Source organism: Emydura macquarii, unplaced genomic scaffold (assembly GCF_026122565.2).
Source record: "Emydura macquarii macquarii isolate MOO-44397 ecotype Brisbane River unplaced genomic scaffold, CSIRO-AGI_Emac_v2 contig_3328, whole genome shotgun sequence".
Classification (NCBI taxonomy): Eukaryota; Metazoa; Chordata; order Testudines; family Chelidae; genus Emydura; species Emydura macquarii.
This window is the reverse complement of record NW_027133465.1, coordinates 6,180,375-6,405,873: the sequence shown is the minus strand read 5'-3', so window position 1 is coordinate 6,405,873 and position 225,499 is coordinate 6,180,375. Positions and strand designations below refer to the sequence as shown.

The window sequence follows — 225,499 nt, the reverse complement described above, 5'->3', positions numbered from 1 at the left end:
CCCCGTGCTTTGCTGTAACGTAGAACGTCTCTGGGCTGCCCTGCCAGAGGAGTGGGAGCGTTCCAGGCTCTGTTGCTTTCGTTGTTCAATTGCTGCCTTAACTCAGGCCTCAGGCTCTGCCTGTCACACCAGGCCGGGTGTCTTTAGGTTCCCACGTTCTACTACGCTAGCGATGGTGGGGGTCGAAATCTTGCCATTTTAACCCAGCGAGCGCCTTCATTGGGGGAAAAGCTCCACGCACGCCCAGCGCGCGGTAGCCAGCGCACAGGGTGGGACTACTGCTGCGGACTTGGGCCACATTCCCTGCGAGGAAAGCTGCGGGCTGCCTGGTCCCGGGCTGATCAGGGCACTGATTCAGCAAAGCACTTACACGTGTGATTAGCTGTAAGCCCCACTGACTGCACAGCATGTGCCGACATGCTCTGCTGACCCAGGGCTCAGGAGTTCCTCGCAGGGGGGGTCACAGTGGAGAGCTGCACGCCAGACTGTGCCATATCTGTATTTCATAGAATCATAGAATCATAGAATATTAGAGTTGGAAGGGACCTGACAGATCTAGTCCAGGCTCAAAGCAGGACTAACCTCTCTCCCCCTGACAGATCAGCAGGCTAAGGAGCTGTCTGTTTATCCCACCTGTACAAGGAATTCTGCAGCTCACCAACCCTCCACCCTTTAATTCAGCACCTCACACCCCATTCAGATACTGACACACGCACAGCAGTCAATCCAGAGCCACGCTGACCCTGGCACCTGTTCCTGGGGGGCGTGATTCACTGCCTACCGGAGCCAACTGGGAATGGTCCCGGGCAGAAGCTGCTGTAACTTACCCATGTGTTGCTCTGACACCCTGGGCCACGTTCTGCCCTGCCCCGCGCCCTGGGTACATGGGAGATAGGGCCGAGCGCAGCCCAGAGACAATAACTCCGCTTGGAGGCTGAACGACCACGGATCATGGCTGTTTTGTGGGCCTGACCCTGCTCCCACTGAGAGGCTGGTGCTGATCTTGTGTGGGTGCAGGACTGCTGGTAACACCCCTGCACCCCACAAAGCCATGGGGGGGGGGGGGGGGTCTGTCGTCAGGAAGCTGCAGGGAGGAAAGCAAAGCTTCTCCCGTTTCCTGTAGCAAAGAACAAAGAAGGGGCTGGAAAGGCAGGGACGGGCCGCCTCTTGCAGGGGCAGTTACTGATGTTGGTGAATGAACCTCTTGGAAAAATCACTTTGAGCAAACATTGTGCATACACATGGAAACCTGCCTCTCTTGAAGGAAGACAAATCTCACGCAGCAGCATCTCTGAAGGAGGCCTTTTTAGGACATGCCTGAACTTTCACCTGTACCGTTTACACTGCAGTAGCATGCAAAGGCCCCAACTGAGATCAGGCCCTCACTGTGCCAGGTGCTGTATGGACACAGACTAACCAAGTGTCCCTGTCCCAAAGGGCTTCAAATCTAACTACAAGACAGACGAAGTACGGGAGGGGAAGCAGAAGCACAGACAGGAAACTGACTAGCTAGAGATCACCCAGCAGGTCAGTGTCAGAGCTGGGAACGGGACCCAGTTGTCCTGACTGCCAGTCCAGTGCCTTAGCAACTAGACCACGCTTCTGCGCAAAAATCCCAAACCACCTGATGCAGCTAATCAGCCGAGGAGGGAAACGGAGGAAGGAGAAATGATACAGACGGAACAGGGAAAAAGACAGATCGCAGATAAGGCAAAGAGGAAAGGACGCTGCCCTGGACGACAGGAGTTGCAGAGGAGAACACTCTTGCATCAAGACTTAAATGTACTTTTAGATGTTGCCCAGGTTACTGGGGACACAAAATGCTGTTTAATGGTTTTGTCCAAGTGTTTAGAAATGATAGAGACTAAAATATTTTCAAATACCTGAACGGGGCTAGAGCTTCAGCTGGGTTAAACAGGCAGAGCATCCCTGGTTCCAGTGGGCTCCTGTGGATTGCCACTAGCTAGGTGTGTGGCCCAGAGCTCGTAAGCACATTATTCAGGCACTCAGCTATTGCACCGCAGCTGCTGTATAACGGGGAGAACCCAAACAAGGCTGTCTTTAAATTTACTGTCTTCGGACAGACCAAGATTTAAAAGAACCAAACAAAGAGATGCCTAAAGTTAGGTGCCTCGACCCATATTTCAGCATCCAAATGTAGTGACTTGATTTTCAGAAGTGAGAGGGACCCAAAAGCTGCTGAGATGTCTCACCAGGAAGCCACAGTGCTCAATCCCTTACAAAACACTCAGCCCATACATTTAGATGTCTAAACACTGTTATTCTTAATTATTTGTATGGTGGAAGGGCCCAATCATAGACCAGGACCCGATTGTGCTAGGTGCTGTACAATGCACAACAGAAAGATGGTCCCTGCCCCACATAACTGACAACCTAAGTAAATATGGAATGAGAGGCTGGCCGCCAGGGTTACCTCTTCAAAAGTGACTAGTGATTCTGGGCGCCTCAATTTTTGGGGTCCAACTTGAGACACCTCAGAGGTGGTTTTCAGAAAGTGTGAGCAGCCAGGATGGGATTTTCAAAAGCGCCAGGATGCCTGAATATCACCACTCCCAGACTGTGTTCAAAATCATGAGAGTATTTAAAAACTCCTACAGCTGGGGTTCATTTTTCTTTGTCTTCTGCTTTCCAGGCTTTCAGGGTGTACTCAGGTCAAGGTTCCCAACTTTTTTCTCTGCAGCCACGGGGGCTAGAAATGGAATTTTAAAAAAAACGAAAGCCGAGATTCTCATGCAATAACATGACTCCAGGGGCTGGGTCTTTAACACAAGCCACCAGGGAGTCCGTGGCTCATGAGCTCTTGTCAAGTCAGGTGCTTTTGCAAATCCCAGGGCTGCCCTCTGAAAAACTGGCCCTTCAGGTGTCTCAGGTTGGGCACCAACCATCACTACTCACCTTCAGGCCCCATCTTGGCCCCGTGAACACACACATGCAACCTTGGACGAGCCTGCCCGTAAAACACCTTCCTTTTGGAACATTTCTGGTGCAAGCTGGCTGACAGCATGGTCCTAGTGGATTCGTATTCTCTCGCTAGGCAAAGAAACCCCCTGAACCTCTTTGCTCCCCTCCCTCCCTCAGGATCCAGGATCTGGAAGCTAAATACATAAATTAAGTGCTGGGGACAAAAAGGTAACTAGTTACAAAACAACCATAAATACTGTACAATGCAAGAGATCGTTGCAGTCGGACAATGCCCCTCCTGGTTCTGCTATGGCTGTACGCCGCAATAACCAACTTGCTTTGCTCTTAAAGCCAAGGGAGGGTGAAGCTGCCCTGGTTCTCACAGTGCCCCCTTGTGGCGCTGGCCGCTATCGGGGATCCAGCAAAGTATTGCACATTTTTTATTTCATGCAGCTGCTCCTCTCTTTGCTGGCCGGACTGAGATCAGTTCTCTGCTGACTCTCAGCAAGATGCTCCCACTTCTCTTCTCCCCACAACCCTCTCCAGACGCTCAGGTACCCCTCTGGGATCAACGCTCGTGCATAAATGTGACTCATCTGCCGTGGCATTGCACTCGCTATGTACAGCTCACCCATGGCTGGGACTGACAGCAGGCTGGGGAGTCATCACCCTGCATGCAATTCCCCGGGCGCGACTCTGCCTCCGCTTCCATGCAAGCTCCTTGCCAAATGTCCCTCCCCCTCCCCAGAAAATAAATAAGGATATTTTATAGATATGCAAAACAAACGACGAGGACGACAGAGTTCTTTGGGTGATGAGTGCGCGGGTTAGCCAGAGACCTGGAGAGGCTGGAGCGGCTGCGGCTAAGGGAGGCGCTGGTGTGGTGATCCCCGGGAAGGTGGCGGGGAAGCGGATGCGAAGGCTTTCTGGTTCGGCGTGGCAGGGTGGACAGGAGACAGAGCGAGGGCAGGCAGGCTTGATTAGACGTGGACCTTCCGCTCCCAAGTGCTTGGCTTTGGAACGCCAGGATTGCTCGTAGCAGGTCGAAGCACAGCACACAAAATAAAGGTCCCTTGCTGACGGCGCCAACGACGGATTCTCTCCTTTCCCGCAGGGACTGCTCCAAAGGTCTCCTCTTTCGCCTGGATGCTTCCGAACTGCGCAACATGAAGCTGCTCATCCAGGTGCCCCTGTCCACACACCCGCCGACACACACCCGCCGCTTGAGCGAGCGCAGGCTGTGCACCGGGGCCTGTTCGTCGAGCGTGTTCCTCTCTCCACGCTGCAGACGCTGTGGTTGGGAGGAGCCGGTCCCCAGGCACACACGAATCATCCGGGACGGGAGACGAGATGGGCTCGGGGGTAGCTGGTAACAAGAGGAGGCAGGGGTGGGGCTGGTGCTTTCCCCCCAGCGGGTCCCCGGATCAGACTCTCCACAGGAGGAGATGGTTTGTGCTGTCGTCTCGCCCCACCGTCTCGCTGCTGTTGGTGAGTCTGAAATCCTCGTAGCCATCCCCCCCGCTGATCACGAGCATCTTAGATTTGGAGAGGACCATGTTGGAGGACCTGTGTCTTGCCAAATCTCTCTTTTCAGCATCGCTCAGCTTCTCGGTACCTGGGAAATGGAACAATCCCCCGTTAGGCTCCCGGGAGACCCCAGCGTGCGCGGGAAAAGAACGGCTGTCCGACGGCACGGGACGGAGGGACTCTCAAACCAGGCCGTCCACGTCCCTTTCCCTACATGAGCTGTAACACTCCCCACGCCTGGGTCCGCCCCGCTCTCCTCCAGGCCACCACAGGCCAGGAGCGGCAAGGATTTTATGGGCTCATCCTGAGACCCTGTAAAAGGGCCCGATTTTCAGTGCTGAGAACTCAAGCCTCTGACAACCTTCCGGAGTCTCACACCAGGCATCCCAGGCCCCACGTCCCCTTCGTCAATCGCTTTGGAAAGCCTCGGCCAAAAGGAACAGGAGCTCCCAGTTCCCCTCTTCCAAGGCAGCTTGAATTCTGCTCTGCTGCCCTGGCCTCCACGGAGAATGAGAAAGGGGCAGCTTATTATTCTGAACCCGGAAGGAACCGTTGTGATCCTCTAGTTTGACCTCCTGGATAACACAGGCCGGAGACTCCCCTCCCCCCCAAATTCCTTGTAGACTGTAACCAAGTCACCCTTTAATCTTCACTTTGTCAAGCTAAATAGACTGAGCTCTGACTGTGCGTACGTCTGCGCTGCGATGGCTGGCCCAGGGCAGCTGGCTTGGGCTGTGGGGCTATAAAACTGCAGTGCAGACATTCAGGATCGGGCTGGAGGGGCTAGCATGGGGCAGTGTGAAGCCAGCTGGGCTGAGAGTCCCCTCTGAGATGGAAACTGGGTGCTGCAGGGCGCAGGAGGAAATCAGCTGGGTGCGAACTGGCTGGGGGGATGACAGGCTTGTCTGCACTGCAGGATTAGCTCGGAGTATAACTCAAGTACTGACCCTAAGTCAACTCCTGTCCACACACAAATCCTCTAGCACTTTCAGCATGAGCTGGCTGGTCAGCCGCGGGGTTGGAGACCAAGCGCTGCCGACCCTCGGGTTTGTCATGCAGAGGGGACGCAGCGACTCTGCGGCTGGTCCAATCACCCTGCGCTGCTCCTGTGTGATTCACAGCACGGCCGCTCTCACTCCAGCTCGGAGAGGAGTCGCGCGCACGTAGCTGGAGACAGACCCTGGAGGCTGTGATAACTGGGCAGAGGTACACAAAGGGAATGCCGTGCAGGGACCAGACCGGCATACGGTGCTGCAACGGGTAACGCTGGCAGCGACAAGCTGAAATGAACCAGGGGGAGGTTTAGGCTAACCAGCAAGAGGGGTTTCCTCTCCCACCGGCTTCCCCTCTCCTTGGGCAGCGAATCTTAGCTCATCTTCTTTGCCCTTTGGGCTGTGCACAGCTCCGTCTATTCCACACCTGTTGCTTCGTGCCGCCGTTTCACAGCTGACTCTGCACAGTGCCTCCCCCCTTCCCGTCAGGCCCTGCTTCTTCAGCATGGCACGGGTCCCCCTGTCCTCATGCACCTGCCTGGGCCTGAGCAGCTGGCCTGTGTGTAGTATTTCTCTGGTTGGTTTGTATGCTGGTTGGGGCAGGGACCCTGCCTGATGAACGGCGCTGTGCAGGTACCTGGCCCCACGGAATCATTTCAGATAGGCACCTTGCCAGAGGGCGACTGGCCCCTTTAAGAGGGAGACGGCAGCCCAGCCCCACCGGTGCCGGATTAGCTGTCTCCCAGCTGAGGCTGTAGGGCCTGAGGAAGGGAGAAGTGGGGAAATGCCTAGGTTAGGGGAGAGGCTCCAGGAAGAGTCAGTGCCTGTATACGAGAGTGGGGGAAACTGAGAAGGGGAGAAGATCCTTTTGGCCTTTGTGCTTGTTTGGACTTTATGGCGTTTTACAAAGCGTCCCTGCAGTTTGCAGGCATTTCACTCTTGTGAGGGTCCTTTTAATTGCCATTTAACTAGCCTCCTCATTTTTGTGTTGATTCCTTTTTTGAAGTTAAATGCTACCGTGGTGGGCTGCTTTGACATGGCCTCCCCCCCCCACCAACTCCCCCGAACAGAGCTGTTAAACCGAGGTCAGGTGTCTGCAGCAGCGTACCATGCCGTAAGGGGGCGCGCTCAGCGCCTGCACCCTGCTGCACACCAGATTAGTCTCCCAAGATCCGTGGTGTAGTTGTGTCTCTTGGGTGACTGCGAACGAGGCTGGATGGAGCACGAGGGAATGTGAGAGCAGAGCCGTAGCTTTTCTAGAGGGAGGGTTGTGACTCGCTTGCTGTTTACCAGATGATCTTCCTAAGTGGTCTAAAAGCCACATGCCAGCTCAGATTGTCTTGGACATTGCTGTGTCATAGGGAGGTCTGGGGTAGGGTTAGGGGTTGCTTGAGCAAGGGGCTCCTGAGATACAGGCCCACCAAAAACAGCATGGGACATTGTATGACTCCTATAACATTGTTTTTGCCCACATCTGGTAATAAAGGGGAACGATCCTGCTCGGGGCCCATGGGGGATAGACTAAATGGGATTTGAAGGTCTTCTCCATCTCTCCTGGATATCTACAGGCAGGATTATGCCCCCCATCCCAACTTCTTACCCCTCCAGTAGGCCCGTCCAAAGGGACAACTCCAAGAGTAAGGGACAACAGAGGGTGGGAAAAGGGGCCCTGGTTCCATGGTCGGGGGGCAGCTGCTGGGTGGAATTTAGCCCTCCCTCACCCTGCTGATCTCAGGGTTCTGAGTGTAATCCGCCTCCTGGACCCACCTGGATCCCTCGGCAGGGGGAAGAGGATATCGAAGTTGTCGGGCAGTTCGATGGAGGTGAGGAAGCGCACGTGGCCCGTGTGGCCCTGGGACAAACCCACCGGCGTCGGGGGCGTCTTCGAGGAGGTGGCATTGGCCGTTACGGACAGCGTCAGCACCACCCCGGCGCTGGTGCCAATCCACAGCAAGTCCTTGCAAGCCAGGAGGGCTGTGATCCGCAAACAGGCAGCCTTATGCTGGCGGATAATAGCATCCGAACCTGCGAGAGGGACAAGAAAAGGACCAGGCGATAAAGCACAGGTGACCCGACGTACTACAAGGCCCTTGGCACATGTGGCCAAAGGAGGTTTTCGGTCAAGCTCTCTGCAGCATCTACCGCACGTGGGCAAGGCGCCTTTCTGCAGGGCATCGAGCAGGGATCATCTGGGCCACGTGGGCGTGATCTCTGTCCCAGGGCAGACTGGGGTGGGCAGTGCCAGACCTTGGCCCTTCCTAGCTTCTTGAGTCAGCTGTTTGGGGGGCGCAGTGATTACACATTGGCCCGACCTCTCTGGGAAACCAATATGCGAGTTCTGCTAGGGTCCAAAGGGAAGAGGAACAGGATGGTCCTGTGGCCTTTGCCCCCCAACGCCTCCCACTCCCTCCCCCTGAAACAGCACGGGCGTCATCTGCCAGGGCGAAGAGCCACGGCTGCTGTCTCAGGAAGCTGGCACAGTGACCACCCAAGCCTGACCAGGGGCGAACAAACGACAGCTCCCTGGGAGGTGCCAGGCTGGCCTGCGGAGGGACGGCTGATCAAATCCCAAACGCATCCTTTGTTCAGTGGTCTCCCCTCTCGGACTGCCCCTCTGTCCCCCCCCAGCCCGGGCTCTATGGCCGTGACACCACAGAGACGGCAGCTGTGCAGAGGCAGGGCTCTCCCGCTTTCACACCTCTGCAGCAGACAAACCGTTCACAGCCAGCGCGGGTACCTGCTAACATCTTGTGGACCAGGGGCGTGATATCGACGTCAGCCAGCTGCTCGTAGCTCGTGGCGTGGTACAGCCTGACCTGGGCGCTGCTCTGGAGCGCGATCCAGATCCCCAGGCTGCAGCTCACCATGCAGGTCACGCTGCGGTTGCTGTCTTGCCCGATGTGGAAGGTGTGCTGAGGACGGAGAGGAGAACAGCTGTCGCAGCGCGTCCACTGTACTGCTGCCAAAGGACGGGCCCCTCTGCACGGGCAGCAGAGCCAACGGGCTACTCATCTATGCCATGCAGCCCTGTGCTTTAGGGAGCTCGGCTTGCTGGTGAGGAGGTGACTTTTCCTCCTGGCATAGCGCTCCCTTTACTATCACTTGCATGCTGGTAGCTCCCAGAGGGCCCAGCTGAGATCACGGCCCCATTGTGCCAGGTGCTATACAGACATAGCAAGGAGCTTCCTTTGCAATCTAAACAGACAAGGCCAAGGGGGAAACAGAGGCCCAGAGAGAGGGAGCGATTTGCCAAGGTCAGTCGCAGAGCTGAGAAGAGAATCCAGCTCTCCTGACGCCCAGGCCCGTCCCTCCGCCAGTAGATCACATCTGTCGGTAAGACGACATCGGAGCCCTCACATCTGCACAGAACCAAACTGCAGGGGCTGAGGCCTTGGTTTTTGGGCTAAGCTTAGACTTTGTTCTTGGGCCAAGCAGTAGCAGCCATACTAGAAGAGGCAGCAGCCATGAGCTAAGCGGCAGGTAGTCACATCTTCATGTTCCTGAAATTACTCCAAACCAGTGTAATATCAGGCTGCTAAGAAGGTGCTACTGTCCGAATATTACCTACCACCGTCAGATAAAGGAACAGACCTTACAGAAAACTTTTTCTGACAGCGTTCTGTCTGGAAAGGAAACACTTCTCAACAGCTGTGGGTGTAAAAGCTACACTTCGGATTGTTTTGTCTTTATGGTCCCCAATTCTGTTTATTTGCAAGATTTCTGTCTGGTCCTTTGATTGTTTCTGTCTGTTGCATAACGAAGCGTGCATTATTTAAATCAAGGAAGGTGCTGGGACATGGTTGGTTAAAGGACTGTATCGTAATGGGCTAGGATTGGCGTGTTGTAGTGCTTTCGTTTAAAATGATTGGTTAAGGTACAGCTAAGCAGGACCCAGGTTTTCGCTATATAAACTGAGGTCCAAAAGGAAGTGCTTTGAAGCCGAACTCCAGGACACACACACAGGCCAAGAAGATCAAAGCTGGCAGATCTCAGCACCCTGCCAACCACACTGTGCAGAAACTGGAGTCCCCAGATGATCTAATCCTGACTGGCTACCAGGAGAAGTTTGTCCGGCAGAGAATTACACACAGAGCCCTACGAATTGGGGAAGGGTGGGGGTGTCTTAACCAGGTTATGCCTTGAGCCCTACGGACTGGGGTAAAGGTGTGTGTGGGTGACAAAACGAGCCAAGCTGGGTATACGAGGGCCGTTGCCCAGGATGCAAGAAGAGGAGTCTATGAATACGCTGCATTTCTGTAGCCTTTGCCTTAGAAGAGGGCAGGCACTTCAGAGACTCTGCAGGGAGGGAGGTAATTAGCTTTCTCCCACCTTTGTCACAGATGGGGGAGAGAGAGAGTCAGGACATCCTCCCTGTTCAGGGAAAAGGCCCACGTAGGGACCATCGCATTGCGGAAGTAAATGCGTGGTTACGCAGGTGGTGTCGAAGAGAGGGCTTTGGTTTCTTCGATCATGGAATGTTGTTCCAGGGAGAAGGATTACTAGGAAGAGACGGGATTCATCTAACGAAGAGAGGGAAGAGTATCTTCGCAGACAGGCTGGCTAACCTAGTGAGGAGGGCTTTAAACTAGGTTCGACGGGGGACGGGGACCTAAGCCCGAAGATAAGTGGGGAAGAGGAACACCACAAGGAAGCAGAAGGAGGAGGGTGCAGCAGGGGAGGCCTCCCGATTCATACTGTGAAAGTAGGCCAATCGGCTACTTATCTCAAGTACCTGTACACAAATGCAAGAAGCCTGGGAAACAAGCAGGAGGAACTGGAAGTCCTGGCACAGTCAAGAAACTATGATTGGAATAACAGACTTGGTGGAATAACTCTCACGACTGGATCATTGTCATGGATGGGTATAAACTGTTCAGGAAGGACAGGCAGGGGCGAAAGGGGGGAGGAGTTGCACTGTATGTAAGAGAGCACTATGATTGCTCTGAGCTCCAGTATGAAACTGGAGATAAGTTAGTTGAGTGTCTCTGGGTTAAGCTTAGAAGCAAGAACAATAAGGGTGATGTCGTGGTGGGTGTCTGTTACAGACCACCAGACCAGGAGGATGAGGTAGATGAGGCTTTCTTTACTCAACCAGGGAAAGTTTCCAATTCACAGGACCTGATTCTCATGGGAGACTTCTATCACCCTGACATCTGCTGGAAGAGCAATACAGCAGAGCACAAACAATCCAGGAAGTTTTTGGAGAGTGTCGCAGACAATTTCCTGGTGCAAGTGCTGGAGCAACCAACTAGGGGCCGGGCTTCTCTTGACCTGCTGCTCACAAACAGGGAAGATTTGATAGGGGAAGTAGAAGTGGGTGGCAACCTAGGCAGCAGTGACCATGAGATGGTCGAGTTCAGGATCCTGACAAAAGGAAGAAAGGAGAACAGCAGGATACGGACCATGGACTTCAGAAAAGCGGACTTTGACTCCCTCAGGGAACTGATGGGCAGGATTCCCTGGGAGGCTAATATGAGGGGGAAAGGAACCCAAGAGAGCTGGCTGTATTTTAAAGAGACCTTATTGAGGGCACAGGAGCAAACCATCCCGATGTGCAGAAAGAATAGCAAATATGGTAGGCGCCCAGCTTGGCTTAACAAAGAAGTCTTTGGCGAACTTAAACGCAAAAAGGAAGCTTACAAGAAGTGGAAGCTTGGTCAGATGACTAGGGAGGATTATAAAAACACTGCTTGAACGTGCAGGAATGAAATCAGGAAGGCCAAAGCACAATTGGAGTTGCAGCTAGCAAGGGACGGGAAGGGGAACAAGAAGGGTTTCTACAGGTATGTTGCCAACAAGAGGAAGATTAGGGAAAGTGTGGGCCCCTTAGAGAATGAGGTAGGCAACCTAGTGACGTGGAGAAAGCTGAGGTACTCAATGCCTTTTTTGCCTCTGTCTTCACAGACAAGATCAGCTCCCAGACTACTGCACTGGGCGGCACAAAATGGGAAGGAGGCGAACATCCCGCAGTGCTGAAGGAACAGGTCCAAGACTATTTAGAAGGATTGGACATTCACAAGTCCATGGGGCCGGATGCAATGCACCCGAGGGTGCTGAGGGAGTTGGCTGAGGTGATTTCAGATCCATTGGCTATTATCTTTGAAAGCTCGTGGCAACAGGGGAGGTCCCTGAGGACTGGAAAAAAGCAAATATAGTGCCCATCTTCAAAAAAGGGAGGAAAGAGGATCCAGGGAACTACACACCGGTCAGCCTCACCTCAATCCCTGGAAAAATCATGGAGCAGGTCCTCAAGGAATCCATTTTAAGGCACTTGGAAGAGAGGAAGGTGATCAGGAACAGTCAACACGGATTCACCAAGGGAAAGTCATGCCTGACCAACCTAATTGCTTTCTATGATGAGGTGACTGGCTCTGTGGATGTAGGGAAGGCGGTGGATGTGATATACCTTGACTTTAGCAAAGCTTTTGATACTGTCTCTCACAGTATTCTTATCAGCAAGTTAAAGAAGTATGGGTTGGATGAATGGACTATAAAATGGATAGAGAACTGGCTAGAGCATAGGGCTCAACGAGTAGTGATCAATGGCCCCATGTCTAGCTGGCAGCCGGTCACAAGCGGAGTTCCCCAGGAGTCGGTCCTGGGGCCGGTTTTGTTCAACATCTTCATTAATGATCTGGAGGATGGGGTAGATTGCACCCTCAGCAAGTTTGCGGATGACACTAAGCTAGGGGGAGTGGTAGATACCCAGGAAGGTAGGGATAAGATACAGAGTGACCTAAACAAACTGGAGGATTGGGCCAAAAGAAATCTAATGAGGTTCAACAAAGAAAAGTGCAGAGTCCTCCACTTAGGAAGGAAGAATCCCATGCACAGCTACAGACTGGGGACTGACCAGCTAGGCAGCAGTTCTGCAGAAAAGGAGTTGGGGGTAACAGTGGATAAAAAGCTGGATATGAGTCAGCAGTGTGCCCTGGTTGTCAAGAAGGCTAATGGCATATTGGGCTGCATTAATAGGAGCATTGTCAGCAGGTCACGGGAAGTGATTATTCCCCTCTATTCGGCATTGGTGAGGCCGCATTTAGAGTATTGTGTCCAGTTTTGGGGCCCCCACTACAAAAAGTATGTGGACAAGTTGGAGAGAGTCCAGCGGAGGGCAACAAAAATGATTAGGGGGCTGGAGCACAGGACTTATGAGGAGAGGCTGAGGGAACTGGGCTTGTTTAGTCTGCAAAAGAGAAGAATGAGGGGGATTTGATAGCGGCCTTTAACTACCTGAAAGGGGGTTCCAGGGAGGATGGGCTAGGCTGTTCTCAGTGGTTGTAGATGACAGAACAAGGAGCAATGGTCTCAAGCTGCAGTTGGGGAGGTCTAGGTTGGACATTAGGAAAAAGTTTTTCGCTAGGAGGGTGGTGAAGCACTGGAATGAGTTACCTAGGGAGGTGGTGGAATCTCCATCTTTAGAGGTTTTTAAGCTGAGGCTTGACAAAGCCCTGGCTGGGATGATATAGCTGAGGTTAGTCCTGCTTTGAGCAGGGGTTGAACTAGATACCTCCTGAGGTCCCTTCCAACTCTAATATTCTATGATTCTATGATTGTATGAAAACGCTGTGAAAATTAGATGCTGGTTTTGAGTGCCTTTGTTTTGGGTGCCCAACCGGAGACACTTTGGGGACAGTTTTCAGACGTGCTGAGAGCCCCAACCTCTTGTGGAAGTCGGTGGGTGCTGGCCCCTCCCCGCCAATAATCAGGCTCTAGATGTTTCACATCAGGCACCCAAAAGCAGAGGAAGTTCAAAAATCCAGCGGTAAGTGACAAGATCCAGAGACAGTGCCAAGAACAGAACCCAGGTTTCCTGAGCCCTAGACAGGTGCATGAACCAGAAGGCTCCCCTCACCTCTAATCTCTTCTGTTCAGCAACCCCCTTGGGGGCAGCTGGCGGGGTGCTGCTGCCCTTTGCATTCCCATAGCATCTCCCTCGTGGCCACCTAGACGCGTAGCTCTGTGCTCCCAGGATGACCCTCACCCCACAGGAGGTCTGGAAGCTCTGAGGCTGCCATTCTTCACAGACATGGGGGACGGAAAGCGTGATGCGGAGCAGACAATGGGGGTTGGCCGTGCACTGTCCTTAGAGCCTTTTGGAACCTGACGTAGGAAATGACCTGGTGACTGAGCACATCTCACTGTGAGGGGCTGGAGGATTTCCTTCTGGACAGATATCTCTCCTGAGCAGAAATCCCAGCTTCATTCTGCCTATGCCCTGCACTAAGCGCTGATCCAAAGCTCCCTGAAATCAACAGGAGTCTTTCCGTAGACTTCATTAGGCCTTGCACTGGGCCCCAAGGGCACGGAGTCCCCACAACCCCCCGGGACCCCCATGTTTGTTTGCCCCCTTCTGGGCGCAGGGAAAGTGAGCGGGTACCTCCTGCAGCAGCGTGGCCGTGTTGAGGATGACGACTCTGTTCTGACACCCACACCACAGCTTGCTGGCCACTGACACCATCTTCGTCACAGGGCTCCCCGGGGAACCCAGGGACAGGGATTTGGAGCTCTGGGGGTCCCAGAAATGTCCTGCAAAGACAAAGAGGAAATCGACAGTTGGCTTCTCCTTAGCTGCGCCCACAGCAGCCACATGGGCCGAAGGAAAACGAGTCCTGTTAAACTAGACTGGCTTCTGAAACAGGCATGACGTGTGGGTGACGCTTTGAACACCCTCCGGCCTCCTATTGCCCATCTGAGCTCCTCACAGCACCCCTGGGAGGCAGGGCGGTGTTATTATCCCCATTATGCAGGTGGGAAACTGAGGCACCGAGGGGTTAGGTGACTTGCCCAAGGCCTGACAAAAAGTCTGTGGCAGAGCAGGGACTTGAGCCCAGATCTTCCAAGTTCTAGGCTAGTGCCCGACCCACTGGACTAGCGCGTGGGAAATATTACTCTAGGCTAGTGGTTCTCAAACTTATTTCATCGCGCCCCCCTTCTTTGTGTCCTTTACGCCCCCCACTGCGTCTCCCCCCCCCACAAAAGGACATATACCGCTGCCCAGCTCTGTGGGCGGCGCCGCGCCAGCAGCAGCGCAGAAGTCCGGGAAATGTACAACGTGCTATTGGTCAGGATCACTGATCACAGCAGATTTCGTGCCCCCTCGCCCCCCTTTTTTCTGCACTGCCGCTGCCACCCCGGGGCTGAAAGCCAGAGCCCCAGTGCCGCCTCCAGGGGAGGGGGAAGGTGAAGGGAAGCCTGTGGCCGAGCTAAGGAGAGGCCCTTCAGACTAAGGCTACGTGGGCTAACAAGCGCGGTCACTCTGCTGCAAAATCAGCAGGCCAGGTACTCTTAGCAGCCACCTAGCTCAGAACGCCCACCGCCCCCCGGCTGCCTGCGACTCCTCGTTACAACGCAGGAGACAAGAAACAGGGGCAGGCAGCCTGCGGCTATAAACCTGCTCTGCAACCTCCAGGATGTTTCCTTCTCATCCCACCAGGCGCTCCTCCGAGACAGGGATTCTACATGCTACGCCTGAGCCCCGGGGGAGAGCTGGCCCCCAGTGTGACCCTGCCTGGTTCTTTCCATCATGCGTTTGGGGAGCAGCCGGAGACACCCTTCCCATTCCAGACGGCGGGCTCTGACACTGCACCCGCTTGGCACAAACCCTGACACCTCCCTAACATCCAGAGCCAAGGCGTTAACACACAACCCCAGAGCTTCCAGACGGCAAATGTGGGGCTGAATACCACCTAGTTGCAGCAGTGTCACTCCAGAGCGACTCCAAGGTAACTCCCGATTCATGCCAACCTGAATTGGGAGCAGAATTTGACCCCTGGCGTCCAAACCGCATTCGCTCTGATCCCAGCTCAACAGTGGGGACTGGGTTAGGGTCGCTGTGGGCATCAGGTGCACACGAGGGCAGAGTTTGGCCAGGAATCTCCAATTCCACGTGCCACAAGCAGAGCAAAAATATACCAGTGCTTCGGTCATTGCTAAGACCACCCTTTACAGTGAAGTGAGGCTGGGTTCTCCTCTTCCTTATAGTCCAACCACATGGGCTTCAGTGGAGTTACTCCCGATTTGCACCCAGGTAAGAGAGAGGAGAATCGGGCCCAGAGCAGTAAGTAAAAGGGCAGTTTTTACAATATAAGGCCAATATTTTCAGAAGTGCCTGCTAACTGCAGATAAGCACCCAATAAATGTCAGGGCCTTTGGGCGCCCAAAATTAGTGGATAGTTTTGAAAACGTTGGCCCAAACTGATGAGTTAATCTAGAGTCAGGGAGGACATGACGTTAGCGGTTGGAGAAAGGGACTGTGAATCAGGACTCCTGGGTCCTATGCCCATCTTTGCCACTCACTCACTGTGTGCTCTCTGCTGAGTCACCTCTCTTGTTCCCCTCCCCGTCTGCACAGTGGGGCTGTTAATACTAACCCGTCTCCCAGGGGAGTTGGGAGGCTGTGGGATGGGCCCTACGTCAGCACACAGCACTGATGCGCTCCGACTCACCTGCCTCTCTCTGGTAGACGATGAGTTCTCCATTTGCCAGGGACACAAAGACCTGGTTATCCAGATATCTGCAGAGAAGAGAAGCCGGCACAGTTAGCCTGCGATGGACGTCACGTCGACAGTACGACTCCCACCGCAGGCTGCGCCGAGGGAATCTAGTCTGTCCTGCGAAAGGCCGCTCACTTGGTGCTCTTTAGTCTCTCCTCCCCTCCCCAAAGTGCCCCATATCATGAGCCCTTAACTATCCCCAACCTCAACCTCTAGCTTCTTCTAACAGAGCATCCTGTACAGCCCAGCTCCTACGAGCCCCCCATATACAGCTTCATCGCCCACCCTCGCCATACACTGGCTTCCACTGAGATCTGGGCCCCTGTGTGCTAGGGACTGCACCAGAAATGGTCCCTGCCCAAGGATGTACAGTCTGAATAGACAAGCTGACCAAGGAAGGAATATTAACCTTGTCTGACAGCTGGGGAAACTGAGGCACAGACCGAGGCCGTAACTTGCCCAAGGTGAACCAGGCGCTGAACTCAGCCTCCTCAAGTGCCTTCACCAGAAGGCCATCTCCGCTCTGTGTTAGTTACTCTTGAGATCATGGTGACACTGAGGATATGTCTACTCTGCAATCAGACACCCCATGCCAGCTGACTCCGGCTTGCAGGGCCCGGGCTAAGGGGCTGTTTCATTGCAGTGGAGATGTTCGGGCTGGAGCCTGTGCGTGAACATCTGCACCGCAGTTAAACGGCCCCTTAGCCCGAGTCAGCGGGCCCGGGCCAGCTGTGGGCGTCTCACTGACATTTAGCCACACCCCCTGGGGGCCCTGGCAGGGGCTGGTGCCACGTGCCATGCGCCACTTACAAGATACACATGACGGAGGCCGAGTGCTGCATCTTCAGGCTGTTCTTCCGGTTGCGGATGTTGTCTGAGGACTGGTACACGTGGATGCTAGAAGACGAAGGGAAGCGGGTGAGATTCCTCTGGTGTGTTTGCTGTAACCCACCCTCTGACCCCGCACAATCAGTAGCACCAGGCACTGGCGGAAGACAGGATCCTGGGCTAGATGGGCCATTGGTCTGAGCCATTGGTCTGAGCCAGTGTGGCTGAATCAGCCACAGTCGCATCAAACCCCAACGCTGGGAAACGCTCCTTGTATGTTTGCTCAGCCTCCGTTTCCCTTCCCCACTGGCCCCAGCAGCAGAGCAGCAAAGTTCAGCGGTGGTGCAGCTGGGAATGTTGTCCCGTCCCCCTAGTCCTGGCTCACAGCTCTCCGAAGCCGGCGCGTCCCGGCTGGTGAGTGTAAGCTCCACCCTTGATAAGGCTCACTGAATGGGTCAGGACATAAGAACGGCCACAATGGGTCAGACCAATGGTCCATCTAGCCCAGGGTCCTGTCTTCCGACAGAGGCCGGTGCTGCAGAGGGAATGAACAAAGCAGGGCAGTTATCGAGTGATCCATCTTCTGTTCATTCCCGGCGTCTGGCAGTTGAAGGTTTACGAACACCCAGAGCTTGGAGCTGCGTCCCTGCCCATCCTAGCTAATAGCCATTGATGGACCTATCCTCCAGGAACTGATCTCATTCCTTTTTGAACCCAGTTACGGTTTTGCCCTTCACAACTTCCCCTGGCAAGGAGTTCCACAGATTGACTTTGTGTTGTGTGTTTGCTGTTGTTAGGTCACCCTCTAGTGGGCTCCAAGTCAAGGACCCACACAGTATTTCTCTGCAATCACACTGCAGGTGCCTGGGTGCGGGTGGGCAGTGAAGTGTCTGCGTACATACCAGGGGTGTGTGCAGGCAGAAGTGTTTGTGTTTACCGGCCAGGACAATGGGCAATGCAGCCTGTACCTGCCTGGGGGAAGACCTTCAGAAAACCAACTCTTGTGTTATCTCGGCTCCTTGTGGCCTGCACACGGACCAGGAAAAGTGTCAGCACAAAAGCCCCTGGCTACTAACATCAAGACAAAAGCTTGAGCCCTCTCCCAGCCCTGGTGTGCAGGGCCACGCTTTGGTGACAGGGTTTTCAAATATTTCCATCCTGCTTTTTCAGGCTCACGTGTGCACACAAATGTGCATGCGTGTGTGTGTGTGTGTGTGTGTGTGTGGAGGGGGGATGCTGTGCATATGGGAACGGATGCAGAGTCATAGAGTTTAAGGCCAGAAGAGGGCACCAGATCCTGTGTGTCTCTGTCAGTGTGGGTGTGGCAGGAATGTGTGCATGACGATGTGTCTGTGTGGGTGTGAGTACGGGGGACGTTAGGATGTGTCTGTGTGTGCGGTTACATGTGCATGCACGTGTGTGCTTGTGGGCGGACTTGTTACCAGGTGGATTTAAGAGGCCTGGCACGCCTGATTGGTGGAGAACACGACTCACCAGGGTTTGATGAGACCCTCCTGGTGCAAACGGGCACAATGCCAATGAAATCAATGCTGTTGCACCTGCTTATACTAGGCCTGTGTGTGGCCTGGCGTCTCCACCAGCACTGAGCAGATCTTCTTTTCTCCTCCTCCCTCCATTCTCCGGGTTTAGCCCAGACGATACCCGAATCCCCCTCCCCCCATTACCCCTTCCCCCATTCCCCGCAGGCCAAGCGTCCTTCCCGTCAATAGTGCCCATATCTGCAGCTTGGCACCAGCGCAACCAGCCATTAAGGATTGCAACCAAAGGACGTCGTCTCAGCCATGTCTACACGCAGGCCGGCAGGATCAGAAGACATCCCCACCACGCCTCACCCACTCCGTTTCCAACACTCTGCCTGCTCCTCGCTGACTCACCAGCCATCCTCTGTGCCCAGCCACATTGAGCTCTGAAAGGCCTCCGGATCTATGCTCAACAGCTCCTCCAGGCTGCCCCTAGTGAAGGACCCTCGGCTCGACCTCCGCATCGCCCGCCCATCCACAGGGCTCTCGCTGTTCCTGTTCTGGCTGAAGGTGCTGGAGATGGGAAGGAAGCCTGGGTCCTGCTCCTCCTCCGAGCTGGTTGTCTCAGCCGCCACATCTTTGGAGCTGGGGATCTCTTCGTCTGGAGCAGGAGAGGTGACAGGAACACACAAACCAGGCATGTTTAGGATCAGAGTCTGACCAGTGTGAATCCGGAGGAACTCGCTGATTTCCAGCTAACCCAAATCAAGCCACCTCCAGTTCAACCTCATCTAGTTCAAAGCATTTCTCTTGCACCCAGCACCAGGGTGTCTAGGCGCCAGATGGAGATACTGTGAGTCCCCACTAGCGTAGCGGAGGGCAGAGACTGACCGGGGACGTTTCACTCCGTAGCTGTATAGCACAGTGGTAGGTGCTTTCTGCCGGGAGCCCTGGACAACTTATATCAAAAAAGACTGTGACCAAGTGCCGGGCGTGAGTAGGTAAGCCTCCACTCCCATCACTTAGAAGCCGATGAGGGCCCCAGGAGAAGCTGACTGGGGATAAAGACTTAATCAGGCTGGTGGGCTGGGTGGGGTAAAAACTCCAGGGGCCCCATTAGCCCAGGGCTGATAAAAGAGCCACGGAGACCAGGAGGAGAGCAGGGGGAACAGAGAAGGAGCTCGTCACACAGAGGGCTCAGCGTAGGGAGGCCTCTGTTCCCCTCAGGTCCTGGTGAGAGGGCGGAAGCTTGGATAACCTTGTAAAGGGAGGGTTGCATGGGGACCATGGTGATATTAGTGGAGGAAACTAGAAATAAAAGGTTGCTGAGTGCAAGCCTGGTGGAGCTTGTGTAGTCCCCGCAGGGAAGAAGACGGGGGTGGAGCAGGCCCCTGTTACAGGGACTTTTAGCATTTCCTAGTATCTGACATTTCTATTGCACTTTTCAGCCTGCAGGATCAATCCCCAAACCCTCTACAGAGCGGAGGGAGCGGGGGGATATTCTGTTCTCAGATACACTGACCCAAATTCAGAGTCAAGCCATTTACTTATTGGAGTAACTATGGATTTATACTGAACATCCAAATCCAAATCCTGGTCCTACTGCAGTGTAGGGACCAAGATTAGAGATCTATTAAAGACACATGCAAAATATTCCAAATATATGTATGAGAGACAAGGTGGGAGAGGTTGGATCTTTTACTGGACCAAATTCTGTTGGTGGCAGGACAAGCTTTTGAGCTTCACAGAGGTCTTCTTCAGGTCTGGAGAAGACAACCTTGTCTCTCTCATCTTCTGGGACCAACATGGCTACAACATCTCTGCAAACATCTATATTTATTACATATGAAAAAATAACATTCAGAGAACATTACTGAGGTTGCGAAGTCAAGCACTTAAAAGTTAGGAAAATGCCAGATACACATTTGCCGGTGCAACCTTACTCTGCCCGCCCTGTGCATCCTTCGGATGCATTGAATGAGGCAAGGATCCTATGGAACAAAATAGTACGTGATCATCTAATTAAAGACTGTATCATAATGCATACGCACAAATGGGCTGAATTCAGGTCTCACAGGCAACCTGAATTCTGGCATCTCCCAACTTCTGAGTGTTTGATTCTGCAACCTTAACAATGATCTTTTCATGTCGTTTTCTTGAATGTCATTCCCTAGATTTTGTTTTTAAAGAAAAAAAGTGAAAACAAATTCTCTTTGTGGCTGCAACACGATGTCCCTGAGAAATGCAAGCCAGCGAAGGGCAATGGTGATTTGACCGTTTGTATCTCAGCCAAAGCTGAACTTTCACGGGACAATGAGAAGGCATCTCTCTAGCCTCTTGCAGAATATCAAAGGCCAGATGCAATTAATCATGGCGTGAGAGCTTCTCTAAAAAGAGGTCACAAATATAATGGGAAGTGTTAGGAAGCCTAAATATAAGGATCACCATCAGCTCCCCCTGTGTTGGCAGGGTTCGGTCTCAGTAGCCTAAGATGTGTTGACTCACTTCCAAAGCTGGAGGAGATGGTGGAGTGGCTGGCCTGGCTCTGAAGGGTGCCCGACGGGCTCGGAGAGGACTCGTCATCTGTATCGTCGCTGTCAAAAGGCATCAGCTCCCTGTTGGCGCTGTCCATGGGCTCGGAGAGCTCTATCGAGGAGCCGGAGATGGAGATGTGCAGGCACTGCTGGGGCCCAGCGTCCTCCAGCACCGAGGGGGCCGGCTCGGAGGTGGGACTCATCAGGGACTCGGGACGCTCCCTGTTATTAGGGAGACAAGCCGAGGTAAAACCAGGAGCACGTTTACATGGGCAAACCCTGCCCCATACAGGAGGGGGCATGGCTATAGGGGCACAAATGGAGTGACTGCATTGCTCACAAGATACGTGACGCTACTAGTGAGTTTTGTAAGTGAATGACTAGTGGATCGGACGCAGGCCTGGGTTCTAGTCCCAGCTCTGCTGCTGACCGGCCCTGTGCATTGGGAAAGGCACCGTGCCTCAGTTTCCCCATCTTTAAAATGGGGGAAGAAGGCTCATCTCACTAAGGGGGGCTGCTGGGAGGGTTAAATATCAAAAACTATTATTATATGCTGCATATTACAGAAAATGCACATTGGAGCTTTAATGAAAACCAGCGTCTGCTATCTCCCTCTCCCCCTCTGCCTGGAAAGCCAGATGCCTTATTGCGTTGGGTCAGAGACAGCCAGGGCTCACAAAACGTTAAAGATCTCCACAAAAGATCAGAAGTAGCATGTCTGTAAAGCAGGGGGCTGTAGGTTTTAGGTCAAGTATTTCCAGCGCCAGGAACAGAACCAAGGGTGCGTCTACACTGCGATCAAACCCCCGCGGCCGGCTCCTGCCTCACGGGGCTGGGGCTGCAGGGCTGTAAATTGCAATGGAGACATCCGGGCTCTGGAATCCTTCCCCCGACGGGGGAAGTGTCTGAACTCCTCACCGTCTCGGAGGTGTTTATCCTCACAGCAGCCCTGTGCGGTAGAGCAGTTCTGGCACCCCGACCGGACAGCTGGGGAACCAGGGCGCAGAGAGACTCATTTCACTCCCAGGAAAACAAGAAGCCTGGCAGAGAAGAGAGCGGGACCCTGCTCTCCCAAGTCCCAGACTAGCACCCGACCACTGGGCCAGCCTTCCCCTCCTCGCAGCTATCCTAGGAACCTTGTGTTTGTTTCTGACGCTTCACGACTAACAGGCGTCACTGCCGTCCACTGCCTGGCCTGGACCCCTTCCCCTCCCAGGCAGCCCAGCGTCTGTCCAAGCAGCAGTCCCTCTTTCCTGCCAGCCGCGGATGCACTGGCATCTCGTACCTGTAGATCCTCTGGAGGCCCGGCACGGCGGCGATGCAGAGGATCCTGGCCGAGCACACGGCTATGCAGGCCTCCACCGTGGGCTCCTTCTTGATGCTGAGAAGGCAGACCTGCCCCACGTAGCCGTCACTGTTACACACCCACACCTCGTAGGCGTTCTCTGGGCTGCTGTGACTGGGAGAAGCACAAGAGAACTGGAAGGGGGCAAAAGACAAGGAAGTTTCAGGTCATTTTTTAATTGTACTGAAAGGCCTTCCCGATGAATGTCTCAAAGCGGCCAGGCCGGGGGGGGCAGACGGGTACAGGACAGAGGCGGTGCTCTGTCTCTCGGTTTAATAAAAACAGTTTCCGTTTCCATGGTTACTGTTCATCCCAAACTGCACACAGGCGTCACCGCTGGCATGCAGCCACCTCGGCGTGGAACATGGCAGCTGCTTAACAGCTCACTAGAACACCACCCAACGGTTCAGGATGGGAAAGGGAAGAAGAATACCGCAGCCACTCCAAACGGCAGGGGAAATGAGAGATGCACAATGCATCACCCAGGATGGAATCTGGCCCGGACCCCAGGGCTAACACCCCTGCTCCTTTGGAAAAGCACCAGAGGACCTCTAGTGAGGAGAGGAAATAAGGACTTCAGTATCTCGTCCAGAAGATGGCAGGCCAGACCCTCAGCTGGCATCAACCATCGTTGCTCCTTTGACTTCGGCAGCGCCAGGGCCATGTCACACCAGCTGAGGGCGTGAAAGAGACTCGACGGCCTGTTCTGCCGACGCCTCACGTAACAGGTGCCCTGGGAAATCTGCAACCACTCAGGGGGCAGGGGGAGTTTTGTGGATGGCGGGGCAGAGGGATGCGGGGAGGGGAGCGAATGGGGAGCAGCTGATTCCAAGCTGGGAAGGGGCGTCCCAGTAGTCCCTGCCACTCCTCCAGCAATTCCTCGGCGGACAGAGCCCAGCGCACCGATGCCCCCCACCCAGGTGCCGGTGCCCCGTCCTGTTCTCCACCCCGGCAGCTGCTGCTCGTGCTCCTGCCCCTCCTCCAGGCTAGATGTCTCCGCTGGGACCCCGGGTGTCTCTGTAGTGGCTGCAAGGTGGGACTGGGCTGGGCCGGGGAGTCCAACCTGCTCCCCAGCGGCCGCTCCAGACCCATCTCCAGATCCCACTCGTGTCTCTGCACCCCCCAGCCTCTGGCGCGTGCACGCGGGTGTGGAGCATAGCCAGGTCCTGCTCTCATCTCTGTGTGACATGGGGGAGGGGGAAGGACATAGATCCACCCCCCCCCCATATTTCCAGTGTGGGGGCACCAGTCAGTTCTGCCACCCCAGGAGCTGCTCTCCTTCCCAGGGAACGGGGTCCCTTTCCTTTCACCGACAGACTCGCCGGTACTGTGGGAGTGATATGCAGTCATGTGGGTCTGAGGAGCCCTGTGTGCGTTCAACGGGGGGCCCCGGCAGCTTCCTCGCACCGCAGGGCTGAGATCCCCGTGACACACACTGATTTCATGGAGAGCCCAGCCACCGAGGATACAACAGCCCCCAGCTCGGCAGACCGGCACCCACCACACAAAGCAAACGCAGTCACAGCTGGCACCGACCGGCTGCTCGGCAGAGCAGGGCCAAAGGCCGGACGGACTTTAAAGCAGCCCTCTTTCGGGCTCCCTTCCGGCTCGGGCTGGAAGCACGCTGGCGTGCATGGCTCACCGTCATCTGTGCTGCCCCTGCCCCGTGCATGCAGAGGGTGTCAGACCAGCACTAGAGAACGGTCCCTGTTTCTCTGCACATGCAGCCAGCGACGCACTCTGCCCCACGGGGCAGGAGTAACCTGTGTTAAAGAAGGGGCGTGGGTTTCTGGCTGGGTCAGAGACTTAAGGGCTTGTTCTCATCTGCCTCTAGGACGCTGAAGCCTGATGTGACCTTTGGGTTCCCAGAGGAAGATGCCACTGCAGATGGAGGCTGGTGAGTGGCAGATTTTGTCTCCGGAAACAACGCAGATTGCTAGGGGGCTGCGCTGGGCCCCGAAACTAGCAGCATCTGGCTCGTCAGTAAAAAGGGCATCAGGTGGAGAGAGGGTGTGGGGGAAATACGGAGCATGGGCAGTACAGACTAACAGACAAAACAGCAGCCCAGATCTGGACTCAGACATGTCTGGGATCTGAATCCAATTTCACAGCTAGCTCTTATGGGCCCAATCCATTGCACACTGAAGTCACTGGGAATCTTTCCATTCCCTGCAAGAGGCTTTGGATCAGGGGCACCCCAATACCCCCGATTTAAAGAGCCTCAAACTCAGGGGTCCGAAATCCAGACCTGGGTTCAAATCCTAAACACCCCGAAGTTCAGATGGGGGGTTTGGTTCGGGCGCCTCTCTAATATACAGGTGTTCAGCATTGCACTGGAGGTGTTGCAGGGAGCTCTGGGACAAGGGGAAAGAAACTGAACTCACTGGGGTCTCATTATAAAAGGCCAACGTACTTGCATCCCGCTGCGTGTCTTCATGATAGGGATTGCCTTCAGGAATTCTGGGTCCAGGCAATTTTTGTGGGAAGCTGGACATGGAAAAAGAAAGGCTAGATCAGTGAGAGTCTGTGGAGATAGCAGTCAACAGCCATAACAGCAAGCAGTAGCAAACACCCCATCTCAGGTCTGCATGCTATAGAGGCCGGGACCCACCACTGAAATGCAGCTACCTGTGGGGTGGAACGCCGCAGCTGCTTAACAGCACACAACAACACGGGGCAATGTTTTAGTGCAGGAAGTGGTGAATACCGTGTTCAACTGAAACTGCAGATGAGATGGGCAGAGTGTCCTTTACCAAGCTGGAAATTGCTAAATCCTGCATCTTGGCAGGGGGTTAGACTAGATGACCTTGGTGGTCCCTTCTATGATATTAAGGCACAAAGGATAACACCCCCTGTCTGGGCAAAACATGTCGGGATCTTTCAACGACCGGTCAACTACATTTAGCACCTCCCCAACCCCACACTGGGACTTTGATTTCATACAGACACCGTAGGAAGGGGGCCACCCGCTGGATGATCAGTGACACTTGCCGGAGCAGCTGGTTTTCCTTGGCCATCTCCTAGCCCCGAAGTGATCTAGCGAGACCCCGCTTAGCTAGCTCACTAGCAAAGGAGGGGACTGATGCTCAGGGAATATACCCTCCCTGGAGCCCTGAGCCAACTCCTGCTGGTATCAGTGGGAACCTTCCCACGGCATTCAGAGGGGATCACATCCGGCTCCCCTTCGCAGCGCTACTTACCCAGTTTCTTCTTGGCGTCCTCGAAGGCCTGCTCGAAGCTGTGCCGCGCGTCGGGATTGGGGAACTCGAAGACGAAGGACTCGGTGCCGTCGGCTTTGGTGGCAGTGAGCTCCACTTTGTTGGGAGGGAAGGACATGGCGAAGGAGAGGGACTGCTTCTCTGCCAGCTCCCGATGTATGGCCGCCATCAGGTCCTTGATGACATCGTCCAGGCTCTGAGGACGCACACAGGAACAGGAAGAGCATTTTAAGGCCGAGGGGAAGCGCGCTCCAGGGAGGAAGGATGGTCTTGTGCTTAAGGCGGTGGATGGGGACTTAGACAAGGTGGGTTTAACTCCCAGCTCTGCCACAGATTCCCTGTGGGATCTTGAGTGCGTCACTTAGCCTTTCTGTGCCTTATTCCCCATGTGTAAAATGAGGCAGAAAGTTCTCCTTTCCTGGCCCTGTAGAGTGTAGCCCTGTTGGGCAGGGAGGTGCTGCCTCTTACTGTTTGCATGTACAGCACAACAGAGCTCTGATCTTGTCTGGGGCCACCTGGCACTGCTACCATGATACAATCATGGACACAGCGCCGGCAGGGATCTCAAACCGAGACACCCGGTCACAATTATTATCATCGTCATCATCATCCTTAAAGCTGACCTGCAAAGGAAAAACAAATGGGGCCTGTGGCCTTTTTTTGTCTCTCTAGGATGGAAAAAGAGGCTCAAAAATATTTTTTTAAAACCAAAAAGGATTTTTTTTTTTTGCTCATTTCTTTACACTGGAGATAGCACAAACATCAAGTCTTGTCTTTCCTCTTTTTGCTGCTGCAGGGCTCCTTGAAGAACCAAGAGCACAGGAGCAGGAATTTTCTAAGCTGCTACCAGAGGGATGGGGCCGAAGTGTGTTGTTGGACCTTTAACAAAGAGGGCTTTTCTCCCAACTGTATGTCAGGTGTTCGGGTTAAATGGATGGTAAGCAGCAAACAAGCCACAAAAAGGGCCAGATTCTGGCCGGTGTAAATCAGTGTCGCTCCATCCAAATCAATGGGACGGCGCTGATTTCTTCCCTGTCTCAGCTGCTGAGGTTTCGCTCCCTTGGTGACGTCACACCCTGCCCGTTCTCCAGTCAGACACAGGGAGAATAAAGTCGTTTCTAATCTTACAAAACAACAAGAAAAAAAAATCTATCCGAGAGGTTACAAACCCCAACCCCCCGCGGGCCACCGTGCTGTGTTAAAGGGACTTGTGATTAAAGCCATGTAGACAGCTGTATGCAGGCTGGGGTCTGGTTTCTTTCATGAAATGGAAGTCTGTTAACACCGCTCATGGAGTTGCACGTGAGTTGTGTCTCTGCCCAGGCGCTGGGGCTACAGCCTTTTACCCTCATTTGTATGGACTCTGGCCATGCTCTCTGAGTGTTCACAATACTCCAGCCAGACACAGAACTCTCATGCGTTATGGGGAAAGATCAGACTGGATGATCACAATGGCCCTTTAAATCTATCCCGCAGCATCCCCGCCACGGCATGCCAGAATCCTACCTGTCCCCTTCCCTGCGCAGCCCATTTACCCTGTACCTCCGTGGTCTGGGATAGTCCCTGGGCTGCGATGCTGACAGGGCGGGAGGGACTCTGCTTAGATCCCCTTTAAGCACAAGCACTGCGTACTGAGCTCAGCTGTGGAAGGAGCCCGCAGCACTTGGCAAAGCAGCTGCTGGGAAGCGCCACACGCTGGAAAGGTTTATACAAATATAGGGTGAGCAGGGAGCTTCAAGCTGGGGGAGATGGGGAGAGCCCTTGCAGGGGGATCAGGTTGGGTCCTCCGCTGAGGACCTGTCTGGAAAACACAAGGTGCGATCTTATCCAAGGAGCAGTATTTCCAGGGTGCCCGAGGATGGGCCGTCTCTGGCAGGGGGCTGACTCCATCTGAGGCTGGGAGACCATGTCAACCAGAGCCCCCGGGCCTCGGCTGTCCCCCCGAGGAGCCCGCCCTCACCTGGTGGGGGAAGCTGAGGGTCTCGGAGAGCTTGCTGACTTGGCCCAGAGTGCTCAGGTCCTCGTCCAGGCGGCAGATGGTCTTCTGGATGCTCTCGCGGTTGGTGGACTGGGCGGCCCCTTTGTGTCAAACAGAGCGACAGGGTGTGTCAGACAGGGTGTGTCAGACAGGGTGTGTCAGACAGGGTGTGTCAGACAGGGTGTGTCAGGCGGCTGAGATGGTGGGTGGGGGTGGGTGGGACACTCCCCCGCTTGACATTTCACTGAACCCCTGCTCCACTGGATTCTCTACTGCCACATACAAACCGAGCCGCCGGGGGCCTTATCCCCGCTCCCCTCCTGTTCTCCAGCTGCTTGTGCTGGAAGGGTCAGACAGGGCAGGAGATCCCCTCCCGCATGGACTGCTGGGCTGCCGGGAAGGTCTGTACAGCTGATCTCGGACCCAGCCTTGTCTGGCCTTCGGATAGGACCCCCTTCCTCTGGCTCCCCCGCCCTCCTGCTGCATCTCTGCCCAGCCACTGGAATAAAGCAAATGAGCTGGCTGTCCTGTTCCCTCTCTCTGTCTCTTCAGGGGGTCAGCTGCTCCCACCCCCATTCTAGGGATCTTTTGGGGCTGCCCTGCTCTGTGGGGCTGGGACCGGGACACGCTCCTCCAGTTCCTCAGAGGTTGCCTCATTCTGGCCTGCACCTGGGTGAATTTAACCTAGAGAGGTGAGGCTGTTGCTGCTCACAGATGCCCTGTGCCAGGGCACTCCGGGGTTGCGAAGCCTCCTAGAAGGGCTGCTGTGATGGGCGTCAGGCAGCCTGACTTCCCCCCTTTCTCCCAGGCTCACTGTCTGCCGAGCCCTTCTGCACACAGCAGCCAGCTGGATCTGCTCAGCGTGAGCGCTGGGTTCCCAGGCACGGAGCGATTCCCACGCAGCAGAGCCCCTGCTGGAGTCCTCGGGGCCCACGGCTGGGTGAGTCATCCCCGAGCCAGGCAGGCTCCTCCCGCGCGGAGCAGCCCGGGCTGCCCGGGGCCTGTTTGCAGCGCTAGCTCACGGACACCGGCGCGCGGGGCTTCCTGATGGAAACTGACATGCGGGCTGATGCCCCCGCTGGCGCCGAGAGATGAATGTGTTTACACCCTCAAGAGCCCTGGCCAAGGGAGCGTCGGCCGCTCCCCCAATCCTCCCAGCCGCCCCGGCGAGGAGAGCGTCACTAGGGCCGCGGCAGCTACTAAGCCACTATGCTGGGATAAAGTGTGGGGAGCAGCTCAGCTCCCACCCCATCCCACGGGGCCTCGACGCACAGAGACCTGTGATCATTTTCATGAGGGTTGTAGGGGGACATAGGGCCAGATTCTGGGCCCTGCAATGGCCCCTCTCCGCCACTCCCCTCGCTGCCCCTTGGACACCTCCCCTCCACCCCGGGCCATGGCAAGGACGGAAGCGGCTGGAGAAGCGTGTGCGACGGCTGTTCTGCAGAGCAACCTGTGGGCAGCTGGGCGCTACCGCAGCCTCCAGGATCTGCACCAGCGCCACTGCACTGTGGGGCACAGACGGCCTTTTCTTTTGTTTGCCCAACGCCGAGCACACCAGGGCTTTGATCTCGACTGGGACCTGCGGGCGCTACCGTAATAGAAACGCTGGCTAACACAGACAGTACAGACCTTTCACAATGTCTACATCCTCCAGGGGCAGTTTCCAGAGCAGCTTGTACTTGCTGGCTATGTCGATAACGCTGGCTGCCGTGTAACTGGAAGAGAAAGACGTGAATGGATTCCCAGACCGCAGTCCTGAACGCGACCCCTAGGTGGTGAGGGTGGCAAGTGTAAGAGAGCCACGCTTAACACGGGAACTGATCCTGGGCCTAGAAACAGCCCCAGGGACTGGGTGTTCTTGGCAGGAGGGCCCCAAAGCAGTCACCCCGATCCCTTTTCTCATTCTCAGCATGTGGGGCAGGGCGGGGCACGTCCCTGCCTGCTCCCAGGAGCCCAGAGCACCAGCCCGGCTTGCTGTGAACGTTTGAAGTTTGGCTCCCGGGGTTTGTTACCAGGATGGAGAGGAAGGTTGGCTTTGCCTAGCATTCTGGGGGATCCCGGTCGAGTTATCCCTCAGCCCACCTGCCCCGCCCAGACCTCCCCCGAGTCCCATCGGCCTGCTCTGCCTAAGCAGGGTGCACCGAGCTCCCAGCGGGCCAAAGCCACCCTGTCGATTTCCCCGCCCCGGGGCACATCCGGGATGGGCGCAGATCCCCTCTGTGGGGAGGGCTGGGAACAAAAGGGGGAAAGATAAAAACCAGTGACTCGACCTTCTCGGAACGGTTGCTCTTTGAGATGGGCTGCTCACGTCCATTCCAAGTAAGTGCGTATGCGCTGCGTGCATAGTCGCCAGAGGGTTTTTCCCCATTGGGTCAGTGCAGGCGCCCCTTAGAGTCCTGCCTCCATGGTGCCATACATCGGGCCCTGCCGACCTGCTTTCTCCCTGGCTGGCTTCCACCGAGGGGAAGGTGGGTGGCTCTTGGAATGGACACGAGAACACATCTCGAAGAACAATGATGAAAAGGTAGGTGACCGTTTTTAGCGCCTTCGATCGCTGGCTCATGTCGATTCCAAACAGGTGACTCCCAAGCGGACCCTAGGAGGAGGGGTCGGAGCTCACAGAATCGCTGGCTGAAGCGCTGCTCTGCAAATGCATTGTCATCCCCGGACTGCTGGGTGATGGGCGCAATGCGCTGTGAACGTGCGGATCGACGACCATGCCGCCGCCCTGCAGATCTCCTGCGTAGGGACATGCGTCGGGAACGCTGCTGAGGAGGGCTGTGCTCTTGTGGAGTGCGCTGTCAGAGCCGGGGGCTGGCCCCTTTGCTAGGTCTCAGCAAGTCCTAATGCAGGTCTTGATCCACGCTGAAATCCTCTGGGATGATAGTGGGAGACCCTTCGTCCTGACCGCTACTGCGACAAAGAGTTGGTTCGAGTTATGAAATGGTCTTGTCCTGTCGATGTAGAACGCCAGTGTCCGCCTGACATCGAGGGAAGGGAGGCTTCCTTCCCTGCCATTGGCATGCGGCTTAGGGACGAATACTTAGGAGGAAGATGTCCTGGCCTGCATGAAACTGGGATACCAATTTAGGGGGGAAGGCTGGATGTGGGTGCAACCGGACCTTGTTCTTCCGGAATACGGTGTATGGAAGTTCGGCTCTCAGGACCCTGAACTCAGACACCCACCTGGCTGAGGTTATCTTCCACGAGAGGTAGAGGAGGGGCACATTGCTATGGGCTCAAAGGGGGGAGGGGGCATCAGTCTGGAAAGCACCAGGTTAAAGTCCCAGGCCAGTACTGGACGGCGAACTTGGGGACCTGGCCTATTGAGGCCCTTGAGAAAACGGGTGGCCGTCGGATTAGCAAAGACCGATCAACCCCCCACCTTGGGATGGGACACAGAGATCACCACCAGGTGCACCGTTATGGATGACACGGCCAGACCCAGCTGCTTCAGGCGCAGCAGATAAAGCAGAATGAAGGGTAGTGCTGCTTGCGTCGGCGGGGTGCCCTTCTGCATTGCCCAACTGGAAAACCTCTTCCACTTGGCCAAGTACGGAGCCCTAGTGGACGGCTTCCTGCTGCCGAGGAGGATCCCTCTGACGGGCCCCAAGCGTGCGGAGTCCGTGGGATTTAACCAGGAAGCTTCCACACTGTGAAGTGGAAAGACTCAAGGCTGGGATATTGGGGGCAGCCTGCGTGATTAGTCCACCGCTGAAGACAGGAGGATCAGAGTGACAGTTCCAGCGGCGTCGTAAGCAATGCTGTTGGGGCCAGGCTTGGGCTATCCGTGTGACGGACGCTCTGTCCCTCCTGATCTGAAGCAGGCCCTTGTGAACGAGCGGGAAAGGCGGGAACGCACAAAGCAGGTGGCCCTTCCAAGGAAGGAGGAACGCATCTGCGATCGAGCCCGGGAATGAACAAAACTCGCTGCAGACAGATCTACTTGGGGAACTCCCCGCTGCTGGATGAGGCTTTTCACGATGTCCGGGCGAATAGCCCACCTGGGCAGTGGAAGGATCTGCTGAGATGGTCTGCCAGCTCGGTCTGGGATGCAGGGAGGCCAGATGCCTCCTGGTGCATGGAGTGAGCGGTGCAGAAATCCCAGTGTGAGGGCTTCTTGACCCAGGGGAGAGGCGCGTGCTCCACCCTGTCTGTTTATATAAAACACATCACTGTTGTATTGTCTGTCCGGACTGATACGCATCTGCCTTGGGCATGCTAGGCAACCCGCTTTCAGCTCCCGGCCGCTTCTTCTTCTGCTTGCGTGTGCTGTGGAGTTCCATTCATTCAGCACCTGTACGTGGCAGACCTCAGCCGTTCCAGCGCTTTGCCGGTCAGGAGGTTGAGGGAAACCCCTCCTCCTTCGCGGCGGTGGAGGGGACATTCCTCCACACGATGGTCCGCTCTTTGTATTTCTCTACACTCGCAGGCTGCAGTAGCACAAAGGTCCCAGCTGTGCATGCAGGAGTTAAAGCGCCCGACACCCGTCCTTAGGCGGTTTACGCGGGTCCGCTCCTTTCGTGGCTGGCTGCAGCCTGTAAGTGAGGTGGAGATGGGAGGCAGTTTTTGCCGTCTGCCAGGGTGTTCCTTCCTCCACTGGCTCATGACCCACTCACTCCGGCTTTGGCCATTATCTGCCTGTAGAAAGGCCTGAGCCGCTCTTATGAAAGGCCTGCGGCTTCTGAGGTGTTGAGCCAGCAAAGGCTGGAAGATCCTTTCAGGAAGGGGATGGAGCAGGCTGTTAGCAGCTTTGAATGCTGCCTGCCTGGCTGCGGGCAGCCGTCTCAGGCGCTGCGGTGGGACACCAGACAGACTGGGCTGTTCGTAAGATGGTGCTGGAGTGCTGGCATCTGCTGATAATGCGCAGGGCATTATCAGGGGTGGAATTACAGCCGACCTCCTCGTGCTCCACCTTGGAAACGTCTCACTGATGGCGACCGAGTTGTAAGTTCGGTTTCGAGATTCCCTGCCGCTGAGGCGGCGCGATAGCCCTGCTCCAGACCAGAAGCCTTGAGTGCTGAGGGTCCCTAGATGCGCGCCCCACCCCAATGCTGATGGGCCTGTGACTGGACACCAGGATGGCTGGGCTCCGGAGAAGGGCACCTCCGCACACACCGATTGAAGGTGGAGCCACCACCAAAGGGAGTCTGTGACCTGAGAGGGAAGCGAAATGACCTTGTCTGATCTGTCTCTCTTTGGCCAGTAAGCTGATGCCAGCCAAGCCTGGAGAGGTCTGAGCCACAGCCTCGCATGCTGGCCCACCTACGTGCAGGAGGCCATGTGACCTAGGAGCTTCAAGCACTCCATGCCATCGCGGTGGGAAAGCGTCTGAAGTCCTCTGTGATGGAGCAAACCGTCGGGAAGCGAGACGCCGGCATTGGTACCGAGTCCAGAATTGCTCCTATAAACTCTGTTCCTTGGGTAGGGGACACGGTTGACTTGGCTACCTTTGGCTGTAGACCCAGGCTGTTGAAGGTCAACTGGATCAGGCTGTCATGTGCCTCTCCCTGCTCCTTGGAGCCAGCTGTCTAGCTACGGGAACACTTGTACCTGTCGTCTCCTTAGAAAGGCAGCGACAACTGCCATGTGCTTGGTGAACACTCGAGGGGCCGCGGACAGGCCGAAGGAGAGGACTCTAAAGTGATGATGAGTGTGGTTTATTACAACCCTGAGGAACCTTCTGTGGGACGGGACTATTGATATATGAAAATACATGTCCTTCAAGTGCAGGGTGGCATACCAGCCCCCCGGGTCCAGGGAGGAGATGATAGCGGCCAAGGATACTATGCGGAACTTCAGTTTCTCCATCCATCTGTGGAGGTTTCACAGGTCGAGAACGGGTCTGAGACCCCCCTTTGGTCTTTGGGATTAGGAAATATTGGGAGTAAGACCCTTTCCCCTTAGCTTCTGAGAGAACTCCTCTACTGCTCCTGCTCTTAGGAACCTTTGCATCTCCTGCATAAGAAGTTGCTCATGAGAGGTGTTCCTGAAGAGTGATGGGGAAGGGGGATGGGCGGGAAGGGAGGTCCAGAACTGGAGAGAATAGCCCAATTCGATCATGCGCCGCACCCCTCGGTCCGAGGTTGTCTGAGACCACGCCCGGTAGAAATGGATAGACAGTTCAGGACGCAGGGAGAAGAATCCAGGATCTGGTTCGGTGTGCCTGCCTCGGATGCACCCTCAAAATGCTTGCTGGGTGCCGGAGGACTGCCCTGCCGAACCCTGGCCTTGGCTGGAGGGAGGTTGCGGTGTCCTGTGCTTGTTATTTCTGCCCTGCTTCCTAGAATTGTCCTGCCTAGGCTGCACAGGATAAAACTGCTGAGTCGGTGGCTGTGGCTTAAAATGCTTCCTTTGGGTGGATGGCACATGAAGTCTAAGGATTTCCGTGTTGCCCTTGAATCCTTCAGGCTGTGGAGTTTGGAGTCTGTCTGCTCCGAAAACAACCCCGGACCTTCGAAGGGCAAGTCTTGAATTGTTTGTTGGACTCCTGGGGGGCAGGCCCGACCCCCGCAGCCAACAGCCCCTGCTCAGGGCGATCGCAGATGACATGGTTCCCGTAGCCACGTCCGCCGCATCCAGGGCGGCCGGCAGCGAGGTCCTTGCCACTGCCTTGCCCTCTTCCACAGCCACACCAAATTCCAATCCGGAGTTGGCCGGAGGCAGCTCTGGGAACTTTGTCAGGGGCTCCCATGAATTAAAATGTATATCGGCTCAATGTCGCCTGTTGGTTTGCGATGCAAAGCGGGAGCCCCCCGGTGGAGTACACCTTCCTACCGAAGAGGTCCAGCGTCTTTGAGTCCTTGGACGTGGGCATCGCGCCTTGCAGCCCTGCCTCTCTTTCTTGTTTATTGCCACTACCGCCAGACCCCGGCTGTGGGTGGGTAAAGAGGAACTCGTGTCTTTGGAGGGTGCAAAGTACTTTCTTTCTATCCCCTTAGCTGTGGGGGGATAGCTTTGAGCGGGGGTTGGACTAGACACCTCCTGAGATCCCTTCCAACCCTAATCTTCTGTGATTCTAACTCCACCTCTGCGTCCGATGACACCAAGTGCGGGGACCACGGCGGTGCGGAGTGAGACGGTGCCAGGGGAAGGCGACCGGTGCCGCATCATGGCAGGCTTGCCTCTCGACGGCACCCTGCTTCACTGCGGGGCTGGGGTTCCTAATTGCGGCGCGCGCTTCATTCTGGCCAGGGGCTGCTGTGTTCTCATGACTATCAGGTCCCCAGCCGCCTCAAAAGTGACGAGGGGGAAGGGAGGTCTATCTTTTCCGCCCGGCTCTCCATTACGGGTGAGTCCACTGGCGCCAGTCTCGACAGAACCCTCCGCGGGTCCAAAGTTGACGGTGCCGTCTCCGGTGGAGTAGGCGCTGGGTCCCCGGTGCAGGACACAAACGGCTAGCACTGCTCCTCCCCGCTGCCTGCACCGTGGGCAAACGCCCTCTATCAGTCTTCTTGAGCCTCTGGCGAGGCCCCAGAGCATGGGAACGGTGCCGGGTCATCTTCGGTGCTGGGGAACGCTGGTGCCGGGGTTCTCTCAGTGCCGAGTCCTTCGCTGTAGACTCTCTAATAGAGGCTGGTGCGGTCTGCACCGAGGTACCGGGTGCTGGGTCCAAGGGGCCGGGGGCCAGTTGGGGACGGACAGCTGCCTCCATGAGGAGGTGTTTAAGGTTTAAAGGTTGAACGTTCCTCTCCTTCTTGGTCCTAGGAGGGAATCCCCTGCAAATCCTACAGCGATCAGGCTGGTGGGATTCACCCAGGCACTTCCGGCAGGATTCGTGGGGTTCGCCCTTTGGCATAGGTTTATGGCCGTTCCCACGTGGTTTGAATCCTTGGGACCAAGGCATGCCCCGGTTCCCAGGTGGGAGAAAAGAAGCGGGGGGGAACGCCCACAAAGAAAACTTTAGCTAACTAGTTAACTACTACTAACTAATTCTACTCTAACTATTTACAGGAACCACAGTAGAAGACCACCGGGGAAAACGCTTGCCGAAGCCAGAGAAGATAGAAGCTCCAACGACTGTCACGGGTGGTAAGAAGGAACTGAAGAGCCGGGTCGGGAGGGCCGTACATACGGCGCCTTGGAGGCATGACTCCAGGAGGCGCCCGCACCGACCCGATGGATATCGCTAGGGAAAATCCTTCTGACGTCTGTGCATGCGGCGCACGCGCACCTGCGTGGAATAGACATGAGCAAGCACTCGAAGAACGGAAGCCAGAGGGAAAGACAGAGGAGGAAGGGAAACTGACATCCCCAGCTCAGAAATTAGGGGCCAATCCTGTTTGGCACTGAGTGTTCTCAATGCACTGGGAAGTCCATGGGCCTGATTCACCCCTACAGATGTGTGTGTGTGTGTGTGTGATGGGGGAGGGGGGGTGCTTTTGCAATAGCCCCTGGCACCCACAGTGATGGGGATTTGCTCTGGGGATCTTCTGGGAGATGAAGGCCAGGACTCCAGAGGAGCCCCCCACCCCCACTGCAGGCTAACCAGACTGCCTGGGGCCCACCCCTTCCTCAGCCATCCTGGCCCACTTTCTGGGCTGTGCCAGCCAGCTCCAGCCACCACAGCACAGCAGTGACCGTGAAGGGCTGGGCCGCTGTACCTCTGCCCTGGGCAAACCTGAAGGCCTGGGCATTGGGATGGGGCTCGGCCCCTCGCAGGACTGAGCCCGCACTGTGTGTGCTGGGGGCGGGCATGTGAGCAGCTGACCTGCCCTGCTCCAAATAAATCAGTGGGTGGGGGCTGGAGTGGGTGAGTGGTCCAGATTACTCTGTGCTACCCCACTGGAGCCAATGGCCAGGTCTGGGTACCCACAGAACAGGCCCACAGGGCAGTTTTCTGTGGGGGTCCTTCAGCCTTGACAGCGGTTGGATTCGTACACAGAGTCACACCCCAAGCTGGATCAGAACCAGTGCAGGGGAGATGGAGGTGGTGGTGGAGACGGGTTCCTTTCACCCCCAACCCCCAACTTTTCTGATTCAGAAGGTGGTTCGCTTTTGATTGCCCACAGCTGGATTCAGAGCCGCGTGAAACGGAGCTGTCTGGGTCAGAAGAGGAGTGGCCAGACCCACTCTGTGTTTGGGTCAGGACCCCCCACCCCCACCCCGGGCTTGGATCTGGACCGATCCCCCAGAATTCAAAGCAGAAGCTCAAACTGCTCAGGGACGGCAGGGCTGGGGAGAAGCCAGGAACATCCCTGCGAATGGAGCCGTCTCTAGGTGCGTGTGTGACCCCATCCACAGGGCGGGCGGCAGTGGCAGTGGGTGAGCCCCAACCCTCTCTCCAGGCCAATGGCCCCTTTACTCACAGGCTCATGGAGCTGCGGCGCAGAGACCCCGACTTGCGCTTCAGAGTGGTGCAAACCAGCAGGTCTGTGAAGAGGAAGAGCGAGCGGTCCTTTTTCCCTCCCACTGCCTTCTGCAGGGCAACAAGGGGGGGAAATTAACCCTCTCAGTCCGGAAACCCAGGAGATCTCAATACAAAGAAAAAATCCAGCAGCACGTTTAAAGGCAAAACAGATTCTGGCTGATACAACATCAAAGTGCAGGGTCTGGGAACGAGAGGACGATTCTCACCCCCCATCCCTGCCCAATGTTTCTTTCTATCCAGATAACACTGGACTGCAGGGATACAGGCTAGAGACATTTTTAAATGGCTTGTCCATAAGCAAGCACAGCTCAGATTTGTTTGCCTGACAAGACAATACGGTTGCCCCAATATTTCTTTGCGGGACCAAGCTAACATCTACAATTCAGTTATTATGGGACAAGTCTCGAGCTCACTTTCTGCTCAGACCTTGTTCCAGGCTCAGCACCCAGTGACTGCAATGGGAGGTTAGCTGGTGATCCCGCATTAATAAACAGCCACCGTTGGTAGGTGCTGGATGTGACACTGGCAGGCTTGTGTCCTGTGTATATTACATTTCCTGAGGTCCAGAACAAGCTGCTGGGCTGACCTGAGTATAAAAGTCCCAGGTGCACTGACTGATCCGCACATCCTGCCGGAAGCTAAAACCATGACGAAGGAGCCTCCTGCCTCAGTTTCCCCACATCTGCTGCTCAGTAGCAGCTGCAAGCCACATACAGAATTAGCCAGGACAGGGTACAGTCGGCCTCGGCCTGATTGCAGTAAAGTAGCGGGCTAGGCTGACAAACTGTCCCTTTGCAAAGGGACTGAGATAGGAAGAGGCCAACTTTCATAGGCACATCAGGTCAGATGTGCTGCACAGTTAATCCAGAAGACCTGACTCTCAGCAATAGCCACTGCATCTTGGCGCCTTAGCAGCCTTGCATATAAGCCTTCGGTACAGGCTCAGAGAGCTGAATCAAGGCTTGAAAGATGCCACCACCAAACAGGAGGGTGTGATCAGCACATACACAGGGCTGCATAACTGGTCTGCAGGGTTTGCTGGGTGCAGCCTCCCAGAGCAGAGGAGAATGGAGAAGAGAGGCCTAATCAAGCACGAAGGGCAGATGGAAGCAAGGACCACAGGCCAGAAGAAGGACAAACCCTATCTGAATAAGCAGCCTTGCTCGTCATGGCCTGAAGCACGTTTGTGGTGCCTCAAGCATCTGGGAGCCAAGCTGGGCAACAAGACATCACCGGCTCTCTGTCCTTGCTTTGCAAGCCTGCAATAGGTGAGATCCACTGGGCAGCACGCTCTGTGTTACTGGTTAAACTTACGGCTGCACCTTAGGCTGATTCTTAGGTTGCACTAGGCAGGTACGACTGGGCTATGGAAACGAACAGTCTGCTACAGCAAGAACGCTAACCACTGCAATAACCTGCTGTAAGAGGCATCTAATGTCTGAGGCCCTTGCTCCCATTTCTTAGACTGCAGGATCTTGGGGAGCCACTGTGTCTTCCATATGTTTGTACAGCACCTAGCACAATGGAGCCCCGATCCGGATAGTGATACTGTAACACAAAGAAATAACCACAGTAGGACCACAGAGTCATCCTAGAGCTCGGTGATGGGAAGGACCTATTACTGTAACTCACCTACCCCTTCCCACTGTCAATGCGTGTTTGCCCTAAGGCCTCTGGTTCAGAGCTAGTCAAGAGATCACAGACAGCGCTGCAAATGACATTCGGTTTGCTGTCATCTGGGGGGGCCATATCTTTGGATGGTCGTCAAGCATTGCTGAAAAGGCTGGCAAATCCTGACTGTTGCATCTATCACAGCACAGATTCGCATTGTCGGGAAGATTTGTACCAGAAAGCCTGGGGATTTGTGACTTCTTGTTCTACTGCTTAAAAAATGTCAGTCATTCAGCTGGGGCAAGGCAGAAATAATATCGTGTGACTCAGACAACGAACAAGACACTACCAAAGGCAGCAACACATGGAATTCACTGTTTACGAACAACTTACTGGCCAAAATTGGTTTGCAAAATCTTTTTGGCATCTCTGAAGTCTAACAAGCAGGGGAATTAACTCCAGAGCAATTTGCGAAGGGTAAAACGGGGCTGACTCAATGGCTAATATTGTTTGCACTGAGTTATTTGAACGCTTGACCATTCTCGCTCCGCTCTGCTCTTGGTCAGTTTCTCATCCCACTTGCCCAGGGCAATAAACCTTTTTCATTGTTTTGAATGACCTGGGTCGTTCCTGATTGCCCAGCTCCTGCCAGAGTTCTGCGGATGAGATCCCAGGATGTGATCTGAGAACCACGGCGGCACCATCCCACACACTTGCTCGCCTATGCAGATCCAAGTGACCTCTGATCTGAGCTGGGGAAGCAGGGCTAACCGTTCGGGCGAAAATAGACCTATTTATTTTGAACAGCACTGGCAGGCTGGTGTTGTGTTGCCATGGAAACAGCCCACGGACTACTTGACTGGGAAATGGAAGAGCCATCTTGCCTGTCTCTTGTTTGAAAAGCCACGGGTTTCATCAAATAAGAGCGAGAAGGAGGTGGCAAACAGGGTTGTTTTTAAAGTGGCCGTGTCCTCTAGATGAATGAAGGCTTTTCTTTGTGGTTGTGTATCACTTTAAATAGATCACACTCCCCCACCGCAACTGGATTCAGAGCATGACAGGAGTCGGGGAACGACAGGAATCACGTGGATAAAACTGATCTCTGGCTCTTCCCACCTGATCAGGTCTTTATGGTATGATTTATAGATTCAAAGAATTTAATGCCAGAAAGGATCATGTGGGGCGACCTCCTGAATAACACAGGCCAGCGAAATTCACACACTAATTTCCACATCGTGCCCACAACTTCTGTTTGAGCAACGGCACCTCTTTAAAAAAGCGATCCAGTCTGGATTTAAAGATTTCAAATGATGGAGGATGCACCGTTTCAAGGGTTATTAACCCTTTATAAACAGAAGCCCAATATAAAGTGTGACTGGGGTATTTTTTGGGAGGGAAGGGGGTTTGTATGGATGATGTGGTTTTATTTGCTGTGAAGGACGCTGCTAGAAAAATCAATGCACAATCCAACCCACCTTAAAATAAAAGGGAATCTCTTCCCTGACTTACATGGAATTTGGCCTAGGCCCCCAATGTTCTGTCTTCTATAAGCTTAGAATGCTTGAATCTTCTTTTCCTATTCCATTTTACCCACCCGTCCCAGTTCTCATGCTGGGTCCCAGCATCTAAGTACCTGAATGCCACCCATCTGACAAGAAACTGGCACCAGTAACAGCGCTGCCTGTATCACTTGGCCTCAGAGAGGTAGATTGGCCCAGTAAGTTAGGGCATTAGCCTAGCACTTAAGAAAGATCTGGGTTCAATTCTCTGTTCTGCCACAGACTTCCTGGGTGACCTTGGGCAAGTCTCTCTGTCTCAGGAGGCTGTCTGTAAAATGGAGACAGCGGCATTGCTTTACCTCCTGGGGGTGTCATGATGCTAAATACATTATAGAACGTGAGGGGGTTAGACAGTGTGGTGATGGGGACCACAGAGAGATTCAACCTCCTCCCAAAGCAGGTTTTTCCCCTCCAGAAAGTCACAGGAAAAGCAATCTTGGGACGCTCACTTTGCCTTTGCTGTACCTGATCTGCAGCTAACCAGGGCCTTTGCTCTCTCAGAGACTGTCACTCAGGCACTACATTGCTAACGGGAATACCCTACATGACAGAAACAAGCTCATCAAAAGCCAAAGCACAGCAACAGTGGTGTAGAGCTCCAGGCCTTGCAATTATGATTCAGTGTCCACATCAAACACCAAAGGTGTGCGTGACTCAGGAGCCTGGTAATTCGGAGATCTCCCCTCGGGAGTCTTGTGTTCTGCACTTGGCTGTCGCTCTGCACGCATCTCTGCAGTGCTCAGCAGGCCAGGAAGATGACCTTGAAAGCTCCCGTTGCCTCTGAGAAAAGTAGGCGTCATGGGGCCATGCGCACACATCAGGGGCAGGCGGGGAGGAGGGGCAGTGATGATGAACGGGGAAGGCGTGTGAGCTAGACAGAGAGGGCGGCTCTTACCACTTCCACCACCATCTCCTGGCGCACGAACCTCCGGAGCGGGGCTTGAAGCTGCAAGTGCGGAAACAAAAAGAGTGGGTCAGAGGTGCCAGGCGTTCTGTCAATCTTAGTGCTAACGTCAGTGTCGGCAGGATAATGTGCACAAGACCCTTGCTGTTAACACGGTAAGCACCGATTCCGGATGTCACAGCAGCAGCAGGGTTTGAAGTGCTACTCTGTGCTCCTGGGCCATCTTCCACCAGCAGGCTACAGAGAGGAGAAACCAGGCTAGACGGAGAGAAACAGACTGGGGTGCCCCAGAGATGAGAAGACAGGAGCTGTCCTAGGAGAAATCAGACCAAAGTATCTGAGTTTCCGGGGAAACTGAGAGGGGCAGCTGGTGTCCAATTACCCCTTCCCCGGTGCTAGTGGCTAGCTGTGAAATTCAGACTTGGAATCAAACTCTCCCAGAGTTCAAGGAAGTTCAGATCGAGGGTTTCGCTTCAGCCCACGGCAGAGTTAGGGAGCAGCCGCCGAGTTCTAGTCCAGATCCACAAGGCTCCACAGCCTGGGTGCGTTCGGACTGGGGTGTGGTCTGGGCCCTATCTCATCGCAGGGAGAATAAGGGGCTGAAACTTTCAGTGCAGGATTAAAAGAGACAGAGCGAGCCTGAGGGTTGAAGGGACTTGTGTTCCCCGAAGCAGCGCTCTGCCTGAACTCTCAGCTATCACAGCTCAGCCAACCTCTGGGACTGCATCTTTAACCAGCCTCCAGCCCACACCCCTGACGATGCTACCCAGGGCCCGCAGCCTCTCTATACAAAGGATGCAGGTAGCCGGTGACTGGTATAGAGCATTGCATACGTACGTCCTCCATCCCTTCAATGTGGGACTCGATCTCCTGCACTATCCTGGCATTCCTCTCCACCTCCTCCGCACTCTTCATGCCTTTGTTTATCCGCTCGGCCACTTGCTTGATGTTCCTCTGGGCGTCTAGCAGGAAGGGGTGGTCGGGGTGGTCCTCGGGCGTGTGCTTCAGAAGGTCCTAGGGGAAGAAATATTGGAAGACGTTAACACCACAAGACATTGAGCCAGGCCGGGTGGAATCTTGCAGGCCCTACGTGCTGTCTGGGTAACCCGCCACGGTCTCTCATGCAAGGTCTGTAAGAGCCCGTGTTTCCACTGCTGATGTCTGGGTAACCTGTCAGGCACACTCCGGACCCTGGCTACCATGTAAGCTCCTGGGGTTTCACCTTCCATTGTCTGGGTAACGTGTAAGTGCCTGCAATCCACCTGCAGTTATCTGGGTAATACGTGGGGAGGTCCTGGTGATCGGACTCTGGAAATGCACTACGCTGCTGTTCAGATTAAACTGACCCGCTGAGCTGGGTGAAAAAATGTACCACACCCCAGAGCAGCTCCACCGTTAATAACGTTGGTAGCCTCATGTTCTACCGTCACTGCTAAAGACAAAGGTGTGCTTTTACCATGGGATTACTTAACGTGTTAATAATAGCAATAATTCATAATAATACCTAGCTCTTACATAGCACCTTTCATCAGGACATCTCAAAGACCTTTACAAAGGAGGTTAGTATCACTGTCGCCATTGAGATGGGGAAACTGAGGCACAGAGCAGCAATGTTGCACAGCTGGCAACAGAATCAGGTCTCCTGAGTTCCAGTCCAGTGCTCTAGAGCCATCCCTAATCCTTTGTCGTTTTACCATGAGGTAAGTTAGGGTAGGTCATTAGGGTGGGGGGTATAGTGTTGATCTTACATAGCTACCTCCTGGTAAAAACTAGAACAAGCTTTTCTCCACTAGGATTTCGCAGTGAGCTAGCTACTGTATGTTAGGTACCTCCCTGTAAAAACCCCCACTTTTTTTTAGCAATGGAGACAAAGTGTCAGTGTAGAAGGACTGGTAGCTAACACTGGCATTTTAAATACCACGTTGATTAGATCTGCTCTGTGCCCCCCACTACAAAAAGGATGTGGACAAGTTGGAGAGAATCCAGTGGAGGGCAACAAAAATGATTAGGGGGCTGGAGCACAAGATTTATGAAGAGAGGCTGAAGGAACTAGGCTTGTTTAGTCTGCAGAAGAGAAGAATGAGGAGGGATTCTATGATGACACAACACTTAAAACGCTGATGTCAGCAGTAGGATCCCACTGGTGTCAGCAGTGGGATCCAATCTGCACTAGCACTCCCAACGATGCTAACAGCCCAACCAGTGTTAGGTATGGTGGGAAAGATTTGCAGAACTTCCCTGGGGGATTTGAGGCTACTGATAAGTTGGAGGAGTGGTAGATATGCTGGAGGGTAGGGATAGGATACAGAGTGACCTAGACAAATTGGAGGATTGGGCCAAAAGAAATGTGATGCGGTTCAACAAGGACAAGTGCAGAGTCCTGCATTTAGGGTGGAAGAATTCCATGTACTGCCACAGACTGGGGACCAACTGGCTAGGTTTTTCTGCAAAAAAGGACCTGGGGGTTACAGTGGACAAGAAGCTGGATATGAGTCAGCAGTGTGCCCTGGTTGTCAAGAAGGCTAATAGCATATTGGGCTGTATTAGGAGGGGCATTGCAAGCAGAGAAGTGATTATGCCCCTCTATTCAGCACTGGTGAAACCACATTAGTGTGTCTAGTTTTGGGCCCCCCACTGCATAAAGGATGTGGACAAGTTGGAGAGAGTCCAGCGGAGGGCAACAAAAATGATTAGGGGGCTGGAGCACAAGACTTATGAGGAGAGGCTGAGGTAACTAGGATTGTTTAGTCTGCAGAACAGAAGAGTGAGGGGGGATTTGATAGCAGCCTTTAACTACCTGAAAGGGGGTCCCAGGAGGATGGGGCTAGGCTGTTCTCAGTGGTGGCAGGTGACAGAACAAGGAGCAGTGGTCTCAAGTTGCAGTGGGCGAGGTCTAGGTTGGATATTGGGAAATTTTTTTCCCTAGGAGGGAGGTGAAGTGCTGGAAGGGTTACCTAGGGAGGTGGTGGAATCTCCATCCTTAGAGGTTTTTAAGGCCCGGCTTGACAAAGCCCTGGCTGGGGTGATCTAGGTGGGGTTGGCCCTGCTTTGAGCAGCGGGTTGGACTAGATGACCTCCATGATCGTCTATGATTTGACCATTCTGTAAGCCTCGCTGTCTGTGATGGACGTTGCTGAATCCATGCTGGCCACTTTTTGCCTGCCAGCATAGCTGGGGCAGATATTCTGGCAGCATTACAGACATGGTGACATGAAGTCTCAGTTCCGCTTCCTGTAATGTCACTGAAGATAGTTTTGTGTCATTTGTATGGGCTGTCAAACCATTTCCAATACCAAGCCAAGGGGGACCCTGAGCTGACAGCTACGGTCAGCTGCAGGCCAGCAGACACGGCCATTGGGCGAGTAAACCTACAGTTGCATCTGGCAGGGTATCACAGGGAATGAGATGAGTTGCCTTGGTGAAAGACCGTTGGCTTTACGCTGCACGGGAAACAGGTAACAAGCTCTCAGAAGAGCGTGTGCTGAGATCCTTCCTAAAGGACATCCCGCAGTGGGGCAAACTGAAAGGATAATTACGGAGAGACATTTCCGTCAGCCCTTCTTGCTAGAGTGGACAGGAATGTTCTCCCTCGAAGTCCAGCCCACCAGCATCTTGATGCTCATGCCACGCCATATGCTGCATCTATTGCTCCTACACTCTGAATGTCTTCATCAGAATCAGACAGAAACCTCCCCATTATGATTACACAATTTTTAAAAAGGTACCAGCTTCCCCTTTCTTACATTCCAATGGGGGGGCTGAAGGCTCCAGAACCCCCCCGCATCATATTACTCATCTCTTATAAGCCAATCAGGAAGCAAAGATTTGCATATACTATGTGATTGGATCATCGCAAGGCAATCACATTTTCACAGAACTCAGCTGGAACCAATCACAATACACTCCTTTGCACATACTTGCCTGCCACCTGCGGTACTGTGAGGATCATTTAATGGGTGAACATATAAAGTACTGTTACCATCACAGTGGGTTCTCTGCTCTAGACATCAGCAATTTTATGAGAAGATAGAATTTGCAGGCTCATTTCATGACTACTCCTAGCCAGTCGTGAGACAGGACTTTCCTTTTGAACGTAACAAACCAATCTGCTTCATTCCTGAAGTAAAATGTCCAGCAATGGACACAGTAACTAAAATATTATCAACCGCTAATTTACAGTTAGGCTTATGCTCTGCACAACGGCCTGTGTCATAAAAAAATTATAGGGGTTGAAAAGAGCGTAACCCTGGACTCAGACAATTCATCTTTCCATCGGTTACACTGAAAGAGATCAGCAAAATATTGTATGAAGAAAGGAGCTGCCCGAAACTGCAAGCTAAAAAGATGTGTGTTTTGCATTAAAATAGCCTTTATAGGAGAATGAACATTTGATGCATCAAAATCTGCACCAGCGCACGTGAATATCAACAGAAAGCTGTTCTTTATCAGTTAGACACTGGGAAGCACTGAAGTTCCTTTGAATTGTTCCACGCGGTTTTCTTTCTGGCATATGGAAAAATGAAAGTTAAGGTGTGGGACATCCTATGCTGGAGAGGATGTGAGGTGTTTGTGAAACTATACCGTCACTGGGTTTTAGAATGCAAACCCACCTCAGCATTTTGCGAGCTTTGATGGCTCAGGGGATTAGGAATGCAATGTTGCCAATTCTCATGATTCTATTGCAAACGTTGCAATATCTGGTGTTTTTCTTAAAGCGCCAGCTCATGAAGTCATGTGAATATGTAAGAATTTCCAGCCCCTGTGATTATAGGAAAAGCTTGAAAACATGACCCCTAAAGGTTAAAAAAACCAGAGGACAAAGATAAAGAATCCCAAATGTATTATTTTTTAAGTCTTACGATTTTTAAGCCAGCCTTGTGATCTTTGGGGGCCTGACTCATGGTTTATGAATGGTTGGAGTTGGCAGTACTGGTAATGGGGCTAGCAAGGTTTCACCTGCATGTCACAGGTTCAAATCCAGCCAGGGTTATGAGGTTGGTCCCTGCAGTCAGAGCTGCGGTTTTGTATCATCCCAGATACACAAAAAGGTATCATAAGAAAAATCTCTTCTCTGTTTCCTGCTTCCTTTCAGTAGAGGGTTAAAGTTTAGCAGCTTGTCACATTGCCCCAACTAGTTCAAAATAATTGAACACATCAAGGTGACAAACTATTCTGGAAACAGGGTCCTGAAGCTCTGCTGCTGCAGACTTGATCAAGTACCCGAGAGGAAGAAAATCTAGCTAGCTTCCAGAGCGGCATGTGTGAACCATTGCCCCAGGTGCTGGCTATATAAAATCAATGCAAAAGTCACTGATCTGTTTGTTCTGTGAATTACAGAGGAGCTGACGCCGACAGTCAGCCTGCCTGTTGATGAGCAGAACTCCCCCTGCACCAGTACGCTGCAGAGCAAAGACCAAGTGCATAACCATGGCTAAGGCTCTGGAGTGCGAGGCAGGAGATCTGGGGGCAATTTCCAGCACCTGGGGTGGGTCACCTCTCACCTCACTGCCTCAGCTCTCCATTTCTAGATCAGAGCCAATACTCTCTTTGTCCATCGTATCTAGCCGAGTGTAAACTCTTTGCAGATGACACTAAGCTAGGGGGAGTAGTAGATACCCTGGAAGGTAGGGATAGGATACAGAAGGACCTAAACAAACTGGAGGATTGGGCCAAAAGAAATCTGATGAGGTTCAACAAGGACAAGTGCAGAGTTCTGCACCTAGGACGGAAGAATCCCATGCACAGCTACAGACTGGGGACGGATGAGCTAAGCAGCAGTTCTGCAGAAAAGGACCTGGGGGTAACAGTGGATAAGAAGCTGGATATGAGTCAGCAGTGTGCCCTGGTTGCCAAGAAGGCTAATAGCATATTGGGCTGCATTAGGAGGAGCATTGCCAGCAGATCACGGAAAGTGATCATTCCCCTCTATTCGGCACTGGTGAGGCCGCATTTGGAGTATCGTGTCCAGTTTTGGGCCCCCCATTACAAAAAGGATGTGGAGAAGTTAGAGAGAGTCCAGCGGAGGGCAACAAAAATGATTAGGGGGCTGGAGCACAGGACTTATGAGGAGAGGCTAAGGGAACTGGGCTTGTTTAGTCTGCAAAAGAGAAGAGTGAGGGGGATTTGATAGCAGCCTTTAACTACCTGAAAGGGGGTTCCAGAGAGGATGGAGCTAGGCTGTTCTCGGTGGTGGCAGATGACAGAACAAGGAGCAACGGTCTCAAGTTGCAGTTGGGGAGGTCTAGGTTGGACATTAGGAAAAAGTTTTTCACTAGGAGGGTGGTGAAGCACTGGAATGGGTTACCTAGGGAGGTGGTGGAATCTCCATCCTTAGAAGTTTTTAAGCTGAGGCTTGACAAAGCCCTGGCTGGGATTATTTAGCTGAGGTTAGTTCTGCTCTGAGCAGGGGGTTGGACTAGACACCTCCTGAGGTCTCTTCCAACTCTATGATTCTATGATTCTATTCTATGATTCTTTGGGGAGGGATTCTCTCTGACCATGTCTTTACACGGTGCCCCCAGGGGCAGCTGTAACCCAGACAGGAGATAACACCAACCATGTGATCATGGCAATACCTTGGCACCGACGGCCCAGCAAGGCCAGCCCACATTTGCCTTGGACGAACTCCACCTGGATCTGTGTCCCAGAAGGAACGGGCCGGGGAAAGCTGCTGCAGAATAAAGCCAGTGCAATGTGGAGGAGAATGTGATGCTGAGCAGAAGGGCTGACTGGTTTCATTGCTCCGCCGGCTGTCAGGACATTAGTCATTTAAAGCAAATAAAACCCGCTGGTTAATTGGCCGGATGTGAAGGAAAATGCTCAGCTGATGGGTACTTGGAGGTAATTTAGTGCTGCTCATAGGTATCAATCAGGTCAGATGGCAGCGCCGGGAACTGCAGTGAGCTTGGCCGTTCCTCGGGAGCGGGGAGATCTGGAGCAGTGAGAGGCAGGCTCCCCCAGGCGGATCAATCTGGCTGTGGCGTGTGCATGCTTTCTGTCACCAGTCTGCTTCCCCGCCCGCTCAGTCGGCATTTCAGCAGACTCCCCCGCTTGTACAACGGGCGCCCAGCCAGGGGCCGCTCTGCCTTTTATCAACCGCTCATGCTGTGTCCTCCTTGCACCTCTCTTGCTCTTCGTCATGTCTTCCCGCAAGCCATCCATCGAACTGGGCACTGCTTCTCCCTACTTCAGCTTCCTTCTCCCCCTGCTAACAGGTTGCCACGGAGTGTGGGGGTCTCCCGCGATAAATGGATCTGCCAGCCGCTGGGCAAAGAGCTGTACGGGCTGACTTGGGCCCGGGCACTGTCTGGCATTGGGCTTTCAGAAGGAGCCTTGAACCCCTGTCAAAGGGGAATTGTTTTGGGGGATGCGCCCAGTCAGCGTTCGGGCATCTGCTCTCCTCTGGCTCCTGACCACAACCAAGCAGGGTGTACGGACTTCTGGCTCGCTCCTAGCTAGAGGAGGATGTCAGGCCTGATCCTCTCAGGTGCTGAGAACCTCTGGGCTGGGGGCCGTAGGCTCCCACTGCGGTCAGTGGGAGTGGAAGGTATTCAGCCGTCTGGACGATCCAGCCCGAAGGGACGAAGTGGAGATTACGAGGCCTGACTCTCCTCCTACTTGCTCTGTTTTACACCCATGTCGTTCCAGCGACAGAGGAAGCTCAAGCCGTACAGTGGAGCCCTTGAACAGAGCATAAACTAAAACAGGCTTAGTTCAGGCTGGCTGATGGATTGGGATCGTGCATGCAGTGGAAGGGGAGGATAGGGTGAGCTTGATGACAGATTTAAAATACAAAAGAAGAACTGACATTGCTGTTAAAATATATATAACAAAATTACCAATGCCCCTTTAAGAGGCGGGGTGGAGCTAAGATGGAGGGAATTAAAATGCAAAGGCAAAACCCTGCTGGAGAGGGGTAAGCCAGTGGTTTTCAACCTGTGGTCTGCGGACCCCACGGACTATGTCTAAGGGGTCCATGAAAGGTTGTCGTTACCATAGAGCTGTGGTTTTCAACGTTCGGTCCATGGACCGGAGGGTCTGTGGACTATCTCTAAGATTTCCAAAGTGCTCTGCGCCTCCATTTGAAATATTTCAGGGGTCCATAAATGAAAAAAGGTTGAAAACCACGGTGCTAAGCAAATGAAAACTGGCTGGCTGGGAAGCACAGTCGCAGCCTGTAAACAAAACTATGGAGGGATTTGGAAGTAGCCGGAGTTAGAGAAGAAGTGGTGCAGAACAGCAGCTTTAGGAGCCGGCTGGCAGGCATTTTCACAGTGCATCTGGGCTCCAGAATAAGCAAAGGGGAAGAAAATTTGATGAAGTTCTTGGGAGAAAAGCAGATGGAAACCTTGAGCATTCAGGCCTCCCACAGAAGCTCCCCGAATGGTCCCCTCATTCTCTTAATAGCTTGTGGCAAACAATCTGCCAAGCACCCTAGCCATGAGCGAGCCAGAGGCTCGCTGCTTGTAGCATGAAATGCTTTGGGAGTGAAGCAGTGGATCTAGCACGAGAGGCAGAGCCTGGATTGGCTGAACCTGAGTATGAAGGAGATCCTCCAGCTGAGGATGAGAAAAGAGATGGGGAACAGAGCGGGGAACGGGGGAAGCCATTGCACAGATGCTTTCAGAGGGGCTGTGAGTACTGGCGCCCGTGAGTTTAAACAGAGAGGCCAGGCCGGGGGATCGAGCAGAGCTGGTGTTCAGAACTAACACACATCGCTCAGACTCGGCTTGCCAGAGGACCGCCACTAAGTGAATTGTTCCAAGGGTTAATGATACTCAATTTAAAAAGGTGCACTATGTTTCTAGTCTGAAATGATCTAGCTTCTGGATAATTTATCTGGATCTTATTATGCTTGTTGATTGCTAGGTTTAAAAGCCCTTTCCTGTCTGAAATCTTCTCCCCAGATAGGTAGCTATAAACCATGATCAAGGCCTTTCCCCAGCGCCCTAAATAACCTTCTCTTTGACAAGCTAAATAGACCGAGCAATCTAAATTTGTTGCAAACAATTGCTTTACTCTCGAACAACAGCTTGTTTTATTCAGAGAACTGAAATACCGAGAACTTAGAGATCCTGAAATAAAAGCCTTTGTGGTAGCAAGCCCTGTCAACTGCTTTATGTTTTGCTAAAGCAAATATAATCTTGTTTCTTAATAGTTATCATTTGATCCTTTTCAGCAGAGTTATGTTTAAATCCCCAAAAGGGAATAATCTAGAGCTGAGGATAAAAAATTCAAGGAAGGTCTTTAACTTTCCTGGTCAGGTAGCTAGGGATGAATCACATTTCACAGCTGACCTCTAAGAACTTTGAGGATGCTCTCTAGAAGATTATCTGATACTTGAACTGACAACCAGTTCTACCACCTCTAGACACCGGTTAAAATTTTTTCCTATTTCTTCTGTAACACCATCCCCGGCTGGGTGAATTACACTTCTCCTCTAGTCTGCACAGTATCTCTACATTGACAGCTTCAGCGATGCCCCTTGGCTTAATTCACCATGGAAACCTCAGATGTCTGGGTCTGTATGTAGCACAAAAATAGTATTTTACTTGTTCATGGAGCGGTGAGATCACTCCCTTTGCCTGGAAACGTTACTGAAATAGAGACAAGACACGGGAAACTGACTGGCTTAAATCCTTTATTTTCATTAGCAGCCAGCCAGTTAAAGCATATCCATAATTAGGTTAGGGTGACCGCTAAACTATTGGCACTGAAGTCTTGAGGATGATGCATTGTGGGTATGCAAATCAACAAGAAGAGCACTGGCAGACAAATAGATGGCGGCAGAACCAGGTAATTACCAAGGCTCAAAACAAGAGACCGACATGTTGCAAGTTAACAAAAACGGGGCTGTGATCTTGTCTACATAAACCTCCCAACTTAAGCAAGGTCAGATTCACTGCGAGTGCCAGCAAGGCAAACCACAGCTGCTGTAGGAAGTGGCATGGCTGAGTCAGGACTGCTCATGCCAGGGAGATGGCAGATTATAAATACCTACAGAGACACTGAATTGATGCTGCATGGGGCACTTGGCATCTGTAGGCACTGTCCTGCAGACGAGCCATAAAACAAGAAGCCCTAACTAACCATGGTCATTTGAGATCCTACACCTCATTTCATGTGAGTAGGGGAATCTCCATTCTTAGAGGTTTCTGAGGCCTGGCTTGACAAAGCCCTGGCTGGGATGATTTAGTTGGGGTTGGTCCTGCTTTGAGCAAAGGGTTGGACTAGATGATTTCCTGAGGTCCCTTCCGACCCTCATCTTTTAACCCTGGCTGGCCAATTTCACGCTCTGCTAGTTACCGTTTTCTTCTTTAAAACTTTTTCTGTAGTTTTAGTTGGATACAGTGGTTCCCCCCCAACTTCCTGAACTAAGCTGTTATGTTATGTTACTGTATTTTACCCCTGAGGTGGCAGCATTTCAAGTTGGGGTTTAAGTGATGTCTGTTATATTGGGATCCTTATTCTGCAGCGTGAATGCTTTATGCGCCATTCTAGGAATCCCAGATCACATGGGGACTATTGCCATGATGTGTGTGTTTAAAGAGACGTTGTACTGCGTGCAGGCTTGGCGTCCAGCCGACTGAAATGCAAAAAGAAAAAAGCGAGTGTAACACTTTCTGAAGCTGAACCTTGGATTCCTGCAGCCGCTGCCTTTATCCAGAGCTTCTTAGAGGATGGATAAACCCTGATGTAGGTTTCCTACCACTGGGAGATAGAGACTGGTACAGCAGAGATGCTGGCACCCCCAATAAAGCTGTGTGGTACCCAGGGCCAGCGGGTTATCCATCAGGAGCAACTGGATGGTCTGTATGGAATCAGGGGCAATGACAGGACTGTGTGAAGAAACTTGAACATTGACGGCCAGCACCGAGAGGGGTTACTGGTGGGCGCGCTTTTCTGAGTGCCAACAAGAAATCTCTCCTGTATAGCTAGTAAGGGAATAAAGTATTGCCTCCGAGGAATGAAAGGCCGGTGGACCAATCAGGGGGAAGAAGGATGGAGGGAAAAAATACTGTTCGAGCAGGCAGGGGTGAAATCAGGGAGGACAAAGCACAATTGGAGTTGCAGCCAACAAGGGACGTGAAGGGTAACAAGAAGGGCTTCTACAGGTATGTTAGTAACAAGAAGGAGGTCATGGAACCTGTGGGCCCCTTACTGAATGGGGGAGGCAACCTACCTAGTGACAGATGATGTGGAAAGAGCTGAAATACTCAATGCTTTTTTTGCCTCTGTCTTCACAGACAAGCTCCCAGACTGCTGCACTGAGCAACACAGAATGGGGAGGAGGTGAGCAGCTCCCAGTGGTGAAAGAACAGTTTCAGGATTATTTAGAGAGGCAGGACATGCACAAGTCCATGGGGCTGGATGCAATGCGTCCAAGGGTGCTGAGGGAGTTGGCTGATGTGATTGAAGAGCGATTGACCATTATCTTTGAAACTCGTGGCAATTGGGGGACGTCCTGGATGATTGGAAAAAGGCAAATTTAGTGCCCATCTTCAAGAAAGGGAAGGCGGAGGAGCCGGGAACTACAAACCAGTCAGCCTCACCTCAGTCCCTGGAAAAATCATGGAGCAGGTCCTCAAAGAATCCATTTTGAAGCACTTGGAGTAGAGGAAGGTGATTGGGAACAATCAGCCTGGATTCACCAAGGGCAAGTCATGCCTGAGCAACCTGATTGCCTTCTATGATGAGATGACCGACTCTGTGGATGTGGGGAAAGTGGTGGACGTGATATACCTTGACTATTGTGAAAAGAACATTGGACTGGAGGAAGCAGCTGAAGAAACGCCGAGGGACAAAGTCTGTTCTCAGTTCCAGCTGAGGCATCTCCTTGAGGGAGTGGGCGAGGCAGGAAGAACTGGGGAGAAAAAGGGGGACAGGGACGGGGAAGAATCCCGGGAAAGAGGGAACAGAGAAGGAGGGGAGAGAGAGATTGAATTTCGTATGCAAGGGCTGCACTCAGCTACTGCCCGCATGCACGCGGCTCTCGTTAGCTGCTTCTCCAGCTGCTCGAGGGACAATGGCGAGGAGGAGGATATCACACTCCTCTCAGCAGCTTGCAACAGCAATTGGGAAAATCCAGAGAATCCATGGCAGTGGCGTAAATGCAGCTCTTGCATACGGACGTCAATTTCTCTCTCTCCCTCCTTCCCCATTTCCTCCTTTCCAGGATCCTTCCCATCTCTATCCCCCTCCAAACCACACCGTTTGGATTGCAAGTTTGGGGGTGTTTGAATCCAGGGATCTGGTCCGGCCCGGCTCTATACACCCAGAGATTCGGTCTGGCCCAGCTCTATCTATGTGGTTAGGCCTGTAGAACATGCTCATCGCAATTATATCAGAGCGCTGGTTTTCTTTTTTAGCACCCGCCGTCACAGGCCAGGTGCAGGTGCTGAACAATCACAGAACAAAGAGATGGCCCCTGCCCCTAAGAGTTTACAATCTATGCGCCTACCTTTAACCTTTACTCCCTGACATCACCCCTTTACACTGCTAGACCATGTATGGAACCGAATTCGTGACCACCTAGAACTTCACACCTCAGCATCGCCAGTCACAGCCAGGACAGAGCTTAGATCATTCAGCTCCAAAAGCACAAGCCGCTAACATAAGAGACTCTCCGCTGGCTGTTGGAAACACAGGGCCTGACACCCAGTTCAGCAGTTCTGACTCCACCCAGTAGAAGGCAGTGGCCACACAAACACACTAACTAGTATATCACAACATGAAGCCCGGGAGGCAAATCGTTCGGCAGCTGCAATTCTAAGAACTGCTTTCTCGTCTCCAGCCCCCGGAGCCAACAATAGCAGAGATTAAAATTCATAGGCTCCGTATCAGTGTTGACATTTAACGTGCAGAAAATACCCCGAGTGTGACTGGTTTTAACTGCGTCGCACACACCGCTCAGGAGGAAGGCTGCAGGGCCAAAATGCAGCTTGGATTCCGGCTCCCTCTAATCCCCGGAGAAGAAACACTTTTCCAAGGCTCCGTTTACGGCACTAAGACCAAAGCGCTACTAAACACCACAGGAAATTGGCAGCCTTTGAAAGCCGGCTCTGGGTACATATTGCTTCCCATTGTAAGACTGTAACCGGGGCTAATTATCCACTCCCGCTCACCTTTGTGTGGTGCTAATGCAGCTTTGCATGCCAGCAGCCGTTAGCTCCACCGCACCAAAGAGCCGGCCACCGCAATACCTCCCGACCTCAGGATTTAACTAGGCCAGCCCCTCTCATCATCACTGGTTTCACCAGCCGCGGTTTAACATGCTCCTCACAAACGGCTCTCGCTTTAAGGTCTGGATGGACCTAATCCTTTACCAGACCCGTCGGATCTAACCGCTCTTCCCAGCTTTCTCCCAGCCCAGCGACTGGCTCATCTGATAGGGTCTTTGCTGCAGTGTCTTTAATCGTTAGCACCCAGCCCCTCGATGGGGTGGGGGAACAGTGCAGTCATGGATTTCTCGGGTGACCAAGCCCCTCTTTCCTCTGCAAACTGACCTGAACCCTGCAAAGATTTACTGGGCCATCCCGGTTCGGTTCCGCCCAGGTCCCCATCACACCGCCAGGACCCCCGTGCACGCTCCTGTCAGAAGCCTTGATTAATGCCTGCGGCCCAGCAAGGCATGGAGAGCATGGCATGGGCACGCGGCACTCCCAAGAGGCTCCAGGGAGTCTCCTCTTTCCCGAAATTCGAGACACGTAAAAGAGCAAAGAGCCCCGCTACGGATGAGTGCAGTGAACTCATCCCTGACCCCTTCCTGCTCAGGACCCCTCTGCAATCTTCAGACAGAAACCCTTGGTTCAGGGTTTATTCATCTATACTCAAACAGAGTCCCCTTTGCAGACATGGGTAGAGATTCGGGAAGGCCCTAATGATCTGGCCCCATAACACACACATCAACCGTGAATCCTCACAGCCCCCTCTAGGCAGGAGAGGGAAGGTTACTATCCCCAGCGTAAAGATGGCAGAGAACAGGAGACTCAGAGAGTCTGTCTACATGGGCAGAAAGAACCTTTATTCAGTGGGGTTATCTCAGTCAGCCAAACGTGGCCGGAAACCCTCCTTAACAGCTGTGTAGACACAGTTCAATGCCTTTAAACACCTTCCAAGTCAGTGCTCTGGTTTGGTTGTGGCTCGAACACCCCCAGCTAGTACAATCGAAAGGGCATTAAACCGCGTCTACACAGGTGTCCAGAGAACTGCCCAAGCCCGCTCAGCTGACTCGACTGGAAAAGGCACCTGTTTGCCTGTGTAGACAGGCCAGGGAGGTCAAAGGTCAGTGGTGTGAAGCGCTTGTGGCTCCTAATAAATCACCCTGAACAGACCAGCAAGGGCACGACATCTTTCCGAATCAGCTTGCAAGTGCTTGTCCCGCGAGTGCCGAACGCAAGCCTGGAACTCAGCACCCTGACTTCACACACCTCCTGCTGCATGCCTGCACCAAGCTGCAGTCAGCAGAGAGGAAAAAGATCTAGTGCAGCCCCTCGTCCATCCCCCACTAATGCAGGCGCATGCCCTGCAGAGTGTCCCCGTGTGCTCTGTCCACCCCCAATGGGACCGACTCCACAGACAGGAATTCCACCAGCTCCCTGGAGTTCCTGGGGTGGCCAATCTCACTGCTTCTAACTTACTCATCTTCCCACCCGCCCCGCCATCTGCACTGCCCCACGGGCTGCTTCACGGGACTCCTCTTGGAGTCTACAGGCCAGGGGGACCGAGAGCACACGGGCAGTCTCGCAGGGCTGCCAGGCCACTCTGGAAATGCCGCTGTGCTATCGGCGCGTGCCGGCCTCACTCCGTCTCACCTTGACAAGCAGCTCATAGCGTGGGATCCTCTGCACGGGCTTGATCATCAGGTCCGACAGCGCTTGCTTCTCCTTGTTCTCTCTCATGCTTTGCTGCAGAACAGGGGGAAGGGGGGAGGTTTCTTGTCATAAATGAGACAGAACAGCAGCGTGGTTCACCCCACAACTCATGGGGATCGAACATGGCTGAGAATGTAACAAGAGTCAATAAGTTGTCCACATTAATTTATCCTCGTTAACAACAGCAGTGTTGGAAGGGATATTAAACCTCGCCTTTCAGGGCTTCGCCAATCTCTAACTAGTAGAAACCAGGATGAAAGCTATCACAGGGGGACAGATTCTCCACATCTCCCCACTATCGGGTTCTTACGCTTTCCTCTGAGTATCTGGTTCCGGACACTGTCACTGGAGTGGATGGACCTCAGATCTGATCCAGTTCCTATGGTCTGAGGCTCAGGACCTGCTACGATCAGTCCCAGCCGTGCACAAAAACATAGCTAGGTGGAGACTGAATGAGCACGGTCACTTCCGTGGGGTCAGACTAGTGCCAGCAGCACAGGACTGGGGCGTTGGAGCAGAAGAAGCAGCTGGATGAGAAGAAAGGAAGTTCTTATTCAGACACAAGAGGCAAGATGCTCAGCAGGTGTAAAAGGGTGTCGTAATGATACAGTCAATGGAGTGACACAGATTCACACCAGCTGAGAATCTGGAGTGACACCGATTCACACCAGCTGAGGATCTGGAGTGACACCGATTCACACCAGCTGAGGATCTGGAGTGACACCAATTCACACCAGCTGAGGATCTGGAGTGACACCAATTCACACCAGCTGAGGATCTGGCCCAAATATCTGAAATAAAAGAATCAGGAACGTGGAAAAATCCTGGACAGATAAATGCAAATTTGTGCCCTCCAACGTTTTCTTTCCTACGCCTCCCACCCAAGAATGCTGCATTGTGATGCCCCTTCAGCTCCGGTCAACGGAGGGACAAGTCTGGCTGCTCATCTTTGGACATGCATAAGCAGCACCGACGGAGCTGCAGAACCAAATCAGCTTCTCAGCTGCTCCTGCTGGGATGGCACCTACCTCCAGGAATTTCATAAAGGCCGGCCTGGCTTCCTTGGCTACTCTCACGGCATCCTTGGCATTGAGGAAGTTATCGATGTAGGCAGAATAAATTTTCACCAGGATGTCCTTGGAAAACTGGGGGAGCAAAACAGAGAGAGAGGTCAATGGGGGGGTGTCTTCCAGGATGGGAGAGAGGCTTTTTTTGAGGACGTCAGACAGAGAAAACCAGGGAACAAAACCACATGATCACCCCGGGGGTCAGAGGGTCCGGAAAGGACCAGAGAAGCAGAATTCCGACCTTTGACTGTGCAGAGCCAACTATGCCCCGCTTCACTCAGGCTTCCCATTAGTCAGGTCATCTATTGCATGTCGTCACAGTTTGAATCATAGAAGATGAGGGTCGGCAGGGACCTCAGGGGGTCACCTAGTCCAGCCCCCTGCTCACAGCAGGACCAACCCCCACTAAACCATCCACGCCAGGGCTTTGTCAAGCCAGGCCTTAGAAACCTCTAAGGATGGAGCTTGCACCACCTCCCTAGGTAACCCATTCCAGTGCTTCACCACCCGCCTAGGGAAAAAGCTTTTCCCAATATCCAACCTAGGCTTCCCCCACTTTTGTGCCACAAACAATATGAACATAAAGCTTAATAATAGTAAAGCCAAGTATTCACTGCAGCTGGGAACTGGGGGAGTGTCTGCCCAGGGCCGACTTAGCGCATTTCTTCTGAAGGTCTGGCTTGTTTTCTAAGAGGAAAGGGTAGGCGGCCTTCCTCAACAATAACGCGTGCGCGCGTGTGTGTGTGTGTGTGTGAGAAAACGCAGTTTGGACTAAACCTGAGCCATCTGTGATCACCTCCCCTCATCTAATCTCCAGCTCTTTCCTTAGTGACCTGGGAATTTTCCGCTGCAGGCACCTGGGCTCGCCCTCGGTGAAGCACGGATGTGCAGGGCCTGGCTGCGTGGAAGGCTGGATGACTCGATTTTTCACCCAAGCCTCCTTGCTGGCTGACTCAACAGCCGCTTTGTTGGATCATTTTGGTGTTTGCTGGGTGGATAACGAAAGCATTGTACAGCGCTCTCTCTCTTGCACACGCCTGCGTGCTGAGCCTGGGCCATCCAACCTGGCATCCCCTTGTCTTTCAAAACCTCACCACTTCTATCAGAAGTGGCGCCCGGGGAGAAGGGGGATGTGAGGTCACATGGCCCCCCAGATCTGCTGCTTGGCTTGGACTGAGCCCGCTCAGTAATATTGCAGAAGCCAGTGGCTGCCCACACTCTGCCCGCCCGCTATCGGCGGGCACAGGCCCGCTCTGCCGTCTATTGCCCAAGCTGTCCTGTGTGATCGCAGAATGAAGCGTGGTTCCCGGTTCTGTGTTTGTACTGCCCCTAGCGCCATGGGGTCCTGGTCCGGGCGCTAATCCAGATTGTTAATAATAATACAGGGACTGCGGCACCTGGTCCCGGAGGAAAGGCTGTTGGAAGCATGGGGGAAGACAGGGTTTCTACCCCAAAATCCCCAGGAAAGGAGGTCTCGTGGTTAAGGCGGAGGAATCAGATGCAGAAAATCTGGTTCCTATTTCTGGCTCTGCAACTTGGTGAGTCACTTAGGACCAAATGCTGCCTCCCCCGGAAGGCAGACAATGCAGCGGTTCGGGCAGCGTCATCGCTAGGGCTGTTTTCTCCCCCTCGTATACTCGGGCCCCACGTAGGAGGACAAGAGGGGTCAGCCGTGGAACAGTGAGAGGCAGCTGGGGGGGAGGATGGGACACTGCCAGAGCTGTGGGGCACTGGCTTAGCACAGGGCCCTGCGGATGTACCTTAGCAGAGCTGGGTGGGAGCCACGGACTGGAAGATGGGCTGAGATGTTACGTGACAAGGGACACAACTAGACAGCACAGCAGGGAGCATGTCAAGATTGGGGTGCACTGGCAGAGCAGGGGGGGGCAAGATGGCACCGGGCAGGATTGGGGGGCAGCGGCAGAGCGGGGGATGGGAGAGGGCAGGGTTGGGGGCAGAGCGGGGGACAGGATGGCACAGGGCAGGGCTGGGGGAGAGCGGGGCACAGGATTGCACAGGGCAGGGTTGGGGGGCAGAGCGGGGGACAGGACGGCACAGAGCAGGGTTGGGGGGCAGAGCGGGGGACAGGACGGCACAGGGCAGGGTTGGGGGCAGAGCGGGGCACAGGATTGCACAGGGCAGGGTTGGGGGGCAGAGCAGGGGACAGGATGGCACAGGGCAGGGTTGGGGGGCAGAGCGGGGGACAGGATGGCAGAGGGCTGGGTTGGGGGGCAGAGCAGGGGACAGGACGGCATAGGGCAGGGCTGGGGGGCACAGTGAGTGACAGGAAGGCACAGAGCAGGGTTGGGGGGCAGAACGGGGGACAGGACGGCACAGGGCAGGGTTGGGGGCAGAGCGGGGCACAGGATTGCACAGGGCAGGGTTGGGGGGCAGAGTGGGGGACAGGACGGCACAGGGCAGGGTTGGGGGGCAGAGCAGGGGACAGGACGGCACAGGGCAGGGCTGGGGGGCAGAGCGGGGCACAGGATGGCAGAGGGCAGGGTTGGGGGGCAGAGCAGGGGACAGGACGGCATAGGGCAGGGCTGGGGGGCACAGTGAGTGACAGGAAGGCACAGAGCAGGGCTGGGGGGCAGAGCAGGGGACAGGACGGCACAGGGCAGGGCTGGGGGGCAGAGCAGGGGACAGGACGGCACAGGGCAGGGCCGGGGTTCTAGGCTCCCGCGCAGCTCTGCCAGGGCCCCTCGCTCCCCACTAGTCCAGCCCCAGCTCCTCGTGCCGTGGCGTCCAGGCACCTCCGTCTAGATCTGAGCCCTCGCCCCGGCCCCACTGTGCTCCTGCCCCAAACCACAGCACAGCCCTGGCGAGTCCAGGCCTCTCTCCCCTCCGCCCTCCCGGCTCAGCCACCGCACCCCCCGATCACTTCCATCCTGCCCCCGGCCCCAGCTCTGCGGCAGTCACAGCTATTCCACCCGCCCCGGCTGCGATTCCACGCCCAGGGCTGTCCCACAAGCGCTACCCGGGGATTAGCCTCAGTGCCCGATGCAGGACTGCGAATACGCTGGTAGGTCCATCACCATGGCACCGAGGCTTCTCGCCCCTTCCTTCTGAGCACAGGCGACACGTGGGGGGGGGAGTCAAGTGCCCGGGCCTGGCTGCCGGGGACAGGGGCCAAGCGAGCTGGAAACATCCCGGGAGGAGGCGAAGTGGAGGCAGGACAGAGCCCCCCGCAGGCATCTCTGGTGGGGCGGGGAGAGCACGGTGGTCCCCGGGCTGGGCTCAGGACGGGGGGTCGCTGGGAGCAGGTCCCCTGGGCTCTGCCCAGCTGGGGGAAAGGACATTGCTCGCATCCTGCTCCTCCCTGGCTGGAGGTGTCAGCGAGCTCCGTGGAGACACTGGTGCCGTGAGTCTCCCCAGGCCAGAGCTGGCCCCAGCTGGGCCCAGAGGCATGTGTTCCCCGCTCCTGCGGCCTCTACCCCACCAGGAGCCAGCGGGATTGGCTGGCCCAGGGAGGTAGGGCTGGAAGTTCCTCACGAAGGCGACATGTGGGGTGGTCACACGTCCCTCCCTCCCTTTACATTGTGCCCCCCGGTATCAGGAGACTTCAATGCCCAGGTGGCCACGTTGAGTGAAGTGTGGGTTTATTTTCTGGACAATTAAGGCCAGTCCGCTCCAATGCACACCCGGCCTCAGGCGTGCCCACGACACCTTCCCACACACACGTGAACGCACACCCGCTTGCTGCTTAGAACGTGTGCAGGGATAACACTGTGATGCCTCCAAGTCACGACGGTCCAGCCCTGTGGTGGACTGAGACTCCTGCTTTGACACTAAACTCTATACATTTTATTGCCGTGTCACTCTCCCACCCCCACTTATGGGGTCCTGTCTGACACCGAGATTGGAAATCTTCCAAGAACGGGACTGTCTTCGTCATTCCACTGTTTGTACAGCACCTAGCACAAGTGGGCCTGATCCTTCCTTAGTGCTCGTAGGCACTACGGGGATATAAATACCAACAAAGAAAAGGCTCCAATACCTGTGTGAAAGATGCACACCACCCTGCAACTCGTTCACATCTTCGCATAAGCACAACATGCACAGCGATGCCCTTTAACACACACCTACACATAAAACACAACTCTCTAGCTACACAAATACGAGCAAGCCCCCCCGCAAACACCCACTGACACATACACACTCCTCACCCGATCAGGAAAGCCCGCCCAATGGCACTGCTCACAGGGCAGAATTATAAATCGTGACGGTCACCCGGGATCTCCCACCTCGACTATGCTACGCTCACTGAAACGACTCGTCACGTCCTCGGCGGGAGATGGGGAAAAACGCCCCGAGCCTTCCTGTGATGGGTGCCGTCCGCACTGCCGTTCCGGAGAGCCACACGCGATCTCGCCAGCCGCTGCGCCACCCGCGCCCCTGTGTCACACTCATCAAGACCTCAGTCGTCCGCGCCACGTTTATGACCGAGGTGAGACTCCGGCCACGGCCCCAGCTGAGCCAGCTTGCCCTGCCGTGAACTTGTCTCATTCTTCTTGGTGTCTCCCCCGTCCCGTGCCGGACAATCCTGCACCGTCATCTGCAGCTAAGCAGCGGAGAGCTGTGAAAACCCTGGGGGCAACGTTCACTTCGTTAGCCGAGAGGCTAGAGAGCCGGCAGCATCGGTCTGCTCGCCGCCTGAATTGCCAGGACCAGAGTGTGAATGAAACCCAGCTTGATTGAGTAATTAGAGTCTGCACAGCCCTGCTCGTTCATCAGAGGGGCAGCTGCTGCGGGGACTGCACAGGGGATGCACGGGCAGGCTGTTGCGGGACCCGTGGGAAGGGAACGGGGTGTGAAGAGGCTGACCTGGAAATGCTCGGGGAGGCATGGGGCTGTACGCAAACCCACACCAGGAGAGTGGCTGACTGCTCAGAGATCCCTGCCCTTGGGCCAGGCCGGCGCCTCGTCCCTGCTCCGTGCCGGGCTCCCTCTGGAAGGACAGCGCCGCAGCACGCCAGTCGCAGCTGCTCGGTTCACAGCGTGTCGCCCAGAAACAATGGCCTGGGCCCGTTTCCCAAGGGGGCTGATGTGCCGCTGACGTAACACGCTGGTGACGGAGGTTTTGCCTTCTCCCTTCCAGTCTGCAGGCTCTCGGAATGGCTGGGATTCGTTATCTGTGCTGCTGCAACGTCGAGAGGACCCACGCAGGGATCAGGGCCCCGCTGCGCTAGGAGCTGTACATCCACAGAACCAGAAGGCAGGTCCTGCCCCCAAAGAGCTTGCAGTCTAGCCAGACAGGCCACCCACTCACTTGTGGGGCGTGCCACCAGCGTCTGTCAGAGCCGCACACTTGCACCCCGCCCACGCTCCACCCCGGCTCCCACAAGGCCCCCTCCCCCGAGGCTCCCCCACCCGCTGCTCGCACCTCTTCATCCTCTCTCTCTGAGCGGCAGGCGGGAGGGGGAGCGGGGCCTGGGGCAGAGCAGGGGTGGGTGTGGGCGGAGCCTCAGGGGGATGGGTGGAGCCGGGGGCAGGGCCACCCCCTGCCCAGACTTCCCAAGGGCAGGAGTCACGTGCCGCCTCTTTATGGGAAGCCGTTCTGCCTCTCCAGCAGTGCTGTCTGTAGCGCCCAGTCCACCCACGTGGCACCGTCGCTGGCAATGAACCCCTCGTAGCCTACACGTTCCTCTGCTGCCCGGCCGCGGTTGCCTTGAAAAGCGGCGCCTGCGGGAGCGATCCGTGCCACCAGCCCGTGCGCGGGGCTGCCTGGAAGGCAGCAGCACCATGCGCTGCGAAGAGGAAGCTCAGGATTCGGGACCCGGGCTTGGTCTCTTCCCCCTCAGGCTGGCACAGAGCCAGCGATTGCCAGGCTGGAAGGGAGACGGCGACCCTCTGGGCTGATCTCCGGGCTGCCCCAGGCCACCGAGCGCTGGAAGTCACGGCAGCGCTATGGCGGAGCGCCTCCTGCAAGCTCTGCACGCTCAGCCTGCCGGGACTCTGGAGTGGCGGTTCTCAAACGCGCTTGATCCCCCCACCCCTTCTTTAAAGCTGTCGTTGTTTCTGCCCCTCAAGGACATACATCCCGGCCCGGCTCTGAAGGAGGAGCGGAGAGCAGCGGCTGGGCGGGCGCCCAGCTCCGAGGGCAGCGCCGCACCAACAGAAGCGAGGGTGGCCATGTGAAATTTGTCAAGAGCAGACTGAGCGCCTCATTGCCACCCTTACCTCTGCGCTGCTGCTGCCACCCGGAGCTGACAGCCGGAGCCCTGCCGCCTCCAGGGGAGGGGGTAAAGGAGAACCTGAGCCCTGGGGCGGCGGGGCTCCGGCTGTCCCCTTTATCCATCCCCCCATCTCCCGGGTGTGCACGACTCTTCTGCGCCAGCCTCAGCCGCCCGGGGCTGACTGCCGGAGTGCTTAAAATAAAAAAAAGCACACAGCTCGCGCCGCGCTTGGGAGACTTGCCCCAGGGCTTGAAAACTGCTGCTCTAAAGAGAGCAACACCCGACGCTCTGTCAGCTGGGAGCCTGTCACCAGGAGGCAGAGGGAGCGACTCAGGCCTGCAATGACTAGAGGTCACTGGCGAAAAACGTCCCACTGCTGGTGACCCCGATGCAGCGCGACCAGCACTAGTAGTAGCGGGAAATCCTGTCTACACGAGAGCTTACACCGTTTCCACCCCCGGAGGAGCTTGTTTGGGTATAGATTAGGGTGGCCAGACACCAAGTATGAACAAATCAGGAGAGGAGGTGCGGGTAACAGGCGCCTATATTAGACAAAGCGACAAAGGTTGGGACCGTCCCTGTAAAACTGGGACATCTGGGGCTACTGGAGAAACCGCCAAACTTTGTGCGCATGGAATAGATGAACTCAGATGCTCTTCCTTTGATTTCTGACGAGCCTTGGCATTTCTGGAACCCAGCACAAAGCGCACCCCAAAAACTAAGTAAGGCCGACAATCCTCTGAGAGGGGGGTGTTATCCTTCCCAGCTTACGGAGGAGAAAACAGACGCTAGAAAAGTAAGTGTCTTTCTGAGGGTCCCACGGCTAGTCAGTAGCAGATCTGGGATTAGAACCGGGGTCCCTAGACACACATCCTTTTCAGCGCTTAGAGAGAAGCAGGAGGGGGACTCTGTAGAAACGGCACCTTCAAACGCATTGGATCTGCTCTCGGGGAAGCGTCTCTGATACCTGCCTGCTGGTGGCCAAGATAAACTGGATTCCATCCTGCCTCGCACACCACCAACCCCACTGTCAACTAACCTCTGATGGGGGCCCTTCCTTCCGAGGGGGGAGGGGATCAGAGGCAGAGACAGCCTGGCTGGATTTTTCACCTCTAAGGGCAGTTTTGTTTTTTGTCCTGGGGAACTGAGGCATCTTGCTCAGGAGTCACCGGGCCAGATCCTGATCTCAGCGCTACCGGTATAAATCTGGAGCGGCGGCACTGAAGGTTAATGGGACCTGGCCCATTAAAAGAGAATGAAAAGATTCAGCCTCCTAATGTCATTTCCACAGAGGTGCCAGATCGTGCGGCCGTTACTCATGCTGGAGAGCATTTACCCTGCCACGCAGCTCCGAAGTCCGGTGAGGGACAGCTCACCAACACGTGCAAGAGCTGCACAATCTGCACTTGGCATTCGTGCCTGGGCTTCCTGCTTTCCTTAAGAGCTTTACTGCTCCACGGTACTGGCCATTTATAGGCACTATGGTTAGTTTATGTTACCCACACCCAGATCATCAAATACTGACTCATCACTTCCATATCTGGCACAGGACTGACCTTCCTTGTGTCCTGTGCCTTCAAGTTAAGCAAGGCAAGTAAATATGGATTCGTGTCACGGCCACACAAGTTCCCATCCTTCTCCCGCCGAAATCACTGTGAACCCTGCCCAGCAACAGCGCCCGGCGCTGTAACATGCGGTGCATGCCGGGGGAGGTTTGCTGCACTTACGGATTGCACCAGGACGTCTCCCACTTTCTGCTTCTCATGCCAGTTCTGCACACAGCTGTGGACCTGCTCCAGGAATTGCTCGTGGTGCTCCAGCAACTCGGGGATCTGGTCAAATATCTCGTCCACCAAGGACGGGTCGCAGAGGATTGTGTTTTCTGGCTGCTTCAAGGGCTTCATGTAACCCTATAAAACCAAAAAAATAAAAAGATATCAGAACACCCCATCGGTGGAGCCAGCGACAAGATGGAGTCCAAGGCAACTCAAGCTACTCTGTGGGGCTCACCAAACTAGCTTGGATTAAAAACAAAATCACTGCCCTTCTGTAATTTAAACCCAAGAGTGAGTCGCAGCAAAAGACAGCACCCGTGCCTCAGTTTCCCCATCTGTAAATGGGATAATAATTACCGATCTGTGCAGCGTATTCTGTGATCCTCATTGGAAGGGTCATACGGTTGTTTTTAACAGCAGCATGTCTCAGCTGGTTTGCCCATTGCCGTTTACAAGTTTAATCTAGCACACAAAAATCTCCCCTCGCCGTTCCACGGCTGTAACCTCCCCAGAATTTCCAACACAACCCCACGACAACGCTTGCTGACAAGACCCTCCATGTAAAATAGCCACAGACCCAAAGGAAACACGCTCAGAGTTTACGGGCTTCGTAGCCAGCTCACAAAGTCCAGGGGATGCTGATGAATCAAGTCAACTGTACCACGTGTGTAACAAATGAAATGCTCTGGTGGTTTAGACCCTGACCCCCAGCTCCACCTGTCTCCTTCCTCACCCCAAGTGGCCATCTCTCATCAGTGCCCAGGGGCCGGGGAAGAGAGGGAATTAATGTGGTGCTGTTTACAACAGCCCAGTCGGCGACAGTTTGGGATGGCTGCACCACGCACCCCTTCTGCCTGGTTCTTTTGAAGATGCCGCAGTCCAGCATCCGTGACCTACTCTGATGAACCCTCGGTGCTGCAGACATAGGGCCTGATCCTGATATCACTGGGGGCTGAGGGCATGCCGCAGCTTACAGGATCAGGCCCTCACATGGCACTTGACAGACAGAGGCCCTGTCCCCGCTCCAGCTGAAATCCATGGGAGCCTTGCCATTGACGTCACTGGTAACGGGATGTAGGCATTCAGGAAAGCCTCGAAATCAAGGGGAGACACAGCCTGGGGCGCAGCAGTTGTCAGGCTCTGTCCTACGGGATAAAGGCATTTACCCCATCCACATAGCCTTAGGGTACGTCTACACTGCAATGTAAGCCTGGGGTCAGCCAACCCTGGGTCAGAGAACCATGGGCTTGAGCACCTACTGACTGTCAACCCCATTCACAGGCGGGGAGAACCTGAGTCCAGCCAAGCATATCCCAAACTTCCTAGCGCTCTCCTGAGATGTGGCCTCTCTAGCCCTTGGTTCGTGGTGCAATGTGGGAAAATTTGACTGTCCACCGAACCTGACTGTCCGGAAGACAAAGAAATTTGGCCCATGAGATTGTGGGATACTTTTGATGGACTCCCAGAGCATGATAAAGCCTGGCTTTATCCCGGCTTGATAAAGCCCTGGCTGGGATGGTTTAGCTGGGGTTTGTCCTGCTTTGAGAAGATACTAGGACTAGATACCTCCTGAGGTTCCTTCCAACCCTCATCTTCTATGATTCTGCCGGGGCTGTGTCTACACTGCAAAGCAACAGGGCTTGAACCCTGCGTCCCAGCTTGACTCAGGCTCGGCCCCTCATCCCTGTGGGGCGTGGGCCCCTGGCTCTGAGACCGGGGTGATTTGTGTATAGGGAGAAGGGGGATTTTGAACCTGGGTTTACACTGCTGCCTAGACACACCCTGATGGACTAAAGGCCTAGAACACAGCCCACCGACACTGGTGGGAGTCTTTCCATGGGCTGGTGGGGGCTGTGGATCAGGCCTTATGCCAGACAAGACGCGGGACGGGGCAGCAGATCAGCTCAGGGAGGGTGCAGAGCAGACAGGTGGTGTGAGGAGGGCAGGGAAGGAAGGAGAGGGGATGGATGCCTGGCCCAGGGGGCAGCAGGACTGAAGCTCAAAGCTGACAGTGGGAGAAGCGGGGGTGGGGGGAGCAGTCAGGTGAGAGGACTGTGGGGGAGGAGCTGAGAGCAAAGATGGAGGTGAGGAGCTGGTGGGGAAGGACTTGCTGGGCGTTGTCGCAGCTCCTCCCCTCGGGAGCCAGGCTGAGGACAGCTCTTTGTGGCCGGGGTCACTGACTCACTGTGCCGTGCAGCACCGAGCACTTTGCCTGTGCTCACTAAATAACCCACTCCCTCAAAAATCTGACCTCCCGCCCCAGCTCTTTGGGGGGACACACCTGTGAATTCCAGACTAGAAGCCTAACCCCAACGTCACGAGGACGGCCTTTCCTAGCTCCCCGGCGAGTCGAACCAGAACTCCAAATCGCAACGCCCTCGGACTTGGGGGCGGGTTGGAAATCCAGACTCAGACCCAGAGCCACATTTTGCAGTGTGGCTCTAACCTCGTGGACTGTGCCAACACGGGGCTAGCCCGCTACAAAAAATAATGTTCCCTCTTTAGCCATTTGCACCTTCTCATCGACTGTTGTGAATGGCCTCATCCACCCTGACTGAATTTACCTCGTTAACACTCTCCCTCCTCACTGTGATGTGACTCACCCATCCTTGCACGCCTGTATTTACCTACCCAACGGAAGTTTCCACCTTCATGCATCTGACAAAGTGGGTTTCTGCCCACGAAAGCTTATGCCCAAATAAATGTGTTAGTCTTTAAGGTGCCACAGGACTCTCGCTGCTTTGCTATAAACAGACGAACACGGCTACCCCTCTGGAACTCATCAACATGAGGATAGCGAGTCCTGTTTATAGAGGTCCCAGCTGAGATCAGGGTCCCGGTGTGCTAGCTTCTGTACATACACAGAGAGAGAGACAGGCCCTGATCTCAGAGCTTACAGGACAGACAAGTGGTGAGAGGGGAAACTGAGGCACAGAGTGGTGAAGTGACTTGCTGAAGGTCACACAGCAGGTGAGTGGGACAGTCAGGAATAGAACCCAGGTGTCCTGAGTCCCTGGCTAGTGCTCTACCCATTGGAGAGCACTACCTCTCTTGATGGCTAGCTGGAGAGAGAGGCATGCACCACAAAACCCAAAGTCACCAAAGCTGGAGGACTCCTCAGCTGTTCCCAGTCCCACCACCTCAAAACACAGCAATCTGCAGCGCTGGGACTGGAGAAGTTTTAATGAACTTTGTGGGAACAGGAGTGTGGAGGAGGAGGGAGGGAGTAGCGTGTTCATTTGTTATGGTTCCATCTCCTGCCCCACTTGTCCTGGGGGCGGGGTGCTTTGCCGGGCTGCACATGTAAATAACACAAGCACACTTCCAGGAACTCCATTGTGCGAATGCAAGAGCGCTGAACACTTATGAGCCACTCTGTCCTTCAAGCCAGCCGAGTGCTTAGCGTCACAGCGGGACGGCTCAGCCCGGCGTCCTTTGCCAGCGGGGATGATTGCTCAGAGGGGCTGCTGAGATGGACTCTTCCTTCATTACACTGCACCAACGGGGTGGGGTGGGCCAGTGTGCCAGCGCCAGGTTACAGGCAGGGCACCCCGAGAGGAAACTCGGATGGTGCAAAGTCACGGCAGCACCGTGGAAATCGGTTTGTGCTGCATTGGCCCTCCCCAGCAGAAGGCGGACTGCTCAGCTCAGCGGCATTGCTGGCATTTGTGGTACAGCAGAGAATTAAACCCCATTCGCCCTTGATGCAGGCGAGTGCCCTAACCACCGTCTGTCCCGCTGTCCTCTAGCTGCAGGAAGGCGTGGGATGGGCTGTGGTTTCCTGATCCCAGGAGCAGTTTTGCACCAGCCCCAGCAGAGGTTAGAGAAGCTCTGAGGCTGCTGCCAGCTGCTCCCAGGGAGCCATCAAGGGGCTGGGGATAGCCAGAGGACAGCGGGCTGCAGCAACTTCTCCTCCCCACCCCTACCAGAGGGGCTGCAGGAGGGTGGCCTAGGAGCTGGCCAGGCTGGTTCAATGTCAGCCAATTTCTGTCCCCTCTTGTGCTGCTGGCGCGGTGCAAAGGGAGCAGAGCGGGGGGGAGGTCCAAGATTTCGACCAATGGGTTAAAACTAATTTTCATTCCATGGTATTGCTTTTCGGTTCTTTCCCATCACTGCGGCCCCAGAGCGCCCTCGGCCGTGTGTGCGCGGTCCTCGTTGACGTCAGTGGAAGTTGTGCGGGTGTATCTGGGGACAGAGCTGTGCCCTCATTGCTGAAGCAACCAGGCCGCAAAACCCACGCCCGGCATCAGCCCCGGTGAAAGGGTTACATGCCCCCCGGAAATATAATGCTGCAAACGGCCACTGCCGAACGTGGCGCTTCCTGCCATGTGCCACCCTGCTGAGCCGGGGGGGGGGGGAGGGAGCAGGGGGGTCTTGTGTTAGGGCAGTGGAGTAGGACTCAAAAGACGTGAGCCTGCTACAGATGTGCTGCATGATCTTGGGCCGATCTCTTAACAGGTCTTTCCTCAATTGCTCCATGACGTCTGCCTCCGGGCTGATCCCCCAGTTGGAATGGTTCAGCCCGAGAGAGCAAATTCTTCTGAAAGCTGGGAGCAATGGAAAGCTGGGGCCCCACAAGAGGCGCGGGGTGACCTGAGCCATGCCGCTCCCTGCCACGCTGAGGCAAGGATTCTATTTAGGGCCGCCCGTTCCAGCAGCGCATTTCAACCGGAATCGGGACGACCACGGGTGCTTCTGCTCACGCAAAGTCCAGGGGGTCTCAGGCATGGTGGCATCTCCCCTTCGCATGCACGGCCAGATGACAGGCAGTTCGCCCGGCTCAGAATATGGGCACCGCTCTCCACTTGAGAGAGATGCGGGCGATGGGACTGGTCTGGTGCAGGGCTCATTTAAAAGGTTAGACTCAGTGGGACTCTTCTAATGCTGCGCTAGGATGGCATTTCCATGAGAAATCCCCTCCTTGCCCCCTTTACAGGGGGTTTGAATAAAACTGTTTTCAATCCCTCTGGGATGAGCTTCAGGATACAAGGCCTTAGCCAGAGAACACGCGTTTCATCTGCCCAGAAATAACTTCCTCAGACTTCAAACCCGAACCGTCCCAGACGAACACCGCCGTCCAGCTCTCCTGTGCCACAATCGCCGGCCTTGAGTTAACACAGGGAGGAGGGAGGGGTGCATTTAGGGGTTGGAGCCAGCACTCTTCATGCCCGGCTGTGAGTTGTTAGTTGGGGCTGGTCCTGCTTTGAGCAGGTCCCTTCCAACCCTCGTCTTCTAGAATTCCAGGTGACACCGACTTACTGCTTGACCCTGGACAAATCACTTAACCCCTTATTCCCCCCCTTCTACGACGAGGCTAATAACCCGTAGCCCTCGGTTAACGAACGGTGGAGAAGCTCTCTGAGAGCTGTGGGTGAAAACGCCTACATCTCCTCCTGCCATCCATGCTCGGGCTGCGGGAGCGATCAGCCGTCTTCAGCACACTTGCCCACGAGGTGTTGGCTCCGCTGTGAGCTGTAGGGAGCAGACGGGGTCCCTCCAGCGGGTTTGTTCTTACTTGTCTCTTGCAACGATTGCTCTTGTGCCTGGAGCTTTCCTCCGTGCACCTCTCCTGTTTGGGGACTCTAGGGGGCTGTGGGGCGGGTTAGAAAGGAGGAATGGACTCGGGTGTTTCCCATATGCTGACACCTGTCCTCTACTGCATCCTATCCAGCCAGGGCTGTCAACGACCTTCCCCAGTGTTTGAGGTGTGGATGTCAACTCGTCAGCTGAAGGCCCATCTGGATGAAAGCGAGATGGTGCTGGTAGGCCGGGGGCACTCACCAGAAATTGTCATGCTACATCGGCATGTTTGACTGAAGGGCCGTGCCCATCATTTGTCATGAGACTTCACAGCTGAGGGGCACTGCACACTGCCAGCGGGTATCGCATGATCGCACGGCGGCAGCGTTTTGCTGGAAACTTGCAATATGGTTCTTTTGCACGGGGACTCGCCAATGGCTCCATAGCTTTGCCATCTCCGAATGAGACGGCTGCAATGATCTCCAGGCAGGGCTGCCCCCATGGCTTGTGCAGAGTGCTTGTTAGACAGTGAAATGACACCCAGGCTTGGTCGGAAGCAGCCAGGATCTGGTGACCTTTAGAGTATTTTGCAAGGCCCATCGACTTGCCCAGGCATTTGAGCAGGAAGGGGCGCGCTGGGACAGGATACAGAATGAATGTGGGCCTGGTAGGATATGGTTGATTTGATCTCTCTAGCTGGTCATGTACTTATGGTTTAGATTATGCTGGTACCTAGAGGTCCCAGTCAGGGATCAGAACTGCATTGTGCTAGGTGCTGTACATGCTCATCTCTGACTTACAAGCGTTAATGAGTGACAATATGCGAATACAACGAACAGCCGGGGGTCGGGGGGGGGGAGGGAGAAGGAGGAGCACACTGAAGCTACGTTTACACTACTGCCCATGTCGGCAAAACTGACGTCACTCAGGGATGAAAATATTCCACCCCCTGAACGACATAAATCACACCGACAGAAGCGCTCGTGTGCACAGAAGAAGAAGGTGCAGTGCACTTTTTTAACGGTGTCTCAAAGGTGCCGAGGGCTTGGGAGAGGCACTTTCTCCTTGTTGCTCAGGTGAAATCCTGGCTCCCCTGAAATCAACAGGAAAACGTCCACAGTCTTCACTGGGGCCAGGATTTCACCCTATAAATCTAAAGGGGGAAAACAACTGTTTCGTGAGCACATGCTCGGTTGCAAGCAAAGCGCCCGTATCCAGCCTGGCATCAAAACAGTGAAAGAGAAGGAAATACTCCGGCTAAATTTAACTGCCTGGCCTCAGCCATGTGGCTCTAACCAGCCTGGCCCCTGGAGAATGCAGCCTGATGGGCTGGAGCAGCTGTGATGGGAACGTTCCTATGCCTGTTAATCATCCCCACAAAACGAGTTCCTCTCCGAACACCCACCCTCCCCATCTTCCACTGAGTGACACAACGCAGGAATGCTCCCGGGGCGTCACGGGAGATCCTAGGGCAAGCGTTTGTGTATTAACTCTCTCTCCCAAGAGCTTATGTTCTGCATCACGCTGCACTCTCCTAAGCCTCGGTGCTTTCCTCCTGGCTCCCGTGCGCCGGGGCTCCAAGTCCACTCCCTGAAAAGCAGAGAATTTCTGGTTTCGGTCAGACCAAAGGGTTTTCTTTTACAAAGAAATAAACCGAAGATGTAGCTGAACAAGCAGCAGAAAAACGCCCCCCGCAAGGAGCAGCCTTTCACACCTGCCAGCCCCATTCGTCTTGGCGTCGCTGCACGGGAGTCAAATTTACCCGCTTAATTTTTCTTTGTGAGCTGAGGGACTTTTGCTGATCTCCTAAGGAGCTAGGCGCCCAGGGGAGAGAATCCACCCATCTATTCACTGGAAGAGCATGTACGGGGTGGGAGACGCAAAGCTGTTGGCACTGTGTTAGCACACGTTTTTCTTGCAGAGTCCATCATCTCAGTTATCTATCTATATGGCCCGTATCACTGTAGTATCAGAGAGCCTCACATTCTTTAACACATTTATTCTGACCCCACCCCTGTGAGGCAGGGAAGTGCTGTTATCCCCATTGTACAGACGGGGAACTGAGGAATTAAGTGACTTGCCCAAGGTCATGCAGAATGCCTGTGATATAGCAGGAAATTGAACCTGGGACACCCGAGTTCCAGGCAAGCACCCTAACCACTGGGCCATCCCTTCCTGCCTCTGTCAGGCCAGCTGTTGCATCTTATCTTAAATCAGTCTGACTCTTCGGGGCAGGAATTGTCCTATTCTATATTCACACAGCACCTAGCACGATGCGACCCTGATCCTCTACGTGCTACTTTATTAGAAATAAAGACTAAAAATAATGCTCCCTTACCCAAAAAACCCAACCTTTCGGGCCGTTTTTATGCCTCGTCCAGACACAAAAGGGCAAATGCCCAATTTTTGCTCCCTTCCAACACTAACAGGAGCCAGCAGAGATTCTCCTTCAGCTCACTTCTAGACCAACAGAATCTGGAGACCGAAACATCTAGTCCATCTCCCTATTGCGGCGGGATTGTCCCTGCACTGGAGACATCTCTTCCACGGGCTCCTTGATTAACTTTGTCATCATTAATATTGCACTGCAGCCTGGGAGAATCCAGGCCTCAGCAGAGGTGACTCAGCTGGTAATCTTCTAGGTCCGCCCCCATCCTCTGTATCAGAGACAAGTTGCATTACAGATTTCTCCCAGACCATGTGTGGATGCACCGGGGTCTGCACCTTGGCCACGTCTGTCTCCCGGCAGCAACTGGCTGGTTGCTGAGCGACTTCTTAAAGCCACTGCATTCCCCAGGGCTTTGGGTACAGCAGTTTATGAATATGAAGCTGGATAGTGATATTGACCTTAGCTCAGGGACTGGTTTTTCAGCTGTTGCACACGCTATCAGGTCACCCCCAGGCGCAGGTAGCTTTTCAAAGTCCTTGTCCTCTGGAATGAATTCAAAGATTGTTGAGGGCAGCTGATCTTGCACAAACACCCATTTCGTTCCAAGTGGTTAATGAAGATCAGCGTAACGAAGCGTCACCTAACACTGTCCAGGGTTATTTTGATGCAGATCCTGCAAAGTGAAACACCTGCTTGGCTGGTGTAATCTGTCTGCATGTAGAACACGCTGGAGCATCGGACATCAAACGCAGCACGTTCCTCCAACGGGACAGGATCCCAGGGCCTCTCTGAAGAGCAGAGCTGGTAATCGTCGGCCATTGTCTTATGGGGCACATTGTCTTATGACCACTCTGAATCAGGCTTCAGGCCCAGGCGTGCTCTCGCTGCTGTGATGGATAGTCTCCTAGTCAAGGGAGCTACAGACACACTCATCCCGCTGGACTTCTCTGCGGCGTCCCGCCTTCACGAGCCTGCGGTGTGGAATGGTTTGGGTTGTTATTCCCAGACCAAACGGAGAGGGTCATTATGGGCCCCTCTTGCTCCCATCCCAGAGGTGTCACCTGCAGGATCCCGCGTGGTTCGTTCCTCTTCCCCACAGCACATAACATCCAGGCAGAGCCACTGGGGGAGCAGCGAGGTGTTGGCAGCACGCAGACCACGCCCAGCTCTGCACCTCCTTTCTCCCAGCTTTCTCAGCGCCTGCATGGAGGCCGAGTATCTCAGGCTAAACCCAGACAAGACTGAGAGGATGCTGGCAGGAAGGGGGATGCACAGGTCGCCGGAAGCAGGACTTCAGCGCACTGCTCTTTCCTGCAACCAGTTCAGGGTCGCTGTCTTGATAGTCGAAGTCCTCCGTGGAGCTGGTCCTTGCTACCTAAGACCTCACCGTTCCCTCCAAGCCCAGGCGCTCCCGCGATGGCTACGGGCCACGTTCCAGCTATGCAATTCCAATGACCTCATCAGTGGTAAGTGAAGGCAGGGTTTGGCCCAGTGCTTCCTACTGCAACCCAATGACCTAGATACTGACAATCCATAGCGTAGTGAGAGGACGGCCCAGCTTCTTTTGAGGGAGGTGAGACAGCAGGAGCATTTGCAAAGGGAAAGAGACCAGACAGCACCCATACTCATCACCCTGCTTGCTGAGCCATGTCTCTGTGCAGCGCTGCCCTCTACTGGATGAATATCTGTATAAGATAAAAGCCCGGCTACTACTGACAGCTAAAGTGCTGTGTTTTTTGGCATGGGTCTTGTGTCCTAGCCTTGACGTAGGGTGACCAGATGTCCCGATTTTATAGAGACAGTCCTGATATTCGGGGCTTTGTCTTATATAGGCACCTATTACTCCCCGCCCCGTCTCGACTTTTCACACTTGCTATCTGGTCACCCTCCCTCGACGTTACACGTGGGACTCAGGTAGGCATCAGGAGCGATCTCAGAATGCAGTACATGGGTTTGTGCAATTGATCCCACCCCGCGCCCCTCCCCGGCTGCATTCCTCATGTGTCTCGACAGCATGGTACCTGCATCAGGGTGCGGAGGGATTCCACGTAGGACTGCTCTGTATCCAGCAGTGTCATGGTGACATGTTTCCGCATGTCCTGCAGGGAAGGAAAGAGAGAGAGAGTGAGAAACTGGGTCATGCCCACGGATGAGCTACACCCGGGTCACATGCATTCTGCAAGCAACCTGCAACTTGGAGGGACAGGGCCAAACCAACCCCTGGGAGCCTTTGTCGCAGGTGCGTACCCAGGAGAACTCCCTCCACATTATTCTTTTGCAGTCCCAGGCCTTGCGGTCAGAGACAGTGAGAGAGAAAAGGCCTGACTGCCAGCATGCTAGGGGCACACATAGGGTCCTGAGTCCAGTGACTCCTCCCCCTCCAGGGGGAGGGGCCTTTAGCAGTGCCCGCCCACTCCCTGGCTCACACACGGTAGGGACACACATAGGCCAGCTCGTGTACCCAGGACGTTTGGCTTGTAGTAGGAGAGAAGGGCACCAAAAGCCCCCATTTTTGGCTTCATCTGTGCAGCTCAGCCTAGGCCACTGAACCCAGAGTGACTGGCTCCCCCTTACTGGCAGAAATATGGTGTTGGCAGAAGACCTAGCTGCTTCAAACAGCAGGGCTACACCTGGAGATACCTGGTGACGGCAAACGTCTCTTTTCCACAACCACCATGTCACCTGGAAGCTCCCCCTTTACCCAGGAACCTATCCCGATCACTGGCCCTTTATATGGAGAAAAGAAGCAGCTGCAGCCACAAAGGGGCCACTTGGTGGCTGACAGTTCCTGCCCCCCCCCCCCCCCCCCCCCCCCCCCCCCCCCCCCCATCAGCTGGTGACTATACCTATCGGCCCAGATTAGGAGCATAAGAACTGCCAGACTGGATCAGACCCGGGGTCCCTCTACCCAAGGGGCCCCTCTACCCAAGGGGCCCACCTCTGACAGTGACTAGCACCAGCTTCAGAGGAAGAAGCCCTGCAGCAGGCAGTGATGGGGTACCCTGCCCCAGGGAAAGCTTCCTCCTGACCCCCCACTAGCGAGAGGTTAGCTTACGAGCTGAAGCTCTGGTTTGCTTATTGTTTTCTCCACTGCCTGACACCTTGTACAATCCCGTGCACTGGCGCTGTGTCAGTGTGAAAGGCTGCCATTGGTGTACATGGGGAAACAAGGTGTGACGCCGAGGACAATCACTCATTCCCTTTCTCTAATCAACGCGGGGGCCGAGGTGAGACATAGCCTTACACTCAAGACAGCTCACCCTATCTAGGATCAGCTGGAAAGAGAAGAAGGTGGGAGTGGAACTGCGGCCTTGTCTACATGCACATTTGCACTGCTTTAGCTGAACTGGTTTAGTTGAGCCAGCGGAAAACCTTGTGGGGATAATCTGATTTTGATTTAAGAGAGACGTATGTCAGTTTAGCTTAAACTTCTTCCCATTCGACTTCAGTGACAGCAAAAAAGCCTGGTTTAAACCGAAATAAGAACCTCCATACAGCCTTTGGCACCAATTTAACTAAACTGGTTTAAAATCACACGTCCAGGTGAACTGCTGCAACCCTCCATGTCTGACAGCCTCAACGCCACACCTTGATAAATAATCACAGTTAGAGCTTCACTTCAATAGCAACCCTCCTGCCGGGATCTCAAAGCGTTTCACAAGCATTAATTAATTCTCAGGCTTTGTCTACACACGGACCTGCATTGGTTTAATTAAACTGGGTTAGTTGAACCAGTGCAACCCCCTATGTGAGCGCTCTGCTTTGAGTTCAAGAAGGGCTTCTTACTTTGGTTTAGCACAACCTTGTTCCTAACCGTCTTAAGCTACACTGATGTAAGAGCATCCACCAGGGTTTGCACTGGATTAAATTCACACCTTTTGTTAAATAAACCAGAGCAACTCCCTATGTAGACAATCCCTCCCATGCTCCCAGGAGATAGGTATGTGTATCACCGTCATGTTAAAGTGACTCGCTCACGGTCACACAGCGATTCAGTGCAAGAGCGAAAGGAGACAGAGGAGTCTAGATTCTTTTGCTCTTAGCACTAAACAATCCTTCCTCTCCTTCGAGCAAAAATCTGCTCAAGTAGGTGGTTTTATAGACCAAACTTTGCACTTTGAACGGTGCTGTCAGACCCTTCCTGGTATAGTTACTCAGCCTTTCCATTTCTGGGTCGTCCCCTAAAAACGTGAACACATCGTAACCAACCCAACTTGCTATAAAATCACAAATGTGTACTGCAGTCAGTTATGGGAGAGAAAAGAGAACTAAGAAATCCCAACAGATGTCAGACATACTAACCAGTAAACCGCCAAGAAATCAGACCACATCTCTTTAAACACCGCCTGCTCGCTACTCTAGTGGAAGGATCAAGACCTCAAAAGCCATTTCTTCTGCGATGTGCCCCCACTCCCACCCCCTGAACACACACACACAGCCCTTAAGTTTCCCCTCCTGCAAGATCATCTTATCTTACCTGTTTTTCTCTCTTAGGGCCCAAACCTCAACACACTTCTTCAAAGTAGCAGAGGTTACAACTTTGTTATTACAGCTTTACTAACCTCTTACTACTGCACTGTATTTGGGCCCATAGTTTCTAAACAACTCTGTTTATATTTGGGTCCCATTTAGTGCAGGACACATAGTTGCCAGATAACAGCTAATGATTAAAAATACCAATGATAATAAAATAATATATATATAATAAAATTATCACATTTGCAGATTCCAAGACCAGAAGGGACCATTGTGATCATCTAGCCCAACTTCCTGTATAACATAGGCCATGAAACTGCCCCAAATAATTCCTAGAACAGATCTTCTAGAAAAACATCCAATCTTAATTTAACTACTGTCACTGATGGAAAAATGCACCATGATCTTAACCATTGAACAGTTATGGTTAATTACTCTCACTGGCACCTTATTTCCAGCCTGAATTTGTCTAACTTCAACTTCCAACCATTGGATTGTGTTATACCTTTCTCTGTTAGATCGAAGAGCCCATTATCAAATATTTATTTCCCATACTTACAGACTGTAATCAAGTCACCCCTCATCCTTTTCTTTGTTAAGCTAAATGGATAGAGTCAAGAAGCTCCATCACTATAAAGCTTGTTTTCTAATTCTTTAATCATTCTCATGACTTTTCTCTGAATCCACTCCAATTTATCAACATTCTTCTTGCATTGTGGCACCAGGACTGGACACAGTATCCCAGCAGCGGTCGCACCAGTGCCTAATACAGAGATAAAATAATCTTCTACTCAAGATTTCCCTGTTTATGTATCCTAGGATCACATTAGCTCTTTTGGCCACAGTGTCACATTGAGTCATCTGCAAATTTATCAGTGGTGATTTTAAGTTTTCTTTCAGATCACTGATAAAAATGTTAAATAGCATAGTGCCAAGAACCAATCTGTGTGGGACCCCACTGGAAATACACTAGATTGATAACGATACCCCATTTGCAATTACATTTTGAGACCTATCAGTTAGCCAGTTTTTAATCCATTTAATATGTGCATGTTTTTAATCAAAACGTCATGCAATACCAAGTCAAATGCCTTACAGAAGCCTAAGTATATTACATCAACACCATTACCTTTATCAATCAAACCTGTCATCTCGTCAAAAAAAGTATCAAGTGTGAAAGGATCTATTTTCCATAAACCCTTGTTGACTAGCATTAATTATATTACCCCCCTTTAATTCTTTTTTAATCAATTCCTGAACAAGATGCTCCATTATCTTTCCAGGGATTGATGTCAGGCTGACAGGCATATAACTACCCCAGTAATCCCATTTACCTTTTTTAAGAATTGGCACAACATTAGTTTTCTTCCAGTGTTATGGAATTTCCCTAATGCTCCAAGACTTAATGAAAATCAACATTAACAGTACACCAAACACCTCAGCCAGCTCTTTAAAACTCTTGAATGCAAGTTATCTGGACTTGCTAATTTGAAAATGACTTACTTTAGAGTTTCTGTTTAACATCTTCCAAAAATAACAGTGTAATGGAAAGAGTGTTATCATTACCCTGTGATGAGACTATATCTTCATCTGTTTTTTCCCAAACACAGAACAGAAAAAAATTATTGAACACTTCTGCCTTTCCTACATTATTATTGATAATTCTACCACTTCCATCTACCAATGACCAACACCATTGTCAGGATTCTTTTCGTTCCTAATATATTTTTAAAACTCCTTCTGATTGTTCTTAACTCTGCTGGCCCTAGATTTCTCCTTGTGTCCCTTGGCTTCCCTTATCAATTTTCCACAATTCCTAACTTCAGATTTATATTCACTACTATCAACTTCCCCTTTCTTCTATTTGTTATATATTAGTCTTTAATTTTTTACAACTGCCTTTCCTTTCCCTCTAAAGTAGGTGTTTTTAACCACCACAGCCTTCTTCTTTGATTGTGGCTTTTTGGACATCTAGATAGGTGCTCTTATATGATTTCCAATTATCACTCAGATTTTCCTGATGAAATTCTTCCTCATTTGGCTCATAATTGTTTTCAGCTTTGTGAAATTGGCCTTATTAAAGCACCAAGTTTATATGTTACTGGTCTGGGCTTTATTCTGCTTGCACAGGATAAATGTGATCAAGTCATGGTCACTCGTACCTAAGCTACCATTCATTTTAGTTCTGGTATCAGTTCCTCTTTGTCGGTTAGGACAAGGTCTAGTACAGAATTCCCCCACAGTGGCTGCAACACTTTTTGAGTTGGCAGACCATCATCTACAATAAATTCCAAAGGTGTTTTAGTCCTGGCAGTATGAGACCTCCAGCATACGTCTCACAAATTGAAGTCCTACGTGATCAAGCAGGTTTTTCCCTATACACTATAGATAGGTGCACAGGATCTCTAGCTTATTAGGCCTTTCAGGATTAGTTTGCTCTTTTAGACCAAGAAACTGGGTTAAGATACTCAGCCTGCTCCAACAGACGCTTCTTATTTTTGCAAAACGGATCTTCCAATCGATCGACTCCCCTTTAGCAAAAACGTTTCCAGAGACTTATTTACACGAGATGGACTCCTGGGGCCAGATACTCATGCACTGGAGCCTAAATGACCCCCTCCCCTGTCTCATCTTCACCCAGAATTGGCCCCTGGAAGAAGCAGCCAGCCCTTTTTGTCTTTCCTGATGGGCCCTGATTGGCTGCTGCTTGCTCCCGGCCCTTTTAGCTGCTGGAGAACTAATCCTCATTGGTGCTGCTCTTGGGTAGTCCCTCTGGGCAGTCCTGGAGGACTGAACTCAATGCTCCTCTTCCCCAGAAGGGCACCTTCTTCTGGCAGGGTGTGGTAGGGCCTCTGGTGGAGGGTCCACCTTGTCCCGTGGCCTCCTTGGGCTTTGGATGTGGCCCTCAGTCTGTGTGCTGTTCTCAGGGCCCAGGGCTGTCAATCAGGCACCGTTTTGCAAGCTGTGATGCTCAGGGGACCCACAACATGAGAAGGGAAACGGTCTAGTGCTACGCGATGAGGGGTAGGCACCGGAAAGAAACAGCTTGGGCCCGATCCTGCTCCTCCTCCCATTACTCATGACAGCCATTCTGCCACGGATTTCAATTTGGAGCAGGTTAGGGTATTTATGCAGACCCTACAGCAATTGGTGCCCTGCTATGGCAAGGCCAAGGGGTCAGCAGGAGCACAAGTTAACTATCCATCCTTGTTCCCCAGGGGAGGTGTAAGGGGGAACGGGCACAGGGGGTGGGAATGAGTTTGCTTCCCCTGAGCAGGAAGGTTCAGCTGCCAAAGTCAATGGATCTCGGGGGCTCCCCTGGAGACCAGGATTATTGCATGGAGCCCCTATGGTGATGACAGGGCTACCCCCCGGCTAGCAACTGCCCCTGGAACACCCCCGGCATGGAGCAGAGAAGTCAGTACAACCCTAGGCTACGCAAACTTCAAATCAGATGCCCCACTCTGTTATAGGGAGGATGGAAAACAATTCACAGCTATTTCCCCAGCTCCTTTCTTACTCCCTCCAGCCTGGCCCTTCGTTCTCCCCACTCGTGATCTCTAACCATACGGGGGCAGGAGGCTATGATGCTGCAGATCTGGCTGATAGCTGTCAGAAACCGGCTCAGTTTGTATCCCAAGCTCTGGCAATTTGGCACCAAGACGAATTCTTGGCAAGCCCGTTTTAATTCCCCGCCGTACCCAGCTCTCTCTTTGAAGGACGCAGAAGAATTTTGGAGTCTTAAATCAGAGGCTGGAACAGATGGCGGCGGCTTGGCTTACAGATGTCTCCATTAAAATCAAAATATTCTGCAGTGCCGAGGGACTGGGCTTTTTGCACCATCAATACATGATGAAGCGAGAGCCAGGAGGTCAAGAAACACACTTCCCAGTGAGGGGAACTCTGTGACAGGACTCCCCGGTGACTGGGATCCATCTGTAGCTAACCCTCCACCCCTGTTAATCTTAATGCTCTGGGTGTAGGGACCTCTCCGTCGAATAAAAGCGAGGGAGGTCAGCTATCCTACAAACCACAAGATCTATCAGACATTTTCCCATCAGGACCATCCTGCCAGAAGAGACACTGATTTAAGCCAGTGTAAAAGTAAATGCAATGGATCATCCTAGACTGAGCAGATGAGGGGTCAGAAGTGTATCATTATGAAGAGTGGAGTTTTCTAGTGTCCAGAGGGAGTAGTGGGGTATGTTACAGTGGGGTGAGTAAGTTTATGGATGGACATCAAGGATGCACGAGTCCAGAAGGATACCCCAAGATGAAAAGCAGCAATAACAATAATCATCCTCTGTACTGCACAAGTGCCTCTCATCCACATGCCTTCGGTCAGTAATTTACTATGGCTGGCTATAGCCATCTGAGCTAGGACGTTATTATTATACCCGCTTCACAGACTGGAACACTAACACGCCGCGAGCCCGCTCACGCTCCGATTCAAGTCAGCAACGCTGACGTTGACGTGAACGGGGCTGGGCCCTCGGTGGATTGCTCAAGATGACGCACTGGGTTAGTGGCAGAGCAGGGAACAGAACCCAGGAATCCTGATTTTCACCTGCCCTGTACCAGCCGTCAAGCCCTCCACAGGAAGATTTCAGGCTAACGCCAGTGACACATTTCGGGTAGAGTTTTCAAGAGTGCTGGCCTAAGTGTGCTCGGTGATCAGCTGGCACGGCTCTGTGACGCAGCGGTGGTGTTTTACCCACCAGCCTGCGAGGCCCGTTTTGGATTCCCTGAAACGAATACATTAGGTCTCTCAGTGACCAGGGCTCCTTCCCTCTTCACAACCAGCCGGGGCTCTAAGGACAGTCCGATCTAAGTGGTCCAATCTCCAGGAGCAGAGGTGCAGGAGGACTGGGTGTTGTGCTGGAGCCGTTTAATTAAAAGTGCCGGAGCAGAGCTCGGGCCTGTATTTCTGGCGCTGGAGTGATGCCCTGGATTGCTCTGGCAGTGCTCCATCCCGGTCCAGGAGTGTGGAGCACCCCCAATCCCAGCTGAAGTCGAGCGGACCTGCAGCTGCTCCACCTCTCTGAAAGTCAGGCACCCTCCGGCTGTGTCTTTGCTATCACCCCCTTCCCACCCACCCTCCACCTAGCCATCACCACCCATGTCTCTACTGTGCACCCGGCCCCCCAGACTTGCAATCTCGGTGTTGTCTGGGGGTTTCCGTCCATTCTTCTCCCCCACACGCAGGTTCTCACAAAATCCTGCTCTCTCTTCCCTTATGGAGATGACCCCCAAGTTGGGGTCTGTGGCGCCTTTCCTGGTGTTCTGCAGAATGAAGCAGTCTGACAGCTAAGCACCGGGGGATTAAGGGGTCGTACAGGGAAGAGGATTATTCCCTTCGAAAGCTGGACAGCCACTGCTCCACAAACCTCTCCACAGTCCTCTCTTCCCTGGCTATGCTGACAAAACCTGAGATCAGGCCATGGTCAACTCTCCTCTTGACTCTTGTAATCTCTTCTCCAGCCCTGCGTCTTGCCACCCCCACCCGGATCTATCCCTCTCCCGCCGCTCTGATCATGTCTTCCCACTGCCCGAACTCCCCTGGCGGCTTTCCCCTCTTCCTGAGCTCAGGAGGGTCGCGAACGGTGCAGGTAGCAAACAGCCACCGCCACGCCCAAGCAGTGGGCAGAGAAGGTACCGACTGATAACGATTGCAGCTAGGAAGATGCAGCAACGTAGCCATTTACTTAAACAACCACAAAGGAAGTTTGAATTTGAGGAAACGGCACGTCGGCACTTTCAACCTATTTCTTCCTTTGGCTGCTGATTGTCCTGCCACTTGAACATGGACCATAAAAAAGAGAAAGCCATTCAAACCAAGAGAGTTTTAAACAGCTCGGCTCAGCACAGAAGCTCTCAGTTTTCTGCTGGCATCTGTTCCAGCTAAGGGCTTTCTCTGTGCGCTTTCTAGCCTATCCTTCTGCAGCGAGAAATTGACACAGCAACGCTCATTTCACGCCAGTTTCACATCTCCTGGACTGATGCCACATGTACACTGGTGTGAGATCGGAATTAAGTCCCATGGGGGCAAATCAGCTGGTGTGAATTGTCATAGCTCCATCTAAGCAATGGGGCTGTCGTTGCTTCCCTTGGGAGACTGCTCCGCACGTCCCTAGGTCTCCCCGAGATTCACTCTCAGATTCTCCTTTACTTCATTTCACCTCCTGCCTCCAAGTCAGACCCGTCGCGAGTCATTGCCCCGCTGGTATTCCCAGCTTCCCGCACCACCGGCTGCGTCGGTGCCAGACCGTAAACAAAACCCTCAAACATCAGGACTTCAGTCGTTGTGACAGTGCTGGCTCGGGACAGGGGAACGTGGGGTCTGATGATCAGATGCCAGAGGCCCACGTACGTAAGCATGAGGCTGGAGCCTCTGGGAGGCCGTTATCACCTTGCACGCCCAAAGCCTCCATGTGACGGAGCAACGTCTGCAGTGGGGGATTTGGCCACAGTGCAAATAAACGTGAAAGTGAAATTGCTCCTGCAGAAGAAAGTTCCAACGAGCTTTGATGTGCACGGCAGGCACTTAGCGCTATACCAGCAGCTGGGAGAACCGGGAAGACCCCACTGCACTGATTAGACGCCTCTGAAAGATAGAGGCAGTGGGTAACAGCAGGTGTTTCTCTCCCTACCCCCTCCCCCAGCTTTGTAACAAGCCCCATTACACAGGGCGGAGTAACCCAAACTTTGCCTAAAGTCCGGCGGCACGGCCTGCCTGCCACAAGCCAACAGGTCGCTCCTGATTCGAATTGCACACGGCACGCTGCAGCAGTCTTGCTATTTCATATGGCAACGGGGCGTGGAGGAGATCTGGAGATGCCAGCATGACGGAGTCCATCTGGATCCGGGTCAAGATGGGGAATCCCCTGCGGGGACAGATCAAGCCAGGACCTGCTGCCTTGACCTCTGTACTAAAGAGAAAGGCAGACCAAGGTAGGCGGCAGAATGCGACAGGCTGGGCTCAGTCCTGGGCAGTCCTTTGACAGCGAGTTATGGCCAGGATTACACGTTTCCCTTTCGCTCAGGGACTTGCCAGCCTCTTGTTACTCAACCCACTGCCTTGCTGGCTCCCCAGCTGCAGAAAGACAATCACACACCAGCCGTGACCGGGACAGGGTTTTCCCCCTTTGTTTCTGGTCACACAGACCTTCCTACCACCATCTGCACCTTTGCCCCTTCCATGTTAAGCTGCTCATTAGGACGAGGCGCATGTGAGCCCAGTACTCTGCTCCGCACTGGCTGGGAGTTCAAGGTGCGGTTGCTGATCTAGGGAGCACCAAAGGGCCTTAGATCTCCTTCTCTGTGCCACCTGCTCCCCCTCTCCCCAGACATACTGCCCCCACTGCATCAGCAGAGCCACTTCGATCTGAAATCACCTCGATTCAACAGAGGGAGCTTCTGGCAGGGTGTTTTCCAGGCGTGGTCTGAGAATTTGGAACTCATCGCATCCATGATCTGAAATAACCCAGGGCATGCTACAAAGCCCATCTCTTTTCTTCGGTTTTGCCCACCACTTTAAGGCAGCCACCTCTGGAGAAGAATGCAGCAGCTGCTTATGGCCCCGACCCAGCAAAACACTTCACCACAAGCTTAATTGTACTCAAATGCTTGAGCATGGGGCCATGTGACTGACAGGGGAAATACACAGCCGGTAAACAGCCCAGCTGAAACATGGCTGAGACACAAAGAATTCAGACCTCCGCTCTTGGCCAGCATGTTCAGGGGGTTTTTAATGATCAAACGTGGCCACGTCACCTGTACTGATCAGAGCAAACAACACCTCCTGCGGCAGTGACCCCTGCGGCCGCCCGGGGCAGGAGTCAGTCCTGACTCCAAAGGAAAAGCACTACCTGGAAAGCAGCCTGGCCTCCAGAACTGCAGCAGGGGACACGCCAGATCCCCAGCAATGTACAACGCTTCCCGCTGCCCACGGCCAACCCCTGCCGAGACCTCTCCAGCGGGAGGGCTTCACTCGCACTCACGCCCGTTGCCTGCTCAAGGGCCTCACTCCTTAATTATAAATTAAAAGCTTCTCAACACGCCCCGGGGCTGATCTGATGTAATTACTGGATTAATTACATCCCCAGGCCTGGGCGAAGTATTCGTTTTCAGAGGTGCTGCCGCTGCTCCAGGCCGGCCACGTGAGTCAGCCACGCAGCTGCTCTCCAGCCGGCGCAAACAGCCGGAGCAGGGAGCGACGCCCGGCCCTGCTGCAGCCAGCGGGAACGTCTGGTGAGAGCAGCAGGGATCTCGGCCACCACAGGGGGCCACACGGGGGGGGGCTGCTTGTGTCCGGACAGCACACACACCCCTTCGCAGGGGCTAGATCGCCAGCGGGAGCCTGGCCTGGGGGCAAGCTAAGTGAGGCGCTCAGGATTTGGGCGATCACTACAGTGGCAAGATTGTGCCCGGGGCTGCACACGCGGGGGGGAGGAAGAATCCCTTCCCCTGATGCTCCTGTCCAGGCGACCCCACCCCATGCACCCACTGCTCCCCCACCCGCCCCTGGGAGCAGGTGGGCACGGAAGGGGTGGAGGCTCAGCTGTGCCCCCTCAATGGACCAGCCAGTGTCACCTGGGGTGGGGAGCAGGCTAGCAGCAAATGGCTATCTCCCTGGCGCCCGAAGAGTTTCTGAGACACGCCAACCCCAGCCACTACTCCTGCCCTCCCTGCGTCCCCCCCTCGCTCAGGGCGGGGCCTAATGGCCCCATGGGATTTAGTTCTGATCCCCCCCGTCTTAGCTCTAGACACGCAAGGCCACGAGTGGCTCCACGGCAAGGAGGGTCTCTCTCTGCCACGGGGTGCCAGGGGCACAGAAGACACACACCAGCCTCCTCGAAGGCCCAGCCCAGCCCCTAGTCCCCAAGGGATCCCGGTCCCAGGTCCATGCCTTGGTCTCCTTCGGAGTCAAGCACTAGAGGAGAAAAAAACAAGCCAGTGCACTGAGGCAGCCCAGGGTGACCATGAAGCACTCAGGCCGGGAGAGATGCCTTGGTAAGCGGCCTGCAGGAAAGGCCAAAGGAGCCAAACCCCCACCCCAGGAGATGTGGCGAGCCCCAGCAGATCAGCAGGAGAAGCTGTGGAATCCTGTGAACAGCTGGGGGACAGGATCGTTCTGAATGTCTATTCGCCCATCCGCCAAGCCTGTCCGCTCAGCGACATGCCCCTCTAATGCCCCCCTGCCAAGGGCCGAGGTGCCTGGCCGCACACAAAACCCTCCTCACATCCCAAAGGCACACAACTCTCTGCCACTTTCCCCATTAGAACCGCTGCTCTGGACGGGGGGCACCCGGATGACTGTCTTCCAGAGAACGTCACCGACTTCCTCCGCTCGCAGGGGAGGGGGCTCGGAGCAGCCCACGCGATGCTGTTGACGCTCAGATCAGGGATCCAGAGCGTGGGGAAGGTCACAGAGGAAATCAGCGTTGCCGATTCTTGCTACTGCGGCCAGTATTTCAAGTACACTGGAGAAAGTGACCGCAAACAGACATACACCCCGTCCCCTCCATTGTAACGGTGATCTCGCATGGGCACCCTCCCGTGATGGCTCAGAGGGGAAGAAGCAAAGGCCATTTCACATGGGATGGCAGGACGTGCTGACAGAAGTAACCCATGCCGGCTTGGTCTTCATCCCGTGAACACCGAGGCCCGGTTGACACTTAAAAATTAGATCGATCTGGCTACATCGCTCTGGGCTGTGAAAAATGTCGGGCTCTGAGCACTGCAGTTAGGTCGACCTCACCCCCACTGCAGACGCGGGGAGGTCGGGGGAAGAATTCGTCCAGTGGTCCAGCTGCCGCCTCTCAGAGAGGTGGGTCAGCTGTACTGAGGGAAAAAACCCCTCCCGCCACTGTAGGAGGTGTCTACGCTAGGGCTGTGCGGCGGCGGAGCCGCAGCTGTGCCACTGCAGCGGCTGTTGTGTAGACACGGCCCCACACACCTGGTGTTACGGTGAGCGCTGAGCTCAATGGGAGTGAAGGTGAGCACGTGGGTTTGTGGCACAGGGGGGCTGGGAGAGGTGCTTTATTTGCTGACCCAGCCGGAAGATCCTCTCCCCAGATCAAGCCCCACCGGAGAAATGGACAGGTTCAGCGTAAAGAAACTGACTTTAACTAAGGGGGCCTCGGTGCATCTGAACCAATCCACACCAGCGGGGAGACCTGGCCCACCTGAGAACGAATGAGAATTTGAGGAAACCCTGCACACGCGGGTCTTGGTCTGTTTGCTTCCTCGCCTGGAGACTGCCAGCGCCTCGGAGAGCCCTTTCTGCCGTTAGCCCCTGCGCACGCAGGCCTGGGATGCTGCAGAGAATTCAAACGCCCTCTCTGGAGGAAAGCTGCTCGAAAAGAACCAGGCAGCTAGTGACTCTGACTCCAGACGCGAGCCAGAGGGGGCTGCCGGGAAAGCGAATCCAGCTGGGGTGAGCTGCTGAGGAAGGGAGGGGAAATCATCCGCGAGGAGGAGAAACAGAAAGGTTGAGCCCTGAAAGAAGCGGGCGGGCGGGCAGGGCGCAGGACCCTGGTGGATGCACAGTGGGGGGGAGCGAATACATCAGTTGGGGTCCGTGGACCAGGAAGGATCTTTCTCTAGCCTGGTCCACGAGGAACCCCAGAAGTCAGCAAGAAGGAGGTGCCTGATCCCTGCTCAGTGCTGTCTGAGAGCTGTTCGAGGGCTTAGGACGCATGTTCAGCTTGCCTGACGGGGAGGGGAGGGACTGGAGAGAAGGCAGTCTGAGAAAAGCAAAGGCAAGAGAAGCAACTAACTCCCACAACAGCCACGGGTTCCCGCTTCAGAGGTAAAAGAGCATCAATCTGCAAAAGATCGCATACGGGCCTGGCGCCAGAATCCCTTACACTAAGAAATTCCAAGGTGTCTGGGGACTCACCACAAATGGCAATTTTGCAGTCATAAAAACTGGGGTAACCCAGTGCATAAATAAAAAGGCATTTTTTTTTACATTGCATGTGTGTATAAGGCACCCATCCCTGGGGCATCTGAGCGAATGAGACGTGCTCTGTACTGGGAGCGACAGACACTACCCAAACATAAGGCCAAATATTCAGGCAAAATCACCTTTGAGTTTTGCCCAAGTAAAAACCAAGGAAGGATTTCAGGATTCGGCCCACAGGGAGAAAAATAATTCATCATCCCACCCCACAGAGCACTCAAACTTAAAAAGGGAAAACACCTAGCAGGCAGCATGCCGCAGGGCACAGTACATGTGCCCCGTTCTCCTCTCCACTACACCAGGGCATCCCCACTGACAGCCGCGGGGTTACAGCCGCAGAGTCCAGGGGAGGGTTTTTGACCCTGTGTGTCTTTGCCTGTAGGTCTGAATGGGTGTGGATGGGCCGAGAGATCCAGTAATGCCACTGCATGGCACACAGAGGTGACTACGAACTTCCCAGATCCTGATATTCCACTGTGATTTGGTCGCATTTTACATCCACTCAGTACAGGTTTCACTGACCTACACAAGGACAATCAGCGCCCCGGGGAACAGCAGGAACAAACCCCAGATCCGCCTGCTCCGTGAACTGAAAGAGACACTGTTAGCTGTACAGGGCTTATGACACCTAGTTGAGCAGTTCTGCTTCTGTCCAGTAGACGGCAGTGCTGCACCCAGGCCAGCTTAACACAGCAGCCGTGTGTGTCCATGTACAGAAGGAGTGAGCTCATGATGGCTCTGCATTCTGTATTTAAGCCCAGCTGGTCAGGAGGCCCAGCCTAAACTCCCCTGCGCCAACACCTCTACCTGGGCTAATACCCAGGTATTAAGCCACAGGGTCCTGACTTTTGAACATACAAGCAGGAAGCTCTCTGCAAAAAAAGCCAGACAAGCTCCAAGAAGTGGGTTCCCCCACCCCACCCAGTCGGTTCAAAAACACACAGCTGCAAGTGCCCCGGGGACCGCACGGAAGTCAGGGGATGGGGCAGGGATATGGGAGTGGCGGAGCCAGCGGGCAGGGGGTTGCTTTCCTACGGATTGCAGCGGGCGTGCACAGGGGGCTGACAGAGATCCACTCGCCCCTTCCGTGGGCTGCCCCCTTCCCAGTCCTCAGCCACACTCCTCAAAGCAGACAGATTCTCGGAGCCTATAAAGGAATTCAGCAGCTTGGCCAGGAGCCGCCTGCAGCATCTTTCCGCCCATGTCTGCAGCAGACTAGCAATCAGCCATTCTTGCCTCGCGGATTATCATGCCGTGGAAAAGCACTAACTAAGGGAGCTGATCCTGCTCCTACAAAAGTCCCTGGGACTTCTACCGCTGGCTCCAGTAAAAGCGGGATCTGGCCCCACTTTACTGCTGGGCTGCATGTACCAGAGCAGTGGTTCTCAACCCACGAGCCGCTTGCGGCCCAACCAGCACACAGCTGCGGCCATGTGACATCCTCAGGGCCCTACGGGTGGTGTAGACAGTGTGTGGGTGCAGCCCGCTGAACACACCGAGAGCTGCATACGCGGCCCACGATGGTAAACAGGTTGAGAGCCACTGGTCTAGAGACGAAGGGAGGAGAGCAGCGGCCCTCCATACATTCACGCCGTGATCTCAATTCTGGGCGGTCCTGCCCTGCTGTAGGGAAGGTCAGAACTCCAGCCAGTTTCCAGGGGAATCGACGGAGGAGGCTCCGGTGCGTGAATCACTTAAAACAAGCCTGGCTGAGGCCCTGGGATCACGCCAGAGGGAACGATCCTGCCGCTGTCCCAGGTGACTGAAGGTTCTTCAACCTCCAGCCTCTGTGATGCAGTCCCTGGCACACGGCAGCCATTGCACGGGGAAGCTGCTAGTCTCTGCAGAAAGAGGACGCTTCATCGGGGTTCAGCCCGGCTTCCGCACCGCCAGGGGACGCAAGCGTTCGTGGGAGGGGTGGCCTTGGTCTCTGTAGCTCAGAGTCCATCTACACTGCAATCAGAGGGGTGCCATGCATGTACCATGGACAGACAGACAAACTCATCCAGGCCCTACAACCTCCTCTTCTCTGGTCTCCCTTGTACCTACCTTGCCTGTGACCACCTTCCTAGCACCGTGAGAAGGGGTGCACTCACCGCAGCTGCGCCTCTTTGTGGCTGGGTCTGGGAATTCGCTCTCGCCCCATCTGGCTCCCCCTATCCTCGGTTGCTCACGTGGCGCCTCTCCCCAATGACCCAGGGTGCTCCCACTTTGTGACTCACTCGGCCCGCTGGCCAGGTCACTAGATAGCCCCCCGCTTCCGGGATAACCAAGTCCCTCCAGACGCCGTCTCAGAGGGTCTCCGTTCCACGCCTCCAGGTCCTGTGTCCCTGGTAGGGGAACCCGGGCCCACCTGCTACTCTGGGTTCCAGCCCAGGGACCCTGTGACTAGCAGACCAGGTCTACTCAGTCTCAGACCCTGTAGCTGTTTCCTACTCCACCTCTCCATTTCTGCGCCTATCTCTGGGTTTAACCAGCTCCCCGTGGCTACTTCACCCTTCTCTGCCTCTTGCCAGACACCCCAGTCCAGGGCAGGACTCCAAGGATTCACTGTTCCCTTCGATCTCCTCCTTGTCCCTGGTCAACTCCCTTAACCTCCTGGGAGTGACTGCAGACCTCTTCCTGCTCTCACTCCCAGGCCTGTGCTCCTAGCCCAGCTCCTCCCCGTGCTGGGCTTCACCTGCCATTACGCCTTATCAATCCCTGCCTCCCCTCCAGGTGCAGCACCAAAGGCTAACCGGCCCTTTCCTGCCCCCATGAACCAGCTCAGGGCTTGCACGGGGCGGACAGCCCGTCACAATCACGTTCAAGTGTTTTGTCCTCCCCTTTGAGACCCTTCACAACTCTCCGCTCCTCACGTATTACCCTTGGGCCTCATTCTCAGTTATTCTCAGAAGCCCCTTTGCTCTGGCAGTGAAAAGGGGGTGGAAGCGTCCCCCGCCAGCCAGCGGAAGGGCTTCTCACTGGCTCTGCTCTGAGTCGCCCATGGCCAGAGTGCACGGCGCTGCGGCTGGTCTCGGCTTCTAGAGGAGGCTTCTCTAACTCCCGTGGGGTGGGACAGCCCCAGAACATGGAGTGCACAAGGCTGGCTTACAGCCACCTTGGCTCCCAACCTCTGGCCCTTCCCCGAGTCCAGGAACAGAGCGACTGAGGATCTGGACCCCCCCGTCTCTTTCCACATCACTCTCTCTCTCTGCGCTTCCCCCATGTGTGGATGGCCTTTCTGAGGTGACCCACCAGGCCATTCCCCTCTCATCACCGGGGTCCCTGCTCAAGACACCATTCCCTGACACCTCCAGGAAATCAGCCGGCTCCAGGCAGCGATTACACTTAGACTGGAAACTCTTTAGAGCAGGGACCACCTTTGACTTCTAGGATTGTACAGCGCCTGGTGCAACAGGGCTCTAATTCCTGACTGGGGCTCCTAGGCGCCACCACTGGAGGGCAGTTGGGGAAAGTTTAGAGACACACAACAACCAAGCCAAAGCGTGCAACTTCCAGTGAGTCAGGCTTTGCTTTGACCCCGGTCTGGGGCATGGCCTCCATTCCTGGTTGGTTTGTTGTCTCTCAGACTATAAGCTCTTCGGAGCAGGGATTGTGGGCCAGACCGTCCGCTGGCGTAGGCCCATTCTCAGATCACTGGAGCTCTGCTGCTTTACCGGCCCTTTGTCTCCCGATAGGTTTGGACAGCACCTAGCGTACTGTGGAGACCATTGCGGTCTCAGCAATAGTAGCTTGAGGGATACAGCGGCAGAACAGCTGATGGCTGTAAGAATCAAGAGAACCGTGATGAGTGGGGGCCAGACACGCTGCTTTGAGATCACACCCCGCCATCTCCTCCCGACGGCCGAGCCGCACGTCATCTGCAGGGCAGGCTTTGGGGCAGGTTCATAGATTCCCAGGCCAGCAGGCACCCGACTCCCTGTGGGATACGGGCCGCAGAACTTCCCCGGAACAAGACCCGCCTGAACGAGAGCATCGAACACCCAGATCTAACCAGGAAGGCAGCACAACGTTCAAAGAGCACAGCGCTCTGCACGCCCAGCGCACAAAACGAGGCCAGGCCGGGCCCCACCACACACACAGCGTACGCCTCTCACGTCGCTCCTCTTCAGCACCTCAGAGTCCTTGCTGGGCACCGCCAGCGGTGGAGCACAGCCGGAACGCGGGTGGGAGTCTGCGCCTGTCCCGACCTGCTGTCGCATGCACAGCAGCCTCCAAGAGCAAGGGCGGCTGCAGGGTTGCAGTGACATACAAGGACATAACTCCTAAGTGCAGCTCTCCGCCTTGTCTGCTCATCCTATTTATTTACAGGCATTTCCTTCTAGGAAAAGAACCCCCGACCTCCTAGCGGTCAGGGGTCTCTTAACCCACATACTCCCCGCCCCACACACTCGCCTGTAAATCGCTACAGCCCATTTGTTGGTATTTCCTAGTGCAGGCTAAAGACCTGTTCGAGACCTCCGAAAGCCCTGAGTTGGCAGTGGGCTTTGACTCCAGCTCCTAGCGTGCTACTGCGAGAGTGCAGAACAATTCAAGCAACAAACCCACGTGTGCCGGCGCCCAGCTACGCTGCCGCGTCAATAGCTACAAGCACGGTGACTGGAGTCGCCCTCAAACGCTTTACCGGCAGGCACTGGATCTGCAAAGCCCCAGCCTGATCATGGAAAGAGACGCTGCCGAAAATTCTGCTAACATCCCGTGTGCTCATTCAGAGTCCTCACCAGCACGGCTCACTGGGTATCTGGGGTCATTGCCCAGCCGTCTATGTTCTGACATCCCCATACACAGCAGCAGGATCTCCCTAGCGTCCCAGCAGTGATATATGTCACTGGAGCATGTGCAAACAGGGCAAGCACCAGGCTGGCAAACTCCTTGGCATTCCCCTGTGGCTCTGAGAGCCAGGGGTTTGAAACCCTTTTGCAGATCAACAACCCGGGAGGCAGGGAGTTCATTCAAGGCCTGTTCTATCCCCTGGCTGTGCCAACCAACTGGTGTGATTGCCACTAGCACGCAGGGGTGAAGGGTTTGTGTGCGTGGACGGGATGGAGTTAACAGGGACACTTGAGTGATACCTCGTGTTAACTCGCCAGTGACGACAAGAGATCTCTAGTCTATTTCCGACGCTGCCACGCACCTTCTGGGTGACCCTGGGGCAAGTGGAGCAGGGACATGTTCAGCTGATGGAAGTCAGCTTCCTTTCCATTGAAGTCACTAGAGTTAAGCCAGTTTACGCCAGCTGAGAGCCTGGCCCCAATTCCTCCCGGCTCCATGCTGCAGGAATCAGCCGGCACTGCAGTGGCTCAGCTCATGGACTCTTCTGGGGGTGGGGAGTTGCACCACAGAACCCCAGAAATGCAGGATAGGGATCTCCTGTAAGTCATCTAGTCCAGCCCCTGCGCTGAGGCAGGACTAAGTATTATTTAGACCATCCCTGACAGGTGTTTGCCTGATCTGCTCTTAGAAACCACCAATGATGGAGATTCCACAACCTCCCTCGGCCATTTGTTCCAGTGTTTAAACACCCTGACAGTTCGGAAGTTTTTCCTAACATCCAACCTGAACCACCCTGGCTGCATTTAAGCCCATTGCTTCTTGTCCCATCCTCAGAGGTTAAGGAGAACAATTTATCACCCTCCTTTTTATAACAACCTTGTACGCACTGGAAGACTGTTATCACATCCCCCTCGGTCTTCTCCTCTCCAGACTAAACAAAGCCAGTTCTTTCAACCTTCCCCCGTAGGCTGGGTATTCGAGACCTTTCATCATGTCTGTTGCTTTTCTCTGGACTTTCTCCAATTTGTCCACCTCTCTCCTGAAGCGTGGTGCCCAGAACTGGACACTGGATTCCAGCAGAGGCTGAGTACACAGCAAGAATGACTTTTTGTGCCTGGTTCACAACAAACACTCCTGCCACCACACCCCACAACGACGTTCGCTTTTTTCTTTTTGGCAGCCGTGCGACACTGTTGACTCGTATCTGGTTTTTGCTCCGCTATAACCCCTCGGCTCTTCTGCCGCACGCCTTCCCAGGCAGTCGTTTCGCAGGTGTGCCCCTGACCGTCCCTTCCCGAGGGGCGTGCTTTGCATCTGTCCGTACTGAATTTCAGCCCATTTCTCCAGTTTGCCCGGGTCATTTTGAACAGCGCTGGCCGCCCCTCCCCGCTTGGTATGGTCCACGCCCTCCCTCTCCCCTCCTGGCAGAGGAAGCTGGCGGTACGGCTCCATGGCCTGGTTTTGGGGTCCCCTGCACCTTGCCACTGACTGGGTCCTTGGCATTAAAGCTCTGGTATATTACCAGGCTCCCCTGCCTGCTGCTGCCCCCTGGAGGCAACCCGCAGCGCAGCAGGACTGCAGACTTGATGCACTCTTTCTAGATCTCCTGCTGCCTCCCCCTGGGTGGGAGAATCCCAAGGAGTCCAGCCAGTGCCCCCTTCACCGGCACGGGGCTGGAGACCCATATGGCAGGGGAGCATCCTGCAGAGGCGGCTATCCCCCTGCGTGTGCTCAGGCCTGAATCTACTGGCTCTGTTCTAGGCTGGACGAGGAGAGCGGGACTCTCAGTCCGTCTACGTCTCAACATCTCCCACCTTCCAACCAGGGACAATTCTCCTCTTCCACCTGCCAGGGATGTCGGGAGACTGACTAAACCGATGCTCACGTGTCTCCCCGAATGCCCTCCCAGGCCGGCAGGCCCCAGGGCAGCCCAGAGCGCCGCCCTGCGGGGCTTACATCCCTCCCCTCCGCGAAGCAGGCGCTGACCACAAGACAGGCTACAGGGGCGGCTTAGGAGCCAGTGAGTCAGCACTGCTGCCCAGGGGGACAATCGCTGCGTGGCCGCCGCTATTAAATACAGCAAAGGACGGGACGGACACGCACCGGCGTCCCGCCGTGCACATGGAGGGCAGCTCCCAGCTGGCCCACGGCCCATGAGATATGAGTCTCCAGGCCTGGCCCCCCAGCACCTCTCCCACAAAAGCCGCCCCACTTAGAAAAGGCTTCTGAGGCGAAAAGCCGCCTCTCCGTGTCTCCCGGAAACTCCTGGCTACGTTTCGGGAGCCCCCCCCCCCCGCCGATGGGCACCGGTAGCTGCGAGCGGCGTGCGCTACCTCACGGCGTCAGGCTGAAGGACCACGCATCCCACGCTCGTCCACACGGAACAACCCCCCCAGCCCTGGCACAACAAGACGGCCCCCCGCGATCCCTCCCGCGCGCCCCGGGGGAGAACGCCTCTGCCGAGCCTCCCGCGGGATTCAGGGTGGGAAGCAACGCCCAGCGTTCTGCTGGTGGCACGATCCCGCCTGCCACAGCCGGGAGAAATCTCCGAACCCGGCCACTGCCGCCCTCGCTCTCCGGCATAGACACGTGTACAGGTGCGGGGCACACGGGTTCCCAGAGCAGCCCCGAATGCACCCTAGACCCACAAGGGTCCCAGCAACTCACGCCGACTGGATTAGCCTCGGCATGCTCCGGATGCCAACATACTGGCTCCAGCCCCGCAGCTAATGAGCCCGCAGTGATTTCTCAAAGGCTGTGTCTGCACATCCACAGCTTCATCTGCCCCCCCCCCGCCCCCACCCCGTCCCCTCCCCCCTCGCCTCATCACCTCCGTGATGCCATTGTGTGTGGGGCTGCTTCGGCTGCTGGTGGTTTTCTCCTGCGTCTCCTCGGCAGCTCCCCCAACCCCGGAGGGGGTGCTCGAGGCTGCGTCGGCGCCGTCCCCGACCTCTCGCATGTCTTCCAATGCGATCGTGAACTGGGCAAGAGTCCTCACCATCTGCAACATGCGGGTCCCAGGGCTTGTCCGTTTGCCAACGGCAAAATCCAAATGACAATTATCACCCGGGATGGGGGTGGGGGGGCCGGAGAGGGGGAAGGCGAGAATACCCAAAAATAAAGGAGGAAGGGGCGCGAGGGTCTCTCCTCCGTCCACGTCTCCCTGGCCGTGTGGCTAGCCCTCGCGCTGCGTTCCCCCAGATGGATGATCGCTCTCTCCTTTCCCTAGCAGGTGTGCTGCCTGCCTGTAGCTCTGCTGCTGTTATTAGGATACACTCGGCAGGCGAGAACAATCACCAGCAGAGCAAAGATGCAATGATTGGCAAGAACCGGGCCAGGGATACGAATCGACACTGAAATTGCACGTGCCTCCCCCCCCCACACACACACACGCATCTGATTTCTAAAAGTAAATGAGGTCTGTGCTAACGTGGGAAAGGGAAATCTTTCCCCTTCAGCACATTCACAGCGCACGTCGGACCGATTCACCCCCCTGAGATCTGGTTCTGGAGCTCAGCTTTGCACCCCAAGCCCACCTCTAGCTCCCATCATGCAGTGCGGGGATACAAATTATCTCTCTAATACACCACTGCACAGTCACTCTATGGGGAACAGTCTCCTGATAACACCAAAAAAGCATCGTGAGGGATCATTCAGGGCACAACTTCAACCCTCAGAAGGCAAGCAGAATTAATTCCACCTTTAATCAAAGCCTTCGTGCCCAGGCCTTGTGACGGACAAAAACCAGGGCTCAAGAATGCAGCGCACATGCTGCAGGGCCTACGGTGGGGTGATGCATCCGCCTCTCAGCATCTCCAGGAATAAAAGCCCCTTTTGTAAAGGCGAGCGGATGTGCATCATGGCGTGTTTGCAAAGACTTATCTGCACAAGCACATCCGGCCGCGGGAGACACCATTCTGTGCAAGCACCTTGGCCCACAGTAGCCGACACAGAACCAGTGTCTGTTGCCTGTAGGCGTGATGACGACCCCCTGGATGGGCTGTCCACAGCGATCGAACCAACCTGGGACTTCAGAATCTAAACCATAAGCCGCTGCCGCATGAGCGAATGGGCTAAGGACCAGATCCTCAGAGCCGTGGATCTGGGTCTAAATAAGTTCATTAACCTGGAGGCTGAAGCAGACCCATAAACCCCTTATGTGGGCCAACCACGGGGGGGGAAGGGGCCAGAGAGCCACATTCAGTTGCTCCGGGGTATGCAAGCACCCCAGATTGCCCGCCACCTGAAATCCCCACCTGGACCATGCCGAGGGCAGCTGGGATGGGGCAGAGAGCCAGCCGGTGGGCCAGCAGGCAAGGCGTTAACTCAAGGGTCTTCTCTCCCCCATAACGAAGCAGGACCAGAGGCTGACGGGCCAGTCGAAGGCTGGGCTACAGAAACAACCCCTGGTGTTCAGAGGGGAGAAGAGTGGTCTCGGCCAGGCATCAGAGCTACACAGCCTGTCGCTAGAAGGTTACAGCCTGCGCTGGGCTTCCCTTTAAACACACTAAGGGAAGGAACAGGGACCTGTAGGCACAATTCTCGCTTGTTGAAAGACTCCCCCGCTCATGGCTGGCCCGGCACATTCCCTCCACCAGCTAACACAGGCCCTGAGGATTTACCCACAACACACATTTACCAGGAGCCACTGCAGAATGGTCCGCATGGCCCACGCGCTGCTGGGCAGGCGGGGAGCTGGGGTCAGGGTTTTGTGCCAGCCCGGGGTGCTTTGCTTCCATTCCCCTCGCCGGAGCGTCCATGTAAAAGGCCTGCTGCAAAAACCTCCTGCCCTGGGTAACAGCGCGGCAGCGGCAGAGGATGCAGTGCGGCTGATCTCACGGCCACTGGCTTCTGGCAGAGCAGCAGAAGATTGATGGCTGAAGCCATTCATGTGCCCGTGACGCTCCTGGCTTGTTGCTTTCCCTTTCTTTCAGGGTGTGTTTTCTGTGGTGAGGACTCTCCCACGAGCCCAGCTTTCCCGGCTAACACTCAGCGCCGTTATTACCCCGCGCAGCCCATCATCTCCCACCGTTTCACAGGCAGTCGTGAAGGCTGACGCCTTCGACAGGCAGGAGACACAGCTGTACAGAGGTGAACGCTTGGAGAGGGTAATAGAAAGTGCGCCCTCTACTGGCACAGAGGAACCTGGCTCATAAATGTGGAGGCCCAATAAAATTGTTGTTGAAGCGCTAACGCCCCGGCGTGTGCTTTAACCACGTCCTCTTTCCTCGGGTCTCAATCCTGCACAGTGCCAAGCTCCTCCATTCAGAGGGTACAGCGGGAGTTGGCACGTACCAGGAAGTGCTCAGCACCTTTCAGGATCAGGCCCCCAACCCAAACGGTGGCTCCGTTCCCCTTTAACCTCACTGAATAAATAAGTTAGGATCTGGCTCTGGTTTAGCCCTGCTACTAGGAGAGCAACTGCCAAACAATCAAGAAATGCTGGTCAGTTCAATTAGCTTGACGTGAGCTTAGACAGGATTTACAGACGAGTGGCATCCCGCGAGCAGTGGGTGAGATCACTTCACCTTACTCTCGAATTGGCTGGCTATTCTGTGAGAAAGCTCCAAGCAGGCAGCACGCGGCCAAGCATGGCCATTTCCTCTGCCCCTACTAATTCCTTTTAGACGTGGCGGCGCTGTGTGGTGTGCGCACTCTACTGGCTCTCCTTGTGGGTCACCTGCAAAGCTCATGTGTGGCCTTACAGCATTGCCCCCCCTGGCCTTCAAAATCCACGAGTCCACCCCCAAAACCATGAGACTGTCTTAAAATCATATTTAAAAGATGATGGTTTTTTAATGTTTTGAGATCATTTGGGTGATGTTACCAAGCTTTGTTGTGCAACCATGAAGGCTGGAAACTTTCCACTAAAAAAAAAGAAAAAGTAAATTGAGGTTTTCAAGTATTCACATGACTCCAGGGGCTGGAGCTTTAAGAAAAACATCAGAAGACTTGTGATAACGGGAAACACTGGCTTCATCATGCATGAGCAATGCACCCTTCCCAAACTCATTCTACTGCCTCTACGTACCGCACAGCACCACACACTGTGATGGCTGGGAGACAGGAAGCATCATCTCTGTTGTACAGGGGACAACGGAAGCACGGCAAGAGTGAGGGACGGATCCAAAGACTCCCAGCATCTTTGGATCAAGCCCTTTGTAATGTGTCCATGGTCACAGAGGCACCTGTGCCAGAGCCAGGAATTAAACCCAGCTCTCTTGAGACCCAGTCCAGTAATTTACCCATCTGCGCACCCTTCCTCAGACTGAAAACAAGGCGTAAATGTTTTAACAGTGGGAATAATTAACCACCAGAACAATTTACCAAGGGTCGTGCTGGATTCTCCATCACTGGCAATTTTTAAATAAAGACTGGATGTTTTTCAAAAAGATCTGCCTAGGGATTAATTTTGGGGACGTTCTATGACCTGTGTTGCACAAGAGGTTAGACTAGATGATCACAATGAACCTCTACAGCCTTGGAATCTACGAATACGCTGCCTCTTCCTATACAATAGACAGCACATTGAACACTTGGATTCTATTAAAAACAAAGGGCTGTTCTCAGCCCAGCCTCTTGGCTGACAAAACTCAGATCTGCATGGGCGGGGGTGAGAGGGAGATGAGTGATGACTGGACACAGCCCCGTTTAAATAACAAGGAATTAGGTGGAGACAGTAATGAGGAAAGGAAATAAACAGGCTTCAGATGGAATAATTAAAGATCAGAGGGGCCGAATGCAAGCAGAGCAGCAGGCCCCAGTGGTAGCAGGCCCTTCCCCTAAGTCAAGATCTGTAATGAAATGTACATACAGCCGCAGAACTGGGCTGAGCTCCTGGAAGCCTCTCCGCGCAGCAGAGAGTGGTTCCGTGGGGGTGGAGCTAGGACCTGGAGTGGGAGGAGCTAGGGATTCTCATCGTCAACTCGCCTGGAGTCCCAGCGGATCAGAAATCTGCCCAGGGTGTGGGGCAAGCATTAGTAATTCTCCTTCCCCGCTGAGTGGGTTTGCACTGCGGGTGGTGGAGCGATTTAGAGGGAGAGCCTGCGGGCGCCTCTGGGGTCAGCTTCATTCCTGGGACAACTCTGCTGACTTCAGTGGTTTCCATGGGGGCCAGGAGGCATGTGACTTATCAATTGCGTTTCCCCGGAGAGCGGGCATGGCGGCAGGTGCATGACCCCTCCGACAGCAGAAGGAGAACCGCTAGGCTTAGAACAAGGTATTCCTGTATCTGTCTGTATCTCTGCAAAGGAAGTCTGAGATAATATCTGGATGTGCTGTGAATGCAGGGTGGTAATTCACTCAGGAGCTTGGCTGAGGTCACGAACGGCCGAGAGGAGCAGCACAGCCAGAGAGAGTGCATTTCAGGCTCTGGGTCTGTGATCCCAATGGTCAGGGTTAACACACACAGCAATGTGAGCCCGACGTTGCTATAGCAGGGACCTGCCTGGAGGAATGCCAAGTGATCACAACAGCAATATCCAGCTATTACAGAGCACTCTTCCGCTGTGGATGTCAAAGTGCTTCACAAAGGACAGCAGTGTCAACACTCCCATTTTAGAGATAGGAGAGACTGAGGCATCAAGAGAAGTGATTTGCCCAAGGTCATTTGCAAGCCAATGGCATAGTTTGGAACCCAGCCCTTGTCTGTTGCCCTAATCAGTAGGCCACACTCTCTCCTGAAGTGCTTGGCTGATGTTAAACCTCATGCCATCCCTGTGAGACAAGGAAGAAGCTCCACCCCCATTTTTACCGCTGGGGAAACGGGCAGAGAAAGCCAAAGCAGGGTCTGGGCATGTGGGCCAGCCTAGAACTTCAGGGGGAGCTGGTTCTGGGCACCTTGCCTGGTTAATGACTCTGACGTGACCCATGTACATTTCACCTGCAGCACCCTACGTATCTGGAGGCACCAGGGATTTTCCACCCACGTTGGCTTTCTTGCTTTAAAGGGGCCCCGACACGATTCAGATCTGAGATTTCTCAACATTTCCTTTCCAGCACTTTAAAAAAACAACTTGGACCATCACCACTCACGCTGACGCCGAAGGACCTTTTCCCCATCGAAGCCGGGTGCTGCCCTGCGTGGGCAGTGAAAGGAACCTGGCTGGTTCTGCTTGTGGAAGCAGAGATCAGCTGCCCGACTGGGTCCCTTGAACTGCAGCAACGCCAGCTGTGCTTGAGTTCCAATCTACCTGCCACCGCTAGGATTTGGCTTGAAAGTCTCTTAGGACCGAAGGGACGTATATCTAACGTAGCACAGTGTGTCTGTCCAGTGTTATAAACCCAGGACTGGCTTGGGTGCTAACAGGAACTTGGCGGCTGCCACCTTTCAGCCACCAAGTAGCTATTTCATATTTTCTCCCCTACCGCAGTAAGCCTAGGACTGGTAAAGGTGATAGTAACCCAAGACCTCCTGCCCAAAGCTGGGAGCATGCCCCTAGCCCGACGGGCCACCCGATGGGACAGTCCAAAGTGGTGCAGTGATGCTCTCTGCTTCGCCCGACAACAGATCCAGCCCGGGCAAGGTAGTGCAAGCGTCCCCCCCCCCTCCCCGCTCCCTGTTGGTGGAACCTTATCTACACCAGGGCTACCGTCGCTGCTGCCTTTGGTGGAGCAGAAACGGTGGAGCAACAATGGCGAGCCCTGGGCAACAAAGCCTGGGGCTTTTTCACTGAGGCACACGTCAGTCGGCGCTCGTTCAGCTCCTACACACCAACTCCTGATTCATTAATTAAATCCAATTAGATACTTGCCGGTTTCTATAGCAACTGCATGCAGCAGCAGTTCTTTTGTAAGTTACCTCCACAGCCAGTAAATTTCCTCTTCGCGCGGCTCAAAGCAGAGGCAGCCCAAAGGCAGCCCCAGACCCAACGCCGCCTCCAGGGCTCTGCAGATGCGGCTTGTCCCACCATCGTTGGGGACGATACACGGCTAGAACCAGCTACGACTTCAGGGCAATACAGAACGTCACAGTGGAAGTGGGGCTAGATCCCAGATCCTCCTGTTCTGCACACTCCGGCCTCTTGCGCTTGAGCTTAATGAATCTCCATGAGCTCTCAGCCCTGGGGGGCCTCTGGCACACAGATGAGCAGTTCTTGCTCCCGTCAACAGAGGGCAGTAGTGTATGCAGGCGCAGGCGACAGACTATTATGCTCTTAATTTAAGTGTCAGCATTTCTATGCTGCTGGGATGAGCACCAGTATGGAGGAGTGGCCTGTGGAGAACTACAGCTCCCAGCATGCTGTGCTCCATCTTGATACCAATTGGACCATCTTGGCTCAATATGCCGGGGCCCACTGGAATGCATCTCAGTGTGAATGATAAGCTGAGTTGCAACAGTCTCATTTCTATGCAATTTATGGCTATTGACAAGGTGCTAATACAGCTCTCAGCTGGCCAAGGCTTGGCAGCTTTTGCCTGGAGGTTGCCTGCCTGCACTTTGACTGATTTCCGGGGGAGACTTGTATTAATATCCCATGCGCGCCAACGATAAATTGTTTCAAATCCGCATTCCATTACGGTGAGGAATGAGGGTCACTGCCAGCAGCGTTTTCACTGCACAGAGATAAATGGTCATGTCCAAACTCAGCCTGAAGGGGGCCCCAGCCTGGATTGGGGGCTGGAGGGGTGCGGGGGAGAGGTTGTGTTACGGTGCTAGTCTGGCCAGCCAGCTATGTATAAGATGAGATCCGGGAATGGCAGAGGCAAGCCATCTGAAACCTAGAAAGAAAGAATGATGGATCCGAAGTGGGTATCCAAGGGTGAGATCAACAAACCAGTCACTCAGCCCAAGAACATAAAAACAGCCACACTGGGTCAGCCCACTGGTCCCATCCAGCCCAGTATCCTGTCTTCTGACAGTGACCAATGCCAGGTGCTTCAGAAGGAACGGAAAGAACAGGGCAATGTATAGAGTGATCCACCCGGGCATCCAGTCCCAGCTTCTGGCAGTCAGAGGTTTAGCGATCCCCAGAGCAGGAAGCGGTCGCACCTCTGCACTGCTGGAAACAGGCAGGAGGAAACCGCCGGGAGGAGGAATACAACCAGAACCTGCTTTTGCTGCAAGCGTGAGTCACACTCTGACAGCTCAGCTGATTAGGAAAACAAGCACAGGCAGCAGGCACAGGCAGAACAGCAAACACGGAGCGAGAGATGCAGGCGCGGCGCTTTGTGACAAGCACCATCAAAAAGGCGCATGGAAACCAATGAGCAGAGAGTGCAAAATCTACCTGTCAAATCTAACTCCCGCCTGCAACACCCTCCCAGTTACAGTCTAGCCTACGGCGTCGGGGGTCGCGCACCGTGCCCATCGTTGTGGCGTCTGAGTGCTTGCCAGAGGGGCAATGATGACGTGACTCCCACCTGTCACACGTGGCTCTGTTCTGCTCTCGGAGGGGAAAACGGTGTGTCGGTTTTGTTAACGTTTGGGGTCAGTGTTTTGTTAACTGTGATTGCAGCGCGATGTGCTCCGAGAGCGGCCATCTTGCCATGCTGCGACCGCGCGACCTGCGGGGAATTCTGCTCCAGTAGCCTGGGGCACTCGCTTGGCCCGGGCATCAAGGACCACCCAGGGACCAGGCGGCAGGGCAGAAAGCCCCAGGTGTGACCCCAGTACGAAAATCCCTTAAGGAGGAGCAGAAGGAGCATTCGCTTCAGGACAGACTTCGTGGTTGGTTATTGTAGGGTTGCCTGGGAATGCTAAGCAGCATACAAAGCTCTCGCTGCCTTCAGTGGAGACAGGATTTAACCCTTAATGACGTTAAGAGCAAAGCAGCTACCAGCTGTTTGGAACGGAGCCGCTCTCTGGATTATTATAGGGATGATCTGAGAATCCTCAGCCCTCATTATCCTCAGCTTCATCCCTTACTAAGCAAAACCGGCGGTGCCTGCAATCTGACTGAGCACCTCCCGCCTACGAGGCAAGCAACTGAGCAAAGAAAACTGGAATGGACGGGCCAGACTCTGTTCGCCGGGCCTGAGCCAAAGCACACTGGAGTCATTAACATCGGATCAGGCTGTCCCTGCGGTGGGATGAACTGGGCGTACCACCATCGATTTCGGTGCAGTAACTCCACATTTCCTGGAGTACTGGCGGGCAGATTCTGTCCCCATGTGTTGTTGTTTCACCACCGGCTGAGCACACCCTCTCCCTCTCGCCCTCCCCACGGTGTGAACAGACTCACGCCGAGCTCAGCACGGCTGCTACATTAAGGGGCACTGCCAGGGCGGGCAGGACTCCCCGGCACTTTATACTGGCTCCCAGAGGCTGGTGTACTGCAGGAGGAGGCATGTTCTTTTTATTACGGAAAGCAAATGTTTCAAAACTCTTTTCCTTAATAAATAGATAAACACGAAAAATCAAAATCAACACCATCAGGTCAGCCATCCAGGCAACCCTACAATAACAAATCAGCGTACATGCCACCCAGCCCCTTCCTGGCAACCCTACAATAACAAATCAGCATACATGCCACCCAGCCCCTTCCTGGCAACCCTACAATAACAAATCAGCATGCCCCTCGTTGGCAGCCCTTCAATACCAAATCAGCATAAGCAATACCCAGCTTTCACGGCAACCTTACAATAACAAACCAGCATGCACACCGCCCAGGCCCTTCCTGGGCAACCCTACAATAACAAATTAGTGTGCCTGCTGCCCCGCCCCTCATTGGCCCCCCTTCGATACCAAACCAGCATATGCAATGCCCAGCTTTCACAGGCAACCTTACAATAACAAACCAGCATACACGCCGTCCTGCCCCTCGTGGGCAACCCTACAATAACAAACCAGCACGCATGGTACCCAACATTCACATGCAACCCTACAATAACAAACCAGCACGCATGGTACCCAACATTCACAGGCAACCCTACAGTAATGAGTGCACGGTGGGGGGAAGCAAATGTGGATTCGGAAATAGGTTTCAATGTCACGGCTTTTCAGGGTCAGCACGCACAGGGAGCCGGAGCCTTAGCTGGCGTGAGTGAGGTGCTGAATGCCAACACCGGAGCCTGCTGCAGTCCATGGAGCTATGTCAGGTCCGGGATCGACCCACTGTTTCTACGAGGCCTCCTCTGCTGGTGGGGCCCCATCTGCGCCAGGTGAGGATCCAGCCCAGTGTGTGGAGAAGGTGGGGGACGATCCCCCACTAGTGCACAAGGGAACAGACCCCACGAGATGTACCTAGCACGGGGGCCGATCTGCCAGTGCCTTCCACTCCCCTCCCGGCCCAGGCCGGCCAGCAGTCAGAGCCCAGCTCCAGCCGACCCACCCGAAATCTCACGCCCACTGACAGACAGCGAGGACGTCCCCCAAAAGGCTCCTGGCGGCAGGTGAAACACTGTCAGCTGCCCACCAGACGAGCCCTCCCGGGGGGTGAGGACAGGGCCGGCTCTGTCCCTCTCCGCCTGCTGACAGTTCAACCATGTCTGAACAAGCTCTGGGCTTCCTGATTGCTTCCTAAAGGCCTGAAGCTGACCGGCAGCCGGGCTAAACGCTGCCAGTCTCTGCGCTAGAAGCCCTGTTTGGTGGCTGAGCAGGATCCTTGCACGTCCCGGGATCCTAAGGATCCAGACCTCTCTGAGCTCTGCACTCTTGTCCTGCAGGCACCCAGCCCTCCAGAGCAGGCCCTCATTCGGAGCACAGGTGCCCGTCAGCGTCTGGGAGCGGGAGGGCGGATAGGAGAGAGATGGGAGCAGGGACTCTCCGGCCTTTGAGACCGCAAAGCGTCAGCTGCCTAAATCACCCAGAATTCCTACATCCTGGGCGCTGCCGCTGCAGAGGTGCGGGTGTTTGCTGCTAGTCCATGCCAGCCACTGTAATTAGGGTGACCGGCGAAGACATACCATTTATTTGTGTAGGGCCTGCTTGGGCTGGCTAAAGCCACAGCCCATGGAAGAGGGGGGCGCAGAGGGTCCCCCACAGCAGCAAAGCCAGGGTGCTCTGTTTTCCTTGGTGCTCAGGCAAACAACGGCCCCAGGCAGCTGGAGGGGCCACCCCTGCCACTGTCCTGCCCCAACAGCTGATGCCATGGTCACATCACCACCACTTCCCATTACAGGGGCTGGTCCCGGCAGAGGGAATTTGTGTGGCCTAGTGGCTAGCGCACTGGACTACAACTCAGGAGACGATCTAGGTTCTAGCCCTAGCTCAGCCACCAGCCTGCTGGGTGATCTTAGGCAAGCTGCTTCACTTTCATGTGCCTCAGTTTGCCTATCTGTAAAATGGAGCTAATGATCCCACCTTCCTTTGTACAGCACTTTGAGATCTGCTGATGCTCAGGACTGTGTAAGCGCTAGAGATTATTATTATCTACATCCCTAATAACAAGACAGAGACACAGCAGCAGTTTCAGAAGTGGGAATACTCCATTACCCAGACCATATTGGAGCAAATAGAGACTCATCCACTGCTGGGAGCCTCAGCAATCCCTGACCCACGACCCTCTCCAAGTGCCTGTGAGTATCTAACCTGCACTGTGAGCAAAGCACCAACGTTCCATAGACCTGAGCCGAATGCTGAGGGGACCCCGCCCCGGGAATCCAGAAAAAAGCCATGTAAAACCCGGCAGTTTCACGTGATTTCAGTTAAAGCTCAACCTCTGATCTGAATGCCCAAGAGTTGGGAGGGCCTGAAATCTGGATCCAAAGTACACAGCTGCACCATTTCTCTCTAATGGGCTGAGCCAGAAACCTGGATCTGAAAACCCCCAAAATTTGTTCCCCCAGAGCCAGATTTTAAGCTTCAGCCTGAAAATTCAACCTGGAATCAGGGAAAATGCAGTCAAGTCAGCTGTGTTCCTGGAGTGTTCAGATTAACTCAGATCTAGAGCCCCAATCACACGTAGGGGTGGGAACTTGCATGAACCAGAACCATTAAAAACTAAGCCACAGAAGCTCCAGCAACCTAGATCTGTTCGGTGCTACCCTGGTGTAAATGCAGAGTGACTCCAGTTCAATTAACAGGCCTGATTCTGAGCTCACTTAATCCATTTTTATACTGGTGTAACTCCATTGACTTCATGGGAGGGTATCAGTTGCCAAGGTTGATCAGCTCGATGGTTCACAGAACCCAATAGCCCATTATTCACAGGGATCAAGATCAGCTACTTCAGAGGACGGTGCAAGAAACCCCCTAGTGGACATTTATATAATCATCTGTCCCTCAGGGAACTTTCTTCCTAATCCCGGTTTATGACCTGAAGCATGAGAGTTTATATCTTACCTGGTGTAAACGGCGATTATGCTCCTTACCCATATCAATGGGGAATCCTTTTCTGAATCCCATTAAGTTCTTGGTCACGGGGATACTCTGCGGTTAAATCATGCCCCATGTGAAAAGTATTTCTCTCTGTCCATTTTAAATGTGTTAGCCTGAAATGTCATTGCCTGACGTATTCTGCGAAAGGGAGCCCTGGACATGCCATTCATTAACGTATTCGCAGCTACCGGGTCTCCTTTTGTTCAGCGGTCTCTTCTGATGCACAGGAAGGCAGAACGAAGCCGAGAGTTTGAAATCTCTCATCGGCTTCTGGATTTACACCAGGGTAAGACTTTGCCCCACTGTCTACAGAACCCCCACGAGACCAAAACCCACTGACTCGTCCCTGTCAACTTCCTTCGTTGTCGGGAACGAGCTGTTCCGCCCCTGGTGTCAGCAGAGTGGCCATCCTAAAATCAAGTCACGCTAAACCCTGATCGGCTTCCCCTAAGCAGTTTGACCAAGGTAACAAAGGCTTCTTGGGGCAGGATCCAAAGATTTCCACTGAAGGTCAGGCTCTGTTAGTTGCAATGACACAAGGTCATTGCAGATGACAGCAGATGGCAGCATTCACACCCTCTAGGAAGCATTGCTCCTGCTCTTAGAAACCTCTCTGGGTGTCGGAATCACCCAGCCATCTTCTCCAAGGGCAGCCCGGATGCGGCTCGCTTGCCTGCGTTATGGCGTACGAATCAAGCAGAAGTTCTGGAAATCCCGCATTATTCTCGGAGGCGTTTGAAAGGCCCAGGACTTGGCACGTGCATAGCGCTTTGATTGAAGGATGCCAGCACGTCACAAAAACCCGCACAACGCTCGCAAAGGTGGGAAGCAGGCCTAGCATTAGGGCTGTTGTTTTTGAACAGGTCCTACATAAACGTCGGCCGCATGTACAGAACTTGGTGAGGAAAATGGTACGGAACCAGAACGGCAACATTTTACAGTCACTCTGCGGCGGGTAAGTGACGACATGAGGAGAAAGACAGTGGAGAAGCAGCCTTGAAAACGGGCACTCATGCTAAAAGAGTTCAAAACAGGTCATCCGTTGCGGGTGCCATAGTTACTGTGTGGCCAGTTGAAGATGGGGGTTCTCAACGCCTCTGAAAATTAGACCCAAGGTGCCTCTGGTTGGGCACCCTAAAAATGAGGTACCTCAAACCACCGAAAATTGTGGCGTAGGTGATTTACCTGAGGTTAAGGGACAGTTAAATGGTAGGATTAGAACTCAGGAGTCATAGTCCAGCACTTGGTCCACTACACCACAGCATCTTCCCACCCCTACCGGTGTGTTATCATTACCCCTGAAAGCTCTCTTCCTAATCCATCCTGAATTCGATCCCCTGGGCCTTCCACCCCACACTGGCCTCCACTGTCTAGTCTAAAGCCTGGAAACATGACCCCCACGGTTGTGTTTGCTGTAATGTAATTATTTATAGGGTGCCTAGAACCTAAGCTCAGCCGGGGCCAGGTCCCACTGTGCTGGGCGCTGTACATACACAGTGGGAGACAGCCCCTGCCCTGGAGAACGTACTGCCTAAAGAGACAAAACAGACAAAGTGGGGAAGGAAGGATTCTCCTTCCCATTGGACAGCTGGGGAACTGAGGCGCAAAGAAATGAAGTGACTTGCTCAAGGTCACATGGGAAGTCTGGGGCAGAGTCAAGAAACAGACCTAGGTCTCCGGGGTTCCAGGTCAGTGCCTCAACCACACGACCTCTTGCTGTAGGTCATGTCCCAGGCTCCTCTGGGACAGTGCTGGACTCCTCCAGACATGACAGTCCCCAGTGCTTCGTACATGCCGAAGGGAATGGCTCTTCTGCCACGTCCCTCAAGGGGCTTCTCCGCAGCGTAATGGCCCTCCCGATGCTCCTTCACTGTTACTAGACGCACTGCCCATCGCCTGCATTCACTCTGGGGCCTCCATTTCCGGGGGCAAGGAACACTAAGGGACAAAGCTCCCCTCTGCTCCACGTTCCTCCCTCTTCCTGGGAGGGCCGGGCTGGGCTGACTCCCCCAGCCGCTGGGAAGTGACAAGTCATGCACCGGGCCCCTGAAGGCAGCTCAACCTCATCTCCAGTACAAGCAGGTCCCACACCCTTGCCTCCCCCACCTCTGTCCTCAGCCTCCGTCAGCCCACGCCTCCATGCTGTATCAGTTTGGTGGGTTTGCTGAAAGGCTGGCTGAGCAGTGCCTCGCCACGGCCTCGTCCTAAGGGACTCAGAGGTGCCACCACTCTGACGGAAGCAGTACAGACACCTGGGCAGACAGACGGATTCTATGCCCAGACAGCTCTCGCAGAGTGAGGTGGAAGGAAAGCTCTGGGTTCCCACTGAGGACCTCATGACAGCCTGGCCTTTCAGTTACAACCCAGCTGTGCGCTGTGCCCAGGAAACTACCCCTGCTGGGTTTCATCCACGGCTAAACGGCCTGTGTTTAGGTTCTTCCCCAGCACTGAGCCCCCTGTTCAGAGCTATAACTCTTGGAACCCTCTTAGCCAAGGATCAAATGTGAAATTGCAGAACTATTAACTGTGGTGTGTAACTCATCATCTAAATCAGCTTCTGTACCAGATGACTGGAGGATAGCTAATGTGACCCCAATTTTTAAAAAAGCCTCCAGAGGTGATCCTGGCAATTACAGGCTGGTAAGACTAACTTCAGTACCAGGTAAGAACAGAGTTATCAGACCCAGAGATGAACACGATTTGTTTGGGGAAAAGTCAACATGGTTTTTGTAAAGGGAAATCATGCCTCACCAGTCTACTAGAATTCTTTGAGGGGATTAAGAAGCATGTGGACAAGGATGATCCACTGGATACAGTGTACTTAGATTTTCAGAAAGCCTTTGACAAGGTCCCTCACCAAAGGCTCTGAAGCAAAGTAAGATGTCATGGGATAACAGGGAAGGTCCTTTCCTGGATAAGTAACTGGTTAAAAGATAGGACACAAAGGGTAGGAATAAATCATCAGTTTTCAGAATGGAGAGAGGTAAATAGTGGTGTCCTCCAGAGGTCTGTACTGGGACCAGTACTGTTCAACATATTCAGCAATGATCTGGAAAAAGGGGTAAACAGTGAGGCGGCAAAATTTGCAGATGATACAAAACTACTCAAGATAGTTAAGTTCGAAGCAGACTGTGAAGAGTTACAAAGGGATCTCACAAAAATGGGTGAGTGGGCAACAAAATGGCAGATGAAATTCAGTGTTGATAAATGCAAAGGAATGCACACTGGCAAACATAATCCCAACTACACATATAAAATGATGGTGTCTAAATTAGCTGTTACCACTCAAGAAAGAGATCTCGGAGTCATTGTGGAGAGTTCTCTGAAAACATCCACTCGATGTGCAGCAGCAGTCAAAAAAGCTCACAGCACGTTGGGAATCATTACGAAAGGGATAGATAATAAGACAGAAAATATCATATTGTCTCTTTATAAATCCATGGTATGCCCACATCTTGAATATTGTGTGCAGATCTGGTTGCTCCAGCTCAAAAAAGATATATTGGAATTGGAAAAGGTATAAAAAAGAGCAACTAAAATGATTAGGGGTATGGAACAGCTTCCATCTGAGGAGAGATTAATAAACAAGACTTCTCAGCTTGGAAAAGAGACAACTAAGGGGGATATGACAGAGATCTATAAAATCATGACTGATGTGGAGAAAGTAACTAAGGAAGTGTTATTTACGTCTTATCATAACACAAGAACTAGGGGTCACCAAATGAAATGAATAGGCAGCCGGTTTAAAACGAACCAAAGGAAGTATTTCTTCACACAATGCACAGTCAACCTGTGCAACTCTTTGCCAGAGGATGTTGTGAAGGCCAAGGCTATAACAGGGTTAAAAAAAAAGAACTAGGTAAGTTCATGGAGGACAGGTCCATCAATGCTAGGATGCGCAGGGATGTAAACCATGCTCTGAAGTGTCCCTAGCCTGTTTGCCAGAAGCTGAGAGTGGATGACAGGGGATGGATCACTTGATGAGTACCTGTTCTATTCATTCCCCTTGACGCACCTGCCATCGGCCACTGTCGGAAGGCAGGATGCTGGGTTAGATGGACCATTGGTCTGACCCGGTGTGGCCATTCCTATGATCTAAAAGACCTTTACAAACATTCACTAACTTTCGCAGCCTGCAGCAGCCTGCTATTATTATATCCTTTCTAGAGGGCAGAGAGAGGCAAATTCTGCCCTTGCACCCTGGGTAACCTCTTTGGCTTCAACGAGGCCAGGAGTAAGGGCAGCGTTTAGCCCAAACGGGTTCAGTGACGTTCACAAGGTCTGTGGCAGATGAGGGGAGAGAACCAAGAAGTCCTGGTGGTCAGTTGTTGGCCATAACACTGAGACCATCCTAGAAAGAAACAATGCGTCAAATCAATCCCTGACTCGACTCCTTTGGTTTAGGACAGGGATGGAATTGACCCTGTCCATAGACTTCTCCCCTCACCCCCACGTGTGAACTAGGAGCAACTTCTAACAACAGCAGATCACGGACAGAGGCAGACATCAGAACCTCTTTTCAAGGGGCAGCAGAGCGAGACACAGCCAGACTTCTGCAACCTGAATCTTTCCCAATCTAAAGAGCCAAGAGGGTATTTGTAATCAATTTGAAGGGAACAGCACGTCCTCAGGACTTCCCTAAAAATAGATCCGCTGTAGACCAAGAGGTTTCACAATGTGGCAAAAGCACTCCCAGGACTTTTGTGCCGAGCCAAGTCTATTTTGGACGGAGATGCAGCCTTTGGGGAGTTGTTTTGGGGGGAGTTTCTGAGTTGGCCCATTGACTGTCCCAGGTGCAGAACTGGAGATTCAGCATCACAGCCCGGCTCAGAGAGAACAGCCACTGAGCAATCCCCCAGGCAGCTTCTCTGTCCCAGAGACTCTGGCCCTGGAGAACCGAGGTCAAACATCAAAAGCGACATCATGACACCGTCTCTTAAGAACTCCCATGAGCCAGGGACTGAACTGAGATCCTGGCACTATCTCACCTGAACACTAAACCAATAAAAACCACCCCCTATCTCCACAGGCAATGGGTGGGAGGGGAAGCGACCTCTCCATGGTCACGCAGCAGGAATAAAACCCAGCTCTCCCAAGTCACAGTTCAGCAGCCTCAGCAACTAATAGAAACTGCTGGCGGCTCTCCTCACTCTGACTGCTGCACATGTACGTCTGAGTGCACTCAACAGTCAGAGATTCTAAGGCCAGACGGGACCAGCATGATCATCTGCTCTGACCTCCTGTAGAACACGGGCCATAGAACGTCCCCGAAACAATTCCTGTAAGAAACAAAGCATGACTGTCTCATTGTTTGCGTGCACTCCTTCGCCTGTCAGTATCCACCGGCCCGGTCTACGCCGACCGGAAAATTCGGCGGCAGTCAACAGGAGATACGCAAGCTACGTAGATTAGCTCGCATATCTCCCGTCGACTTCCTAACCGCAGCGTCTTCACTCGGCTGCGCCGATGGGAAAGGTGCTCCCGTCAGCGCAGCATTACTCTTCTTCCGGGGGTGGATTTATTAAATCGACTTCTGGATTGATTGAGCAGATCTTCACTTCCACTCAACTGATCCCAAAGAATCAATCTGACGGCGGCGAATCTACCACCATCAGTGAGGACATAGCCTTATGCTTCAATTGTAAGATCTTTGGGACAGGGACCGTCTTTTTGTTCCATGTTCCTAGCACAGTGGCTTCTAAGACCTTCCCGTGATACAAACCAACAACAACCACAGTCACAAAATTATTGGAAGCTGCCACTCGGTCTCCACAAACTAATCCCTGCACACGTACGTCTGAGCGCAGCCCCTACGCTCTGGCCTGAGATGGACACACAAGGAACGCGCTAGGAATAGAAATCCAAACATTGGGAGGGGAGCGGAAGATGTACAACGGACGATCTCCATCGGTGAGCACTGCAGCCACTGGCAGGGCCGGCGTTTGGGAAGGCAGCGAACCAATTCCATAAGGAGCACAGGGCTCCCCACCCCCCCAACAAAACAACACCACAGATCTTACAACGTGGCCTGCAAAGCCTGGCAGAGTCGTCACATTTTTGCTTTGTTTTAGTTCTTTAAAAAGAAACAAAAAAACCCCTTCCAATGTTTACGTTTTCCAAAAGAGTCCATGCACATCAGAGGTGTTCTGTTTCGTTAAACTCGTTTTTGTGTGAATTTACTGCTGATGAAAGGAGGTGGATTGACAGCTCTGGGATCGAAGCCCTCTGTTGATCAGATGGCAGTAGCCCGTAGGAGCCCTACTCATGAACCAGGATCGTACTGTGCTAGATGCTGTACAAACATGGAAAGAAAAGATGGTTCTAGCCACTGGATAGCCTGAGAAGTGGTAGCACAAGCCTATTATTACCTGTTTGTATACTACTAATGCCTAGAGGTCCCAGCTAAGAATGGGCCCCATTGTGCTAGGCGCTGTACATACGCAGAGTGTGAGATGAGCTCACACTCTAAACAAACATGACAGCCAATGGGTGAGAGGAAAAAGGACTACCATCCCCATTTTATAGAAGGGGAACTGAGAGAGAGAGAAATTAAGTGTCCAAGGTCATAGACGGAGATCAGACCAGATCTGAACCCAGATCTCCTGGATCCTAGCCCAGCCCTTTACACACTGACCCTTTCTTCCTGTGAAGATCCCTTTATACTGACATGACTCAGCCTTGCCCTGGAGAAGCCACCGCTAGCCATAAGTGACACCCTTGATGGCTAGGGTCATGGATCCCTGCCCAGCAGGTTCGGCAATAAAACGACAGACTACAATACCATGGGGCCCTTCTGTGGTACCTTCCATCAGAGGTGTGGAGACCACCTTGCAAACACAGATGAAGTGAGTCTCTCACTATCACTGCAAGGCAGCGCTATCGTCCCCATTGCACCCCGGGGGAACTGAGGCACAGAGGATTAATATCAGATATGACAGAATTAAGGTCACATATGAAGTCTGTGGCAGCCAGGAACAGACCCCAGATCTGGGCTTTAGTCTAGGAGGACACGGGGACACACCCACACACAGATACACACACACACCCCTCCCTTTCCCAACGGGCGCTTAGCAAAGGCCGACAAACAGCTTTCAGCTGATTGCTGGGCAGGATCAACCCAGGAAAGGGATGGACCCAGAGCCGGGGAAGAGCCTTTCCAGCCATGATCTTCAATCTGGGCTGAGTGGCCACCTCTCTTTCTCTCTCTCTTCCATTCCCATCTCAGCCTGCAGGTGGCACCATTGGGAACGCCACAGGAGAAAGCTGTAATTGATCATGTTCTCTGGCCTGTGGAAGGGAGTTTGCAAGTGGGATCCCTCCCTGGGAAATAAGTGCCTCCCTCCAGTCTCCACCAGTGGAGGTGCAGCGGTCATAGCAAGGATGGCGCTGCTGCGGGGGCGAACGCAGGCAAGGTCTATGCAGCGCTTTAAGGACAGAAACGATCCCCCCAGTCTGAGAACCAACCACCCTTACCAGCCAGCCCCCTCCAAAATAAATGACCTGAGCTTTTATTGAGAAATGTCCCTGCAGCGTCGCCCTGGGGACCAGGAACGATCTGCATGGATCTCTTAGCTTCAGGAATCTGCCGCACGCGCCTTCGCTCAGCGGATGGCAATTTGTGGAGCCCACTCAGATTAGGGCGCCCTGGTATTTGAAAGGCAAAACCAGGGCAGATGTCACGGCAGGCAGGGGTGGGGGAGGACGTGCAGGGAGATTCTGATCATGGGATGCAGGGCAAAAGTGGGTCTTTTTCCCCCCGCTTCTCATCTTCCCCAGCTCTTTAGCCTCCCATCCCTCCTATCTGTACAAGAGTCTGTCTATGGCCTCCATCACTGTGGTATCTGTGCACCTCACTATCTTTACGGTATCTGTGCTCACCACACCGCTGGCAGGCTGGACAGGGCTCAGGAAGCCCTTACTTGGACTCGGGCATCCCTAGTCAGCTTCTAGGGAAAAGGACCGTTATCATTCTAGGGCTAACACACCTGCCTCCCACCACTCGTGGCCCCACGAAGTTGCGAGACCTCCTCGTCAACTTCCTCCTGGCCCTGGCCAAAGTGGCCATCTACAAGACCAGGGAGAGGAGGTTGGCAGGGGGGGAGGGGCGCTCTGCGACTCTGGGGCCTACTTCTGTTCCCTTCTGCTCTCACGTATCCGGGCAGAGTTCCTCTGGGCGGCGTCTGCTGGCTCCCTGGACACCTTCCGGGAGCAGTGGGCGCTGTCCAGGATTCTCTGCTCGGTGTCCCATTCGTTTGTCCCTGTGACCCCCACACCCCTTCCTGGTTTTTCATTCATTGTCCCCCTACTCAGTTGTATCCTGGGCTCAGTGACTCCTCCCCTTAGGCTGGGGAGGGACCTTTAGCCATGGGCGGGTGCCCAAACAGTACCACTCTGTTCCAGCCGTCCAGCCTGACGTTGTCACATCATCCACGCCTGCCTGGTCCTTGCCGTGGTTCTCTGCAGAGACCAGGCCAGGTAACAGCAGCTCCTGCAACCTGCAGCCATTCCCCTGGCGCCTTCCTTGGAGAGTACCATGGACCCGGCTCCATCACCGACCCCTCCGGGAAGCCAGTAGGAGGATTCTGGGGTACATCTGAAAAGGACCAGGTCATGGGAGCTGGCGCACGGGGTCCCAGTTGGAATAAAGCTGAGCACCCCCCAGCTCTAGTGGAACGTGAGCTAATCCCCAGAAGCAGCTGCATTCCTTTGTCTTTGTATGTGTCGGAGACATTAGATCGTAACCACCTGGCATAGGAGATGGAGCTGCTTTGTCGCCTGCGTTTCACGGCTGGACTGTGACAAACAGAACGGGTGTTCAACACTCGTTGTATGGGAGATTTCCAGGCATCTGCCCTGTAACTTCTTGCCCTCTCCTGTATCCACACCAGACAAAACGGGGGCAAGGAAGGATGTTCAGCTCCTTTGGGGGGTGAAGCCTGGTGACGGGCAGAGCAAGACCTGGTCCTGGTGGAATGAGCTGAACTGCTCTGGTGTCTGCCTCATTCCCAGCCGGGAAATCCTGCTGGCCGCGTAGTGACGGCGGCTTACCTAAACAGTTAAAAAAGACCCAGGTGGGTTCCAAAAGAAGGATCAGCATCAGGCTGCACCCAGGGTGTCTCCTGACCCGATCCAGCCCTGAAAGGAGAGAGGCTGCTCTGCAGAACTGCAGAATGGTGCAGTCCGGCAATGTGCCGACCCAAGCTGCTGCTGAGGAAGATCCAAGCAACACCTGTCAGGGACGGGCAAGGGGCACATAAACCTGCCTCAGCGTGGGGGGGCTGCACTAGACGGCCTCTTGAGGTCCCTTCTTTTCCCACACTTCTATGGTTTGCCTGGGTCGTCTGTTTGTTCTCTCGGTGCTATCAAAGAGAGAGATTACAGTGGATAAAATGCCTCTGCCTTCTATACCAGGCGTGTCACCTTAAAACCATCACTGTATCTTCAGCAATAGTCATCAGTCAAGCTGTTGTGTTAGGAGGCCTGGACAGGGGTGTGTGTGACAAGGACAGGCCCCACTCCTGTCTTCTACTCTGTCTACACCGACTGTTCAGAAACACCACCAGAGAGTTTATTTGTATCGTTTTTCCCACCCCCTTTACTGCATTTACACCCTCTGTTCCCCTTCCACTGAGTATTTCCATTCTACACCTTCTACCCAGTGCGCTAATGGGATAATTAGCTCTTCAGTCCTTCCCAGCCCGTTCTAATCTACTAATTAGGCAAAGTCAGAGCCACCCTGGAGGAATTAATTGGTGCTTAAGTGATCAGAATGCTGGCTCATCTGCTCTGTCACAGTGCGGGAGCCAGGAACTCCCCAGTTCTGTGTCTCAGAGAATCCAGCTGTGATCTTGGGTCGAGACCTTCAGATTGAAAAATCAGCACTATGCAAAACCACTGCAGCATATATTAAATGGATTCAAACCTGGCTAGCTGATAAATCTCAAAGATAATTGTAAATGGGGAATCACAGCAAAAGGGATGTTTCCAGTGTAGTTTTGCAGGGATCTGTTCTCACCCCAATGCTGTTCAATATATATATCAATGATCCAGGAAAAAATATCAAATCATTGGTGGCAAAGTTTGCAGATGACACACAAATTGGAGGGTGGTAAATAATGAGGAGAGGTCGGCTACACAGAGCCATCTGGAGGGGTTGGTAAGCTGAGCTCATTTGAATGACGTGTTTTAATACAGTTAAATGCCAGGGTCATACTTCCAGTTTGAGTGATTGTGTCCTGGAAAGCAGTGACTTTGAAAAAACCTCAGGAGCCATGGTGGGTGATCAGCTGAATATGAGCTCCCAGCGCAGCACCGTGGCTCAGAGAGCTAATGTGATCCTTGGGCGTATAAACACGGCCATACTGAGTGGAGTGGATAGCCACCTCTAGATAATGTGTTGAAGAGGCCATTATAGAAACAGTTTGCCCAGTTCTGGTGTCCACACATCAAAAAAGATGTCAATGAATTAGAAAGGGCTTAGTAAAGACCTACAAGAATATTCCAAGGTCTGGAAAAGATGTCTTCCAGTGCGCGGCATAGGAAAGCCCATCTCTTTAGCTTAACAAAGAGAAAGTTAGGGCACGACTTGATCCAAGTAGCTAAACCGGGAGAAGATTTCCGATAGCAGAGTGCTCTTTCATCCAGCAGACAAAGACATAACATAATCCAATGGCCGGAAACTGAAGCTAGATTCAGGCTTAGACAGAAGGCACACATTTTTACCAGGGGAAGCAATGAATCACTGGAACAAACTGTCCCTAGGAAAGTGGCAGATTCTCCCTCACTTTAAGCCTTTCAAGCAAAACTAGATGTTTTTCTACAACACAAGCTCCTGCGCCAAAGTCATGGGTTCGATGCAGCAAAGTCTTCGGGACCAATGTTGTGCCACAGTAAAGTCACCATTTACATTACCTGTCCTCATGCATAAAGGTTACAGGGCAAACATGCCAGGTGAGCGCTGGGACCAGTCCTGGGACAGGAAATCTATGACATCCGCTCCAGCCTTGTCCCTCTACTGGAGAAGGAGAGTGCTTCTTTCCTGCTGGTCCCTCATTCCTGAGGGTCATTTCGTCTTGCAGCCTGATCCAAAGGCCACTGATGTCCATGGAAATACCTCTTAGCAACAGTGTGCCTCGGATCGGGATCCTTGCTGCTCGGCCAAACAATTGCTGCTGCAGGCTCCATCTCTGTGAATGTACAGCGTGTCTGCTGCCACCATCGGCCCTGATCGTCCACCTTCCCCTTTTATATCCCAAGTTTGCAGAAGTATCAAGGTCAGTCCAGGGAGGTTGCGGGCCAGATCGTCAGCTGGTGTAAACAGAAGTCACTCTGACTTCAACACTGTATCGGAGGCAGTGTGGCCTAGTGGACAGAGCATTGGACTGGGAGTCAGGAAGGCTGGGTTGTATTCCTAGCTCTGCACTTCCCTTCCTGTGCCTCAGTTTCACCATCTGTAAAATGGGGTCAAATCCAGATAAGCATGGCTTAGTCTAATGGCCTGCATATGACCCCACTCAAGCCCTTGGCCAGGCACTCGAGCTGCTAGCCTGAACCAAATCACTGCGGCCACGCACCAGATCTAGCACATATATTTCTACCCACGCGGGGAATCCCCCTCCCAAGCTGCTGCGTGCACGTACTCTGGGTCTCTCTGGGCTTTCATTCCCCCATCTACAAAATGGGGACAACCGCAGTGTTGGGAGGCTGGACTCCAGGAATGCGCCTGAGATCCTGAGGGTGGATGGCCATCCTTCTCTGAAACAGGGGTGCTGTTGTTAGCACCAGTGGGGTAGGTAGATGGAGTAGGCAGCCTGGTTTGTTGCCACTGCAGGTCCCAGGATGCAGTGCTCCCTTTGGATTGGAGCACGGCATGCTGGGAGATGAAGCTGAAGATGAGGGCAGCTGGTATCTCTGCCATTTTATGCAAACTAGATACAGCCCTTGGCCCTCGCTTGTGTCGCTCTCCCTGCACTGGGAATCACACCTCCCGGATGCCATGCAGACATGCCCTCCGCAACTCACCTAATCAATTCCCTGCCACTGCAGGGACCGCAGGCACTTGGTCGCACCCCAATCTCTTCTGTTCTCTGACTGTAGCATACAACAGTTTAATCAAATTAGTCCCTGGGCTCAATATAAGGGTATGGGGATGAAAATCAGCAGGGTATGATACACATGATGTAATGGTCCCTTCAGGCCTTAAACTCAACAAAAGTTGCCCAAGATCTCCCAGGAAGTCTGGGGCCCAGCTGGGACTTGAACCTACATTTGTAGGGCTCCAGCCCAACACTGTACTCACTAGACCATCCTTCCTGCTTCTTGACTAGGTACAGCATTTAGTGACATTAGCTCCAGCTATTCCGCAGAGCTAAAGCCCTTCTCAGATGACTGGCCAGGAAGTTGACCGGGACCCATTTCCCTCCTGCCTTCCCTCTCTAGGCCGTGCTCAGAGGATCCGTTCAGCCAAGCTGGCAAAGGCAGCCCTCCCTCTGCCCCAGCGCCGGAGAGGACTTTGGCAGAGCCGTTGCGGCACGGTAAGCTCCTTCGCCGGATGCCGTTGCTGGGGCAGCCATACGGAAATCTACCTCTTCGGGGCGGTGGGCATGATGGTTCTCTTAAGTCTGGTGGAGCCTTCTCCCGGCCCTGTCTCTAATGAGGGGACGTGGGGCGAGGGGGATTTGCCGGGTGACGATGTGGGGGGAGGCCGAATGTCAAAACCAACTTGCGCTTCTTAAAAAAACAAAGAGAAACGACGGCAGCAACTCGGGTAGGGGCCAGATTCTACAGACGGGCCAGACGGGCCAGCGTTCAGCCCAGCACCCAGCAGCTCCCGTTGGGACACCTAGCAGCTGACTTTCCAAAGAGCTCGGTGCCAAATGCAAGCGTCCCTCAGAGCCGTGGCCACCTCTCGCTGTGCCGGCTCAACCCCTTTTTTACTGAGGTGGACAATGCGGATGGGACCAGCTGTGTATTGGTAGGACGCAGCCCCCTCTCTCCACCCACCTCACTCGCCGCACAGGTACTAAACAGTCATCACAAGGCAACGAGTCATCAGTGGCTGGAATTTGATCCAATGGGTCACGTTCTCCCATCACCCTCTGCTCTTTAAATCAAAGCTCAGGTCCAGTCTGTCAGCTGGGGGGCAATCTTCCCACGGCAAGGGGCAGCCTAGCTACAAGCTGTGCAGGGACTGTCCAGGCAAACACAGCACCCTGAATCTTGCATTTCCATCATCCCCTCCGGCTCCTTCCCCTTTGCCCAAGCACTACTCCTGTCCCCTCCCTCCGGCCCAAACCCTGGGCCTTCTGGACTCACTGGACGTTCTGCCGTTGATTTTGAGGGGACAAAGCTCTGGCGAAAGGAGTCTGTGTCCCAGGCAGCAATTTCTCCTAATGAGGCAGGTCCGGAGCCAAGCAGGAATTGTCTCTGAGCACGCAGCGTCTGCCGTGTTTGTCTGCGCAGTCCCTGTGCGACTAGCCTATTATTTTGCAGCGTGGGTTACCGCGGCCAGCCAGCTGAGTTAGACAGCTCCCGCGACACCTGCCGTTAGCCGCTCCGGCACACACACTGGCAAGTGGGCTGGTTTCACTAGGAGGGGGCTAGTGGCTCAGTCCACACTCGCTGACCTTCAGGACCCCTCGTATTTCCTCTGGCTTCCCTGGATGTGGCGGATGGGCTGGGACACAAGCTTTATTCCAGCTGGCTTGTGCGTTGAGTGGCTAACGATCTACTCGTATTTCACGGAAGGTTTTTATAAACAACATTCAGGTGCCCAGAATTTGGAGCTGGCACTTCAGAGGAAAAATGGAGTAGGCACGTTAGCCCATTCCTGAGCTATGCTAGCCACAGCACGGCAGATCTACTCTGCAGAGCCCACTCAACTTACTGAAGGAGGCAACATTGCCTTTCAAACTGCAACAGGCTGGCGAAGGAAAGAGGGCTGGAGGAAGCAGGGCCAGATCCTGCTCTCACACAGCTGTAAAATCAGAAGCACGTGCACTGAATTCAAAGTACACCGACTGAGGCGAAAGCAGAGTGAGACCCCTGGAATTCCCTCAGATTCAGAGTGGTGTAAATGAGAGCAGCATCTGGTCTTTGGAAGGAACATAGGGCCCAGATATTAAATCATCGTCAAGACGAAAGAAGAGAAAGAAAGAAGAAAAAAAAGACTCCCGCTGGACACAGCTCACAGGAAATTCTTGGAATGTTTCGCCACTTTAAGAGCATGGCCTGTTTTCAGGGAAGGCTAAAATACGACAATGTTATTTTTAGAATCATTCTTCGCGAACACCTTTTTATACTTCCTTTAAGATGGGGGTTGGTTTTTTTTTTTGATTAATGGGAAACTGCATTCCTGTCTGCAGAGTTTTTTCTCTCTCCTCTTCCACACATTCTTTCACTCCAGAATGTGTTCCCGGGCTGCCCGCTTCCCAGAAAGGTCAAAATCCTCCTGAAGAAATGGAATTAGTTCTTTCAAATGAAGTTTAATAAATGTTCCTGGCTACTGGGGGGACGAGAGGGCTGGGATTTGATTCTGTTCATCTGATCCTGCCAAGAGATTGTGAAACTGAATTGCAAAAGCCGTTCATCTGCAGCCACCCAACTGGCACTTCAAAAACGTCCTCAACCAGGAAGAAGCTTGAAGTTGTCAGTGGAAACTGACAAGTACAGCATAGAGAAGGCCCCAGAATGCATCTGAAGTTTGCCTGTTGATGGGTTAACTCCATCGTTTGCCTGCAGCCGCTTCTACATTAGAGATCTGGCTGCTGCTATCACAAGAGTGGAAGCTGGGATAACAACGGGGGAGATTTTGGCAGTACTGGCCTAGTGCAGACAGGCCTTCTGCCTGACAGCTGCACGCTGGTCCCAGGTCTGTGGTAGCAACCCTCCTGGCATGGGAATGGGGTTACTGGGAGAGCAGCCGGGCTGGTGCTGGGAAGATTGGTTCTAGCTCCTTCTTCCTCTCCTCAGTCAAGCAATTACCCCCCACGCACACACCAGCTCTCACCTCATTCTGTGGGCTGCAGGAGGGAGGATTGGGCCATTCAATGTGACTAATTCCAGTATGCCACCGTGAGTTTCTGTGGCCAGGATCTGGGCACAGTCTCTCTAGTTGTTGTACCACACCGACAGGGGGCCCAACACCGCCACCCGCTCCTCTCACGGATTAAAAACTAACCACGGCGCAGATCCTAGTGTTCATCTTTCCAGTGACTTCTCTGGGCTTTGGGTCAGGCCAGCAGGCTTCACAGGACTGGGAACGTAAGACGGGAGCCTTTTTTCTGGGCTTAGTGGAACAAAGAAGAACGGAGGCCCACGAGCGGAGGCCCAGTACTTCGGAGGAAGGCGTCGACCCCACAGAAGGGACTTCACTGTGCAGCACCAGACAACGGGAGAGATTTCTTCCTGACCCCGGCTAAGGGGGGCGTTTACGCCCTGAGACACTGGCATTGGTAGCATGTCCTACTTCTGCCAGCTGATGTCTAATCCTGTTCTGAACTTTAATACACTGCCTGCTGGGATTCTGAAGCGACAGGATGCGGGGAGTCAGAGCTGGGCCCGGAGCCACAACGTCTGACTCCTAATCTGAAACTGACACACAGATTGAGACCTCCTTGACACGGGGCATCCTGAGGTTCAACAAGACCAGTTTCAACCTGCTTTCACACTCACTCGGCCTGGGAGGGTTTGAACACAGTTTGCCAGGGTGGACCAGCCAGGACTGTTTAGAAATGGTGTCTGAAAGCCAGGCGGGACGCTAGAGATGGACCTTCTGCAGCTGCGCGTTAAAGAGGGTACGCCCCATTACCCACGAGCTGGTGATTCCTAGACCAGCGACTCTGAAAACGAAGCAGGGACCCGAGCAGTTCTAAGGCTGATCACCACCTAGGTTAGTGGGGGACCCAGACACTCCCAGCGCAGAGCCCAGCTCTCTCGGTTAGGGAGGGACCCCACGGCCCCCCGTGTTGCAGGCTAGGTAGAGATCAATCTCTGATCAATCCACTGGATTGTTCTTGGACACACCAGCCAGACAAGCTGCATTTAACTTGTCTGACCTGGGCGGGCTCACCTAGCGCGCAGAAAGGCCCAAGCGGCATGGCGGGGACCTGGGCAAAGCCGTGTCTGCTATGCCCCCCTCTAGCTTGATCCCTCACTCCTGAAACCAAGCTCTACACTTGCAAATGCTTGTGCTCTCTCTCTGGCTTGAAGATACCCAGAGGGATGCAGCCTCCAGATCTCCTTTCACTCCACCACCCTCAATGAGCTTCCTCACAGATCGCTCCGTAGGGAAAGAACTAAATAACCCCTTCAAATGACAGAAAACCTGCTGGAGCAGCAGCCTGATCCTAAGGTTACCAGGTGTCTGGTCGAAAAGGGAACCTGGCAGTGCTGACCGGACACAAAAAGTCCAGTTACCCGCAGTAACCGGCCTCCATCACTGGGGGTGGTGGTGGAAGAGGAGCTGCTGACAGAGAGAATCCAGCTCCAGCCTCTCGGGCAGAGAGGTCGGCACCAGCACCGGCTGCCTGGGGAGTGATTCTGTCCAGCCCCCCTTCCCCCTGCCCCGCTGTGCCCCAATTGTCCCCACTCCGGCCCCTTGCTTTGGGGACCAACCACCCCCCTGCACCCTGCCGTGCCCGATCAGGCAGGCAGGCAGGCTCTGCGTCAACTCCTCCCAGCCCAGATCTGCAGGTGGCAGGTGAGTCGCGGGATGGGGAGTGAGTGATGTGGACCGGGGGAGGAAGGGGGAGAAAGAGGCCGAGTGACAGAGGGAGGGGGGAGAGGAGCAACTAGGAGCCAGGGAAGAGATGGAGATAGGGGTGAAGTGGGGAGGGGGCGTGGCCTCAGGGAAAGGGGTGGGGCAGACATGTCCAGTTTTCAGCAATTAGAAAGTTGGCAACCCTAAGTTATTACCAGAGTCCTTAGACATAATTCTTAATTCTCCCGCCCCCCCAAAAGACCTATTCAGGATGATGCAACAGTCCAGCATGCTGAGCGCTCCAGGTTTACGGCCAGGGTTCAACGCGCTGACGAGGGAGGGACACAGATGGCAGTCGAGTGCCCCCGCCATCCCCCCTACAAATGTTTGCATTTACAGCCATGCCGCTCTGGGGGAAATCAATAGCAGCAGAGATCCTGAGACATTTCTGTGGGGACTCAGGGCGGTTTTAAGCTCCTGCAATGGTAACTTCAGTTCAGGATTTGGAATCAGTGCAGATTTTGCAGAAGGTCACGTCACCAGAGGATCGGGGTTAATACCTGCATCTGATTTACTGCTGGCAGGAACAATGCCCCTTTGAGACACTGCCCGGAGCATTATCAGCGGGCAAGCCCCGCCTCCCACACACGTTTATTGTGACCCATCTGGGCTTCATTGACATACGGAAATGGGCCAAAGTCTGCTCTCAGACCTGCAGATTCAACCTCGAGGGCGGCACTCTTTGTGTCAGCACCCCTCTTACTAATCTGCCACAAGGGCCTATCCTGGGGATGGTTTATACCCCTAGAAAGGGCCTGGCATTCCCCCCCTCTACAGCTTCAAAGCCTGGCATTGCTGGCGCAGCCTAGCGGAGGAAGGCAAGCCCCAATTCCAAGCAGATTCCTGCATCGGAGCCTTTCAGACGCAGCTGTCACAAGCCCAGGTCCAGTCTGCTCCGCGTTACACACTGCAGCGAGATGAAGCACCTGGCCTCTGTGGCGCGGGGGCCAGCCGCCTTCCCCTCACTCACCGCAGCAGGCTACAATTTCAGTCCCTGCACTGCCTGTTCCCCAAACACCACACACGAGCCCCAGAGCAAGGGCTTCTTGGAAGAGTCAATGCTGCCCCCAGCGTCCTGAGCCGGTATTCGCCCTCTGAACGGTTGGACACCGAGAGATGCTGGCTGTCCAGCTGAATGCCTTGCCTCCGAGGTAGCTGCAGTTTAGAGGCAAGGCAATTTGTGTTTGTAACATCCCCTGGGATCCTTCAGGTCTGAAAAGCACTGTAGGAATACAAAAGACTGTGGGGTTTATACTGATGCCCACTGAAATGATGGGTCAAGGTCTGCTCGTTAGCAGGTGGACTAACTTGGTCACTCGCTAAGTAGAACAGAATTACCTGATACTTAATCTACAAACAGGTAGGGAGACTGCATTTATCTGGCCCTTCACTGGAGCACAGAAGCATCTCACACGCCAATTAACTTGTCCGTCACCCCGGCTGCTTTCTCTTGCTAACACTCTTCTGCCTGTTCATTTCTGCTTGTGGTCCCTGCTAAAAAACACACGAGGGATAAATCTTTTGCCGTGTACTGGGTTTTTTCTTTCCTTTGATGTCCCGCTGCCCTCCTCAAATAGAAAAAAAAAATCAAGCCAACAACCCAGTCCTTACAAATGCCGGAATGAAGACAATGAATTGGCAACGTGCTGTAACCACTCAGATTCGTTCACCATTCCCCGAAAGCCAGATTTTCAACTCCAAACCCACACTAGGGTCTGCGGCTGCTCTTCCGTCTGAATGTTGCTGTTTGGTATTAATGGTGGGGCATGGCAGTATTTTAATCACTGCATGCGGTTAATGCAGAAAGAGGGAGAATGTGTGTGCGTGTGAGAGAGAGAAAAGCCCATAGAGAAAGGTTCTGAGACTAAAATGAGATGGAAGTGAGTCAGATCTCTTTGGATCCTATTCCCAGGTTCATGGTTCGACCCCGGCCGCGGTCACGTAGTCTCTCTGCGCCTCTGGAAAACGGGGATAATTATACCTACCTCGCTTGGGTGCTGAGAGGCATGACCTCAAGGAGGAGCGACGTGGTTGAAGCAACAGCTGAGAGATCATTTTGGATGGACTCCACCAGAGGGGAAAATGTTAGTCACCTGGGACCCGAAAAGAGGAGACTGCAGTAGCAGAGCTGGGAAATGGTTGGGGCCCGGGCGAGCAGGGCAGAAAGGAGGGCCTGGATCAGGAGGGATGTGGAGGAAAAAGAGACGGCATGGCAGGTGACAGCAGGGACTGGGGATTGGCGAAGGAGAGAACTTGCTGGTGATGGGCACGGGGAAGACAGAAAAGTGCGGCTGTCCACTCTAATGGATTACAGGCAGTTTGGGAGGAAGAGGATCTCGGCGCTGGCTGTACTGGGTTTGAGAGGCAGCACGGCCAGCTGGTTGCACTGAGATCCGGGCTCTAGTCCCTGCACCGACCTGCTGTGTGACCTTGGGTGACACAACTTTCCTCCTCTGTGCCTCTGTTTCCCTTCCACCCTTCGTCTGCAAAGGAGCCCACAGTGACCCAGGGACTTGCCCACGGTCACACGGGGAGTCTGGGGCAAAGCCAGGAAGTGAGCCCAGGTCTCCCCAGAGCTTTACCCACAAGAACGTCCTTCCTCAGGACCCGGCCTCCCTTAAACGGCTTAAGCTCCCGAACACCCTCCACGTCCACCGTCTCCCATGGGAGCACAGGGCGTCAGCCTCTCCAAGCAGCGTGCCACAGGTGGCCGATCTGCTCGCGCAGCATGTGGAGAGCCTGTTTTACAAGGCCACAGCTGTTGCACAGGATGCAACTGAAGACACCAAAGCTTTCAGCAGCAATTGCTTCTTTAAGCATGCAGGAGAAGAGCACATTGTTTCCAGAGGTCTGGAGATAACAATGAAAACCAGGGCCATTGTTTTTACTCAGCTTCCCCACAGTGGAGCAGTGCATTTAAGAAAAACCCGGGAGAGCTGATTCTCCAGTCTGCTGCCACGCTGGTATGATGACAGTGTAACTCCGCCGAAATCAATGATCCCGGCGTAACAGAGAGAAGAATCGGGCCCCTGATGTTTAAAATCCAAAGGACTTTCCCCCAGACACTGCAATCAACAGGAAAGGACAGATCACAGCCAGAGCTCAAGAAACCTCCACTGTATCCCTGGAGTCACAGGCCAACACTGCCAAAGCATTTCCACAGAGAAGCGCAACCAGGTTTTCAAGCACACAAGCTGTTCTTATTCAGCCATGCCCCGAGGGGAGCTGCCTCCATCAATTCCAACCCTTAACCCAATAACCCACCCTGGCTCTCCGCTCTGCACATCTCCGGGGACTCGAGGACACTTCCTCCTCAATGAAAAACCACAAGATAAATACAGCAGGGACACATCAGACCGGGCGAATATGGGGACTCTGCAAAACAGAGTCGTGAGAGAGATGCAGCCATGCACACATAACACACAAAGATGTGCAACCCCATTCCCATCTGTCTCTCCGCACAAAAACCCATGTTATTGACTTCCCAAACCGGTTCGGTCCCAGAGATCTTTTGAAAACAGGCTTTTTTGTGCACCAATAATAGTCAAGTCAGCTGCAAAACTAAGAAGGAGATGGCCTTGGAGACTGCAGCCAAAACAGCTACAGCTGTGGAAGGGGCAGTTCACTGTTCAGATTCCTAATGTGGGGTTGTTTTCAGGTCACAGGTAAAATGAAAGAGCCAAATTCACCCTCAATTGACGTCCACGGAGGTGGGTTTCTTCCCTTAAGCAGAGCCATGCAACATGTTTGCAAATTTGTCAATATTTATTTGTTTGGCTTCACGTGATGTAACTGAATGGGACTCTTCTTCATTTGATTGTTTCCCTACGGCTCCTAACTGTACTTTATCAACTCCTTTCCGCCCCTCTTTACTAGGATAGAGAGTGTCCCCTTTAATAAATCCTCCCCTAAGCAACGTGTCTGACCGGACCATGTGCTCCTTTCCTCTGCACCTGTCAGCTTTCCTCCAGCCCTTCATTTACAAACTCCTCTACAACCTTTTTAAGTTTACACGGAAGGTTTGTCAGACCTGAAACTCAAAGGGCTGCGGGAGCCAAATCCACGGTGCGTTTCGGATGAGCTGGAGATGGAAGACCACTGAGTTTTGAACAGATCTATTTGAAGTCACTTTTACCTGATTCTGTATTTGCCATTTAACCCTTGGCGGTTCTATGAGATTTATTCATTAGTCCTAGTGTGGTCGTGCTTAGAGGCCTCAACCAAAATCAGGGCCCCATTGTGCTAGGCCCTGTACAGAGACTAAAAGAAAGCCCCTGCCTCAAAGAGCTTCCAGTCTAAAGGAGAGATTCTTATTCCCGTTATGAGGCACAGAGAGACTAAGTGACTTGCCCCAGTCACACAGGAAGACTCCAGCAGAATCACACCCACACAAGCCCATCCTTCCTCTCTGGTTCTTCGCCACGATTTCATCACGGTCACTTTGCCTAGACACTGCCCAACAGCTGCTTCCTAGTGATGGTGGGAGCTGTGCACTCCAGCATCAAAGGCGCATGCCAAACTGATGGCGGGGGTGAGGTAGTTCACGGCTGGCTGCTCTAACGTGGGGATTGCAGGCCCCAGATCTGTACTGTGCGGAGCTCAGCAAATCCTGTCTGCTGGCTGCAGAGTCAGAGAGATAGCGTTCGGCCCTGTCTGCAGCCGGCAAACAACTGTGCGCTCTAAGCACATTTTAATTGTTTTCAACACTAAGCACATTAAGCAGGTTTTAAACGCAGTTGTGGCTAAACCTGATTAGAACACTGTTACAACACAGCAATGGTGCCAAACAAAAAAGCCAGGTTAAACTGGCTCCAGGGCACACGTTTCCAGACTTGCTTGGGGGTGAGGTGGGGTTGGGGCTACCCCGAGTCTCCATCGAACCCCAATTGGAATTGTTTACAACATCCTCCCCCTGTTCGTAGCATACGGGGGGGGTTCTCCAAACAAAACAAACAAGCAAAGAAAAGGTCCTTTTCTCTCTTTCCCTTGAGAGGGGACTCAAAAGAAAAGCAAAGAAAAGGGTGGTCTGTCTCTTAGGCAGCCGTTGGGACTCGGTTAATCAGCTGGAATAACGTCTTTAGTCAAGATTTGTGTCTGTCTCTAGGCCCCTCTTCTTGGGTTGCCCCACTTTGTACCTGGTCCATGCACCCTCATGGCTTGCCGTTGTCTCCCTCTTTGCTGATCTGTCTCGGCGGTCAGCAATCTCTGAGGTACAGCCGTCTTCTCCATAGCCGGCACCCCTTGCCGTGGCAGGCTTTCCCCGTTTGAGCTTCCTCTTCTGGTCTTACCCCGTTTTACAGATACGCCTGGTTAGTGCTGGCTGAGGCCATCAGCGCTAGTTAGCCTCCTCTCTACTGGAGTGAGGGTGTGTCCCTCCCCACCTCAGCCAGGCACCTACTGTAAATAAGTACAGGCTCATTTCGCCATAGGTCCCATTCTTCACCAGAAGCTGTGGGCGGGGGTTGAACTGGGCTGGCTCGCAGCTATTCAAGAACCGGGTACTTTCCCCAGGCGGGTGCAGCTCAGCTTTTCTTTTACAGATATCTCCAGCTCTCTTTTGGCTGTGGGCAAAACCTTCAACCTGTGAACTGAAGGAAAGAAGCAAACAAGATTTGCCTGAGTCTGCAGACAGCCTGAAAGACTAGCCCTAGGAGAGGTGTGAACGGCCCCTATGCCACAAAAGTGTGAACTCCGCAGCCCGGCAAGCACAACGTAAACAGCCCCGTTGTTAATTTGCTGCTGATTAAAGCCTGCAGGAGAGGGAAACAATGAGATCACACCACTGCCCACCTCAAAAGTTCAACCATCGTGAGTCGGATCCCCCCAAAATCATGAGATTTAAAAACAAAACAAAACAGTTTCTGCGTCCAAGATTATATCAATCATTTGTATTGCTGCAGCGCCGTGCAGCCTGACTCACGGACCAGGGCCCCGCTGTGCTAGGTGCTGTACGAACCAAGAACAAAAAGACAGCCCATACTGTGGCTCTTGTCGTTCTTTTGATGTTTGTACTCCCATACGTGCACAATTAGTGTGGCCAACTCCCCCGTGTATCGAGTAGGATGAGCCGGGCCCCATCCAGGAGCTCTCGCTGCTGCATGATGAGTGGGGCCAAATCGCCTGCTTCTCCCCAAAGCAACAATTAATTCATTTATTCTGTGTCCTGCTCTCCCCCCCCCCGCCCCATATCTACGCCCTCCATGGGCCAGCCATTAACTCTGTCCACCTACATTGATTCTGCCCCCACAACCCTCACATCTGCTCCTCCTGCAGCTCCAGGGGTTCTTCACCCCACCGGGCCTGGGCAGGTAGTTCCAGCCTCCTGCCCCCACGCTACTCCTGACTGAGAGCAGACGGACCCATTGCTCACAGGAGGGGAGGGTTGATGAAAGATCACCCGAGCTCTTTCCCCAACCCCTACCCAAAATCTCCTCTCGGCGCCTCTGCCGGCCTCCCTGTGCTGCACTGATTGGCTGCTCTTCCCCAGGAGGTGGGGCAAGTGGGGCAGGCAGCCAATCAGAGCCTGCTCACGCCTCCCCCAGGCATAGACAGAAATCTGGAGAGGGCTGGAGCTTCTCCGGTCATGCACAGACTGATCCCAGCCCTGGCCAGACCCACCCGGAAATGGCCAAGAGTTGGCAGCGCAGGTTTTATGAGGATCTGCACGATCTGCTGGGAGCAGCATCTCGGTTGGGCAGCACAAGTGGGAGGAGCCTGGGTTGTGGATGGGGCTTGGAAGAATATTATGCCCCTCTCTTTTCCCCTCCAGGCCGCTCTTCCTTTTAGCTGTCCAAAAAGCCAGCTGCACTTGTATCAGTCTGGACTGAGGGAATCGTGGGAAGTACGGACACTCTCCCAATGGCAAACGGCAATCCCAGGATGTTCTCTAGAAGCACATACAGCCTTAACTGCAACTCTCCTTTGGGCTTAAGCGGTGCCTACGTCTCCTGCAGGGGGGTGAATTTCACTCTGAAAGAAGGCCGTGTCTTGCAATCCAGCCTTGTCGGGAGCACGTTCTGACCTCTGTCCCAAGCACTGGAGGATGACTGAACCCAACCAGAACATCTTTCCTGCAAGAAACCGTCCTCAGGCCTCATTTATACACAGATTACATGATCTGGGAGGGGGGAAAACCCAACAGCTTGCAAAGGGTTTGAGGTTCAATCTGAAACAGACTGGGAACATATCTAGATATTTTAGGTAGGTTTTGGTTTGCAGATCTGCGGTAGGTCCCTGCAGTGGTCTCCTGGAGTCTGCTTCTTGCTGTCCTGTGCAATTGATGAGCGTATGGTCACACAAAAAATTGATTTTAGGGATAGAGTCAACCTGAAATCTAGTCATTTTCAAAGAAAGGAGTTAAAGCTCTCCTCCGGTATTAGACCTGTCCCTGAGTCCCCTCTTGTGGTCTGACAATCATTTTTCTTGCTTTTACCAAATATTTTTCCCTCTCTCCTCTGTGGCTGTGGGAAAAATCTCTCAGAATCCACAGGGGAAACTGACAACCCAGGGGAAAGCACATCAATGGAAAAACTCAGCTTCAGATCTGAACTTGACAGTACTGAATATTACAAAATGATTAGGCCTCTGCCAGAACTGCAAACCCACAAGCGCTCAAAAATCATGAGTCAGACCCCCCAAAATCATGAGCTTGTCTTAAATACGAGATTTAGAACAAAATAAACCGATACATTAGCGGTTGTAGGGGTCCCCCCCCCGCTTTCTGGTTTCTTAGCCTGTGGGGCATCACATATTCAAGCTTTTCTATGGCTAGAAACTTGATTTTCTTTAACTGAAAGCTGAGATTCTCATGTGATCTCTTGCATCCGGAAGCTGAGGCATTAAGAAAAACATCAAATATCAGGAGACCTGTGATCAGCTTGGTGTTACTTGTATTCTACTGGCACCCAAAGCATCTCAGAGAAGATCAGGGAGCCATTGTGTGCGGTGCTGTACATACACCTGGTAAGAGACAATCCCTGCCTTGGTTCCCTGCTAACAGCGTCACTGCTGTGTGAGTGTGTTTGCAGGAGAGAGCAATGTAGCTCTCTCTTTGTCCTCCTCTTCAGTTGCTTACAAAAGGCTGTTGTTTGCTGCTCTATTTTCTGCCCATATCCCTTTCTCAGCAATGTTAGAAGAGACTGGAAAATACTAAAATCCATCGATTCCAAGCCCACAAGACCACTGTGATCATCTAGTCTGGTCTGCTTTATCACATAAACCAGAGAACTTCGCCAACATAATCCCTCGAGCAAATATTTTAGAAAAACATCCAATCTTGATTTAAAAATTGCCTGTGATGGAGAATCCACCACGGCCCTCGGGAAATTATATGTCCCAATGGTTAATAACCGTCACTGTCAAAAATGTACGCCTTATTTCCAGTCTCTGTCTTCCAGTTCACGATTCTAAGAAATGTTCGGAGGGAACACGGCACAATACAGATAATGGATTTCAGGAAGGCAGACTTTAGCAAACTCAGGGAGTTGGTAGGTAAGATCCCATGGGAAGCAAGTCTATGGAGGGAAATAGTTCAAGAGCGTTGGCAGTTTTTCAAAGAGACATTATTAACGGCATAAGAGCAAACTATCCCACTACATAGGTAAGATAGCAAGTATGGCAAGAGACCACCCTGGCTTAACCAGGAGATTTTCAATGATCTCAAGCTCAAAAAAGAGTCCTACAAAAAGTGGAAACTAGGCCAAATGACCAAGGATGACTATAAACAAATAACACAAGCATGTAGGGACAAAATGAGAAAGGCCAAGGCACAAAACGAGATTAAACTAGCTAGAGACATACAGGGTAACCAGAAAATATTCTACAAATACATTAGAAGGAAGAGGAAGAGGAAGGACAGAGTAGGCTTGTTACTCAAGGAAGGGGAAAAAACAATAACAGAAAACGTGGAAATGGCAGAAGTGCTAAATGGCTTTTTTGTTTCAGTTTTCACCGAAAAGGTTAGTAGCGATTGGACGTGAAGGCCAGTGAAAATGAGGTAGGATATGAGGCTAAAATAGGGAAAAACACTTTAAAAATGACTTAAATTAGATGTTTTCAAGTCACTGGGGCCTGATGAAATAGGTCCTAGAATACTCCAGGAGCTGCCTGAGCAGATATCTGAGCCATTAGCGATGATCTTCAAAAAGGCATGGAAGATGGGAGAGATTCCACGGGACTGGGAAAGGGCAAACATAGTGCCCAGCTCTAAAAAGGGGAATAAGGACAACCCGGGGAATTACACATCAGTCATCCCCCACCAGCTCAGCTGCTCCGAGCAGATGAAATGAAGAGTCAACTCAGCTGTGTGAGCTGGGCACAGCAGAGAACAGAGACCAGGGAGAGGTTAAGAGACCTGTCCAAGGCCACACAGCAGGTCAGGGACTGCTGCTAACGCCACCCAGCCATGCAAGCCAACCCCTCCCACTACACAGGGGTGGAGTCTGAGGCCCAACATGAACAGCATGTTACAAAACCCCAACGGAAACCCAGCATCTGCAGCTCTGCAAAGACTCTGTGCCCAGAGGAACTCAGCAGCGGTGACCGCAGAGCTGAACCCGGCCCATTCCCCCTTCTACACTCACCTCCTGCTACCATCTCAGCCAGAGCAAACACCCCCCAGTCCCACAAAGCGCTACAGGGTCAAACACCACATCCAAATGAAATCATTCTCCACTCCCGTGTCTCCTCGCTCCCTGGGCTCCACAAGACAAACCTCCTCACCCCGGGAGCAAACAACCCCGCACTGATACTTGCGGCTTAACCCCACTCCATGCACCCAAAAGAGGGATTATGGGGATACTGATATAAATAAAATATAGGGATCCCTTCATCTACCCACCATGGTAATGCAGCCACCTCTGGGGTGAACTGCAGCAGCTGCTTTAACAGTGCACAACAAGTAGATTAGGGCCAAAACTGAATAATTGTATTTGTCCACTCTACAATGTTAGGGTGGCAGAACGTAATTACCCAAAGTGGCAAAAACTGCCCTGCGGCTCACAAAAAGTCCATGGGAATCTTTAATGGCCACATGTGAGGAGCACTTGGTTTTACAGATCACCTGAAAAAAAATCAAGCACTTAATGCTAAAACCATGTATTAAAAAAGCTTAGCAGGAAGGATTCGGTCACCTGGACCGTGTGCTGAATAAAATAATTAATCCCCTGATAAATTAAGTTTTCAGGTGACAGATGGCAGCCTGCACTTTAATATATTTTTGTGCTGTGTGGTTGAGTTCAAAGGAAAAGAAGTCCCAGACTAGTAGGGGAAATCCCTGGCCTACTTCTGATCCAAGAGTTTGATGGTGATTTTTATGGAATGGACAGTCAGCTCAACAGCTCGATAAAAGGTGACTTAGTCTTGTGGATGAAGATGGTGCTCTCCCAAGCACATGGCTATTATCTGTCCTATGCCTAGACTTTAAGGCCAGAAGGGACCATCATGATCATCTAGTCTGACCTCCTGCACGTCAAAGGCCACAGAACCTCACCCACCCCTGAACCTCTGGCTGAGTTACTGAAGTCCTCAAATCATGATTTAAAGGCTTCTCGTTACAGAGACTCCACCGTTTTCTCTAGCGCAGGCGTTCCCAAACTCTTTACCGGCATGACCCCGTTTTAATGAACTATTTCCTGCCGGGACCCCAGACAGCATGGAGGACGTCATTTTGAAGAGCGATACGGCGGCCTCCAGGCAGCGTGACCTCCCCCGCGCCGTACATGAGAGGTCACGCCGCATGGACGTCATTTTGCTCTACAAAAGGGCCCTCTCCGCACAGCGTGACTCTGTATGCCTGGTGCGTGTGAGGTCACGCCGTGCACTCTGACCTCACACGCACCACACACGCGAGGTCACGCTGGTTTTGAGAAAAATGGCATCCTCCGAGCATGGGGCCTGGCCACAGCTCCACCTGCTGATGGTGCGATCCCCGTGATTTGGGAACTGCTGCTTTAGCTCAAACCAGCAAGTGGCCCCGCGCCCAACGCTGCAGAGGAAGGCAAAAAATAAATCAATAAAAAAAATCTCTAGGTCTCTGCCAATCTGACCTGGGGGGAAATTCCTTCCCGACGCCAACGATGGTGATCAGCCTGGGGAAGAATTCTCTGTAGTAAAACCAGACGGAGCTAGCGTGGGTTGGGGCTGAGGAAGTTCACATCCTATGCTGACGCACTGCAACCCACAGCATCTCTGCTCTTCAAGACCTGAGCCCACCTGCAGCCCTGTCAATGCAACCTCGCCTCTGACCTGCAGGGCCCTATTCCAGTCCCGCCAACACAGCTCAGTCCTGACTGACAAGATATCCCACTCCTTCGCTCCTGGCTCTCCGGCATGTCTCTCAAAACGCAGCCAGCAGTCATGCCTCCACTTAACCACAGTGGCTTTGACTGGCTTGGAACATCAAGAAAACAGAGCGCCTACAAGAGCGAATCCACTTAGCGCCGTGAGGGAGAGCGCCCTTCTGTTCGCGAGCTCCATCCCACCCCACTTCATTCTCCGGCTCCGTCTCGGAGCACGTCCAGCTGTCGCTGCTGCCAACGCGCAAGGACCACGTACAATGAACCGTGTTCTTAAAGGTCCCTTTTCTAAATCCTGCCAAATGGTGAGTCAGGCCGGGACCTCAGATCGTTTTCAGTCTTAACTCAACCAGGATGCACGTCAGCCTTTCCTGAGGCTGTATTTACTACTGATGATGTCAACCCGCAACCAGGGCACTTACCGCCCCCCCACCAACCCCCAGGCCTGAGCCTGCATTCCTTGCATTTGCATATGCATACCTAGAACTCCCGCTGGCAGACATGAGAGTCTAGCCAGAGGAAGGAAATAACTCAGGCTCCGTCCACACAGCTTTGATGCACTGGGGTAGCTGCACTGGTGTCAGATAACAGGATTGCACTCAGTACAGCTGTAAACCCACTGTGCACCAACACCCGGGCATGTTCCTGGTTAAGTGTGTCCCAGGCACGGGGCAGAGCACTCAGGGATGACTGGTGCATAGGGACATTTGTCCTCAATCCTTTCCCTACCCACGACACTCCTTGACACTGGGTGACGAGTGGTGACACAGGAGTCACTAGGGGAGCCCGATGCCACCCAAGAATCCCCCTGTCCAGGGGAAATCCTTGATGGGCTGGATCTGGATTAGGGCTGCTTTGTGCTGATAAAACAAAGATGTACTGAGGTACCAGCTTGGGGGGTGAGCCGGGAGGGAATCCACTTAGCTAGGAAGGTTTGCCCAGTGATTAGGGTCCTAGCCAGAGACCTGGGTTCAATGCCCTGTTATGCCACAGAACTCCTATGTAATCTTGGGCAAGTCACATAGCCTTTCTGTGCCTCAGTTCCCCCTCTGTACAATGGGGATAACACAACTGCCCTGAGGGGTGTTGTGAGGATAAATACACTCAAGACTGTGGGGCACTCAGTTTGTAGGGTAATGGGGCCATGTAAATATCTAAGACAGAATTAATCTTCAAAGCACTCCTACAAGAGAAAATAATGTTACATCCACTTAGCAAAGGTAAACTGAGGCACAGGGAGTTTAAAAGATCACACTGCTAGAAAGGGGAGTTGAACCTGTATTCTAACCAGTAACCTACACACCAGCTCAAGTTAGATTGTGTCCTTCTCTGCCTGTACTCCTGGAACTTACAGCTGCCAAGCATGCTTGCTGTAAAAATATATTTACAGAAATAAATAACAACGCAGCATGAGACACTCCTTGGATAGTACATTATTGTGAAATGTCCCAATTCCGTGATCCGCTGTTCATTCGTGTTTGCATTCTACTGCTGGGCTATGAGAATGGCCCTGGTGTAAACACGGGCTGTTCCATTTAAAATGCAATAAAATGTTAATTATAAAGAAAAAAAATCAAATAAAGAATTTGCTCTCGGGCTCTGTCCTTGTTCGCTGAGGTTCAGCTCAGAGCTATTGTGTTTTTGGGGTTTTTTTTCCTGGAGTGTTAAATAAATCTCTGGATACAAACTACAGCTGTAGTTTTGCCTCTCTGTGCCCACGGAGAACATCCCAGGGAGGGGCTTTAAAAATGAAAAAAAAAGGGGCTGTAAATGTGCTAAGTAAGGCCTGAGGAATCCATCCACCCAGGGCACGGAGGACTCTTCCCCAGGAGAAGGCTATCAACAGTTGTCTTCAAAAAAAAAAAGAAGAAGAAGAAGTTTCTACCCTTATCGTGTGAAGAAGCCTTCCTATACAGGGCCAGAGTGTAAAGCAATGGAGCATTGTCTTCCAGAGTCTGCAGACAGGCAGCTCCGGTGCCTCTGCCGCTGCTCAGGGATTTTCCCAAGCTGCAGCAAGGTGAAAACTGACCAGAATCACTTCTACTTCACTCTGCTGTTGCTGCTTGGGAAAACCACACCGTGAGCAAGGGGTGAGGACACGGAGTCTACAGGATGAATACAGTAGAGAAGACACCTTGTTGCCGCCATCATGGCAGCAAACAGGAGACTCTACAGCAGAGGCAACACATGGGGGGGGGGGGGCCATGCGGTGTCATGTGCCCCCCACCTTGCTCGGTCACATGGTGCAGCCAAACTGCCTCCCTGCCGGGCACAGCTGAGCGGACAAACTGGGTCCCTCAGGCAAGGAGAGGCAGGAAGAACAGCTGAGACTTGCAGGGAGGGGCTGCTGCTTTCCAGGAGGAGCGGGTGTGACTCCAGCTGTTATGGGGTTGTGAATTCCCCCTCCCCAATCAGCAGGCATGAGTCATCTCTGCTTTTCAGGAGAGAAACACAGAGAAAATGGTAAGGTCTAGGGTCAAGGCCCTGGTAGGAATCCAGGGTCGCTGATTTCCCAGACAGCCTTTACCCCTGGACAAGGGGACTTTCGCTTCTTTCCGATTAGCCTGTGGTGATTAGGATTAGCCCTGTGACTATTTGGAATCTGGTCAAAGTTTCCAAGCCTTCTCTGGGTGAGGGATGTGCATGGTAGAGAGACTGCTGGGATATGTCAGAAAACCAAAGTACAGGGGAGGAAAGGCGGGAGAGAGAGAATTTTAAGGTGTGTCTGTGATGGGGGGAAGACAGGAGAGATGGAAAATACCTGGGAGCGACTAAAGAACACGGTGCAGCGAAAGGGGAAAGAAAGAGGCAAAGATGAGGGGAATGGAAGGAAAGCAAAGGAAGGCATTAGACAAAGGACAGAAAGAGTGGAGTGAATCGAAGAAAGAATGAAAGAAAGAAAGAAGGGGGAAATCAAGAGAGGTGCTAAGTGGGAGTGGATGAACAACAGCATCTGGTTAAAGGAATCCCATGTGCACACACAACTCAGAGTGGAGTATCCTCTGCAACTCTGCAGTGTCCCCCACCTCCACGGAGGAAGGGATGGAAGGATCTGCGAAAGAACAAATAATATCTAGCTCTTACATAAGCCTTGTCAGCCATAGATTCCAAAGGGGAGGATTTCAGAGGAAGGCAGTATCATTTCCCTCATTTCACAGATGGGGAAACTGAGGCACAGAGCAAGGAAGTCCAAGATCACCCAGCAGGCCAGAGGCTGAGCCAGGGCTCCTGATGCCAGCCCAGCATACTATCCACTAGACCACACTGCCTCTCTGTAGCCACCAACCCCCCAGCCCAACCCCCTCAAAGGGTCTGTGATCTTGCCCCCCCACACAGGGGAACCTCGGCAACTCTGCTATGTTGGGGGCCTCCCCGGGCCATGAAGATATACGGTGCGGTGCGGGTGGAGGAGCAGGCAGGGTCAGCGCCTTGATCTGCAGAACAGGCCTTTCCCCTGTGCCAGTCCCAGGGGTGTCTCTGAGCTCGCTGTCTGCGTTAGCAGCCCACCAGGCTCAGCGCCGAGGCCGCCAGGAAAGCAGAAATGGGAAGAATGCCACTAAATTCCCTGCGAAATGGCCCATGCAGTCCCTACAATCCACCAGAGCTTCTCTGAATAACCCCCTGCAAAGCAAAATATTTGCTTGCTGACTCCCTGTTAAATACCACGGGCACCGTGCCTGTGACCAGAGGGTGCAGGGGGAGCGAGATGAAGGGAAGTCCAACAGGATGGGCGCAGCCACCTGGTTAATAAGGAGGAGAATTAAATTACCAGCCATGGGGGCTCTTGGGCACAAAGGGGCACTGGCTAATCGGTCTCATAGGTGTTCCCTGGCACAGCAGAGCCCCACTGGGCAGGACCAAGGTCCCCGGCCTTTTATTTTAATTCTAAAACATCTCTCTCCCCGGCGTCCTGCATTTCTGCCTGCCAGCTCACAGCTCAGCCTCCCCAGGCAGCTTGGGCTGGAGGAGGTTGCTAAGGGTTGCCATGGGAACATCGAAATTCGATCAGGTCCGGAGGCCAAAAAGAGTGAATAAATGGAGGTGTGTGTATGGGGGTGGGGAGGTTTGCAGTGCCGGCGAAGGGTCTGTACGGTGCCAAAAGGCTTTGCACAGGATTGGCCCAAAGAGAAAGGAGGGGCAAGGCAGCCGGATCTCATCCCCGAAAGGGTTAAAATCAGCTCTCAGCATCCTGCCCCTAGGGTACCGCTGGCCAGCCAGGGTTGATGCTGATGATGTGATGCTTCCAGCTGGCATGTCAGGGGCTGAGCGGGCTGCCACGCCACAGCCTACTGGGGTGCAGTGTGTGTGTGTTGGGGGGGATTCAAAAGTGTCCACGGCTATGTCTATACTGCAAGGTGAAGGTGTGACTGCAGCAGGGGTAGGCCGACCTGAGAAAGCCTTAATCTAGCTCGAATGGGTAGCAATAGAAGTGTAGACGTGGTGGCCCAGGACTGCACCCAGAGCAGGGCTCTGGCCCACTGGAGGACTCGTATTCCGGGTGTTAGCCCGTCCCACCACATCTCCACTGAATTGTACCCAGTCTAGCTAGCACAGATCACATCTACCTGTGCCACCATCACACCTTCACCTGCAGTGGATGGAAGGTCTATTACCTTTAGAGAGGGGGAACTGAGGCCCAGAGAGGCTAAGTGACTTGCCCAAGGTCACACAGGAGGTCTGGCAGAGCAGGGACTTGCACCCAGTTCTCCCAAGTCCTAGGTTAGCTCTCTAACCAATGCACCATTCTTCCTCCAGTGTCCTTTTATAAATCACAGTTCTGATGAGTCCCCCACAACTGTCATCTTAGCTCCGTCCCTGTCTTTCAGGCTGAAGAACAGAGAGAGACAAGGGCACTCTCTAAGCCAGCGGACGCAGCTGAGAGGATCTCTGCAGCGTGTCAGCCCAGAAAGACACCCAAACCCTGCAGAAGGCTCCAGTCCAGCTTCATGGAAACCGGAGCTGCCTCCCTGAAAAGTTTATCAGGAACTTTCCAATGGGAGGAACATCCTGATGGAAGTGCATTGTTATTCCTCCGGGACAGACCGACCGTCCAGGGCTGGTTATCTGTGTCACTACCGAGGGACTGACTCAAGCCGGAGCAGTCGTAAAGAGTGAAGCTCTCACAATGAGCCCTGTTAGCCGCCGGCTAGGCAGGTGTCCCTCACCACAGAGAAACTCTGAGTGAAGGGCTAGTAACCACCGACGCCAAAGCAACTATTGTTCATTTAGACATCTGTAACCCCACCATCAGTTAGACAGGCGGGTGCTTTGTAAGCGTCAAAGCTCTGATCTCGTGCAGAGCATTTTCCAGTGCTCAAAGACAGCACCAGTGGAAAGTGTTCAACACCCCGCAGGATCGGACCCCAACCTCCCAGAGGCATGATGAGAAATTTAGTGCAGAACCTGGTCATTCTCTACCTTGTATATATGGCCAGATGTCTGAGGCAAACTCTCACTCTGGCAAACATCTGGTCTGCTACAGGAGGAGAGAGACAGAACGTGACATTTGAGAGTTACGTAGTTGTCAGTGGGACCCACTATTAATTACATTGGCAATTTGGCACCTGCTGATTGTGGGAATTAAAACAGAGGCGGGATTGGGACTCTCTGGAAGACACGGCCCTGAGCGTTCATACAGAGCAAACAGGACTTGGTTTTTCCAGGTCATCAGTGCATTTGCCTCAGGAGAAGATACGGTTCAGTCAAGCTCAGTTTGGACATGAACTCCCAGGGGGAGTAGTTATTGCAAACCTGATGGACAGACCCCGAAGTCTTTCAGAGTCCCGCAGGTTTGTCCACAACAGATCACCTAGAAAAACGCTCTCGCCAACTCAGCCCAGAAAAGACAACAAGCCCAGAGTGCTACGCGTGTACGTCGTTAAAGTGAAACCACGTGACTTGGCAGTAGGTCCCGGCACAGCCATGCTATTCATTTCACAGCCATGCTATTCATTTCACAGGGAGTGGATTCCTTGAACAGCCTGGACCACGTCATTTTCTGTTCCTCTAACTCAAAACACATGGCAGGACGCCCTGAGCTGGGCAGCATCAGGTACAAGTGCTGGAGAGAGCAGCCACTCGCCCTGGCTTACTCCATCCAAGCCAGGGTTATTCTCTGCCCCAAATCAATTGTAAGTTACACAGCCGGCTCCTGAGGATCTGGAGGATCCGGACTCTGCCTTTGAGGGATCCTTGATTTTCGAGAGAGGCACCAAAAGAGGATTCAGCCCCCATTAAACCCCCACCTCCAACTCAGACACACTCAAGTACCGGCAGCGCAATGCTGCTGGAAGCTCTGTTAAAGGGGGAGCTGCAGATAAGATACTGAAATTCTACCTTCATCAGCGATGTGTGCTGAAAGCCTCCGCCAGCCAGGTTTAGAGAGGCATGCCACAGACAACCAGGCTAACACCGCCCCCGAGCCTAGGTGAGCAGAGAGGTACACTGAATCCCCCCTTACCCAGCTTACCAGCAATATCAACACCCCTCTTGGCCTGCACGGTGTGTTCAATGCCCCTATCAGCCTGATCTGGGTTGCGACAGCTCCAACAAACCTCTGGACCGAAAATCAACAACTGCACTGGGACCCATTGCATTGGGCCATGTACCTAGTGCAAACAAGCTCCCTGGCCCCAGCTCCGCCTCCAGTGCTATTCCCACAGCCACTGTGTGACCTGACTCTGATGGTTACCACGGCAATTGGGACACGCAGCAGGTTGCAAGATCAGGATCCAAGGAAGGCCAGGCCCCAGTCGATTGATTTCTGATCTGACTTGGGTCAGACAAAGTGGTCTAAAGCAGAGCATTGTTAATGATTTGTTTCAGGATGGGGGCCCATTGCGCTAGGTGCTGCACATGCATTTCTGAAGATGCAGAATCAAAAATGCAGGGTTGGAAGGAACCGGGAGAGGGTCATCAAATGTAGGGTTGGAAGGAAGCGGGAGAGGTCATCTAGTCCAGCCCCCTGGCCCCTTCTCTGAATCGTTTCCGAGCTAAGCAGATGAGCAACAGATGAAGGGGGGAAGGGGAGAGACAATTCAATGGATAATGGGTTTTATAGATAGACACGTTTGCCCATTTATTTCTGTTTTTATAAATAGATACTAATGACAGGGCCAGCTAATCCTGTCGCCCCTTGAGCTCTTATTGGCTTCACAGCCAACTTCCAGCTGTCCAGGGCCTGCGGCAAAAGGGTCTCAGCCCAGCTCCTAGAGAACACGGACACCACAGCCGACACCCCGGCCGAAATCTCAGCAGAGAGGCTACGACTAAACTCTCCTTGCTTCTGGAAGGGGTCGTTCCAGGCCAGGCTCAAGAGGTGGACTTTAGAGGAAGCCGGCGCTGCTTTTCAGCCCTGCTGTACCTGCTCTCTGGCTAAACGAGGCCTTTGCCCCCCAGGGCTGCGGATCAGGCACTAAAGTCCGAGCTAATACAATTGAAGAAACAAGCTGAGGGAGAGTACGGACCCAGCAACGGCGCTCTCTTCATTTATTCCTAACGAGCCTACAGAGAAGGGTCTGTAATGAGTGGCATCAGGAAATGGCGGGAATAGCTTGCAGGGGAAAGGCACAGGCTGGCCTGTTATTAAAATAACTTGGCATTTCTGCTAGTAAAAATGACCCTGTTTGCAGAGCTGGTCACAGCATGTTCTTAGGAATATGCTAAAATAGGGAGAAGCGTGGAACCAGTCATTCCCTTCCCAGTTACTTACGCTCTGGTTACCGAAAATAAACAGGCAGCCAACATGAAGGGCCACTGGTTGATTTACACACTGCCCTGTTTGTGTCAAGGTCAGCATGGGGCACTTGAACACCTGGATTGACTCCAGCGGATCTATCTGTCCATTTCCTCTGCAGGGCCCAAGCCTAATTTTTCTGGGCCCAGTACAAACTTGTAACCCGGGCCCCCTCCCACACACGTACCCATGGGGGTTGCAGCCTGGGCTGGGCCGCCCAGGGCCTCCGGGCCCTGGTAAAGTGTACCCTTTTCCCCTGTTCCTCTGTATCCCCTGCCCCACACGCCCCACCCTGACGGACATGTATGCCACCATCGCTCTTAGTGCCCTCCTATCCAGTAATGACCGGTTTCTCATTGCCCCTCTATCCCCCTTCATCCCAATGTGTATCAGTTCTAACTGAAGGCTTGGCTGACAGGGACAGACTCCAGGATTAACAGGTGATTCTGCGGTAGGGTGACAGATGTGCCCCTTTAAAACACCACCCAGTCCTGCACCACGGGGAAACGGCATGCTTGGCAAACCACCAGTGCAGAAGGGTTCAGGTACGCTCTGGGGTGGTGGTCAGGGTACTAGCGGGCCGGACATGCGCTAATCCAGAGCTGCACGCAATGATTCCAGCTAGCAAACACGTTCCACCGTCTCAGCTCCCAGGCCGGGGAAGGGCAGTGCTAATTGCTGGCCGCCCGGTGCTTAAAGCAATACCACTGTGTGTACACGAGAATCTCCTAGAAGGACACAGAGGGCAAAGCCTGGCCTGTCTTCTGTGGGTGCATTGGGGTGAGCAGCAGAGCGCCCATCACCAGGGGGGCAGGAGCCTCCCCCAACTCTCCGAGGCATCCCTGGCACACAAAGAGTTGTGGCCAGGCCCCACCAATGCGTGCATGCTGCTCTGCATGGCAGGCGCTAAGCAGGAGGGCGTGGTGTAAAGGGGCTGACAGATGGGTTATAAGGCACCTTCCGCTTGCGGCTCCAGGACTTCTGGCATGGCCAGCCCTGCTCTGCTCCCCCAGCACCCTGCACGGTCAGTGCTCCGAAGGCAGAGTTTCTCACGAGGCTCAGTTACACAGGGAAGAGGAGAAAGACCGGGCATGCCACTCCAGATCCGATTCCTCGAAGAACAAGGAGATCCAGCAGCACCTGGTTTATCAGATCTAATTGAGACTGAGGCAGATCAGATAACCGGTCATTCTGGAGACCGGGCAAAGAGATTAGCCCCGGGCAGTGGGGCTCAGGTCTCAGCTGGGGCTGAAACATCAATTTCCCATCCCATGCTGTATGCCTGTGCGTGGGCTGGTGGTTCGGTCAATCCGGAGAGCCAGATAATGGAGGCTCGGATAAACGGGGCTCTTCCGTGCTCTGCTAGTGGGGGGGAGGGGATAAATTGGATACCAGTACTAATAAAGCAACATACAAAGCAACCCCCTGGCCGTAGGCAGCGCTGGCTTTCCACAGACCTGTCCTGATGATCAGCCAGAGCAATGGTGGGAGGAGGAAAGGTCACCCAGTGCATCTTCTCCCTGACACGGAGGAAAGGTGGCTACATGCCAGAAAGGGGCCCAAGCCCTTCCTCCAGAAATCTCCCCCTCTCATCACCTGACTGCTGATTTATCCACTTCACCCCAACATAGTTGGGGGGAAAGAGGGAAACGGGGCCTGTTTATAGAGGGCAAACTTCAGCTCCCCCAGAATAACTCTCAGCACGTCAGATCTGCAAGACATTGGGCAGACATTAGCTGACCACACCCCCGTGAGGGAGGCAGTGTGCGCCCACCTCCGGGCTGGAACGTGGCAGCTGTTCGCAGAGGACACTCACAGGTCATAGCTAATGCAAGAGATGGTTCACTCTGTTTCCAGTTCAGCAGCCAGAATAACACGGGAGGGTTAAACGCCAAGCAGCTGTCCTTGAACATGGGGGATGCTTCCCCTATCCTGGGAGCCAACTGGCAGGTCTGGGGACAGAAAGGGTAAGCAACATTGGCCCCTGGGACTGAGGGATAGGCTGGTGGACTCTCAGACACAAGTCCGGGGACCTGGGCCCGACCTGCGTCCACACTGCAAAAGGACAGAGTTTGGGTCTGAAACCCAGTGGGAGTCGGGCTCAGACCCAGCCTCCAGTGAGTCCTAGGACCCAGGCCCTTACTGACTCGAGTCGGACAGATTTGGGGGCTGAGGGGGAGGGCTGGGCTCGAGCCTGAATCTAAGCCCGGGCTCACACTGCGCTGTAAACACACCCACAGAGCTCCACGCCCCACTCAAGTCCCTCCTGAGAACCCCGTGCAAGCTGGGGGGACGAGACGGTGGCACTCAAGGGTTGCCTGGTCCTCTGCTAGACCAGCCCCTGGCTTGGCGATGAATTTCACCCTACAGTGCCCAGAGCGGCCCCACGCGACCGGGAGAGGCCCCGGACCCCACTGACGCTGCAGAGGGAACGTTGGGAGGCAGAATTGAGTGACTCACATCAGAACGTGCCCGGGCCCTAGGGTGGACACCCCTCTCCTTTCAAAACACCCCGGTACATTGCTAGCAGCCGCAGGCGGTCAGGATCTCTGCCGTCGGCGCCACCTGAAAGAGGTCACTGCCGGCAACACCGGCCCAGCGTGAGCTCCAAGGGGACAAGTGCCACCTATCAAGGATCTGATTCTCATTTACCCTACGGCCCCATTACATCACTCTGCCCATACGAGTGTCCATGTCATTTCAGTCCCCGGCCAGAATCAGGCCCTGAATCATCAAAGCCGCTCCTTGCAGCAGCTGTCTGTTCTCAGCTGTCTCCCATCCATGCACTGAGCCAGTCCAGCACTGCCTGCTGGGTCAGGCCGGCGCACGATGCAAAGCCGCACGGCCACCGGCCCAGGGGAGAACCTGGCGCCTCTGAGCTAGGCACACTCCTGCCTTCAGCTGTCCACACACGCGCCTGGTAACCAAAGCCAGGCCGGGATCAATCAAATGGAGGCGAGGGAAGGTGGATGAGTGAAGGCATTTCAGATTAACGGCAGCACACTTCACAGAGAGCCTGCCCAGGTGATGAGGCTCTCAGGACCGCATGCTTCCTCTCTGGGTGCCTCTCACCACAGTGACACTGCGTGTGTGGGGAAGGGGTGAGCTGCACACCTCTGAATATCAGCCCACAAAGGGGCGCTCTTCTGAGACTGCGCTCTGGTGATGATTGCACTTTGCGACTGCGAACAGCTGTATTACGGTAATGCCAAGTGGCCCCCAGTCAGAGATCAGGGCTCTGTTATGCTAGGTCCTATACAAACGCACAGGAAGAGACATCCCCGACCCCAAAGGGCTCGCAATCCATGTCTGTGTGGGGCAGCAGATGACTACGACACACAGGGGGGGGGGGGGGGGGGGGGGGGGGGAGCACCAGGTGACAATGCGACAGTTTGGATGACTGTCGGAACAAGAGATCCCCGCACACCCGCTGCTCAGCCACGACTGGGTGGATTTCATTCCAACGGCACATGGCATGCAGCATTCCAGCATCTCACCTGGCCTCATGCTTTGCATTCGGATAGCACATTTCAACTGAGAAGCCCTGGTTTTGTATAAGGCTTCCCCATCCCCTAGTCTCCAAGTCAGTCCTGCCTAGCCGTCGGGGAGAGAAAGTGACAGGGAACTGCTTGTGGTCGAGGCAGAACCAGGGCAGCCTGCCAGCCCAGCTCCGAGCATCAGAGGGCTTTGGCGGGTAATTCAGGGGCTCTCTGAACCTCCTCCAGCCAGTCCAACAGAAGGGCCATTCATGCTGGTCAATATAGACACTATGGCTCCTCTACGGCAGGGCCTGGGAAAAACATCCCTGCTCTCAGATGAAACCAACAGATTCAATAGGCAGCTGATGGGCAAGAGCTGCTGAGCGGGTTCACAAGCTGCAAGTACTTGTCCTGCGCTACCATTAGAGCTGGGGGGGCTGGGCACCAGGGACTTTCCCATCAGGTCAGGTGGCTGGTTCAGATCCAGCCCAGGGACTCACTGGAGGCAAATTCCACTTTTCATTGTGAACCAGGGTCTAAACATCGGAGTCTTTATTCACCCCCAGGCACTGGTGCTAATGGGAGCTTTGCGCAAAGATCAAGGTGAGCGTCTGGCAGGGACTGGGTTGCTGGTGACTGTTATTTATGGATGCTGGCACATTCAGTGTCACGCAGTGGATAACTCTGACCACTGCTATTTCTCCCTCTCACCCTCCCTTCTCGAATTCTCTCCTTCTTGCTGCCTTTGCGTCTCTCCTCCTTTTCCCCTTTTCTGCCACAACTCCCAATTCCCTCCCCGTGCCACCTGCTAAAACCATCAGCACTGACATAGTTAAAGTTGAGATTAAAGCATTTGCATTTTTGCCGGCATGCCAATGAGATTAACTGGGGATAGGAAGGTTTACACTTCTCTAAACCATCGTTTCAGGCTCTCTGCAGAGTCAGGAAGGAAACACCATCTTGGGTTACCCTCGATTCACAGCTGGAAGGTTTTCTTTGCAACCACAAGGACTACCCACTTGGTTTAAAGGAACACCCTGTGATTATGCAGAATCTGAATGTGTCGTCCAGGGCACATAAAAATATCAGGTCTGATGCACCGGACAAAACCAGTCAGCAACCGAGGACCACTTGGTAGCCAGTGTGATGCCATTTGTAATTTCAGTCCTGGTCAGAGGGTCCACACCCTCAGACTATCGGCAGTAACCAGAATTGGAACAGCCTCCCAATAGGAGCCGTGGGGGCAAAATAACTAAGAGTAAGAGGCAGCTTGATCAGTTTACAAATGGGATGATATCATGGGATTGCCTGCGACCCAGGCTGGACTCGACGACCCAGGGGATCCCTTTCAATCATATGTTCTGAGCTGGCAGTTCCAGAGAGAACCCAGGCCCCGGAGGGACCGTCGTCCCTAGAGGTGCTTGCGGCCGGTGGGCAGTGGGTGTGAAGGCAGCCCTGCTGCTGCGTGTGCCGTGCCCGGGCTGGACTAAATGAGGACACACAGCTTTCGAGAGGTCTGAGCAACATACAGAAGCTAACCTCCGGCACATGCACCGCTCTGCCCCACGCCCAGCGGAGAGAATCAAGGCAGGCTTCATCAGCAGCTGCACAAGCCCGCCTGGGTACTCAGTCAGTTCACGATCCTGCCGCATCGCAGCTCTGGGTGCCTGGGCTAGCTAGGCATAAGCTAGCTGGAGTATGTCTAGATACGCTGCAGCCCAGCCTCGGCTGCAGTTTAGACGTACCCAGGATGAAAATGAAAGGTGCTGTATGAACAGCACTGGGGCGGGAAGCCTTTATTTCCCACGGAACAGATCTCACAGGTAGAGCGGCTCCCGCTGTGCTCTGACAGGTGGCCTCTCTGTGTCTACCTCAAGGGGCAAAGGGGGATGAAACCCATCTGTCCCCAGCCTTAGCTCTCTCGGTCCAGCCACGTGCGTCGGCTGCGCCCACCAGGGCAGTATCTGAATCCACGTCGACAGGCACCAGAACTGCTCTAAGGGAGTCGACTACAAACGGCCACCTCGGAGTCTGTGCCTGAGAAGAGTTCATGTCTGCCTTCCGAGCCTGAGAGATTGCAAGGCCAGACGGGGCCATTCATTCCCCTCCTCTAGTCTGACCTCCCGGATAACACAGGCCGGAGAACGTCCCCCCCAATAATTCCTTGATTTAAAAATTGGCAGCGAGGGAGAATCCCTTGGTGAGTTGTTCCAGTGGTTAATACTCTCACCGTTCACCCTCTTTCCACTCCCCAAGGCCGGCTGGCTGGCAGGCTCTACCAGCGGGATAAGGGAAATTCTTAGCTTGCTTGCCAGCTAATGCTCCAGTGCCTAAAATGCAGCCCAAAGCCCCGAAGCACGGCCCGACAGCCCTCCCCTTTCACCTGCGCAAGAGGCTCCCGGAGGCGTCAATTCCCAGCATGCATCTGGATCTGACCAAATACCAGACCGGGTCAACACCGAAGGTGCAAGATGCCTCAGGCATTCCTCTTCCTCCAGCCACAAGTAGCATCTTCAGCCGTCACACAGCGAGACAGCTGCTGCCTGGCACCCTCTCTGCAGAGGGACTGCGCCAAGACGCACTCAGTGGGACGGAGCAGATGGGAGCACCAGCAGACTGGTCCTCTCGGCTTCCTGCGTGTCGAAACACGACAGCGGGAAGCGGCGCTCACAGAGAAGGCGCTAGCCGGGTGCAGATCTCTAACACGCTGCGCTGCCAAGGGTGAGTGATGGCAGTTCACATGTGCTACAGCCCACGGTGCCCACGGAAACAGGCACCGGCAACTCCCCGCCTTGGGAGTCGCCATGCTTTTGAGCTGAAACAGAAGTGCTGCAACCTCCGGAGGCCCAGAGACGCCACGTTACTCAGAATTCCTGTTTAAACCCCGTCGGCTGGGTTCGGAGCAGACGTGTTCGCTGGTATAAGTCCGTAACCGAGGCCCCGTCTACAGGAAGGAAATTTTCACCAATCTAACGACACGGCTGTAGTGACACTGGGACACGTCCCTAATGCAGATCCAGGGCAAGGCAGGGTTCACTCCAGTGCGAACCTATCAAAGTAAACTATCCTCCCCCCAACACCTCCCCAGAGCTCAGGCTCCAGCCCCAGCCTGATCGTGTACACAGCAGTTTTACAGCCCTGCAGTCCGAGCTCAAGTCGGCTGACCGGGCCCAGCTGCGGGTGTGTGTTTGCTGTGTAGACGTACCCTTTCAGACCAGATCTTTAGCTGGTGGAGCGCCGATTTGCACCTGTCGTCAGTCTCCAAATCCACACACTTTGGGCAAGCTGCTCAGTCACTCCGTGCCTCAGATTTCTATCTCCAAGGGCCAGCGCGAAGCTAAATTCAATAATGTCTGTGAGACACCCAGGTAACATGGTGCTGAGGGCCATCTGCGCCCAGCATGTTAGATCCTTCCATCCCTACGGTGCACTGGCTGGCAGTGCCCTCTGTTACTGCCCACCCATCAGGCTTTAGATAGCGATGGATTGTAATGCCATTAAACCTCGGCATTTTGATGCCAGACGGTGTGAGAACAGCACAGCCAGGAGGATTTAGCCCAGTTTTTAAAAGGCAAACAATATTTGTTTCCAGTATCAAAGCAGCCCCAAGAAGAATCAAGAGACTTTCTATCTATTTACAGTTTTACACGTTTACAATGCTTCTTCCAGCTCAGGGTTCCCGATGCTATTCCAATCGAGGAGAAAGCATTACAATCAGGGGACACGGTGTCAGCAGGACATGGAACCAATCTCGCTAAAGCGGTCAGGCCCAACACACACCAGATCAGTAGTGACCAAACATCCCTGACGGCTGCCCAGTGTCCTGCGTACAACAAGTCTCTGTCCTGTCCCCAGCATCCACAACACAGAAGCCACTGCTGTAATTTGCACTGACTGCCTCCCCTGTTGGCAGGCTCCCCAAAAAGGTCTGGGGATTCTGGGGGCTGGAGATTCAGCTTCTGTAAGGGTTGCCTTCCCAGACTAGGACGAGCGCATGCTGGCAGATGGCCCTGGAGGAGGGAACAATCTGCTGCTACACCTTTTCCATGGATAAACAAAGGACCCCGCGCTCCATCTGGCACCACTCAGAGGCACTAAACTGACTTTAAAAGATAACAACAGAAGAGCCGAAAACAACTTCCTCGGGAGAGGAACCAGATCACAACCAGTTGGGAATGGTGAGGACACCAGCTGGCTCCTCTGCCCGAAACTGAAGACAGCCTCACATTTGACACCCGGCCTTGATCTGGGGGTGTGGCGTGGAGGCATCGTCACACGGGCAACTCTCCAAATATTTCCCACCTCCTCTCTGAAGAAGATGGGAAAAGGATGAGAGAGAAATAGAAGGGGCCATGCATGGGTGAGCATTTGCTTTTAAAAAGGGGGGGCTGGGGGGGGAGATATTCTGCAAACCCAAATCTCTGGGTAAAGGAAGTGGGAAAACCATGCCTCTTTAATTAGCGGTTGCATGGTGTAATCACCAAAAAACACCTTGAATGCTGATCGCCTACAAGGGCAACGCTCCGTCGATAGCAACCCCACGAACTGTTTCATTGCTGATCTATCTAGCCAGAAAGAAGAGGGCCGATCACACTGTGAAGATCTGCACTGCAAGTGGTATCTCATTTGGGCCTGCAAATACAGGGTGCTTGGCAAAGCATCGCCACTTGTTCCCCTACCCACACACTCACGCTGAGCCAGGTGGAAAACGTTCTGTGCAGCAGGCGAAGCACGGAGCTGGAGATGCCCAGTTTGGAGCAGAAGGGAAAGGGGGAGACAAACGCAGAGACATGCGCCGGGACAGATCGGTGTAAAGACCTCCAATGCAAGAATGCGTGGACTGCCGCCGCAGGGCGATGGGCAGCAAAGCATCTCTTCATCAGGCAGGCGATTCACCCAACTCTGGCCATCAAGCTCCAAGACCAAGACGGCGTGCCGTGTTCGGAGCATCCCACCGCAGAAGGCAAACAAAAGGTGAGCGCTGTCCGATGAATGAAAGCCAAGGGATGGCTGGACAGTGACAACACACACCCCGCCTCCTCCGGGTCAAGGGTTCAAATCCAGCCCCGTTCAGTGGCTGCAGCTCCCAGGGGACAGGCCTGCACCTCATCAGAGCTGCCATGAGCCTGGGCATGACATGGCATCTGTTTTGGAAGCAGGGAGGCTTAGCTACCCCTTCATCCTTCATCCAGGATGATAGGCAGGCCAGCTGCTTCCTGGGCCGTGTCAAGAGCAGCCACTCGGATCCCTTTTGTTAACAGTCCTGCACCACAATCAAAGCTCACTGTAACCACATCCTTTGCCAGGGGTTAACCATAGCGGGTCCGAGGGGCACCGGGGTGACATGCATTAGCTGTAGCCCCAGGAAGAGAACAACGAGAACTTCCTGTCATTACGAAAATCGTGCTGCATCACGGCGGGGGAAGAGCAAGAAGTTACGCGCCCTGTGCCCTGACCACTAGGCGACACTGCACGCTGTATTAAAGGTGTGGGCGTACCGTGGATTTATACAGTGGCATTGTGACATCTTCTGTTTTATCGTCTATCCCTTTCCGAGTGGTTCCTGCCATGCTCTTCGCTTTTTGGATGTCACTGCACATCGAGTGGCTGTTTTCCGAGAGCTGTCCTCACTGACTCCGAGATCTCTTTCCTGAGTGGTAACAGCTAATCTAGGCCCCATCATTTTGTATGTATAGTTGGGATTATTTTTTCCAATCCTTAAGAGCTCAGTGGTCAAATTCCCAAAGGACATCAGCACGTTGGGTGCTTTGCCGCTGTGGAAGTCTGGCCCCAGTTGGGGTGCGAAACCCTTTCTGTATTTCTCCTCTTGGATACCAGAATAGCTTGTAGAGGGTGTTGGACCAGATTCTGCCATCAGTTACACTGGTGTAAACCTGAAGCCATTCCCTCTGCTCCTGCTTCATACTGGCTGCTCTATTTCAACATGTTTTTCATGCATTTTTAGGCTCTGACTTCAGCCTCGAGCTCGGGAGGAGAAGGGCTGTGCTCTGCTAATTGGAAATCCTCTGTGGTGCCTGGAAATCCTAATAAGGAAGGATATTCTGACAGCCATTGCTGGGCTCAGCCTGTGAAGAGCGGAACGGGCCTTCTCGGGGTTGTCTCTCCCTGGCCGAGGGATTCTCTTTCCTCTCTGCTTGGCCCCTGCCACTTTGACCTGGTCTTCACAACAGGCCAAGTTCTGCCTTCAGTGACGAGCACTGAAACCAGTGGGGTGTGCACACAGGTCTGCGAGGGCAAGATCGGGCCCATGATTTGCACTGACGTTTTCATTTCTTCAATCCCGCCCCATCCAGCATTGCTTTCTGGATCCACCTTCTCCTCCCGTTACTTCACCTCCTCTGCATTTCAGGGGGCAAAGAGCACCACTGACACCTGGGGGACCAGGGTGAATTCAGCGCCAGCTGGGGGGAGACTTTCAAACAAAGCCCTCCAGCTATCCAGAGCACGGGCCTGCCACAGGCAGGGACAGAGCTCGTCAGTGTGCCTCAGTTTCACCCCACAGGGCCCACCTCGACAGGGGGAGAGAGCCCCTGCCAATTAATTCTTCGCCTCTCTGCTGAGACTCCCAGGATAGCACCGAGGGGCTTCTACCGAGATCAGGGGCCTGTTGCGCGAGGTGCCGTATGGACACCTAGTGAGAGAGAGACCCTGCTCTGGAGCGCTCACACTAAGACACACAGACACAGGGTGGGGAGACAGACACAGGGACGCCAGCAGCACAGGGAACAGAACTCAGGTCTGACTCCCAGCCTCGGGCGCCATCCTCCAGACCAAGGGTTCCCGAACTGTGGGCCGCGGACGTAGACCCAGCTGGTCCACCACGGACGGCGTTTGGGATGGACACGGGGGGGCGTTACCCCCCCTTCCCCCAATTGTACATGTTAACAGAATGGTGGCTGGCGATGGCCCCCGCCCAAGCCTAGAGGAGACCAGCACCCCCCCGGCAGGTGGCAGAGGGTGAAGTGGAGCCACCGGGTGGTGAATGGAGGGCGAGGAGAAGGGCCAGCCCTGAGCGGTGGCCGCTCCCAAGGCAGCTGGAGAATTCGCGACCATTCCCGTGCCGAGCTGCCACGCCCCGGTTTTTGGTTTCTGTGTCCGGGTGCCATTTCAGTGCCCGGTTTTCGGGGGCCTGGCAACCCTATGTGGCACACGAACCAAAAGTCCGATTACCGGGGGTGGGAGGCGGCACCGGGTCATTAACCTGAACCAGGCCCTGCTCAGCTGGGGCTGCCTCCTACCTGCAGGCAGGAGCAGGAGGGAGAAGAGGGAGCGATGAGGGGGCGGGGCCTTGAGGGGGGAGAGATGGAGAAGGGGGCGGGGCCTTGGGGGAAGAGATGGAGAAGAGGGCCCTTGGGGGAAGAGATGGAGAAGGGGGCATGGCTTTGGGGGAAGAGATTGAGAAGGGGGCGGGGCCTTGGGGGAAGAGATGGAGAAGGGGGCGTGGCTTTGGGGGAAGAGGCGGGACAGGGGCCAGGGACTCGGAGGTCTGGTTACCAGCAGTTAGAAAAGTGGCAACCCTAATTTGGGCCCCCTGGAGCATCAGCCCCACGGCCCCCCCAGCGACAGGGACTCGGCGTGCCTCTCTAATCCCGCCTGGACAACGCCGTGATCGGGCCCGTCCTAGGTAATGGTCGGTCTCGGGCCAGGCGCCTGCCTCTGCCCAGCCCTAGTGGCCCCCATGCCCTCCCCTTGTTCCCGTGAGGCGCACCGGGGTGCTGGGTGGATGACCAAGCAGGGCTGCCAGGAGATGAGCTCCAGGCACGCAATGGGCTACTGAGGCGGAGGGTGTGGGCGGGGGCTGGCCCTGGCACGCGTCTGGCCCCTTTGCCCTTTCACTGGCCCTGCTCCCTGCCAGAAACCCCCGGCGTCTCTGTGTCTAGTAAGGCACAAAGCACCATTCACTTCTGCTCCAGGCAAAGTGGGGGTAACGGAGAACTGAGGTCAGCCGACCACACAGACACGCAATGCGCTCTCAACATGTTTAGCGGGTGAGTGGCGGCGGCGAAGAGACTGGCTGCTCCGTAGATCATGGTGCTCTGAAACTCGACGGCGGGAAACCGTACGGAGAGCAAAAATAACTTATGTAAATCGCAACCAACCTCCCTTTCCTAGGCTGGGATCTCTTTCCACGGGCAGGAGAGAAACGGGGACTGGAGGGCTATGTGGAAGCAGGCAGGCTTTTATAGCCGTCAGTGAGAACACACGCGTGCCAGCAGGAATAGTTTCAGGGAAGGTTTATGGCCCGTGTGGAACAGGAGTCAGACCAGATGATCACAGTGATCCCTTCTGGCCTTAGACTCTAGGAACCCGTGCACAGGTACACTGCCAATGCCCTGCTGTATGATCTTATCTGGAGGTGCAGAGCTGCTTTGCTGACTCAGCTTGGTAGAAAGACCAGAAACAGAAAAGGCTGAGAGTTTCCCCGACAGGCGAGGGCTAGAGGGGTAGCAGGGAACAGGTCTTCCCAGCCAGCTGAGGCTAAAGGCGGATACAGAGATCAGAAGTGCAGACCTGCTTTAAGGCTTTAGCATTTTAAAGAAGAAGAAATGGAACTGATTTTGGACCATACCTACTGTGTGTTGTGATATACTGGACAAGAAAGTCTGCGTTTGCATCGGCCCGCTCCTCGCCCACACCCCAAGCCTGAGCCACGCAACATTTCTGAGTCTGCTGCTGCCTTCCAGCGAATGCTCCTGGGCAGCGATTCGCTCCTCCACTGCAGCCTGTCTCTGTCCCGCTGGAAGGGGCAGGGCCGCAGCACACGTCGCTACAGCAATTCTGGCTTGTGCCGCAAGTTCCTAACTTGGAGCAGCCCTGGGCGCTGCTCTAAGTTACACCACAGCACAGAATTGTGGGTGTCATGCTGGAACCCAGGCATGGGAAGAGGAGAGGCTCCCCCTAGCTGCAGGGCAGGAGACCACACTCTCCATTCTGCTCCCACCACGCCTCCACCACTGTTCCTATCGCCCCCGCATACCGCACCATGCACTGCCATTCCCTCTGCTGCCCCACAGATCCTCTTTGCCCCCATCACACTCCACTCACTCTCCACCTGCCTGCTAAAAAAACCCTGACGATAACTCAAGGGTTTCTGGCGATGGAGCATTCAGGTGGCTTCTTGTTTCACCCAGCCGGATTCCTCCTTCTAGAGCGAAGAGAGCTCTGGCCGGACTTTGGGCTCCTGCATCTCTGACCGGCCCCATGGGAGTGGCCATATTCCCCTTCACCGCCCACCTCATGGACCTTGGTTATTGGTGTGTATATGAAAGGAATGGTGCTAGACTCCTGGATCCCCTCTGGCCCCCACTCCACGGAATTGCTTTTAAATGCCACCTATGTGGACCTAACTCATGCACCCTGTCGCTAATACAGCCGCCCCTCTCCTGACACAGCGGGAGCTGTCAGGTGTCAAGTCACAGTCTCTTTAGAGTGCAGCTGGCTCACGTCTAAACTTCCTCCTGGCCTGTAAAGGAATAGTGTGTCCTGTCATTGTCGACTCGTAGTCGGAGCCAGGGACATGTTTCTGGCTAAGGAAGAGTAGACGGAGTCTCTGTTTCATTTCAGATCAGTGGTTCTCAATCACGGATATGCGTACCCCTAGAGGTGCGCAGAGGTCTTCCAGGGGGTACATTAACTCATCTAGACATTTGCCTAGTTTTACAACAGACTGCATAAAAAGCACTAACAAAGTCAGTACAAACTAAAATTTCATACAGACACTGATTGGTTTATACTGCTCTATATACTATACACTGAAATGTAAGTACAGTATTTATATTCCAGTTGATTTATTTTATAATTCTATGGTAAAAATGAGAAGGTAAGCAATTTTTCAGTAATCGTGTGCTATGACACTTCTGCATTTTTATGGCTGATTTTGTAAGCAATTAGTTTTTAAGTGAGGTGAAACTTAGGGGTAGGCAAGACAAATCCTGAAAGGAGTACAGTAATCTGGAAAGACTGAGAACCACTGCTTTAGATCACACACACACACAACTGTGACAAGGTTGGCAAAGGGCACAGACCTAAGCTAGGCATGGATTTGAGCTTGTGTCTCCAATAGAAAACTTGCAAGAACCTAGCATAACCAATCCCTCTCCAGTTAGCGACAAGGCTTAGCTTTCCCTAGTACTATAGCATCTGAGCATCTCACTGTCTTTAATGTGTTTATGCTCACAACACCCTGGGAGGTAGGAAACTGCAGACTTTACAACTGGGGAACGAAAACACAAAGAGATTAAATGACTGGCCCAAGATCACAGAAGAAGTCTGTGGCATGGCACGGAATCAAATGAGGCTACCACCCCAAACATCGGATGAGCTCTTCCTCGCTCTGTATGTTTTGCTGTCATTGAGACCCATCTTGGAAGACGTCTCCCTCCATAACAGGCTCAACACCAGCTCCAGATACAGGTGGATGTTCAGACACTGCAGAGACAGACTGCAGAGAGGAACCTTGCTAAGATCAGTCCAGCACTGGGACCCACGTGTCTGGGTGTCACATGGATTTACCAGCCCCGGAGTCAGAAAAGCTTTGGTTTCCCCCCAGTCACATCCCATCACAGACCTCTAGGCCAGGCTGAGATTCAGTGGGCTGACCAGTGTGTCAGGTCTGGAAATGAAGCGACCATGAGATTTGCCTCATGTGATTTCTTTTCCCTGTAAAATTTGAAATTAGCCATAGAGCAGCAGCCTCAAGTGATCGGCACCTAAACACAATGAGAAGCCCCAGAGCTAACGTACAGATCTCTGCAACCTCACACAACTGACAGCCTGGATCATGAGCGAAGCACCCAGAAGGAATGACTTTTTCATAAGCACTGGCGGCCCCAGCATCTCTGATGGGATCTCTCTCCTTAGTGCACTGGTGGAAAATTCCCTAACCCCGTGTGACATTTCCCCAAACGCGTTACATCTTGGTTTGAACTCGCTCTGCATTTGCCATCCCGCTGTGGTTTGCTCCAGCTGCACCAGCATCCACAGACGCTTCGTCAGAGCTGCACACAAAGCCTTCGTGAAGTACGACGGGCCCGGAGGCCACATGCTGTTTGTGTGTGTGTGTGCGCGATGCTGCCCTCCTGTGACGAGCTCACCCACGGTAAGGGAGGTACTGGTACTAACCTGGGAAAGGTCTCTGGCTTTAGAGGGTAAGGACCAGAGTTCTACCTCGCGCCGTGAAAGGGTGTGTGATTTCTTTATTAGTCAGTCTGTTGGGACGCAGCCCAAGGACCGACCCTAGGGGACTGAAAAAGATAAGCGTAAAATGATCTCATCTGCAGCATTAATGTTCCTAAAGTCCAAGAGGTAAATTTCACTCTAGTCCTTCTGGGCTCCCACAGGCCACAGTTTCAGTGCCAATAAATTCTCTTTTTGCATGCCCATCTTTAGACACTTGCTCTGACTTCCAGAAGTGCTGAGGGCGTCAGTACCCAGTGACTATACTTACTGAGCCCTTGCAACATGCAGGCTCAGAACGACAGCTCCCTTCGGACAGCCTGGGCCATCGTAACTTCAACAGAGATCAATGATTTTAGGGCGATGCAGCCTTGCGACATGGAAATGAAAACCTCCCAGCTCAGACACACAGGGCTTGTCTTCACTGCGGACTTCCCGCAGGCACTTTGCCCCAGCCCTCCTCCCATCCCCACACAAAACCCTCTCAGCTGAGCGCGCTGGTGCTTTACGCCCAGCACGTCTCACACCCAGGCCCGCAGAGTTCCCAGGTAGCAAATGCCTCCTTCCTGCAGCAGCGGGAACTGACTCGTGTTCCCCCACCCATGACCCGGTGCACACACGGACCACAGGAAGTCCCGCCTCAAGGGGTTCAACAGACACTAACCTCGTGGCACCTGATTGGATCACCGCCCTATATAATCCCCAGGGGTGATCCAAGGAGTGTCCAAGTCTCCAGCCTTGCCCCTGGTCTGACCCTTGTCCTAACAGCAACTCTGAACCCTGACGGTTGTTTCTGCCTACCAAGTTCCTGCCACTAGTCCTGCCTACCTTCCCCCGGCATCCTGACCCTGAGCTAGCTGGAACATCCGGCGCTGTACGCAAAAGCCCAAATGCTGCTTATACTTGGGCTGGTAAAACTGCCCACTTTGCGGAGCTAAACCGCTCCTCCAATGTCTTCCCACCATTTCCCTGTGTGTCCAGCAAGCCGGGCAAGTTCTCCTACAATTCCCTGGGAAAGAATCCTACAGAGCAGCTCAGCTTCCTGCCGTGCTAGGAACCGCTGGCAAGGCCAACCCAGGTGGTGATCACCAGAGTTAACTCTGCAGTGAAGATGCACCATCCACCGTCTACTCACCCACCGTTTACCATGTGGTCTGAGAGGAAAAAACAACTGTGATTTTACCTGTCCACCAAACAAACAGAAGAGCTACGAACCCCAAGCAAGAACATTTTGCTATGTCTGGTGTAAAGGGGCAGCTGGCAGGGAATTCTGGATAGTTTAGAGGCCAATTGTTAAATAAAGAGGGTGGTTACTAAACTCTTCTATGTTATTGGGTTATATGGCAGTTAACTTTTATTTTTGGAACTGAGAAACTGACTTGAAACAGAGGGGCTGATTCTCCCCTGCCTTGACCACTGTGTGGTCCTTCACACCTGGGCAGAGCAGATATGAAACAGCTGTAAAACGCTACCGCATCAGAAGGCTGGGGTCAGCGCTTCATCTGGTGTAAGGCAGCATGGCCCCACCGACATCAGCGCACCGGTGTTGATTTGCATCAGAGCAGGTAAAACCACTGGGTGCTCATTTTGCACAGGTGTAAATGACCACACAAGGTGCTGACCACTGAGAAGAACCAGAGTCAGAGAGTGAAACTGACCTGTCTAGTTTCACTGCCCAAACAGAGTGAAATGCAAGCAAACAAACAAACAAACTGAACAGTGATAACTTGATTTTTAAGCTCCAATAATCAAGGTGCTGTAAGTCAGTGAGGCGCTACAAGAAAGCAGCGAGGTGCTTTCTATTTTCACGTTCTTTATCTGAGCTCCCGTCCTTTCAAGTCAAACAAAAGGAAAAAAACCACCAGAGTTCCAGATGCAGAATCAATCTATAAGAGCCAACAGTAGACTTCAAAAGGGCCTGCTTCAAGCAGCCGCAGAGAAGCCAAGGCTGCAGAGGAGTTCCCAGCCTGGAAAAGGCAAACTGTCTAACTCAGTACAATGAAGGATGAAGAGGGCCAATGAGAAATCCTGGATGCAGGCCAAAGTCATCAGTGAATGACAAGAGAATCGGGAAAATTTCCACCTCTTGGCAGAAATCGTGCTGTTGCCACTGCACTCCAACGCTGGCCGCAGAGGCGGCTAATTAGAAGCCAAATGAAACACTAGGAAAGGGTGGGGGGGATGGGGAGGTTAGACCGTCTGTTGGCTTGTACGTTGGTAAAAGAGTTGGATCACTCCTTTCCAAGGCTGGCCGAACCCAGGATACAGAGGCGGCAGTGGCCCTTTTCTCCAAAAGGTAAATAGCCCATTTTGACAGCACAAAACTCCCCCCATCCCCAGCCCCAACCGATTCTCGATTCAGATGGCTCCTTTCTTCTGCAAGCACCTCGACTGCGTTCCCGTGGTGCTATGCCAGCGTCTAGCTGAGACACCCAGGGCTAAATCCTGCAAGGTGCTGAGCGCTCTAACTTTGACCCAGCAAAAGCACTTAAGTACCTGCTTTGGGGCCAGGGTAGCTTGTAGGATCAAGCCCCCCCCCCCCAGTGTTGCTCCCTTCTGGGATCCCAAGTCTGTGCTGGATTCGCTGACTGCCGCTCTGGTCTATCCTGAAACACAGTCCTCTTGCTTAGCACGTGGAGGAGCAGAGCTAGTTACTCACCATTCACAGGGGGCAGAACAGGGGACTCAGTCCAGGCCGCTGCTGCTATTTCATACCCAGCAAGTTATTCATGGCCAGGCTGGGCTGGGCTCCCATACACTGTGGTTCAGCTACCCCCGTCCACACACAACTATGTGCACTGGAGATGCCAGGGTCCAGCCAGGTCCTCAGGAGGAGAGGCCAGAGGTGCTCAAGTCTGGGTCCGGCGTTCTTCAGTGGTGGCCTCCTTGTCCACAAAGGAAGGTGGGGTTACAAGACGCCTCCTGTAGGGGGTGAAGTCCAGCTCCTTTCATAAAGTGCCGTCCTTATATTTGAAACCACCTCCTTGATCACCAAAACTTCCACCTAATTTTTCCACTAGTCGGGAGCAGGCTGACCTCCAGACATCCTGCAGAGGCTGCAGCTCTGCGTAGCCCTTGTTAGGACCAGCTCACGTTCGGCCCCGCCGGGGACCCCGCGTTGAGTCTGGATAGACGGCACGGTCCGATGTAATTCCAGCTCAGTGGATTGATTGCAGCCGTCATTAATGACCCGACACGCCCGAGCTTGTACTTAGGAAGGAGAGAGTCACAGCCTAGTTTGTGGTTCAGGCTCTCATCTCTCCCCTCCTGATTTATGATGCTTGCAGGGTGTTGGGTGAGTGCCCTCCGAACGCTGTGCCAGACCCTAACTGCTTTTGGGGAGGACAGCGTCTGGCAAACTGGTCACTGCACAGCCTGTCTGGGGCAGCTGAACGCTTATAACACAAGCAAAAAAAAATCAGAGCATATCTTAAATCAATTAACACCAAAGCAAGGCAGATTGGGGGAGGGGGGGAATTAGCAATAAATACAGCAAAGGGGGAAAAACCAAAATCAGCCCTAGAGTGGTTAATCTTTCGCAGGCAAGAGTCAGATTTTCCCAGACGGCAATAAAATGCTGCAAAAATAGAGGTGCCAAAGTGTCAGGACAGTTGGAGATTTCCCTCCTTATTTAGAGCGCTCAGACGTTTAGAGCAAGGAAGTCTGTTTGCTCATTGCTCTCTTCAATGCCTGGGATACCTCAAATGCAAACAAATTCCGGCCTCTTCATCTTCTAAATAAATAGCGAGGGTCCAATGTATCTGTGGCGTAATGCCAGAGACTTTAGCGAAGTTGCAACAGACATGAATCTAGCCCCCCAGGTGCATGATAAATAATAATCTCACATTTATATAAGGCATTTGATCCAGAAAGACCCCCTAAGGTGTTGTTCTCCTACCTGAGAATCACTTCCCATACTGGTAAATTTCAGCCGCCCCTAGGGTGGAACGTGGCAGATGTTTAACACGCTGCTGCATTACCTAAGAGTTGAAATCAGGAAATGAAGAATGCCCCCTTCCTTATGAGGCTCCTACCTCTCCGCCATTTCAAATGCAAGCTTCTTGTCCTCACCTTAAACCTTTTGCAGCTAAGCTCCTCTTCACCAACCCTCCCTTGTATTTTATCACGTCTCCCCCAACACCTCCATCACACACCTGTCAGCTTCTCTCCCTGGCACGTCCCTGCTTTCTCTTTTGACAACCCCTGCAGGTGGAACAGGCCCCGTGAATTCATCCTTAAAGTCCCTCCCTAGTTCCTTTTGTAAACACCTCCCCGAGACCCACTTCTATAGTGATGTCAAAGGGGGACCTCTGAGGGCTGGTAGGTAGATGGCTGGTGGGTCTTATTTATATTTGATTCAAAATGGCCTATTATTAACACGAGGGTAGCGCCTAGACACCCGCTGAGATCAGGGCCCCATTGTGCTGACACAGAACGAGAGCCAGCCCCTGTCCCAAAGAGCGATAATCTACACGGGCAAGACAGACAGAAGGTGGGAGGAGGTGGGGGAAAGAGATGGTGGAAGGATCCAAGTGATGATCTGCGATGCTGTGTTTTTTCCTTGGTGGGTTTTCTTTATTTTTGGCTGGAAGTGGTTGTTAGGCAGGGATGAGATAAAGAAGAGAGGCGCTGATGAAGGCGGGGAGGAAGAGGAAGGAAGGCAAGCCGATGTGAAGAGTGGGAGGAATGAAGCCGAGGGGAAGTGACTGTGCAGGAGCAAACATCCAATCAGCGCAGGGCAGAATGTCTCCTCGAATGCTCCGACCCATTTCTCTCCACCTGACTCTTCATGGCACCCACTGACTGCATCTTGTCTTAATCGCGGTGTCAGACCTTCCAGGCAGGACCCCTCGTATTCTGTTCTTGTGCGGCACGTGGCCCTGACCCTGTCACAGCTACTGCCAGACATGCAGTAAACACGACTAATCACCAGCTGCAAACGGGAAGGGAGAGAGACACAGTGTTCAAGGCGATCTCTTTTATTGAACCGGTCTATGGGCTATTCTGTTGGTGAGAGAGACCAACCTTGTCTCTCACCTTACGCACCTTGTCTCTCCCATCTCCTGGGACCCGCACGGCTGCAACTACACTGCATACAAGATTGGGAATGCAGGCTGACTGCATGGAATCACCTAATAGGCAATTACTATGTCCATGGGCAGCAATATGACCTAGGGGCTATGGCAGTGGACTAGGACCTCAGACACCTGGGTTCGACTCCTGATTCTCCATCCGAATGTATATCCTTCCACCATACATCTTTTTACGCTCCTCAGGGCACAGGTTGTCCCATGCGATTTCTGCATAATCACAGCTGGGATGTGTAGGGATTAAAGCCACAATATTTATCCTGGGATTTTGACCAGGACGCCTGAATTCGCACCCCTGCCCGTGTGAAAAGCATCATGGAACCTTTTGATGTGAAATGCACACGAGTCCAGCCAATGATCTCACCCAGCACCGGTGGCGGTTTCCCCTTTAATACGGTTTTGCCAAACATCCCGGGGGGGGGAACGGACACTGACTTCCGCAGAGTCACTCCAGATTCACAGCAGCGTAACTGAGAGCAGAAATGGGGCCTCATGGCTTTAACGTCAGTGGTGTTACTCCAGATTTATACCCAGGGGACTGGGCTCAGAATCTGGCCCACTCACTTTCTTACAGGGTTGGGGGAGAACACTCAAATTGGGCACCAGCTTCCTCGATAAAAAGGCCGGTGCTCTGGTGCAGAACAGTCATTGCAACTGGCGCTGGCTGGGAGACCATGGACCACTACAAGCATCAGCGCCCCTGCCGCTCGCCTCACGTCATGGTACAGATGAGATGTAATGGCAGATTGGGAGGCTATTGTGAACTCTGCCCCTCCAGGCAAGGAAAATGGTCTGTGACTGGGGAGGTGATGTTGGGATGGAGGAGAAGTTATAGGACCCCCCAGAATATATTGCATGTCCCCCTGGGCCTTGTAATATGAGAGAGAGAAGAACTAGACGGGCACAATCTATCTTCTCCGGACTACTCATCGTTTTGTTTAGCTTTGTGATGAACAATGAATAGGGACGGTAAAACCTCTACTTTAACGTGAACAGTCCCAAAGGCCTGGCAGCGGCAGGGACATCAACGCAGCTGCCAGAAAGTGTCTCTTGTTTCTCTGCTTAGCCTGGCTTTAAGCAGGCTCTGGATGAGACCTCTCTGTCTTTGGTGTTAACCTCCCTCGTCAGCCCTGCTTACACGACTTGGCTCCCGCCTGAAGTTCCCGCAGACTTGACATCAGGTTGATGGGATCGCACGCTCACTCCTAGCAAGCGTCACGGCCGATGGCACTAGAGGGAGAGGATTATTTTTAATAAGCCAACGAAAAGATGATGACTGTGCGCAGGACCAGCACGGAGCAGACCTTTCTGAGTTCAGGTGGAATGACATTAAAACTTTTCCAGCAGGGAATGAAGGGTTAGATCACTGACCCTATCACAAGAGACATCAGAGGAGAGGAAGATCAATTAGGTCACCTGTCCTGGTCTATCCCCTTGTCTGCTGAAGTATCCACAGAATCATGTACATTGGAGACTGCACAGAAAAGACTTGCTGGTTCATTTAATCTTTGGCCATCGGCACTGTGGAATCAGCACTGTCACTTGCTTTATTAGCACCTATACACTGATCTGAAAATGAAGCAGGCAGAGAGCATGCAGGGCTATCCCTTCTTCCAGTAATCTCAGCCCAACACCAATGCCTGGCCCCCAGGGAGGACCTCTGCGCCAAGAATGGACTCTAATCAGACCCCAAAGCGGAGCACAAACTCTGCTGCTACTCACACAGCCCCCCAAATTGCCTCTACATAAAAACCTCACCTAACGCAAATCTAACACCACAGCATGTCTCCCCAAGTGTCAAAACTCGCTCACACGCCAAGTAAAAGAATTCAGAGGACTATGTGCAACAGCACCTCCTGCTGATACTCATGAAAGAGGCCCCGATCAGGGACCAGGGCCCCACTGTGCTATGCACTTTATACACATATATAAAGACAGACACTGCCTCCAAGGTCTTGCAAGCTAAATGCTTGACAATGAAGGATTATTCCCTACAGGGAAGTTTACCTATGGAATCTCCATAATTTAAAAAGTAACCAAATTATATTCATTACAAGCCTGATTTTTACCCCCATCTAGCTTTCTTAACAAAAATCTGTTTTCTGCTAACTTTAAGGACAGAGGAGATTTCTCTTTTTGGAGGGAAGTTTGAGGTTAATTACATGAGCTGTTTTTAGGGTTTATAGAGCTGGTGGTTAGTAATGATGTGGCTTATGTTAACCTAAATAGCTTGGATGACGATGCTACATCCAGTTCCATATTTCCTCAACAGTTTGGTTTCTGGACGGAGATTAGCTTGGATACATTAAATCCTGGGACATTTTTAAATGTAACATTTGAATAGGTTTAATATAGCTTTTAAGATGAATCAATACAGGGCTTAAGTAGCACCTTGGCCCTCTGCCCAGTGGTCAGTTTCACCATGGAGAGGAGCATGATAGGAAGAGGTGGTGAGATTTTGTGGCGATATTCTGCTTCCATGTTAGGTTAGCATATATTTATTATTCTCATTGGCTACCTCCAGCTGGTTTAAGACCACTTTGTGCTGAATGCCTTTAGTGAAGAATCTAGCCATAGAATCTCTCAGAGCTCTCAATGGTTCAAGGCAACTACAGATTTGCAGGCACAATTTAACTCGAGCATGAAGCAGTGTGACCTAGTGGCTAGCACACTGGGCTGAGACCTGGGTTCTAGTCCTGGTTCTGTCACTGGCCTGCTGTATAACACTGGTCAAATTGCAGTCCAGCTCTATGCCTCAGTTTCTCCAGCTGCAAAATGGGAACAACGGAATTGCCCTCCTTTGTAAAGCACTTTGAGAAGTATGGATGATAAAGGGGAGGTATTATTATTAGTCTAGTTCACTGAAACGGACTACTTCTATGTTAAAAAAAAAAATCTAAGGAAATTCCTAGACAAAACACTTCGTGAAAATAAAGTTCCAGAGTTTAAAAACCATCCATAAATGCAAACCCATGTCATTAGAAGACCCTCGTTATAAAATCCCAAACGTCTACAAGTGACAAAATTAGTCCTCAGGACCCACTAACAGGCTTGGTTCCGCTTCTGCATCTCTGCCCACCGCATTGGCCATGAGTAACTTGGGAGCCACATGGCGGCAATGCAAGATCAGGTTCTCCTCCACACCCCCACACGCCTTCCTGCCTATCCCCTTGAACCTAACATTGATACCTGCAACCGTCCACCCCTGCATGAGGACAGAGGGTTCAGTGATTTGAGCACTAGTGAGGAATTTAGGAGATTTAGGCACAATTCTCTGTTCTGCGACAGACTTCCTGCGTGACCTTAGGCAGGTCATTTAGTTTTTCTGGACCTCATTCCGCACCTTCACAAGGGAGATAACAGCACTGCCCTGCATCACAGGGCGGCTGGGAAGATAAATACATTAAAGACTGTGCTAATGGGGGGTGTGAAGGGCATGAGGCTGGTCTGTACTCATTTCTGATTGCTTTATATGCCATATGATGGTCCGATTGCTCTAGGAGATGGTTCCTGTCTGTCCATATGGAGTTAAGCCAAAGCCAGGGAATAAAAGAACAGTAATGACGGGGCTATCCGTCTAAAGGGCCTACCTGCGGTGGCTCCAGCAAAGGTAAAAGACTTTCTTTCCTGGGGTTGAGAGCCTAAGATCAAAAGAACTAAACCGTTAAAAAGTCACTCGCTACAGTCAGTTGTCGGGAGTTAGCTGGGGGAAACAGGCTGACGCAGACAGAGGCGCTGTGGGGGAAGTCTGAAGAAGTTGGGCTACCTGGAGAACACCCAGGAGATGGTGAGATCCGGGGAGACAAGCCTGCATGGCTGGTTTATTGGTGTTCTCTCAGACGATGGGTGGGAACCTTACCACACTGTTCAGAATAAGCGATACTTTGTTGTAAAAAGACTGCCAGGTCCCTCTGCAGACACCACGGGCAGCTCTGTAGGGGCTGAATCTAAGGCCTGCTGAAGTAATCGCGGTTAGCACCCTGGGGCCTCTACCGCAGCGCCTGGTCTAAGAGTGGGAGAATCGTGCAGGTCTGTATTAATTTCTGATTGCTGTATATGCCATCTGTCTGTCTGACTGCTCTAGGAGATGCTTCCTGTCTGTCCATATGCCAACAGCAGGAAATAAAACACTCACTACAGCTTGGACACCTCTGGGTAAAACACTTTCGGGTCATGAAGAGAACCACGCCGAGAGGGGACCGCACCTGCGGTGAGAGCCCCACAGAGGGAACCACAAGGCAGCTAGCCTGGTAATCATGACAGGGCTCATAGAAGTACCTACGACTCTCTGAGTAAGTCCATGATGATGGATTGTCTAGTGGTTAGAGCAGGGGGAAGAGGTATGTCAGATATCGGATTTTGCCACTGTTACGTGACCCCGGTATTTTATCTAAACTTTCCCTCAGTCTGCCCATCTCGAAAACAGAGGCAGTACTCCCCTGCCCTATAAGGCAGGTGAGCCTCTTAAATTGCTAGCTGTAAAGTGCTTTGGGATTCTTCATATTATTGAGTTTGTCTATACAATCAACGCACAGCACAAATATCAATGAATCTATCCTCGCTCACCCCGGTGAGAGGTAGGCGGGACAGTATCAGCACTGTCACCCTCCGACACGGGGGAAAACAAAGATACAGACACGTGTCCAATGCCCCACGCCAAGAAATCGACAATGGCAGAATTAGAACTCAGCACGATCCTCTGATTCACAGCCCAAAGTCCGTCCTTGCCTCGGCCACAAAGTGCTACAGAAGGGCCAATCCTTGCTAGGGAGGGATACGGCTTGTCTATAACAGCCACCTGCTGTTCAGTATCACGCACAGCTCCAGAGATGTTAGCGCAGTCATTGCTTAAGCAGGAGCCGAGCCAGTTCCTGTGAAAAGCAGAGCAAAGGTCACGGTGCCCGGGCAGGCTTTTGCTGGGCTGATGATGCACGAGCATCGTGAAAGCCTCTGGGTCTCCGCGCCGAGATGCAAGAGCTGAGTATCCAGGCTGCTGTTCTCCCACGGGTAAGAAGACTCCAAGTCACTCTCCAAGGCGTAACCTCTTTAGAGAAAAAATCAGAGCATAAATCAGCCGCTCTGTAATTCTGCGCGGCCTGGGTTACTAATAATACTCCTGTGTTTACCCGCAGCCCTCCGGCAGTATATGTTTGCTTTTGATTTGTCCGTGGTTTTTCCCAGGCTCCCGGACTGCACAAAAGCTCTGTTTTTGTGTACAGAAGCGTCCATTTATAAAGACAGCTTTCCAGCAGCCCCGGGCACAGCTGCCTTCCAGGCCCAAGCTGGGAAAGGAAGCCAGGGCAGCTTCACCCTTTTCCACCAGGGAATACAAAGTGCCTCAGTCTCCAAGGCGGAGACTCCAGCTAGGCAGAGTGAGGAATCCTGAGATTCCACAGCCAAATTCTGACCCCTCCTGCCAGCAAAGATCAAGCCCTACTTTAAAAACCACCCAAAAACGGCTTCAAGTAAGTGGCAGGGTCAGCCACATCAATCCAAAAAGGAGCAGCAGGGATCAGACACTAATGCACTACCAGTTCTTATCCGACTAATCCCGTACCACCATGGAGGTCTTTATCGTTGTGGTCTTATGGTTGAGCCACTAAACGAGAGTTCAGAAGACCTGCGTTCATTTCCTACCTCTACCACAGATTTCCTGCATGACTGGTCAAGTCACTTAGTCTCTCTGTGTCTCAGGGCCCCATCTGTAAAATGGGGACAATAATACTTCTTTTCTCCTACTCCTCTTTCTAGTTAGACTCTAAGCTCATCGGGACAGGTACTGTCTCCTTCTACATTTGTACAGCACCTAGCACGATGGCACCTGATCTTGCCTCGGCCCTCTTGGTGCTACTATAATGCAACCACTCACTGGGCCATACCCTTGGCTGGTGTAAATTCGCTTAGCTCCACTGACTTCCATGAAGCTATTCTGATCAACAGCAGCTGAGAATCTGACTTTCATGAGAGTTTTGTTGAATAAAGACAAAGTAAAGATTTCAAGTCCTAACCGTCAACTGGGACTTTATGAATTTAACAGAAGAGAGAAAATGTATTGGTCAGCGATCAGCAAAAGATGGCCTATGCCTGACTCTTGTAGGCCCAACGCTTAATTCTGTTATATTGATTCTATGTGAAATACCCTTATTCTTTTAATATGCGACAAACCACCACAGCAGTTTCTGTAAGGCTTTGCGTTTTGGGGATGTAGAATAATCCGTTCACTATTAATAAATTGTCCAAAACTACCATCTGCTCATTAATGATCCTGTTTGTAAAGTTACCAAAAATTGTTCTAGAAAACTGTTGCTATTGTTAAAATGCATGTTTTAAAATCACTGCTCAAAGTAACATCAGCCAATGTTCTAACACAAAAACATTCAATAGTAAATACAAATATTTTGTAATAATAATAAATGTTTTAAATAAAAAAAGTTGTTGTGTCTAAAAAAACACTTGCCTTCCCATTACAAATTTTAAATAAATATTAAAAAATTAAAATATAAATAAATAAATAAAATATATATATAAAACCAAAAAATAACAAAACAAAACAAAAAAGCACCAGCCTCAAATATTCAAAAAAATAAAAATAACTTTTACCCAAATGGCCAAAAACTGTCCACCCTAATAACCATAAAATCCACCTCAAAAAACAAAAACAAAATAAGCTATCAAAAATAACAACAATGGTCATGCTTACAAAACATAAATAATTAATAATCACACCCAAATGCAAATGCAGCATAACAAAGCAGAACCCCTAGAGTGGCATAAGAGTTTACCCCTATAATAAAAAAAAACCCCTAGAATAAAAACTTTAAGTCTGGTTCTACAATCATCCGCCAGGAGCATCAGTGCGCACCGGCAGACTCCTGCTCCCTCCCTCATGTCTTAGCCACCTCGCCAGTAGACTAACACAAGCGACAAAGGCTGGTAACTATACTTCATCTTTGTAAAATCTTGTGTGTGTGTGTGTAAGAGTGTGCAGACAATTGCTTTTTAAAATTTTTGTATGCGCAATAAACGTGGTGTATTTCCTTGTTCCCCTAAATAAAATCCTGCCGTTTATTTTATAAATATAACACTATGCCATGGGATCCTAGACCATCAATTGAAGGGAACAAGTCTGCATTAGTGAGAGGGGAATGAGTGAGGGCAGTATGGAAGTAGATGACCTAGCTGGTCTTTCCCGTCTCTGATTGCTGCGATTCCATGATTCATCCCTGAGTTTGATTTTGCAGCCAGGAAGGCACAGACCAAGCATAACTCTAAGCATGAGAAAAAAGCAACTTTTATAGCATTTGAACCCATAAAATTCCTGCTTGCAAATGAACTAAAGGCTTATACAAAAGGACTGACTGAGTTACTCAGAGAGAACAGGGGTTAGCACCAAAGAACTGCCCTGGAAATCAAACTGCACATTCAACAAAAAAAGATGTTCCTTCTTTGTCTTGTTTCTCTAAGAAATTAAAGCTTATAAAACAAACATCCAACCGGCAGCAGGGCTTTTCCTGTGTGGTTTTAATTAAAAATAATGTTCTTCTTGTTGTTATCTTCTGGTATCCTTAAATATGCAAAACACAATTTTTTTAAGAGGTGGAACATGAACCAATAAAGTTTGGGAATCATTGGTCTAAGTTACTGGGTCCTGCTCCAGCATGGGGGCTGGACCAGATGGTCTCTTGAGGTCCCTTCCAGCCCTACATATCTATGAATGTAGGAGCGCATGGAGACATGATAACTACTCAAATATCAACCGTTATCAGCTAGAACACTGCTAGTGTCTACATTTGACTGGCAAACGCTGATTGTGTACTTATGTGGTTCTAGGTGAATTAATAAACTGGAGGGTGGTTAAGAATAAGCAAGTGTCCTGATTTGAGAAATACTGTTCAAGAGCTGACCTGAAAAGAACCAAGCACTAAAATTAATAAACTAGCATTCCCTGGACTCAACCATTACCAAAACCCATGGAGGTGGGTGTGGTCAGCCCTATAGTAGTGTAAAAATTTCAATATTCTCTTTATCTAGTCATTTATACTGCACCCAACATTGTACTTGAGTGACTAGAAATATATTCTCTCCAAAACATTACACAGAGAATCTTTGACATACATTTCCCCCCATTCGTGTACATATACTCTATTTTCCTGTCATATTGGCCCAGTATATCTCTTTACTAACTTAGGCCTGGTCTACACTAGAAAGTTTGGTCTACTAAAGTCAGCTTTTGTCGACAGAACAGTGGAGGTGCACACCCTGAAATGCTCCTTCTGCCAACAGAACTCCCCTGCTAGGCAGACATCATAAAAGCACCTCAACAAGTGTCGCAGGACTTATGTCGGTGCAGTTAGGGCAAGGGACACTGTGGCTATGTCTTCAATTCGCTGCTGTCAAATCGACTTCTCTGGATCGACTGAGCGGTCAGTGAAGACCCGCTCGGTCGATCCAGAAATCGAGGTATTAAAACCACCTTCTCAAGTGGGGTAGCGCTGCCTTGAGGGGAACGCGGTTCCCGTCGGCGCAGTGCAGTGAAGACGGCGCACAGAACAGAAGCAGAGAAGTTGACAGGAGTTACGCACGTTTTTTCCATAGTTTGCGTAACTCTGGTCGACTGCCCCCGAATCTCCAGGTAAGTGAAGACAAGCCCTGTGTTCCTTACATCAGCTGTGATCTGTCATTCTTGTCAATTTCGCAGCTCTGCTGGAGCTGTGAAATTGACAAGAAAGTCAGGCAGCTACAGCCCAGCTACCCCCCACTTCCCTGGAGAGCTGGGTGGCTGGAGCTCACTCCCAGCTGGGAGCAGGGGCGAGAAGCCCAGGCGGCTGAAGCCCACTCCTGGCGGGGAGTGGGGAGATGAGGGGGATGGGGGGCAGGAGCCTATAGGACAGCTGGGCTTCCAGCAGGGAGCTGCCAGGAGCTGAGAGCCCGGGTTCTCGGTCCCCCACAATGCCCCCTTAGATCGGTGGAAATGCTCCTGGTGAGGACACGCATCATCACCGCCCCAAGGAGGGTAATGTGGACATCAGCTGCATCAGTAATTACTGCGATGCTGTAAGCTGACCTAACATACTTCGCAGCGGAGCGACTGGCAGGATCAAGACCTTAATAATAATTCCTAGATCTCAGATAGTACTTTCCAGCAGTAGGTCACAAAACACTTTGCAAAGGAAACATTATCTCCATTTTACAGATGGGGAAACTGAGGACAGAAAGGTGAAATAACTTCGCCAAGGTTTCCCAGCAGGTAGAGCGAGAAATAGAACCCAGGTCTCCTGAGTCCCAGCTCTAGCCATTAAGCCATGCTGCCTCCCATTTAGGTGACCTACAGATGGGCATGATCCTGCACAGTGCTGAGCAGTTCCAATTCCCGCTGAAGTCAATGGGAGTGGAGGGCACTCAGCCTAAACCAGTATGTTTTCATTATATCTGGTAGGCTTGATCAATAGTATGTTGTGTAAGAACCATTTACTGTGGAATTAGCATATAGATGGCTGGTTTCTGGCAAACCCGGAGTAAAACACACTACAAGAAGCCATCTACTGCAGGCTGTAAGATGTTGTATATCAGGGTTAGTCAACAGGAGGCCCGCGGGCCAAATCCAGACCGCCAGGCACGTTTGAACAGACTGCGGAATCTTTTTATTTACTTCTTATTACCATGATTGTTATTGTGGGGTTTAGATCAGAGACAAACTAAGGATCCAGAGGGGGACATGAGAAGAGAAATGCCTGCAATGCCCCAAGAAGGAGTCACGGGATGCCACGCAGTGGCTGTTTATCTGGAGTCTGGACCTTGACTATACCTTGCCCAAGAAATCTGGACATTTACCAAAAAAACCTGACTGCCCCTGTTGCCTGTCACTATGGATTATTGTGTTTCAGATAGAGAACGTAGTCGTGGCATTACAGGCAGGCCCAGGCAGATCAATGAGACCTAGGATCTCACATACCCCAGTTTCTTTTTGACAACGGTACTCAGGAATCTAAGTCACTTAGGTGCTTTTGACAATTTTTCCCACTGTCCCAAAGAGCCCAAGATAAAACAGATGTCTTGCCCAAGACCACGCCGTGGGAGTCAGCGCTGGAATTCAGCTCTCCTGCCTCCTGGCTCGGCGCTACAGCCACAAGACTATCTTTGCTACTGCAGAGCACCTTTCTCCCTCTCCCCAAACCACTGAACGCTTCCCATCCCCACACACAAAGCATTAACAACCCCGGCCCCGCTGCTGACAGCCATTACGCTCACACCGACCCCTGTGCCTGCACCGAGCCGTGCTGACGTCAGTGGGCTTCCATGCACCCTCTGGGCTCCCCCTGCACGGAGCAGTTTGCCCGGGATGCCTCCAGCCATTTCGGGGGGGAAGAGGGGAGGAGGAGGAGCAGGCAAAGAGTGGCGCTGGGGGAGAGATGGATTTTGGCAGGGGATGCTGGGATAAACCCCAAGTGCCCAAGGAGATTCAACGTCCATGCACAGCAGACAGCAGCAGCTTCTTCTTTTTTTTCAAAGTCATATCCTAGCAACCCTCCAGTAAAAAAACATCCTGGGGTTCAGTCTCCCTTCCCTGACACCCGATCAGCATCAGACCTGGGGTCTTCCACCGTGGACGGGTGAAGAGCTACGTGCTGACCCTGCCAGACTTCACACTCCTGCTTAGCGTCACAGGGTGTGTCTACACGGCAATGAAAGGCCCGCGGCAGTGACTCTCAAAGCCTGGGGCAGCTGACTCAGCCTTGTTATGGGGCTGAAAACAAGAGTGTAGGTGTTCCCTCTCGCGCTGGAGCCTGGGCTCTGAAATCCGGCGAGCGGGGGAGGGTCTGACAGCTACACAGCTATTTTTAGCCCCCTAGCGTGAGCCCCACGAAGTGACCCAGGCTCTGATACTCGCTGTCGTGGGGTTTTTATTGCAGTGTAGACGCACCCAGAGACATTAAACCCACAAGGGACCAGCAGGCAGTCTAGTCTGGCCTCCCGTATAACACAGGCCACGAGACACCGCCCGGCATTCGCACCCTCAACCCGACCACCGAAATGAGACCAAGGTATTACAGCCCTCGGCATACTAGACTGTTACGTGCCCCAGGCAGAGAACCGAGGCACCGAGGTGCCCAGAGCCACGGCCTGTGCGCTGGCAGCGAAGCGATTAAGTGAGATATATCCGGATCACCCAGGCCAGGGCCCCACAGTCCATGCTGCAGCGGAAGGCAAAAACCCCCCATCAGCCAATCTGACCTGGGGGAAAATTCCTTCCTGACCCCTCGGATGGCGAGACCCTGGGCAGGTGAGCAGGAACCGGCCTGCCAGGTACCTGACAGACAGCATGCTCAGCGCCACCTCCCAGCCCTGGCCTGCCCTGGCCAGTGTCCCAGGGACCCTAGGGATTTTAAAGCAGACACATCCCCTCAGCCATCCCCTCCCAGCCCCACCCCAGCACAGGGAAAGCTGTACCGTCCTGTGAATCGAGATCCACATCGGATTAGCCACCACCCGCCCCGTGCTCCCCACGCACCGACTAGCACACAGACGGGAGGGGTGGCTCTCTCCCACCCTTGTTCCTGCTGTTCCCTTTACCTCCCCGGCCACTAGCAGGGTGGGTGCATCAAGAGCGAGACAGCAGGAAAAGGGTTAACACAGGCGCCCGCTGCTCCCAGAGAGTTAAAGGCCTGCTGGGGGGGGGGAGCGAGCCCGTCAGCGAATTCGGAATCAGGCCGGAGAACGGCTTTCACCAAATATGGAAGGTTTTTGCCTCAGTTTTAGTCATGCAGGCCCCAGGCCCAGAGCGGCGCTTTCCAAAGGATTAGGTCACACAGAAACAGGCTGGCCCCGCTCTCCCCTCCCGCCCATCCTGTCATCCCTGGCCAGAAAGCGCGCCCTGGCCCCCTGCGAACCTGAGCAGCATGGGGGCGAGACAGGCCAGTGGCCACCGGTCCGAAAGGGGAAGATTTCCTCCGCTCCACCCCCACCCCCAGCCAAGACCAGGCCCCTCACTCCCCTCCCAGTCCCCCCCAAAGACCTTGGCCTTCTTAAAAACTCAGGGACGCCTGCCAGGCAAACAAACAGCTTCGGCTTCCCGCTGCTCAGGGCTGTGGGGGGGTGGAGAAAAGGTTGAGAACGCGCAGCGAGATGAAGGAAATCGGTCCTAACCACCACGCGTCGCAGGCGCGGTATTTGTAACGGCGTTCGTCTGCCAGCCGTAGGCCTTTGTCTCGCTTCCCTCACCGCAGCATCTGGGCATCTTCCGTCGGCAGGAGCAAAGCCCCGAGCGGACTTCACGGAATCCGTGGCGCTTTCCCCACCCAGTTTGTACGGGACCTTTGATCTGCCTAGGGACGTCTCTGATCCGAGCACCCCGAAGCGTTCGCCCATGTTATTGATGGCAGATGCCCACCCTGCGTTCTGGGAGCCTTCAGCAATGTCTGAACTCATCAACCTCCTAGGCCATAAACTGATCAGCCTGCCCTTAACGGCTATCACCCCGGGCCCCCCAATAAATAGATTAACACTCCCCCGCTCTCAGGAAGCCCCACATGCCAGCAAGAGTCTCCTGCGGCACCACCCCGCAGCTAAACAGATCAACGCTCCGGCCAGCCAGGTCCAAGTAGCAGCCCCGCCAGCAGCCCCCTTACATTCAGGCCCCCGCTCCAATCAAGGTCAATAGGGGTCTCTCCGATGGGTCTGATGAGACTTGGATTGGGCCGTTGGGAGCTGATCTCAGCCGTAGGACCCCGGCAAGGCGAGAGAGGACATCCCAAGGGTGTATGTCGTAGATTCTTGAATTCCAGCCAGAAACGGCTGGGGTACACCAGGATCTAGGCGCGTGCTGGGGGCCCCACACATCTGGGGCAGGGGTCCCTCAGGGGTGCCTGAGACCACCCAAAAGCTGGGTAAGAGGATGGTTCCTGTAGCAGGTGCTCCTGGGCATGATGGCTTTACCTTACAAACAGGAGCTGATAAACTCAGGGAGCACCCGGTCCCAGACACCCCGCAGCACGGTAGTGGGGTCCCCTGGGACTAGTACCAGGAATAAAGATCATTATTCTTACTCCCAGTTCTGATCTACTCACCCCCAGCCACTCCTCTCCTGAGTCAATTGCACACTGGCCCACAGACCGCTCGGCCAGAGACCAGTCCCTTTGCCCCACAACTCGGGTCTCATTCAGGCCTAGCCACCTGCCATGGCTACTGATGGCCCTATCCAGCCTCCAGACTGCAGCCTCCGGCTTCCTCCTGAACATCAGCTCCCTTTCCTGTGCCGGAGGGGATTGGCAGGTGACAACGGGGTTCAGTAACGAGCCAGCAGATCAATTCCCTCAGTTCACACTGCAGGGCTCAGAGAGCTGTGGGCCTCCCCACAGACAGTGCCAAGCAGGGTGGCCAGCCGTGCCGGCGCCTCTGCCCCAGAAACCAGACTGTGAGGCGCCACCTTACTTCAGGAGAGCAGCACCCCTCAGTGCCTGAGCCAGATTTGAACCAGCCTCCTCGTTTCATTTGTCCTAGCAGAGAGGCGGAGCAGAATCCTACATGCTCACCTCAGTCACCGGACAGCCAACCTCAGGGACTCTGACGGCCCCACGGGGGCTGCTTCTGATGCCATGAAAACAAGAATAAAACCCCCGGCCCTTGTCATTCACTGTTCCGGCTGGAAGGAAAAGTGGCTTAAAAACAACCCTCCCCCCCAAATTACCTCCTGATCCTGATTTTCATATGACAAAGTGACGCAAAGTAACTACCCCAAAAGGCTGCTACCAGGAAAACCATCCACTGTATTGGGAAAGGGGCGATAATACAGAGAACATCAGCCACACAGGAGGCAGCATGGTCTAGTGGTTAGAGACAGGCGAGCTGGGCTCCAGTCTCAGCTCTGTGGCATAGTGGCAGTTTGTGGCCCTTTCAAGTATCTTAACAAGAAGTAGTCTAGCAAGAGACAGGGAGGAGTGTTTAGGGCACTTGTCTGTGGCCTGGGTTCAACGCCCTACTCTGCCACAGATGCTCTGTGTGACCTTAGAAACATCAATTAGCCTCTGCATGCCTCAGTTTCCCATCTGTCGAATAGGATAATGGTAAAGATTGTGAGGTGCTTGAATATCATAGTTATGCAGACTACATAAGTACTTAAAACAGACAGAGTTTTGAGGCTCTCAATCATACACCTAGATGCTACGGAAATACACATAAAAACTTTTCACTAAACCCCGAGACTCCCTAATTCCTCAAGAATATTCAAATGGCTTTGGGCAAGCCATTTAGCCTCTCTGTGCCTCTGTTTCCCCATCTGCAAAAATTGAGTCCACATTTCCCTGTGATACAGGATTGTTACAAGGCCAGATCGATTCATTTACGTTAATAACAAACACTGATTTGCGTCTGAAAAAGTTAGCTCCCCCTAGTAACAGCACAGATGTGTCCCCCATAGGAGCTCAGATCACTGTGCTTCCCTTTGGTTTAGGGTAACTTCGTATAGGCTTCTCTTTTGCAAGTGCATGGAAAAGAGAAAAAGGGTCCCTTCGAACAATGAAAACTCAAAAGCCACCATTAAAAAATTCACATTCTTTCAAAGCGACCAAAGATCTCGGGGCAAGAATGCAGCTGCCCAAGGATGTGCTTTTGGGTTTCAGATGTGCAGGTCCCTCTCCAGAAACAAAGGCAGACATTAGGAATGGAAAAGGCCAGGTAGTTCATCCAATCTGTTCCCCCAGGGGGCTCACATAGACCTGTTCCCTGCAGTCCTGTAACAGGGCAACTTGCCCTGCGGGCTGGAGAGCCTGGGGCTAAGCCAACCCTGATTCCAAGGATGGGCCCCACCCAAGAGGAATCAGGTGATTCCTGTGTAGCAGGAGACTGCAGCTATGGCTGGGAACAAGAAGGTGACTGCAGGGGGAAAGGCTTCGAGCAGGAAAGGAAACTGCCAGGGAAAGAGTGAGGAGAGACCCTGACTCACTAGCGAAGCGACTGAGAGACCCAGAGGGGAGTTTGTGGAGAGAGGTGAGACGTGGCCTAGGGAAAGCTGACGCAAAAGTTCAAGGAGACCCAGCTGTCCAGTGCAGGGCCCTGGGAGAACCTAGAGTCATGAGTGGTGCTGGGTTCCCCCACCAGCCCCAAGGAAGGGGTCCTACGAACCCATGGAAAGGGCTGTCGAGTCCCACGAGGGGGCTGTAAGCTGTAAGGAAGAGCCCCAGAGAGGGCGGAAGAACTGCTCACTGCTAAAGATGTTTTTAGACTTCTAGTCTGGGCCCCTGGACGGAGTGGACCAAGGATGGCGACCCGGCGGAGAAACCACCCCTGTGCTGGAGTGATCATGGGCAGGGGGAGCTAACCCAGCGAGGCCACGGGGGGGCAGTCAGCAGAGAGTGGACCCTGTTACACGTCTCTTCTCCCGGGCTTTGTCCCAGATGCAAGCAATGGCCTTTCAGTCCCTGCTGGTTCCATCCACTTCCGTGCCAGGGAAGCTGGCGTACCTGGGTCTGGTTCACATGGGGCCAGGATGATTAACGCCAGCAGAGGGCCCAGTACCCGGTTCTCTGCACTGGCTCAGAAAGAAAGGTCCAGTCGAGGGCCTTTGGGTCCCGATGTGAACGTTTCTGCTGTTGGGTTTGATTTGGGGCAGGCCATAGCAGGACTCCTGTTAGACGAGCCAGCTAGACACCAGAACAGACCTAACACCCTCTGCTGATGCACAAAAGGGAGCAAAACTAGACCGGAGTGAAAGAGAAAGGGGAACGCTGGTGTTTAGGGCTCCAAATCTAAAGTCACTCTGACATGTAAAAACCCATGCAGGGTGAAACTGCGCCCCATGCAGGCAGCCTGCGAAAGACCTACAGCCTACAGAAAGGGCCGCAGAGCCAGCCCCAGAGAGCGAAGGGCGAGCAGAGCAGAGTACGCTATTGCTTTTCCCGTTTTCCACACACCGCGCTGCCCAGCGGCCTTCAGTTCTGGCATTGCAGAGCTGAGAGGCAGATCTCCGCACCCCGGCTGTGCTTGGGTCCTGAGATGGCCGGCAAGCTCCATTGCTAATGCAGACACCTGTCGAGCGAGAGCTGGGGTCAGCTGCATAAAGCCACTGCACAGCCGAACGGTGGCAACATCTTTCAGTCTCTACTGACCTGAGAGGTGAGGAGCCCCATCTCCCAGTACTGATACCCTGAGCCATCAAAATCCCCTCACCGGAGCATTTAAAATGAGAGCGCACACAGAAACCGTATTTTCAGCCTGGAACTCGTAAGGGACTGAATACAAAACCAACCCATCCTGCTCTTCAGAGTCCCCGTGGATAGAATTGGGACATCTGCAAAAGGTTTAAGATCAAGAAGCCCTAAAGCAGGGCAAACTGGGTAAGGTCCAGTTAGCCTCCTGCTCACCCCTGCTGGTTTTTTGTTTTTTTTTTTTTTTTAAGGCAGGAAACCTTATTCCAGTCTGGTAGATGCCAGTCTTTTCATCAAACAGCTCCCTCCATGTTTTCTTTGGCAAATGCCAAAGGGCAAGAGAACATGTGTTGCACAAACAGAAACTCCTCTGCCCAGCTGGGGAAATCTTACCAAGTAATCCAGCTGATCTTGAGAAAGACAAATTGAATAGAGGGGAAGGAAAGTTATTTGGGCTGAAAATAGTTACTTGGGCTGAGATTTCCAAAGATCCCCAGGGCTTATAGAGTCATAGCTCTGTTGTTTTTTTAAAGAAGGCCAACAGAGACCATTAGATCATCATCTAGTCTGACCTGCATAATCCAGGCCACAAAAATTCACCCGATTACCCGTCTATTGAACCAAGAATTTGTGTCTATGCGCCCAATTAACTTCCAGTCTGGGCACCTAATTCGAACGGGAATCGGGTGTCCAAGTGTCCTAAATTTTGAAAAAAACAGCCTCAGAGTTTGTTTAGCACTAGAGAAGGGATAAGTATTATGACAGAGAGGCTAGCCCACATCAAACAACTGCCCTCTCCACGCCAACATTCATACTAAGCGGACAAGAGGAAATGATATAACCCTTCTGGGCTGGATTCGCCAACCCACAGACTTCAGCCTTGTGATATTTGTGCTGTGTAAAGTGAATCTAATGTGAACAGAGACGTGCGCCGAGAATTCCAACTGTATGGGGGAATCGCTGCCTCCTACACTGGAACCCCATCTCTGGCATAAGGGGAGGGAGGGGAAATCTCTGCAGCCGGAAGGTGGCATAGTTTATCAAGGTTCAGCTATGCCTGATTCTCTATTGGCAAGGGACTTTGCATCTGTGGCTTAAATTACAGCTGCCCCCTTGCAGCTGAAAATCGGGAGTCAGTCCCCCTCACACTACGCAGAGCTACACACTACACAGAGCTCAGATGCAGTGGAGAATCGAGCTAAGTTATCTAAGTTTTGGTCTCCAAGCACATCTTGCTCTTTTCTATGTCAGGCTTCTGGATGAGACAGGCCTGATTTTTTTCAGAGGTGCTGAGCAAATACCGCTCCTGGGTTAAATACCTATGAAAATCAGTTCCTAAAGTCTTTGGGGGCACACTTTATTTCTGTCTTCTACAGCGCTGGCCACGCAGATGGGCTTAACTAATAATCACAATAGGACAGAAAGACTCTACTAGCTTGTCCTGGAAGATCTGTGCGATTCGTGGAGTTAAAAGGTGGCCTGTGGAACTCACTGCCATGGGAAATCATTGAGGTCAAGAGCTTAGCGGCTTTAAGGAAAGGATTGGCTATTTCTACACATAACAAAAATATCCCCAGTTACAATGAGGATTAAAAAATAAACAAACAAGAAGTTTTGAAGAAGCTATATAAACCCTCCTGCTTCAGTGCATAAACCGATCTCAAACTACTACCGGGGACCACGAGGAAACTTTCCCAGCGTTTCTCACTTCAGCCTTCCTCTGAAGCAACTAGTACCAGTCACTGTCTGAGTGAGACAGAGCGCTGGTCCGATCTAATGTAGCAGGTCCTATGCTCCTTTAAAAATATATATATATATATTTTTTGGCCCCAGTGGCTTTATTTATCTACCAACGACCCCTGCCCTCATCTGTGCAATGGAGCAATTCCAGCCGCTCTCCATTCAAGCAATGACAGGCCGCCGTTTGAAAGCAGGGTAAGTTACAGAAACCGATAGCGATTTTCTCTCTCTCTTTCATTGGCCAGTCCACAATTCCCAAAGACCAGAAAGTAAACACTCTATAAATAGCGAGAGGCTCATTTCTCCTAGCCTTTCCCCTCGAAATTCCTCACTCCTTTTTCACCATGGTAACCAAGAGAGTCCAAGAAACAGTCCCACTGGGAGCAAACCTCAGGGCTTGTCTGCAGTGGTAATACACTGCAGTGTAGACACTGAAGGAGGGGTTCTCCCATCAGCATAACTAATCCACCTCCCCGAGAGGTGGTAGTTACTTAACGGAAGGATTCTTCCACTGACCTAGTGCTATCTACCCCGGGGTCAGGTGGGTTTAATGACGTCACCCAGGGATGTGGAGTTTTTTACACCCCTGAGCCACGGAGCTGGGTCAACATCACTTTTTAGTGTAGACCTGGCCTCAGAGCTTTATCAGAGTGGGGAGGGGTTGAAGAGGAGAAGCGAACGGCTGGTTTTCTGTTTGGACAGATCCATCCATGCACACTGATTGGCCAGGACAACATAAGGGGAGCCCTTTCCAGGCAAGGTATCGGCTTGACAGTCTCACGATCAAATTTCAAGGACTCAGAGCGTAGGGTCACCAAGCCTCGTTACAGGAAACAGCAGAGAGAGAGTCAGGGCTGACCCCCCTCCTCTTCTTTCCCCTCCCCTCCAGGGTCCTGAGGGGCTTGTTGTCTTAGATCTCAGTGGAGGAAATAAAGAGGCTTTGAGTGAAGACCGCAGCTCCGCTGGGAATGGACAGACCAGCCCCGCAGGGTGTGCTACGGAGAGAAGAGGCGGTGAACTTTTAAGCATGAGTCATGGAGCGTTTCCCCACTGGGGAGAGCAGCATAGAAAAGCAGAGTCAAGGGTCTTACTCCCTACAGCCCAAATCCAGGCTCCACAGACAGTGACCCTCCATCATCAAGGCCTTGTCTACGCGACGACCCCCATCTCGGCCAACGCTGAGGATGGAACGAAGGACTTCCAGACCTACAAGCATCAGTCTCTACAGCCTGAGCTACAGAGTTCGGCTCGCCGCCTAGGAGCTGTAACCTATCTGCTGTGGGGCAGGCACATAGGGGGGCGCATACATGCGGAGACCTATGGGTTACATCTCCATCAGTGCAATCTCACCGGAGGAGCTGCACTGCCGAGAAATCAATGGTAGCTCTCAGCATTTTTTTAACCACTGTCGAATGATTACGATTCTTTATTTATTTATACTACGATCGCACCTGTAGGCACAAACCGATCAGGACTCCGCTGTGCTAGGTGCTGTACAAGCGGTCCCCTGCCCCCGAAGAACTGACAGTGTAGAGAGTCAAGACAGCCAAAGGAAGCAAGGGGAAAAAGAGGCTTGCCCACCATCACACAGCAAGTCAGTTGCAGAGCCAGGAGGAGAAGTTCAGTGCCAGTCCACACTGGCACAGGTGGTGTTAGTTCAGCAGATGTACCAACTGCATCTGCTGCCGGGCCGGGCCGGGCCGGTCTTGAATTTAGTGGTAGGTGCCCAATGATGCCGCAGCCTGGATGCTTTTATATAACAAATAATCAGCAGTCATCGATAATGTGCTGGACAGGAAGGAAGGGGCAAGCCAGAGCCAAGTGGCTCAGTCCCCCCAAATCTGGCATTGGCCCAGCCAAATTTCAGCCTCATTGCACCAGAAACTTCCACTTTTTAGGCTTCATTTGAATTTGGAAAAATAATCTAGAGCCCAAGGCTCCTCCGCAGGGATGTAGCTGCTGATTTAAACCCCTTCATGTTCCCTTCTAATACCTCTCTGCGCACAGGGAATTAGGGCCTGCTAGAAATTAAGGACATTTTTATCATTTCTTCCTAAGGCCTGGTCCACACTACACCGTTAGGTCGACATAAGGCAGCTTACGTCAATTTCACTCTGTAAGCATCTACAGCGCCACCGTTCTCCTGCCAATGTCGCCCACTACACCAAGCTAATAACTCCGCCTCCGCGAGAGGCGCGGTCAAAGTAGTGAGGTCGACGCAGTGTCCAGGCAGACGCTGCATCGCTTACGTCGCCTGTTGTTGCCTTTGACAGCCGGGGCTGCAGCGGTTAGCCCGGGGCAGCAGGCTCGGGAGATCAGCTCCCCACAATTCTCCACGTAAGTCGATGCAAGCGCTCTTGGTGAGAACCCACACCGCCGGCAGAAGGAGGGTAGAGCGGCCGTGGAAAAACTGCAGTAATTGCCGTGGTGGCTAAACGGTGCCGTAACTGAGGTCGATTTCATTTTGTAGCGTAGACATGGCCTCGCTGTTAAAAACACACAAGAAAGGAGGGCCAGGGAGAAATGGCCAGGTGGGTGGCATCTGGGCTCTGTGCTGTGTACGAGGTGGGCAGCTCTCTGGTCGTGAACCGACCACAGGAGTTAGGCCAAACTTGTCCAGGTGATCGGGAAGTGCTGGTTTGGCTCTGTCATTTTCATCCCACCCCTCTATCGCTTCAGGATTAAGTCCCAGCCACCTCACCTTCAGATCTCCTGCCCTTCCTCCTCCATTTCCAGGGACACACACAGAGCACACACATGCACGCACAGCAATCTGCACACCCAGACACAGCTCAACACGTGCACGCACACCCACAAACCCACAGCAGTGTAACCACCTGAACAGAAGACCACACAGCTCAGCACACGCATGCTCACACGCATGTACAGCAGGTCCCGGCATAAGGGCGTGCTCCCTTTCAGAGGTGCACGCACACACAAACACGCACGCATGTCCACACACACGGTGGTGCATCGTCACACACTTTGCACAGCAGTTCCTTGCCTCATTCACCACAGGCCCCTACACACAGAGGTGCAGAAACACACCGAGAGATGTTCGCACGTCCGCAGACCTCCCTGTGCACCTACACGCTTGGGAGGAAAAGTCCACTTCCCCCCGTGTCTTCACGTGGAAGGAAATACCCAAAAAGCTGCAGCGAGAACAAGCGTTCAGCCTGTCCTCCCATTGTCCTGATAAAACCGGAGCATCCGAGTCTCTGCATGCAGCATTCAGCCAACAGCCTGACCTTCCCTGCTTCCTTTGTTTCCTGCCAAACCCGGCTTTTCTAGGGGAGCATGCAGACAAAGGCTACAGCCCTCTAGCCCCAGGGCCCCTTTAAAGTCTCTGGAGTCATAAAGGGACCCATAAAGGGGGCTTAGTTTAGAAATCTAATCCCCTCCCCCAACAACATTCTCCCTGCAGGACTGGGTGCATGTAAAGCCCTAGAATGCTCTCCCGTATCTGCACCGATAAAGCCGCAGGGGCAGACACAGCTCTGGGGTAAGACGATGCACCTCTACTGACTTCCAAGCAGTTAACAGCAGCTTAACCAGGGTTGAACTGGGAGCCAGTATGTCTGGCCCGTTCTGCCCTGGGGCGACGTTTCTGAAAGGAACGTGCCTGATTCTCCTCTTGCTCACGCTGGTGTAAATCAGGAGGAGCTCCACCCGCCGCTGATGGGCCGACACCGACAGTGCAATGAGTGTGAGGACGGGGCTGAACTGTGTCAGCTGCGGCAGTCAGGAACCACGTATCCATCCACCGAGGGACGCACGTGCGTTCCGCGCCGCCTCGTCATTCATGGATTTTATCCCCACTGCACCCCTGGGGAAGTACAAATCCCAGATTTTTTAAACAAAGGGGGGCCGAGGCATCGTGAGGATTAAGTGACTTGCCCCAGGTCCCACAGAGAGTCTGGGTCTGAGCTGGAAACTGAATCCTGATGTTCTGAGTCCCACTCCCGGGGCCCGTCCATGAGACGCTGCTCCTACACAAATGCATCGGTGCCGGATCTTTGCAATGCCATCAGCTTCCCAAAGAACACCGGCTGTTTACGATCAATGCTCAGTGAGCAGAGACAAGCCGCACCCCTACACCAGTGGGTTAGCGTGGACCCAGGACAACTAATCCAGAAACGGCAAATGACTGCATGGCCCACCACAGGCTTGAGAGGAAGGACTGTTGGGTTTTGTTCCTGCCTCTGCCACTCAATTGCTGCGGGACTTCGGATGTGTCACGAACCCTCTGTTTGTGCAGCTGGAAAAGGAGTGTAACGGATTCCCTGGCTCACGTGGGTCCCTTTGATTAGTTAGTGCTGTCCTGGGTGGAGAGCGTCTTTGCCGCTCCATTCGCTTTCCGTCACTTGTGATCTATGTTTGTGCGTTCTCGGCACAGTGGGGAAAAGGGAACGGATTAGACACAAGCTGGTAGCAATCTGCAGCTGGATGCCTTCAGCTCCGTCTTCTCTCTCCCCCGTAGCTGCACCAGGGACAGAACTTGGGACGTCTGCTCCAGGAACACAAGCCTGGGCCATGTGAGCTAAGGGAGCCTGCGTGTGGCCGGTCCCAATAGTAGGACTTATGGCCTCTGTAACGATGGCCCATCCGACATCCCATCCACAAGAAACCAATGGTCCAGCACAGCCAGTACACAGCAGACTTCACACGCAGCTAACCACATGCCTCCCTCTGTCTCTTAGCCTCCTCCCTCCAAATGCAGACTGGCTTTAAATAGGTTGGGAACGTCATCGCTCAACGGGTCAGCCCTTCGAGACGCTCTCGAATCACTGCTCGGCTCTTTCAGTGGCTGCCAGGAAGGAGGGTTCTAAAGCACCCGCAGGGTAAAGATGAACTGCAAGGAATTGTTAACGCCTCCCTGCAGGTTTATGTTGAATCCGCCCAGGAAAGCCATGCTTGGAGATTTTGGGGGAAAGGCACCGTGGACTGTATTAGATTCCCTAACAGCGTTATTATAGGATGCCTGCCATGCAAAGGCCAACGTACAGAGCACAAGCCTGGTAGGGAGAAGGCGCGAGTTCTGCTCTCCGATCTGCCAGTGGCTGCGGGCATGCGGCGCTGCCTGTCTTTCTCCAGCTGTGAAAGGAGAAGACTGATGTTTCTCTTCTTGGTGAAGTGCTTTGAGATCTATGGGTGATGAGCTCTAGATCCTGCCACATCGAAAGCTCTTTGCCGGTCTGCGCTTTTAAAAAAAAATATACCTAAATACGGCAACAAAGAAATAAAGCGGGATAAACGCAGCAGCAGAGCCAGAGTCGTAAAAACAGCCTGCAGACCTGCCAGTGTTATTAAACGCTCTCCATTCCAGCACAGCTTACAAGCACTAGACCACACAGCTGGAAGTACAAACCTGAGGGCTCCTGAACACAGCCAAATGTTCCCAGTCTATCCCACCCATGCAACGACAGCCACCTGCAATCAGCAACCGCGGGCAGGTACGCCGGGAAAGTTCCCGGCACGAGCTCCCCCTTCGGAACGTGCTCTGCCCGGGCACTCTTTTTACCCCACCGTGGGCCGAATGCTGATCTCAGTTACGCCACCAATCTGGGCGAAGTCCATCAATGTCCAATCCAGCTTCAGAGTGCTGCAAGGGGGAGCAGAATTTGGCCAGGTCTGTTTCAGGGCACGATGGAACCTGTGAGAGCCACTAGCGATAAACTAGGTAATTTCCTTCCTGTGGGGTCCACTCTGGGTTGTGGGGTCTGGACCCTCTTCATTATAGGATGTTTCTTGCAAGCCCAGAACCTGTCCTGCTCCTATTAACACCGATGGCCATTTATCATGTAACACAATGGAGCTACTCTGATTTATACCAACTCTGGATACGATCCCATGGGCTTCTCTCTACCCTACTCATATGACTCCGATTACTGTAGTACCTGAGCAGTCTTTCTTTAAACGCATTCATCCTCCCCACAGCCCTGTGAGGCAGGGCAGTGCTCCCATCCCCTTTTTCAGATGGGGAAATGAGGCCAAGAGAGACTAAGTAACTTGCCCAAGGTCACACTGGAAGTCGGTGGCAAGGGAAGGAATTGAAACCATACCTCAAGCTAGTGTCCTAACACTGGACCATCCTTCCTCAGACCTACAAGGCAAGGGTCTAGTTCTCTCCTTACTTACACTAGTTCTGCACCATTTACACCGGTGTAACTCCACTGTCTTCAGCCGAGTTATTCACGCTGGTATAAATCAGCAGTAAGAGGAGAACTAGAGCCCACGGCTTCTCGATCTGCTCTGGGCAAGGGGAGAGGACGCTGGTTAAGACCCCAGGAGCTTTTGCACCCAGCTTCCCCATCGGACCCGCACTGGTAGTAGATGGAAGGAAGACTGTAGTACAGACAGAAGCTCCACTCCTGCTAAATCTGAGAGACCAGCAAAACAGAGAGAACGCAGCCAAGGCCTAATGCAGCGAGGAGTCTTAGAACATGCAAAGCAAAGCAAAGCTCCCCTGCCGGCGACGGGGGCAGAATGAAAGCAGGCGAGTCCGGCTGCCCCCTGCACCGAATGCCCGCTCCCCTCTGCAGAATCAAAGCAGAGCTGAGCTTAGTTTCATGCAGAGCAGCCCTTTGAAGGGAAGGTGATTTCTGCACAGATAAGAGCTCTTCAAACAGTATGTTTCCAATTAAGAGACAGAGTTATCAAAAAGCCCCTGCATCGCAGGGCGGCTGAGAACTATCCAGCACCTCGCTCCGGCGTTTGCTACCTGATTAAACATAGGCCTTTAACAAAGCCAGGTTCTTACTGAAGCTGCTGGGGGGACGTGTTTGCACAGATCTTTTGGCCAAGGATTCTTCTTAGAGTATTTATTATTGGTTTTACAGTCGTCCCTCCAGGCCCCAGTTGAAATCAGGGTGAGGCACTGTGCATACGCATAGTAAGAGACAATCTCTGCCCCACAGAACAAATTCAAACCACAAAGAAGGCACCACTTTTTAACCGAGGATCATTAACCCCTGGAACAACCACCAAGGGAAGTGGTGGATTCTCCATCGCTTGAGGTATGTCTGTCTACACTTCAACAAAAAACAACCACCCAGGGCAGCGAATCTCAGAGCCCAGGTCAACTGACTCCGGCTTGCAGGGCTCCTGCAATGGGGCTAAAAATAGCAGTCCAGCCATTCTCTGAGACCTGGCAAGAGCGGTGGGTCTCAGAGCTTGAGCTCCTGCCCGAGAGGGAACGTCTACACGGCTATTCTTAGCCCTCGAGTGCAAGCCTGGTGAACCCGAGTGAGTGGGCCTGGGCTCAGATCCAGTGCTGCAGGGTTTTGGGGGGGGGTTGGTTTTTTGCAGTGTAGACGTGCCCTTGATGGTTTCAGATCAAGACTGGCTGTCTTTCTGGAAGAGACGCTTTCACGCGACACACATGATTGGGGGTCAGGCCAGCGGTCACTGGGTGTCATGTTATGGCCTGTGACGTATGAGAAGTCAGATTAGAATCATCGAATCATTGTCCCTTCTGGTCTTACACACTGCCAATCTTACAATCTAAATAGAAGAGACCAATAAAGGGTGGCAAGGGAAACGGGGGGTGAAATGAAACCCCAGGTTATCCAGAGCTGGGAACAGAACCAGCACCTCCAACTTGCAGTCCAGCCTCTTAGCCACCAGACTACACAGCCCCCGATTCCAGTCTCAGCCTTGCTATCTTACTTCAGTGACTCCCTGTTCCCTTCTCACCCGTGGAAAACATCTGCCCAGTTGCAGGCATAAAAACAAGAAGCAAAGGCGGTGGAGATGAGGAGGAAACAAGTGTTTGTTTACTTCATGCAGGGGCTCCAAAAGTGCCCCGTGCCCCTCCACAGAGCCCAGGCTCTTCTCCTTGATCCCACGTGTCAAGTATTTTATGGCCCCAGGAAAAACAAAAGGACCCCCCCCCTTGTTTGGGGTTTGTTTTCACTCCAATGGCAGAAGCTCTCTTTGCAGAAAGGAGGAGCTGTGGGGCTGTTTTCATGGCTTGGAGTGAAAACAGAAATCAGCCACAGAGGGAACAAAATATATAGTACTTTCTGTTCCACCCACGCAACCGCAGAACAATGAGAATGTTGGTTTAGATGGTAAAAATAGTCCACTGGGCAGGACAGCTGTGATCTGTCGGAGGTCTTGTTTAGGGAGAGCGTGCAGTTTCTTGCAACAGGAGTGACAAAGAGTTGGGGAGGGGGGGTTGGTTTCTCCTCCTCCTCCTCCTCTGATGGCATTGAAATGGACAAGGAAGATGTACAGGATGAGTAAGGAATCAGGCCTTGAAATGTTCACAGAATATAATGATAGGTGCATTAGAGACAGCGAGATTCGACTCCTGAGTCCAGCACTAACGTTCTGGGTGTCCTTGAAGAAGCCACTCAACTTGGCCAAACTCGGTGGTCTAAAGTTAGAAACCTACATCCATAATCAGGCACCTAAATAAATAGCCTGATTTCCAAACCCAGCTCTCATCCAAGTCAACAGATGCTGTATGTGCTCAACAGATCTGAAAATAAGGTCACTAGGTTCAGTACCTATATATGGTTTTAGGTGCCTAAGTTTGAAAATGCTGGCCTTAACCCTTTTGCCTCGGTTTACCCATCAATAAAATGGATATAGCATGGCCCCACTGCTTCCTAGAGATGTTGTGAGGCTTAATTATTGAATTGAAGATGGAAACTATACACAGTCTATGAATATAATTCATGTCTCTACTGACTGGTTGGAATAAAGGAGCTACCGAATCCCAGAAAAGAGTGTTTTAATTCACATCGAATCAGAAGGGGTCTGTGCTGGATTTTAAACCTATGGGATTAATGTTTCTGTAAGCAAAAAGACAGGCCATGCGGTTAGTTGCCAGCCATCCACCAGGCTTTGTTTTCTATCCTCCAAACACAGACACACCCAACTTCCAGTTGGATTCTGGATGATCTAGTCCAACGGGAATTTCCGGGTATTCATGTTAATATCTTGCTCTTTTCAGCAGCAGATCTAAAGCTTTACAAACAATGTCAGTAGCATCCCCATTTTACAGATGGGGGAAACTGAGGCACAGAAAGTCAAAGTGACTTGCTCAAGGTCACCCAGCAGTCCAAGTGGCAGAGTTGGGAGTAGAAACCAGCTCCCTTGAGTCCCAGCTCACTGAATTACCAATAGAGGACATCCAAAACTTTAAGGCCAATGTTTTTCAGAAGCAGCCACTAATTTTGTTTGCTTCCATATTTGGGTGTCCAGTTTGAGATCCCTGGGGCCTGATTTGCAGAAGTACTGAGCATCCTAACTCCACCTGAAATCGGTGGGATCCGGGGGTGCTCAACCCTTCGGAAAGTCTCCCAAAAGGAGGGATCACTTCTTAAAACGTTGGCCCATGTGCCCATATTACTACATCACAGGATCCATCACTGATTCCAGTGAAGTTGCACAGAGAAAACCCTGGGCAGATTTCGCACAGACACACCAGGCTGGTAGGGATTAATTCATTAATATCTGTAAAGAGCTTTGAGTAAGCCAGATAAGTGCATGTTAAACCTATGAAAAACTTAGTAAGCCACATGCTTGAGGTCCGATTTTAAGGGAGATGCCGGCAGGAGACAGAAACCATCTGAGATTCTTTCCAATGAATTTGCTGATGGTTTTTGCAGAGGGGGTGGAGTGGAAACACCCTAAAAGGTGGGTTGGCTTTTAAACCATACACAAAGTACAACAAAGCCCTGGGCAATTAAGGTTGGGTGCTTTCCAGTCTAATCACTGAGGACTCCAATGAAAACTGTGCAATCTAACTCCATTGTAGCCAGTAGAGTTATGCCAGCTGAGCCTTTGGCCTGAAGATTATAGTAACAAGTCTGATGCTAGGCAGGCAGAAGGAAAGCACCAAAGCCCTGTTTCGATGCTAGTTCACCTCTTCTGTGCCCAAGTTTGCATGTGGTTCAAGGGGAACAATATTCTCCGCTATTCTGCCATATCAAGGAGGTGGCTTTCTCTAGTGGATGACTTGGCAAAATTTGATTTTTTTTTTTTTAAATAATTTTGATGTATAATATAGATGTTTATTTTCAAGTCTTTTTTTTTTTTAGATGTTTCTTGATTTAAAACTTTCACAGCTGCACAAAATTTAGCATTTTTAGCATTTTTTTCCCCCTGGATTTTTAAAACATTTAAAATTTTAAGCTTTTTTTTTTTTTCTGGACTTTTATCCATTTAAATTTCGGAAGCTAAGGGAAGTTATGGGAGGGTCAGACAATGGCAGTGGGAGACAATCATTATGTAATGACAGGCAACATTGAGATTCAACAAGTTTTATAAGCACTAAACCACAAATTGTCAACGTCAGACGTTGATACAAAATAAATAGTATCTAAGTTCTCAAGCAGCATTTTTCTTACTTTGCATATATGTATTTTGATTATTATTGATGGAAATATTTTCTCCTCCATTTGTGTGTATGGTGAAATCGACGGTTATCGACATATACTGATAAAAATCTGATCCTTCCAAAACTGTTGGTACGGTCCCAGGAGATCTATCTCTACCACTGACTTGCTTTTTGACCATCAACACTCTGGGCCTCTGTTTCCCCTCCTTCTCATCTATCTAGACTGTAAATTCTTCAGGGCCCGAACTGTCTCTCTAGTGTGTTTTATACCACACCTAGAACACTACAGCCACTATATTGGCCTCCAGATACTATTGCCATAATAAGTGATTTGCGGTGTGTCATTGGAAACGCAACGGGCTGCATTCTGCCCTCAGTTTGCACCTGTGCACCCACACATACTGCAGTGGATCTGCAAGAGAGAAATTGCAAGCCAGGCGTCTTATGGGCCATTAAATGACAATCTGTTCCTCAGGGTCCAATCCTGAGAAGCCCACTTGGATGGGACTCACTCTGAGGCTAAATCAGCTGTTGCCACTCAAGAAAGAGATCTTGGAGTCATTGTGGATAGTTCTCTGAAAACATCCACTCAATGTGCAGTGGCAGTCACAAAAGCTCACAGAATCAGTCAATCAGAAAGGGATAGATAATAAGACAGAAAATATCGTATTGCCTCTTTATAAATCCATGGTACGCCCACATCTGGAATATTGTGTGCAGATCTGGTCCTCCCATCTCAAAAAGGATATATTGGAATTCGAAAAGGTTGTGAAAAGGGCAACTATAATGATCAAGGGTATGGAGAAGCTTCCATATGAGGAGAGATTAATGGGACTTTTCAGCTTGGAAAAGAAACGACTAAGGGGGGATATGACAGAGATCTATAAGATCATGACTGGTGTGGAGAAAGTAAATAAGGAAGTATTATTTACCCCTTCCGCTAACACAAGAACTAGGGATCACCAAATTAAATTAATAGACAGCAGGTTTAAAACAAACAAAAGGAAGGAAGTATTTCTTCACGTAATGCACAGTCAACCTGTGGAACTCCTTGCCAGAGGATGTTGTGAAGGCCAAAACTAGAACGGGGTTCAAAAAAGAACTAGCTAAGTTCATGGAGGATAGATCCATCAATGGCTATCAGCCAGGACAGGCGGGGATTGCTGTTTGCCAGAGGCTGGAAATACCTAACGGGATGGATCATTTGATGATTCCCTGTCCTGTTCATTCCCTCCGAGGCACCTGGCATTGGCCACTGTCAGAAGACAGGACACCGGGCTAGCTGGACCATTGGTCTGACCCAGTGTGGCCATTCTTATATTCTTATGAGGCCAACGGGGGGCTCCCTCCACACAGAGAGCGTTTGCAGACCCATTTCACTGTCTAGACTCAATGACATCCTGGCAGTAATTCTGGGACTATTTTAAACTACACTTATCACCAGGGTATCTAAAAACCCACAGCTCTTGTGGTCACAGGGTCTGGCAGCTAGAGGGAGACATGCTCTCACACACTAAGCCAGTAAAAAACACTGGGGTTGGGTCCAGTGGATGTCGTTGAGATAGCAGCCGAGGTGATAATTACACAGAGAGAGAGTGGTACAGAACTGCCCCACACGCTGCTTCCCCCTTCACACTCCTGCATACCTACTAACATCATTTCACCAGGAGAAAAACCAGCCGCTAGCCTTTTTTGCTCCACCACTCACTGGCAAACAGCCCTTTACACTTAGCCTTTGCCTGGATCTGACCCAGGGAGGTGTTATTTTTCATCCCTAAAGGGAAAGGGACGATCCTGGAGACAAAGGGGCGCTGCGACTTTCCAAACAAGCTGCCTAGCCACCACTCCTGAACGGCACCTAGTGATTCAGCTTGCGAGTCCCCGGCACCCCCTGGGCAGGCGGACATCCTCCGCTTGCGTCCGACTTCGCTCTGACCCTGAGATGGGCCATGGCTCAGAGTTTCAAAGTGCATTACAAAATAAAAAACCCAAGCCCCTAAAACTTATATCTTGCACTCCGTGCTTTTCCAACTCAGGCACTTGTTCCTGTACCCGCCAGGGACCAGGGCCAAATTCCAATGCGAGGGTACACTGGTGTAAAACAGACCTTTCGCCTGTATGTGACACCTTTATCGGCCCCGCGACCCTTCTGCATTTAGACTTATGTCACGGATGGGCCCACCGAGCAGAGGGGGTGGAGCAGGACTTGTACCCACGACCCTGGATGTCGGTATCACTTAGGGGTGTGAATAAGCCATTCCCCTAAGCCGCGTAGGTTACACCGACAACACTGGGTCAGTGGGAGAGCTTCTACCGCCTCTCGCGGGGGTGGTTTTATTACAGCGTCTTCTGCCCTGCCGCGGCGCGTCTAGCCCAGACTAGCCCTAAGAGACTGGCAGATCAGGCAGCCCTGACCTCCGTGGATGTTCACTGAGACTCAGACTCCGTTAGCCAGTGGCAAATGGGAGTAAATAGGTCTCAGGGGGCCTAATTCTCATTTATACGAAGGTCCCTTTATGCTTCTCTGGCAGTGAAAGAGACCTCTGTGTAGATCAGCATCAGACCCAGGGAATCTAGTGGAAGAGACCACTTTACTGCTCATCCCTGAGGCTATCCTTTGTGTCAGAGCAGGGCCTGGACATCCCAGTTTCGGTCAGGGCTCACAGACCTTACAGCCGCATCTACAGCATGTCACTTTACAGAAGCCATTCGCGTGAGAGAGAAAGGGCCCCGTTGTGTTAGCTAGTCCACCAACACACACACAGTAAGGAGAGACAGGCCCTGTCCCGCAGAACCGGCTGTCTAAACAGAGAGAGCAGGAAAAGGAAGTAGTATAATCCCTCCTTTGCTGAGGGGAAACTGAGGCAGCGAGTTGCCCAGTTTGTCATAACCGGAGAGATGAAGCGTTGCCCTGGGACACACGCGGAGTCTGTGGCAGAGAGAGGCATTGAACGCAGCTCTCCTCAGCCCCACGCCAGCGCCTTACCAACGAGACCTTCCCTGCTCCCCCCACCCCAGCCTTGTCTCTGTCTCTTCACACAATCACACCCCATCGGTGCAAGGGCCTTCTCCCCTGCAGCCCTTTCTGCCTGGGAAAGCCTTTCTGGCCTGTCTCTTCTAATCCCCCACTCCCTCCCGAAAGCACCTCCTTTCCCCTTCGCACGGGGGGCAGGAGCGTAGCACGTGATGGGAGGTGGGGCAGATGTAAGGGGAGTTTGACGGCAGGACATCAAAAGCTGCCATGTTGCTCTGCTTATCCCCCTCCCTCGCCCAGCGCTGGGTCTGGCGGCCACTGTGGCCTTCTTGAGAACCCGCCGGCACTAAAGGAATTCCAGCTGGTGGCCCTCATTGTAGGGAGGCTGGCGGGGAAGCACCCCTGAGCTGCAGGCCGGCTGCTGCTGTACCCCGGCAGGTGAGCGGCTGTAGCCGGATGGGTTTAGCTCCGTGGTTCCCAACCTGTGGCCCGTGGGGACTTACAAAGTGGCCTGCGGCTTCCCACCCCCGCTGGCCGCAGAAGGGAGCCACTGCCTAGGGTCCCAGGTGGAACGCACAGGGCTACAGGCCGCGTGCGGCTTCCCTGCTGCAACGGGAGATCAGCGAGAACTCCTTCCGGCCGGCTGCAGCGTGAGGGGAGCGGGGGGGCCGCTGGCGGAGACTGGTGGCCCTTCTGGGTTGTAAAAATGATATTTGTGGCCCTCGAGCCAAAAAGGTTGGGAACCCCTGGCTTAGCTGGCTCGAAATGCTAATCCACCCCCTGGGTGAGCAGGAGGGCGAAGCCGGGCGTGGGGCGGCAGTGGGATCTTCCTGCAAACCAACCCCCTCCTGGTACACTCAGTCCCTCGCAAACACGCCGCATTCCCACTGATCTATTTCTGCCCCGCTCTGCCGTCTGCTGAGGTTTCCATGGCTCAGGACCAGCCATGCCCTGAGAACGGCTGAGCCCTCCAGGAGCTGGCGCGCGCCTTCCTTTCTCCTCCGCGTGGGGACAGCTGTTTGGAGGAGGAGGAGAGCCGGCTCTGCCAGAGGCTTTCTCCTCCCCCCATCCACCAGCTTCCAGGAAGGTAACATGGCCTCTCTGGATGGCTGGGTTCAGGCTGGAAGGAATCTGTCGGCCACAGCCAGGTGCACGTTATAAAAGAGGCATTTACAGCGGGCTTACCCAGGAATGGGAGCAGAGATAAAGCTGCCTTTTAGCTTCAGAACAGCCGGCTTTGGAGGATTTGCTGTGATACCTCTGAGGAATATTTGTGGCTGCCAAAGGTCAGTCCAGAGGAGCTGTGAAAAGTGAGGCCCCTTTGTTGAGCTCCAGGCAGCAGGAGCATCGCAGCGCGGCCAGCGTTTGTGGTACTACCCTTAAACAACCTCCGCAGAACGGCCACGGCAAAGAGGGGCCAGTGGTTAAGGTACGAGCCAGGGACGTGGGTTTGAGTCTCTGCTCTGCCACAGCCTTCCCGTGTGACCCTGGGCAAGTCACTCAGGCTGTGGGGAGCGATTCGGGAATGCCTCTTTCTGATTAACGCCATGGGTGTGGATGCTCTTAATCCATTTTTATTTGGGAATAAATTAGCCAGGAATACTTAGCCCACTTTAAACCACGCCCTGTTATTTCAGATTTGTTTTCATGTCTAGACAAGCCCTTAATCTCACTGTGCCTCAGTTCCCCAGCTGCGCAATGGGGATAATAGCTCTGCCCTACTTTACAGGAGTAAGGATAAATACGGTAAGGATTCCAAGGTGCTCAGATACTAGGGGAATGGGGGCCATATGCCTTCCTTAGTTAGAGCATTGCTTCTCAACCTTTATGATGCCAGAGACCGGCTTAGTGCCTTCCTAAATTGTGTCAGGGAGGGACTCAGGGACCGGTCCTTGGCCCAGCTGGCAGCCTGGATGTGAGGCTTTCCAGGGTCTATTCTCCTCTCAGGAGCTGGTGTACGGCAACAACGATTTTCAACCCGCACGGAGATGAACATGGAGAACAAGCTGCTCCATAAATCACCCCACTTTGTCTGCTCTGCCCCATGGGGGTTAGCACCGGGTAATAACTTATAGCCCACCACAGAGCAGCAGGGGCTGGCTGGATCAGCCCTCAGCTGGGAGACCTCCAGGGATCAACAATTCAGTAGGGGCGGGGGGCCCTGCAGGTCAGTGCTGGGGGAGGAGAAGCCTGGCAGGTGAGATGTTAAGCAGACATCCTCATCATTGTGGGCACTGGGGCGGGGAGACGACCGAGAGCCGGGAAATGCCCTCAGTTCAGATGCAGGCTGCGGCTGTCTACCTTTATTTCTCATTGAACCTTTTTCCTAGAGCCTTAATTATTGGACTGCAGCAAATACCACAGCCTATTGCATGTGGCCCCCAGTAATCTTTTGCTGTCCCCTTCCACGTCTACTGAACTTCTCACCGCAAAGCATTTCACAGGCTTTATAGATAAAGCAATTACTTCACCCACTGCTGCAATGCAGCCACCTCTGAGCGTGGCACAGCCATTCAACATCCCACTGTCCCACTACACCACAGCCGAGGGGAGAAGTTCAGAATTTTCATATCCTGTTAAAACTGCAGAGGTCATTTTAGCTACAGCACGATTCTGGGTGCCCACCTTGAGAGACCTTAGAGGGGCCTTTTTACAGAAAGAGCTGAGCAGCTCTCCCTGCAGGTGACTCAAGCTGGGAACCCCCAAACCAGAGGCCCCCGAACTCTTGGCTGCACTGCGCTGCTCCCCATGTTGAAAATGACCAGGGTGATCACTCCTTGGAAAAAGCGCCGTTGGTCTCTTTGGACCTTGACTTTTTGGCTCACTTGGGAGGTAGCAGCTCTGTCAGCACAGCCCCCTCCCCCCCCCCCCCCCCCCAGAACACCATGCCAGGTCACTGGGTCAGTACCAGCGCCCAGAGAAAAGTGACGACACCTCCTCAACTGCCAGGGTCAATTCCTGCATCACCTTGGCTTTTCCCTGGAGGTCTCCCCTCCAATCACTGCCAGACAGCCGGCAACACAGCCTGTGATCACATGGCCATTGCAAAGCGGAACTCTGCTTGTTCAGTCCCCATCTGGCGTGTGGCGCTAGGCCTGCTGGTGCGGGGTTAGAGGACACGCAGGACCAATCTAAACGCCTGCCTGTGCGATTCCACTTCACCTTCCCAACAGAACGCCTTCGACTGCAAGCCCCGTGGGAAAACAAGAACTCCCACACGCTACACTCAGCTCTCGGCCGATTCCATCCCCCCCACCAGACGCAGATTCAGTTCCCCTCCATGGAAGACAAACTTACATGCTGATCCATTTATCCACCCGGTGAGGGAGCAGCCACAGCCCTTAGTGCCCGCTCTTCGGAGAGCAAGTGCTATAAATTGTCCCTTCTCTTCCCCCCGAATCGCACACGGACTCAGCCGTAGCTCAGCCTTTCCCCCGTAGCTTATAACTGAACAAGATCATCTTTGCAGTGCTGGCTCCTGGAGTTCATGCTGCTGACTTTGTTTTCTGTGCCGGCAGCTCAGCCCATGCTAACAGTCCCACAGACAGCAGCACTGGAGAACCTCCAGTGCTCTCACAATGGCTTTTGGAGCCGGCCCTCTTTAACCACAAACCTGCCACTCCCTCCAAATGATCCAAGCTCCCATCATGCCTTAACAACCTCGCCATAGAGTGAAGCAGCTGGTCCTGATGTCCCCTGGATCCCTTCGCTCTCCCCAACGTAGGGCCCCGTTTAGAGGCGACGTGCAACTTTTCTGACTTTGGTGGCATCGTTCCCAGCTTCAGCCTGGTGTAACTGACAGCCACTTCCCGCACCCATGCACACCCAGTGCAATCACACCGGCGTCGCACAGGAGGTAACTCAATGCACGATTTCAGGCCTGAGGGCTCTAACAAGAAAAGCAGCTAGCAGGAGGAGTCAGTTATAATCACACCCCCAGGTGCAGCTTCACTCAGGGGTTGTCCTGTCGGGTGTCAGCACAGTCTCCGGCAGAAGGGTCTGTGGGTGGAAAATCTGCCAGGGAGGCAGCCCCCGGTTGGCACTAGCTGGGGAGGCACTGGATGATTACAAGGTCTAGCTCTTTTCTGGTTTATTCCCCCTGCGCCGGCGCTGAGGCCCTGATCCCACTGCTACTCCACAATCGAGGCGCAGGCTACAACTGGAACGCGGCAAACACACGTCAGGCGACTCTGCACCGTGCAGGGCCCTGAGCAATCATGCAGGTTTGTCCTGCTCCGTGCCCAGTTCCCTGGTTTTCGGCAGTTTTCATTTCTGAGACAGTCTCACCCAAGAGCAAGTTCCTGTGCAGTAACTCCCTCTAGCTTTCCCTCAGGCCAGAGCCGGCTGAGGGGGTTTTGTCTGTCAAGGCTGGTGCTCTCTGACCATGGCGTTTCTTTTCTGAGGTGTACCGAAGGGGCCCAGAACGGTGAAATCCGGCCCACCGCGTAGGTCTGGCAAAACCAACCTTTTACAAAGTCTCAACAATGGCTATATTCCCGCGATTTTTAAAAATTCTAGTGGAAATTTATTTTTAAAAACATCCCTTTTAGTGTTTGCAATTCCAAACATTTCAGCATCGGGTCTGTCTTCCCAGGAATTTCTAGTGCACCCATCACTTAGACTGTACTCTCCTAAGGGCACAGACTGCCGTTTGGTCCTGCGTTTGTACAGCGCCTGGCACAATGGGGGCCAGATGTTCACTGGCCGCGTATTGTTTTTAATTGATCTCATAGGGCTAAGTGAGTTCCTTCTCTCTTGAGAACCCCAGATGGCCCAGTTCTGCACTAGCCCCAGAGAATCGAAGGCCCTGACTTCTGTATCAATATCACCCAATGCAGACAGGAAGATCTGCCTTGTGGCTAGAGCGCAGGTCTGGAACTGATGAGTTCTGGGCTCAATTCTCCATGTCTCCCCTGACTGCCAGTGTAACCCTGGGCATATCACTCTAAGCATCAGTGCCCCGTCTGCAAAAGAGGGATGATAATACTTCCTTTGTCCCACCCCTGGTATGGCTCGTTTAGTTAGACTGTAAGCTCTGGGGACAGCCGCAGTCTCTCGCTGTCTGAGCGTACAGCATCCAGCACGGTGGGGCCTTGATCTTGGGACCTCTAGCCACAACTGCAAGACATATGACAATAACGATTAATAATAATGTACCTGTTCTGCGCATAGCATCTTCAAGGCGAACGCATGGTTTCCTAACATGGTTTGTATTCTGTCCCCCTGGGCGACCCTCAACCACGTTAGAACGTGTTAGCCACAGCCACGTTTAAACAGTTATTTTTAATATCATCAGCGGAGCCTGTGCTAAGGGGAAAAGTTTTCCTAATGGATCTCGTTTCTCTTTACTTCCTTTCTCACTCCTTCAGCTTGTCTAACACCGGATTCCAGCCTGTCCCTCTGCAAAAGAGGCCCTCTGCAGAAGAGAAGAATGAAGGGGGACTGGATAGCAGCCTTCAACTACCTGAAGGCAGATTCCAGGGAGGATGGAGCTAGGCTGTTCTCAGTGGTGGCAGATGACAGAACTAGGAGCAATGGTCTCAAGCTGCAGTGGGGGAGGTCTAGGTGAAAAACCTTTTCACTAGGAAAAAGTGAAAACCTTTTCACTGGGATGGTGGCGAAGCACTGGAAGGGGTTACCTAAGGAGGTGAGGGAATCTCCATCATTAGAGAATTTTAAAGGTGCGGCTTGACCAAGCCCTGGCTGGGATGAATTAGTTGGGGTTGGTCCTGCTTTGAGCAGAGGGTTGGACTAGATACCTCCTGAGGTCCCTCCCACCCCTAATCTTCTATGATTCTATGAAAATCACACCACTGCCAGCATGAGAACCTTCTCCCCCGCAGCTCTGGCTAGCCATAACGTAATAGTCCCAAACGCTGTGTTAACACTAACGCATGCTGTCGGGTTTGGGACCACTACCCGAGAATACTGCTGGGATTTTTTTGTACCCAGAGCTGAAATCCATTCTCTGTAGCTCTCTGCATCACTGACTGTCCATTGCTTTCCAGAGCTCAGTGGAAAGCAGCCTTTTCCTTCATTTCTTTCTTCCTCTGCTGTAACTTCCCTCTGCAAAGCACGTAGGGGTGGGGGAATCACAGCTCAGACCAAAGAAGCTCTGCAAAGCAAGGTCAGACTATACTGTACTATCCAACAAAACACAGATGGAAATGCTGCAGTCACGCATGTCAGCACAGAGCTGCAGCACCATCTTGATTATCACAACGTCACAGGGGACAATGAACGAACGGGTTAGGGAAAATAAAGGACTTCAGAAAGGAAGGATGATCTTGTGCTGAAGGACTGAGAACCAGGAGATCTGGGTTTGTTTCCTGGCTCTGCCACAGACTCCATGTGTGATCATGGGCAAGTCACTTAATCTCTCTCTGGTTCATCTCCCCATCTGTGAAATGGGGATAATGAGCCTTCCTTTGGGACAGAGACTATCTCAGTATGTTTGTACAGCGCCTAGCACAATGGCAGCTCTGGAGGCTATGGTAAAACTACACGTTTAAGAGTTTTCAATGGGCAGAAATCTCCCCTCCACTACATGCACATAGGTGTAACTCCTGGTGCCCGTGAGAAGTGGCAGGAACACTGTCTTCATCCCCCGTGCCACCCTCCTGTGCATCCGGCATCAGCTCCTCTGCTGGGCACGGGACACAAGGGACTCCCTGGGGGGTGAGATGCAGGGAGGCAGCCCAGGGATATCCTAGCAGATGGGAGCCCTGCCTCAGCACTGCTGGCTCCTTCACAGGCCCTGCTGTTGAACAGCTGTAGGGAGACTCCGTCTGTGGGAGACACAATCCTGGGGGCCTTATGCCCTGTCAGTTCCACGGGCCCCCCAACATCTCTCCTGAAGAGGATGCTCCTCTGTCTCCTAACCTTTCGGTGGGTCCTTCCGGCCGGATCTAACAGAGACTGGGGGAACAGGACCTCGTTTTGTCCGACAGGGGGATCAGATAATCCAGGCTGCCCTTTCTTACAGCACAGCCTCACCCAAGGTCCAGGCTCAGAATGACATCACACAACTGGCACGGAAAGCTCTAACCCGAGTGGGAATCAGTTCCTGAGAGTCATCAGCAGGGCCAGCACGATGGGTCTGGACTTGTAGAAAGAAATACACAGTTTCACATTTATATACAGCTCCTAGCACCCATGTGAAAAGCAGAGCTGCGCTTCTGGCCGGAACACGAATAGTGAGGAACTACGGGTGATTTGCGACTGCACTCAGATGGGTCCAAGCCGAAATCCCAGATCCAAACCCCACCATGCTTTGAGGAAAGTTCTGATCCAGACCCCAACTTTGTAGCTTGCCCTTGTCTCCACAATGGGCAAACCCAACACCCTGGATCCCCGGCACTTCCAAAATCTGGATCTTAGCCCTGATCTAGACCCAAAACATACTACTTGGATGGCTCCATCTGTAGCAATGTGGGATCCAGAGATCTTCTGGGTTTGGAATGGCCATTTGTCCATGTGATCACAATTTGCACATCTGCATGAGTGAAGAAAAAAGGGCCCAGATGTTTTCTTGGTGACAGAGTGGCCGTGATTTACGCTCCACACCTACCCATGACAGCAGAGTATTGGTATGCCAGGCCGATGCCAAGCTTTTAACCTCTGGTGACATAAAATGTCAGTAGCAGACAGTAAACCTCGTTGTTTTTTCCTTTTAAAGCTAAAGTTGCTGGTTCAAATTAACCGAGGAACATGACTACGATGGGGCCAATGCAACTTAAAAGGTGGCTGTGTCCCAGTTTCCAGCTTGCATGAAATCCATACACGCTCCCTTGCTAAACTCTGCTCCCACTGAATTCAACCCTGTGCATCCTGGAAAATGTTATCCTCTATCGTTGTGAACTTGACAAGGTGCAAAGGGAAGGGTTCCTTTTCAAAGGGGTGGGGGGAGCGTTACGCCCATTCGACTGGAATTTATTCTGAGTATTAATTAAGATCTATATTGTAATAGAGCCCAGAGGCCCCAGTCAGGATTGGCGCTTTATTGTGCCAGACGTGGTCCCTGCTCCAGAGAGCTTACACTGACATGCAAAGGGGGGAGACAGACAGGCTTTTAAAACCATATCAACAGGTTTTCCCTGCAGGGCTGAAACTATCATCAAGTGCCCTGGAGAGCCTGTTAGCCCAATCATCTCTGGAAACTCCACAGCTGTGGATCTGGGTTTCAGAGAAGCCAGACCCAGTGCCATCCTATATATGTTGTGAAACACAAACCCATCTCCTGCGAGCTAGTAATCAACACTGGAATCCACACACACCGACAGAAAGCATCCACCTTGCAACACTTACTCAGGTGAGACAATGGAACCGCTGCTCTCTGTGAGTGAGAAAAGATTGCAAGATCAGACTCAACCCCGTCCACCCATCAGGGCCAAATCCTAGTCCCCTTTCAAGCAGTGGATCAAACTGCTCCTGACTTTGAGGACAGCAGAAGATAGCCCTTGGTAGGCATGCTTCCGAAGAACAAAGCGCTCAGATGCGCAGACCTCTGTGTAACCAGCAAGCTATTCACATGCAGCTATCAGAGGGAAGGGAACACAGAGTTATGCAAGAACAAAAGGCCCAGCGGGAAAAGAAAGCCAGCAGTCAGGGTGCAAAGGCTGTGACAGCACATTCCCCTAAACGTGCCAGACAGAATATTGCTCCAGGATCAAGCCATGCTGCTCGAGTCACTCTGTAGGAGTCACCTGCTTCCCTTTCCAATCGCTAGAGAATCCACGAGGAGGAAGGTATGGCAGGACAACCTACCAGCAACGCTCAGCTACTGACCATTCTTATCTCAGTTACACTGGGGAAAGGCCTCTGAAGTCACTGGTGTAACACAGAACAAAATCTGGCCCCTGCCTGCGTATAAACTCTTGCTAAATCAAAATAAAATCCAGTTACTCTTTAAGGGCTTCAGACACACCCACCCACCCCCCAGCTGTGTCTGTCTCAATGGCTTTCTGTGTCTGGCTCCAAATGTGAAGGACAAGAAAATGCAGAACAAGAAGGCTTTACACGGGGCGAACGTCTCGCCTACCCGTGCACACAGCCAGCAGGAGGCATACGACCACCCAGGGCTCGTCTTCACGAGACGTTTTTGCCGGTTAACTCAAGGTAGATAACCACGTTTGGAGTGACTTGCACAGACGCTCCGTGCAGGGTTGCTCCAAGCTACGCCCGCTTGTAGTTTACCCTACAGACCACCCTGTGTATACGCTGGGGCCTTGTTTAAATAAGGATTTGAGGTTATGTCTACACTGGAAATGATGGCATGGTTGTGGCAGGGGTGTACCCAGGGTGGCTTTAGTCTAGCTAACGCGGATAACAGTAGCAGCATAGACATGCCAACATGGGCTTCAGTACAGACCAGCAACTAGACTAGAAGCCCACCAGGATCCTGGGTACTCAGGTTGCTGGCCCGTAATAAAGCCCGTGCCACCATCACATCTACATTGCTAAGGGTCCTCTGCTAGTTAGATTAGAGCCAACACAGGCACATCTACCCACATAACAACCACCCTTCACTGCAGTGTAGATGTACCTTGAAGGCGTGATGTTGGCACGTGTCAGCTAACACGTGTTAAAGCGCTAGTGTAGACAAGGCAATTTTTAGCTTTAGCCCCCATTAGCTGGTCAAGGTAAACGCTAGGGTGGATCCCTACCTGCTAACGCATGTTAAAAACACAAACCGCACTGTCTACACTTGGGTTTGATGTCATTTTTTTTCCTAGTAAGACAAAAATGGCATTGGTGATCTATTTCAGGGAAATTCTCTGGCCTGTGTCAAGCAGGAGGTCAGTGTAGATGTTCACAATGGTCCCTAAGGAATCTAGGAAATCAATTAACTCAAGCTAAAAAAAAAAAAAAAAGTCTAGTGAAGAGCACCCCTCGGAGCTAGGGAGAACACTGCCAGCCTGTTTACAGATGCCGGGCAATGACGGTATTAAACAGCTTGCCCAAGGCCAGAGAGATTCATGGTCAGAGCGTGGTCTGTAACAATTCTTAGCACTTTATAGCAGCTTCGCCCTGAAGATGACCAAGCTCTTTACACACAGTGAGCGGTTAATCCCCCCCATGAGTATTGCAACCGGAGGCAGGAGAGATTAAACGACTTCTCCAAAGTCACATGGTGACTCACAACCCATGTCTCCTGACAGCCCATTCTGTGCTTTAACCACAAGCCCATCCTTCCCCTCAGGAGGGTGAGAACACAGGAGGATGAGATTCCTGCTCCTCTAACTCAGACAGGCCTTTTCTGTAGCCACATCACCCCAGAGCGGTGCAAGGGGGAAGAACGGTTTCGGTGCAAGAGGCAAATGCTATCAAATCGGGAGCAGGGACGAAAGCTAAAAAAGAAACTTGCAAAAATGCCAGAGGGCGGCCGACAGCTGTGTAGCGCAGTCAGATGGCTACAGGAGACTTAACTCCCCGCTTACTGAGTCTGCCGCGCAGCTGCAGGCAGCGGGAACAGCATGCATTTTACTCAACTGTTTGATTCCTGGGACTCTGACCCCAGAGAGTCTCCTCCAAAGTTCCCCCACCCAATCAAGACGGCAAAGAAAAGGAGGTCGGAGAGCGATCGGAGAAAGGGACGTCCCTGACAGGCCAAATCCAAACAGACGTTCACAGTGAGAGGCAGAAATCCGTGACGTTTCGAACACAGACGCACGGGAGTCAAAGCACAAGTCTGAAATCATCCCACTCTGTCCCACCCAACAACATGCCCAGATTGGCTCAGACCTGAGGGATCTCAGTATCCTCTCTCTGACAGTGGCCTGGGCCAGATGCTTTGAGAAAGGTGTTCGAATCCCACAGTAGCAAATGTGGGAGAATCTGCCCCCAACATCCGGTCTCGTCCTGGTCTCTAGTAGCTAGGGATTGACTAAACCCTGAGGCATAAAGTTTAATAACCCTTCCAAAAGTTTTGGGGGCGTTAGCTATTATAGCCCTGGACATTCTGGGTAGCCATATAAAGGTCCAATTCCTTTTTGATGCTGGTTAAGTTCTCGGAGGCAACAACATCATGTGGCAATGAGTTCCACAGCCTAATTATACACTGTGTGGAAAAAGTATTTCCTTTGATCAGTTCTGAGTTTGGACAGTCACTGAATGCCCCCTTGTTAGGCAGAGAAACCGGAAGCTCCCAATCTCCCTTCTCTAGGCCATTCAGTATTTTATAGACTTTCATCACATCCCTTCCCGTTCATCTCCTTTTTAAGGTAACAGTCCCAGGGTTTTCACTCGCTTCTCATCGGAGAGTTTTTCCAGGCCCTTGATAGTTCTTGTCACTCTTCTCTGAACTCCCTCTTGTCCTTCAGGGGAAGAGGAGGCCCAAGCACGGAGTGGAACAGATTTTGCAGTGCCTACATTCCCATGACTGGTCTGATCCTGACAGGTGCTATTGGAGTCGGTATTCTTCCATTTAATATGGCTCCTGCTTAAGTCAACAAACACAGCATGTCAAGGATCACGCTCAATTTTCCATCCAGCCCCAGTTCACGGCAGAAAGCTGCGTTCTGGCTCTGCCAGACTTTCTGCATGACCACGGACGAGTCCGTTCAATCTCTCTGGGTCTCAATTGCCCATCTGTAACATTAGGGTAATAATCTGCCCACAGCCTATTTAGATTGCAAGCTCTTTAGAGACGGGACTGCATCTGACTACATACATGTACAGCACCTAGCACAATGCAGACCAGATCTCAGTATGTCCTACTCTAATACATACAAGTCAGATGGCTGCCCTCACCAAACACAGCCCTTCCTGTAACACTGGCTTTACTTATCTGCAGAGACCTGGGATCCGAATTGCGCCTGAGCTCTGTAATGTTATTTTGCACCCTCGCTATTTTGTGCATATGTGTTTGTTTTCTGATGTTCGAGACAGCGAATCAGCAAAAGATTTCTCTCCCTCTCCCTCTGCTTCTGTTTTTGTCTTTGAAAGTGCTATTTCATCTCATGGCCTACATGGTACATGCCTGAGTGAAAGCCTTGTCCCGTAGGATAAACAACACTTGCATTGTAGAATTAACTGCGCTTCATCCAAATAAAATCCCTATGCACATTTTTTAACAAAAGGAGGAGTTTTTCTGATTCAGGGATTCTTTAGAAGTTCGGTCTTTTGGGGGGAGGGAAAAATCTGCTGAAGTATTGGAAAGCGCCCAGGATCATAGAATCACAGAATATTAGAGTTGGAAGGGACCTCAGGAGGTCACCTAGTCCAACCCTCTGCTCACAGCAGAACTAATCTCAGCTAGATGCTGCAGAACGAGACCGTTACACGTTGTCAGTCATCATTTGTAGCGATGTATGGCTATATGGGACATCAAAGAATGGTTTAGATCAGGGGTTCCCAACCTTATTAGCTCAAGGGCCACAGATATCATTTTTACAACCCTGAAGGGCCACCAGTCTCCACCAGTAGCCCCCCCTCCCTCCACTGCAGCCAGACGGAAGGAGTTCAAGGAGGAGGCTGCCTCCGTCCCCGCTGATCTCCCACCTCCCTGGCTGCAGCAGGGAAACCACATGTGTCCTGCAGCCCCGTGCGCTCCACTTGTGTCCCTAGGCAGTGGCTCCCTCCTGCAGCCAGGGGGATGGGAAATTGGTGCTCCCCTGCCTCTGGCTCCAGCAGGGACCCCAGCGCCTAGGGACTGGAGCGAAGCGCTTTGCCATGCTCCTGCTACAGCCAGGGGGAGGGGAGCGCTGATCTCCCGTCCCCTTGGCTGCGGCGAGGAGCTTGCACTGGTCTTGTAGCCCCTCAGCAGGGCGCTCCGCCTGGGTCCTTAGAGGGGAGTGGTGGCCACTCTAAAAGACCCCGTGGGCCACTTCTGGCCCCTGGGCGACAGGTTGGGAACCACTGGTTTAAAGGGGAAAAAAAGCCAGTTTTTACCAACGTGGCAGCAGCCCCGGGCACAAGGTTAACAAAATGAGTTACCTCCGTTTCTCATGGAGAATTCCTCCCAGTTACTCACTGGCAATTCCACCATGATCGATGACGTTACACTGGGGAAACTGCAGGGACTGGGGCAGCGTCACAGATCAGTATTGCAGGGGACTAATGCCTGATGAATAATCATCTAAACAAAACAGTGCAGTGCGGGGAAAACTCTCGGGCCTGATTCTCCATTCTGTTACGCCAACATAACCCTGGTGCCACCCAGCGCCGAACCGGCCATGTCCTGCTCCCCAACGTGTTCCTCAGGGTTTAAATGATCCAGGAACCTGCCTGCCCGGGGGGAGGAAGGAACTTTCTCTGGGAAGTGGTGGGGTCTCAGCCGTCAATTTCTACCAAACAAATGTCCATTTACCAAAAAAAATAAAAAATCCTAACCTGTAACGGTTGCAAAGACCCCTGTCTGAATGAGACCCAATGCAGAGCTGTCCTTCTGAGTCTGCAGACAGAGAAACGCCGTGCCCCCGCGGCTGCTCAGTGCATCCCAGGCAGCCGCAGTGTGATTTTAACAAGACTCCGGCTAGTTTCACTGCTGCTCTCACAGCCCGTTTAGTTTAATCCTGCTGCTACGTGGGAAAGCTCTGAGCGACCGATAGCCACTGAAGAAATAACAGCATCAGGGGGAGGGGTGAAGCACAGACATGGCTTCCTGGCAGTCGGCAGATGAGTAGAAGGGACAGGGTAGGAAGGGAGATCTTTCTTCGGACATCCATCAAGTGGAGGGGTCAGATCAGGAGTGGGTTTCAAGTTTATAAGTCAGCCACTGCTCTAGCCGAAGGCTGAGATGAAAGGCAGATCCAAAGAGCAGGGCCCAGGGACTGCAGCTGGCTAGGAATGCAAATATCCTTGCCTGGAGAAGAGGGAAGGATTCTCCCCACACGGTATTCCACCGTACAACGTGGAATTCAAAGGCACTGCCACAGGGGCGGAGCACGGCCCTGATGCTGCCATATGACAGGTACCTCCTGTGAGATGCTGCGCATCCGTGACTCCCAGAACCTCGTCGGACCAGCCCGCCCCCCGCACTGTCAGGGTGGGTGCCTGGCACTTTGAGAAGAACCACATGGCGAGTGGCTGGAAGCCAGTGCCCGGTACAGAAACAACGTGCAGCTCAGTCAGCGCAACTAGGTGAAGGGCTCTGTACTCAGCGCGGCCCGTGCTGTTCTGCCCAAATCGGGCTAGGGAGCCGGGCGAAGAGCCATCAGTACAAACGGCTGCCCCTCCTTGAAATCGGGGTGACTGGTACGATTCCCGTCTGCAAGACGCTGAGCGTCTGTGACTCCCAGAACCAAACTGCCAGGCTTACACACACACACACCCCACTCTCTGCCAGGCTTCACACACACACACACACACACACACACACACACACACACACACACACCACCCTGCCAGGCTTCGCACACACACACACCCCCCGCTCCCTGCCAGGCTTCGCACACACACACACACACTCCCTGCCAGGCTTTACACACACACACACATCCCCCGCTGTCTGCCAGGCTTTGCACACACACACACACACACCGCACTCCCTGCCAGGCTTTACACACACACACACACACACACACACACACACACACACACACACACACACACCACTCCCTGCCAGGCTTCACACACACACACACACACCCCCCACACACACCCCACTGCCTGCCAGGCTTCACACACACACTCTGCCAGGCTTCACACACCCACACTGAGCCAGGCTTCACACACCCACACACTGGGTGCTGAGCTCTGTTACCGATCCTGCCCTTACACAGGTGGCTACACAAGAGCTGAGTTTTTACAAAGCCTGGCCCTGAATGCAGGTACTGAACACTTAGATCATGACCCGAAGCTCTGGGAAGCCAATGGCTCCCACTGACTTCACTGGACACTGGCACAAGTCCCTGATACATACAGCCCTGGGTCCTTTGGAAGATCTGGGGCCAGATCCCCACCTGGCATCGCTTCGTTATTACTCCACTGACGTCAATGAAGCGAGGACAATTTACACTAGTTCAGGTCCTGTCCCGTCTGTATAAAACAGGGACAACCACAGCGACCAGCCATTTATCCAGTGGTCAGAAAACTGATTTTCATAAGCTTTTCACTCCCGGGCTGAGCTCTCATCAACCAACGTTTCAACCCGGGGGAACTCAGCCCTGGTTGAAAACCCCCCTTGACACTGGGGTTTACAGGAAGAAAATGCCCAGTTCCACTCTCCCAGGCTCCTGCTGCCAGGGCTGACCGAGTGATTAACAAATTAACGTGCTCCAAAGCCGTCAGCCGAATCACTTGCAATCTGAGTCGACACTGTACAGAACAACCCTGGCCCTTTTTATTGAGTTACAAAAAAAAAAAAAAAAAAAAAAACACCAAACATTTCTTATCCACAGGTCATGGAGCATGTAAATTTCTACTTGGAGCCAGAACTACGGTGCCAAGTTATATCCGGTCCTGGGCATTTTGTCCTGTAATTAAAGCAACTCCATTCCAGAGCTCCCTCCAACCCCTCTCAATTCCCGTCTGGTGCCATCTGCAGTAAAACATCCCAGCATCCTGCTCCAATATATAATAAATCAAAGGGAAATAAAATACTGTTTTAAGTTATGTTATGGCTGCGGCACAAAGAGACTAAAAGGCAGGAGAGATATTCAAAGATACAGCTGAAATTTTGCCCTTAAAAGGAAAAATTTGCACCCACTTTGCTTAGTCCGGCAGCCTGAAAGTTCAAACGAGGTAAGGAGCGCTCCTTCGATCCCTGCCCCGCTTTCCCCGTCCCTGGCAGCAAGTTGGAGTTTCTGCTCCATGCTTTTCAGAGAGACACAGAGCCAAACTCTGCCATCAGTTTCAATCCTGCCACCCCTGCTGAAGTCAAGAGGGTTACATGGGGTGCAGCACAGGTTTACCCCTGGTGTAACCCACTCCAGTCAATATGGCAGCCTCAATCTTTAACTGCACCCTCCACCTCGGCTGCACCAGGATGATGTCATGCGTCCTAGCAAATACACAGGGGCTAAAGCACAGCCAGTGTCAATCAGTGAACCTCTACTGATTTACACCTGCCGAGTTCTGGCCCATACGCTCCAGTTCTTTCCTCCTCTGTGTCCTGTCTACACTCTGTCTTGCTTAGACCGTACAACGCTTGGGCAGGGACTGCCTCTGCCACACATGCCGTCATCGCTTGAAAATAGTAAGTAGGGTGTACAAGCTGCTTTAATGTTATATACCATAACAGAAATACCACTTCCTTCCCTTCCCATCTCTATCCCTGTCCTCTGAATGCGCCTTCTAGTCTTTCTCTCACTTTCAGAATTTTTCGGCAACTTGTTGGATTTTCATAAGCAAATTTTGTTTGTTTTTAAATTGTATAATGCCAATAATTGATGTATATTTTCACCATTCATATTACATATCATTAAATGTTTAAAGCATAGCTAAGATTTAGGTAGCCAACCGTTAATCAGTATTATGAGACGTTTATGTATATTTTGTTACGTTTGTTATTTCTATATATATCTTTTTAAAATGAATATAAAAAGCCCTTTCGTTTATTCAGCTTGATTTGTGAGTGTCACGATTTCATTAAGTTTGAAGGGGACATAAACCAATTTTTTTTTTTCTTTTGCAAATCACCTTTAAACCCGTTAAAGCAACAATCCCAAAAACCTCTACAGACTGGTTGGAAACCTACCAGATATATAGTTTCCATTATCAGCAACTGAATCATGTTAATTGAGATTTCACTGTCAACATGTGTTAAGGAGAAACTCTCTCTCTGTATGGGGAAAAACCCACAACATATTTAACCAATAATGATCTGACAAAGCAGCAACATCAAAGGCAACTGTCTTCCTCTGGCAGCTCCCCTTCCCATGAGGAAGTCAGGGGAAATGTCAACTTCTTAGGAGTCCACTTCCGCTACTAGTACAGAACCACTGCGCCAGAGGAGACCGAAGGTGATTTCAGGACACTATTCTCCTAAAAGTTCCCTCACAGCAATGACTGGTCCATACAGCTGGCCAGGCAAGATCCAACATTCCCAAGCTAAACAAGACTAAGCCTGGTCAATTCTTGGAGGGAAGACGTCCAACAAAACCGGGGGTGGGGGGAACAAGTTTAGGACAGGAAGTGAAGGATATTGTATCAAAATCAAAGGAAGGACCTAGGTAGGCAGAAAGGACTCACTTGCATCTGAATTTGGCTGGAGGGCCAGAAGTCCACCATAGGATCTTTACTGGCCAGGATCTCCATTTCACATTCTGTCTGAAGACCAGCACTTCCATCCGCACAGTGCCCTCAGACACCTGGGGTTCTGTGGTGTCCCCTACTGGAACACCCACACCACTGCCGATAGCTTACACCTCGCCAACTAATTTCTCTGTGCAAGTGCGGGTCCTTTATCTTGAGAAGAACCATGAATGCATCTTTGAACAAAACTCTGGAAATACTTGGACGATGTGTCTGAGCCTAAATAATCTCTGTGTTGCTAATAACAGGCTGTGCTGGCAAAGGATAATACTTTGCATTTAAATGGCACGTTTCACCCAGGATCTCACAGCCTCTTACAAACATTAATTAATCGCCTGGGAGGCCAATTTTATTATTTCCTACTTTACATGTGAGGAAGCTGAGGTACGGAGAGGATAAGTGCTTTGCTCCAAATCACACAGGAGCAGAACTGGGATGAAAGATGGGAATCCTGATGCTCAGACACCTGTTCTGCCCACTAGGCCATACCACCTCCCAGATAGGGTGACCAGATGTCCCGATTTTATAGGCACAGTCCCGATATTCATGGCTTTGTCTTATATAGGCGCCTATTCCCCTCCACCCCCGTCCAGTGGTCATACTTGTCGATTTGAACTTGGTTTCTCAATCAGTAGGATGCCAGAGTGCTTTCCCAGTGCTCACGCTTGCTGACTGTGTTAGCATGTGAGCACTTGGGGAAAGCAGACAGATTTGAATGTACTGGAGTGTGCGCATAGTTACTTCCTAAAACATGCTTTTCAGAATGCAAGGTTAAGGTCACTCTTATGTTTAGGAAAAATCGCCATCTTTAGCATTAGGATCTCAGACTTCCTTAGCCGCAACCTATCAAACCACGTAGCATAGTACTGTCTAATGACTGGACTGTCACTTAGGACTCCTGGGTCCTATTCCCAACAGACTCACTGTGCCACTAGGGCCTAATCACTCCGTCTCTTGGTGCCCCCGTTTCTGAAAAATGAGGATAGCAACTGATGTGAAGCTGAATTAATATTTATGAAGCACGCAGATTCTCAGATGAAAAGCCCTGTTATCAGCAAGATTTCCAGTAGCACAAATCACACTCATTTGCAAAGAAAACTAGTCAATAACTTCAGGGAATTGCACTACAACCAACCAGCTCATAATGAAATGAAACGACTCCCAGGAAGGCTGAACAAACACACTCCGGCAAACACACAGTAGCTGCGATTTTCTCTTCCAATTTCTCTTCCGCCCAAACAGTTGTGGGGGCGCATCTAATGAATCAGCATTCGGACTTACGCTCATCACACTGCATTCTTCAAATTATTTTTCACAAATAATAAAAAAAACCGAGGGGGAAAAAAACCCACAAACACGGTGAGTAATCCAACTCCAGGCAAACTGATGTTTGCCGACTACGTTGCTAGGTGCAGACAGTTGTGTTGTACAGAATCTAGGGTGTGGGATTTTCTATTTATCTAGTCTGAGGCATCAAGAGAAACAGAGTGGTATGCTACCCCTTCAACAACAACAAAAAAAAATCACTTCAGTAAATAACAACGTTCTCTTGCTGATTTTAGCTTGAACCAATTTTCCTGCAAAAATGAAAAAGGGCCTCCCCTTCACACACACACACACACACACACACTCTGCAGTGCCTTCCTTTGACCTGCTCCCAGCACAACACAACAGCTGACCCTACACCAACTCCCCGAGCCGTTACACTGTCCCATACACACACTCCCCGCACTCGGATTCCTTCCACCCCTGTAGCTATCCACTGCCCGGTTCCATAGGTAGGGGCTGGATAGCACTCGATGGACAATAGGACAAAAGCACAGATAAGCCTGAGTTAGCTCAGACATCCAGAAACCCCGGGATCACATCAATCATGTACACCGCCGTCACCACCATCTGTACATAAGACCATCAGTGACACAGCACAGCTCCCCGACCACCTGGACAAAAGGAGTAACTCCATGAGCTAGCAGTAGTAGGCCATTATCTTCTATATGGACTGCCCACTAGATGGGGTAGCTATTAATATTATAACACTTTGGCTGCCAAATTGCTCCCATGGGTAACATGGGCCCAGATCCTTCAAGGTGGTTAGGCACCTAACTCCCATTGGAACTTAACTCTGGAACTTAACTCCCATTGATTTCAGGCACCTAAATAACTGTGAGGTTCTGGATCATCATACCTATCTTCACAATGGGGGGATCCTAAAGGGAAAAATTAAAGGGGAGTTCTTGGCTAGCTGTGCAGGATGCTCCTCTTAACCTGATGGGGGTGTTTCATTCTGCCTGCCTTAGCCTGGCCAGCCAGGACTCAGCACACATTGCTCAAGCACTGTAAACACCAACTCCTTATCTCTATTTGCAGTTCCCCTTTAGCTCCTCATTCCAAGTTGCCCCTGAGTAACTAATTGCTTCCCCCAACACCGGGAAAACATCCGAACCTCTGGACCTGCGAGCATTGTTTCAAGATTGATGGCTCCCTCCCTGATCTGACGGCTGCCATCTAGCTCCATAAGCATGTCAGGGCACAGAAGCATCCTGCAGACAGCAATCACGGGGCCTGGCGAGCAGCAGCATAAGAAGTGGTGCAACAGGCAATTCAGGAAATCCGTCTATTGAAACGCTTCAGGGAGTCACGGGAAAACTTCATTAAAAAAACCAGCAAATAAACCCACACTGGAGAGAGTCCTGAGAGATCATCCAAACGCAGGGCTTGTCTGCACTGGGGGATTTTGCATCAGGGCAGCTACTGTGCAAACTCCATAGGGGTGAACTGAACTTGTGCCGCAGCTTCTCAAGGCACAAGCTCCCAAACCTGCAGTAACTCAGCTCCTACCCCTGTAAGAATCTGAGCGGGGACATTTGTCTCTCTAGACTGGATCCCACTGGATCCAGACAACTAAACCGAATGCAGGAGGGAGACTGAAAGAGGAAGCCTTCTCTTCTTGAACAGCTCCATATTTTCATTGTTTGCAAGAGGGGGCAGAGCGGGTTTGTGAGAGAGGGGAGGAAAAGCAGAGCCCCCAAAGTGCTAGGACAGGACTATGGGGAAATGAGGCACAGCTGGAGAGGGGGCTGTCAATCACCGCTGGAGAGAGGCACCCTCCCATCCAGGCCCCTTCGCACAGCAATTTTTAAAAGTCCAATTCTGCGCTGAGAAGTGGGACCCAGCATGGCATCAAGCAGCTCCTCGTGTGCTGTGTCTCAGCAGCCTCCGGGTCAAACGAGCTCAAGGATTTGCTTTGTCTCTGCCAGCTCGGTCTGCGCTCGTTTCATCGCACGGATCGTTACCGGCTGTCACGGCTCCTCCACTCCCCTGCAGCCCCACTGTAAAAAGGGCTGGCTGAGTGGGATGCAGCAAACGGCTCTGCCGAGGGGGCAGGAGGAGGACAAGAATCCAGGGGTGAAGCCAGGATTTCAGGGCCAGCATTTCACCCCGGCTCGCTCTCTCCTAGCTGCGCTGGCTCTGCAGGGCTGAGAGGAGGAAAAGACAATACAAACGTGGTGTGTGTGTCATTACCGCCAGCAAACTATACTGGAGTAAGCTGGGGTCCTGTTTACACAGTCACTTTGCAGAGGGTCTGTCTGCTTTTCCCTTTGCTCAGGTCCGACAGCATGCAAAGATTTCTAAGGCCAGACATGATCATCAGATCACCTGGTCTGAGTCCGACCACCTGTATATATCCCAGGCCCTAGAATTCTACCCTGTCACCCCCACGTTAAGCCCAATAACTTGTGTTTGGCTAAAGCAGACCTTCCAGTACGACAGCCACTCTCAATCGAAGCCATCACGAGATGGCGAATCCACTGCTTCCCTTGGTACTAGTGATTCATTGTCCAGTCATGGTTCACATTTGTGTTTCATTTCTGCTCTGAATTTGTCTGGTTTCAGCTTCTGGCCATCAGTTCTTGTTCTGCCTTTCTCCCCTGGATTAAAGAGCCCTTTAGTCCCCAGTATGTTCTCCCCATGAAGGGGCTCATACATTAATCAAGCCACATCTCCATCTTCTTTTTAAGATTCTTGTCTTTCCCCGAGAGGCATTTTTTCCAGACCTGACATCATTCTTGTGGCTCACCGCAGCCCCCATTCCAAGTTTCCCAACATCCTTTTTAAGATGTGCACCCCAGAACCGGACACAGTATTCCAGCATCACTCTCACCAACCTCACAGGCACTGGCCTCTCAAGCCCCCAGCTTCCCACGCTGGCTTGTAGGGTTTTCCTTCTCCTATAGGGGGCACCATCGGAGACCCCAACTCTTGCTCTGCTCCAATGCTGGCCCAGGGCCCTACACCACAGACCCCCACCCTGCTTCACTTCGCTCCAGACCATCTTCCGACTTTGGCCTGACTCCTGGACCCCTCGCAAGGCCCATTCCTAGTCCCCGCTTGGTCCACTGACCCAGAATGCCGCCCAGATACCAAATCTCCCACCTACTAGGCGAGGAGACCTGCCTTTTATTTCCTGGCCCAGGTCAGAGCAGGCACTTGATCTCCTTAAAAGCCCAGCTCACCGTTTCACCTCCTCTTCTCACTTCTCTTGGTCACGGGCCTCACCCAGGCCTGCTGGAACCTCCCTCCCAGCACTTCCGCTGGCGTCACTACCCAGTCCCCCTGCACCACTCTCCCGCAAGAGACACGGGAGGGGACGTGGAGAGCCCTTAAAGCAGCCCCTGGCTGTTTCACGTAAGGCCGCCTCGGCGTTCTCTCCAACCTGCTTCCCTCCTGGCCGTGCCCACTCGGCCCAAGATGTGCGGTGCCCGCCTGAGCACAGCACTGAGTTCAGGGGCAAGAGACGGCAGCAGAGCCACACGGCAGATTTGGTGCAAATTGCTCTCGTTGTCAGGGGGTTTTCACCCGCAGCCACACAAGCAGTTGGGCAACAGTGCCCAGGAGGGGGAGGAAATTAAAAGCAATAAATGCCGGAAAAGAAGAAAGTGGAAAGTGGAGACGGAGGATGAGATTCCAATGGCTGGAGCACAGACCTGGGCCCCAGGAATCCTTGCTCTCTCAACTTGGTTATGGCACTGGACTCCCTCTGGGCCTCGAACAAATCTCTGTTTTCCCCATCTGTAAAATGGGGATAATAATGCTCCCCCAGGCAGCCTCACAGCGCTGTTCTGAGGCTTAATTAGTTGGAGGGCCCAATCCTGCATATTGGGGACTCAGGGAACAATAGACTGGGTTCAAAGTCTGTACAGTGCTTAGAAAATGAGCTTTATTATTATCAGCTAGTCCAAAGGCTGGAGACTATGGCCCAGATCCACAAAGGTAAGGAAGCTGGGACCCTAAATGCCTCCTGGACCTCGGCCCCAGATCACTCCTTGTGGCTCCTTTACCTATCCCTAAAGTCTCTGCAGCGCCTTGTAATGAAAGATATAATGAATTTTACCATGGGCCATTGAAGGATAAGCAGCTGGGATAGGAACGGTCTCCTAAGAGCCAGCACAAAGAGCCGCAACGGGGCATTTGGCCCTGATCTCTTGCTAATATTATGAAAAAAGGGAATTTCATTGCTGGGTCTGGTGCCTGAACGCGGGAAGCGCTGGGTGCCCTTAATCTCCTCTGACTTCACAGGGTGTCGGCGGTGCTCGGCACCTAGCAGGATCCAGCCTGTAACCGCCAGGAGAGAGTGAAGGAACCTTTTTCTATTCGAGTCAAAGAGCGAAGTTCGATCCCAAAACAAACTCTCCAATCTGAAATCTCCAGACAGTGCTGGGAGATAAGATCATGTGTCTCAGACGGTTGTTTGTAGCAGCCTGGCCTACTCCCCCCTTGCAGGTCCCTTATATTAAACAATCACTAGGAATCAGACCAACATACAGATATAATTTGGAACGAGTCCTGACAAAGGAAAGTGGCAGGAATTTAATACTGGAGAACACAAGAAGTGGAGGATGATGAGGTGGGGGAGGGAGGAGAAGAGGCTGGAGACAGACTTCTTTCGGATTCAGCTCAAGGCAAACTTGTCCTTAAAACAAAACTCAAATGACTGAACCGAGCTGCTGAGCTGTTGGTAAATTTCAGAGGAAGGCCCAAGCGACAAAGGACAGGGGTGTTTTGGTTCAGACTCGTTATAGTCCAGGGGCCAGGTGCAAATCTGGATCTGGATCCAGATCCAAACTCTGAGGTACCAGGATGTTTGGATGCGGGGTTTTGGTTTGAGCCCGACTCAAGTGAAAATTAATATCCAGTAAGAATCCTATGTAGTCACCCATCCATCCTTCTCTCTTTCATGCACGCGCGCGCACACACACACAAACACACACACACTTCTCTCAATGAGACACTGGCCAACGGAGCGCCGGCTCCCCTGGTCTCTTTCAGAAAAACAAACATACTGCTCCTATTAGCGCAGATACCAGCCCTGCTCCCTTCCATCTATTGCCAAAGAAACAGAACAAACCTCAGCACTTGCCAAGATCAAACAAAACATCTGACAAGACTTAAGAATCCTTGGCTCTTCCCAGGCAGGTTACTCGGAAAGAGAGAAGTGTCAGTTCCTCACTCTGTCGAGAAACAACTGGCCTTTCGGGATTACAGACAATGGTCTACCCCAACCCAGCGGTTTGGCTGCTGCTAACTTTTCAACAAGGGACTGGGCGATATGTTCTCCCAGCCTCAAGAAATCCCCACCAGCACAGTGGTAAACTCTTTTCAACGTGACAAGACTGTTACCTTCCCCCCCATGCTTCTCGGTACGAACAGCTCTGCATCCCCATTTCCACCAGCTAAGGATCTAGCCCACGGTTAGCCACAAGGAGCTGTTCAACCGCGGACAGCGCAGGCCAATGAACTGCTCACTGCAGCGCTAGACCCAACGACGTTTCATGCAGGATGTGAGATTTCCAACCTGCCCATTTTTCAAACTGAACGAGACAGTCACCACGAGGCCCTGTTGTATAGACCTTCCACCGGACTATTATTTAGGGTGGTGACACTTTGGAGGTCCCAATCACAGCCTCTGCATACCGGGACTGTACAAAAGCCAGTCTCTGCCCCACAGAACTTACAATCTAAGCATATGATGAGAGACAACAGGTGGTGAAAAGCAAAGAAATGGGGGGAGGGAGAAGGATTGGTGAGCTGGAATAAGACAAAGGTAACAGTGAAAGCACTGCATTGGTAGCACTCTCTCCACGCTACCTGCTTTACCCCGATGAGTAAAGATCACATAAATCAGTAAGGCATGGTCAGGCTCTTAGAATTCTAGTAGCACATTAAACAAATAAAACCCACAAGCCTTTGCAAGAAAACCATTGAAAGAAAAGTTCAAAAAGACACATGACGAGGGGCAAATACAATGGAGCAAGAAAACAGTTGTCACCAATTTAGTCGATAGTTTGTGCTCTGGTGAACACAGCATTCAGCTTTAGTAAACAAACCGTGCAAAAGGACCCCCCTCCACCACCTCAAAAGAAGAGATTTGACTAGGTAAAAAGTGACACGAGTCAGAGTGCAACACCAGGCTCCACCATGATCGTTTCTCATTAAAGGAGTGAAAGAAGAAACAAAAAACTTGCTTATGCAACTTCAAGGGAACTTTAGATCAAGTCAGTTGCAAATCTGAGCCACATTGTGTATTCTGTTTTAATACTGTTTCAAAGCACCCTTCAGAAGACACCTCTATCCAGATTTCTCAGCCCCCTGCTACCATCGAAAGCCATGTGACCCAATCTAGACTGGGGGTCCTCTCCAAATTCTACTATGCCAACTGGAAAAATCTTTCTGCACCCAATGCAGTTTAAAAAACAAAATAATCCTCCAAACACATCAGACATCTTAATCTACTCAATATTTAAATCAAACAGATCAGAGTAACAAAAGGGTATTTAACAGAACATTCCACACCGACAGAGATTTCAGCCAGGAAGGGGACAAACAGACCAGACCATAGGGATGCGCTGGTTTGTATCTAGAAATCAACTTCCCTGAATACCAGTTTGCAGTCTGGTAGTAACATTGGCCCCAATTCTATTTCCACTGATGCCAAAGGCAAAATCCTCATTAATTACTACGGAATCAGGATGCTGCCCTTGGTTATTATTAATATCATGCAACAAACTTTTTGTGCCTGTTTTTTTAGCGGCAGAAAGGATCTCAGCTGTAGGGAAAAAATAGCTGCATTTATTCCTGCTATATAGATTCCCACGTGTAGGAATTTCAAGATATATATAAATATTTTTAAAACAATGGATGTGCTCTTGGGCTACAGTAAAATGGACAGAATATCAGGAATAATAATGAAAGAAAAAGGCTCTGTATGTTCCCTATAGAGGAAAAGGCAACTTTTGGTCAACATTCAAGGCAAAAAAACCAAAACAAAACAACTAACAACCAACCAATCACCACCAGCCACGAGAAGAACAGTTTATGGAGAGCTTATGTAGCATCCCCAGAGAGAAAAAACAGTAGGACTGAATTTGAAAGCAAGGAAACAGTCACCCACCAAAATGAGGCCAAAACCTGCCTCTTTTACCCAATATAACGGAGTCTGAATTCAGACATTGACATCAATGGGAGTTTGCCCCTGCATAAAAGGGCTTGGAGCTTCTGTCACAGCTCATTAAGGGCCGGATTCTGATCTCATTTATCAATTAAGTCAGTGGAGTTACTCCAGATTTACAACAGTGTTATGGAAGGTGAATTTGGCCCCCCCCCCCCAAAGAGTCAAATCCAAAATCCACTGAAGACAATGAAAAAACTCCCATTGTCTTCAGTGGCTTTTGGATCAGGGCCGAAGGTAGAGCACCTTCAAACTCATAGCACTTACCACTTGAGGCTTGCTCTTCATGCTGCCGGGGCCGTGTTCCTCCTGCTGCTTTGGACATCTCAGTAGTTTGGGCTCTGACGTAGTCGGCGTGGCAGGCGAAGACCTGGGCAAATCCACAGTGCCACCAGAAGTCAAGTCCCCTGAGTTAAGAGTCAACATGTATTGCTTGGTGACATCCTCCAAGGACGGAGCCTGGAGCACAGGGTAGGATTTAATGGGGCTATGTGAGGCTTCTGGCGTAGTTACGTGGACGTTTTGATTGAGTGATGCGTGAGGCTCGGGCGCTGAGATGGGGATGAAGGTGGAAGGCTCGCTGGTGTGCCGGACATGCTTGGATGCAGGCCTTGATCGACTCAGGGTAGCAGCAGGAGTCATGGCAGACGATGCAGCCTCGTGATTCTCCCGGTTGGTGCGCTTCTTGGAACTGCGCCGGATGATCCTGGGGGACAGGACTTCCGCCAGCTTGGGGTCAAAACTATAGCCTTGAGCGGCCTCTCCCACCTTGTCGCCTCCCGGCTGTGCAGGTAGGACGTGCTCAGACTGAGAGCTCAGCTTCCTAACCTGCTGGCCCAGCGCCTCCAGTTCCCCCACCTGGTCCCTTTGCTCAGAGAGGATGGGTTCGCTGCTGGATGGCGGGATGGTCTGCTCCATCTCACTGATGGGCTCGCTGGGGCCCTCAAAGCCTGCGCTGGCCAGCTCACTGCGGCGGCTGGGGTCACTGAACGATTTCTTCTTGACCGTCTTCCCATTGCCCCGCTCATCGATCACCTTGTCCATGGCGCCGGGCTGGCTGACGATGTTCTGGATCACCGTGCTGTAATCTCGGACTCCGTCGCTACAGACGGACAGGTCGCTGGCGGCGCTGCCGGTGCACTCGGACCGAGCGATGGCCAAGGACTCTGGGATGCCGGGCTTGGAGTTCAGGGACCCGAGGAGATTACTGTCCACTGAGAAATTCTCGGCCTCTTCCGTGACCGAGCACCTCCTGTGGGGCATGGGGTCGCTCAGGGACCTGTAGGCCTCGCCGCTGGAGTCGCCATTGCTGGAATCGGACCCGTTGTTACCAACTGAGGGAAACTTCCGTCGGCGCCGGAGGGCGCTTGGCGTCAACGGCGCCTCTACAGCCCCTTGGGCCATGGCTTTACCAGGAAGGGCATCGTCCACAGCAGCGCCCTCATGGTTCACTCTAACCGCGAGTCCAGGGAGAGGATTCTCTTTGCTGTTCACTCGGTCGGCGTCGCCCTCCCCAAGGCCGCCGTTGGTCGGCGTCCAGGCTGCCACGGCCGGACAGAGATCCCCGTAAGCAGCGCCGGTGGGACCCAGCTCAGGCTCCGTCACGATGCCTTCGTCGGTCATGCTAGACTCATGACCGGAGAGCTCCTCCATGGACTTCCCGCACGAGAGGTTTTCTTCGGACTCTGCTGTCTTCAGGCGCTGCTCGCGCTCTTTGCTCCCCAGCCGGGCCGCGTTGGCTTCCTGCTGGTTCTCTGTAAACCGCCCCCCGCATTTCACACCTGCGCGGTCCTTCTCATCGGAGGCAAAGCCATTGTCATGCTGGGAGCCCATCTGACTTATCTTCTCGAAGACTTGCCGGGCTTCCTGAATGTACTGGTCCTGGATGACGACCGGGAGCACCTCACCTTCCCCTCTCTGGCCAGCGTCACCGTCCGAAAGCGTGCCGTCATGGTCACTGCTGCTGGGAAGGAAAAGCTCTGAAAAGCTTTGCTTCATGGAGCTCTGGAAGAACATCCTGCGCGGCGCCGGTTTGTCAGAGTAGGTGAATGACTTGGCCCGGCGTAAGGTCGCAGTGAGGTCTTTGAGGGTTGGGCGGCCGCCTAGCGCCCACCGGTTCGGGGTTTGTGCCGCTCCTCGGCCTCTGCCTCCCGTCTGGTGCGCAGCTGGGCTCTGGTAGTTCTCATGCTTGCTGCTGGTGAAGGTCCCTTCCTCCGGGTCACTGATCCTGCCGCCTTTCTTCCTCACCTTCAGCTCGGAGAAATCCGATTTCAGGAAGCTGAGGAGAGTCAGCGTCTCAGTGGCTATGTCGGGATTGGACATGGACTTCCTGTGCTTGGCTTGCTCGGCCTCGGGTCCCCGGTGGGGCGGACGCTCACTGGAAGGGTCCTGGTTCACTTTGCTGATGCCCCCGGGCAGCTTTGGCCGCACCCGGACCTGCTGCTGCAGCCTGGCGAGGCTGTCGCTTTGGCCGAAGCTGGGGGATCTGTACATGCCGAGGCCCCCCTGGAAGCTCCAGTTTTGGCTGGGCCAGCAGGACCCAAAGTGGTCCTCGTCCTTCAGCGTCTCGGTGCTCGAGTACCGGCTGCTGCTTCTCGACCCGCAAGGGCTGGGCACAAAAGGCGGGATGTTCACTTTGGAGACGCGGGCAACCAGGGGCACGGGTGGCACTGTGGCCAGAGGGAACTGAGCAGCGGATCCGCCTTCGGACGTGCCCCTCGGGTACTGCCAATGCCCCTCGGCGCTGTCCGCCCCGTTGGCGTCCCCTGGCAGAGCGGCAAAGGTGCTGGCGCCACCGCCGTTGGCTGCCGCCAGCCTCTTCGCCGCCGAGGCCGGCGTGGCCCCATCGTTCGCCGGTGGCGGTCGGTGAGCCAGGACCTCGTGAGTCCTCGGGGGCCGCCCGGGCACGGGCTCCAGGCCTGCTAGCCCCTCGCTGTCCGACTCATGGTCCCAAAGGCAGGGCTCCTTCTTCTTCCTGCGGAGGGCACGTTTCCTGGGGGTCTCCAGGTGGCTCCCTTCCTCTTCCTCCTCCTCCTCCTCGCTCCCCGAGGACCTCTCCAGCGCCCTGGGGCCATCCCTGCCGGGGTCGCTGGGAGCGGGCAGCCAGGCCTGGCGGCCGGAGCGCTCTTCTCGGCGGAGGCTGCCGCCGGGGTAGGGCGGCGGGGGGGCGGCCGGCGGTTTGGCAGAACTATGCCAGGAATGTAAACTATCCCAAGGCGGCGGCGGCGGCTGCTGCCTCCTGGCCTCGGCCGCGCCGGGCGAAGCGCAGCCGGGCAGCCGGGGCGCTCGCAGGCCGGGGTAGGGGATGCAGCTGCGGGGCGGCGGGGGCGGCGGGGGCTGTCTGGGGCCGGCGCGGAGCCGCTCTTCCTCCTCCTCCCCGCTCCGGGCCGGCGGGGGGCTCTCGGGGCCCTGGCGGGGCGGCGGCGCCCCCCCTCCGGCCCCGGCGGCCGAGCTCCCCCCGTCCTCCTCCGGGCCCCGCGGCTCGCCGCTCCGGCCGGGGGGCGGCCGCCGAAAGCTCTCGCCGAAGAGTTTGCGCATCTCGCTGACGCTGGGCCAGAGCTCGCCCGGCTCCAGCCCGGCCTCCCCCGCCGCGGGGGGCTCGCTCAGCCCGGGCCCGGGGCCGCCCTCCTCATCGGGCGCCGGCCGGCGGCGGGCCGGCCTCTTCCGCGGCGGCTGGGGCGGGCAGCAGGTGGCCCCGTCCTCGCCCGGCTCCTCCTCGCCCGGCAGCGGCGGGGGGGGAACGGCCCCGGCGGCGGCGGCAGCAGCGTCGAAGCGGCGGGAGAGCTGGCGCACGGAGGGGGACAGGCTGCGCAGGGCGCTGCCCCGGAGCTCCGGGGAGGGGCGCGGGCGGGCGGCGGCGGCCGAGAGCTTGGAAACTTTCCGGCAGGAGGCGAGGCCGCTGGAGGAGGAGGAGGAGGCGGCGGCGGCGGCTCTGGAGGGCGATCGCCAGCGGCGCGGCGGCAGCTCCAGCTCCGGGTCCTGCTGCTGGCACCAGCCGGGCCCGCCGCCGGCTCCTTCGTCCTCCGCCGCCCCGCGCCGGTAGAGGGGCGCCCTCCCCTCGGCCTCCCCCTCCGCCATTGTTTATACACCGCGCTCCCAGCCCACCCAGCCAGCCAGCCCCTGCCCGCCCTGCCTCCCTCCCCCGCTCCCCACGCCGCCGCCGCCGCCGCCTCCCCGCCTCTCCTCCCCCGGGCTCCGAGCCCTGAGCGCCTCCGGCCAGCCCAGCGCAGCGTCCCGCCGCCTTCAGCCGGCCATGGCCCCCCGCGGCGGCCGGGCGAAGTTGGAGGCAACTTCCACTTCCCCACGGCAAATCCGGGGCTGGCGAAGGCGCCGGCCCCCCAAAGCCCCCCCGGGCTGGCGGCCGGTATCTCCAGCCCTTTGCTCCGGGTCCGGTGCGAGGCACCCCAAAAACTTCAGCGGCTCCTCCCCCGCTGCGGCGGCCGAGCCGGTTCGGGGAAAGGAAGCGGCCCCATTTCCGAATCCGACTTCTTCAGCCCCTGCTGCCGGACCTGCCTCTCTGCCCCCGCACGAAACGCCGAGGCATCGCTGGGGCAGACCCGGCCCGCTCGCCTGGCACCACGGAGACAAATCCTCCTCGCCTTTCTTAAAATGATGATTGGGGGGGGGGTTAATTCCTTCCTACCCCCCCTTTTGTTGTTGTTGCTGCTGCAGTCAAATAAACTTTCCCCCCAGAGGCGTGGTCTCTTGAAATGAGGGGGTGGTCTCTGAAGGAAAGTCTGGCAACATGGCTTGGGTAATTTGACCAGAAAACGAGGAGAGAGGAAATACGGTAATGATTATTGCATCGGAGTCCACTGTATGCCCTTTATTTTGCAATGGATTCACGTGTTAAATCTTTTGGAGCTGCTTTGGCTATATATATAATATATTTATATATATAGTATAAATTAAAAAATTATATATATATATATATATATATGCGGTTTGACTGGAGATCAAACTTCTTCCCCCCTTTTTTTTAACTCCCCTCTGAACTTTTCAGGAAGACAAGGCAAGAATTTAAATATTTTCACGCCTTTTGCTTGTTTTTATGGAGTGGATTTCCCTTACACACACAACCAATCAAAAGGCTGGGTGGTTTTTGGCTCCGATCTGGCCTGGAGAGACAGCAGAGAAAGCAGTGATTCTTCAGGTTTTTGAAAGGCGGATGGCATTCTTCAGCAAAGTTTTCAAGTGCAGTGAAGAGTCAGGAAAAAAACATTGACAACAGTTTCATGATCCTCCCCCCACTCCCATTTTTTCAACCAGCAATGAACTCTGCCTGGGCCTTTTTAAAACGGCTCTTTTATAAGTGCACAGTCAGCTTTTCAGGGCGGGCCTGGATTCCCTTTTGCTATATGTTTGCACAGCCCCCCCCCCCCCAAGCCCGAGTGCTGCCATCATGCAAATTAATATCATAACAATCATCTGCTTAGATTGTAAATTCCCTGGGGCAGGGATCGTCTTTGTTCTGTGTTTGTCCAGTGCCTGGCCTGGTGGGGTCCTACTCCACGACTGGCACTTGTTGGCATCACTACAAGAGGAATCATAAATAATCATAATGTCTCTTTCTAAAGGACACAAAAATCATGGCCAAGGTTTTGGAAAAGGGAGCCCAAAGTTGGGCCCCTAAATCCATACTTAGGCAGCTAACAAGGAGCCCTTCGGCCGTGGCCACTGACTGCGATAACCAGGATTTGGTCTATAGACTTTATTTTCATTTGATGCCTGTTGTTGGTTGGTTGGCACACGAGTTCCCTCTGGGCTTGGACTTCCCCTTGAAGTGAACAGGGAAATTCTTGTTGGTTGCCCTGGCTGATATGCGGTGAGATAAGGCTCGGAAAGGGTAGAAGCAGTGAGATGACGGGGCAGTGGCCTGGATAGATGACTAAGCACGGGAGAGAGCAGAAGAAGGAGCGGCTCCGGGTCCCATCCCTCTGCTACCACCTCCTCATTCTAGTGGCATAAAAGGCCTGGTAACTATGTGAAATTTAC

General features: G+C 53.0%; 1 protein-coding gene across 1 annotated transcript; it reads right to left on the bottom strand.

The window, feature by feature from the left end:
• Window positions 1–1,372: 1,372 nt before the first annotated feature.
• ARHGEF17 (Rho guanine nucleotide exchange factor 17) lies at window positions 1,373–223,420 on the bottom strand. Its single transcript, XM_067533255.1, has 21 exons — window positions 219,773–223,420; window positions 74,590–74,667; window positions 64,612–64,794; window positions 56,670–56,786; window positions 55,582–55,674; window positions 41,606–41,782; window positions 40,760–40,810; window positions 36,633–36,742; window positions 28,954–29,039; window positions 27,304–27,422; window positions 25,326–25,539; window positions 24,539–24,612; window positions 22,066–22,259; window positions 20,752–21,002; window positions 18,661–18,907; window positions 16,748–16,834; window positions 15,890–15,957; window positions 13,822–13,970; window positions 8,179–8,353; window positions 7,209–7,466; window positions 1,373–4,537 (listed from the first exon to the last, which is right to left on the bottom strand). Exons 1-21 carry the CDS (start codon window positions 223,040–223,042, stop codon window positions 4,347–4,349), a joined length of 6,192 nt encoding a protein of 2,063 aa, XP_067389356.1. The 5' UTR covers window positions 223,043–223,420; the 3' UTR covers window positions 1,373–4,346.
• Between the last annotated feature and the right edge of the window lie 2,079 nt (window positions 223,421–225,499).

Coding starts and splice junctions, on each gene's coding strand:
- ARHGEF17 (XM_067533255.1), bottom strand. CDS start 223,042: ATGCGCAAACTCTTCGGCGAGAGCTTTCGGCGGCCGCCCCCCGGCCGG. Junction 55,675..56,669: donor CCTTTATGAAATTCCTGGAG/GTAGGTGCCATC, acceptor CCTGTTCTGCAG/CAAAGCATGAGAGAGAACAA. Junction 25,540..27,303: donor CCCTCAGCTTCCCCCACCAG/GTGAGGGCGGGC, acceptor GTGCGTCCTCAG/AGCCTGGACGATGTCATCAA.